General features: G+C 35.2%; 5 protein-coding genes across 32 annotated transcripts; 1 reads left to right on the top strand and 4 right to left on the bottom strand.

Moving 5' to 3' along the window:
* Nucleotides 1–54,431: 54,431 nt before the first annotated feature.
* LOC141399356 (E3 ubiquitin-protein ligase highwire-like) lies at nucleotides 54,432–237,695 on the top strand. The gene is made up of 29 exons (XM_073977934.1): nucleotides 54,432–54,776; nucleotides 55,584–56,586; nucleotides 57,016–57,387; nucleotides 57,450–58,149; nucleotides 58,282–58,621; nucleotides 58,685–58,770; nucleotides 58,828–59,434; nucleotides 59,503–59,642; nucleotides 59,839–60,374; nucleotides 60,439–60,575; nucleotides 60,633–60,802; nucleotides 60,883–61,943; nucleotides 62,001–62,456; nucleotides 62,529–62,879; nucleotides 63,232–64,176; nucleotides 64,243–64,886; nucleotides 64,951–65,098; nucleotides 65,169–65,271; nucleotides 72,296–72,431; nucleotides 204,653–204,766; nucleotides 204,953–205,061; nucleotides 207,939–210,942; nucleotides 211,008–211,174; nucleotides 227,126–228,752; nucleotides 228,814–229,847; nucleotides 229,913–230,251; nucleotides 230,314–230,778; nucleotides 236,460–236,653; nucleotides 236,721–237,695. Exons 1-29 carry the CDS (start codon nucleotides 54,706–54,708, stop codon nucleotides 237,202–237,204), a joined length of 15,543 nt encoding a protein of 5,180 aa, XP_073834035.1. The 5' UTR covers nucleotides 54,432–54,705; the 3' UTR covers nucleotides 237,205–237,695.
* LOC141399358 (uncharacterized) lies at nucleotides 72,840–94,328 on the bottom strand. 6 transcript variants are annotated; one of them, XM_073977939.1, is made up of 8 exons: nucleotides 93,957–94,307; nucleotides 93,201–93,716; nucleotides 77,097–77,401; nucleotides 76,814–77,023; nucleotides 74,430–74,597; nucleotides 74,208–74,367; nucleotides 73,992–74,123; nucleotides 72,840–73,788 (listed from the first exon to the last, which is right to left on the bottom strand). In XM_073977939.1, exons 3-8 carry the CDS (start codon nucleotides 77,298–77,300, stop codon nucleotides 73,256–73,258), a joined length of 1,407 nt encoding a protein of 468 aa, XP_073834040.1. In that variant the 5' UTR covers nucleotides 77,301–77,401; nucleotides 93,201–93,716; nucleotides 93,957–94,307; the 3' UTR covers nucleotides 72,840–73,255. The 6 variants fall into 6 exon arrangements, with proteins under 6 accessions (XP_073834040.1, XP_073834042.1, XP_073834041.1 ...); XM_073977941.1 differs by having other exon boundaries at nucleotides 93,880–94,299; XM_073977940.1 differs by having other exon boundaries at nucleotides 93,493–93,716; nucleotides 93,957–94,299.
* Nucleotides 108,192–167,023, bottom strand: be (ben). 2 transcript variants are annotated; one of them, XM_073977935.1, is made up of 7 exons: nucleotides 165,755–167,023; nucleotides 118,770–119,046; nucleotides 117,924–118,066; nucleotides 117,677–117,862; nucleotides 115,430–115,533; nucleotides 114,160–115,355; nucleotides 108,192–109,411 (listed from the first exon to the last, which is right to left on the bottom strand). In XM_073977935.1, exons 1-7 carry the CDS (start codon nucleotides 166,292–166,294, stop codon nucleotides 108,879–108,881), a joined length of 2,979 nt encoding a protein of 992 aa, XP_073834036.1. In that variant the 5' UTR covers nucleotides 166,295–167,023; the 3' UTR covers nucleotides 108,192–108,878. The 2 variants fall into 2 exon arrangements, with proteins under 2 accessions (XP_073834036.1, XP_073834037.1); XM_073977936.1 differs by lacking the exon at nucleotides 165,755–167,023 and adding an exon at nucleotides 148,666–148,791.
* Nucleotides 237,696–239,968: 2,273 nt separating the features above from the next.
* LOC141398486 (E3 ubiquitin-protein ligase highwire-like) lies at nucleotides 239,969–240,696 on the bottom strand. Its single transcript, XM_073975772.1, has 2 exons — nucleotides 240,505–240,696; nucleotides 239,969–240,442 (listed from the first exon to the last, which is right to left on the bottom strand). Exons 1-2 carry the CDS (start codon nucleotides 240,694–240,696, stop codon nucleotides 239,969–239,971), a joined length of 666 nt encoding a protein of 221 aa, XP_073831873.1.
* A 9,025-nt stretch (nucleotides 240,697–249,721) lies between these two features.
* Nucleotides 249,722–275,212, bottom strand: wupA (troponin wings up A). Of its 22 annotated transcripts, none has more exons than XM_073977921.1 (11): nucleotides 275,052–275,212; nucleotides 268,774–268,816; nucleotides 268,106–268,333; nucleotides 267,788–267,916; nucleotides 267,592–267,715; nucleotides 258,857–258,957; nucleotides 253,902–253,945; nucleotides 253,683–253,824; nucleotides 250,908–250,947; nucleotides 250,458–250,499; nucleotides 249,722–249,922 (listed from the first exon to the last, which is right to left on the bottom strand). In XM_073977921.1, coding segments are annotated over exons 2-10 (825 nt in total). In that variant the 5' UTR covers nucleotides 268,789–268,816; nucleotides 275,052–275,212; the 3' UTR covers nucleotides 249,722–249,922; nucleotides 250,458–250,497. The 22 variants fall into 22 exon arrangements, with proteins under 22 accessions (XP_073834022.1, XP_073834020.1, XP_073834012.1 ...); XM_073977919.1 differs by lacking the exon at nucleotides 258,857–258,957 and adding an exon at nucleotides 258,451–258,551 and having other exon boundaries at nucleotides 275,052–275,167; XM_073977911.1 differs by lacking the exon at nucleotides 250,908–250,947.
* Nucleotides 275,213–288,358: the final 13,146 nt, after the last annotated feature.

The following is a 288,358-nucleotide window of genomic DNA, read 5'->3' as shown; positions in this document are numbered from 1 at the left end:
TACGAATTGTTGAGTAAACGAACACACCTTAAATTAAACACTGTGAAATAAAAGACGAAAATTGATTTTTTATGTTTCTTTTTGACATTGCTGCCAGATCTACCATTTTTCCGTTCCTTTACTTTTCTGGTAAAAATGTTCATAAGATAGCAATTTTGACACTTTTCTCTTTTACCACTCTTACCATTAAAAAAGTAAAGGAACAAAGCATAAGTTTACATTTACGACATCCAATCGATTTCAACTGTCAATTTCATTGCTCAAACGTCAAATGAAATCCAATCGATTTCAGATGAGTTTTCATTTGACATATAAGCTTTGTTAGCGTACTTTTTAACTAGTCCCGGGCCACACTAGAGTAATTTCACTGAAATTTTGACATGAAATTATGCGTCTCTAGATCGAGTTCCATAGTAGAGTAAAATTATGAAATTGCTGTAGTGGGGAATTCGACCTAAGAACCCCTAATTTCATGAAATTTTTTAATGAAATTCACGCTAGTGTGGACCGGGACCTAGTAAAAGAGAGAAAAATTATTCTCACACAAAAGATTTTTTTTTCAAAAAGTTCGGGAACGGAAAAATGGGAAAAACGTCAAAAAAGCTGGAACAAATGTCAAAGTCGGCGTACCAGCCAATCAGACGCCGGCATCCATGTTACTATTTTTTACACGCTCAAATTTGTCGTAAAAAGTTTTTAAAGAGAGCATAATTTTGCGCCATTTTTGTTTAAAGAGAAGTGAACATTTTACAACTTTTTTGTGTACGGGAACGGGTTTTCGGGTAAAATGTGTAAAAGTCGTAAAAATTGTAAAAACTTTTTAGTACTGGAACAAAGCTATACTCAAACGAATTGACAGATGAAATCGAGTGGATTTCGTAAATGTAAACAAATGGTCTGTTCCAGTACTGCAAGAATCTACTAATTTTTACTACTTTTTCCGATATCATAAAGGGAAAATTGTTATCGTAGTAAAAAGTAGTAGCTTCTTGCAGGTTCTGGAACAGAGCAATAGTAGCTCTGTTCCAGAACTAAAAAGTTTTTACAATTTTTACCACTTTTACACATTTTGCGTTCCCGTACACAAAATTTATATGAAAATCGTTTACGACTTTTACAACTTTTACCACTTTATAAAGTACGGGAACAGGCCAAGTATTACTATTTTTTTGATAACATATGTGGTCTGTTCCAGTCATGGTGGAATTACAAGGTGTTACATCGATAACAATAATCGGGCCATTTACCACACCAAACGTCAACATTTGTTCGCAACTTTTGACGATTGGTCTGGTAAATGGTCCGATTATTGTTATCGATGTAACACCTTATTACAGCCCTTTTCCACGGTACGTCGTTCGTTCTCTATTCGTTGTTCGACCCATAACTACGAATAAATTACTTATTTCCCCACACAAAATTCTATGAACGAACGATGATTTTTCTACGTTGTTCGATTAGAAATGTTCTCTGAACGACGAATAAGTATGTCCCATCCCTAACAAATTAGAGAATTTATCGAAAAAATTAATTATGACATGTCTAAATTCAAAATTGAAAAATTTGTTGAAAACACAAATTTTTACAAAAAAAGGAAAAAGATGAATGAAAATTAATGAACTAAACATTTTATACAGATGCAGAAGGAAGATGGTTGTGTTTCCTTCTTATGCTTAGTTTACATTCGGCGTCGTTTCGTGATTTCGCGCGGAATCAAGCTAAATTTTTTCATGATTTCGCATACACAAATGAAATCATCACATTTCGTGATTTCAGCGAAATCAACATCGAAATCACAGTACACATGATATACAACCCTGTTTTTGCCTAAAAAAGTACCAAAAGTTGCAACACTTTTCACGCATCACAATAAACAAGGTAGATGGTGAATTGCTGCAACAAAAAATTTTAGTATTAAAATTTGTAAACAATGTGAAAAAAAAATATTAAATTACTTTGTTACAATGCTATTTCTCATAGTATTCCCGTACTTTTTTAATGTTAGAAAAAAGAGCGAATAGTCAAAAATTGCTTCCCCAAGCAAATTTCTTAAAAATACGGGAACGGAAAAATGACGCAAATTGCAGAAACTCCAGAATAAATGTCAAAATCAACGTATCAGCTATCATATTTGACGTCAATGAAAATACTTGCTGCTAGTTTCTACTAGGCCAAAATTGTATGGCAGAAAACAGGAGAAGCTGTTATTCGGCACTATTTTTGTTTAAGGAGAAGTGCAAGTCTTGCTAGATTTCGGAGTACGGGAACGCATTTTTAGCACTAAACGGGAAAACTACTGCAAGTACTAATATTATGCAGGTTCTGAGCACAACTTTTATCTATCAAAATGTATTATTATGATGTCTCAACGATAAAATCATTTTTTTATTTTTTTCATTTGTTAGTACTATACATAATTAATACGATATATAGATAATTTTACGATAATTTTCCGATGATTAATTCATTTTACATCTTGTGAAAATTCATGTTCGATCAGCTGCGCATATGCATCTACCTTGATCATTGTGATATGTTTGAAATCAACAAAAAATAATGCTCTGTTCCAGAACCTGCAAGAAGCTACTAAATTTTACTACGATAACATTTTTTCCTTTATGTTATCGGAAAAAATTGTTAAAATTAGTAGATTCTTGCAGTACTGGAACAAAACATAAGTGTAAACACCGGGGTGTATTTCAGGATTTCGTGAAATCCAGTGGATTTTGGAGCGCTAGTGTAAACTTGGCATTAATTCCACACACATTTCTTGTCCATTAGTTCAAAACCGCGTAAAAAAATCAGAAACAAATAAAAATATATTGAAAATACAAAATTATTAAGAATTTATGGAAAAAATTAATGAAAAGTGCGTAGTTAAATATAGAAGATACATTTGAAGGAAAGTCTATTGCTTTTCCTATTCATTTATTGTATATTTTATGTGTTTTCGGTTCAAATTTTCGTGAAAGCAAGGAAACAAAAATGAAGGAAATTTTGTTTATGTTTCTGTTAGTTACGAATGGTGTCGTGGAAACGGGTTGATTCGTGTACGTCGTTCGACAGGCGAACAACGTAATTGAAACGCTCGTGTGAACATGACATAAATGTAAACATAGTCCCAATTTACATTAGGCGAGTTTACTTGCGGCAATTGTCAGTTTGTAGGTGAGAGAGGGGGCCGAGAGGCAAAGGGTTACCATATGCCTCACCTCTCTCTCCATCAAACTGACAATTGCCGCAAGTAAACTCGCCTAATGTAAATTGGGACTTATAGCTCATTTAGACTAGCCATAAATCCTCGACTGGATTTAATAAAACCAGTACAAATCTCATTGCATTTAGATATAAATTTTGGAGGATTTAAATGGCAGTCAGCTGATTTTTGTTCATAGCACAATTACCAAGGTAGATGCATCAGCCCATCTGAACGAATTTGAAACGTTAAACGAATTTTTTTTAAATTGAATTTGTCTCAAAAAACATACGTCAAATTACAAATTTGTTGTTTAATACTGAAAATGTTAGCACATTATGCTACTAATGCCAACTAAAGAGCAAATCAAGAATTATTTTATCGCAGTTTGCCCATCTAAAATAAATAAACGAATTATTTTATCTTAATTAATCGAGCTTTTTTATGACCTAAGGAGATTACATTGAAAATGTAATCTCCTTAGGTCATAAAAAAGCTCGATTAATTAAATTAATTAAATCTCACAAATAATGGCCTTCGCCCCTAAAAAGGCAAAAACTTTAGAATTATTTTATCGTTAAGACATCATAAATATTAGTCTTGGTTGATTAAAATCAACTTTGTACATCAAAACAAATTTAATTTTTCCGCCTTGTTTACAAATTTTTACATTTTAAATTATTTTTAGTGTAGCAATTCACCGATGCATCTACCTTGTTTCTTGTGCCAGCTTGCAACTTTTTGTATTTTCTAGCAACATGTTGCAAAAAACAGAGTTGTATACGAGGATTTATGCCAGATTTAAAACAAATCCACTCAATAGGAGGATTTATTTTTGTATGAGAAATCTGGTAGATTTTGGCTGGATTTAGCAAATAAAACCCGATAATGGGCTAAATCCGGCTAATGGTGTCATATCTAAATGGCATATTATACCCCGGTTACACTATTAAAGGTTAACCCACTGGGTTTAATAGATCCAGTGGGTTAATCTTTGCTGGTTACACTTAGCTTTTCGAGGATATAAACTGTCAGCTGATGTTTGTTTACGTATACATACAAAATAACTAATAAAGTCATGTGTTACACTTTTACAATTTCTCGTATGAGATATCGTCCCCTCTTTGCTCATATTGGTATATTTTACACACAGGGATACTTTTTTATCATGGTATCAAGCGTACTTTTTGTTAAAAAAGTGTCTAATGTAAAAAATAAATAATTTTATGATTTTCAAATAACTTTAGATTTATTAACTCCATAAAATCTCATGCGACCAATCGTGAACGTGTAAAACACGACAAACTCTGTTGCAAAAACAGTTGCAACTTTTGGTACTTTTTGAGTAGATTTGGATTTTTTTGCACAAATACCGAATACAACACTGTATTTTTGGTGGATTTGTGCCGGATTTAAAATAAACCCAGTCGTGAGAGGATTTAATTTTTGTATGGCAAATCTGGTCAGATTTGACCAGATTAAGCAATAAATCCTCATAAAGTGGGTTAACCCGGCAAAAAACTGTAGTGTAACCGCACTATTAGTCCCAATTTACATTAGGAGAGTTTACCTGCGGCAATTTTTCTCATTCATTTTTAAAATTGCCTCTTGAGTTTATAAAAGGCAATTCTGTTCCGACAAGTTTTGTTTTCAAAACAATGAAAATAATGTCAAATACGAAAAATATAAAATGAATTGCCTGAGAATTGCCGGAATTGCCAAGTAAATTCGCCTAATGTAAATTGGGACATAGTATTACTATTTTTTTGATAACATATGCTCTGTTCCAGAACCTGCAAGAAGCTACTATTTTTTACTACGATAACATTTTTTCCTTTATGTTATCGGAAAAAATAGTAAAAATTAGTAGATTCTTGCAGTACTGGAAGAGAACAAATATTTTTGAGGCATTCGGATCAATTCTTTACTATTTTGGTGGATATCGGAGGATTAAGCGTGGATTTTAAAGAATATTTTTTAACGACAACATACTTCAATAAGCTCACAAATTAATTTTATTTGGGAACAACTAGAGTGATTTAAACGAATATTTTTGAGGCACTTAGATCAATTAAAAATTTTTTTGATGGACACCGGAGGATTATGCGTGGGTTTTAAATAACATTTTTTTTAACGAAAACATATTTTAATAAACTCACAAATTCATTTTATTCAAAACAGCATATGTGTTTTTTACAACTATGTTTTAAGAAGTTCTAAACTTCACTATGATAAATTATAGGATAATACTAAATTTAAGTTTTACAAATATTACACTAGATCAGAATGATTTACTATGATCTTCCCGGGGAGTAACTGGAATAACAATTTGATTGAAACACTATTTCCAGTGCACATGGATATTTTGTTTTTAGTTAGCACTCTTGAAAATAGTGCATTTAAAGTTTTTAAATACATGCTCTGTTCCAGAACCTGCAAGAAGCTACTATTTTTAACTACGATAACATTTTTTCCTTTATGTTATCGGAAAAAATAGTAAAAATTAGTAGATTCTTGCAGTTCTGGAACAGACCAATATATAACCTATAAATTCTAATGAATTTTACAATATTGGTCTGTTCCAGAACTGTAATAATTTTTACTATTGTTCGATATCATAAAGGAAAAATTGTTATCATAGTAAAAATTTGTAATTTCTGGAACAGGCATTTTTACTACAATAACAATACCTCTGTTCCTTTACGTGCAAGAATCTTGTTTTACCACTTTTTACTCGAAAAGCGTTCCTTTACTTCTGACACCACCAGCGTTGCCGACAGTTTTTGATCGGAAATCGTCAAAAAAATCGTCAAATCGTCAACAATATTTGAAAAATCGTCAAAAAATCGTCAACATGGTCCAAAACGCGGTTTGATTACCTTTTAATGCGATTTTTCACAGATATTTTGTGCATGAGACTGACAACATAAGATATACAACCCACAGCAATAAATCTAACCCAATATCACTTAAATACTGCTATAAAAACAGCTTTCAGAAGATGATAGTTTTCATATGGTTATCGAGTTTGAAGTAATGCAGCATGGTAAAGCTAGGGACACATTGTCATTTTAAATGGTAGCTTAGCTCAAATATCGCTTGCTTGACAGTGTGACCGTCCATGTTTGTCCGTACACGTACATTTTGGTTGTTGGGCAGTCGAAAATCTATAAAAATTGTCATTCAAAACTGACAGCTTAAAGAGGGCATTTGTAGGAATTTAATAAAGCTGGACTCATATTTTTCTATAACAAAATATATAATTAATATTTTATCTCGAAAACTTTTTAAGGAAGATTTTCATCCATTACCAAAACTAAACGAAAATTTTCAACTCATGTAATTTGAATGTGGGGCAACAATTATGAAATACCTGTGCCTAGATATGCCAGATATGTGCCTAAATATAGCCAATCCGTCTGGAAATTGCTATAAAACATTAAAAAAGCTAAAAAATCGCGTTTGGACCATTGCTTGCATTAAAATCTTTCGTGAAACATTGGTCAAAATGTAGTTATCGTCTTTTATTTCAGGCATTTCTAGCTTACGTGAAAAATCGTCATTTTGGACCATAAAATCGTCATTTTTCAATTTTGGGCCAAAAAATCGTCAAAATGACGATAAATCAGCAAATTCGGCAACACTGGACACCACACAATTTATATGAGAGCAGTTCACAACTTTTGCTACTTTTGCCGCTTTTACCATTTTCAAAAGTAAAAAAACAGGCTAAATGTTTCATTCAATTTGTAGTTTTTTGCAGTTCTGTAACAGACAAAAATTTTACACAAAAAGATCAATTTTTTTAAATATTAACTAATAAATATAACAAAAATGGAAAAGTTTAAGAACTTAATTGTTCATTTCAAAGCTTGGTAATGGATAAAAACTCAATGTAATTTCTTTAACAAAAACAAATTATGACAATAACCCCAATTTTTTAACAGTACAATATTCATGTTATAAATACAAAACAGTATAAAAGAGCACATCTTGAACCACTTAAAGTGCCAACGATGCTTCAAACAGGTCTTCACATTTCTGGGAACACAGAAAATAATGACCTTTATCACTGAGTTAGGCACTGTATACACCACTGTCTTCGTTTGATTTGAGCCTGCTCCATTTCCAGAGATGGAGTATATCAACTTCTTCACGAGGTACATATATCGGTCTTAATTGCTCAACAACAGAAACAACTTATCGAAATATTTCAAAAATTTTTCATCTTAAGGCTTAGTATTTAAGATATTTTTATGATATAAGCTGTGAATTTGTATAAAAAACCACAACTACAACTTTAAAACTAAAATTGTTATATAGACAAAAAAAATTATTTTTTTTTTATAACTGTTACAACTTTATATACATACATAAATAATTATTATTATACATCTATAAATAAATAAATTTAGTTATCTTTTGTTTTGTTAAGTTAAAAAAGAAAAAAAAAACAACCAAACATGTAAAATAAAGATTTTTATTATTTTGTTTTCAATACAATTTAAATTACTGTATTTTGTTTGAATAATGCCGACATTGAGGATCCATGAGGTAGGGAACTTAATATTGTAGTTCACAGGGGGGCGAGTAAAAGCGGGAATGTGGCTAGACTACCAAAAGAAATGCGGTCGGTATTGGTACTGGAAAATTTAAATTGAAGCCAATGATTAAATTTATCACCAATCCGCCAAAGAAATCATTAGCATGACCTTGTCACATCCAAAAAGGTATCAAGCATTAGTCCTGTAGTGGAATTCTGTAACTGATTTTTCGTGTTACAAAAATCGGTAAAATTTCGAACGAATTGTGATGAAACAAACTTTTGAACATATACAGAAGATGACTCTGTAGAGAAAACATAGCCTCCCATTCATTCTTCGCGTTTATAGTTAATGATCCAAAATATCAAATAAACAGTACAACCTGCTGCATATTCAGTTATGGTAATTCTGACAGAATAAGCAAATACACCCAGGCCTTGTTTTTCACAATTTGTTCGAACCTGACCTACCTTCCAAATTATTGTACCATGCGTTTTAACATTAAGTAAACTGGAATGCTATAAATCTGTTCAGTAAATCCACCGTGGTGCAATGGTATGCACACCCGCCTTGCACACTAAAGGTCGTGGGTTCGATTCCCCGGCCAGTCAACATCAAACTCTTTTCAACGGTGGCAAAATACCCCTCAGTAATGTTGGCGACATTTTCTGAGTATTTCAGCCTTGTACAACTTCTCTACAAGTGGTGTCTTAGGACACGCCGTTCGGACTCGGCGATAAACAGTAGGTCCCATATCATTGAGCTAATATCGACACCTCCAAATAATAGTATGCTAAGTCTAAAAAGTGAGTTTTGCAGGAGAAGCTCTCAAAGTGTGGAAATTTTTTTGAACTTCAGTACTATGCTAAGTCAATATTTGTTTATAACTTCTGTTCGGATTGACCGATCATTACCAAAATTTGACAGAATTTAAGTTAAAGGATGTTCGACACCTCCAAATAATAGTTTGCTAATTCTGAACAATGAGTTTTGCAGGACAAGCTCTAAAAGTTTGGAAATTTCTTTGATCTTCAGTACTATGCTAAGTAAATATTTGTTTATAACTTCTGTTCGGATTGTCCGATTATTACCAAAATTTGACAGAATTTAAGTTAAAGGACGTTAAATATAAAAATGTAAAGAACTTGAAAACATGCTAAGTCGACTTAGCATACTATTGTTTGGAGGCGTCGATATGAATCGGGTTGCACTCATTGATATGAGAGAAGCCTCCCCTGTCCCGCCTGGGATGTTTGTGGAACAATTATATATATAAATCCAAACTATAACAAAAGAAGACTTGTAATAATGGGGGTAAAAAGTTTTTTTTTTAATTTGACGGAAAATGATTTCTATTTTATATGAGTCAACTTTACCAGTGGTTTGCTTGGTATTTATAGTCCTTTGAGTTCATTGACATTGCAATAAAAACAAAATCATATGCATCCCGCAACCGCAATAAGAAGTATTTTAATATTTCCTATTTGTACTTTAAATCAGCCGGCAGGTGTATAAAGACCCTTGAGTGTTATTGGTCATGGTGAACGTTGTCATTAAGATAAAACATATTGTTACGGAATTAGATTTAACTAATCTCCGTGTAGACGTTGATTTATTCCCCGATACGATTTGTACCAAATAAAACAGGGTTCGTTTTAGATTACGTTTCTACAATGCTTTATTTACTTTATTACACTTCTTCGTAACCGACTTTAATTACTAAGCACGCAGCTTGTCTCTAGTTAGCACGCAGCTATTCTTTTACCGATCTGTTCAGTTCAACGCTTAAAACACAACTACTCCCTCATTGCCATTTCCCCGGTATTTATACCCCAAAGTCTCCCTGTTCTAGAGTCCTCCAGAACACATATGGCAACATCTCGAATCTGTGCAGCGAACACACAGACGCACATTCGCACTAAGGCTGGCATCAGACCATCTGCCTTTTCACATGTATGACATCAGCTGTTTCGTATATTAGTATACCCAAAGTGACAACATACATGTGAAAAAGCAGATGGTCTGATGGCCGCCTAAGCGAACAACCATACTCACATATGGTCTGTTCCTTTACTTTAAAAAATGGTAACAGTGGCAAAAAATGGTAAAAGTGGTGAACTGGTCTCATATAAATCGTATGCTTGTTACAGTAAAGGAACGCTTTGCAGGTTAATAATGGTAAGAAATGGTAACCTCAGGCAGGTAAAGGAACAAAGCTATACATACATGAGGGAATACAATTGGACGACAAGCACAGTAACGACGCAACAACAACAAACATGTGCAAAGAAGTAACAAACTAAACAATAATTACATGATTATGGCAAAACAAAATAAAAGCACATTAATGAAAGGTAAAGTAACATCTAGAATAATGAAGAGAGTTCTACATGGTAGTTGTTGTTGCTTAAATAAAGTAACTGCGTAATAAAAACTTTACGTTACAATTCAAATTTTTAAATTAACGGAAATTAAACTAAACTAACTTAAACCTATCAGTTACATTCGTAACAATATGCGTTTAGAATAGTCACTGATTAAACAAAACATTTCTTCATTACAATCAAGGTTCATTTGTAACTAAATAAAATAGCCTCATTATCTTCTTTTGTTATAGTTTGAATTTTACGGCTAAGTTAATGTTAAAAGAGAATTACATTTCACGAGAGCCTCCTTGGCATTAACTTTTAATATGAAATGTTCCAGATATTAATTAATGGTATTGGTTCATAGATGTCATGTTGTTTGGCATGCAGCTGCTGTTGACCCATGGCGTTTACAACAGGTTGTGATGAAAAATATCCCGGATATTCTTTGGCCACCGTCACGCCGAGAAAACTTTGCAATACTTCACGTATCATTTCCCAACAATAGAAAAGGACAACACACGGACGATATTCAATTTCAATTGAAATTCTCTATCATAGTTACAGAACCTAGCTTAATTAAGAAATCTCCATATTCAACAGCATCAACAAGTCGAAAGAAAACAGAATAATTACAAAGTATACTATAAAAAATATACAAAATATAAATACAGTGAGTGTCAAAAATATTCGGTTTTCAATTTCACCAATAATAACACCTCAGTATTTTAGAACCCCATAACCAATATTCAAAAAACCAAATACTTAAAAAAATGTTGGTCCTGTGGCTATTAAAAAATGTAGGTAGCATGGATCCATGGCAACCCTATAAGCGAGAATAACAAAGAACACGTTGTTAACCCTATTTTCTATGCGTCAAAAATATTCGGTTTTTGTAACTTTTGTTAAATATTTTGGCAAAAAACCAGTCAACATCGAACTTTTTCTGCAATATTAGTATAAATTTCAATAATTGCGAACAGAATCTTTGTTCCTGTGTGCAAAAATATCATATTTCATAGCAAATTATTAAAATTTAGGGCTAAGGAAAATCGCTATCCTAGAAAAGAGTAAAAATTTTATATTTCATTATAAAAACGGCAGAAATAAAGGGAATTGTTGCTTATTATTGAATATTTAGTCGAATACATTTGAAATAATGTGCAAAAGTCACGAAAATATAGAAATAATCGATTTCGTGAAACACATAAGCCAGCCAAACCAAGGCCTGGGAGGGAAGGTGGAGGAATATCCTGAAAAATTACGGCTAAACCGCCCTTAATTTTCTTGAAATTGGTCACCGAGCCCTAAATGACTTTCAGAAGATAAAAAATATGCACTTACTTTCCAAAAAAATCGTAAGGATAAAGCCTTTCATGGCCTTGTAACACATCATAAGTCATTGATAAATACATGTCTCCTATAAGCTCCTTCGTACTTTTTGTGTTGGAGTACACAGAAAGGCCGTAAACTTGGTGGTATACTGATTTTCCCGCTTAGACATTCAAAACTAACTCCAATTCACCAGGTTTCTGATGTACATCAAGTTTTGAAGGTACATCAAGGCGAAATTTGAACTAGATTTTTGGTTATGTAAATAAGCCGATGGTGTGTGATGTGTTACAAGGCCATGAAAGGCTTTATCCTTTCGATTTTTTTGGAATGTAAGTGCATATTTTCTATATTTTGAAAGTCATTTAGGACTCTGTGACCAATTTCAGGAAAATTAAGGGCGGTTTAGCCGTAATTTTTCAGGAGATTCCTCTACCTTCCCTCCCAGTCCTTGGTTTGGCTGGGTTATGTGTTTCACGAAATCAATTATTTCTATATTGTCGTGAGTTTTGCACATTATTTCAAATGTATTCGACTAAATATTCAAAAATAAGCAAAAATTCCCTTTATTCCTGCCGTTTTTATAAAGAAATATGAACAGTTTTCTCTTTTCAAGAAAAACGTTTTTCCTTAGCCCTAAATTTTAATAATTTTCTATGAAATATGATATTTTTGCACACAGGAACAAAGATTCTGTTCGCAATTATTGAAATTTATACTAATATTGCAGAAAAAGTTCGATATTGACCGGTTTTTTGCCAAAATATTTAACAAAATTTACAAAAACCGAATATTTTTGACGCATAGAAAACAGGGTTAACAACGTGTTCTTTGTTATTCTCGCTTATAGGGTTGCCATGGATCCATGCTACCTACATTTTTAATAGCCACAGGACCAAAATTTTTTTAAGTATTTGATTTTTTGAATATTGGTTATGTGGTTCGAAAATACTGAGGTGTTATTATTGGCGAAATTGAAAACCGAATATTTTTGACACTCACTGTATGTAAAGATAAAAATAACAGCACATCGAACAACAACAAAGAACAACTTTTCCAGACCAGTCGATATACGACAACTTAATTTAGCATAAAAAAGCAACGACGACAGCAGCAGGCGACACTTTGGACACTTTTGTACGCTATGCGGACCGGTTTGTTTTATTTAATGATCATTATTTGATGTATTCCAAAGTCTCCTCTGAGAAATGTATCAACAAATACAATTGACTGTGCTTGCTATGGCGGTTATATTAAAAAGGAGTTTCAGAATTACGTAACGTAAAGGACCAAAGCTAATGTGAACTTCGACGAAGATGCATTGATACTGACTTTCAAAATATCGGTACGCATTTTTTACAGGAAGGTGTGATATGCACAAGATCGACTAAAAAGCTTTCTAGGATATCAAAATCTATAATCTGACACTAATATTGTGGATTTTGTGTACTCAAATACCTAAAACGGAAAGAAATCGGCAAGGGTCCGTTTTAACGAGCTATACAAGAAGTTTGGCATTAAATAACGGCTTTTAACACCCAAAAATTATATTTTTTTCTCTAAAATATATCTCGGACACCCAGACACATTCGCCAAAACAATAAAATGTATAAACTTTGCTGCTAATTCCATAAATTGTACGATAATACTCATATTTCCTTGGGGCGTATGTATACTTTTGTAAGTATCATTTTTTGGTTTTTGTAAAATTTACCGTTATTTATATTATGGAATATACTTTTGTTGTATTAAATATTGTTTATTAGTGAGACGAAATAAACCTGTGTACTTGGAATTTCATAAATATCATTACTTTTTCTAAAACCCGAGATTTATGGGGCGTACGTATACTTATGTAAGACTGTGTACATTCAAACTTCATTTGTAAAAAAAATCCTAAATCTTCAGATTTTATTGGATACGCAACATCCTTTCTTTCAGAAAGAGACTTTAGAACAAACCCGTTCGTTGGTATTGATATGGTTACAAAGTTTTTCGGCAAATAACACACACGCGACCCGAACGCAAAGTAAGAGAGCAAATGTTTTGATTTTTTTACTTCAGTTTTGTACTGAATGTCATGCAAGCAGGTTGATGCCGCTTTATTTGTTTTTTTTTTGGGTACACTGAAAAGATTTTGCAGTTGTACAGCAAATATGTGGAGGGAAGAATTTGAAAATGATTTTTGTTTAGTATTAATATTTTTAATGACGCAGAATGCCTCGTCTGAAATGCAACAATAACAAATGTATATCCATCTTACCTTAGGCGTCATTATAATTCGCATACAAAATATCATTTAATGACTGGAAATGTGCGAAAAATAATAATATGAGTGGATAATTTTCACTGTGAGGTAGAAATCGATGTTGTTTAACAAGTTTTATTTTTTTATCTAAATTTACCCGAATTTCGTTAATTTTATTTTATTATATTTAAGTTAAGACCCTAATGTACAAATATAAAAAAGAACGAAATCGCTATCATTAATCAACTCTTAGCAATCGCAGTTTTAATAAAAGAAACTGAAGTGGATACTTTTGACTGTGATTCACTGTATATTATTTTTAATTTTAGTCATACAAAGCGAACGCGCAAACAATATATTTTTTCTATTTGAAAATTTTGCCTTTTTAGGCGAAGATCATTTTTAGTATAAATTTTTTTTTAATTTATTAGTGGAGCTTTTTTATGATCTATAATGCAAATGAAAAAGGAAAGCCAACGATTTGAACCCACACACCCACCATTATGTTTGGCTCTGAACGCTAACACGCCGTGACAACTTTTTTCCTGTGTTTTTCATTTCATACTCAATATGAAAATCATCACCCTGTTCTGTTCTGTCAGTGTAATTTTACCCACACATAAACAATTTAAGCGCTCGCTCTTCTTGGTCGGCTATGCTTTAGAAGCACACTTTCTTTGAGAGACTAGGGATAGGTAAGTCGACTTTCGGTTAATCGATTAATCGACTTTTTGCAGTAAAAAATCTAAAAATCGTAGTCGACTTTTGTCTGGAGGGAAAATCGCATAATCGATTAACTTGTGATCGATTTTCGAGTTTGTACGTTGATTATTGACTTGGCGGTTTTACACTTTTGGCGGTTTTACAGTTTCAAAAGAAAACTCGAAAATCGACGAATAGTCGACTATAATCGATTTTCTGCGGTTATGAAAAAGTCGATAGTCGAGTTCTAAGACAACTGAAATAATCGCAAGACCGAAAAATCGCATTTATAGTTTTAGACCAAACCCGTTCGTTGGTATTGATATGGTTACGAAGTTTTTCGGCAAATCACACACACGCGACCCGAACGCAAAGTAAGAGAGCAAATGTTTTGATTTTTTTACTTCAGTTTTGTACTGAATGTCATGCAAGCACGTTGACGCCGCTTTAATTGTTCTTTTTTGGGTACACTGAATAGATTTTGCAGTTGTACAGCAAATATGTGGAGGGAAGAATTTGAAAATGATTTTTTGTTTTGTATTAATATTTTTAATGACGCAGAATGCCTCGTCTGCAATGCAACAATAAAAAATGTATATCCATCTTACCTTAGGCGTCATTATAATACGCATACAAAATATCATTTAATGACGGGAAATGTGCGAAAAAAATAATATGAGTGGATAATTTTCACTGTGAGGTAGAAATCGATGTTGTTTAACAATTTTTATTTTTTATCTAAATTTACCCGAATTTCGTTAATTTTATTTTATTATATTTAAGTTAAGACCCTAATGTACAAATATAAAAAGAAGAAATCGCTATCATTAATCAACTCTTAGCAATCGCAGTTTTAATAAAAGAAACTGAAGTGGATACTTTTGACTGTGATTCATTGTATATTATTTTTAATTTTAGTCATACAAAGCGAACGCTCCAACGATATATTTTTTCTATTTGAAAATTTTGCCTTTTTAGGCGAAGATCATTTTTAGTATTATTTTTTTTTAATTTATTAATCGAGCTTTTTTATGATCTATAATGCAAACGAAAAAGGAAAGCCAACGATTCGAACCCACACACCCACCACTATGTTTGGCTCTGAACGCAAACACGCCGTGACAACTTTTTCCTGTGTTTTTCATTTCATACTCAATATGAAAATCTTCACCCTGTTCTGTTCTGTCAGTGTAATTTTACCCACACATAAACAATTTAAGCGCTCGCTCTTCTTGGTCGGCTATGTTTTAGACTAAAATCGAAAAATCGATTATTGCTTTCCATTACCTATCCCTATGAGAGACTTTAGAACACTGATGGGCAGAAATGCTCTGCCTCACACACAAAAGTGTAAAAAATACATGAGTCTCTCGCAATTTGCCCATCAGTGCTTTAGAAGCACACTTTCTTTGAGAACTGGACAAATTTCTTTCTAGCCAGGTGGAAAAAATCCATTTTTGCGTCATTTTCTTTTCCTTCTTTTTTTTAATAAAATACACATTTTTGCTTCCTTTATTAGCGGACAAATTGATCTGATCAATCTAGCAAAAGAGAATAAAAACCCCCCCTTTTCTCTAAGAAAGTTCTTCCTGGACAAATTTGCTGCAACCCACCCACCACTGCTAACAAAAAAAAACCACCTCCTCGTTTCGAATTAAAATTATTATGCCATGTTCATACCAGCATTTGAATCACGTCGTCCGTTCTCATAATTACGTACACGAATTAACCCGTTCATACGACATGATACGCAATTCATAGCAACATGATTCATATTTTCATGGTTTTTGTTTACGGATTTTAAAGAAAGTTTCAGCCAAAAGACGAGTAAAATTAATTGATATGAACTGAAAAATATTTTTCCATCTTGCAGATATCTATTTAATATTAAATTATATTATTTTCATTCATGTTTTCTATTTTTTCTCACAATTTTGGTGTTTTCTGTAAATTTTCTAATTTTTCTATTTTAAAAATTAACGAGAGAGAGGCCTGCCAAAATAACTTTTTGGTATACAGACTTTCCGGCAGGCATTTGATTTTTGTTCCTAAATTTGTACGTGAATTTAAAACGATGGACAAGAAATGCAGCTGTAGTAAAAGAGAAGAGAAAATTTTCTATGATTTGAATGTATACTAGTCGTTAAACCGTTTACTTTTCATTCACGTTTTGCAGTTTATCTAAAAATATTTGGATTTTTAATACATTTTTAAATTTTATATTTTTTCTGTCATAATTAATTTATTTCGATAAATTCTCTCATTTGTTAGAGATGGGACATATTTAATCGTCGTTCTGAGAGTAATTTAAATTGAACAATGTACAAAAATCGTTGTTCGTTCTCAAAATTTTGTATGGGAAATGAAGTAATTATATCGTAATTTGGGGTCGAACAACGAATAGAGAGCGAATTACCGTCAGTTTGAACAAGGCATTACATTTTATTTATTTATTTATTTTATTCTTAAAATATTATAAATGGTGACATTCATTGAACAATTTTAAGAAAATATTAAAAAGCAATTTTACAATAAAATTGCAAAATTGTTTGGCAATTGATATCAGGAACTGTTTTACTGCGTTCATAATCAACTCTATTGCAGCATCTATTAACATCTTTTTTGCAGCGTTGAACGCATTTTTGGCAATTTTTTTTATGCCATCGGCAATTCTTCTCCAAAAGTTCATCATTTATGCTGCAAAAATAAGATACATATATGAATTAGTATTTTTTATAACAAAATAAAATTACTATGTAACACATACTTCCTTCTTCAACGATTTTTCAAAGTAACAATACACTAAACAATTTATTCAGTAAACTAAAAAAGAAAGTAGCTGACGAAGATAAGTCTAATGTAGTATATCGCATTAAATGTAAGGGCGACAAGTCCAACATATGCCAGAAGACATATGTTGGCACTACCAAAACTAAGTTAAAGACCAGAATATCTTCGCATAAATCAGACCAAAAAGCACGGAACAAGCCATTGGAACAAAAACCAGCGCTAGCAGCGCACTGCACCCTTACAGGACACGTCCCTGATTTCGATGACATCAAAATTCTAGCTCAAGAGAACAACTATCACAAACGCTTCACTCTTGAGATGTTGCACACAATCAACACACCCACAAACAAACGACTAAACCAGGGGTGAGCACGCCTGTTCTGTTCTCCTCGTTTCGAATTAAAATTACATTTTATTTATTTATTTTATTCTTAAAATATTATAAATGGTGACATTCATTGAACAATTTTAAGAAAATATTAAAAAGCAATTTTACAATAAAATTGCAAAATTTTTTGGCAATTGATATCAGGAACTGTTTTACTGCGTTCATAATCAACTCTATTGCAGCATCTATTAGCATCTTTTTTGCAGCGTTGAACACATTTTTGGCAATTTTTTTATGCCATCGGCAATTCTTCTCCAAAAGTTCATCATTTATGCTTTAGAAGCACACTTTCTTTGAGAAAGAGACTTTAGAACACTGATGGGCAGAAATGCTCTGCCTCACACACAAAAGTGTAAAAAATACATGAGTCTCTCGCAATTTCCCCATCAGTGCTTTAGAAGCACACTTTCTTTGAGAACTGGACAAATTTCTTTCTAGCCAGGTGGAAAAAATCCATTTTTGCGTCATTTTCTTTTCCTTCTTTTTTTTAATAAAATACACATTTTTGCTTCCTTTATTAGCGGACAAATTGATCTGATCAATCTAGCAAAAGAGAATAAAACCCCCCCTTTTCTCTAAGAAAGTTCTTCCTGGACAAATTTGCTGCAACCCACCCACCACTGCTAACAAAAAAAAACCACCTCCTCGTTTCGAATTAAAATTACATTTTATTTATTTATTTTATTCTTAAAATATTATAAATGGTGACATTCATTGAACAATTTTAAGAAAATATTAAAAAGCAATTTTACAATAAAATTGCAAAATTTTTTGGCAATTGATATCAGGAACTGTTTTACTGCGTTCATAATCAACTCTATTGCAGCATCTATTAGCATCTTTTTTGCAGCGTTGAACACATTTTTGGCAATTTTTTTTATGCCATCGGCAATTCTTCTCCAAAAGTTCATCATTTATGCTGCAAAAATAAGATACATACAGTGGCACAGGAAAGTATACATACACCCTGCAAAAATGCAGTTTAGGCTAAATCGTTGGGTTTTTTACAGCAACAACTGCACTGTGTGGCTCCTTGGTGACAAAATAACCATTATTACACAAATTTATTTTAATCTAATACGTACATTTAATACAATTAAAGAAATTCACTTTTCACAACACAGAAAAGTATACATACACCCCAAGGAAATACGAGTATTATCGTAAAATTTATGGAATTAGTAACAAAATTTATACATTTTTTAGTTTTGGCGAATGTCTCTGGGTGTGTGAGATATATTTTAGAGAAAAGACAATAATTTTTGGGGGTCAAATGCCGTTACTTAAGGTCAAATTTCATATATGCCTCGTTAAAGCTGACCCTTGCTTAATTTTTTGCGTTTTTAGGTATTGTACTTTATAAAAAGCCCAAAATTCGTATCAGATGGCAAATCTTGGGACCCTAAAAAGCTTTGAAGTTGTTTTTGTGCATAATATACCTTCCTGAACGTCGATAAATGCACGTTTTCCCTCAGATTTCTCAGGAAGTGAATAGATTCTGCGGAATTCTTGGTGCAAATTACATATAGATGGCCTTGAATTGCCTTGTAATATTGTCGGATACAATGCCTGGGCATTAATTGAATCAGAAATGTGACATATTTTGTTACAAACCTGTTCCCAAAGCTTCTAAAGCAACAAAATATAATCACTACCAAAAAACCATGAAATTTGTACTGTGAACAACGTCGTTTTCGTATTATGATCATTACCGTTACTATAGGCGCGAAACGTTTCGTATAATTGTACATTTCTGAGTCAATTGATGCCCAAGCATTGTATCCGACAATATTACAAGGCAATTCAAGGTCATCTATATGTAATTTGCACCAAGATTTCCGCGGAATCTATTCACTTCCTGAGAAATCTGAGGGAAAACGTGCATTTATCGACGTTCAGGAAGGTATATTATGCACAAAAACAACTTCAAAGCTTTCTAGGGTCTCAAGATTTGCCATCTGATACGAATTTTGTGCTTTTTATAAAGTACAATACCTAAAAACGCAAAAAATTAAGCAAGGGTCAGCTTTAACGAGGCATACAGTCAACCAAAAAAGTCTACATACACCCTATAAATCTCGGGTTTTAAGGGTAAGGACGCATTTTTATGAAAATCCAAGTACATAGTTCTATCTCATATCCCTAATAAACAATATTACATATAACAAAAATATATTCCATAATGCGAATAATGGTAAATTCTATAAAATTTAAAAAATTAATAGGGAAAAAGTGTTCATACACCCAATGAAATATTAAGATTGCCGTAAAATTGATGGAATAAGCAACACAAATTTTAGATTTTATTGCTTTATCGAATGTCTCTGGTTGTCTATGATATATTTTAGACAAAATAGTAACATATTTGTGTTTTAATTGCCGTAATTTCATGTCAGACTTCGCGTATAGCTTGTTAAGGCGGACCCTTGCAGATTTCTTTGAGTTTTTCAGTCTATTAGTTTATGAAACCCCAGAAAATACAGTGGGACTAATAATTTTGGGATCCAAGAGCGCTATGAAGTTTTTCTTGTGGATAATATATGCTCCTGAGCTTCGCTAAATATATGAATTCCTGAGTTTTCTCATAAATTTTATAGTTTTCACAACATCCCAAGGGGCAAATTACATGCAGAAGCCTTCGAATTACCTTGTAATAAGGACTGTACAATCCTCGAGCATCCATTGAATCAGCAATGTAAAAGTATGCGACATTTATAGCGCTTCAGGTGACCCTAACGATCATAATACGAGAGCATACTAGTTAACAGTGTAAATTTCATACAAATTTCATGCATTCTTTGGTGGTGCTTTTATTTTGATGCTTTGGAAACTTTAGGGGCGGGTTTGAATAATAATGTTATACATTTCTGATTGAGTTAACGTCCAAACATTTATTACAAGCTAATTCCAAGGTTATAGCTTGTAATTTGACCCTTGGAATTCTGTGAAAACTATAAAATTTATGAAAAACTCAGGAATTCGCATATTTAGCGAAGCTCAGGCGCATATATTATCCCTAATAACAACTTCAAAGTGCTCTAGGATCTCAAAATAATTAGTCCCACTGTATTTCCTGGGGTTTTATAAACTACCAGACTGAAAAACTCAAAGAAATCTGCAAGGGTCCGCCTTAACGAGCTATACGCGAAGTCTGACCTTAAATAACGCCAATTAAAGCACAAATATGTTCCTATTTTGTCTAAAATATATCATAGACAACCAGAGACATTCGATAAAGCAATAAAATGTAAAATTTGCATTGCTTACTCCATCAATTTTACTGTAATCTTAATATTTCCTTGGGTGTATGTACACTTTTTCCCTATTAATTTTTTAATTTTTATAGAATTTACCGTTATTCGTATTATGGAATATATTTTTGTTGTATGTAATATTGTTTATTAGGGATATGAAATAGAACTATATACTTGGATTTTCATAAAAATGCCTCCTTACCCTTAAAACTCGAGATTTATAGGGTGTATGTAGACTTTTTTGGTTGACTGTATATGAAATTTGACCATAAGTAACGGCATTTGACCCCCAAAAATTATTGTCTTTTCTCTAAAATATATTTCACACACCCAGAGACATTCGCCAAAACTAAAAAATGTATAAATTTTGCTAATAATTCCATAAATTTTACGATAATACTCGTATTTCCTTGGGGTGTATGTATACTTTTCTGTGTTATGAAAATTGAATTTCTTTTATTGTATTAAATATGCGTATTAGATTAAAATAAATTTGTGTAATTATGGTTATTTTGTCACCAAGGAGCCACACAGTGCAGTTGTTGCTGTAAAAAACCCAACGATTTAGCCTAAACTGCATATTTGTAGGGTGTATGTATACTTTCCTGTGCCACTGTATATGAATTAGTATTTTTTATAACAAAATAAAATTACTATGTAACACATACTTCCTTCTTCAACGATTTTTCAAAGTAACAATACACTAAACAATTTATTCAGTAAACTAAAAAAGAAAGTAGCTGACGAAGATAAGTCTAATGTAGTATATCGCATTAAATGTAAGGGCGACAAGTCCAACATATGCCAGAAGACATATGTTGGCACTACCAAAACTAAGTTAAAGACCAGAATATCTTCGCATAAATCAGACCAAAAAGCACGGAACAAACCATTGGAACAAAAACCAGAGCTAGCAGCGCACTGCACCCTTACAGGACACGTCCCTGATTTCGATGACATCAAAATTCTAGCTCAAGAGAACAACTATCACAAACCCTTCACTCTTGAGATGTTGCACACAATCAACACACCCACAAACAAACGACTAAACCAGGGGTGAGCACGCCTGTGTGCTAGCACACAGCCAAATTGAGAAAACGTACTCTTAATTTTTTTGTGAACCATACGATCGGAGACGATCGAAATATCGGTAAATAAATACAGATATAAAACAAAAATCAACATTTGTTTTATTCAAAAGGACCTAGAGCCGAACTAAAACTAAAGAAAAAGCCGAACTAAAACTAAAGAAAAACTTGAACCATAAATAATTAAAAGTGTATGCAATTTTTAATTTATATTTTTTAATAATTTGCATTGTGGACAATTTTAGACAACATTAACGTTTAAAAAATGTTGAAATAAGCAATGAACATCAAGAAAAATTAGATATTAATTCTCCCTTAAATTTGCCTCCCTCTCGATTTTGCTCAGCTCTGGACTAAACTATAAAACAGATACTGACAATTGTGCTCAAAGTTACAGGCACCTAGTAAACAAATACAAATATGCAAAACTTTAGTTAAAGTAAGTGTTTTGGACAGAAAACATCCTTTACATCCTTTAAGTAAGTTTTATATACCAAATCAGTAAAACAGTTTGTAATGTCTAATTATTGTAGTTCCCTGAAGATGATTGGAGAATCCAATCGAAATATCGGAAACAAATAAAACTTGAAAAATCAAACATCAAGTCTTTTTATTGAAAAGCCTATAGCCGAACAATACAACAACACAAGAAACCAAGAGAAGGCAAACTATTAGAAAAATACCAAACATTTATTTTATTTTAAAATTCAAAAACGCAAATTCATAAACGCATTTCAAGACAAAAAATTAATACAAGAAAGATAAAAGGAAAGAAAGTTGATCGAATTTGTATTCATGTTTTAACTTTGACTTCCCTACGCGTAGCTTGTTAATACAAGAAACAAATAATTTAATTTTTTCTCTAATTAGCCGGCCTTTTAACATGGGAATTTTTGGAGCTGCAGACATCCAACATGAAATTTACTTTTGTGTCTTCTCTGATTATTCTTTTCGTACTTGACTTTGACTCCCAAAAGCAGTAGATCGATCATTTAGCAGGTGAGGAATATTACAGCTTTGATAAAAAATAACCCGTCGAGACTTTTTAGTTCCCCTTTTTTCGTCCTTATCCATGTTTTTAAGGGAACGTGTATCTTCATCTAAAATATCAATGGTGGCTCCATAGCGCAACAACAAGACCGCACAATCAATGCAACCATAAAATAATGCCCGATGCAAAGGTGTACTACCCGATTCAAAGTCTCGACCACTGATTATAGCTCCATGATTTAGTAGCCATTCTAATATATCATAACGATCCACTGAGGCAGATAAGTGCACAGCGGATCTACCCTAAAAGGGAAACAAGTTTAGAGGAGAAAATGATATTTTAATATATTCCCTCTCCTTACCAAATCATCATCTCATGGAAAGTTTAGTCAAGGCATTTGTTATAATATTTCCATGCTCATCGCTCCCAAAATTATAGGCCGATACTGCTGCAAATATTGTGTAAACTGGAAATTGTGATGATTGATGATGATTTTGAAGACTCGTTTCATGAATCGCCTGCATAATAAGATGAATTTGGTATTGGTATTTGGCTGAATCCTAATTGTGTGTGTGTGTCTCACTCATCTTTACTAAAAAAGAGGAGAAAATGTAATTTTAATTAAATGTAAATATTTAAACAATTGTTTTGTAATTGTTATATAGAAATACACCTACATTTGATGGACCACTTTGGACATTTTTTTTTCTTTGTCTTCGCCTTCATTGATTTGTTCTCCGCCCTCAGATCCTTTTTTTAACTGATTTTTTTGAATATAGGTTGGAATTTTCTTCAGGTAGAAGTACAAACTTTCAACTGGTATCTTATATTTCTCAGCAGTGATTGTAACAGCGGTTCCAAAATTGTCTATTGCTTCTTTTAGAGCTGTTTTGAGAGTCTCCCGAGTATATGATTGCTTCCCTCTTATGCAATTTGTGCAGAGCTCTATCTCATCCTCTAGAGCAATTTCCAAATTTCTCTGCACTTGTTGTTGCTGTATATTGAGAGTGGTGGTGGTGACAACGATGATTGGTTCATGTTGCTCTAATCTACGCAACAGCTCCGTTAGTGGCACACTGCATATTTCGGCTGTTTTTTCTGCTGATTGGCCGAAATCGATGCAGGCATCATATGCCCGACTCATCCTATGTTCGTGACCAACAGCACCGTCGTCACCATCATCATCAATGTTTGGTGCACTGCCACCAGTACCGTCGTCACCATCCATCATTGTTTGTTGCACTGCCACCAGGACCGTCGTCACCGTCATCATCATTGTTTGGTGCACTGCCACCACTAACAACAACTTTGGTTTGGTGGCTTTCACCACCATAAAAATGAACATTTATAACATTGCCGCTAATGTTAAATATATTTCCATTAGCAGCTACAGTAAGAAGTTTTTTGCTATTGTTGCTGAAATTAGATAAAAATGACATCATGATAGAAGAAAAAAATAAAAATGTGTGTCACTTAAAATTTTTATTTTTCCAAAAAGTGTTTATTCGTGGAATCAGGTCATTTATGACCTTGTCTACAAAAATACACTTTGCGCATTCGTGGAATCGGGTCATTTATGACCTTTTTTACAAAAATACACTTGTGCACATCACCTTACTTACGAAAATTCAGGTAAAAAACTTTACTGGTCGGCATTCTGTTAAGAGAAGAATACACACCAGAAGAAATACGAAGATATGTTCACATTGTAACATTTACCATTGTTCTCTGAAGTTGATCTTCCACATGCATACTTAGACCAGCAGCGCGATATAATTTGGACCATGGACCTGGCCCATATTTTATGCAACATAGATCGTGCATTCGTTAATGTAAGTATTACATTTGAAGGACAAATGTTGCGTTTGTCTCACCTCAGGGACTTTATCCACCATATGTTCACCCTAGAGTCTAGTTACAACTTCGGAACATTACAGCGAAGACTTCAATCCTGTTGCACTTGCACGTGTGCTAAGACTTGAACAAGAAAATGGAGCAACGGACGCAACCCTACGAAACGATTGGAAACGTTATTTAAAGTACTTTTACGTACGCTGCTAAAGACACAATTTCAACAGTAAAGCACAGAGGAGTCTCTGTTGTGGTATGGCGTTATATGAGTGCTTCTGGTGTAGGAAATCGTGTCTTTATCGAAGGAATTAAGGATGTAGATTATTTAAACATTATTTAAACATTCTGAAAGGATAGTTTGAAATTTAGGCGCAGAAAAAATGGGATTTGGGACAACATTCCAATTTTATCAATATAGGAGCCCGAGCACAAATCGCATATTTTTGCAAAATGGATACTACGTGATTGTCAAAAAGTGATTCAAACACCTCCCCGATCCCCGGATTTGAATCCTATAGATAATTGGAACAAGTGTCGTTTAGGGGCACCTCTCGGATCGGTCCGAAATTTTTACCATAGGTAGCCCTTGGTACCCTGATTCCAACGATATATAATTTTCCGGGGGAAGTCCATACTTCCCGAGATATGGGTCTTGACATTTCGTACTTTCATACCTTTAGGTTGTTCAGGGGCAACTCTCGGATCGGACTGAAATTTTAACAGTAGATAGCCCTTGGCATCCTGAATACAACGATATGTAATTTTCCGGGGGAAGTCCATACTTCCCGAGATATGGGTCTTGAAATTTCGTACTTTCATACCTTTAGGTTGTTCAGGGGCACCTCTCGGATCGGGCTGAAATTTTAACAGTAGATAGCTCTTGCCATATTGAATACAACGATATATAATTTTCCGGGGGGAAGTCCATACTTCCCGAGATATGGGTCTTGACTTTTTTGCTTTTGTCACCATTATTTTTAAAACCTATGCAATATAGCTTTAAAGCTCACGAAGAGTACTTTCCAATGCCGCCAATAATTAATAATGGTGATTAGATTTTCCAATAATAATTTATTAAGTTATTATACGTGAACATAATAAAAAAGAAAACAAAAATAAAAAAGTAGCCGGCCTTCGGCAGGGGATTTAAGACTTTCTCCTATGGACAGGGTCAAAAGTGGGCTACGCGATCAAAACTCTCTTTTAAATTGAAAGTGTTCTTAAGTAGCCGGCCTTCGGCCGGGGATTTAAGACTTTCTCCTATGGACAGGGTCAAAAGTGGGCTACGCGATCAAAACTCTTTTTAAATTGAAAGTGTTCTTAAGTAGCCGGCCTTCGGCAGGGGATTTAAGACTTTCTCCTATGGACAGGGTCAAAAGTGGGCTACGCGATCAAAACTCTCTTTTAAATTGAAAGAGTTCTTAAGTAGCCGGCCTTCGGCGGCGGATTAAAGACTTTCTCCTATGGACATGGTCAAAAGTGGACTGCGCGATCAAAACTCTCTTTTAAATTGAAAGTGTTCTTAAGTAGCCGGCCTTCGGCCGGGGATTTAAGACTTTCTTCTATGGACAGGGTCAAAAGTGGGCTACGCGATCAAAACTCTTTTTAAATTGAAAGTGTTCTTAAGTAGCCGGCCTTCGGCAGGGGATTTAAGACATTCTCCTATGGACAGGATCAAAAGTGGGCTACGCGATCAAAACTCTCTTTTAAATTGAAAGAGTTCTTAAGTAGCCGGCCTTCGGCAGGGGATTTAAGACTTTCTCCTATGGACAGGGTCAAAAGTGGGCTACGCGATCAAAACTCTCTTTTAAATTGAAAGAGTTCTTAAGTAGGCGGCCTTCGGCAGGGGATTTAAGACTTTCTCCTATGGACAGGGTCAAAAGTGGGCTACGCGATCAAAACTCTCTTTTAAATTGAAAGAGTTCTTAAGTAGCCGGCCTTCGGCGGCGGATTAAAGACTTTCTCCTACGGACAGGGTCAAAAGTGGGCTACGCGATCAAAACTCTCTTGTAAATTTAAAGTTTCCTAAATAGCCGGCTTTGAACAGGAATTCAATATATTCTCCTATAAAAAAGGTTAAAAATAGGTCGCTTGCATAAAAGTACTCTCCATAAGCTTTAAAACGATGCCCATATTGCCCACGTTAGAATTGTAAAATGTCAAGACCCATATCTCGGAAAATTATATATCGTTGTATTCAGGATGCCAAGGGCTATCTACTGTAAAAATTTCAGCCCGATCCTAAAGGTGCCACTAAACGACATTTAAGCCAGATAATTTATGGAGTATTTTGGAGACAAATACATATAAAAAATCGTAACATCTAAAGTATAGGAACCCTGAAATATGCTTTGCAAAAAGAATGGGGAAAAATGCCGATATCTTGCCCCGAAAACTTAGTTAAATCTTTTCCAAAAAGGCTAAAAGCTGTAAAGAATAACAAAGGATGTCATACCAAAGGCTTAAACTCTAAAAATCTTTTTTGTTTCATGAAACTTTTAGAGTGCATACTTTTCACTGTGAGGTAGAAATCGATGTTGTTTAACAATTTTTTATTTTTTATCTAAACTTACCTGAATTTTGTTAATTTTATTTTATAATATTTAATTTAAGACACTAAAGTAAAAATATAAAAACGAATGAAATTTCTATCATTAACCAATTCTTAGCAATCGCAGTTTTAATGATAGAAAGTGAAGTGGATACTTTTGACTGTGATTCACTGTAGAAAAATGTTAAAACAAATACATATGTATCTAGAAAACACCTAGTACCTCGCAATTGGGGTTTGTTTTTTTGTTGTTTTAGTACGTTTATATATAACCGGATTTAACAAACCCACTGGGTTTCAAATGTCAATTCCATTGCTTATATTTCAAATAAATCCTCATAAAGAAGGTTAACCCTTCAAAAGGCTATAATATAAACAGCATATAAGTCTTTTTCTTTGATATTAATTCCTTCTTAAGGGTTTTTTTTTCTTCATATAGGAATGTATGTATATTTTGTAAGTGAGAATTTAAGGTTTCTCTTTTTATTTTAAAGTCGCGTGCTATGTTTTTTATGGGAATTCCAAAATACTCTACGCTGTGAATTAGTGCCTTTCTAAGGTTATCTAGAGAGTATGTTGCTGGCTCCTTATTAAATTTCATTGTTATATAACCTTCTATCTCCACTTTTAAATTAGCCTTTCTCTTAGCCTTTATCGTAGAGGTGATACAAATGGAGTACCTTCTTCCTACTGGATGTGCTGGCACTTTACTCAATAGGTCAGCTAATGGTACCTTAAACCTTTTTGCAGCCTCTGTAGGCGATCTGCCGAAGGCACATGTGTTGACTGCCCGCTGCATTTTGTCACCATCAGTTGTGTAACTGTCAGCAGGGTTTTCTGGAACAACGTTGCAGCCACCAGGGTTCTCTGCAACAACGATGCAGCCACCAGTGTTGTCCGCAACGTTGTTGCAGCCACCTTGGCTTTCAACATCATCGTTGCTGTCATGTGCATTTTAACATAATTGACATAATTGCTGCTGGCATCAGGATTTTCAACATCCATGTTGCTGTCATCTGGATTTGCCATATCCATGTTGCTGCCGTCATGGTTTCCAACATCATTGTTGCTGCCATCTGCATTCTCAGCATCGTTGTTAAGGCCTGCGTACATAAGCTGCTTTGCCTGATTGCCTTGCTTTGCTGCTTCAATAAAAAAATAAAAGAACAAAGAAGGCCGACCCAATTTCCAACTGATGGCAACCCAGTTCGAAATTTCGTCTTTATTCTATTATTTTTATTACGTCAGAAATGAAGCAGGTAAGCAAGGCAATCAGGCAAAGCAGCTTATGTACGCAGGCCTTTACACCTGTTAAATTAGATTAGATTGTAGTTAAGTTGTACATGAATATTCAAAAAACAATATTTTGGAAAACTACAAAAACAGGTAAAAAGAAAGTGTTAATAATATAAATAACCATTCATGAAAAATTCCGTAAAAAGTATTGACACATGTGGGTAAAATATACCTGTATTTCCTGTCGTACATATCCACCCAAAAGTGCCTTTTGTACAATTATTTCTACATTTGTTCCCAACACTGACCAATTTTGCGAATGAGAATCAAAACGGAACACACGTTTTAGAGGAAACAAGGAAACATTGTTTCCTCGTGTAAATGAGCTCCTTAAACTTCAAAATTAAGCAACAAGTGCGTTTTTTTACAACACCAATTTTGAGCATTTTATAAAAATCGCGAAAAATGAATGAAGGACCAACGTTTCTCCGCATAATCAAGTTGTGGGTATGTTAAAATGCTTGTTTCAATGATAACCTGGCGAATTATTTCCATACAAATGTTCCAAAAATAATTTTAAAAATCATTGAATTCGATTGTTTTTTAAAATTATTTGACATATTATTCAAACACCACACACACATACACAGTTTGTGTATATTGTTTTGAAGTTTTAGGAATACTCGAATGAAAAAAATTTAAATTGACATAAAGCTTTGGCTTACCTTTCTTATTAAACCATGGATGAAACTAAAGTATTGGTGATCAAAGCATTGATGTCGAGGCAAACATACCAAATGGAGCAGCGGCTTTTAAATTTTGCAACACCCGCCATTGGATTCGTCGAGTCACGTGTTTACCCAGACTGCCAAATGGGTTTTCTTGCAAGCACTGCAACAAAACTTGCTGCATTGTTGCATAACATGTCCGAAGATGATAAGCAGTGCGTCCTATCCTTTGACGCTATGAAAGTTCGGGATGATTTGATAAAATTACAATACTTGTTTGTTTTATCCGGACTGCATGGCAAGTGGAGCGTTCTGGTCTGTACATTAGCTGAGGATATTATCCCAGCAAAAAATGTGGAAGTAGTGCAATGTAGAGTTATGATTTCAATACATCTTTCGATGCAGTCCACACGGAGTTATGAAAAATGCACTCCGCCCGATACATTTTAGAAGCACTCGCTTAAAGATCCCTAGCTAAGCAATGCCAATTTTTTGATCCCTAGTATTTTTTCTGAACACAAGAAAGAGTGTCTAAATTTATAAGAATTTGTTTTAAAAAAATAAAGAAATACAAACAAAAGTTACGAACATTGCTGTAATTCACGAGAAGCAATTATTTTTGAAGTGGAGTTGGAGTTTTTTTGGAAATCTGGGGCTCAATTCTCGTTCTATGAACATTTGAAATGAAAAGTTTTATAAAGGAAATAAATGTCAAATGAAAAATTTTATAAGGCAAATATTTTTCATTTAAAATTTTCATAGAACAAGAATGAAGCAATATCAATTGCGGTGTCATAAAAATCAGAGCAGAGGAAGTAAACTCAGTTACTATCAAATTTAATGGCGATTTTTTTTATAATTTGTGTTAATGTAATAAAGTTAATATTCTAGTTTTACACGAATAAGCAATGTATTTTATTTATTTTGGGATACTTGCAATGGCTTGCATTGCATTTTCAAATGGAGTGCATCCTAGCTGTGTGCCGTGGAAGCAAAATGGAGTGCATCCTAGCTGCGCGCTCTCTTGTAAAAATCATAGGAAAACATATACTCCAGCGGCAATTGTTCTAGTGATTTAACTGCATCCGCGGATGCAAACTTTTTGCTGGGTATTGCACAAATAAAACAAAGACGACAAAACAGACAAAGCCATCGACGCCGAGAACTGCTGCTCGGAATGCTTCGTTCTACCAGGCAGTTCGTTGAAATAATGATCTTATTCTGCCAAGTCATCGATGAAGACGATTTTTTGTCTCTGCAGGAGAAGAGGGAGCGCTGGGACAGGCTACACGCTAACACTTTCATACGAAACTTTCCCATTATTTTGGCGTTTATAGATCGAGTTCCATACTAAAGTGATTTTATGAAATTGCTGTATTGGGGAACTCGACTTAAGAACGCCAAAATTATTGGAAAGTTTCGTATGAAAGTTTCAGCGTGTGGCTTCAGAGTTAACAAATGCCTGCAAATGTGCGAGGTATTCTGTTTTTTAACGTCATAGTACTTAACAACTGCGAAGCAACGTGTTTCTAAACGTCAAAAAACACACAAACATTTTTATACTTTGATACGTATTAGATACTCTGAAGAGTATCGGTATTTACACTTCCGTTACACATGCCAGTAAATTGGTGCTAATTGAGTACATATATTATACTCGAAAATGCCGAAAAAGTGTTCGACTGGCATGCAGTTTGCTTGTGTGTTTACATATGCCAGTGCAAGTTCAATTTCAAAATTATTTTAAGCCGCATTAACACACAAAAATGCATTATATTTTAGATTTAAAACACAATTCACAATATATTTTATTACTTTTTATTTTATTTCGTTTTAAAAATATTGTTTTCAATCATAAACATAATGAATCTGGTATTGCCGCCTTTTCAATATTGTATAATCCCAGAGGGGAAATTATTTATCAACCTATATTTGCATGAAAAACATCAAAATTATGTCTTTACTAACCACTAATATATTGCAGCTACCAAGACGTATTATTTGTGTTTCCTAATCTTTTTGAAAATATGCATTAAATCTTTGCATTCTTAAAAGAAACAAAAATGTACATTATTTTTACAAATGTAAAAATAAAAATAATTAAAATAAAAATAAATTAAATAGTCTCGGCAACTCTTTTTTCATTTTCGACATATCACTGGCAGCCAGCTCAAAATTTTGCTGGCATGAAAAATCTAGTGCCAGTGGAGTCGACAATTCAAAAAATGTATTTGTGGTAGTAAAATATTGTGTATGTATTGAATTTTTCGAACTGTCACTGGCATGTGTAAAGGTTGGGTTATCGACGAAAGAGTAGACAAAACAATAGGAGATTTTTACAGATTTTCGAGGAACCATGCATAAGTGAGCATGAATTTAAAATAGAAATTGAAAAAAAGTGAAGTAATGTGCAAAACGCGTGAGATGTGATTTCAATTCCAATTCCAAAAAGAATTTTAGGCAACAATTATTAAAATATATTGCAAAATATATACAAACTTTACAACTTTTGTCCATTTTCGTGATATAACGATCGAGTTATTACAAGATGACAAACTTATATATGTATGTGCCATATTATTGTTTTGAAAATGTGGGTTGGCTTTTCTTTTGCTTTTAAGGTATACAAATGATGTATTATATACAATTCTATTAATTTTTGTTGCCAAAATAATTTTTCAAAACTGATGTTTCTGTTTTTCATAATACCGATTAGACCAAGGCGAATTTAACAAGGTGATCCAATAGTTGACGTTAGGTTGTAGTCTTCATTTGCTGTCAAATTTTTTTTGGGCGAAATATCCACAAAAGTTAGAAGAAAACGTTAAAATATTATTCGCGAAGCTTAAACAAAGATGTTGTACACAGATATTTTTTATAGAAGCGAAATATTTGTTATTTAGTTTTGATTAAAAATATGTTTTGACAGCAAATGAAGACATCAGTTGGTATTATTGTATCACCTTCTTTCTTACACCATGGATTAGACCTTGTTTACAACGTTCAACACGCAATACCCCCCGTCGTGACGAAGTGAAAAATAAGAAAGTGTTAACTTACAAAATACATATTATAATTGAAAAGTTAAAGTGGATTTGCCTAAAAATCAAAACCTAATAATCGAATGTGTATAAACAATATTGTAATTATAATTTTATACCTGAAACAAAAACATATAATACTTACCGTGTTAAAAACATACATATACCTGAAAAGTACAAAAAACCATAAAATACTTACCTTGTGAATTTCCTTATACTTACCTTTGTACATAAACCTGCTACTGACCTTGAATATTCACACCTAAATACTTACCTTGTTGAACTCAAAACCCTGTAAATACTTACCTTAAAAAACTCCTTGAATTAAAAATAAAATTGAATAAAAAAAGACAATCCATCTTTTAGTGCAAACAGTGGTAAAAAGTGTAAGTTAAAAACAGACCTAAAAAAGTCAATATAATAAATTTGAATATGTACGCAAAAATATGTAATAATCGAGAAAAAATATCAGAATTTATAATTTGGTGTAACTAATTTCGAATTTCGAAATATTTCCTCCCTGTTTTGGATGCTCCCACGTCGTTGAGAATACGAATGGGAATGGGAAATTTTGATCCCATGGGAAACAGCTCCCATGGCAATGTTCAGAATATGTATGTCTTTTTGTGGGAAATTTTTTTTTTGAAGAAATGTCATATTGTTGATTGAATTCATATTTCATTATTTTTTTCGTTCTTAGCAATTGGTGTATAAATAAGAAAAATGAAGTTTCTCCAAGTTTTCGGTCCAAATCTCGACATTCTGGCTAGCCACTGTGGACTCACTTATACAGTCAATATGGAATTAACTATCTGAACCTGTTAAATGATTTTCCCATCATTTAACCATTGATGACTGGCTATGATAAGCAACAACATGTAAAGGTACTTCCCTGAAAAGTCGATGTTGGCTGTTCCTTTCCTCTAAAGGAAATAGTTCACTAACCCTTCGATTAGTGATAAGGTCCCTCGGAGGCATGTAATGTATTCCAACGATATTTTTCTAGAAATGCTTAAATTTTTTATTTGGATTTATAGCTAAACGAGGAAACAAGCAGAATTTCAATAAATTAAAAAAAATCCTCTTCCTCTTGTTCGGACTGGCGTGAGACAGTAGCAGAAATAGTGGGAGTTAGCTTCTTCATCGAATAATCCAGTGGCAACTCAATTGTGGCAGCAGTTCGCTTCATGGCATGATGCACTGTGGGAGTTCGCTTCATGACAACATAATCCACTGGCTTTATTGAATAATCCAGTGGCAACTTAATGCATGTGGATGTTTGTTTCATAGTGTAATCCACTGGCAACGGTTCTGACTGCCGGGTGACAATGGGACATTTCATTGCAATGTGCCCTTCCACACACTTGGGACATGCCCAATCAACATTCTCCCTCTCCATCTTTAATCTCATGGCTTTACTTATTTTGACACAGGTTGCATGGAACCAGTAATTGCAAATAGAGCAGGCTATCATGAATTTATTGCCTTGAGGACGCCTGCATATGCATATGTACTCGCAAATTCTGTTTTGTTTCTTTATTCTTCGCAGCTTTGTTTTTGCATTTTCATTCATTTTATTTTCCCCGCCGGCAAATAAACGGAGCAAGATGAATGTTTGGACTGGACTCAGAAAATTTTGAAATTTTTACCACAGGTAGGTAGGTCTTGCAATGCTGATTACGCCAGGAAGTCCATACTTCCCGAGATATACGCTCCAAAAATTTGGGTCAAGTCTACTTTAAGACCACCTCATGCATTGTTATTAAATTTGTGTCGAAGGTAAATATTGATGTGTTCATCGTAATTATATACATATATCTGCTAAACCTAAATAACGACGGGACGTACACAAATATTTCACCAACCTACCAAAACAACGCTCTCTGAGCGTCCGTATTACCCAAATACGTTGAGTCCCAAATCACATTTAAAACACAAAATCCGCGACCGAAACTTACTTAAATGTTTTCATTCGTAAAACAAATAATTTTACTTTGCAATGAAATTAATTTTATGTTTTGTTGGGCTTTTGTTTTTAAAATATAAAACACACACACATACAAACAATAACGTTCTGTCAAAGTTAAACTTTTTCAACTTACAAAAAGTATACGCTCAACGTATTTCGGTAGTTCTCATAAGAATACATGTGTTCTACTTCTTTCACCACACACGCCCTGGGTATACGTCCGTATATAATAAAAAAGAAATGTTGATTTATACGATTTATAAAGAAACACGGCTACGCAAATTTTCATTTAAATCTAATTTTTTTCATAAATTACCGGCCTTCGGGATTTAAGACTTTCTCCCATGGTAGAACAAGAAAAGGTAGCAGCAATACCCAGCTGACTGAACTGGGTTGTAGTGTTAGTGTCAAATTCCATTCGACATTTTATGTATTTATTTCTATGTTCGATGTATATTAGGGATATATATTTTTGAAGAACAAATTTATTCATCAGAAAAAAAAACTATTTCCTTTTTTTTTTGGTGTAATAATAGTTGACCTTTGGACTTATATTTCTTGGAGTTTTTGTTTGGCTTTCAGGTCAGAAATTAAAAAACAGTAGATTTTTGTTTTTTATTTTATTTATTTTCCAATATTTCGATCATCGTCGATGATCATCATCAGGGATTTTCTTTAAATTTTAAAAAGAAATAACATTTTGTTATATAAAAGTATAAACAAAAACATGTTTTTAATAATTACATTTTATATTTTTCTATTTGCAACTTGCCACTACACGTTCTCACTAGATCGCAACTGATTTCCAACTAACGAAAGTTTTTGTGTTTTTCAATAATGTTCCTGTATATCTGGGCACAGTGTTCTGTGTCCATTTTGTAATTCATTCGGTTTTCCACTGGTACATTTATTATGTGGAGCATTTCGAGCATGTATCTCCGCTTGCTATTCATTTCTTGGGTTAATACCTCGACATCCTTGAAATTCGGTGTATGTCCAGTTTCTGCACAATGTGCTGCAAGGGCTGTTTTTTGTTCCAACGTCTTATTTTTAGTCTTTTGGTCCGATTTATGGCCACTTAATCTCGTTTTTAATTTATTTTTCGTTGTGCCAACATATACTTTTTGGCATGCGCTCGACGAGTCACCATTGCATTTTACTCTGTACACAACATTAGCTTTTTCTTCAACAGGCGTTTTAGTCTTTGTCCGACTAAAAAAGTTACTATTCGTATTGTTGCTCCTTAACGCCAATTGGTATCGTTCTTTGTCATAAAGATTTGAGCATGAAAGTCGTTCGGAAAAACCGGGTATGTATGTAAATCTTTTGAATATCTTTTCTTCTTTTTGTTCATTGTTATTAATGTTATTTGATGTTACATGTTTAATCAGTTGATTGATCGTTTTGTTGGGAAAATCGTTCATTTTGAGGATTTGTTTTATCCTGGTTTTGTTTTTGGAATGAAATACTTGGTCACTGATATTTAAGACCCGCCGTATAAAATTTGTTGCTGTATTTATTTTAACTCTCCTATGATGTTTGGAATGGTAATTGATTAGTCGGCCTGATGATGTTGGCTTTTGGTACCAATCAAGTAACAGTTTTTTGTCTTTTCTATATATGATTGAATCTAGGTATGGTAGTTGGTCGTTGGATTCACACTCCATTGTGAACCGTAACTGTTTATTATATGAGTTTAACGCTTTTATTGTATTGTCAACCTGATCTCTCCTTACTATACAAAATATGTCGTCAACATATTTTGTTAAAAGCCTTGGTTTTGTGGGTAGTTTTTCTATAGTTTCATCAAGGAGTTTTTCCATGACAATGTCTGCAATGATTGGGGATATCGGCGAGCCCATCATTCCCTTCAATTGTTCCAATAATTTGTCATTGTAAAGAAAATATCTCGAGTCTTTGATACATATGCTTAGAATTTCTATGAAAAGATTCTGTGGAATGTTTGTATGCTCCTGAATTATGTTCCATTTTTCCTTTATGGTGTTAATCGCCAGGTTTATTGGGACACTGGGAAACAAGGATATCACGTCAAAAGATATTAAAAGTTCGTCGTCGTCAATGTATTGTTTACTGACTCTAGATTTAAATTCAATCGCATCTTTGATATTGTATTTTGATTCCTTTGTTAAGACTTTTAAAATTGTTCCTATGTATTTGGAGAGTGTATATGTTGGTGAGTTTACAAAGGAGCATATAGGACGCAACGGGATGTCTTCCTTATGGATTTTAGGAAGACCGTATATTTTTGGGGGTACTGATGTTCTATTTATAAGTTTGTTCCTGTCAATTTCGTCAATTATGTGTAACTCATATAGTTTTGTGACGAGTTTATTGCACTTTTCTTGCAATCCGGTGGTAGGATCTTTCCTTAAACGTCTATATGTGCACATGTCTGTAAGAATATGTTGCATTTTATTTTCATAGTCCGTTTTTAACATTGCAACGGTCTTTCCACCTTTGTCAGCATTAAGAATTAAAATATGTTTATTTTCTTTAAGGAACTTGGTTGTTTGACCCACTGTCTCAAGATGATCGAAATATTGGAAAATAAATAAAATAAAAAACAAAAATCTACTGTTTTTTAATTTCTGACCTGAAAGCCAAACAAAAACTCCAAGAAAAAAAAACTATTTCCCATAAAGACGGCTTCATATCATTGACATGTAACCTCCTCCAGATCCGAACGACATGCCGCACACTAAAACATCGCTTATAGAGGCGGTACAATATTTGTTAATATGTGTGGTATTTTGTTAAACTTTAAAAGAATAAAGCCCTAATAAACATGTGCTTTTTTGTTTTCAAAAGCAAATGATTGAAACATCTTCTCTTTTTTCAATGAATTCTACTTTCTGCGAGAAATTATGCATTTAGTGGAATGATATGGAAACATTCAAATTGAAAATCTAACGAGTTTTCATTCATGTTTTCCAAAATATTCAATCAAATGTGAAAAAATATTAGTTTTTTAAATTCCAATAATTTATAGACATTTCCTTGTTTTGTTTACATTTACGTTGACACTAAGGTTTACAAACAAAAACAAATTCCTTTGTGGTTGTTGTTCGAGTTGTATTTGTTGTAGTATTAACTTTACCTTGTATTTGTTCTACCATGACTTTCTCCTATGGACAGAAACGAATCTCGACTACAAGCAAAATGTTCATTTAAATCGAATTTTTTCAAAATTGCCGGCCTTCGGTCGGGGATTTAAGATTTTCTCCTATGGAAAGTAACAAATCTCGGCTACGCGAGCAAAAGTTTCATTTAAATCGACATTTTGTCATATAGTAATGCCAAGTTTACACTTGCGCTCTAAAATCCACTGGATTTCACGAAATCCTGAAATACACCCCGGTGTTTACACTTATTTTTTTGTTGATTTCAAACATATCACAATGATCAAGGTAGATGCATATGGGCAGCTGATCGAACATGAATTTTCAACACAAGTTGTTGTAAATTGAATAAATAATCAAAAACTATACGACAATATAGAACTTTACAACTTTATTTGGAAAATTATCTATATATCGTATTAATTGTGTATAGTACTAACCATGGTACAATAATTCTTAGGTAGGCCACAGCTAACAGCTGATTACAATTTTTTTTTAGCGACAGGGTTGTATTTTTTTGGCGATTCTCATACCTGGCCTACCTATGAATTATTGTACCATGGTACTAACAAATGAAAAAATAAAACATGATTTTATCGTTGAGGCATCGTTGCACAATATTAGTACTTGCAGTAGTTTTCCCGTTTAGTGTTAAAAATGCGTTCCCGTACTCCGAAATCTAGCAAGACTTGCACTTCTCTTTAAACAAAAATAGCGCCGAATAACACCCTCTTCTCCTGTTTTCTGCCATACAATTTTTGCTTAGTAGAAACTAGCAGCAAGCATGTTCATTGGCATCTAATATGATAGCTGATACGTTTATTTTAACATTTATGCTGGAGTTTTTGCAATTTCCATTATTTTTCCGTTCCCGTATTTTTTAAGAAATTTGTATGGGGAAGCAATTTTTGACAATTCGCACCTTTTTCCAACATTACCATTAAAAAAGTACGGGAACACAATGAAAAATAGCATTGCAACAAAGTAATTTAATATTTTTTCACATTGTTTACAAATTTTGATATTAAAATTTTTTGTTGCATCAATTGACCATCTACCTTGTTTATTGTGATAGGTGAAAAGTGTTGCAACTTTTGGTACTTTTTCCGGCAATAACAGGGTTGTATATCATGTGTACTGTGATTTCGATGTTGATTTCGCTGAAATCACGAAATGAGATGATTTCAGTTTTGTATGCGAAATCATGATAATTTTTGCGTGATTCCGCCCGAAATCACGAAACGCCTTCGAAATCACGAAAAGACGCCGAATGTAAACCAAACATAAAAAGTTTTAAAGAGATAGTCATTTGGCGCCATTTTTGTTTAAAGAGAGGTGAACATTTTACAACTTTTTTGTGTACGTAATAGCCCGTTTCCACGGTACGTCGTTCGTTCTCTATTCGTTGTTCGACCCATAACTACGAATAAATTACTTATTTCCCCACACAAAATTCTATGAACGAACGACGATTTTTCTACGTTGTTCGATTAGAAATACTCTCTGAACGACGAATAAGTATGTCCCATCCCTAACAAATCAGAGAATTTATCGAAAAAATTAATTATGGCATGTCTAAATTCAAAATTGAAAAATTTGTTGAAAACACAAATTTAAAAAAAAAAAAAGGAAAAAGATGAATGAAAAGTGATGAACTAAACATTTTATACAAATTCAGAAGGAAGATGGTTGTTTTTCCTTCTTATGCTTAGTTTACATTCGGCGTCGTTTCGTGATTTCGAAGGCCTTTCGTGATTTCGCGCGGAGTCAAGCTAAATTTATCATGATTTCGCATACAAAAATGAAATCATCACATTTCGTGACTTCAGCGAAATCAACATCGAAATCACAGTACACATGATATACAACCCTGTTTTTGCCTAAAAAAAGTACCAAAAGTTGCAACACTTTTCACGTATCACAATAAACAAGGTAGATGGTCAATTGCTGCAACAAAAATTTTTAGTATTAAAATTTGTAAACAATGTGAAAAAAATATTAAATTATTTTGTTACAATGCTATTTCTCATAGTATTCCCGTACTTTTTAGTGATAATGTTAGAAAAAAGAGCGAATAGTCAAAAATTGCTTCCCCAAACAAATTTCTTAAAAATACGGGAACGGAAAAATGACGCAAATTGCAGAATCTCCAGAAAAATGTCAAAATCAACGTATCAGCTATCATATTTGATGTCAATGAAAATACTTGCTGCTAGTTTCTACTAGGCCAAAATTGTATGGCAGAAAACAGGAGAAGCTGTTATTCGGCGCTATTTTTGTTTAAGGAGAAGTGCGAGTCTTGCTAGATTTCGGAGTACGGGAACACATTTTTAGCACTAAACGGGAAAACTACTGCAAGTACTAATATTATGCCGGTTCTGAGCACAACTTTTATCTATCAAAATGTATTATTATGATGTCTCAACGGTAAAATCATTTTTTTATTTTTTCATTTGTTAGTACTATACATAATTAATACGATATATAGATAATTTTACGATAATTTTCCAAATAAAGTTGTAAAGTTCTATATTTTTATATTTTTGAAGATTAATTCAATTTACATCTTGTGAAAATTCATGTTCGATCAGCTGCGCATATGCAGCAGCTGATCGAACATGTTTGATATGTTTGAAATCAACAAAAAATAAGTGTAAACACCGGGATGTATTTCAGGATTTCGTGAAATCCAGTGGATTTTGGAGCGCTAGTGTAAACTTGGCATTAATTCCACACACATTTCTTGTCTATTAGTTCAAAACCGCGTAAAAAAATCAGAAACAAATAAAAATATATTGAAAATACAAAATTATTCAGAATTTATGGAAAAAATTAATGAAAAGTGCGTAGTTAAATATAGAAGATACATTTGAAGGAAAGTCTATTGCTTTTCCTATTCATTTACTGTATATTTTAGCTCTGTTCCAGAACTAAAAAGTTTTTACAATTTTTACCACTTTTACACATTTTGCGTTCCCGTACACAAAATTTATATGAAAATCGTTTACGACTTTTACAACTTTTACGACTTTTACCACTTTATAAAGTACGGGAACAGGCCATTTATGTGTTTTCGGTTCAAATTTTTGTGAAAACAAGGAAATAAAAATGAAGGAAATTTTGTTTTTGTTTCTGTTAGTCCCAATTTACATTGGGCGAGTTTACTTGCGGCAATTGTCATTTTGTAGGAGAGAGAGGTGAGGCATATGGTAACCCTTTGCCTCTCAGCACCCTCTCTCACCTACAAACTGACAATTGCCGCAAGTAAACTCGCCTAATGTAAAATGGGACTTAATTACGAATGGTGTCGTGGAAACGGGTTAATTCGTGTACGTCGTTCGACAGGCGAACAACGTAATTGAAACGCTCGTGTGAACATGACATAAATGTAAACATAGTCCCAATTTACATTAGGCGAGTTTACTTGCGCCAATTTTTCTCGTTCCTTTTTAAACTTGCCTCTTGCGTTTATAAAAATGATTGTTCCAGAACCTGCAAAAAGCTACTATTTTTTACTACGATAGCAATTTTTCCTTTATGATATCGAAAAAAATAGTAAACATTAGTAGATTGCAGTACTGGAACAGAGCAATTGGCAATTCTGTTCCGACAAGTTTTGTTTTCAAAACAATGGAAATACATAATGTCAAATGCGAAAAATATAAAATGAATTGCCTGAGAATTGCCGGAATTGCCAAGTAAATTCGCCTAATGTAAATTGGGACATAGTATTACTATTTTTTTGATAACATAAGCTCTGTTCCTTTACGTGCCTGAGGTTACCATTTCTTACCATTTTTAACCTGCAAAGTGTTCCTTTACTTTAAAAAGCATACAATTTATATGAGACCAGTTCGCCACTTTTACCATTTTTTGCCACTGTTACCATTTTTAAAAGTAAAGGAACAGACCAATACATTTGATTTGATAACATACATTTTTGAAGCATTCGGATCAATTCTTTAATATTTTGGTGGACATCGGAGGATTAAGCGTGGATTTTTAAGAATATTTTTTAACGACAACATATTTCAATAAGCTCACAAATTAATTTTATTTGGGAACAACTAGTGTAGATTTTGGGGGTCGATCATCGATAACAATTATCGTTGAGTGGCGTTGCCAGTTGTCAAAATTGATTCACGTATGGCAACTCTCAACTGAAGTTGCGAATCTCAGTTGACGAAGAGGCCGTTTTCAGCCACCACCAATTTTCAGTTGCAGTGAACATTTTCGAAGAAACAAGAAGTAAAATAGAAGGAAAAATAAACATTTTGTTAACAATTATTGATTCTTTGCATCATTAATTAATTTTGTGTATCAATATGGTGAAAATAACGACAAAGCAGCAGTTCGAAATATTAATTGATAAACTGAGTGAAAATCCAAACTTAGCCCGAGGAGTTCGGGAGTTTTGGTGAAACCAAAGCCATAGCGGATGAAGCGGTTAGGTCCATTTCGGACAGTTTAAACAGCCATGAACCTCCAACACGAACACCTGAAGAGTGGCAGAGTCTGGATTCACTTTAAAGCAATGTTGAAAAAGAAAATGCCTCAAAATAAAACAAACTTCAACGACACTGGTGGTGGTCCATCACAATAAGTGAATTTATCGCCTTTGGAGCGGACAACAGCAAATCTTTTGCAAATACATTTGGTGACAAATACAGTAGGTTCAGTTTAAGTACAAATGACGAACATCCTCCATCTATATAGCCAACTACACCAGGGAATTTCGTTTTTGAATAAAAATGGTTTTTATTTTGCCTTTTTTCCTCCTCTGTCAACTTCGAAACGATCCAATTTTGGCACAATTTGTCCTCTATCAAGTGGACAACTTCCTTCAATACTCTCGACAATGTAGATTGAGCCATGCAATTGTTGAAATCATTGCCATGGGACTTTTGGAAACTTCCGTCCTCCAAGAATCGCAACGATGCGCACACTTTTAAAAGTGGGGGTATTGCTGTTGATCTGTTGACGTAAACTACGGCATCCTTTGGCAATCGAAAATACGCCTTAAACCTGAAATAATTTACTGATTATACAGACCTTTCCATATGATCATCAGCTTACAGTGCAGATGGAAATTCCAATGGATTCGACTTGTCCCTCAAATTTCTTCTAATAGATGCAATGTCCTGTACATTTTCTTCATCATCAAAAAATAATTCCACCGAACTTATCATTTTTTGGGACAGCAAATAAAACTTGACGATCCGAAGATTCAATGGGCAGGTTATATTCCAATCTTGGGTTGTTTTCCAAATTTGCTCGAAAACTCAGCCAAAATATTAAAATATTGTCCAGAATACACAAAAGAGTTATCCAAAGCGCAATTATTTTTAAAATGTTTTTTTTTTTTTTTTTTTTTTTTTTTTTTGGCGAATAGAGGTCACAAGTTTGAAAAAATACTGATCGACAACATGTTTATCGACCACCCAGTTGAGTTGACGTTAATGGTACAACATTTCGTCTCAGTCGCGCAGACAACTGACAACTCAACTCAAGTTTAGTGACAATACAAGATAGACCCATTAAACGAATATTTTTGAGGCACTCAGATCAATTAAAGATTTTTTTGATGGACACCGGATGATTATGCGTGGGTTTTAAATAATTTTTTTTAACGAAAACATATTTTAATAAGCTCACAAATTCATTTTATTCAAAACAGCATATGTGTTTTTTACAACTATGTTTTAAGAAGTACTAAACTTCACTATGATAAATTATAGGATAATACTAAATTTAAGTTTTACAAATATTACACTAGATCAGAATGATTTGATATGATCTTCCCGGGGAGTAACTGGAATAACAATTTGATTGAAACACTATTTCCAGTGCACATGGATATTTTGTTTTTAGTTAGCACTCTTGAAAATAGTGCATTTAAAGTTTTTAAATACATATAACCTATAAATTCTAATGAATTTTACAATATTGGTCTGTTCCAGAACTGCAAGAATCTGCTAATTTTTACTATTTTTCGATATCATAAAGGAAAAAGAGTACTCCAGACTTAAGCAATAAAGGAAAAATTGTTATCATAATAAAAATTTGTAATTTCTGGAACAGACATTTTTACTACAATAACAATGTTTCCTTGACGTTATCGAAAAAATAGTAAAAATTTTTAGTTTTTTGCAGTTCTGTAACAGACAAAAATTTTACACAAAAATATCAATGTTTTTAAATATTAACTAATAAATATAACAAAAATGGAAAAGTTTAAGAACTTAATTGTTCATTTCAAAGCTTGGTAATGGATAAAAACTCAATGTAATTTCTTTAACAAAAACAAATTATGACAATAACCCCAATTTTTTAACAGTACAATATTCATGTTATAAATACAAAACAGTATAAAAGAGCACATCTTGAACCACTTAAAGTGCCAACGATGCTTCAAACAGGTCTTCACATTTCTGGGAACACAGAAAATAATGACCTTTATCACTGAGATAAGTAGCTTCTGTTAGGCACTGTATACACCACTGTCTTCGTTTGATTTGAGCCTGCTCCATTTCCAGAGATATACTCAACTTTTTGAGTATATCAACTTCTTCACGAGCCTTGAGTATCTTTTGTTGTTCATCAAAAATAATATGCTCGAATATTGCCTTGAACGTCTTATAATCGTGAATGATTTTTTTCAATTGTTCACAATTTCTCTCTAACGTTGATGACCAATCAGAAGAATTTGATGATGAATGTGGTGGAACTTCTTCATCGTTGTTTGTGGTAGTTAGGTCAATATTAAAAGTGACATTAGGAGTAGGAGTCACCGGCTCCCCTGCGTCTGTATCTGTATTATGTTCTTGTCTTTCCACCACAACAAATTTTGTTGCGACACCATCATTAATTTCAGTTAGTCCAGATGGATGCGTTCCTTTTCCTTCTTCCACCTTCTTCTTTATGTTTGATAAACATTTTTCTCCCTTCCTGATGTTTTCTACGGAGTCAACTCGCACATCAACAGTTTGTCGACGTGTCCGGCTTTTTTTCGTTATGTTTTTATCTTTGTGACTTTGGGTTCCCTTTCTTTTGAACATCTTCTCAGTAAAAATTGAAATTAATTGTAAATTTAGCCGGCAAATTTAAATATTGAATGTTTAGAATGAGTTTGGAATGAAAGAAATGAAAAAAATGTATTTTTGTGACAACTACAATCAGACAGAATTGATAACAAATAACGTCGTGTATAACAGATTTATTTTTGTCACAATTTTCCTTTTAATTAGGATTGCCAAAAGATTTATAAAATTACACTGCTGTTTTTATTAAGGCCCGTTATTATAGTTCTGTTCCTTTACGTGCAAGAATCTTCAAGTTTTACAACTTTTTACTCGAAAAGCGTCCCTTTACTTCAGACACCATGCAATTCATATGGAACCAGATTACAACTTTTGCTACATTTGCCGGTTTTACCACTTTCAAAAGTAAAGGAACAGACCATATGTGTGTTCGTTTACTCAACATTTGTACAAATTGTTACTGGATGTTCGTTTACTCTACAGTATAATGCGATAGACCTTAGTAGTTTACAAGATGTTACTGGACTTGTACAAATTTTTAGTAAACGAATGTTGGTCGGTATCTGACATCGGACCTTTGAGTTAATTTTAAAATTAAAAGTGCGCCCGAGAGTATGCTACACCCAAACCGAGGAAAACTTGATCGCAAATTCAAATCAACCAATCAGATTTTAATAAACTTGAAGAATGCCTGCTTATGTCCTTTTGCAATGTTTGGTTTACATTCGGCATCATTTCGTGATTTAGGAGGCCAAGCAAAATTTACTATTGGTCTGTTCCAGTACTGCAAGAATGTACTCATTTTTATTATTTTTTTTTTTTCGATACCATAAAGGAAAAATTGTTATCGTAGTAAAAAAATAGTAGATACTTGCAAGTTCTGGAACAGAGCACATGATTTCGCAAATACTTTAAAGCCACACGCTGAAACTTTCAGACGAAACTTTCCATTATTTTGGCGTTCTTAGGTCGAGTTACCCAATACAGTAATTTCATAAAATTACTTTAATATGGAACTAGATCTATGAACGCCAAAATAATGGGAAAGTTTCAGCGTGTGGCTTTAGAGTTTAAAACGAAGTCATCATTTCGTGATTTCAGGGAAATCAACATCGAAATCACAGTACTCATGATATACAACCTTGTTTTTGCTTTAAAAAGTACCAAAAGTTGCAACGCTTTTTACGTATCACAATAAACAAGGTAGATGTGCGAATTGCGGCAACAAAAAATGTTAATATCAAAATTTTGTAAACAAAGTGAAAAAAATTAATTAGTTTGTTGTGAAAAAAGTACAGGAACACAATGAAGTATTAATATTATTATTAATACTTCATTGTGTTCCTGTACTTTTTTCACAAAAGTAAAATTAATTGGTAAAATTAGCAAAAGAGCGAAATGTCATAAAATGCTTTCCTATGTCCCGGGCCACACTAAGAGTAATTTCACTGAAATTTTGACATGAAAGTGAAAGAAAATGTAAAATAAAACAGTCTGTTTTTTTTCATACGAATATTGCAACAAAGCAAAATTGCAGAACACATGAAACCGTGTACACTAGGTTCTTGAAATTATGAATTTTTCCCAAGTCGAAGGTCACACTAGAGTGGTTTTCGTGAAACTTTTAGGTGTTTATAGATCGAGTTCCCCACTACAGCAACTTTATGATATCACTCTACTGTGAAACTCGACCTAGGAACCCTTGTTTTCATGAAATTGTTTCAATGAAACTCTCTAGTGTGACCTTCGATCAAAAAATGCAAAGTTTCATGTAAAAATTTCATAGAAATAGTGTGGCCCGGGACTACACTAACTAGTTGAAAAATGGCAGAAATTGCAAAAACTGTAGCAGAAATGTAAAATCAACGTATCTGGTAATCAGACGCCAGCAAACAGGCTAGTATCTACTCGGAAAAAAATTTTATAGCAGAAAATGTTATTCTGTTCCATTTTTGTTTAAAGAGAAGTGCGAGTTTAGTACAGGAACGCATTTGTAGCGCAAAACAGGAAAAAATTGTGCAAGTAGTACTATTTTGCAAGTTCTGGAACACAACTTTATCAAAGTTTCTTATTATGATGCCTCAACGATGACATTTTTTTGTACATTTGTTAGTATTATGCACAGTAATTATGCCATATGTTGATATACATAATTTTACGATTATTTATGTATATTACGATTTTTTCGAAATAAAGTAGTAAATTTGAACATTGTCGGATATTTCTAACGACAAATTAAATTTGCAAAAACATGTTTTGAAAATTCATGTTCAATCAGCTGCACATATGCATCCATCTTGATTATTGGATATGTTTGAAATCAAAAATAAAATATGTGTAAACAACGGGGTGTATTTCAGGATTTCGGAGCATAAGTATAAACCAGCTATAAGACATAACCATAGACTAATGCCCGTAATTTCTACGCATAGTTATCTATGAGTTCATAGATATCCCCCGTGTAAGCAAAATTTCATAATTTTAATCCATAGATAACGTTACCGGGTCGAAAACGGTCGTGTTACTTACACCAAGGATTTTGCCTGGTTGATCGTTGCCAATGTGTTAAAAATTGTAAAACACTTACATGTGACAATGTTTTTACGAAATCATGAATGAAAATCCACATGTTTTTAAAATTTACACGCCTCGGTAAATGCCACGTAGAAATTACCAAACGAGTAGGTAAAGATAACTAATAGGTAGCTACCTACCCGGTTACCTAGGGCTAGAAATTATGGGCATAATGAATGAATAGACAGATAATTTGTAATGTGTTTGTTTTTTTGTAGGGGTCGCCCTTACACTCAGTATGCTCTGTGTTCACTCAATTGCATTTTGTTTTGGGGTAAATTGCAAGATTTTGTTGATTTTTTTATTTGAGGACGTAGATCCTCCCAATATTAACCACCCAGCAAAAAGTTTGCATCCGCGGATGCAGTTGAATCACTACAAGTGTACGGTACATTTGCCGTTGGAGTACATCTTTTCCTATGAATTCACTTATGAATTTTACAAGAGAACGCGCCGCTAGGATGCACTCCATTTTTAAGATGCAGTGCTTTGGATTGAATTTATTTTTAATCAGTCTAAAGATGCAATTAAAATGCAAGCCATTGCAAGATATCCCAAAATAAATAAAATGCTTTTATTATTTATGTAAAACAAAGAACACAAAGAACGTAAATTGAGTGTCAAATTAACTTAAAACTATGATAGACTTCACCATCATCGTCGAATGTAAATATTGCACTTATTGCACTACATTCGACGATGATGGTGAAGTCTATCATAGTTTTAAGTTAATTTGACACTCAATTTACTTAATTTCCCTGAGGAAGCAATTCAGTGAATTGCGAAATATTGGAAAGAAAATAAAAACAACAACAAAACAGACTTCAAGCTCAAAAAAAAACTTGTCTTTTATTATCAAATAGAAAGGTCGAAGAAATCAACAAAAGTCTAGAACACAAAGAACTTTAAATTCAATCACATTTGAGAAAGTTCTCGATTTAATCCAAGCGCATCTAATTTTCTTTCATCGTCCTAAAGTTGTTTTTATGTTGCCTTCCCATTACTAGTTCAGCTTTCGACTCCAACACCACTCCATTAAAAATTTCCGTCTCGTGAATTACCGCAAAATTGTTCGCAACTTAAGTTGTTATTTCTTTATTTTATAACAAATTCTTCGAAATGTTTACACTCTTGTTTATTTTTTGAAGAAATGTGTAGGGATCAACCAACTGTTTTTTCTGTAGGGATCTCTACAGCAACTGCTTATAAATGGTCTGTTTCTTTACTTTTGAAAATGGTAAAACCGGCAAAAGTAGTAAAAGTTGTAAACTGCCCGCATATGAATTGTATGGTGTCAGAAGTAAAGGAACGCTTTTCGAGTAAAAAGTGGTAAAACTTTAAGATTCTTGCACGTAAAGGAACAGAGCTAAAATGTATCAAACGGAGTGCAATTTTCATAACTCTGTGGGACTACATCGAAAGATGTTGTGAAATCATAACTCCAATTGCACAACTTCCAAAATTTTTTGCTAGGCACATATTGGGGGTTATCATGAATGAAATTTCCCCGTGAGTTTTGTTTTTCCGCCGTTGCAAATTTATGGAAAAAGTGAAAAAATTAACGGGGAATTGCCGTTCATGATAACCCCCATTGTCTTTTATGCTAGGTTTACATTTGCGAAATCCACTCAATTTCAACTGTCAATTCCATTGCTCAAACGTCAAACGAAATCTCATCTGAAAACCATTGAATTTCATTGACGTGTCATGGTGAGCAAAATAGGAAAAGAGAAATTTTAAGAGAGAAATAATATTTAATTTTTCTTATTGTTTCATTACATATTTAGACATTTTTAAGCACTAATGTTACCTAAAATCGTGCGACAAATGAATTATTAAAGAATTATTACAAAAAAAATACTTAAACGCCCAAATGTTGTTGAATTAATTAAATTAAGAGTATTTTACAGAAACCACCAGTGGATGGCCGTGCACACCATTGCTCTAAAGCTACACGCTGAAACTTTCATACGAAACTTTCCCATTATTTTGGCGTTTATAGCTCGAGTTACATTCTAACGTGATTTTATGAATTACTGTATTGGGAAATTCGACCTAAGAACGCCAAACTAATGGGAAAGTTTCGTATGAAACTCTAAAGCCACACGCTTAAACTTTCATACGAAACTTTCCCATTATTTTTGGCAAAAAGTTTGCATCAGCGGATGCAGTTGAATCACTACAAGTGTACAGTACAAATGCCGTTGGAGTACACCTTTTTCTACCCAGCAAAAAGTTTGCATGTCCCGGTCTACACTAGCGTGAATTTCATTAAAAAATTTCATGAAATTAGGTGTTCTTAAATCGAATTCCCCCCTACAGCAATTTTATGATTTTACTCTACTATGGATGTCGATCTAGAGACGCATAATTTTATATCAAAATTTCAATGAAATTAGTGTAGTGTGGCCCGGGACAAAAGGGAACCATCATATATGGCATTAGCCCATAGACGGAATCGACTATAAAGTAGAAATACAAATAGATATATGTTTGCTCTGTTCCTTTACTTACCTGAGGTTACCATTTCTTACCATTTTTAACCTGCAAAGCGTTCCTTTACTTTAAAAAGCATGCAATTTATATGAGAGCAGTTCACCACTTTTACCATTTTTTGCCACTGTTACCATTTTCAAAAGTAAAGGAACAGACCAGTTATTGTTAAGATAGTATTGAGTTTTCAGTACAAAACTTACCCAAAAGCCATGTGTTCCTCCATGGTAGAACAAGAGAAGGTAGCAGCAATACCCAGCTGACTGAACTGGGTTGTAGTGTTATGTTTGGTTTACATTCGGCGTCTTTTCGTGATTTCGAAGGCGTTTCATGATTTCGCGCGGAATCATGCAAAATTTATCATGATTTCGCATACAAAAATGAAATCATCTCATTTCGTGATTTCAGCGAAATCAACATCGAAATCACAGTACACATGATATACAACCTTGCTGTTGCCTAAAAAAGTACCAAAAGTTGCAACACTTTTCACGTATCACAATAAATAAGGTAGATGTGCGAATTGCTGAAACAACAAATTTTAGTATCAAAATTTGTAAACAACGTGAAAAATATTAAATAACTTTCTTACAATGCTATTTTTCATTGTGTTCCCGTACTTTTTTAATGGTAATTTTAGAAAATAGATCTAATTGTAAAAAATTTCTCCCCCATACAAATTTCCTAAAAATACGGAAACGGGAAATGACGGAAATTGCAAACACTCCAGCTAAAATGTCAAAATCAACGTATCAGCTATAATATTAGATACCAATGAACATATGAACATGCTAGCTGCTAGTTTCTAATAGGCCAGAATTGTATGGCAGAAAACAGGAGAAGAGGGTGTTATTCGGGGCTATTTTTGTTTAAAGAGAAGTGCAAGTCTTGCTAGATTTCGGAGTACGGGAACGCATTTTTAGCACTTAACGGGACAACTACTGCATGTACTAATATTTTGTATGTTCTGAGCACAACTTTTATCCAAGGCAAATTCATATAAGGTATATGCATGAATTACAACAACTAACAAATTTACAAAAACAACATTGTTATTTTTGAAAATTAATTATCAAAGAAAATATTGAATAATAGGGTCTTTCCAAAAAAAATTCCTAGGAAAAGCATAGATACATTTTGAAAATCCTCTAAAATAGAACAAATTTGAATCAAAATGTAAATATAAAGCATTCAGAACTGTCGTAGGTCATTTTTATCACACGTCTACGATGAAAAGTATTATTTATGGTAGCAAATTTCGAAATTTCGAATATTTTTGATGTTTAATTCAATTTACAACAACTTGTTTTGAAAATTCATGTTCAATCAGCTGAGCATATGCATCTACCTTGATCATTGTCATATGTTTGAAATCAACAAAAAATAAGTGTAAACAACGGGGTGTATTTCAGGATTTCGTGAAATCCAATCGATTTTGGAGCGCAAGTATAAACTTGGCATTAGTGTCAAATTCCATTCGACATTTTATGTATTTATTTCTATGTTCGATGTATATTAGGGATATATATTTTTCAAGAACAAATTTATTCATCAGAAAAAAAAACTATTTCCCATAAAGACGGCTTCATATCATTGACATGTAACCTCCTCCAGGTCCAAACGACATGCCGCACACTAAAACACCGCTTATAGAGGCGGTACAATATTTTTTAATATGTGTGGTATTTTGTTAAACTTGAAAAGAATAAAGCCCTAATAAACATGTTCTTTTTTGTTTTCAAAAGCAAATGATTGAAACAGCTTCTCTTTTTTCAATGAATTACCAGCGACCCGAAATATGTTTGCAAGTATTCTACTTTCTACGAGAGATTATGCATTTAGTGGAATGATATGGAAACATTCAAATTGAAAATCTAACGAGTTTTCATTCATGTTTTCCAAAATATTCAATCAAATGTGAAAAATTATTAGTTTTTAAATTCCAATAATTTATAGACATTTCCTTGTTTTGTTTACATTTACGTTGACACTAAGGTTTACAAACAAAAACAAATTCCTTTGTGGTTGTTGTTCGAGTTGTATTTGTTGTAGTATTAACTTTACCTTGTATTTGTTCTACCATGGTGTTCCTCCTGCCATCCAAAAATTGAGAATTTAAGTAATGATTCAGAGCTTTATTTTTCCAAATGAAACAACAGGTTGTCGCCTGGGATTCTTGCTTCTACATACCTTATAGTCAGTTTATGATCACATATCTGAAATGCGGAAGCTTGTAGTTCCAAAAGTAGAAATTCAATGTACAAACGCAACTTACCGCAATTACATTCCACTATTAAAACCTTTATAATTATAGTATAGGTGTTTTTCAGATTCTCCAGGGGATTTTATTCGCACATGTGTGCCGTCTACGCAACCTATAACCCCAGGGATACCGCCTTTTTATAAAATTGTTCCTTTATTTTACTCTCCTCTTCCAGTGATCGTGCACAAATATACCTCTCAAATATATCCAGACATTCAGATATGATCATTGAAACTTTAAGTTTTGAAACATCGGCCGGCTTCTCATTCCCAATTGAAAACTGGTTCCCTCATGTTGCAGGAACAGCCAAAAAACCCCTAACTTATTCTGTATCGGAATATACATAAGTAATCCGGGAAGCCCTCTACATTCTCATTTCCATTTCTACTAAAAGAATAAACCAAAATTTAATCGCTTTCGTTTAAAGACGTATGTTTCGGGTGACAATCAAAAAAAGTTACAAAAACAGGCTGTAAGCATACAATAAAAAATGCAACATGGTACAAATACACAGGTAGCCGCATCGGCAATTGTTGGCAACATAAGATGTCAAAATTTGATATCAAATCAATGCAATTGACACATTAGCTTTGTTCCTTTAAATTTTTAATGGTAAGGGTGGTAAAAGAGAAAAGTGTCAAAGTTGCTCAAAATTGCTCTCTCATGAACATTTTTACCAGAAAAGTAAAGGAACGGAAAAATGGTATATCTGGCAGCAATGTCAAAAAGAAACAAAAAAAAATCAAATTTCGTCTTTTATTTCACAGTTTTTAATTTAGTTTTCGAATTTTTCTTCTGTTTATCGTCTATTTGTGAAATAATCGTCAAACAAAAGTCGAAAAATCAGTTTTGCCATTTTTTACCTGCAGAAATTTTGCTGGTAGCCTGTGGTAGAAGAGAAAGCCATTTTCGCTCTCTCTCCACTCTCACTATCTTAAAAATTGCTTCCAGTTTTGCCACTTTTCGGGGTTAATGAACTCTTTGCAGGTTAAAAATGGTAACAAATGGGAAAAATGGTAACCTCAGGTAAGTAAAGGAACACAGCTATTATGTTACCATCAGCTGGCTTGATAATGCTACCTGTATTATTGTACCATGAAATGCAAGACAATAGGTGTGTACGATAACCCAATAATTTGTACAAATTCGTACAAATTTTTGCTGAATGCTGTTCGATAACAAAATTATCCAGCAAAAGAGAGCGAGTTTGGAGAGATTTTTGGAGAGTTTTGTGACTGAGAACTTGCAAATTTTTGCTGGGAAAATTTGTCCCGCAAAAATTTGCAAGTCTGATCAGCTGACTTTTAATCACATGTTCAATGTAAACAAATCGAAATGTTAACATTTTCGACCAAGAAAATTTCAAGATTGCACATTTTTTAGATTAGGATGACTTTCTTGCAAGTTTTTGCAAAATGCTGTTCGATAACTTTCTGCAATTTTTCTTGCTTGAGAGAGTAAAATTCACTGAGAGAGGTTGCTGGAACTGACTGAGTAATTATTTGTTCTGTTCCAGAACTGCAAGAATCTACTAATATTTACTATTTTTACCGATAACATAAAGGAAAAAATGTTATCGTAGTAAAAATTAGTAGCTTCTTGCAGGTTCTGGAACAGAGCAATTGCTGGGAAAGTTATCGTACACACCTAATAATAGGTGTGTTCGTTTACTCAACAATTTGTACAAGTTCAGTAACTTCTTGTAATCGGCTAAGGTCTTTTGCATTGTACTGTGGAGTAAACGAACAACATCCAGTAACAATTCGTACAAATTTTGAGTAAACGAACACACATAATAATCCAAAAGTTTGTAAAAATTTGCACAAACTTTTACAAAATGCTGTTCGATAACAAACTTGTTCAGTAAAAGAGAATTGGGAAGTCTTGCAAGTAGTTGCAAGAACTTGCAAAAACTTTTTACTTGCGGAGTTATCGAACAGGCATAATATCTCAGAATAAATAAAATGCATTTATTATTTGTGTAAACTAGAGTATAAAAAATTATCCATTAAATTCTATCGCTATTGTGTTTACTTACTCTGCTCTCCGTCATCATGTTGCGCTCATCCAAAATGTCTTTTTATTTTGTCTTCTTATCACCAGCTCAGCTTTCGGCAAAGACTCCAAATCCTCTCCAATCATTATACACTCGGTTCGCAACTTTTAATTAACTTAACTGTTTGTTGTTAGAAATGTAGACACTCTTTTTTATCTCTTGAAATAAAAATAAAGTCGTTGTTTGTAGGAATCGAAAAACCTTTTTTGTAGGGATCTCTCTCTATTGCTTCCAAAATGTAATAAATGGATTGCATTTTTCACGACTTCGAATGAACTGGTTCAAAAAAAAAAAAAAAAAAAAACTATGAAATCACCATTTCACATAGAACAACTTCAAATAAATTTTGCTGGGAAATGAAGACTACGGTCTGAATTCGCCTTGGTGTAAACCACGACTTGATTTGAACCGGCACAACAGTGTTATAATTTTACCGGTATTGTTCTTATGAATGAATATTTGGTAGGTCCCCAATTGTCCAATTGTGGTTGAGGTAGTGGTTGGATTATTAGCTACCATCCATCCATTCATAAATTGTTCGTATTCTTTTGCATTGCTTTTTAGGGGTTGCAAAATAAAATCCAAACGTCAACCAAGTGTCAGTTAGAAAACCTATCTCGTTGAAAACGGATCTCTTTTAACCAAAAACGAAAGTGTAGAGAAAACGGGAAATAGAAAAATAATTCTTGCAAATAAAATATTAAGTGAAACTTATGTATTTAAACAAAAAATGACCACACGTGGATAGTGTTAAGTGAAATTTGAAAAAAAATATAAAAAATATTTTTAAAAATTAAAACGAATGCAAAGTCTAGTTTGCAAGTGAAAAAGTTTTGGGGCGTTTTAACTTAATAACCAAAAAATATGGTTGGATTACTCAATCCCATTAAATATGGGGAGAATTTTTATGATTTATATACATTAAATACAAGAAGGTAATTAAAAATTGTGTAAATTAATTTAGAAATTGTTAAAAAAATGTTAGAAAGTTGCATAGATTTTGGTTGTGAAAAATTCAGTATACCATTGTCGCTGTCTCTCTTGTGTTGACTCATAGCTTTTATTGATTTGTCCAAAGAAAACCCAGTTTGGCTTGCTATCGTTGGGGAAAGGAAATAACTTAATAATACCTATTTTAAATTTATTGAAGTGATGAATAAAAATCATCATGTTTTTAAATTTGTTTATTATTCCTTTTTTAAACTAAAATCTAAAAAAAGTACTTCAGCAGGATAATATTATCCTGTACACCAAAAATGTTACACACATCACATACTTTGTTCTTTTGTTTAAAAAAGGGGTGGTAAAAGTCCTGAAAGTGGTGGTGGTTGTTTTTTTATTCCTTTACGTCCTTTTTGTAATCAGCTGTTTCGGCGCTGAATTTTGGGGCAAATATTCAATCAGCTGTTTCAAAAACTGTTATATGACAATCAGCTGTTTAAACAGCTGATTTTGGGACATTCGGGATATTTAAGTCAGCTGTTTGAAAACTGTTATACAGCATGTTTGTTTTGTTTGTATTATGTGTGTGTCTCTCATTCTCATGCCGGTCCCGTTCAATGACCTTGGTTTGTTTGTAAACAAAGACACGTGACAGGATGTTTTGTTTGTAAACATTTTGGCCAGTGACTTCAGCCTCAAAGAAAAATGTTGGTTAACAAGAAGATGGATAGATTTTTAAACATGAAGTTTACAATTTCGAATAAAAAACTTAAACCATTTTCAATATCTTCTTTTTCTAGGAAATTACAAAATGATCGCAAACCATTGGGTAAGCGTAAAAACAAGGATAAAAGGATATTGGACGGTAATCCAGATTTGCGAATTATAAATCAATTGGATCAACCTCTGCTTAAGGAACAACTGTTGCTGTGTCCAGCATTTCCAGTGGCCCATATTGAACTTCAACCCAATGCTTCACAGTTTGCCGTATTCTCGGCCATACGTTCAACGGTCTTGGAAGCTGAGACCCGACGTCTATTATTTTATGAGCTAAGTGGCAATGCAAGACATTTGCCAAATATAAATTCTTCATGCTGCTTGCTATGCGGCTCTTGTAGTAATCAATCTACAGAATGTTCCTGTCAAGCTTTACAACATGTTGGTGCGGGTGGAGGAGCAGCCGGTGGCAATGGTGCAGTTGTTGCCCAGGTAGCAGTGGCAGGAGTTGCGGGGGCTGGTGGTAAACGTTCACGTCAAGACTCGACCAACAGTGATGTAGAATCGGAATCTGAGGAATCCACAGAAAAAGAACCTAAAATTGTAACCGTCCCACTAATAGTGGGTGCTGGCTTAAGAAGCCTTTTCGAATTAATATCCGAAGCTCGTCATATACAACCGACATTTTGTTCCAAGGCCTTGAAAGCTCTGTTGGATGTGATCCAGGGCCAACAGCCGGAATCGTTTAAACACGAACCAGAAGAATTAATAAATCCTTTATATGATCTTTTATTGGATTTGGCCACCATGAGTAGTACAACGGAAAGTGGTAACAGTGAAACTGATTGGTCTGCAGTGGCTTGTTCCGCCTTAATTGGTTTATGTATTGCTCGTGGGGATACTGGGAAAATGTTGAAAGCCATTGCAGCATTGATAATGTCACCCAGGCATTTGTCATTGCAACGCATACAAATGCCAGCCGTATTGGGAATGCTCCAGCGAACTGTAATAAGCGCTGCATTGGCAAAACCTACTTCTCCAGATTTTTATACCAAAGGCGTACCGGTGAACTCCCTTGTTGATGAAGTAAGTTTTTAAGGCAGATGAACCACTTTTATGGAAAAGAAACGGAACTTACCATATAATGGCCTTCTTACGGAGGTCTCCTATGCTATATAAGCCCCAACGGTGTTCTTCTATACCATAGAAGCCCCCTATGGAGGTTTTCTATATCTTAAAAGCCCGCTACGGAGTCCTTCTATACTAAAGAAGACCCTTTCGGAAGTCTTCTGTGCTATAGAAGCCCCCAACGGAGTTCTTCTATACTATAGAAGCACCTTTCGGAAGTCTTCTGTGCTATAGAAGCCCCCTACGGAGGTCTTCTATTGTATAGAAGCCTCCTACGGAGGTTTTCTATATATAAGCCCCCTACCGAGGTCTTCTATTCTATAAATTTATCTATTATCTACTCTGAGAGCCTCACAGTGTTATTAAACCTTCTTTGTTTTTTGACAGTTCACTATCAAAGCTCCTTTTGGCGGATTTACCGAACCTGCATTAGCTTCGGATGGCACCTATTTATATTTGCTACTAGGTGGAGCACTGCTGAAAATTGGCACTGGCTATAATGGCTCCTACAAGGGTCACATTTATATGCAAAACGATAAATTTACCAAAGAGAAGACGGGATGGCTAGGCTATAGTAATGGTCAGCTATATTATCGTCGCAACTCCAAACGCAATGCTGACCATTTGCATTTGGTCAATACGGAGTTGCTGACCATAAAAAGCATGAATCCCGTTAATATGTTACCCATAAGGGAAGGATTCAACTACACACTTTTTACAGATGAGGATTCTCTCAATGCGATATGTACCAATCGAGATGTAAGTATTCCATTCCTTAAATTACTTAATTGAGTAATCGTTGATCGTAAATGTCCCCCAAGGATTCCCTGGTGGTAAGACGCCTTAATATTGGTCATCAAAATCGCACCGCTGAGCGTGATCAGAACAGCCTACCCGTTGAGCTACCTTTACAGCTGTCACGCAAACGTTTTCGCACCCTGGGCTATGCCACATTCGAGGAAGAAGTTTTAAATCAAAATCAAATCTTGAAGATTCAAGCTTCCTACAATATCTTCGAACCGAAAATACCCAACGATGTAGATTTACAGGAAATTGTTTGTGGGAAAGAGTTCGGCTTGGTATGCGCGAACAATGGTAAAGTTTACTACTATGGCAAATCAAGTGCCTTAGGTTTGAAATCCGTGGGTCGTACACCTATTATGAAACTCACCGAATTGATTATATCGAAAATATCACGTATTATTCATATTGCTGTGGGCCATGATGGTGTCCATGCATTGTTGGTGAATGATGATGGTACTGTATATTTTGCTGGCACCGCTAGACGTGGTGAAGATGGCGATATATCGAAAAATAGACGTCAACCCAAGGCTGTCAAACCAAAGAAAATGACAAAAATTGAGGGTCATGTTATTGTGCAGGCCGCCTGTAATAATGGCACCTCGGCCTTTGTAACAAAGACAGGAAAATTGATAATGTTCGGCAAGGATACGGTGCATTGTGATGCTCAAGGTTTTGTGGCAGATTTTGCTGATCAACATATTCAGAAGGTGGCATTGGGTAAGATACCTTAAACATACCTCTTGTATATAAAACACATTTGTGTTATTTTTCTGCAATTCCTTTTTAATGGCCTTGGCGGACAGCACTTGGGGCTGATTACAACGATTTATATTTTTTTATATTTTTTAGGTAAAGCGCATTGTGTGGCACTAAATGCCAAGGGTCAGGTGTTTACGTTTGGTCTAAATAATAAGGGACAATGTGGTCATGTTTATAACAAGGCAAAGGATAGTAATGCTTCTGGTGGAGGAGGTGGTAGCGGTATTTCAGCAGAAGGGTCTGTGGGCTCATCGAAATCCCAAAACACGAAGAAATTGAAATTTGACTTTTCTAATTTATGTGACTATGATGATCACACTGTTGTCCAGGGCCAGTGTAGGGTTTGTGTGGTGTGTAAGGAATGCACAGGATTTTCCATTTCCTGTGTATCTTCATTAAATGTGCCGCTTGAGGAGAGAGTGGGAGGAGCGTGAGTATAACGATTTATTTATCTATTATGAAAACACAACATATATTTTTTATGTTTTTGTAGGACTTGTGCCTGTGGCCATGGTGACGCTGGATGCTCCAAATGTGGTCTTTGTGCCTCTTGCATAGCAGTCCAGGAATCAGAAAGTGGTAAGATGTGCTAGTGATTTTATGGAAAATTGAAAATTTTACCATGTTTTCTCTTAGTTTCCGACACCAAGGATGCCAATAAACAGCTAAATCGACAACGTTCCAAGAGCCTCATAATGCGTCGCAAGGATAAAAAATCTTTGGATGACACAAGCAGTCACACAGAAGAAAATCCTCCTCGTGTTGCTCCCCTGGCACCACAACTTTTACAAATGCCCTCAACATCTCCGGTGGTTCAAGTCTCCTGTGGTCTACATCACACAGTGGTGCTCACTCTCTCCGGTGAGGTTTATGCCTTTGGAAGTAATCAATTTGGTCAATTGGGCACGGGGGATATGCAACCTGTAACCGGTCCAGTACGCATTAATGTACCCGGAAATGTTTGTCAAGTTGCTGCCGGCAGTAATCATACTGTCCTCTTAACCTACAAGGGATTGGTTTATACATTTGGTAACTTCCAAAAGGGGCAATTGGGTCGGTTGCCACATGATTTCCAACAAAAGGCTGGCCAATCAAGAGATGCTGGTGATAAATCTGGAAATCTTGGACAAAATTATCGCGAATCTTTTGCTAATCATGATTCGCTGCCAGAAAAGTCTACAGTGGCCCAAATGATAGCCCAGAGACAAAAGATTTTGTGGCATTGTACGCCAGGAGTGGTATTGTAAGTATTGCGGCGGATGTATTGTGAGGGGATTGGAAATGTTTTATATGTTTTTCTTATTTCTACAGTGGAATTGGTCCCAGTTTTGGTAAGAAGGCAACATGGATTGGCGCCAGTGGAGACCAAACATTTATCAAATTGGATGAATCTTTAATAACCACCCAAATGTTACCGAAAATGAATGTGGCTGCCAATAAGAAAACCATATGTAAGTTTTAACCTAAAAACTTTGTAGCCAAAATCGATCCTCTAAAGGAGGTTATTCTGAATGAAAACTCACCGTGAGTTTTCTCACACTCTCCTTTAAGTTGAAACGGTAGAGTGACAAAATTCACGGGGAGTTTTCATTCACAATAACTCCCAATATGAAACACTTTAAATCTTCTCTTTTCTCCCTTTTCTAGTAATGATACCCACCATACCGCTTACCTTCAGCGCCATCTCCATAAATCGCCGTGATGGCAATTGCACCGCCCATTATCACAACCAAGTGGATTTTGCAAAAATGGAACATTCCAACAAACCCAAAGTTGTGCCTGAAGTTAATCAAAATGTTGATCAAAACACCATGATACCATTGGGGGGTGGTCCAACATCCTCCTCGGGGAATGCAATTAATGAGCAAATGTCACGCAGTATGCATGAGGCACGAAATCAAATGTTTGATTTACAAGATAATAATCACATGCACAATGCCTCGGGAAGTCAGCAACGTAAAGAACGTAATAGGGAGTATGCGAAGGGGTGTCTTAAGAGTCCATCGTCGCCCAAGGCTGCGGCGGCGGCATCATCATCAGCAGCTTCCATTAATGATAAATCGTATTCTAAATTGGCCTTTGCCATGGACCCAATGTATGACATATTGTGGGTCTATGATTGCAACCAAAAGAAGGTTTTGAGTTATAATGTGCTGGCCAGTGAGATCCAGCAAACGGGAATGGTAAGTATTTTGGAGAATTTCTTTTTTTTCTATCCCCAAATTCTTGAATAATTATTTATTTCAGAACTCTTCCAATTATCGTGCTTTGTTAACCCCCGAATTGTCATTGCCAAATAAGTTTGATTCGAAAATATCACGCCTGCATGCTTCTCTCAATCTATTGGCCTGTTTGGATGTGCTGACCTCGGCCCAGGATGTTATGTGAGTTTTAAACAATTTTTTTTTTGAAATTTTAATATGCATGCCCTCCTCTTTTAGACCTGCCTGCTTTGAGGATGTTTCTCCCAAAGAAGACAACCAAAGCAAGGAGCTGAAGGATAATCAATATCAAGTTTGTAATAGGTTTGATAATTTTGGTGGTGGCTGGGGTTATTCTGGCCATAGTGTGGAGGCAATACGCTTTTCGGCAGATACTGATGTGATGATATGTAAGTATTCCCAGTATTCCCCTAAAAACATCCGAGCAGAGCAGAAATGCAATAATTAATTTTCTGTCTATTTCTCTCAGATGGCTTTGGAATGTTTGGCGGCCGTGGAGAATATTCCTGCAAGCTGAAACTCTATGATATGGGCTGTGATGGTGGTGGTTATGAAAAGGAAGGCACATTGATCAGTGAAACCAAGGAGATACCCTTTGAGTGCCCTGCCCGCAGCAAATATCACATTTTATTACCAAAACCGGTTAGCATAACAGCTGCTCGTTGGTATTTGGTGTGGTGTCGTATTGCAGGACCCTCTTCGGATTGTGGTTCATGTGGACAGGCTACTGTTACCACCGAAGATCAGGTGGTTTTCACTTTTAAATCATCGAAAAAGGCCAACAATGGCACAGATGTCAACTCCGGACAAATACCAGCCATACTCTATCGCCTAATCACCCAGGAATCAAAACAACCACCAGCTCCGGTGGATGTGGATCCTGTGAAAAGGGTTACCAAGGAATTTGCCAACAGTGTCACCAAGGAGTGCTTTGAAAGTTTGGTCTTAATGTTGAATTGGTCTTGGGAAGCATTCAAAGGTTATCTGCGAGAGCAGCGGGATATGTCCCATCAATTGCAGGTTAAGCAATCTCTGGAATATCTCATACATGTCAACAAGTCGTGTCTGCGTTTGCTAAGGAAATATACCAATGAAATATATCCCCAGTATGGTACCTCAGATGAAATTGCCGAATATATCTCATCAACTTCCAACCACAAGTCATTGAATAGTCGTTCGGATAAGGATGTAACCAAGTTCACCAAACCTTCAAATAGTTTATTGACCAAATATTTTAATGATAATGGAGGCGGTGGGGGTGGCATGGCGGGCGGTAATCAATCTCCCATGAAAAAGTCAAATATGGAAAATCTCCAATTGGCTGAATGTATTGGCAATGTTCGAGCCATGCTGATTGGCATATTTTGTGATGACATTTTCCAAGACATAAGCAATGATGAGGCTCTGGCCATGGCCTTGGAAATATTAGATGAATGTCACATAAGTTTTGTGGCCTGCTTTGGGGTATTTTATCCCACATCCACATTGAAATGGAATTGCCTGTGTGATTTGTTGTCGGAAATGGATAAGGTAGGGACCTGCAATTCAAAAATAATTTCGAGTTTTTTTAAACACATCTCTTTGTAGCAAGGAACCTTGCATTCCAGACTACTGAGTGCCATCTTGGCAGGCTTGTGTTCCCCCACGGTAAAATTGCGTTCCACATTTGCCCTGCTAAATCATGGTAATGAACGCCACTCCATTGTAAGTCCAAGTGATAATTCAGGGCTACCAATGCTCTCATCCACGGATTCCCATCAATACCCGATTTTGGTGGAGCAAATGATTTACAGAACCCAGCAAGAAAAAAGAGATTTCCTAAGTAATTCCTGGACTTTTAAGGATGTTCTTATGAGACTCTTGGATATTATTGCCAATCCCATAAGGGATCGTTTGGAAAACATTTACAATAGAGGTGTCCACTATACCTATTCCAGTAGCAGTTATTGTGGCAAAGATTTCAATCAGGGTCTCATTGATAATTGTTGCCATCTATTGGCTAGGGTTTTGGCGGAAATTGTCTATCAAACAGCCATTGGAGATGTGAGTATTTCATGGGGCTTTATAACATATCCTAGAAATTTAATATTTGTCTTACCTGTATCCTCTTCTTAGTACGACAAAATGTTTGTTCCACCCAGAACCTTACACTCCTCAGGCTCCCGATTTGCTAGATGTGATCAAAGTCGCACCTGGAATACTGGTAGCTTTGGTCCTGATGCCATTGCCTTTTCGGTAGATCGTAGCGGTATTGCAATTGCAGGATGTATGGTTTATACTGGATCGGGAAGTTATGAATATCAATTGGAATTGTTGTGTGACACATCGGGTGATATCCAGCAGCAGCCATTACAACAGCAACAACATAAATGGGAAACATTGGAATCTGTATCGGGTACCTATGATCAGAGTGCGGTACAAAATGACATGGCGGAGGTTAAATTTGAGAGATCGGTGCTGATAAAGGTAGGAAACTTTTCAATAAAGGCATTTCCCTTCAAGGCCTCTTCTATTCTATAGAAAGATTGTGAATGCGTCTTCTATTCTATAGAATGCCTCCTAAGGGGTAATATGTTCTATAGAAGACCTCCTAAGGGGCAATTTATTCTATAGAAGACCTCCTAAAGGGTCATTTATTCTATAGAAGACCTTTTAATGTGTCTCCTATTCTTTAGAATATCTCTTAAGGTATCTTCTATTCTATAGAAGACGTCTTAAGACCTCTTCTATTCCATAAAAGACCTCTTAAGGCCTCTTCTTTGTGAAGTCGTCTTCTTGCGTGCAGACATTAATATCCCGTAATAAAATTTTCTTACAGGAAAATACTCGCTACGCCTTGAGATTTTGCTCGCAAGGTCATCGCACCTGCTCCGGTGATGGTGGTTTGCCTTCGGTGAGAGGTCCTTGTGGCACCACATTCCAATTTTATGCATGTGATTTGAGCTTCAATGGTACCAACGCACATCGTGGTCAAATACCCTGCATCCTGTACTATAGTACACCCATAAAATCAGAGTCCGGTGGCTGTAGTGGAGGAGCCTTTGGTTCGGGAGGAGGAGCTGGAGGTACCTCTAATGATGTTTCTTTAAGCAATGAGACTACAATGCGTGATACTGCTCTGCAAATTGCTTCCGATATTACCAAGAAATGTTCCGAACTTTTGGTGCTGGCACGCAATACCTTGGCAGCATCTCTTTCACCATCCGACAATTCTTCAAATCATTCGCAAACCATTGATTCTGAGCATAATATAACACCAATTGAGGAGCATATGGATATAAATTGGGCAAACAATTCCAGGACATCACATTTACCAGCAGAGGCAGGAGGTCTGTCGGCAGCCCGTGATTTGTCAAAACGTTTGGAGTCATTCTCCAAGGGTATTATTGAAACACTGAAATTTGAAAAACGTTCCACAAATCCATTTGAAATGGAAATAGAAATTGGTGCCACAGAAATACATCCCAAGGACTTGATGATTGAAGAAACCTCTGCCATACATGATTTAAATTTCCGCAATGGCCAAATTACCAAATTCAATGGCAATGAAAGAGTTGGTGCTGAGGCGGTGGAGAATTTAATGGGTGTTTCGGGACAATTTAATCCAGTGGCAATGGTGCGGGCAGATTCTGAGGAAACACCTGGTCACATGGCAGCTTCAAATATTTTGGATGTCTTCAATTTGGGTTCATCGAATTTGTTCCACACCCTATTGCCATTGGTTTATGCTCACATTGCCAATTTGGCTTGTAATGATGCCAAGGTAAGATCAACATCTAGAGTTCCACTTTGAGACAACAGTCTTTTAATTGATTTCTATTTCTTTCAGAGTTCTGTACAAATCTTGGGTTTAATAAAGGAAATTTTACCGCACATTGCTGCCCTAAATCAGCTAAGTTCCACCAGCAAAGAAGCAACAGGCATACAAACTACACAATCCTCCTTGCCACGTTTGCGTCCCACATTTGAATTATTCCACAAGAAATTCGATATGGGTAATGAGGCATGCAGCAATGCTCTCGTAACAGCAACAACAACATCTACATCTAATCAAGCCACTCACGATCATAGTCCCACAAATGACATACCCACTACCAGTAACCATTATTGTGTGGTGGAAAGTGAACATCCTTATCGTAGTGCTTCCATAAATTGTTATCGTGTTGAATTTCCTCCTTGTGTCCATTGGCTGACCATTGAATTTGATCCCCAGTGTGGTACAGCACAAATGGAAGATTATCTTTTGGTATCGGTACCAATGAGACCCTTAGTGTCGGCGGAAATGTGTCATGCCAACGAGGATTATTATGACATTTTGGATAATAATATAAAAACGAATCGTACAGGCAACAATCCGGGGCAGTGTAAGAATGCCACTCTATTAACCGCGTGTTATAAGACACCGTTGCAAAAATTGGAATCGGCAGAGGCTAAAAATGAACCCGATTGGTTTGTGGTGAAAAAGTTTAATACGTAAGTTAATGAGATGGAATTGGAGGTTGTGAGGAAAAATTATAATGTTCGTGTTCTTTTACAGCTCATCCAATTGGTTACAAAATGTCATGATCTTACCCGGCAATTGTGTTGAATTTTCTTTGGAAACTTCTTCTCTGTATGTCCAAGATCCAAGGGTAAATCGCTACGGATTTAAATGTTTGGTGGTGGGTTATGACAATCCAGTGCTGGTATGTTTGACGCCCCAAAAGCAATCGTTTGACGTATGAAGTAGTTAAGGGATATTTGTTGTCTTTGCAGTTAAGTAATAACAGCTCCTGTCTGGTACGCATTGAGCAGGAATTGTCCTATTTGGGTGGCATGTGCAGCGGCAATTTGATGAAGAAAAATCTAAGTTTACCAGGTAAGATTACAGGACATTCTACAATTGTTCCTATTATAGTGTTAAACCCAGCAAAGCAGATGGGCTGATAATAAAAACATGTGGGAACTCGTCGTATGTGGATTTATTTAAGCAGCAGTGAACCAAAACTAGTAGTTGTTGGAGAAAAAGTCAAAAACATTCGAAAAACTGAAAAACAGAGCACCCAGAAGCTGCAACGTTGAAAAATATAGTAAACATCTTTTCCCACGTCGTCTAAAAATTCGAGGATTCAAAGACACCTGAATTAGACAGCATTCCTAACGCTGTAGTTAAATAATTTGTTGGATGCTGCTGTTCAGCTGCCAAAACAGTGCAATTGCTGCTTGCAATATGGAAATGTTGGTTCTATTACCAAAATAATGAAAGCCACTTGATACACACCATCGTCATATCGGCCCCTTATGTATGATCGATACATTTGGGAAATTACTGGAGTGTGTTCTACGAAATAGACGGCAAGAAAACTTCGAAGCTACAGAGGGCTTATCAAAAAGGCAATTCGGCTTCAGGACGATTATTTTTATTTATTTATTTCAATTTTCATATGCCCAGTTATAAAAACGGAGGTTATAAAAACGGGACAAGAGCTGCAATATATGGCAAAAGTTGCAAGAAGGGTACAAAAGAATATTGTGTGATCATAACCCTCGACGTTAAAAATGCTTTTAATACATTTTAATAAATGAATTAGACGAAAGAGTAATAATAACTGTTCCACAAACATCCCAGAAGGGACAAGGGAAACTTCTCTCATATCAATGAGTGCACCCCGATTAGGGATGTCCAAGCCTGCACGTTGTCGTAACAGCAGATAATAACGAATTCAAATGAGAGCATGTCAGCCATTGTTTAACATAGGTACATTACTCTCCCATCTATTTTCTTTCATTTATTTTGGACACCGATGACTGTTTATCGTCGAGTCCGAACGGCGTGTCTAAGACACCACTTGTAGAGAAATTTTACATGGCTGAAATACTCAGGAAATGTCGCCAACATTACTGAGGGGTATTTTGCCACCGTTGAAAAGTGCTTGATATTGCCTGGCAGGGGAATCGAACCCACGACCTTTATCGTGCAAGGCGGGTTTGCATACCATTGCACCACGAAGGAGTCAAAAAACATAAAATCACAGGAGGAGTTCCACATTCATTTCTATCATTTCTGGGGCCGCTGTTGTGGAACATTATGTATGATGGAGTTCTATGATTAAACCTGCCAGAAAAATCAAATATTATCAGTTTTGCGGACGATATAGCGTTGATGATACTAGTAAAGACTATAGAAGAGACGAAAGTAGCTTCAGAAACCACCATTCACGTCGTTAAATCTTGGCTTAACACAAGGGATCGTCTCTTTATAACAAGCCGCAAAAATGTTTAGTACCATGAACTCTAAATAGGCAAATGTGCAATAAGATCTGCAGAAAGTTTAAAATACCTGGGAGTTATGATAGATAACTGTCTATCCTTCAAGCAACACATCAACTAATAAAGCTGAAGTCTGGTAAGACATGCACAGCGCTATGTCGAATAAATACGAGGAGTCCTAAGTATCTGATCAGAAAGATGTAAGCAGGAGTAGTCAAAAATATCCCACGGCAGCGGGTTCTATCGTACCGGATTGACCCGAAACCCTAGTGTTTCGGCCAGCGACTGCCAACTCAGCATCAAACCTATGCTTCTGCGTAGGTTTGTATGCTGCTACAACAACAACAAAATATAATTCCCTATGCAGCACCTATATGGGCAAAATCTTTAAGATACAAATCGTACTGTAAGAAGATAAATGCTGGGTATAGGCTTGTAGCACTTTGTGTGTGTTGTGCATACAGAACTGTATCCGATGATGCTGCATTTCTTATTGCAGCAATAACGACGTCAACAAAAGGCAGGTGGGCGCAAAAACTAATTTATTTAACACATTTCTTAAGAGGGCACGACTGCTTTAGGTCGTATATATTCCGCATTGGACTCGGTAACTCGCCCTTCTCTCCGAGCTGTGCAGAAGATGTAGACATGTCATATTTGTGTGTCCTATGTTTAATGAGGAAAGGATGTTTTGTAAGTGTTACTTGGCGCCCTGCCCTTTGATTAAGAAGGATATGTAGTATATTTTTTTAGAAAATATGGGTATAGCTTATGGAAGGGCAGGATGGATGGAATTTCATTAGCGCCCTTGGATTCGGACCCTTAGTTGTTTAACTAGTTTTGCACGTGCAGTATGCTAAAGCTGTGTCTTTTTGGGTCAAAAAAAGCTCTTTTGCTCTGATCTGGTAGATAGGGATATTAGGTTGGGATTCTTACTGACTGGACATGAATGCATTTTTGCATGTAAGAGGACTGTACGAGTCAGATTTGTGTGCGTGTGGGATGACTTAGTAATGAACACTTTAAATTTAAAGTTTTAGAAAATATGGGTACAATGTTTGGAGTGACGGGGTGGGTCGAAACCATAGTTGTTTAACTAGGAGAACACAACACGTGGACACGGGAGTGTTTGCTGTGTTATGTCTATACTACGACATAATTAAATAAAAAGATGCCTGGTCGATCACTATATAATATTCGCAAGTAAAAAATACTTGCAAGTTCTCAGTAACTTCTCCACTCTCGAAGTTAAAAATTTGCAGAATGTTATCGAACAACAATTAGCAAAAACTTGAAAGAAGTCAGCTGATTTGACAAACAAAAAGTTTGGCGGATAAGATTTAATTTAACAATCCAAGATTGTTTGCGAAAATTGTTTGATTATCCATTTCTACAAAAATAATTCTCTTTCCATATCATAAATTAAAGGCTGGCCGTCCACATAGTGTTCCTCCTAATCCATGGATGCGCCGCTTTTTGCTGGGATTTGATACCTTAGAAATAAAACAATCATCACAAACTACAAAATAAGTTATTTTACAAAATAAGTCGTTTTCCATAATTTATTTAATTTATTAACAAGTAAAAAAGGATCAGTCGGCTTTGCCGACAGAGATATACCCTCAGTCTATGTGAATTGAAACTTTCATCCACGGTCAGATCGAATGTATTTTTGGTATTTTCATTATTTTGTGGCCTTTTTTGGACATTTGAACTTGCCGACGAAAATATGGAGTAGGATTAAATGTCAAAAGTGTTGCAGAGGAGGTACTTAAAGCAATGGACCGACATAGTCCATTATGGAAGTGGATCTTATTTTGGGATATATCGCCCACTAGTCATTTCAGTGGATCATCGTATAACTTATGTACCAGTGTACCAGGAAGCATGGACTTGTTCACGGAAAACATAATGCCGTTGTAAGCATGACAACAACGAACAGAATTTTAGAAGTTAAACTAAATTTGAACAAAATATTAGGAGATCCAAATTTTGGACCAAATTTGTTCAAGAGATATCGTGCATACCATTTAAGTGACATTTTTTAAATATTCGGGGGAACTACCGGAAGTTGTGGGACGGTATTGCCTATCTTCGAACTGAAAGTATGACAAAATATCAGGAAGGCCAAATTTTGGACCAAATCGGTTAGTTCGAGAGTTATCGTGCTCTCCACTACATATGGTGCCATAGGGTCTTTGGTTTTTTTACACCTTTCGGGCTGTTTTCTCAAGAAGTATGGACTTGCCCCTGAAAAAACTTTTACCGTCGTAATTGAGACAGCGAATGCAAGTTGCTTAAAAAATCAAAGTGATTCGAGAGCAGGTCTTAAAGTGAACTTATCCGTAATTTTGTGTGATAGATACCCGAAGGAGTGGACAAACATAGTCCATATTCGTACCTGATCTATATCTGGTAGACATATTAGGATGTGTAAAGTATGGACTAAATCGGCCACTCCCTTCAAGAGTTATCGTGCGAACAATTTTTCCGAACATTTTTTAACTTTTGTGGGGGAGGTACCTGAAGGAGTGGACTGATATGGCTTATGATCGAACTTATACTATGTTTGGACAAAATATTACGAAGGCCAAATTTTTGACCAAATCGGTTGATCCGTTGTTTTGCGCTCCAACCACTACACACGGTGTCATAGGGGTTTTTGCATCTTTCATACTATTTTCTCAGGAAGTATGGACTTGCCCCTAATGAGACATGAACCGTCGTAAGCCGGGCATAGAATACATGTTGCTACAACAAAAATCAAAGAGATTCGAGAACAGGTGCTAAACTGAAATTTTCCGAAATTTTGTGTGGGAGGTACCCGAAGGAGTGGACCAATTGAGTTCATACAAGAACCTCGTCTAAGTCTGGTAGAAATTTTACGATGTGCAAAGTATGGACCTAATCGCTTACTCCCTTCAAGAGTTATAGTGCGCACAAATTTCCCGAACATTTCCGAACTTTTGTGGTGAAGGTACCGGAAGGAGTGGACCGATATAACCCATCTTCGAACTTAAACTAAGTTTGGTCAAAATATTACGAAAGCCAAATTTTGGACCAAATCTGTTCATCCGTTCGAGAGTTATCGTGCGCACCAGCCAGCCAGACAAACGGACGGACATTGCTAAATCGACTCCAAATTGTCTGAAACACATTTCGTCCAAACATACTTGTGGTCTAAAACCATTATTTCGATGAGGCACATTTTGCCCGTATGAAAGTGTATATACCATTGTTAGCATAAATGCTGAGGGTATAAAAATGGTAAAGCAGCAGGTATCGACAATCTGTCTGCAGAATTTTACAAACGCGACCCAGAATATTTCGCTGAAATACATATAATCTGATAAACAAAAATGAAAGAAAGCCTCATAATAAAAATACATATGAAAGGAGACCTAAAACTTTGCAGCAACTAGAAAGACATAGCCTTAAAACCATCATTATTCAAAATCATCAACAGAATCATTCTCACCCACATACTCGATACAATAGACAAATGCCTTCGCAAAGAACAAGCAGGACTCAGGCCTAACCGTTCCTGGGTGGACCAAATAAAAGTCCACGATTAATAATGGAGCAGTGCAACGAATTCAACACCCCATTATATCTAACCTTCGTCGGTTTTGAAAAAGCCTTTTACGCTCTAAATAGAAATAAAACCTTTAATTAACTCTCTTTCGAGTTGAGCTGTTAGATCTAAGAGATACATTGAAAAATTAGGAGTCTACCGAAGTCCCACGCATCCAACCATTACGCTACGTTTCACGGGTGGTTAGGCCGATCTTCAGACGTATTAAGATGTTTTTATTGTGGCAGACGAAGGCAAAGCTTGGTAACTAGTATATATATAGCGCACTTCATTAGATAAATGCATATGCGAAATTATGTCAGTTAATTGATACTCCAAACTTTTCCTATAGCCCTGCTTGGTAATCCAATGATCACAAATACTATGGTAATAAAGTCATAACACCCTAGTTGTTCGGGTAACTAGGGAATAACTAGCAATTTTGCTAGCTACTGGTAAACACCCCTAGTTACCGCCCAATCTACTCGCAATGTTATAGACTGGTGAATTTAACATGGGGATGTCATAGGAAGGGGTCTATTGCTCCCTCACTGCATTACCAGTAACCAGGCAATTCGATAGTCTTGGGAAACTCAATTGTCCCTTCATTGCATTACCAGTAACCAGTTAAATCGATAGTTAGAAATGATAGCCAAAATCACTAGTATGTTTTGATCAGCTAAATGGGTAAATTCTTAACGTGTAACGGATATTATATCAGTTTAAAAAAGATAATTATAACAGTTAATCTGTATATTCGCTAACCACGCTTTATTTAATTACATGACGTGTATATACGTACATATACCACAAAGGACAATTTAATGTAAATCTTTTGCTTCTTGTTATTGAAACTTGTGTGTGAATCCATGAACTAGAAATGTATATTTGGTCCTGGAAATGTTCATCTCAAGTGTCCTTCAGATAATTCAGAAGTACCTGAAATAAAATGTACAAAATGTAATGAGATAATAAAAAATCTATTGTCCCAAAAATATCGATACTTACCAAATATTCTTCTGTTCTTCACGTTTGTTGTTTCTTCATTTAACAACAAATTTTTGCACATCAACGCATCAAAATACGTCTTTTATAAATTCAGAAAAAATTAAATTAAATTGACATTTTTTCTATTTTGTTTTCAAAAAGAGAAATAATAATTTTGAAAAGAGATTTCAAGAGAGAAACTTTGTTGATTACACTATCCATCGGTAGTCTATAAATTTATGAAATTTATGGATTTACATGATAGGCAGGGAAGCCCATTTCCAGTGACAAAAGCAGGCTATAGGCTATTTTGTGTGCCATTTTTGGGTGTAAAGTAACTAGGATCAATGAGTAACTAGTTACATAACTATGTCAAAGTAGACAATTGCTATTTCTTGAACAACTGGGACTATTCCGTATAATTCAAATAATTTAACAAAAAATTATTTAACACATTCAAAGTATAAAGAAAAATGGAAAACTTATGAATGTTTTGGCTCCCCAGCCAATAAACAACAAATAAATTAAAAAGTTAAACCCATAGTAATATTGACAACTATACCCTCTACTGTGACAAATATGTCCGACACGATATCGCCCTGCTTGCAAAAACAAGAAAAAATTGCATATTTTCAAAATCAACCAAATTTCTAAGCAAGCAGCTAAATTTGACCTACACATAATTGCTGAAAAACCAAGTGTATGCTCGTTAAAACCAATCAAACCTCTTCATTCTCTCTGAACGGGAAACTTATTGGAAATGTAAATAACTTCTGCTATCTACGTAGCAACATTAACCAGGGCAAGAACCATACCTAATGCAAGCGTAAAATCATTTAATGAGTTATGATATTGCATCGGATAGAATAAGATGGAGATTATATGTAAATCGTTTATGTTCCCAATGGAATACACTAATAAATTAAAAAATTAAATTGAAAATGGAAAAATTTACAGTTTGCTGTCTTTACGAAGTGATATTGTTTGAAGTTGGAATTTATTGAGTCTTTTTATTTACGAAGTGAATAGAAATACTATTTTAAATTTAACACTGGTCCTTTTTCTCTTTCAGATGACAAAGATGTTGAAGATCTGTCAACAATAAGTGAAACTATTAGCACACATTTTGCACTACTTTCAAAAGGCCTGGCCTTAGCTGAACCGGACTTAACAATACATCAAGCATTGGAATCATATTTACCAATTGGGTAAGTCTAAAGAAAATAGTTGTTTATTTTATAAGAAGAGATAATTAATAGATGATGACTCGGAGTCATAATTGATGAGTCGTCATTGGCGTCAGGGCAAATTCAGAATTGATTCAACGGAGTTAGAACTTCGTGTAATTTTTTAAGGTGTGTATATCGAAAAAAAGACATACATTAGCAGTGTCAAAGGAAACGATGAATGTATTAGGAAATAAGGAAGTAATCACAATGCGATTCGTTACCTGAACAACTTTCATCGAGGTTAGGTTAAAGGCAAACCAACACTTAATTTTCTCTTGAATTAAACTTTTGTACCTGACTCCCGATGATACAAAATATCTATTTGATGTAAATTATTATTCCAGTTGGGAGTTGATACGACTTAACCCAGCCAAATGATAATCCAAATTTTTCACTTAAGGTTTGGTATTTTATATTTTTACTTATTTACAGTTGTTTTTTTATTAAATGCATATTTATTATATTCAATATAAATAGGTACCTATATTTATAATAAGATGCAATATATAAACATATATATTTATACTTAAAAGCTATTAACAAAAAATTTAAATTTACATTTGGTTTCACATATATGAAAATTATTACAAAATTAAATATTAAATATTTGAAGTGTGTTTTTTGGTGGAATTTCGGTGTTTTAGCGTCTTTGATTACAGCAACAACAAATGTGTTTTTGCATGTGTTTCTTTGTCACAAAAATGAACATTCTTCTTATCTCTTTTTATGGCAAAAAGGCATCAATTAATCTTTATCATTTCTGTTAGATTTGTAGGTCCTTTTTTTTTTTTTGTTTGTTTGTATTAAAAGTCAGTCTTAAGCAGTCCTGCATTTTCAATTTGATAAACTATTTGGGTTTCCTTATAGGTACGTGGTTCTGGTTGTATTATATCCATTTTTCGTTTTGCTTTGCGTTTTTTGGCCGCCATCCAACAGCCGAGGACAACACTTAGGGCGATCAGTATTAGCACAACAACAACACCAATTATAATGTAAATCCAATAGGAGTGTTGTGAACAATCATGACTAATGATTTCATTTAAGGGTTTATAGGCCACCCTTGAGCTGCTTTGGGAGTGGGAACTGCCATCTTGCCGGAAATACATGTTATGTTGATAATCATTGAAGAATTTAGTTTTTGGTTTCAGCGGTTTTCCCGAGTCATCAACATCTGTGCAGGGATATGCATTATCGATATTCAATTGTTTTATATTCAACGTAAATTCTGAACTAAACTCCAGTGGTTGTACATTATCGTAAGGGAAGTGTAGGGTATTGTTGCTAAAACGCAACTCTAGTTTTTCACTACTGCCATAGTCACGATGTATTCTAATACCTGAAATGAAGAGACGAGATAGAGAAATAAATTGGCAAAACGAACATAAAATAATAAAATACATTAACAAATAAATTTCTATATGTAATAAAGCTAAAGAAGGACATGTTTAATACAATTATAGTTATTATGGATAAAGAGAGAAGATTTTATTTTACCCGTATTGCTTTGATTCTTTTCGATCTTAAGTTCTTTTTCCTTACCTTTAAAAGCTATTTCACTTGTATTGCCAAATTGATTATCTCTGATTTGTGGACTTTTCTTAACATAGGCTTCTAGCCATTCAGCATCGATTGCTTCAAAATAATTATTAGCTATGGTTAGCTTGGAGATCACTGAAAGTAAATAAAGTAATGAAAAATTAAATACCAAATGAAATTACAAATTTGAATGAATTTCAATTTAAATTTTGTACTCACTTTTAAATGAAAAAGCTTTTGTGTGTACCGTTTTAAATCTAACATTTGATAAAAATAATGAATCGCTAACTTCTATATCGTAGAATGTCTTCGATGGCACATTCATTAGAAATTCACAATTTTGTATATCGATTTTTTCTACAACTAATTTTTTAAAAGCCTGAAAAATATAATGAAAGAAATGAGGTTATGTCTTAATTTGATGTGTTTTTTCCAACTCACCTGTGGCTCAATTCGTTTAATTTTAACCCTATCCATGGTTAAACGTAAGGCATTATTTCTTAAAATATTAAAAGCAAAGGGTCTTATAGACTCTATATAGCTATCGACAATTGTGACTTCTTCAATTTGTCCATTAATGGCAAGCGAATCGATTAGTTTAATTTTCACCTGAAAATAAAGAAGAAGGGGAAAATTAAGGGATTTATGATAATGGGTGTCAAGCATTCTACAGAGAGTACACGATTTTTTTCTGATGATTAAAAACTCAAGAAGGGGACAGTAGACGACCCTGAGGGCCATCTACTTGACCATCTACTCTAGAACAGACGACCCAATGGGCCATCTACTTTAGAGCAGACGACCCAATGGGTTATCTACTCTAGAGCAGACGACCCAATGGGCCATCTACTCTAGAGCAGACGACCCAATTGACCAACTACTCTACATACTCTACAGTAGACGACCCAATGGGCCATCAACTCTACAGCAGACGACCCAATGGGCCATCAACTCTACAGCAGACGACCAAATGGGCCATCTACTCTACAGTAGACGACCCTGAAGGCCATCTACTCGATAGTAGACAACTCTGAGGGCCATCTGCTCGATAGTAGACGACTCTGAGTGTCATCTACTGTACAGTAGACGACCCTGGGGGCCATCCACTTTACAGTAGACGACCCTGAGTGTTATCTACTCTACAGTAGACGACCCCGAGGGCCATCTACTCTACAGTAGACGACCCAATGGGAAATCTAATCTACAGTAGACGACCCAATGGGTCATCTACTCTACAGTAGACGACCCAATGGGCCATCTACTCTACCGTAGACGACCCAATTGACCATCTACTCTACATACTCTACAGTAGACGACCCAATGGGCCATCAACTCTACAGCAGACGACCCAATGGGCCATCTACTCTACAGTAGACGACCCTGAAGGCCATCTACTCGATAGTAGACAACTCTGAGGGCCATCTGCTCGATAGTAGACGACTCTGAGTGTCATCTACTGTACAGTAGACGACCCTGGGGGCCATCCACTTTACAGTAGACGACCCTGAGTGTTATCTACTCTACAGTAGACGACCCCGAGGGCCATATACTCTACAGTAGACGACCTTGAGGGTCATCTGCTCTACACTAGACGACCCTTACGACCATCTTCTCTACAGTAGACGACCCTGAAGGCCATCTACTCGATAGTAGACAACTCTGACGGCCATCTACTCAATAGTAGACGACCCTGAGGACCATCTACTCTATAGTAGACCACCCTGAGGTACATATAATCTATAGTTGACCACCCTGAGGCTAATCTACTCTATCGTTGACGACCCTGAGGGCCATCTACTCTACACTAGATGATTCTGAGGGTCATCTACTCTACACTAGACGACCCTTACGACCATCTTCTCTACAGTAGACGATAGTACACAACTTTGAGGGCCATCTATTCGATAGTAGACGACTCTGACGGCCATCTACTCGAGAGTAGACGACCCTGAGGGCCATTTCTCGATAGTATACAACTCTGAGGGTCATCTACTCGATAGTAGACGACTCTGACGGCCATCTACTCGATAGTATACGACTCTGAGGGTTATCTACTCGATAGTAGACGACTCTGACGGCCATCTACTCAATAGTAGACGACCCTGAGGGCCATCTACTCTATAGTAGACCACCCTGAGGTACATATAATCTATAGTTGACCACCCTGAGGCTAATCTACTCTATCGTTCAAGACCCTGAGGGCCATCTACTCTACACTAGATGATTCTGAGGGTCATCTACTCTACACAAGACGACCCTTACGACCATCTTCTCTACAGTAGACGACCCTGAAGGCCATCTACTCGATAGTAGACAACTCTGAGGGCCATCTATTCGATAGTAGACGACTCTGACGGCCATCTACTCGAGAGTAGACGACCCTGAGGGCCATTTCTCGATAGTATACAACTCTGAAGGTCATCTACTCGATAGTAGACGACTCTGACGGCCATCTACTCGATAGTATACGACTCTGAGGGTTATCTACTCGATAGTAGACGACTCTGACGGCCATCTACTCAATAGTAGACGACCCTGAGGGCCATCTACTCGATAGTAGACGACCCTGAGGGTCATCAACTCGATAGTAGACGACTCTGACGGCCATCTACTCAATAGTAGCCGACCCTGAGGACCATCTACTCTATAGTAGACCACCCTGAGGTACATATAATCTATAGTTGATCACCCTGAGGCTAATCTAGTCTATCGTTGATCATCCTGAGGCCCAGCTACTCTACATTAGACTACCTTTGGAGCATAGTGACCATCTACTCCAATTTAAAAACTAATTTTCTCAAAACTTTAGAAGAAGTCTCACTCACCTTTTCAAATGACAAAATTAGGGGTGTATTACTGCTATAGTCCGGCAGTGACAAGGCATATTGGCTTAGAACCAAATTTTCCACATTTTTAAAGAAGATTTTACGTAAATGTAAAGTTTCCTGCAAAGCATTTGATTCGATGGTTAAGAACTTGCAATTGCGTATCTCCAGTTGGTATGCTGAGCCAATCAGATGGGGTAAAACCAAATCCTTTAGAGAAATATAAGAAAAAAGAAGAATTATTATTTCAAATTACTTTACAAAAGAAAAATCATCAACTTACCTCATCAACCATGGCACAATCACAGATAAATTGTACTTCGTATGAAATACAGCTAACATTATGGCGGCCACTGGATGGAGATGTCACCACATCATGAGGCCACATTTGAGCATTGGACAAAATTGTTGGTAATACTAGGAGTACATAGAATATCCATAAACTTTGGTTTAGAACGACTTTCCAATTTCGTTTCAATGATGACATTTTGCGTGTTTAATTTGGTGGTTCTTCAACGTGGGCGGGCGTATGCTTTTACATTTTATTTGAAAAAAAAAAAAAATAGTTGCAAGACACTCAATTTAAATCTGAAATAAAAAATAAAACAAAATGAGGATTACAGTAATTTGTTTAAATATTTTTTAATTACAAAACAAAAGAATTTTTAATAAAATTTTTCTTTGTATTCTTAAGTAAACTTTATTGAAAATGCAACTACTGCCGCCTTTAGTAGATAGGTCGTTAAAAAGCAATATTTTTCTCCGAACTGAAGTACTCTCAGCGTAGAAATTCTTTGTGAATGACAAAAAGTCTGTCTGTCTGTCTATCAGTATTTTGTAATTGTATCACTATTCGGGTGTTTGTGTGTGTGTGTGAATTTGTATAAAACAAATGTTTATTTATCTTATCGCTGTGATATCGTATCGTTTCATTTTTTCGATACCCTTCACCTAACATAACTACCCTGCCCTAGTATAGATAAGGAATCCGTAATTTTACGTATGTTGCTTCCATTTTTATTCGTATTTTAGTCATCGAAATAATCAGTGAATCAGTCTGGCAGAAATAAAATGCAATAAAACACCATCTTTGCCACAGGGAGAAATGACGAATTTTCTATTTGAGATGTAAAATTTAAATTTGTCACGATAAGTAGGTACATTTAGAGGGGGTGTGATTGTTAAGGCTATCGCAAAAGATTCACATTTCTTATCGCAAAAGATTCACTTTCGAAAATTCACCTGAATTAAGATTAACAAGATGGTATGAAGAAGTTGCAAATTAGATCAGACTACAAACTGACAAAGTGAATGACATAAATATGTTCCCAAACCATCCCCGAAGGGACAAGGAAGACTTCTATCATATAATTGAGTGCACGCCGATTCACATTAGCTCAAGATATGGAACCTACTCTTTATCGCCGAGTCCGAACTACATGTCTTATAACACCACTGGTTGAGAAGATTTTCATGGCTGAAATACTCAGAAAATGTAAGACATCATCACAAGGAGGGGATTTGCCACCACCGAAAATTTTGCTCCGCTCTGTTCGGGGATTGAACGACAGAGCTTGTGATTTCAAGTCAGACATGCTCACCACTGCACCACGGTGGCTCCCATCAATGATCAGTATTGATAAATACCTAACATTCGACAACCCCAAAGTGGCGGGTTTTACGACAACGGATTTACTCGAAACTACACAACATCCGTGTTTGAACCACTGACTACTACCTTATAACTAAGAACGAACATTTGTAGGCTTCTCCCACTCCGTTGATGATTCTCTGAACGGTATATTATGATTGTCGTTTTATAATCGGGGCTTGTGTGAGTGAGGATGGTGGATGGAACTCAGAAAAATATGTAAAGGCATTGCCATACAATCCCACAGCGGCCGGTTATATGCACCGGATTGACTCGGAGGAATCTTCGACCAGGGGACCTCACCTCAACAATTATGTGTTTGTGTTCGCATATTTTTTCACCATGCGATATATTCCACAATGACTGCTCCGTGCTCTGTTGGTCCGTGCAGAGTCCGTGCCAAATCCGCAGCCACCACATATATCAACTTCGTTGAGATTTAAGGAAAGGGTATTCTTCCGAGGCTGCTCCAGGACTACTGCGATAGGAGTTGTGTTGCTGCTTGCTGCGCCAGATCACCTTCTAGCGTATCTCCAACCTCGTTGTCGGAATACGAGACACTCCTGCAGCCTCTCCAACAACAACAAACACAGCATCTAACACCACATGTTGTTGTTTATTGCCCTGAAAATGTAACATTCCTGCAAGTCAATTGCAACGTAGGCGTTATGATTCGGAGGAAAATCATGATCGCTGCCATCCAGGAGGTCACCGTCACCTGTAGCTTGCAAAGTTTGGAAATATCTTACAAAGTGTAGGAGGATGACTTGTCTTCCTTGCACACAAGTCTGTCCAGCACAGAGCTATCTCGTTTAAACTTGACTCTAGTGACCCGCACATGAATGTTTGGGACAGCCGAGGTAGGGTTTTGAACATACTGCCGATGAACAGCTGTGCCTTGCGTTATATGCCTAACATTAGTTTGCTGTGGGAGGACAATAAACGTCTGGCGCTAGGGGACTTCAGTGCTCATAATCATCATGAGCTTTGACATTCGGTCCTAGGCAATGTCCAGAGAAAATTAGATAGCTCCACATTTTGCACCGTCAACGAAGGCTCTCCTACGAAGATAAGATATTGCTACAGCTTGCCATATATCACCATTGTGCCACCCGGCCTCCGTAAACAGACCGCCCCACTTCATAACCTCTCCACCGCAGTACATGGAAAATTTGATTGGGTTCAGAGAATATACCGAACACCGCTTCAGGGATTGGTTCATTTCCCTTGAATCCTTGGGGAGTTGAGAACATTTTCCGGGACATCATCACTTCTGAAGGCGCTCGTTACATACCTGCTGATCAAATACCTGAAATCAGATCAAATTTTCCAGCAGAGACGTCGTACCAACACTGAAGACCCATGAGTGAGAGAACTTACTCTTGAAGTCAACGGGCTAGTAGGGGAGCATAAGCGGCTAGACCTCTTGAAGCAAAGTAACATTGAATCCGAGAAACAAGGATGATAGAACGGCTGTTACTTTCAACGGCATAACAGATCGGAAAATGTGCGCGAGTTATTTTAACCGGCAGTTTTTAGTGCTACCCTAGAGTGAAACGTCGGTGCTACGCCATATAACGTATAACGCCACCACAATTTACGATGACCTCTATTGCAGACGTGGTACCACCACAATTTACGCTGAGCTATATTGCAGACGTTATCCGAAACGCGAAATCATCCATAGTGTTGGATCCAAACGGAATCTAAATGATAATGCTTAAGCAATTTTCTTGACCTGCCGAAAGTCGGGAGGTAATGTTATATGGGCGCTACACCAAAACATGGACCTATTTAGACAATTTCTGGTGGAGTAGCTTTGTGCACACTGGGAACCTTAAACCTCAAATTGCAGTTAGTTCGGTCAAAAAAACGTGCCAAAAATTCACAAAATACCGAAAATCGGGAGGTACTGTTATATGGTGGCCATACCAGAACATGGAGCTATGTTGACAATTTTTGGTGGAGATGTTTTGTGACCACTGGGAACGTCAAGTTGCAGGTACTTCCGTCAAAAAAGGTAGCTAAAATCCTCAAAATACCGAAAATCGGGAGGTACCGACATATGGAGGCTATACCGAAACATGGACCTATGTTGACTGTTCTCGTTGGAGATATTTTGTGACCACTGGGAACCTCAAACGTCAAATTATAGGTAGTTTGATTAAAAATTGTAGCTAAAATCCTCAAAATACCGAAAATCGGGAGGTACGATTATATGGGGGCTATACCAAAATATGGACCTACGTTCACGGTTTTTGGTGGAGATGTTTTGTGACCACTGGGAACCTCAGATTTTAAATAACAGGTAGTTCAGTCCTAAAATGTTGCTAAAATACCGAAAATCGAGAGGTACCTTTATATGGGGCTATTCCAAAACATGGACGTACATATGTTGACAATTTTTGGTGGAGAAGTTTCGGGACCACTGAGAACCCGAAATGTCGAATTACGGTAAAACATTTAGCTAAAATCCCTAAAATACCTTAAATCGGAAGGTACCGTTATATGGAGGATATACCAACATGTGGACCAATCTTGGCAATTTTTAGTGGAGAAGTTTTTTGGTCATTGAGACTTCAATTGTTAAAATGCCAGAAAATGTGGTATCGTGTTTTGTGACCGCTGGGAACATCAGATGTGAAATTACAGGTAGTTTGGTCAAAAATGTAGCTAAAATATTTAAAATAACTTAAATCGGGATTTACCGTTATTTGAGGGCCATACCGAAACATGGATCTATGTTGAACATTTTTGGTGGAATAGTTTTGTGACCATTGGGAACCCCAAACGTCAAATTGCAGGTAATTCCGTCGATAAAGGGAGCTTAAACCCTCAAAATACCGAAAATCGGGATCTACGTTGACATGTTTTGGTAGAAATGTTTTATGACCACTGGGAACCTCAAATGTTAAATTACACGTAGTTCGGTCAAAAATGTGGCTAAAATGCTCAAAAAACCGAAAATCGGGAGGTACCGTTAATGGAGGCTATACCTAATCATAGACCTATGTTGACAATTTTTAAAGGAGATGTTTTGTGACCTCTGAGAACCTCATATGTTAAATTACAGGTAGTTCGGTTAAAAATTGTAACTAAAGTCCTCAAAATACCGAAAATCAGGGGTACCGTTATTTGGGCCCTATTTCCAAACATGGACCTATATTGACGATTTTTGGTGGAGAAGTTTAGGGGCCACTGGGAATCTCAAATGTCAAATTACGGTCAAAAAATTAGTTTAAATTCCCAAAAAACCTTGAATCGGGAGGTACCGTTATATGGGGTCTATACCAAAACGTGGACCTATGTAGCCTATCTTCAAACTTGACCTGCCTGTCTGGAAAAAAGACACTCGGGTGCCAAATTTTAGCGTTCTAGCTCAATTATTGCGGACGCTAGAGTGATTACAACAGGTGGATAGAATTTTATCCTTAGGATTTTATCCTGAGCAAGAATATAGTAGGTACATACTTTATAGGGTCGCAAATGATTATTTCAATGCGTTACAAACAGAAAAATAAAATTAACACACCCGCCATAATATGGTGGAGGGTATAAAAATTAAATCAGGTAATGACAAGGAGGTCCTGCTGACTGCTTATGTGCAGGGTTCGTGGTGTAGGGTATCACATAGCGTGCACGTTCTGATTATAGTCTTCCCTCACTTGTTTCAATATGCAATATTTTGCAAATATCATTCTACCTTAAGGTGCACAGACACCTTTTATGTAATCAATTAAAAAAGTAACACATCCAAAGTGTCACACGTCAAATACTAAAACTTATAATACGAATATAATGAGCAAAAACTCAATGTTGACATTTTTTTGCAATAGAATATGAATTTGAATATTGCACTTAGAATGGAATGACTATTTTAAATGGCAACAACAACTCAATACCAAGTCAATTGGTGGTGGCTGATTATCACTGTCACTGCCTTTTAAGGGGCGGAATATTTATAAAGTGTTTGTCATAGCCATTAACGTGGATGTTATGAACTGGCCGCCGCCATCACCGCGATGCAAATATACATGAATGCATTATGTAAATTATTTTGTAAAAATAAATAAACAAAAAATACGACTTGTAAAGCGTTTTGTTGGAGATATTTGTGAAGCTGAGTTGTTCCCCCCCGACAAATAAACTTGACCTTTAACTACCGACATTATGAGTATTTATTTACTCTTTGTCATCACCAAAACTCCCATAACAATGGTGGCGGTGGCACACAACCAGCCAGCGGTATATCCATCAGACGCATAAAGTTGTAAAAGCTTCCAACATCATCTATTCAAACATCCATCCAACCATCCATCCATCCACCCGTACAAAAGAAAATGAAAAAAAAAAAATATTAATTGATCAAATAAAAGTGTCATTGAAGTTTCGTTTTATTTGCCCAATGGATCACAAAGGTAAGCAGCGGAGGAGGGGTGACAGAATTCAATATTATTACACCAAGATCTAAATCAATTATCGCCATGGCGGCAAAATAAATATTCAATTTTTTGCGTTTCTTTGCTCGCTGTGATTTCATTTGTTTGTTTTTGTTGTTGACGTCAACTTTTATGAGTTTTGAAAAGAAAAAAAAAAAATGCAAAATAAGCGAAAATAAAAATTTATAGCTGAAATATTAAAATTCAAATTGAAAAAGAATTGTAATTTAAGAACAGTTCATTTTTTTGTTAACAACAAAGCAATTTGTATTATGAAGCAACAATTTGTCAATTCAGCAGAAAGGGAAGTTCAGAATAAGAATTTTTATACCCTCCACCATAGTATGGAGGGCATATTAAGTTTGTTTTTCCGTTTGTAACGCATTGAAATAATCATTTGCGATGCTATAAAGTATATGTATATATCTACATATTCTTGATCAGGATAAAATTCTGAGTCGATCTAGCCAGGTCCATCTGTTGTAATCACTCTAGCGCCCGCAAAAATTGAGCTAGAGTGTTGCACCAGGTCAAATTCGAAGGTGGGCTATATCGGCCCACGTTTTGGTATAGCTCCCATATAACGGTACCACCCGATTTAAGGTATTTTGAGGATTATAGCAACATTTTTTACCGAACTACCTGTAATTTAACATTTGAGGTTCCCAGTGGTCACAAAACATTTCCAACAAAAATTGTCAACGTAGGTCCATATTTTGGTATAGCTCTTACATAATGTTACCTCCCGATTTTCGGTATTTTTTTAACCGACATTTAAGGTTATTAGGGGTTACAACACTTCTCCAAAAATTCTTTGGTATAGACCCCATATAAAGGTACCTCCCGATTTTCGGTATTTTGAGGGTTTTAACTTAATTTTTTTACTGAACTAACCGTAATTTGACAAATGAGGTTCCCTGCAGTCACGAAACTTCTCCACCAGAAATAGTCAACATAGGTCCATGTTTTGGTATAGACCCCATAAAAAGGTACCTCCCGATTATCGAGATTTTGAGGATTTTAGCTACAATTTTTATCAGAGTCGGCTGAAATTTGACATTTAAGGTTCTTAGGGGTGACAACACTTCTTCACCAAAAATTATAAACTTAGGCCCATGCTAAAGTATAGCCCCCCGATTTTCGGTATTTTGAGGGTTTTAGTTACATTATTCAACCAAACTATCTGTAATTTGACATTTGAGGTTCGTAGAGGTCACAACACTTCTTTACCCAAATTTAGCTAAAGCCCCCATATAACATTTCCTCCCGATTTTCGATATTTTGAGGGTTTAGCTACATTATTTAACAGAACTAGCTGTCATTTGAGGTTCTTAGGGGTCACAACATTTCTTCACCAAAAATTGTCAACATTGGTCCATGTTTAGGTATAGCAGCCATAAAACGATACCTTCTGATTTTCGGTATTTTGAGGATTTTAGCTACATTATTCAACCGAACTAGCTGTAATTTGATATTTAAGGTTCTTAGGGGTTACAACACTTCTTCACCAAAAATTGTCAACTTAGGCCCATGCTAAAGTATAGCCCCTATATAATGGCACCTCCCGATTTTCGGTATTTTGAGGGTTTTAGCTCAAATTTTTAACTTAGGAGTCACATATAACGGAACGGAACTAGCTGTAATTTGACATTTGAGGTTCTTAGGTCACAACACTTCTTCACTAAAAATTGTCAACATATGTCCACGTTTAGGTATAGCCCACATATAACGGTACCTCCCGGTTTTCGCTATTTTGAGGGTTTTGATTTGGCAATCTAACGACGGCCGGTTCTATGCACCGGATTGACTCGGAGGAATCTTCTACCAGGGGCCGTCATCTCAACAATTATGTGTCTGTGTTCGTGTATTTTTTCACCATGGGAGCGGCAATTTATCCCGGAATGTCTGCTCCGAGCTCTTCTGGTCCGTGCCAGGATAGAGATGAACCCCGGGCCAGTATGGATCTATTCCGTTTGCCAGATCCGCATCCACCACATGTCAACAATGGTGAGATGTAATGGATGTATGGAATGGGTGCATTTTCGTGGGTGCTCTGGCCTTAGTAACACCCGGGATTACAGTGATAGGTATGTTGCTGCTTGCTGCGTCAGCGCATCGCCCAGTGCGTCTTCAACGTCTACGTTTGATTCTTCGTCGTCGTCGGAATAAGAGACGCCCGCAGTCTCCCCAACAACAACAAATGCAGCACCTAACACCACAAGTTGTTGTTCAACGCCCCGGAAATGCATCTTTCCTGCAATTCAATTACAACGGTCTGCGCAATAAGGTCAGCGAAATTGTAGATTTTATGAGTGGGAAAAACATCATGGTCGCCGCGATCCAAGAAACAAAACTCACCGCCATCTGTAGCTTGCGTTGTGGTGGTTACAACGTTTTGCTGAAGGATCGCACAAGAAGCGGAGGAGGAGGACTTGCATTCCTAATTCACCAGTCACCTAACTCGCTTGAGCTTGTCTCTAGTGACCCATACATGGAATGTATGGGGGTAGCAGTCAAGTGTGGTACTGCCGAGGTAGAGCTGCTTAATGTGTACATACCGCCGTTGAATAGCTGTGGCCGGCGTTATATGCCCTATATTAGTTCGCTTTTAGAGGGCAATAACCGTCTGGTGCTAGGGGACTTCAATGCTCATCACGAGCTTTGGCATAAATGAGACAAATATAAATGCTTTATATTCTAAAAGATTTTGAGTTGAAAAATTCCAATATGTCTTTCAAACACCAGTAGGAGACCTCCTGAGGTTTTGTATAAATAAAAGCAGACCTTAAATTTCGTTTAGACTAGCATTTATTATCATGATAATGAATTTATCCCGATATGTTTGGCAGAAGTCTTCATCTACATAAATGTTTTACGTCAAATAAATCGTGATAATGTACTTTAGTGTATAGACTTGCGAGCCTTCAAGCTTAGTTTTAAGGTCTTCTATAAATATGAAACATTCCAAGGATAGAAAGAACACTTTACTACAGTTTACTGTATATACATATGTACATAAGTTATATGTATCTATATAATCCGAATGATCTATTTCGTACTAAAAATTAATTTGCAAATTCTACTTTCATTCACGATCTGCCTGCCAATGCACTAAACGAGTAAATTACAAATTTTTGCACGTACTCCATGAGAATTATAACAGATTCGTCGCCATACACTGCTTTATAGTATTTTACATACACACATAGATAGATATTCACACATATGTATGAATGTATAAATGTATACATACATACATATGTATAAATTATAAAGACAGATCGTCGTAAAAAAATATCACTCATAACAAAAAAGAAACATCTACAACAATTAGCATGTGAATATTAATTTGTACTGCGATTTTTTTTCTGTTCGTTTCTTATCTTTGCAATCGTCCTCTTCGCCTTCATAGCTGTGTCTATGTGTGTATGTGGGGGGCAATGAAAAAGATGAAATATTAATTAACTTTAAAATTACGTTGTTAAGAATTAAATTATGAGTTTGTTTTTGTTGTTGTTCTGGTGTCCTCCTCAATTATAAAATGGTCAGTAGTCTCAGTGGCAGGCAGCAGACAGCCAAATAGACGGACATAAAGACACCATGAAATTGATAATCTCCATAAAAAACGCACAAAAATACAGTATTTAATGCCTTTTTGCAACAATGACAGATATAGGAAACACACTTAAATGAAATATACGGATTAACCCACTTAGCGCCGAGAATTTTTTTTGCAAGAAAACTTAAAAATGTTTATGAAAATTATATTTTTGAGACTTTTTAAGCATTTTTTAAAAAATAACATTTTTCTCTAAAAGATATAGTTTTCCTGCAATCGGGCCTTCTTTGAAAAGTGCCAAAAACTTTGGAGGGTAATATTGGTGTATCCTTACATGCCAATCCCTTGGTATTTGATTGAGAAAATACTCTTACTATATTCCTAACAAATCCCTGACTTTATATGATTCTAACATTTATGATTAAAATTTTATCGCATATTTAAATTTTTCATCAAAAGTCGAAAATTACAAAAAAGTCGATTTTTTTGAATAGCTTGGGTTTTAGGCGAATTGCGTGGAAATGCGTAGGTCAAATGAAGCGTTGTAAGCGTGAAATGACAGATAACAGACAATACTTGAACAAAATGCAAAAAACCCCACAAAAATATTCGAAAAAACCAGAGTTTTACGTCAATTTTTGCAACCATTTTTTGTGGCGTTTAAACGACCAGTGGCTTTATCTGGGTTAAAAAGAATGGAAAAACATCAGTGAATCTGTAGAAGAGACGGACAGTTATCACACCTCATGAAATGTTTTGAATTAAAGTGGAAATGTTCGGAACTAAAGTGGAATAATTAGATTCCTTGCTGTTACGAAAGTGTCCCTTGTCTCCTTTTGTATGTTACGAAAGTATTTGTTTGTTTTGGTTTTAAAGTGGTTTTGGCCAGTCTTTTGACGTATATCGCCACAACAAGCAGTAAGTATTAAATTTATTTTATTTTGAAGCCCGTAGGCGTAATCACTAATTATATAGGTTAATTTTCGAAAGCGCACATGTCAAGCGATAGCCTAACATGACGCCATTTTGTTTTAAAGCCCGTAGGCGTAGTCTCTACATGTAATTCTATGTCTTCACGGTGAGCCGTCCGAAGACGAACTGTGTTACGAAAGTACTTAACTCTTCCGCCACGTCAAGGATTATTCCTAGGAGCAGTGGAATATGGTTATTGTAGAATACAATTTTATTTCAAATAAAAAATGCAATTATCATAAACAAAATATTGTAATTTATTCGTGGCATCAATTTCAATATAGCGTTGTATATAGAAACATGTCCAAAATTGGGAATGTCAAATGTAAAATTACCGTTAGTTCAATCAAAAAATGTAGCTAAGTTTCCCAAAATATCTAAAATTGGGTGTTACCGTTGTATGGGGACTCTACCAAAACGTGGGACCCACATTAACAATGTTTGGTGGCGACCACAGGGTACTTCAAATAAAGAATTACAGGTAGATCGATCAAAAAATTTAGCTGAAATCTTCAAAATACCTAAAGGCGGGAGGTACCTATATCTGGGGTTTATGCAAAACATGTACCTATTTTGACCAGTTTTTGTAGAGAAATTTTGTGACCACTGCGAACTTTAAATTTTGTCAAAAATTAGGATATGTCTCAGCAATGATGACTGATACTTTTTTACTTAAAGAACGTTTACCGTGTGACAGTTCGTCTGGTGGTTACGAAGGCTTCCTTGAATCATTCAATATATACAGCTTCTATTTGATCTGAAGCCAGCTTGTTCATATCTCACTACATTTTTCATTTGCCTTTGTATTCTATTTTAGTTTTCTATATGTATGGAATTGAGCAGATTACTCCTTTTACATTGGAGTCAGTCTTTCTTTCTCCCAAGGTGATATGCTGTGAAATGGAAATAACTCAGCTGCAGTTAAAGTGTTGGCCTGTAGATCTCTCCTGCTGCTTTGTTACTTTTGATATGTTTTTTTGCCTATTTTTTTGGATCACCTTTGATTCGTGTGACTATTTATTGACCAGTGTAGCTTTCTCATGTTGTTCCGGCTAGCTACTTCCTCGGTTGTTATTGCCAGATCTTTCACTTGATTTTCTCGTTGTTGTAGTTACCGCTCTCTTGTGATATTGTCTTTGTTCAAGTGTATCTTAAGTTCACCTCTTAGAGAAATTATGTTCCAAGTTTATTTATAAAAAGGTACAGAGTTTAAAATAAACTTGTAAATTATATAAAAGTTCATGAAGAACATAGGGCGTCTATGTGGAAAGCTGTCCGTACTTTGTTGATTCTGTCGGTAATATCGGCATTTGAACCTCCGTCTTTGCAGATTGTACTTCCTAGGTAAAAAAAGCAGTCAACACCGTCGATCAGCTGTCCATGGAGCGATAACTGAGCTGTATTATTAGAACGGATCCGCATTAGTTTGTTTTTCTTCGCATTTATCTTCAGGCCAAAATAATTCGTAATAGCTGACAGTCGCTCTAACTTTTGTGCGATATCGGTGAAGTGATGTGCAATAAGGCAGATGTCGTCAGCGTAGTCGACGTCATGACGAAAGTCGTTTACGGACCAACGTATTCCCAGTGGAGCCTCGATGTTAGTTTGTTGGAGTACACCATCCAGTAGTAGGAAAAGGGTGTGGGAGAAAGGACACATCCTTGCTTCACACCTGAATGTAGTTTAATGGGCAGGCTTTCTTCGAATTCAAAATGTACTCTGGACTGTATGTAATTTGCCAATGAGGTTTATATAATTTTCTCTGCGATTCCCCTGGATCTGAGTGCATCCCACAGTGCTGTTCTAGATACTGTGTCGAAAGTTCGCTCAAAGTCTATATAAAGAAGGTATAAGCTGCTGTTAAATTCGATAGACTGCTCGATGATAAAGAACACTGTGTTAATGTTATCAGTACAAGATCTCCCTGGTCTGCTTGCTCTTTCCTTAGTATGTTATCCAAGGCAGGTGAAATGTGTTGTAGAATCATCGACGCAAGAATTTTATTGACCGCATTTAATAAGGTGATGCCTCTCCAATTACTGCATAGTCTCAGATCTCTCTTTTTTGGCATTTTTATACCCTCCACCATAGGATGGGAGTATATTAAGTTTGTCACTACGTTTGTAACTACTCGAAATAATCATTGTAGACCCCACAAAGTATATATATTCTTGATCAGCGTGCAATTCTACATCGATATAGCCATGTCCGTCCGTCTGTGGAAATCACTCTAACGTCCGAACGGATTGACGTAGGTTGATGAAATTTTGGGAAAATATGTTATATTTACGTAGGACTTTTGGTATTGAAATCGGGCTATGTAGGTCCACGCTTTCGTATAGCCCCCATATAAGGCCCCATATAAAGTATGTGTCATTTTAATATATTTTGAATGTATTAGACCCATTTGACCACAGAATTGGTTGTAGTTTGGTATTTTGCGCCTTCAGAGGCCAGAAAACATTCCTACCAAAGTTGGGTTATATAGGTCCACGTTTTGGTATAGCCCCCACATAAGGCCCTTTATAAAGTACGCGTCATTTTAATATATTTTGAATGTATTAGACCCATTTGACCAAAGAATCGGTTGTAACTTTGTATTTTGTGTTTCCAGAGGCTAAGAAACATTTCTACCATAAAATGTTTATATAGGTCCACGTGTTGATATAACCCCCATAATACAATATCTCCCGATTTTCGATATTTTGAACGTTTTAGCCTCATTATCACACCGAGATGGACATTTGGTATTTAGTCTTCTTTAGGCGTATAAAACTTTCCCCCAGAAATTTGTAGGTATAGGTCCACGCCATCATATGACCCCATAGAACGGTACCTTCCGAATTTTGGTATTTTGAAGGTTGTGGCCACATTAATAAAAAGTTCGGCCCTACCGAACTTAACGCTTTTCTTACTTGTTACGACTACTCTCTCCTTCCAGCAACTCGGAATAGTCTCATGTTCCCAGATACTTTTAATAATCGGCGTGAGAGCTTCTGAGATGGGTTCGCCACCGTATTTCAATAATTCTACAGGTATGTTATCTGTGCCCGGCGCTTTAGAGTTCTTCAGTTTAGATAGTGTTTGAAGTACTTCTGCAAAATTAGGCGTGGCAGTGGAGATTTCTCTTCTAGGCATGCGCCTATTTTCATTTCAGGCGTAACCCTGCGCATCGGTGGAGACTCCGACAGAGCTCGGTGCGGAGAAGAAATCACGCCAGCGTAGCAGTTGCTCCTTTGCGTTGGTGAGATCATTGCCATTTCCATCTTTGAGTATGTCTGTGGTACGTGATTGTTTGCCACTCAGCTGTTTAATAGCAGCATATACATCTCTTATATTACCCATTGATGATGCGATTTCTGCTGATTCTGTGATGCTACTATAATAAGCTTCTCTATCTCTCATTGCCCTATATGTAACTTTGGCGGGCGAGTGGCGATATAAGGTTCGTGCATTTAATTTATCAGTAGCAGAATTACTTCGTTTGATCCTGTTTTTAAGACTTCTGTGGTTCGCGATTTCTCGGAGAGTTTCGTCAGATAACCATGGCTTGTGTCTGCGCTGTTATGGGTGCCGAGTATTTGGTTCGCATTTTGCAGCACGCATCTTGTATATCTGACTTTCACAACTTTCGACGTGGATAATCACGGCAAGAGTGCATCGATCAAATTTTATGGACAAAGGACCATCCTATAGCACTATGAACAACTGGTTTAATCGTGGCCCCCACTCGCTTAAAAACGATGGTCGTGAGGGTCGTACAAAACGGACGTTGTGTCTGAAATAATTAAGCCGTGCGTGAACAGATAACACACAATCGCCGTGTTATATACCGTGAGATAGAGGCACCCTTGGGCATTTCTTCCACCAACTGACATCAAAAACATGTTTTGGAGGTGCTTCAATGTGCTCTCAGTGAACGTGTCTCTCTTTCCATACACACAATTCAACTAATTCAAAAAGTATGCACTTACATAATCACATCCCCTAAAGTATGCTATAGAAAGATATGGCCCCTTGGCTGCTCTAAAGCCAGGTCAGGCAATTAGGGGCCCGTGTGCGCTCATTTAACGTTGCTCTCTCCACACACACAATTCAACCCATTGAAAAAGCATGCACTCAAACAATGACGCCCCGTAAAGTATGCAATAGAAAAATATGGTGCCTCATGCTGCTCTAAAGTATACAAAAGAAAATATGGTGTCGGTAACTTTTCTAACCTTAAAAAATAGTCTGACGTATATCTACTCTCTTTGCCTATGGTCAAACCAGTGAATTTTCCAGGTTTTCTGCCGCCTCTATAAAGTTAAGGGCCCCTCTCATGAGGAAGTTATCTATCCGTTCAATGCCCGCCTTGACGTAAATGGTCCTACATGAAGGTCGTTTATATGTCCCATCTTCCGTTATAGTTGGCCACATACCCAAGCAATACGTCAGGATTGACGTCTCCCATCTCCTAAGCCTTTCCATTTGGCTCGACGATATGAAGAACCATGCCGGGAAGGTATAGGAGACTACGGGTCTTATAATCTGTTTCTATATCAGAAGTTTGATTCTATTTAATAAGCCACCATTGTGACGTAGAATCCCTTGATACCCAAAGTACATTTTGTTGGCCCTACTAAGGATAAATTCAACGTGTCTTATGAATTCAAATTTTTCGCAAAATATGACACCAAGGTATCTGATTTTGTCGGATAATGATATCACTTCATCTCAGATTTTTAAATTTGGCCGATAGGACCTAAAGTTAGGGTACACAACTTTCGATTTACCCCTGAAAACAATCGCCGAACATTTGCCCACGTTTAGCTCGAGGTCCCACATAGTAAAATACCTATGTAATGTCTCAAGGTAAACCTTAAGGCGCCGACACAGAGTGTTTGCTCTGGGGCCTGACATAGCCAGTATGGCATCGTCAGCATACGACAGTAACAAACCCCTTGAGGAGGCTCGGGCATGTCACTTACGAAAATATTGTAGAGCGGGGAGCCTAAAAGTGACCTAAATGGTACCCCTGCTTGAATTACTTTAAAGTGTCTGCCCTGTAGGAAACTTGCCACCAGACTGCAAATGTACTGATCGAATCAATAATGTTTTAATTTATATAGAATTCCCGAGTGCCAGACCGAGTCAAAGACTTTAGTAACGTCAAGGCTTACAGCTATTGTACCATATTTCTTTTCGAAGCCCTTCAGAATATATGTCGAAAAGACAGATATGGCGTGAGACGTTGGTTGCCCCCATCTGAATCCGAATTGGCTATCTTTAAGCACCCTTTTGTCCTCGACCAGAATTCTTAAACGCTTCAATATGAAATAGTCGTACAATTTACCAAAAGCCGAGAGCAGAGAAATGAGCCGATAGCTCCCATATTCATCACACGGTGCACCCCGTTTCAGTATGGGCACAACCATGATCTCCTTCCATGCTTTAGGGAAGTAACCCAAGTTGAAGCAATGATTAAAGAGGATGGACAGGAATCCAAAAATCACCGACACGGCATTTTTCAATGCGGTATGTGGGATTCCGTCCAACCCACTGGATTTTTTGTTCGGCCTGTGGGCAATTGGCTGCCCTAAAGTATACAAAGGAAAATTTGGTGCCGATAACTTTTCTAATATTAAAAAATGAATCCACGGTCTGACGTATCTATACTCTCAAAAAACCGAAATGGCGGGAAGTTACCATCAGTAGATTCCTTTCCAACACTTTTCCCAGGAGTGGAATTAATTTATGACGTAATACGAGTTGATCAGTGCTTACCTGATCAGGCGTTCTTGCAACACAACGACCACTTTTCCTTTAAAGGTTATGGGTGGTTTATTGTATCCCTATTACGTCATTATCATGCGAAAATGGCATTGCGAGCGTACATACACTAATTAATACACATATAAGTTCAAATTCCATTTAACCGGTCAATACTGTAGGTTTTATGCGAAATTTGTTTATGATATTCACTCAATTTGGATTTTTTGCTCGTAATTTAATTTTTCATTTCATTCTTTTTAAGTTAATTATATTTATTTTAATATGATTACGGTAGCATTCTTACGTCCTTCCGCTGCTTTTTCTTCGTCTTCGTTGGTTTATGGTATTTCGCATCAAAACAAAAACGAACGACGGATTACGTAGTACAAGCGAGGCGACCAATATTCTCGGTTCGATGGTTCACAATTGGAAATGCAAAACAAGTTGAAAACATTTTAGCAGCAGCATTTTAGCATTTGAATAGAAACAGCAACAACAACAACAACATTAAAACACACATTCGTTTTACTTGAGCGCAAAATAAGAAAAAAAAAATAAAAGTAAGAAATTTTGTTTTTGTGTACAAACAAAATACAACAAAAAAAAAATGGCAAACAAATGAACACACAAACAGGCGAATAACGCCAGAAGACAAGCGCAAAAATAATTAAAAAAACACAAATTCACACACCACCATTTAGCCACACATTCCCCCAAGACCCCCCATCCTCTCCATTGACTTTTCAAATGTATAACACCGCAAAATACCTTATCCCATGTTAGTTGTTGTGTCCAGCATTGGTATTTTTATTCATTTTCTTGTTCGTTAGAGGACAGACATGGTTGGAGCACAAAACACACGTAATTGAATCTCAAGATATTGCCAAGAACTTCTTGGAAAAACGATTTTCGTTTACAGACGGAAAAACAAAACGCGTTAACTACCGCCGCCAAGTATTAACAAAGTTTTTGATTGCTACCGACCGCCGTGTTTTTTTTTTTCTTTCTTTCAGTTAACAACGTTTATGATTTTTATGTTCCGTTTAGTATTTCTTTTTTGTTTTTTGGGGGAGACTATAGTTCTACGGTCTCAAACGTCTAAATCTACACTGATCACTTGTTGGGAGATACTTTTTCCCCATAGCATTCATACGTTTAGTTGGTTTTAACGTTTTAGTTGTTGTTGTAGTATCTGATAAGCGTTGGAAAAAGTCTCTTTAACAAAAAGTATCGCAAAGATTCCGAAGCTCCCAGTTATTTTGTTTGTTTTTGTAATGGGGGGCGATTCTCTCACTGAAATGTTGTTGTGTTGGAGACCAAGACCATGTGTGGAGACTTTTGCTTGTGCCGTGATTTAAATGTGTTAACTGAACTTTTTTGCATGGCTTTAGGGTTGCCATCCAACATAAAAAACACGAAAGGAAAAACATTTTGAGAGAGACGTGATGTGGACCAGAAGCGTTTAATGATGCATTTTGTTAATGTTTCGTCGCTGAATCCTTGCAAATTGTGGTTTTGGCAATTTGGAACTTAATTCGATTTAAGGATTATTTTTTTGTAAAGACAGAATTTAAAGGTCCCGATTAAGTGTGAAAACCGTAGAGAAATTTCACTCTTAAGTGCTCCTAGAAAAAAATCTATTCCCGAATACTAACAAATCAACTCCGAGAATGTGTGAACATCTACTAGAGCAGGGTCAGGCACCATACTTTTCTATTGCATACTTTACGGGGTGGCATTGTGTGAGTGCATGCTTCTTCAATGGGTTGAATTGTGTGTGTGGAGAGAGCAACGGTAAATGAGCGCACACGGGCGCCAAATCGCCTGACGCTGTACTAGAGGACGAACAATTCGGAACCGTGGAACTACAGACGCCATATTAACAGAACAGTCAATAGAGTACAATAAAGGGCATTCGACAGCGTCAGATGGGAAGAAATTTGGTAAGTACTAAGGAAAACGTGTGCCATTGATAATCTTCAAATAAGAATAAGAACTTTTTGTAAACAGTGGCCCCCCCATATAGGAGTTTAAAGGCAATGCAAAACAGTACAGTGGTGACCAATACGTTTGCAACAAAATTGAGTGTTGAGAAAAATTTCTTTAAAATATTTTTTAATGTGAAATTAGGTAGGAGGGAGGAGCATGAACATAGGCCAGAAATGCAAATTTCTTCACATTTTAGTTTTCCATTTAATAAAATTCAGTTATATCGTTTATTAGCAAAAGTCAGAAGTCAGTGTGAGTAATACTGATCTATGTATATATTGACGTAAAACGGGGGGTTTCATTGGAAATTCGGTGGTCTATAAACATGAAAAGTTTTAGAAAGCTCATCAGATGATAATTTAATTTACATTCAATATACCTACATTTCGGGAAGAGCACAGGCTTCCCAATAAAAGAAAATGTTTCAACACATGTAGTGCTCGCTACATTACATTATGGATATCTCCTAAATTTATGAAAAAGTGTTTTATAATGGATTTATATGCTAAAACATTATCAGCAGTTCGAAGAAACAATAATTCTATCAAAAATTCACTCAAAAGACTATAAAACACTGTAGTTATAATATAATGTTAATGGGCTTTGGCGAACACAAAATGTGTTGAAACAATTTCCTTTATTGGGAAGCGTCTGCTCTTCCCGGAAATGTCTATATATTAAATGTGTGCGGAAAATGATCATCCGATGAGCTTTCTAAAACTTTTCAAGTTTATAGACCCCCGAATTACCAATGATACCGCCCGTTATAACGTCAATAAATCAGTATTACCCTGATAAAGGTCCAGCCCCTACGCTCACATGTTTTCCGAGACCCAGTCTTCTTACTTTTGTTAATAAACGATATAACTGCACTCTGAATTTTATTAAATGGAAAACTGAAATTTGAAGAAAATTCCGTTATTTCCGAATTTTCTGACTCTTGGACCCATGTTCATGCTTCTCCCCTATGACCTGCTACCCCACCGATGAAGTACGTATGACTGATGTCAGTTTTTAAATTCTACTCACTTTTAAACATCCCAAAACAAGCGCAAATGACTTGAATCACATAACAAAATTATATTTTAAAAAATATTGAAGATTTTTACCTGCGATTTGGTCCATAATTTACACGTCCTAATATATCTACCAGATATAGATCAGGTTCGAATATGGACTATATGTTTCCCCTCCTTCGGGTACCGCACACACAAAACTTCGGATAAGTTCACTTTAATACCAGCTCTCAAGTCACTTCCATTTTTGTTGAAGCAACATGCATTCGCTGCCTCCATTACGACGGTAAAATTATTTTCGATTGCAAATCCATACTTCTTGAGAAAACAGACCGAAAGGTGTAAAAAACCCCTATGGCACCATATGTAGTGGCTGGAGAGCACGAACTGATCAACCGATTTGGTCCAAATTTTGGCCTTCGTCATATTTTGTCCAAACTTAATTTCAGTGCGGAGATAGGCAATACCGGTCCACAACTTTCGGTATTTCGATATCTCTTGAACGGGCTGAGGGTGTATCTCTGGCGACTGATACTTTTTTATTTGTTTTTGTATGTGTCCACGTCTCGTATGAGTTTGTCAGTGTAGGTTCATACGAGAATTTGTATAGTTTTCCGTCGATTCTTTACTATTCTTTGGTTGACATTTTTGTCTGGTGTTTCATCGTCGCTAATTATTACGCCGAGGTATTTAAATTCTTGAACTTGTTTTAGCTGTGTTTGGTCTAACGTTATTGAGTGGTTTCGTGGTTGTCTTGCAATGAGCATAATTTCCGTTATGGACTTGCTTATACGTAGGTTTCGTATGTCCAATGCGAGTGTGGTTATCCGAAATGTGTTCATTCTCCACAGACCTAAGTATATTCAAATTTTTCTGAAGATCTTCCTCTAGCTTGCCAAGAGCACAAGATCTTCAGCGTATGCGAGTGTGGTTATCCGAACTGGGTTCATTAACCAGTAACCTAAGTGTAATTCAGTTCAATTTATTTAACTTGTAATTCAAAGCCACCTGGCCCTTCAGAGCAAATTCTTTAATTTTTTTAAGAGTGTCGTCCATTAGGTTGATGAATAGACGTGGGCTCATGGAGTGTGGTTATCCGAACTGGGTTCATTAACCAGTGTCCCAAATGTAAAGGTTTAAATTTACTTTTCAGTTCAGTTCAATTTATTTAACTTGTAATTCAAAGCCACCTGGCCCTTTAGAGCAATTTTTTTAATTTGGGTGATGAAAAGGCATGGGCTCAATATGTCGGATTGTTTAACACTGATATTGTTTAGGAATTCTCTTGATTTTGAATTGCTTACTCTAACATAATTTCTACAGTTTATATATACAGTGGTGACCAATACATTTGCAACAAAATTGAGTGTTTTAGAAAAATGACATTAAAATATTTTTTTGAAAGTGAAATTAGGTTTTTCTTTTTGGATTCATTTATAGTTTAATTCTTCAAACATAAGAAAATAAAAAGTTTTGACTCTATATATAAAAAATTATGAAAAATATGCACAACATATACAACTGAACCAAGAGTTATCGTGCGCACAATGTTTCCGAACATTTTTGAACTTTTGTGGGGGAGGTACCTGAAGGAGTGGACCGATATGGCTTATCTTCGAACGTAAACTAAGTTTGGACAAATATTGGCAGAATTTTGGACCGAATCGGCAGACCCTTCGAGAGTTATACTGCGCTCCAACCACTACACACGGTGTTATAGGTTTTTTGCACCGTTCAGGCTATTTTCTCCGGAAGTATGGACTTGCCCCTGATGAAACTTGTATCGTCGTATGGAGGGCAGTGATTACAAGCTGTTACAACAAAAATCAAAGCGATTCGAGAGCAGGTCCTAAACTGGACTTTTCCGAAATGCTGTGTGAGAGGTACCCAAAGGAGTGAACCGATTGAGTACATATTGAAACCTAATCTAAGTCTGACAGAAATTTCACGATGTGCAAAGTATGGACCAAATCGGTTACTACCTTCAAGAGTAATATTCAACATTTTCGAACTTTTGTGGGGGAGGTACCGGAACGAGTGGACCGATATAATCCATCTTCGAACTTAAACTAAGTTTGGACAAAATATTACCAAAGCCAAATTTTGCAGTTTGGATATCAAGCCTTTGAATGACCGAATTGAGTAACAACAATTGTATAGTTTGGCTATGTGGCAAGAATGCCAACAAGTCATGCTTCCTGATGGAAGTAAGATGCAAAGGTGAGAAATAACTAAATGTTCATTTAGGAAAAAAAACGTAAATTCAGCGAATGCAAAAAATATGTCCAGAGATAGAGACAGATGGAAAGAAACCCCTTTAGAAAATACTTCACATGAGAGATAGAGAGGCTTGGATTAGGTAAGTAAGAATTAAAGTGAATCTCTGCCAATCGTGACAGGGATATGGATGGGTGGAATGAACGCGACTCCAAAGAAAACTTGTAATGCCAAATTAAAGTTAATTCGGTTGGAAAATGTAACTAAAATATTCTAATAATTAAAATGACTTCGTGCTTACCAATCCTCTTGCGTACTTGATTTCTTTGGAAATTTGGCTAAAACCCTATGGAGGCTACACCAAAATATTGTCTATGTCAACAAATTTTGGTGCAGATTTTTTTTTACAGCTGTGAAAAAAACCTTCAAAATATATGAAATCAATGGGTGCCGTTATACGGTGGCAAATGTGGCAATTTTTAATGAGGAGATTTGGGTATCATAGGGAACTCGAGGAAAATGGCAGCAATAAATATGCAAGGACCCGAACAACTGCACCAAAGGATGCGTAGTTTCTGGAAAACGATAGATTGGAGCGCCACCACTTAGGACAGGCTACAGCAGACCAATCATCTATCTGTCGTAATCAGATAGATCACATAAGTTCAGAAACCAAGAGCTCTTCAGGATCAAACACAAAGAACTATGTCTACAAAAACTTTCAAAACAACACCTCGATTTGCGTTGTTTCGAGTTACGTTAACAAAAAAAAAAAAAAAATAAATAAATAAAAAATAATAGATATTTTTATCGGGCTTTTTCGGGTCAGGTTAATTGAATGAAAATAAACGAATTTATTTTATGTTTTGCCCAACGTTTCGTTGGTGAGTTTCCAACTTTTTCAAGAGCTTCTTTTCTTTAATTTTTAAATGCTTCGCATTATTGTTTATTTCTTCTTATAGAATTGCGATTATTTAGAAACGGTTCTGTGATTTAGCTTAAGTTTAACTGTGATTTATATTTTTTGATTAATTTATTAATTATTAAATTAAATGTTGTGGAGTCCCGTTTTTTAATAATAGGAAGAAATAAACAATAATGCATAGCATTTAAAAATTAAATAAAATTCTTCAAACATGGCAACACTATGGATCCCACTGTATCTCTTTTTAATATTTGCATTGGAGACTTTGCTCCAGTAAACGTATCGATTTGTACGTTATGCCAGTCAGTGGAGCTCTTCTTAACATCAATCGCTTCTCTTTGAATTTGTCATAGAGGAGGGAAAGAGTATATGTTGTTGTTGTTTTCTAGATTTGTTGAAATATTCAACCTCTTCATTGTTTACATAGCACATTTTTTAACTGGAGACAAGTATTCGGGCCCCAAAGTTCAGCGCATAAGTTGGTTGGTCGGTTAAATGACCGTCCGACGTCCGACCGGACAGCGGATACATGTAGTGTACTTCTCTATTAAGCTGTTCGTTCAAGAGGCATTGTTGAGGTTTTGGCTGTCCGAAAAAGTCTTTCTTTTTTCATGTTTTTTTTTTGTTTGTTTTTATTATTGTTTTATTTACATGGATCATTGATGAAAAGAAAGAAAGAACAACGCAAATGAAAGAATGTATGAATGAATGGATGGTTGACGCTCTGACTCTTGATGGGATGGCTGGTATGGATATTTGATTTTTTGTGAAAACAAAAAAGTTTTAAATATGTGTGAATTTTTAATGAATGTTAATTTAATCAGAATGTAGGCATTTCATCGCGGTTTGTTTTCGGGGTTAATAGGTGTTTAGTTTGTTTGAAAAAAGTAAAAAAAGTGAACAAGAAAATAAATAATTGTATGTAATTTGTTCAGTTTCCCACTATGTTTTTACGGATTAAAACATTTGATACAGCTCATTGATATAATGTTCCAGTATGTTTATGATACTAGGATTGAGAATTTGTAAAAAAATAATAAAAATACGAGGCGAGGGCAAAAAATTTTGAAATTGAGTTTGCTCATTGGCTGTTTTAGATAGTTGTGGTTTCAAAAAGAAACTGAACTTTTGTTGAAGATGTACCTGAAGGAGTGAGTCGACATAGTCCCCATTGGAACTTGGATTGGATCTAAGTTTGAGATTCACTCATTTGGATAGATATCGCGCCTATTTAGTTCGTCGCCATAGGATTTTTTTTTAGAGATTTCGGACCATTATGTCAAAAATCACGAACTTTCCCACGAAAAACATTATTTCCATGAAAACATGACCACAGGAATTGTAAGCAATCAAGTGCAAGGGAAAGGTCGAATGTTCATCGGCTACAACATCCTGCAACTGCAAATGAATTCAGTGCGGATTTGAATACGAAACTTAGTAAATACCACACAACACCTTGTTAATATCATCCAACGGATGAACGGCAATACATGTTAGGGACTATGACATGGATTATGTTGCTACATGCTGCGTAAACACTCCGAGGGAAGATCGAGGAAATAGTGAATTTCATGAGTCGGATGAATAGCAAGGTCGCGGCGGTACAAGAAACCAAGCTCAATAACAATTGCAGCTTACAGCGTTGTGATGGCTACAACGTACGTACGTACCAGCCTGTGTATGGGTGTAGCAGTCAGGTGTGGAACTGCCGATGTGGAGCTGCGCAACGTATACATCCCTCCGATAAATAGCTGTACTCCAGTTTATAGGCTCAACATTGGCCCGCTTATGCCTTAGGCTTGAGGACTTTAACGTTCAATATGAGTTGTGGCATTCGTTCCTCCAAAATAACCAGAGGGGTACAGCCCTGGCTGAGCAAATTGATAGCTCTACGTTTTGCATGGTCAATGAGGACGCCCATACCAGAATTAGGGGATAATGTCACAGTTCGGCAGACATAACAATCTGGTCACATAGTCTGACAAATGACGTCAGCTGGCAACCCGTCGTTTCTCTTGAGTCAGACCATATCCCCATAATTGTCGCTATCATCAGACCCCGCCCGATTTCGTCACCTCTGAACGCAGCACATTAATCAATCCTCCTCAACGTCAGAAATAGCTATCCAGTTGATGATCACCAACTCAGCATTGGTTCTTTAAGCACCACAGCACAACAACGGCGTGCACGCCATCTCCATAGAAATTTGTTGAGGACTCAAACAGAACAACCCGTGCGGACAGTGTGTGTGGCCTTCGAATTATCTAAAGCCAAGTTTGAAACGTTGGATAATGATTTATATGTGTGGACGTCAGTCGGAAATTGAATTCAGGAACAAGAAATCCAAGCCCCGTAGAGTGAAACAGGTAGTTCCCCAAGGTGGGGTCATATCTCCGGAACTGTTTAATCTCTATATCTATCGAGACGGCATTGAGATCGTAACGTATACGGATGATTGATCCTGGCGTCAGGTACCTTCACTGATGTCATTTGGGAAGAATATGGAAATTTCCCTCACTAAATCTACGGTCATTCTCTTCACCACATGGACTGCAGAGGTGAGAACGGAGCTGAATGTCATTGTCGAATTCCGACCACAAACTATCCCAAGATTTTAGAGGTCACATTCACTTGTTAATGTCGTCCGCGCATGCCACAGATATTTGTAGGAACAAGGTCCTCAAGTCCCTTGTCGGCAACACTTGGGGTGCAGATAAAGAAACATTGTTGATCTCGTTGGAAAAATATTCAAACCTGTCAGAATGTCTCCCTGAGAATTGCAACAGGGTGCCTCCTTATGTCTTCAGTTGACCATGTACATGAGGGGACAACGATTTTTCCAGTACAGCTGCACAATGGCATGCTTTCGTTACAGTACTTGTCGGGTGTTACCGAAAGAGCCATCCTAATCACCATATGGTGGATAGGACCCAGGCATACCAGGAAGGATATTTATGATCTAGAAAGAGAGGTCCAACGTTACATGAGGGAACCTCCACTTCAACAAGGCTATCAAGCAGGTTTAAATAGCATTCACATAGATGCCTAAAAAACAAACAACGTATGAATGCGGTTCTCAGGGCGCAAATGCTTTCAGCAAAGTATGGAATCTATCGCAAAGCGGCATACACTGAGCCACCGGTCCTAATTACATTGTAATAAGGAAAAAAGTTCCTCTGCTTTGTGAATATTTATAAAATAACCCATTATTTTTTACCTTCTGCTAATGCCAAAAGAGCTATATTACATTATATTGTAATTAGTTCGATCATGAATATAAACTCCCCGTGAGTTTTGTCCCTCTGTCGTTGTAACTTAAAGGAGAGAGTGCAAAAACTCATGAGGGGTTGATATTCATGATCGGATTGAATGTGTTTACTGAGTTATATGGCTCCCAAGTTTTTGTAAAGTTTTCATATGTTTTTGTAAAACTGACCAATTATGCAGATATACCTCGTCTGCACTTAACCGGATTAAGCCAGTGGGTTTGGGTTAAAATGTCAATTCCATAGCGTAAACGTCAAATAAATCCTCATACAGAAGGTTTACCAGGCAAAAAGTTCCAGTGCAAATGCCGTTTTACATACATCTACCTCTATTATAGCTCCATGCCATCTGACGTAATACGCCGTAACAGTGTTGTATTTTGCATAATTTCTCAAGAAAATCTGGTAATGTTTGGTTTACATTTGCCAAATCCACTCGTTTTCAACTGTCAAATCCTTTGCGTATACGTCAAATGAAAATTTTTCATTTGACATTTAAGCAATGGAATTGACAGTTCAAATCAACTGGATTCCGTAAATGTAAACTTACTATAAGGTAGTTTAATATCACAGATAACCTAAAGCCATGTTTACATTAAGCCTTTTTTCCAGGTTAATCTTTATTATGAAGATTTATTTGATGTATGTCCATGAAATTGTTCAAAAATCAATTCATAAAAAATAAGAACTGTGCAATGATGGCATCCTCGAGGATATCTACATATTTGACAGAAATGATTATCGGTCACTGGATCATTAACAAATCTATTCTATTAGTATACGCCATGGAATTGACATTTAATTGGATTTCATAAAAAACGTAGGTGTTGAAATTTAAACCCAACATTGAACTTTCAAAAAGAAGGCGGTAAAGAAAAACACAGTTTGTTTTTAATTTCTCTTAAACAAATTTATATTTTTTGTTTTAATTTTTTACAAATACTAAATACTGTATGTACAACTTATTTGACAATTTCGACGTTTTATGTATAAAAAAATAGTTTACTTTTATTTCGAAGTGATATTTCTAGCTAATATCTCTTTCTTTCGCTATGTGACTACAATTAGTTTTTTCTCTTTTGGTTGGTTGTGGTCTGATGGAGAATTTCTTCAACCAAACCGCAATTACAAATCTCAGATTACAATTTATAACAGAAACACAAAAAAGATTACAATAAGAGGAAAGAAAGAAAGGAAATGAGTGTATGTGTATTATGTGATGTTGTTGTTGTTGCTTATGGCATTAATTCAAAGAAAGAACGGATGAAGAGGAGAACCAAAAAAGAGTATTTTACCGTTATCAGTGCTTTGTTATTTTGTTTCCTTTTCTCGGTGTGTGAGTGTTGCATTGTGATGGATGAACGATGTCTAGATATTTTGTATTGCATACTTTAGGGGATTAAATTACAAAATTGGTATCTTATTTCTAACAAAAAATAGAATGACTTATGAAAATGCTTTTGCTTTGTATTTTTTTATAGAGTAGCGCTATTTACACAATAGAAATAGTTAAAGAAAAACTTGGTTTTACATTTACAAATGCTTTCTTTTTTCTTTGTTTTATAACAAAATAAGGCAAATAAAAGGAAGATAAAATAAAATGAAACTAGGTTGACATTTTATGCAGAAAAAAAAAATAAAATAAAAGATAAACAAAACAAAATAATTATAATAATTTACTTAAATTACAAAATTTCTATTTGGGATGGGGGTGGGATATTTTAGGGTGGGTGGTTATTTTGCATAATGAAAAAAAAAAACTAAAAATTAATAGTCATGTTTTGTTTTGTTTACAAACTAATTGCTTTTCGTTTAACTTTTTAGATTTAAATAAGACTTAAATACCTATACGAAAATTGGTTAAAATCACAAGCCTGTTTTTTGTTTTTAATTTCAAAAAAATAAAAATTGGTTTTAAATTATTATATTATATAATAATTATTATTTTAGTTTTTAAACTAATTATAATGGATGTATGCCGTCTCGTTGTTTGGTGGGGGATATGTTGTTGTAAATTATTTAGAACATGGAAGAAATCGAACAAAATAAAAAACTCGACCAAATTATTAATAAAAATTAAAAATATGGTATTTACACATATTACAAAAAAAAAAAAAAACAAATTTATATATGTATATAACATGTAAAGTACCAACATTTTCGACCAGAATATAATATTGACCAATATTTTCATTTTTACTATTTTAATTCACCAAATTTTAATTTTTTTAGCAAATTATAAAATGTTGACCAAAATTAAAAATAAATAATTTTTGTTAACGATTTAAAAATATAACTAAGAGTTTATTTTTTGTCAAAATGTAAAATTTGTACCAAAATAGTATGTTTTGAGCAAAATATACAATTTTTACCAAAATATACAATTTTGATCAAAATATACAATTTTAATCAAAACATATGTACAATTTTGACCAAAATATACAGTTTTGACCAAAATATACCATGTTGACCAAAATATAAAATAAACAATTTTGACCAAAATATACAATTTTGACCCAAATATACAATTTTGACTAAAATATACAATTTTGACCAAATATACAATTTTGACCAAAATATACAATTTGGATCAAAATATACAATTTTAATAAAAATATAAAATTTTGACCAAAATATACCATATTGACCAAAATAAAAATATAAAATTTTGACCAAAATATACAATGTTGTTATACAGTTTTGACAAAAATACACAATTTTGACCAAAATATACAATTTTGACCAAAATACACAATTTTGACCAAAATGTAAAATTTTGACCAAAATAAACAATTTTGACCAAAATATACAATTTTGACCAAAATATACAATTTTGACCAAAATATAAAATGTTGATCAAACTATAAAATTTTTTCCAAAATAAACAATTTTGACCAAAATATAAAATTTTGACCAAAATATAAAGTTTTGACCAAATATAAAATTTTAACCAAAATAAACAATTTTGAACAAAATATACAATTTTTACCAAAATATACTATTTTGAACAAAATATACAATTTTTACCAAAATACAATTTTGACCAAAATATACAGTTTTGACCAAAATATAAAATTTTGACCAAAATATACAATTTTGACCAAAATATAAAATTTTGACCAAAATATAAAATGTTGATAAAAATATAAAATTTTAACGAAAATAAACAATTTTGACCAAAATATAAAATTTTGACCCAAATATACAATTTTGACCAAAATATACATGTTTGAACAAAATATAAAATTTTTACCAAAATACAATTTCGACAAATATATAAAATTTTGACCAAAATATACTATTTTGAACAAAATATACAATTTTTATAATATAAAATTTTGATCAAAATATAAAATTTTGACCAAAATAAATAATTTTGACCAAAATATAAAATTTTAACCCAAATATATACCATGTTGACCAAAATATAAAATTTTAACAAAAATAAACAATTTTGACCAAAATTTAAAATTTTAACCCAAATATACAATCTTGACCAAAATATAAATTTTTGAACAAAATTTGATCAAAATATACAATTTTGACCAAAATGTAAAATTTTGACCAAAATATAAAATTTTGACCAAAATATACAATTTTGACCAAAATATAAAATTTTGACCAAAATATAAAATGTTGACCAAAATATACAATTTTTGACCAACATATAAAATGTTGATAAAAATATAAAATTTTAACGAAAATAAACAATTTTGACCAAAATATAAAATTTTGACCCAAATATACAATTTTGACCAAAATATACATGTTTGAACAAAATATAAAATTTTTACCAAAATACAATTTTGACAAAAATATACAATTTTGACCAAAATATATAATTTTGACCCAAATATAAAATTTTGACCAAAATATACTATTTTGAACAAAATATACAATTTTTACCAAAATACAATTTTGACCAAAATATAAAATTTTGACCAAAATATAAAATTTTGACCAAAATATAAAATGTTGATCAAAATATAAAATTTTGATCAAAATATAAAATTTTGACCAAAATAATAATTTTGACCAAAATAATAATTTTGACCAAAATATAAAATTTTGACCAAAATATAAAATTTTAACCAAAATAAACAATTTTGACCAAAATTTAAAATTTTGACCCAAATATACAATCTTGACCAAAATATAAATTTTTGAACAAATATAAATATAAAATTTTGAACAAAATTTTTACCAAAATGCAATTTTGACAAAAATATACTGTTTTGACCAAAATATAAAATTTTGAACAAAATATACAATTTTTACCAAAATGGACAATTTGGACCAAAATATGCAATGTTGATAAAAATATACAATTTTGACCAAAATGTACAAATTTGACCAAAATATTCAATTTTTACCAAAATACACAATTTTGACTAAAATTTAAAATGTTTACCAAAATATAAAATTTTGACCAAAATATACAATTTTGATCAAAATATACAATTTTGACCAAAATATACAATTTTGATCAAAATATACAATTTTGATCAAAATATACAATTTTGATCAAAATATACAATTTTGACCAAAATATACAGTTTTGACCAAAACATTCCATGTTGACCAAAATATAAAATTTTAACCAAAATAAACAATTTTGACAAAAATGTACAATTTTGACCAAAATATACATTGTTGATAAAAATATACAATTTTGACCAAAATGTACAAATTTGACCAAAATATACAATTTTGACCAAAATATAAAATTTTGACCAAAATATACAATTTTGACCAAAATATAAAGTTTTGACACAAATGTACAATGTTGACAAAAATATAAATTTTTTAACGAAAATATAAAATTTATATCAAAATTTGTTATTTTAGATCACAATTAAAATTTTTGTTTTCTTAAATTAAAAAAAAAATAGTATTTTAATAGAAAATCAATAAGGCAACAAATGGAAATATGTCTAATTTGGTCCATGGATTTTTAGTTATGATCCGAAATATTTTCTAAACATTTTAAATTTCAACAGAAAAAAATTTTTTTGAATTACATGTTAATATTTTTATTTGGTCTGCAAATTCAAAATTTTCGACCAAATATTTTATCAACGTTTTAAATTTCAAACGTGTTAAATTTAATAATAAATATATACCAAAATGTAAATATACTTTTAAGCTAAATTGCAATTTTTAATAAACTTTAATTTCAATCAAAATTTAAATTGATTTAAAAATTTCAAAGTTTTACAAATAAATATTTTGGCCAAAACGAAAGTTTCAAGCACTATTAAGATGTTAAAATGATGTATTTCTAACTTTTTGGAAAATTGCAATTCCGACCAAATTTGTTTTTACAAATTCTACAAAAATTAATAAATTGGCAATCTAAACAAAATATTCAATTTGGGCCAAATTGTTAAATTCAACCAAGAACAAAATTAAAAATAAGAATAATAATAAATTTCCTTCTAATTTTTGACAAAATCTTTAAATACGACCAAAATTAAAGTTCTTTCTCATCGAATAGCCAAACATTAAAATAAATATTTACACCAACATGAAAGCTTTAACCAAAATTAAGATGCTAAAATTATTGATTTCCAATTTTTTCGAAAATAGAAATTCCGACCAAATTTACCAAATTTTTAATTTCGTCCAAAATTGATTTTTTTCGATTTCTACAGAAGTTAAAATTAAATAAATTGGTAATTTAAACAACAACTTTAACTTTAATATCGGCCAAATCTTTAAATTGGACAAAAAGTAAAATTTTAATCTTTAAATACGACCAAAATTGAAGTTCTTTCTCATCGAATAGCCAAACAGTAAAATATATATTTCAACCAAAATGATAGCTTTAACCAAAATTAAGATGCTAAAATTATTGATTTCCAATTTTTTTGAAAATTTCAATTCCGACCAAATTTTTTATTTCGGCCAAAATTGATTTTTCCGAATTCTACAAAAATTAAAAATAAATAAATTGGTAATTTAAACAACTACTTTAACTTTAATATCGGCCAAATGTTAAATTGGACAAAATTTTGCCAGCATTTAAATTCTGTTCAAAAATTAAAATTTTTTCCAATTTTTTTGACAAAATATTGCCCATGAAGCTCTTTAACCTTTTTAACATTTACAACAACTATCCCCTCTCAGTTTTTTTAAAAGGAACAAATCACTTAAACCTATGACTGGTCACCTTGCGTAGGTTCCGTTTACCTTCCACGACGAGGCAGCATACACCATTTAACAGTCGATATAAAAAATCTAAAACAACTGGCCACCATAGTGCTTGCTTGCATCCTTAGGAATCTGCATACTGTATAACATCATCGATTTGAACCGTTTCATTACTACCACCCGAATGATTAGAACCCGAATCATTCGATGGTAACGCGGTGGCACCACGCATATCCAATTCAATATCATCACTACGTTGTCCTACGGCTGCTGCAATAGCTATGGAGGGATTTTTCAATAATTGTTTATGTCTTATATCGGGAGCTGTATATTGGGGTGGTGCTACTAAATGCTTGTTACGTGGCTTGGCAATGGGATTAAAATTACCATTGTCTTGTAAATTTTGGGCCATGCGTCTTACATTCGACAGGGTTCCCGAGGACGATGAGGAGGGTGTGGGTGAGGTAGGACCCGTTGTTCTTTGTTGTGTATTGTGTTGTGACAAAACGTCTGGCAGTTGTCTGTGTTGATGGCTGTACTGGGTACGCATGGGTGTGGCATATGGCCTATAGGGACTTTGATATGTGCTGGCAGCGCCGCCGGCCATGGGTCGATTAAGGGGTTGTGTTACAGCATAGGGTGTGGTTAGATTTGAGTCTGAAACAAAAACGGGGGAAAACAAAAATTAATTTTGTTATTAAAGTTTGGGGTTGTGGAGGTGCTTGTGTTAGGTAGGAGAAAGGGGGGATTACTGGGGTATTAGCAGCAAACTATGGGGGAAATGTTTGTTAGGAGAGAGGAATTGGGAGAATTTTTGGGATTTATCAATAAAACATTAAATTATCAATGGCAAAGTGGGAAAATTGTGCTGAGCGATTTTAAGGAAGTGAATTTCATGGAAACCCGTTGGATTTTTAAATCGGGAATTATGAGAATGAAGCAAAAAAGTTGGTTTCAGGAACAATTAAAGTTTCGGGAAAAAACTGGGATTTTTGAAACTGAAATTTTGGGAAGCAAAAATATATTGTTGAGTAGAAATTTGAAGGAAAATTTGCGGAGCAGTTAATTTTGAGTGATTCTATTCGCTTGATTTCAGATCAAAAACATTTGAATTTGGAAATTTGCAATGTATACCAAAATTGAAATTTTTAATAAATTCACTAACTAAATAAATGTTGATTTAAATTTTTGAGAAAAAAAAAAAAAGATTTCTATATATATTTCAACCAAAAAGTGTATTTTCGACCAAAAATTTAAATTCGACCAAAATAACATTTTCTAGTTGGTCCAAATTTTGGTTTTAGTTGAATGCAGGCTAAAAATGTATATAAAAATTATTTTTATGTTTACAGGCGAATTTCAACCAATTTTTCATTTCGACCAAAATTGTTAATTTCGACCAAAATCAAATTTTTGAAAAAATGGATTTTTGCAAAATTTTGGCTAACAAAAATTAAATTTAAGTTATAAAAATATATTAAAAACATTTATGGGTTAAAAACACCCATTAAAATTTCAATAAACCACATGGAAACATGGAAATGTGCAATTTATATCAAAATTCTAATTGAAATTTTTTATTTAAATTTAAAAATAAAAGATATGTTTGGGTTTTCTAACCAATATTTTCAATTTCGACCAAAAATTTAAATTCAATCAAACCAAAATTTTTACCCAAAATGTGTGGTTAAAAATTTTTGGCTAGAAGAATGCATTCGAACATGGGAGTTTTCTTTATGAAAACATGCACCACTAATTGACTTTAAGTTTAATATTTACAATTTTGACCAAATTTTCAATTTAGAGCAAAACTGAATCTTTATATTTAAATTTAAAAGGTAAAGTTAAAAAGAATTTAGGTTTTCACATTCAAGTTTTCTATCCCAAAGTTTACAAAAAAAAAAAAAAAAATAAAATAAAATAAAAATAAATAAATAAATGGTTGAATTTCAAATTTTGGTCGAAATTAAAAATTTGGCCTAAATCCATTTTGGTCAAAATTTTGGATTTTTTTGTGGACCAAAAATTTAAATTCGACCAAAACCGAAACCAGAATGGAGAGTTACACCAAACTTTTAATTTCGACCAAAATTGTAAATTTTTATTTAAATTTAAAGTTAAAAGTAAAATATTTGGTTTTGGATTATTCAACCAACAGTTTTAATGTCGACCAAAAATTTAAATTCAACTAATCCAAAATTTTGACCAAAATGGATATAGACCAAATTTTTAATTTCAAATAAAATTTAAAATTCAACCAAAATTTTTTTGTAAAATTTGGGATAGAAAACATGAATGTGAATACCAAAATTCTTTTTATTAAAAAATGTGTAAAATTTAAATTCAACTAACTCAAAATTTTGACCAAAATGGATTTAGACCAAATTTTTAATTTCGACCAAAATTTGAAATTCAACCAACATTTCTTATGTCGACCCAAAATTGAAATTCGATCAAAACCGAAACCAGAATGGGGTTACATCAAACTTTTAATTTCGACCAAAATTGTAAATTTTTATTTAAATTTAAAGTTAAAAATAAAATATTTGATTTTGGATTTTTCAACCAACAGTTTTAATGTCGACCAAAAATTTAAATTCAACTAACCCAAAATTTTGACCAAAATGGGTTTAGACCAAATTTTTAATTTCGACCAAAATTTGAAATTCAACCAACATTTCTTATGTCGACCAAAAATTTAAATTCGACCAAAACCGAAACCAGAATGGAATTACACCAAACTTTTAATTTCGACCAAAATTGTAAATTTTTATTTAAATTTAAGTTGAAAATAAAATATTTGATTTTGGATTTTTCAACCAACAGTTTTAATATCGACCAAAAATTTAAATTCAACTAACCCAAAATTTTGACCAAAATGGATTTAGAACAAATTTTTAATTTCGACCAAAATTTGAAATTCAAACAAAAAATATTTAAACAAAATGCTGTTTTTCAAAATTTTGGGATAGAAAAACATGAATTGGAATACCGAAGTTATTTTTATAAAGAAAGTGTTTTTATCCGTATTATGGAAATTTTATATATCAAATCTGAAGATTTAAGGGGAAATTTGGAATTTGTGTACTATACAGGGGATATTTGTTATTTATGTGAAAAAGCTTTAAAATCTTTAATGCAAAGCTAATTAAATGCAAAAAATTTACCTTTATTTTAATATTTACAATTTAGACCAAAATTTTTAATTTAGACCAAAACTGAAACTTTTTATTTAAATTTAAAAGTGATTTTTTTTTTGATTTGTCAACCAACATTTCTTATATCGACCAAAAATTTAAATTCGACCAAAACCGAAACCGGAATGGAGTTACACCAAACTTTTAATTTCGGCCAAAATTGTAAATTTTTATTTAAATTTAAAGTTGAAAATAAAATATTTGATTTTGGATTTTTCAACCAACAGTTTTATTGTCAACCAAAAATTTAAATTCAACTAACCCAAAATTTTGACCAAAATGGATTTTGACCAAATTTTTAATTTCGACCAAAATTTGAAATTCACCCAAAAATAATTTTTAAACAAAATTTTTATGCAAAGCTAATTAAATGCAAAATTTGAACTTTAGTGGAAAATCGGGAATTTTTGGTGACCGATATAAAGTTTCAATAATTACGTTTTTATCGTAAACATGAAGTTTTAAGATTTTAAATTAAATGTTGGATTTTGGGGATAAATGAGGGATTTTTTGTTAAACAATTTGAGAACAAATGTAAACCTTATTCTAATAATTACGTAATAATTTATAATATTTTGGTTTTCAAATTAAAATTTTTGAAATCAGAAAAAAAATCCGGCGATAAAAAAATTTATCATATTGACGAAATTCGATAAAATTATTTGATCACAAAGTAAAAATACAACTGATATAAAAAATCGATAAATATTTTAGTCAATATGTGAAATATATATTGACTAAAATATGTATCGATTTTTTATATTGAACTGATAAAATGGAATATGTGAAATATTTTGATAAATATTTTTGTCAATATGTGAAATATTTTATCAGTTGTATTTTTACTTTTTGATCAAATAATTTTATCGAATTTTGTCAATATGACAATTTTTTATCGCCGGAAAATCGATAAATTTTTGATTGAATCTTTGAATTTTTTTATCAAATGGCTAAAATTTTTTTCTGTGTAAAGTGTATATCAAGTTCAAAATATATCCGCAGTGTGAAGGTATATATTCTGCTTTCAATGTAAGTTTCAACTTACAGTAAGCTTTATAGAAGGGTTAATTTAAGGTATTACAGTGGTTGTACCAATGATTCCGATTTCTCTCCCCCTCTCTCAATCTGTACTGTGATAACATGCAATAATATTACTGGTGATCATGAGGTCTTAGATCGCCAGCATTCTACTAAATTACATCAAAGAGCTACAATTGTCTACACGGTCTAACTACAATTTGTCTATACATTCTACGCCTTCTTAGCACATAAAGCTTGTGATCTATAATACGTTTAATTTAAGATGGTAGTTTTTAGGAAATAATAAAAAGGTTTTCACCTTTACAATGAACGAAAGCTTTTTATGGTTCGTTAATTACAATATAAGCTTTATGGTTTTAAAAGCTATTATACCCACCATGAAATGGTTTGAAAAGCTTGTAATCTATTATACTACGACTAATTTAAGATGAAAGCTTTCATATTGTGAAAAGCTTAAAATTCTATACTACGAAATAAGTTATAATGAAAGCTTTATGGATGTTTAAAAAGTTCATGAAAACTACATACTATGATTAAGATGTAATAACAGCTAATTTAGGGTGAAAGCTTTCAGTTTGTAAAAAGCTCGTGATTCTGTACTACAATAAAGTTACAATGAAAGCTTTAAGATTTTTAAAAGTTCATGAAATAAACTACGATTAAGGCACGATAAACGTTTTCATGATTTGAAAATCTCATCGTCTACACTGCGATGAAGTTACTACGAAAGCTCATGATCTATGTGGAAAATGAGCTCGTGATTCTGCATTACAATAAAGTTACAATGAAAGCTTCAAGATTTCGAAAAGTTCATGAAATATACTACGATTAAGGCACGATAAACGTTTTCATGATTTGAAAAGCTCGTCGTCTACACTACAATGAAGTTACTACGAAAGCTCATGATCTACATATGTGGAAAAATTTTGAAAACAAAAACAATTAACTTACTTCTCCTAATGTTTTACTACATTTGTGTGTGTGTGTGTGTTTTTGGTAACATATTTTTTGGGATGAGGGAGGTAGGATGAATGTAGGATGTTGGACACTTTTGGGAGATATGGGAATGTGTTGCCATTCAAACTTGTGTTGCATAACTTCCTCTTAGTGTTCTTGTTCGTGGTGTAGCTGTAGTTGTTGCTGTTGTTCTAGGTGAAAATGTATTACCTCTTTCATTAATAGGTTCCGTGTAGACATCCATCGACTCCAAATGGCCATCTGCTGGGGAGGCATATTCATTGGGCAATAGTGGCTGTTGGGCACAGCTGGGCTCAGCATAAATATGTTCTGGACCGGCGCCAACACCACCCGTATTGCCTCCCATCATTGGATTACCTTGCATATTATCAAAAGTGTTGGCAGCATAAAAATCACCCTCCGTAAGGCCGGGTTCGGAATAAATTGGTGTTTGATCGGCAGGTGGAGCTGAGGGCAATGGTGATTGCAAATGTTCTGTGAGCACGCGATTTAGGGCCATAAAATCGCTACCAGGATTCTGTACCTTATTTAAAAGATTAACAATTTGACTTGTCGTTTTGACACATTTCGCTTCGGATAAATTGCCAATGTACATAATTTGAATCTTTTCATGGATCTTTTTGTAAATTTCGGGATATTTCTTTTGTATTAGCTGGAGAGTTTGATTGATGACGATACGATCATCTTGGGAGAATTCATGGACATGGCTGCGTCCTTGGCTGGCTTCACCCCCACTACCTGCACGTGACATTTTCAGGGAACGGCGGCGACAACGACAGATCATGATAATGATGAGTGCCAAAATGAGCATTAAAATTGCCACACCACTAACCAAAATTATGATCACTTCGGGTAGCTGTTTCCTCTTGGCAGCCAACTCTTCGGGGGTAAAGAAACGCCCTTCCACCTTCCTCAAATGCTTGTTGTTTTTACAATCTAAAATTGTCTTAGTCTCATCACAGACATCACTGTAGTATTGCAAGAAGTTAAGCATGGAGGTGTTAAAACAATTGCCCAACTTCTCATCAATTGTGCAAAAAACTTGAGATCTTAAATCATGATCCGATAGACGTTCCAACCACTGGGAATCACAGCGGCAAGGTTTATTCAGTGATATGTCATAGACCGTACAATGGGGGTTGGTAAAGTTTAGGCTACCATCGCGGGGATCGGTTAGGGAATTTTCACCAAATGTGCATTTCTCACTGCTGCGACTCTTCTCCAACAGCATGTGACCGAAAATGCCAAATTGATTCCGCTCCACCTTAATGCGTGTCCAGTCTTTGACGTGCAACCACTTGCTGCCCAGGTGTTTAATGTGGTTATCGGTTATGGTCACGTTTATCGATGTCACGTAAATTGCATTCTCGTAAATGGTGTCGATTCTGAAACAGCGAAACAAAAAGGTAATTAGTATTTTGTTGAGTGGTAAAAAAGTAAGGTTATGTATGTTGCTTACTTGTTGTTGCTAATTTTCAATTCTTTTATACCACTGCCATAGATTGCATCACTTTCGATGATACCAATTGTGGCACCCGTTATCGATACATTGTCACTTAAGAGCTAGAAAAATAAGAAGATAATAAATATGTGCAAAGTTAAAAGCAGGTATTAGGAATATTAACAGGGGACCCCATTTCTTCAAAGGATCTAAAGAACAAAATTCCAAAAAAATTCTGACCAAAATTTAGTTTTCCAAAATCTGAATTATAAAAATGATTATTTATTGATTTTAAATACGTTTTTAATTAAACTGGATTTTAAATTTTTAAGGGCCCAAAGAGGTCAAAAGACATAGATAGTTGATTTTTTCAGCGGGCCAAATTTATATTTTTCAGTTAACCATTTCACATTTGTAATTTTCACCTAACATTTTTATGTCGACCAAAAATTTTAATTCGACCAAAAAATTTGGACCAAAAAAATTCCGGCCAAAATTAATTTTTCCAAAATCTGAACTATAAAAAAGATTATTTATTGATTTCAAAGACGTTTTTAATTAAACTGGATTTTAAATTTTTATGGGCCCAAAGTGGTTAAAAGGCATAAATATTTAAAGATTTTTCAGCGGGCCAAATGTGTATTTTTCAGTTAACCATTTCACATTTGTAATTTTCACCTAACAGTTTTATGTCGACCAAAAATTTTAGTTCGACCAAAAAATTTCGACCAAAAAAAATTCCGACCAAAATTTAGTTTTGCAAAATCTGAACTAGAAAAAATGAATTGCAATACACAAGTTATTTTTATCAAAAAAAAAAATAAAATATGATAAAAAAAAAAATAAATAAATAAATTTTATGTTTGAAGCCGCATTATGACATTTTAAATATAAAAATTTCAAAAAACCACATGAAACATGGAAATGTGCAATTTTTATCAACATTCTAATTGAAACCTTTTATTTAAATTTAAAAATAAAATATATGTTTTTAGGTCTTTCTGACCAATATTTTCAATTTCGACCAAATCAAAATTTGTACCCAAAATGTGTAGTTAAAAATTTTGGCTAGAAGAATGCATTGGAACATTGGAGCTTTCTTTATCAAAACAAGCAACACTAATTGATCTTAATTTTAATATTTACAATTTAGACCAAATTTTTAATTTACATCAAAACTGAAACTTTTTATTTAAATTTAAAACCGAAACCAAACTTTTAATTTCGACTAAAATTGTAAATTTTTATTTAAATTTAAAGTTGAAAATAAAATATTTGATTTTGGATTTTTCAACCAACAGTTTTAAATTTCGACCAAAAAAAAAAAAAAATCCGACCAAAATTTAGTTTTGCAAAATCTGAACTAGAAAAAATGAATTGAAATACACAAGTTATTTTTATCGAAAAAAAAAAAAACAAAAAAAAAGGAAAAAATAAATAAATAAATTTTATGTTTGAAACCGTATTATGACATTTTTGGGCATCAAATTTGGAGATTTAGATGATCTATAGAAATTTAAAGATGTGGATTTGTTTAAATACATTTGGGACGAAAAAAACCATTGAGTTCTTCTTATTTCTTAGACTGAAATATGCCCAAAGACATGATTTTTTAATTGAACTGAATTTTGAGGTTTTCGATATTATAGGACATAGATATTAAAGATTTTTTTCAACGGACTAAATGTATGTTTTTTTTCAATTTTAATCCTACAAATTTACCATTTGTATTTTTTAATCTAAATTTTGATGTCGACCAAAAATTTAAATTCGACCAAAATTTCGACCAAAACAAATCCGACCAAAATTTAGTTTTGCTAAATCTGGACTAGAAAAATGAATTACAACATATTGAACTGAATTTTGAGGTTTTCGATAGTAATTGAACTGAATTTTGAGGTTTTCGATATTATAGGACATAGATATTAAAGATTTTTTTCAACGGACTAAATGTATGTTTTTTTCAATTTTAATCTTAAAAATTTACCATTTGCATTTTTCATTCTACATTTTAATGTCGACCAAAAATTTAAATTCGACCAAACATTTCGACCAAAACAAATCCGACCAAAATGTAGTTTTGCAAAATCTGGACTAGAAAAATGAATTGCAACATAGGACTTTTTTTATCAGAAAAAAATTAATTTCTATGTTTTTATCTGCATTGCAGGATTTTCGTATATAAAATTTGAATATTCGATATCATCCGACCCACTTGATCGATCTTAAAAATAAATGAGTCTCAATTTATTGACATTTCCTTACCTTTTCTGTTATGGCTCTCGATTTAATGGCATCAATGCGACATGATTCAAATATTATCGCATTAATATTATTGACATCAAATGCCCCGGGATTGATGGTGCCAATGGTACATTTGACAAATTTTATTTCACGTATCGAGGCATCAATGCGATAAATGTTATCGATATTCGAAGATTCGATGTGTAACTGAAAGTAAACAAAATATTATTTTCTATTAAATTCTAACAAAATGTTTTACAAAACTCACCCTGGCATGGGCCGTATTAAAAGCTTTTTCCGATATTCTGAAATCTTTAATGCCCACAAAAGTGCCACGTATTTGCGTGTGTTCAAATGCATTTTCAAATAACAAGACATCGTTGCTATTTGTCACATTTACTTTGCAACTTTCTGTAAGAAAAGAAAAATGAAAAAATATTCGATGTAATGATTTATTTTCTTCTCTCAATTATAAAATAAAAGAAAATTCAAAAAAAAAAAAACTATTTCTGTTATGTACAATTTTATTTCTTTTTTATTATTATTGAACAGGAAGTTCAATAAAAATTTTAATTTCCATTAAAAATTCCGGAATGTCCATAAAATATTTACATAATGGTACATAGTTTTTTTATTTATTTATGTGGATTTTCCATTATTCAATTTTTTGTTAATCAAATGTTGGTATAAAATACGTTTCAGAAGGAAATTCCGTTAAAACACTTTTCTTTGAAAGTCATTGAGAATTATTTCCTTTAAACAACATTTACGAAATTAACACAAACTACATATTAAAGTTTGTCTTCAATGGTTCAAATGAGAAATGCATGTTATGTTATATTTCTCTCTCATTAGCTATTCCTCTACATCAGAATTCGGCACCTCTTTACTTGCGAGCAAGCAAAGAGAGCTTCTCTCTCCACTCACTAATTGAAAAACCATGCACTGACAACAGTGTTTGCTCAAATTGTTGTTGTTGTGTGCCGAATGCTGCTCTACATTTCTCTCTCTCTCAATAATAGTTTTGGTTTTTTAATGGTGCGTCTTAATTCCAGTTGTTGTCAATTAATTTAATAAATAAATTTTATTGAAATTTTTTCTCTCTCTCACTTACCCGAAGACTTTTGTCTAAACGCCCTCTGTCGTATGATAATGGCAAAAACATTGGTAAATACTATTTCTGGGAATGGTCCATTATTGCCACGAAATGCATCCGTTCCAATCTCCACTTTTTCCTGCTCTTCCATATTTCCTTCGATAATGAAACGATTAATGGTATCGTTGTGAAAGAATCCATCGACGAGACGAAAATCGGTTCTTGGCGCCAATTTGACAATTAAGATTTTTGCCAATTCCGGCATTTTAAATTGTCGATCGAATATGGAACTTAACTGGAAAGAAAGGGAAAAGAGAACAAATAATTATTAGATTTAAAAATAAAAAATTTTGAATTTTATAAATGGAAAAATATATAAAAATTTCAAAAATAGTAGAGCATATATTTTGTTTTTATTTCAGCTAAATTCCATATTTTATTGCTTCAAATATTCGAAGAAAAAAATTAACAGTGTACATATACGAAATTGAAGAAGACTATATATTCTGCTTGAGAGAGAAGTCTCCCCTTTCCCTTTTGGGATGTTTGTGGAACTATAGTAGTATTGTTTCTTCTGTTCCCTTATTCTGCTTGGGATATTCTGCCAAAGAAAATTCATTCCTTTTACGAAATCGTATCAATGTGAGCACTTATTTTTCCAATAACTCTTCATTGATAGGTTGCTTCTGACAATAAACATTTGAGATTTGTTAATATAAAAAATTACGACATTTCAAAACAAATTATTTGCCACTTTTGAAATTATTTATCAATCAATGTCTGTCGATCTATCGAACAGTTATGTAAACAACAAGAAAAATCAACTTCCTCTACAATTGAATTTCGGAAAAATCATAGACTTTAAGTGGCATTATGATCCAATATCAGAAATTTGAATATAAAGTTCAAGGTGAATTTTGATTCTATAATATTTGTTGTTGTATTTGAATGTACAGCAGTGTAGGGCCAAACAAAATCCATTAACGCCTGGATATTGTTCTTATTTTAATATTTTTTCTTATAATCACAAAAAGTCCCTCATATGACATATTCTAAAAAAGAAAAACAAAAACATATTTAACAAAAATTCGGAGGTTTTTATTTATTTTGTAATTTAAAGCATTTCCGTGGCAAAACTCTGTCTTTTTGGGTTGTGGCCAAAAAAACCGAAATTATTTTTTATGGCAAAAACTGTCAAGGCATTTTATTTGTAGTAGGCATAGAAATAGCAGAAGCGGCAGCATTAGCACTGCCTACCGTCCGCCATTCATGTTTTGTTGCCTTATAAGCAAGTCTAATTCCTAAAGATTAACAAAAAATGCGATAAATTTATATTAAAAGGGTAATAAAAACATAAAAAAGACCAAGGAGATGAGAAGAACAGAAAAGAAAATGGTCAATATACCTACAATGAAAATATGGGGATTTTTACATTTTGTTACAATTAAAAAAACTACGGGAAATTTTTAAGATTTTCATAAAACGGATTTGATAGAAGGAATAACATAGGAAAAGTGTTCCTAGTAGGAACTTTCTAGGATCTAGAAAGTTATCATTTATTGAAATCTTAGCAAGATGAACTAGGTCGCTATGGGAAACTAGTCGATTCTCAGGCTTAAGGTAACCAAAAATTGGCAGAAATTCCCTTAAAGGAATGTTTATTATTTAAAATGGTAGATTATACACATTTTTTTTGATCGAATACTGGAATTGTTATCATCCCAAAAAAAATTAAAATTGAAAAAATTTGGAAAAAAGTCTTCAAACTAAAATTTCCCTCGAAGGTATATTTTTATTTACTATCTAAATTTAGCTTTTCTTTGTAATTTGTGTTTATCTTTAACAAAAATTAAAAATTTCATTGAAAACAAAAAATTCCCTTAAAATTTCCCAAAAGGGAAATTCTTATTTTTTTAGCTTGTATGATTTTTTTTATTTCCTAATATAGAAAACTAAATATCGAAAACTAAAATCGAAAACTAAAATCTTTCAACAACAATTTCCCACCGAGGGAAATTTGTGTATAATATAAAATTTTGTCGGAAATTTCCTTTAGGGAATTTTTATTATTTAAATTGAAATGAATATTGTTTTATTTTTATTATATTGGAATTTTTATTATCCAAAAAATTAGAATGAATAATTGGAAAAAACCTATCAAACAAAAATGTCCCTAGTAGGTAAATTTTTATTTACGGTCTAAATTTAGCTTTTTTGTAATTTGTGTATAACTTTAATAAAAATAGTATTTTTCATTGGAAAAAAAACAATTCCCTTTTAATTTCCCAAAAGGGACATTTTTATTTTATAACTTATATGAATTATTTTATTTCTTAATATCGAAAACTATAAGAATTTATCAACAAAAAAATCTTTCAACAACAATTTCCCACCGAGGGAAATTTGTGTATAATATAAAAGTTTGGCGGAAATTCCTTAAGGGAATCCTTTAAAATCAAAATTACATACAATAATGTTTTATTCTTATTCATTATATTGGAATTTTTATCATCCCAAAAAATTAAAATGGGAAAAAATCCTTCAAACTAAAATTTCCCTCGAAGGGATATTTTTATTTAATGTCTTAATTTAGCATTTTTTCGAAATTTATGTTTATCTTTAAGAAAAATTAAAATTTTCAATGAAAACAAAAATTTCCCTTAAAATTTTCCAAAAGGGAAATTTTTATTTTTTTTGCTTATATGAATTATTTTAGGAAATAAAATCGAAAACTAAAAGAATTTCTCAAAAATTTCTTTCAACAAAAATTTCCCTTAAAGGGAAATTTGTGTATAATATAAAAATTTGGCGGAAATTTAGTTTAGGGAATTTTTATTATGAAATGAATATTGTTTTATTTTTATTATATTGGAATTTTTATTATCCAAAAAATTAAAATTGAAAAATTGGAAAAAACCTATCAAACAAAAATGTCCCTAGTAGGGAAATTTTTATTTACGGTCTAAATTTAGTTTTTCTTTTGTAATTTGTGTATAGCTTTCATAAAAATAGTATTTTTCATTGAAAAACAGAAAATTCCCTTAAAATTTCCCAAAAGGGAAATTTTTATTTTTTTTTGCTTATATGAATTATTTTATTTCCTAATATCGAAAACTAAAAGAATTTCTCAAAAATTCTTTTCAACAACAATTTCCCTCAAAGGGAAATTTGTTTTTAATATAAAAATTTGTCAGACATTTCCTTAAGGGAATTTTTATTATTTAAAATGGCACAGAAAATTGTTTTATTTTCATTATATTGAAACTTTTATTATACTAAAAAGTTAAAATTGAAAAAATATCCTTCAAACAAAAATTTCCCTCGTAGTGAAATTTTAATTTACGGTCTAAATCTCGTTTTTCTTTTTAATTTGTGTATAACTTTAACAAAAATAGTATTTTTCATTGAAAACAAATAATTCCCTTAAAATTTCCCAAAAGGGAAATTCTTATTTTTTAGCTTATATGGATTATTTTATTTCCAAAAATCGAAAACTAAAACAATTTCTCAAAAATTCCTTTCAACAAAAATTTCCCACTAAGGGAAATTTGTATTTAATATAAAACTTTGGCAGAAATTTCCTTAGGGGAATTTTTATTCTTTAAAAATCAAAATGACATACAATAATATTTTATTTTAATTCATTATATTGGAATTTTTATTATTCCAAAAAATTAAAATTGAAAAAAAAAATCCTTCAAACTAAAATTTCCCTCCAAGGGATATTTTTATTTAATGTCTTAATTTAGTATTTCTTCGAAAATATGTTTATCATTAAAAAAATTACAATTTTCATTTAAAAACAAAAAATTCCCTTAAAATTTCCCAAGAGGGACATTTTCATTTTTTTACCTTATATGAATTATTTTATTTCCTAATGTCGAAAACTAAAAGAATTTCTCAAAAATTCCTTTCAACAACAATTCCCCCCGAGAGAAATTTGTGTATAATATAAAAGTTTGGCGGAAAATTCCTCAAGGGAATTTTTTAAAATCACAAAAATCCTTCAAACTAAAATTTCCTCCGAAAGGATATTTTTATTTAATGTCATAATTTTGCATTTCTTCGAAATTTATGTTTATCATAAAAAAATTACAATTTTCATTGAAAACAAAAAATTCCCTTAAAATTCCCCAAGAGGGACATTTTCATTTTTTTACCTTATATGAATTAATTTATTTCCTAACATCGAAAACTATAAGAATTTTTCAAAAATTTCTTTGAACAAAAATTTCCCACTAAGGAAAATTTGTATTTAATATAAAAATTTGGCGGAAAATTTCTTAAGGGAATTTTTATACCCTCAGCATTTATGCTAACGAGGGTATATACACTTTCATTCGGGCAAAATGTGCCTCATGGTTTTAGACCCCAAGTATGTTTGGACGAAATGTTTTTCAGACAATTTGGAGTCGATTTAGCAATGTCCGTCCGTCTGTCTGTCTGCCTGGCTGGCGCACGATAACTCTCGAACGGATGAACCGATTTAGTCCAAAATTTGGCTTTCATAATATTTTGTACAAACTTAGTTTAAGTTCGAAGATGGGTTATATCGGTCCACACCTTCGGGTACCTCCCACACAAAATTTCGGATAAGTTCAGATTAGGACCAGTTCTCGAATCGCTTTGATTTTTGTTGAACAACTTGTATTCATTGTCCCCCATACGACGGTACAAGTTTAATCAGGGGCAAGTCCATACTTCCTGAGAAAATAGCCTGAAAGATGCAAAAAGCCCCTATAACACCTTGTGTAGTGGATGGAGCGCAGGGTAACTCTCGAACGGATCTGTCGATTCGGTCCAATATTTGGCCTTCGTAATATTTTATCAAAACATAGTTTAAGTTCGAAGATGGGCTATATCGGTCCACTCCTTCAGGTAACTCCCCCACAAAACTAAAAAATGTTTGGAAAAATTGTGCGCACGATAACTCTTGAAGGGAGTGACCGATGTAATCCATACTTTGCACATCCTAATATATCTACCAGATATAGATCAGGTTCGAATATGGACTATATTTGTCTACTCCTTCTCGTACCTCTCACACAAATTTTCGGATAAGTTCACTTTAAGACCTGCTCTCGAATCACTTCGATTTTTGTTGAAGCGATTTGCATTCGCTACCTCCATTACGAGGGTAAACGTTTTTTCAGGGGCAAGTCCATATTTCTTAGGAAAACAGCCCGAAAGGTGTAAAAATCCCTATGTCACCATCTGTGGCTGTCGGGGAGCACGATAACTCTTGAACTGTTCAACTTATTTAGTCCAACATTTGGTCTTCGTCATATATATCCAAACTTGGTTTCATGGGCAATACCGGTCCACAACTTTCGGTACTTCTCCCCAATATTTAAAAAAATGTCACTAAAATGCTAGGACTCTGTCACTTGAATGGGGCAATCAATTTGGTCCAAACTTTGGATCTCCTAATATTTTATCAACATTTAGTTTAACTTCTAAAATGGCCCATATCGGTCCTCCCTAAGGGTACCTGCCCTACAAAAGTTCATCATTTGTGTCTTAGTGCAGTTAATTCCTAATCCACATTTTTGTCGGCAAGTTCAAATGTCCAAAAAGGGCCGGAGGTGAAAGTTTCGCTTCACATTAGCTGAGGGTATATATCTGTCGGCAAAGCCGAGTGACACTTTTTTACTTGTTTTATTTTCACTTTTCTTATGAAAAAATCCTTCCAACAAAAATTCCCTCGTAGGGAAACTTTTTTAACTTTGCGACATTTTTAACTTTTATCTCTTGACATTTTAAACCTCTTTGGGTCCCATTAAAGCGAAAGTTTATGACTTTGGGACACTTGTCTTCATTCTTTTTGGCCTTCCATTACGCTGCAGTGTCAAAATATGGCTACTTTTATTTTAACCTCTCTATCATGTGTCAAGAAAATTCTTTCTTTGTCACCATTTCCTCTTATCACGAAAATTTTTCATATAAAATAAAAAATTGCCAAGCAATGCATAAATAAATTAATATACGAGAGAGATATTTCCAAGAAAAACTTGATCTAAACGTTTTGCATTTTAAAGAATTTCAATAAGAAATTATTGTTGTTTTTTTTCTGTTCTGTCTCCTTCATTGTTATTATTACCGGGCTGGAAAATAAATAAATGCAAGTTTTATGACTTAAAATCAACAACAGCAACAACAATGCAAAACGGAATTGTGGAATTGTATTGAGTGGAAAAAAAGTTTTGACGTTGATTTCCCATTGAAATTCATTGAACAATGAATGACCAATCATTGCTTTTGAATTCTATTGTAGGTATTCTTCCTTTGTTTTTGTTCCTATTTTATAGGCATGCCACTGACTACATAGTCGGGAGATTGGCGTGGGAGTTTGGTGGATATTGACGGACATGTGTTGAGACATAAGTCCAAATAGCTTTGTTGGGTGAAAAAAAAAAAAACAAACAAATAAAGAAGTGGATCTAGAGACACATCAATTGAATAATATAGCGATCAACTGATATCCAAGAATTATGAAAATGAGTTGATCGGTTTTTAATCGATTGGGTTTAGGTCCTAAACTTTAAACTTTAGGATAATAACATCTATGATCCCTTGTGTCGCCTTAATGAGTAACGGAATACATATACAGGGCAAATTTTATATTTTTTACTAATATTTTCCATCGATATAAAATTAGGTGGATTGATACCTGTTAAATCGTTGCGTTTCGAACACCTTAGACTGTTCGTATTATGTATAAGGTATCTTTTAGAGAAAAACAACTTCTTCGTGCCTTAAAATTTTGTTATCACTTATCGAATGGTAATAATAGAAAAGTAATTTATTTTAAAATTGTCGTATGACTCAAATGTACGAGGTATACACATTTTACACCATACTCGTACTCGTATCAATGAATCATTTGTGGCAGATGATCCCCTCTGATAAGCCACTCCTTAGGCTGTGTGGCTGTTTTTATTTTAAGTAGCTAAAGCGAAGGCATTCTATTTAATTCTTTCCTCTGTTGAATGACTATTTTCACTGATAAGCTATTTAAATGGTTGGTTATTGACTTCATAGATAAAGGGTATTGTGGCATTATGGAACTGTGGTTTTTCGGTTTGTAATCAATAGGGCATTGTTGTTGTTGTTGTTGTTGTGGTGACAAACAGGCGTGGGAGTTTGATTAAAAAGTGAGAATTATGTATTTTATTTCACAATTCAATCAAAGAAGAAGATATATTATTTCAATAATGTCTAACAATTTTAATACAAGGTAATTAAAAAATCATTGATATTTTAAAATCTCGTTTACATTCGGTCTATTATCATAATAATGTGGGGTGTTGGGTATATTTCTTAAATCCAACATAATTTACCAGGATTTTCCACATAACAAGTAAAGAAGAAGCAGTAAACTTTAACGATAGCTAAATACCCTGACTGCAAATTTTAAAGTGGAAAGTTTTATATCCCCAACGAATACTCACGGGAACGAATACTCCTGGGATTCTGAAACTACAATGTTCATAGATGAGAAAATAAAAAAAAAAAACAAAAAATCGCCGGGGCGCTTTTTAAATAAATCGCGATTCAAGTTGACATTTTTAGGGGTTGTTTAGGTTTTTGCGATTTTGCTTGGAAACCGCAAGTCCTATCAAAATGGGAATAAAGAAAATGTTGTAGCTATCAAAATTCTCTACAAGATTGACCTTAATGATGTTTTCGTTGGTTTTACAACTTTTGAGATATAGAAGTTGAAATTGGGACAATTCAAATTCAATTCAATTTTGTATCGTCTCCTTATAAAACAATGTCATGACTGCAATTTCCCAACTTAAACTTATATATTTAAAAAAAAAAAAATGGTACAGTCTTGTAGAGAATGTTCACAGCTATAAGATTTTCTCAGGTCTCATATCGATAAGACTTGCCGCATTCAAGCAAAACCGCGAAACCCTAACAAAAAAAAACCTAAAAATGTAAACTTAGCTTCTTTATCTCAAAAATGGTACAGCCTGAGAACAAATCATAAGCGTCAATCCTTTAGAGAATTTTCAAAGCTACAACATTTTCTTGAGCTCCATTTCGATTGGACTTGCGGTTTCCAAGCAAAATCGTGAAAACCTAAAAAACGCCTAAAAATATGAATTTTGACCGCGATTTATTTAAAAATCCCTACAGCGTTTTTTTCTTGTTTTTGGATTTTTCTCATCCATGAACATTGCTGTTTCAGAATTCAAAAAAAAATTCCCCTGTGTAAGCGGTTTTCATTAAAAGTTAGTTAAGGCTCACCCTTCATGACATTGTTTTATAAGGGGGCGATACAGTCAGTGCATTGTCCAAATTTGAACTTCAATATCTCACAAATAGTAAAACCTACGGAAATACCGTAAAGGGCAATCTTGTAAAGAATTTTCATAGCTACAACATTTTCTTCAGTCTTATTTTGATAGGACTTGCGGTTTGTAAGCAAAATCGTGAAAACCTAAACAACCCCAAAAAATGTCAACTTGAATCGCGAATTATTTAAAAAGCGCTCCGACGATTTTTTTTTTGTTTTTTGATTGTTCTCATCTATGAACATTGTAGTTTCAGAATCCGCAAAAACATCTCAGGTGTAAGCACCTTCCATTTAAATTTGATTCAAGTGCACCGTGTACTAAATACAAAATTCCAACCATTTCGGTTGGATATTGAAACCACAGCCTTCAAAATATCAGGAGGTACCCTTTTATGAGGGCTATATGAAGACTTGGACCTATGCGGAACCATTTCTGGTGGAAAGTTGTATAGCTCCAAAAAAAACTAAATGCCAAATTTCAGCCATTTCTGTGAGATATTAAGGCCACAACCTTCAAAATACCGAAATTTGGGGGGACCGTTCTATGGGGGCTATAAGAAGACGTGGACCTATACCGACATATTTCAGGTGGAAAGTTGTATACCCCCAACAAAGACTTAATACCAAATTTCAGTCATTTCTGTGAGATATTGAGGCCACGATCTTCAAAATACAGAAAATAGGGTGGTGCCGTTCTTTTGGGGGCTATATAAAGACGTGAAACTATTCCAACAATTTTCAGGTGGTAACCTTAATACCCCCAAATAAGCCTAAGTACCAAATTTCAGCCATTTCGGTAGGATAAAAATACCGAAAATCGGAAGGTGTCGCTCTATGAGGGCTATACCAAAACGTGGACCTGTAGCAACAAATTTCTGAGGAGAAGTTCAGTGCTCCCAACAAAGACTAAGACGAGATACCGTTCTATGGTGGCTATATTAAAACATGGGTCTATACCGACAATTTTCTATATATACTTTATAGGGTTTCCGACGAATAGTTCGATGTGTTACAGACAGAACAAGTAAAAAAGCGTCAGTCGACAGATATATACTCTCAGCCAATGTGAAGTGAAACTTTCACCTACGGACAGATCGAATGTATTTAAGGTCTCTTTAGAATTTTGTGGCCCTTTTTGGACATTTGAACTTGCCGACAAAAATGTGGATTAGGAATTAACTGCACTAAGACACAAATGTTGAACTTTTGTGGGACAGATACCCTTAGGGAGGATCGATATGGGCCATTTTAGAAGTTAAACTACATGTTGGCGAATATTTGGAGATCGAAAGTTTGGACCAAATTGGTTGTCCCATTCAAGTGATATCGTCGTCCTAGCATTTTAGCGACATTTTTTAAATATTGGGGAGAAGTACCGGAAGTTGTGGACCGCTATTGCCCCATGAAACTAAGTTTGGATATAATATGACGAAGACCAAATGTTGAACCAAATCGGTTGTACAGTTCGAGAGTTATCGTTCTCTCCGACAGCCACATATGCTGACATGTGGATTTTTTTTACACCTTTCGGGCTGTTTTCATAAGAAATATGGACTTGCCCCTGAAAAAAACGTTTACCGTCGTAATGGAGGTAGCGAATGCAAATCGCTTCAACAAAAATTAAAGAGATTCGAGAGCAGGTCTTAAAGTGAACTTATCCGAAATTGTGTGTAAGAGGTACCAGAAGGAGTAGACAAATATAGTCCATATTCGAACCTGATCTATATCTGGTAGATATATTAGGATGTGCAGAGTATGGATTACATCAGTCCCTCCCTTCAAGAGTTATCGTGCGCACATTTTTCCGAAGATTTTTGAATTTTTCTGAGGGAGGTACCTGAAGGAGTGGACCGATATGGCCTATCTTCGAAGTTAAACTATGTTTGGACAAAATATTACGAAGGCCAAATTTTGGACGGATTTGCCAACCGTCAAAAGTAATCTTGCGCTCCATCCACTACACACGGTGTTATAGGGGCTTTTTGCATCTTTCAGGCTATTTTCTCAGGAAGTATGGACTTGCCCCTGATGAAACTTGTACCGTCGTATGGGGGGCAATAAATGCAAGATGTTGCAACAAAAATCAAAGCGATTCGTGAGCAGGTCCTAATCTGAACTTATACGAAATTTTGTGTGGGAGGTACCCGAAGGAGTGGACCGATTGAGTCCATTTTGGAACTTCATCTAAGTTTAGTAGAAATTTTACGATGTGTAAAGTATGGATCAAATCGGTTACTTCCTTCAAGAGTTATCGTGCACTTTAATTCTCCGAACATTTTCGAACTTTTGTGGGGGAGGTACCAGAAGGAGTGGATCGATATAGCCCATCTTCGAACTTAAACTATGTTTTGACAAAATATTATTAAAGCCGAATTTTGGATCGAATCGGTTGATCCGTTCGAGAGTTATCGTGCGCTCCAGCCAGCCAGACAGACGGACGGACGAACATTGCTAAATCGACTCCAAATTGTCTGAAACACATTTCGTCCAAACATACTTGGGGTCTAAAACCATTATTTCGATGAGGCACATTTTGCCCGTATGAAAGTGTATATACCCTCGTTAGCATAAATGCTGAGGGTATAAAAACAAACTAAATATACGCTCCATACTACGGTGGAGGGTATAAAAAGTGACCCTATATCTTTCGACATTTCGGGGCCCATATCTCAGGAAGTAGCAACTAACCACAAAATAAAATTTCAAAAATGGTCTTAAACTCGATTGGAGCACAAAAGCACAACTTGTGCGGAGGGAACATCGGAAGGAATAATCCGATATAGTCAATCTTGGAGCTTGATCCAAGTTTGGAAGTCTTTCCTTTCGCTAGTTATCGTGCAAACTAGAAATTTTAATTGGCCACCGTAGGGTTTTTATGAGCTTGTGAGTCATTATGTTAGGATGTGTGGACTTGTCCACGAAAAAATTATGTCGCTGTAATTAGAATCGCAAAGAGTACCCTCGGCAATAATTTCAAAATAATCCTCGAACAGCCCATAAACTGGTCTTAAGCAAAAATTTTGAATTTATGTGATGGAGGTACCAAAAGGTGTTATCCAATACATACATGGAAATTTATGTAGGTATGGAAGAAATTGTACAATGTGCAAGAGGATAGACCGTTCTCAGTAACTCGATGGTTATTGAGTCCAACAACCATTTTAGTTGGTCACCCTGTTGTTATTTTAGAGTTCTTTGGTAGTTTTCTCATGACTTACCCACAAAAAATGTTATCCTTGTGACCAAAGGAAGGTGCTCACCTTACTTTTGGACGAACCTAAGTAATTGTGCTTATCAGTAATTTTTTAGTACCGCCATGGATTTTATTTAGAGCTTTTGGCCCATTATCTCAGGAAGTACGGACTTGTCCTCTTGAAAAAATACGGTAAAGACAGCCAGCCTGCTGCAAAAATTTCAAAACTATTCGTGACAAACTGATATCAGGTCCAACATTTTTAAAATTTTGTAGGGCTGTACACCTAATTCTAACCTCAACAGTAAATCTCCCAACTAAAAACTACACCGCTCAAAAAAAAAAAAAAAAAAAAAAAAAAAAAACTATAAATTCCCCTCTTAAAATTTATTAAACATTTACGGAAAATTATTATTTCAAAATAAAAACAAATTATTCTATTTCTCCTGAAATTCTCCAAAACTTAAACACAAATATCTGAAAATTATTGCTAGAAAAACACCCACAACTTTGACATTCCAACTAAATTGAAAGATTCTAAATTGAAATAATAATTTATACTTAATTATGTGAGTGCCATGGTGTGATGGAAGGAACGTGCATTTTTCCAAAAACGCACAAGGAAAAAACTTGAACTGATGGCGGGCGAAGAAAATTATCGTCATTACGATGATCATCAAATGCTTTTATTTGCCGGTCACCTAAAATGTTGATGCTGTTTCCTAGCTCGTTTGCGTGTGTGTGCCTCTAATTCTCATTGAGATTTTGGGGAACCAACAAAAAAAAACGTTCTTGGCGAGCCCATTGTTTCCGGTTCGTCATTTTCAATTTTGCTAAAAATACACAAATATTGTTTTTTGTATGTTTTTTCTTCATCTTCTCTGCTAAGTGGATCAAAAATGTTGTTGTTGGTTTCAATTTCCTTACACATTTCCTATTTTAGAAGGAAAGGAAAGCAAGGCAACCAAAATAAAGCTCAAAAATGACTTCATACATCACCGTTTGACAGCTCAAATGATCTTTTCACTTAAAATACGTGCAACATGCCGTGCCAGTGATTATGCTCTCAGTGTTTATGCCACCGCCATGTGTACGAGTGGCAGCCACCCAGCCACCACCAGCATCATTTCGCTGCAAGCAAAAGCTGTTTGGATGAAAAATAAATAACCCAACTGTTTTTATTTTACAAGCCTCCCCAGCCAGTGATCGGCGGAATCAATTAGTTTTATTTTGTCATTTTTCTTTCTTTTCTTTTTAAGTTTTATTGCCTTCTTCGCAATGGCATTGCTGCAAAGCCAATTGTCGTCTGGGAGGTGGTGGTAGAAATGAAACAAAAAGAATTGAAAACTTTTAATAGGAAAATTACAAAATGTCATATCAGGGGTCAGAGTCAATCATTTGCAAGGCACAGAAAAAAATGCACACATTGAACACATTGAAAAATAATATTCATTTAAAATTAAGTTGTTAAACCCACGCATATCGACACACAGTGTTTTGAAATTTGATTTTAATTGTCAAAAACCTGCATTTGTTGTTATCAGCGAATTTAAAAATTACAAGTAAAAAAGTGTCAGTCGGCTTTGCCCACAGATATATGCCCTCAGCCAATGTGAAGCGAATCTGTTACCTCCAGACAGATCGAATGCATTTCAGGTCTCTTCAGAATGTGGCCCTTTTTGGACATTTGAACTTGCCGACAACAAAGTGGAATAGGAATTAACTGCACTAAGGCACAAATGTTGAACTTTTGTAGGGCAGGTACTCTTAGGGAGGACCGATATGGGCCATTTTAGAAGTTAAACTAAATTTTGATAAAATATTAGGAGATCCAAAGTGATATTTTTTAAATATTGGGGAGAAGCACCGAAAGTTGTGGACCGGTATAGCCCATGTGACTAAGTTTGGATATAATATGACGAAGACCAAATGTTGGACCAAATCGGTTGAACAGTTCGAGAGTTATCGTTCTCTCCGACCGCCACATATGGTGACATAGGGGTTTTTTACACCTTTCGGGCTGTTTTCGCAAGAAATATGGACTTGCCCCTGAAAAAACGTTTACCGTCGTAATGGAGGTAGCGAATGCAAATCGCTTCAACAAAAATCAAAGTGATTCGAGAGCAGGTCTTAAAGTGAACTTATCCGAAATTTTGTGTGAGCGGTACCAGAAGGAGTAGACAAATATAGTCCATATTCGAACCTGATCTAATATCTGGTAGATATATTAGGATATGCAAAGTGTGGATTTCATCGGTCACTCCCTTCAAGAGTTATCGTGCGCAAAATTTTTCCGAACATTTTTGAAGTTTTGTGAGGGACGTACCTGAAGGAGTGAACCGATATAACCCATCTTCGAATTTAAACTATGTATTGATAAAATATTACGAAGGCCAAATTTTGGACCGAATCGGCAGATCCGTTCGAGGGTTATCTTGCGCTCCAACCATTACACACGGTGTCATAGGGCTTTTTGTAACTTTCATGCTATTTCCTCAGGAAGTATGGACTTGCCCCTAATGAAACTTACAGCGTCGTATAGCGAATACAACTTGCGTAAACAAAACTCAAAGCGATTCGAGACCAGGTCCTAAACTGAACTTTTCCGAAATTTTGTGTGGGAGGTACCCGAAGGAGTGGATCGATTGAGTCCATATTAGAACCTCATCTAAGTTTGGTAGAAATTACACGATGTGCAAAGTATGGACCAAATCGGTTATTCCCTACAAGAGTTATCGTGCGCACAAGTTTTGCGACCAGTTTTGAACATTTGTGGGGGAGGTACCTGTAGAAGTGGACCTATATGGCCCATCTTCGAACTTAAATCGAATCTGGACAAAATAATTCGATACCCAAAATTTGAACCGAATCGATTGATCCGTTCGAGAGTTATCGTGCGCACCAGCCAGCCAGACAGACAGACAGACGGGCATTGCTAGATGTACTCAAAATCTGATCTGAAACGGATATCGTACAAACATACTTGGGATCTAAAACCATTATTTCGATGAGGCACATTTTTGGTCGTATCAATGTGTAAATACCCTCTTTAGCCTAAAGGCTGAGGGTATAAAAATCATCCGGTGACCAACTAAAAGGGCTGGTTGTCGTGGTCCAACTTTGGTAATATTTTTCTCAAAATTAAATCAAGTTCGATGATGTAATATGTATTTATTTAATATCTTCAAAGTTTTCAATTTAGTGGGCCGTTCAAGGATCGTTTTTAAATTTTCATCCTACGGTGACAAAGTAAGTTGGCTAATAACTATCGAAAACCAGAACACCCAAAATTAGATTTCAAGATGAACTAGGTCCTTCTATTCATGCAGGTACCTTATTCACAAAAGTTCAAAACTTTTGCGTTCGAACACAATTTAAGACTTCTATCGTAGTGTTGAAATATTCATAGCGGATCATGACTACACCTTTTTATACCCTCAGCATTTATGCTAACGTGGGTATATAGACTTTCATACGGGCAAAATGTGCCTCATCGAAATAATGGTTTTGACCCCAAGTATGTTTGGACGAAATGTGTTTCAGACAATTTGGAGTCGATTGAGCAATGTCCGTCCGTCTGTCTGTCTGGCTGGCTGGAGCGCACAATAACTCTCGAACGGATGAACAAATTCGGTTCAAATTTTGGCTTTCGTAATAGTTTGCCCAAACTTAGTTTATGTTCGAAGATGGGTTATATCGGTCCACCCTTTCCGGTACCTCCCACACAAAAGTTCGAAAATGTTCTGAAAATTTGTGCGCACGATAACTCTTGAAGGAAGAAACCGATTTGATCCATACTTTGCACATCCTGAAATGTGTACCAGACTTAGATAAGGTTTCAATATGGACTCAACCGGTCCACTCCTTCGGGTACCTCCCACACAAAATATCGGAAAAGTTCAGTTTGGGGCCATTTCTCGAATCGCTTTGATTTTTGTTTTAGCAACTTGTATTCATTGCCCTCCATACGACGGTACATGTTTCATTAGGGGCAAGTCGATACTTCCTGAGAAAATAGCATGAAAGCAGCAAAAAACCCATATGACACCGTGTGAGGTGGTTGCAGCGCAAGATAACTCTCGAACGGATCTGCCGATTCGGTCCAAAATTTGGCCTTAGTAATATTTTGTCCAAACATAGTTTAAATTCGAAGATAAGCCATATCGGTCCACTCCTTCAGGTACCTCCCCCACAAAAGTTCAAAAATGTTCGGAAAAATTGTTCATACGGTAACTCTTGAAGGGAGTGGCCGAATTGCTCCATACTTTACACATCCTAATATATCTACCAGATATAGATCAGGCTCAAATATGGACTATTTGTCCACTCCATCCGGTACCTCCCACACAAAATTTCGGATAAGTTCACTTTAAGACCTGCAATCGAATCACTTTGATTTTTGTTGAAGCGACTTGCATTCGCTGCCTCAATTAAAAATTTTTTCAGGGGCAAGTCCATACTTCTTGAGCAAACAGCCCGAAGGTTGTAAAAACCCCCTATGGCACCATATGTAGTGGCTGGAGATCCACTTCCATAATGGTCAATGTCGATCCATTCGTTTAAGTATCTCCTCCACAAAACTTTTGATCTTTAATCCTAATCAACATTTTGTCGGTTCATACATCCAAAATTTTTAAAACCCCCTAAATACATAATTTTTGGGAAAAAATTGATTCAATATACACAGGCTGAGGGTATATCTCTGTCAGAAAAGCTGACTGATACTTTTTTACTTGTTTATCTACATAAGACTCTGTAAAAGGAGCTTTTATCAACGGAAGACCCCTTGAAATGGGCTTCTACCAATGGAGGACACCTTGAAAGGAGCTTCTACCTACACAACACCCCTTAAAAGACGCTTCTAACTATAGAAGACCTCGTGAGATTGGTTTCTATTTATAGAAATCCACTTGAAAATGGCTTAAATTTATAGAAGACTGGCTTCTATCTATAGAATACACCTTGCAAAGGTTTCTATCTGTAGAAGACCCCATGAGAGGGTCATCTATTTACAGAGCCCCCTGAATCGGGCTTCTATCTATAGAATACCCCTTAAAAGTGGCTTCTATATTTATAAGACACCTTGAAAGAGGATTCTGTCTATAAATGATGCCTTCAAAGTGAAGGCGCTTCTATCTATAGAGGACCCCTTGAAAAGGGCTTCTATACATCTAAGTACGCCAAGTTCCATGAAGAACTGTATGGGACAACACTATCGGGTGGGTCCTGTCAACGATACAATATTTTTCGTGGACAAGTCCATGCTCCCCGACTTAAAGAACCAAGAGGACTAAAAAAATTATACTGTGACCAACTGAAATGGCTGGCTGTCAGGATAACTATCGAGAGAGGAACCAAGTCAATTTTTCCGGACATGACCAATGGCTCAAAAATTCAAAGAATTTTATGGCCAACAACTAAAATGGCCGGTTGGCACAATAACTATCGAAAGCAATGAGTGCTAAAATCAGACCCTGTTACATGAAGGACTAAGTCGGTATATTTCATTAGATACCTCACCTGCAGAGATGATCATTTTGTGATGTAATGAAATTTAAGGCCACTTCTTTGCTATTGGAAGCAAATACTAGAGATATGTCCGTTTTCTTGGAAAAAAGTCATTGGACCAACCCCCTTAAACATGGTACATAATTTGATGATAATTAAACTCGTTTCAACATTTAGACCGTTTTAATTAATTTCTCGTTGGATTCGAGCTTAAAGGCCGATGATTTTTGTAAGTGAAAAAGAAAGGACGAAGATTCGAAGCCACACAACCACCACTATGTGACATGTTTCTCCTTTGGTAGAGGCTCATCAGACATATTGGCTGCGGAGCGGCTTCGATATCATCTAACTTTTCCTCTTTCAAATGCAATTTCTTTTTTACTATGATTTCAACAAAAAAAAAATCTAAATCTCTATGTACCTGAATTTAACGTTTCATTGAAAAGAGCCAATGGACTAGGCTCATTTCAATGAATCGTTAAATTGAACTACTTCGTTTGTAAGGCCCATACCTATATACGACCGTATGCCCAGAGAGTGTGTGGTGAAAAAAGTAGAACACATGTATTCTTATGAGAACTACCGAAATAGGTTGAGCGTATAGTTTTTGTAAGTTGAACAAATTCAACTATGACAGAATGTTTTGTATGCATGTATGTGTGTGTTTTGTATTTTAAAAACAAAAGCCCAACAAAACCTGAAATCCAATTAACTGCAAAGGAAAATTATTTATTTTACGAATGAAACATTTAAATAAGTTTTGGTCGCGGATTTTGTGTTTTAAATGTGATTTTGTACTATTTGGGTAATACGGACGCTCAGATAGCGTTGTTGTGGTAGAAAGGTGAAATATTTGTGTACGTCCCGTCGTTATTTAGGTTTAGCAGTGAACTTGGAAATCTTATGCTTGGTTTACATTTACGAAATCCACTCGATATCAACTGTCAATTCCATTGGTTAAACGTCAAATGAAATCCAATGGATTACAGATGAGCTTTCATTTGACGTTTGAGCAATGGAATTGACAGTTGAAATCGAGTGGATTTCCTAAATGCAAACCTAACATTAAGCCGAACTTACACCAACCACGCTTTAATAAAGGGGCTTCTTTTGAGTTGTCAATTCTATTGCTTAAATGACGTTTTCGACCAAAGCTGGTGTTTTTTTGTGACAGTGTAAATAAGGTTATATAATATGAGAGCATTGAATATCCAATCAATTTTCCACTCTTCCATTGCTTATACGTCAAATCAAATCCAATGGATTTCAGATCAGTTTTCATTTGACGTATACACAAAGGAATTCATAGCTGAAATCCACTCGATGTCGTTAATGTAAACGTTCTATTATGAGGTTTTGAAATTACAATTTAGTTTTACATGTTACAGGTATTTGAATAAGTCATAAAAATTCCCTGACTCTTAGACATTTCTTCCACGTTTCTAGAACTCTTTAGCATAGCTTTTGGGGCAAGTGCACGACCCAAGTAAAAGGTGAAGAATAACAAAAAAAGCTTTATTAACATTTCCAAAAGGGCATTAAAGGGCTTAGCATTGCGGGGAATATTAATTAGACCCATTTGGTGGACAACATCATTAAAATGCAAATTGGTTTCAAAGAAAGAATGCCCAATAAAAACAAAACAAAAAAGCAACTAAAGAAAATAATAAAAACAAAACTTTTAATTATGCTGCATGCATTGAAGCTTTTAATGGTTTGAACTTGTGATTACGGCACAACATGGATGTAAACCTGTTTCTTTCTTCACAAGCAAATAGAATATTAAACAGAATTATACAATAAACTGTCAAAATAGGTACGTCATTAAAACAATTGCTAGTTGATAATTTATTTAAAATTATTATAAAATAGTGGTTTGTTGCTTAATTGTATTATTGCTCTTTATTTCAGCTTAACTGTAAAAAGTTTCGTATAAAATGCATAAACATGCCGGAATGGCAAACGCGTGCCATTCTAGTCTAGGCGAGAGACGCCTTATTGACTAAAATCTAAATTTAGCCAACAAAATATTGTTTCACTTCATTATGATGGTGTTTTCTGTTGTTGTTGGTACTTTTTTTTTGGAAATTCTTTGGCCTATCTCTCTCGTCTACTTGGGCACTTTTACTAATGCCATGGACTTTTACTTTGTTGATGTTTTCAAATTGTGGTGCTGTTAGATATTCTTTCTTCTTGTTTCCATTCTGTTTAAGATTTTTTTGTTTTGTTATAAAGAATGGAAGAATGGACAAATTTATTGTCTCCATTTGCTGCTGCTGCAGCCGTGTGGGTCATAGAAAGCCATCAACGTTTCTTTTTCATTGGCTGAGGATTAGAATGAAAATACCTCGAAAAGCAGAGACTATTTGAATGGCAATCATTATGCCAAAGACTAGTGATCTTTTCTTTTTCTTGAAGAGAAGTGGGGGTATGGTTTGTCTGGGAACAAAATACTTTCCCTGACTGGCTAACTGCCTGCCTCCATTCATGCATTTATCTATCAGACCTTGGTTTTCGTTTTCCATGTTCCCGTGGTGTCAGTTATTGTGTAAATTTCCATAAAATCCCAAAATTAAATGAGCTTTTAAATTTCATTGATGTTTTTTCTCAGCTTTATTGGTGTGTATTTCTACTTCTTCTTGGGGTCTGATTGGAAAGAGAATGGAATGGAGTTGTTTATTTTATTTTTTTTTTCGGGGGTTTTCGTATTTAGGTGGGTAGTGATTTTTTTTGTTGGTTTTTATACCACTTTGGTTTTCCTGTTACTTATTTTTAATGTTTCTTTTATGATGATGAAGACAATGTCTTAGAATAACCACAACAACAGCAACAACAACACTAAAAACCAACAACATGTTTAACACTACCTGTAACCTTAGCTGTTGCTTCTGCTGCTGCCTTTGGTTGTTGTTTTGTGCGTTGTGGTGGGAAAAGGTATCACTGAAATGAAATGATCATGACTATTGTTGTTGTTTTTGTAGCACTCTTAAATTAAATGTGTTAAGCATAAGTTGTTGTTATTGTTGTTCTTCTTCTTCTGTGTCTATTGTTTTCCCACAGTTTTTCAACACGTGATCAACATACGTTCCGATCAATAACCTTAACTAAGTGAGCTCATTCGTCCATACTCACACACATCACCAATCCTATCATCAGCACTACCAGCCAGCCAATGCCCTCCTCTTCTCTACTATCGTCAATCCCTGTGAAAGTCACGCGTGTAGTTTTTGTTAAATTTTCCTAACAAAACATCGTCACGTTTGCATGGCTTCTGAGACGTGTTTACAGCTTAAAATTCTTACTCAACGAACGTAACAGAAACAAATTGCCATTGTGTCTATGAAGGAAATTTCGAAATTCCCTTGGACAAATGAAGGATTCTCCCGTTATTCACATTGGCTTCTTTTGATCACAAAATTCTTATTGTCAATTTTATTCAGGGAAAAATAAGAAAATGAGGGATAACTTTGTGTGCAGCATAGAAGAAAATTGCGTTTTTGGGAAAATTAACGAATGCCGATTTGTCTCTTCAAGAGTCAATGTCACGTCATAACCAATTGTGTAAATATTTTATTATGGTTATGATTTGTATAACCTAGAACCACCACCACTACTACCTTATACTCTCAGCATATGGCTGAACAAAAAAAAATAAATAAATAAAAATACATAAATAAAAAGGTATCAGTTGGCTTTGCTAACAGAGATATACCCTCAGGCTATGTGAATTTAAACTTTCATCTACGGACAGATCGAATGTATTTAGGGTCTTTTCAGAATTTTGTTGGCCCTTTTTGGACATTTGAACTTGCCGACAAAAATGTGGCTTAGGTTCAAAAGAGTTGAGGATGAGGTACTTGAAGGTATGGACCGCCATAGTCCATTATGGAAGTGGATCTTATTTTCGGAGTCATATCTTTTCGGTAGATATCGCGACCACTAGTCATTTCAGTGGATCATCGTATAACATTTGGACCAGTATGCCAGGAAGCATAGACTTGTCCACGGAAAACATAATATCGCTGTATTCAGGACCACAACAATCAGCATTGGTATACATTTTCAAAGGATCTTCGAACGACCCTAAACTGCTTTAGACACAAATTTTGAACTGTTGTGGGGGAGGTACCCTAAGGCAAAGTTTGCCTCATCGAAATAATGGTTTTAGACCCCAAGTATGTTTGGACGAAATGTGTTTCAGACAATTTGGAGTTGATTTAGCAATGTCCGTCCGTCTGTCTGTCTGTCTGTCCGTCTGTCTGGCTGGTGCGCACGATAACTCTCGAACGGATGAACCGATTTGGTTAAAATTTTGGCTTTCGTAATATTTTGTCCAAACTTAGTTTAAGTTCGAAGATGAGCTATATCGGTCCACTCCTTCCGGTACCTCCCCCACAAAAGTTCCAAAATGTTCGGACAATTTGTGGGCATGATAACTCTTGAATGGAGTAACCGATTTGGTCCATACTTTGCACATCGTGAAATTTCTACCAGACTTAGATAAGGTTCCAATATGGACTCAATCGGCCCACTCCTTCGGGTACCTCCCACACAAAATTTCGGATAAGTTCAGTTTAGGACCTGCTCTCGAATCGCCTTGATTTTTGTTGCAACAACGTGTATTCACTTCCCCCACACGACGGTACAAGTTTCATCAGGGGCAAGTCCATACTTCCTGAGAAAATGGCCGGAAAGTTGCAAGAAGCCCCTTTGACACCTTGTGTTGCGGTTGGAGCGCAAGATAACTCTCGAACGGATCTGTCAATTCGGTCCAAAATTTGGCCTTCGTAATATTTTATCAAAACATAGTTTAAATTCGAAGATGGGCTGTATCGGTCCACTCCTTCAGGTACCTCCCCCACAAAACTAAAAAATGTTCGGAAAAATTTTGCGCACGATAACTCTTGAAGGGAGTGACCGATATAATCTATACTTTGCACATCCTAATATATCTACCAGATATAGATCACGTTTGAATATGGACTATATTTGTCTACTCCTTCTGGTACCTCTCACACAAAATTTCGGACAAGTTCACTTTAAGACCTGCTTTCGAATCACTTTGATTTTTGTTGAAGCGATTTGCATTCGCTACCTCCATTACGACGGTAAAAGTTTTTTCAGGGGCAAGTCCATATTTCTTGGGAAAACAGCCCGAAAGGTGTAAAAAACCCCTATGTCACCATATGTGGTGGTCGAAGAGCACGATAACTCTCGAACTGCTCAACCGATTTGGTCCAACATTTGGTCTTCGTCATATTATATCCAAACATAGTTTCATGGGCAATACCGGTCCACAACTTTCAGTACTTCTCCCCAATATTTAAAAAATGTTACTAAAATGCTAGGACTCTGTCATTTGAATAGACAACCAATTTGGTCCAAACTTTGGATCTCCTAATATTTTATCAACATGTAGTTTAACTTCTAAAATGGCCCATATCGGTCCTCCCTAGGGTACCTGCCCTACAAAAGTTCAACATTTGTGTCTTAGTGCAGTTAATTCCTAATCCACATGTTGTCGGCAAGTTCAAATGTCCAAAAAGGGCCACACAATTCTGAAGAGACCTTAAATACATTCGATCTGTCCGGAAGTGAAAGTTTCGCTTCACATTGGCTGAGGGTATATATCTGTCGGCAAAGTCGACCGACACTTTTTTACTAGTTCCGTTCCCGAACTATCTCAAAAAACTTTTGTGTGAGAAACATTTTTTACAGTTCTCTCTTTTATGAGTTTTACTATTAAAAAGTACGGGAACGAAGCTTATATTGATTTTGTATCACGAGAACAACCTACGGAAAAAAAGAATCAAAACGATGCGAGAGGAGCTCTTAACTTCACTTTTTTCGAATTTTGTGTGGAAGATAACCGAAGGAGGGGGCCGATATAGCCCATATTCCAACCTGATACGTGACTGGATGAAATAATATGATGGGCAAAGTCTGCACCAATTAGAAACTCGCTTCGAGAATTATCGTGCGGATTTGCCATTTTGGTTGGTGCCATCAGGGTTTCTTGGAGCTTTTAGGCCAATAGATCAGGAAGTATGGACTTGCCCAAGAAAAAATTTTCCCGTCGTAAAGGGAGCCGAAAGGACAACTTATTGAACAAAATTTTAAAAAGATACGCGAGGATACGCTCTTAAACTTCACTTTATTCGATTTTTGCGAGGGAGCTACCTGAAGGAGTGGACCGATAAAGTCCATATTGGAACCCGATCTATGTCTGGAAGGAATAATACGATGTGCAAAGTTTGAATCAAATCGATTGCTCTCTTCGAGAGTTGTCATTCACACCATTTTACAGAAAAATGTTTAACTTTTGTGTGGGAGGTACTCGCAGAAGTGGACCGTTATGGCCCATCTTCGAACTTAAACTACGGTTTGGACAAAATAGTACGATCAATCATTTTAGTTGGTGTCGGCAGGACTTTATGGAGCTTTCGGGTCATTATCTCAGGACTTATGGACCTTTCTACGCAAAAAACTGTATCGTCGACATGACGCAAGGCTGTATCACGCAAGGGCAAAGCTGCCTGCAAAAAATTTCAAAATGACCAGGGACATGTTCTTATACTGCACTTTTGCGACATTTTTAAAATTTTGTATTGAGGTACACGAAGGATTGGGCCCATATAGCACATCTCCGAATATCAAGTAAGTTTGGACAAAATATTACGAGTGGCAACGTTTGGAACATTTCAGGTTAATCTGTTAATTGTCTGAAATGGGGTTTGTATTATGTTATAATCTTATCTCTATAGAGGAAGACATTGAACAGCGTTTTTACGCTCGGTCGTAGGTCTAAGGGGGATATATCGAAGATCTATGGAAATAACGGTTTTAGATTATAAGAATATGATAATCTAAAACCGTTATTTCCATAGATCTTCGATATATCCCCCTTAGACCTACGACTGAGGGTAAAAACGCAGTTCAATTTCTTCTTCTATAGAGATAAGATTATAACACTTTAAAAACAAATCGTATTTTTGTTTATAAATTAAAAAACAAAACAAAGAAAAAATTGGCGATGACATTGGGGTTTGTTTAAATATTTACTCTCACTTGTTTATCATAGCCATACATCTCCCACCACAGCAACAACAACACTAACCACAAGCGTGCACACAAAATAAGGTGTTTTTTTGTTGTTGTTGTCGTTTTGTTAACCTTGACTATTAATGGGGTTTCTCAATTGAGGCTTTCCAAAATAATAAACACAACATTTCATACATATTGAGACAACACACCCGGCGAACGGCGGCTTGATGCCCACTTTTTCATTCTTTCTTTAATAGTCAAAGCTCTTCTCCCTCATTAAATGGATAATTCATTATGGCGACAAGAGTGTAAGCTAGACAGACACAACATAAACAATATGCATACATGGCCCCGGATAGGAGGATAGATGTGTAGCCAAGTATGAGCAATTCAGTTACGGAAACCGCATGTACGCACTTACTCACACACATACACCTTACCTATTTGAAAAAGAAAATAAATTAAGATCGTGTTGGGGCTTAAGGTGGGGGGCCGGCGGCCAACATCCTATGCACTCATGGCAAACATATGTTTGAGTATGGTGTCTTCAAATCTCTTTCTTTGCCTTTTCTGGTTTCTAAAATTGGTCGCCAAATTAAGACACGACTTAAGGTGGGGGCCCAATGGCATTCAATTGCAGCCATGGCAAACATATGTTTGCAACTGTTTGGGGCATTGCCTCCAAGTCTCTCTCTCTATTTCTAAAATTGATAATTGGGGAATTTAAGACTTAAATTTTAAGTACTCTTGATTTGTGATCGTTTTGCCTTAAAGAAAACATTGCCTGGACTCCCCTTCATAAATTTTCACTTCTCTACTCCACCAAGTGATTTATGAGTAAGGGGAGTAAATGAGTGCCCAGCGCGCACTACTGAGTACTAGTACTACTGTCATTTTAATGGCATAAATTGCTCTTTCATTGCATTCGTTGTGTATTCCATATTGATTCCGAAGAAATAATTTTTGTATTTATGTCTGTCGTCCGTGTTAGGCAAAAGGGAGCCGCCGCGCCGCTCTCCTTACCCGGCCAGCCTACTTTACACACCAAGTGTAGTCGGCCGGTCGGTTTTCTTTCTTTTAATTTTTTGATGTCAGCATCCGCTCGTCGTGTCTTATGAATGTATGTGAATGTATGGGTGTGCGTGAGTGAGACTGTGTGTAGATTTTCGTTGGATAAAAACAAAATTCTTATAAAAATAAAGAAATCCATTCCAAATTCAAATGAGATTTCCTTTCCTTATTGGAGTTTTCAAAATAAAGAACAACACGAACGAACGACGACGACAAATTTCTTTTTATTTTTATAAATTTAAAAGAGAAAGAGAAGGGGAGATGGAGGGGAAGGGAGCTGTGGCTATACAAAAGAGGAACCAAACAATTTATATTCATTATTTCAATATTTACAAAATTTCAAATTAATTTCATTTAATAAAATATGGAGCAGGAAGAAGGTTGGTTGGGAGGGCAGAGGGGGAGGAGTAGAAGGAGATCATAAACAATGTTTGTAATACTTTTTGAAGAGGCAACGACACCACCATCCATCTATCCACATATTACATACCTAACAAATCTCTGCAATTTTTTTTTATCTTAAACTTGTAAATTACTCACAAACAAAGAAACGAGGCGTTAGGCTGTACAAACATGGATCGATGGATGCATGGTCGGATGGTTGGCTGGCTGAATGGGGTGGCAAATATCTTGAGAATGCGTACATAGTAGAGCAGAGCGAGAGACAAAAAGACATATAGAAAATACATTTTTTATTTGTATGTAATTTGTTCTACGCCGACAATTTTTGAGATCACATTGAAATTCTGCCTTGCTGGTGGTGGTGAGTCGGCGATGATGCTGTTTTTTCGTGATTGAATTCAAGTATGTATGAGGCGACTATTTGTTTGTTCCCATTTCGTGCACTCAATTTTGATTTGTAAATAGTTTGTTTTAATAGCACTTTCGATTTTTAAATGTTTCAAAGAAGCGATTTTCAAAGTGCTTCGAAATTTCACGAAGGGAAATTTTTGTATATTTAGGGGTTATTGTATAAAGAATTTAAAAATCAAACTCCTTACATATTACATACATATTGGGACGGTATAATGAATTCCTGATTGGTTCAAACTTTGCATATCGTATTATTTCATCTAGTCGTGTGTCGGGTTGGAACATGGACTATAATGGTCCCGTCTTTCGGGTACCTCCAACACAAAATTTTGGAACATTTTTTAAGTTCTTCTTGCGAGCGGCAATTTTTTTAGGGACATATTTCCTAATGTAATGGGCCAAAATCTTAAAAAAAACTGCCGGTAACTACACAGGGTAGTACGAAGGGTGTAAAAACCCCCTATGGCCCCCCCATGGTCTATGTCGGTCCATTCCTTTAAGTAGCTCCTCCCCAAAAGTTCGAATATGGATATATATCGGTTCGCTTCTTCGGCTACCTCCCACACAAAATTTGGGAATAGTGCAGTTTAAGACCTTATCTCGAATCCTTTTTATACCCTCAGCCTTTAGGCTATGAAGGGTATATACACTTTCATACGGGCAAAATGTGCCTCATCGAAATAATGGGTTTAGACCCCAAGTATGTTTGGACGAAATGTGTTTCAGACAATTTGGAGTCGATTGAGCAATGTCCGTCCGTCTGTCTGTCTGTCTGGCTGGCTGGAGCGCACGATAACTCTCGAACGGATGAACCGAATCGGTTCAAAATTTGGCTTTCGTAATATTTTGCCCAAACTTAGTTTAAGTTCGAAGATGAGCTATATCGGTCCACTCCTTCCGGTACCTCCCCCACAAAAGTTCGAAAATGTTCGGAAAATTTGTGCGCACGATAACTCTTGAAGGGAGTAACCGATATGGTCCATACTTTGCCCATCGTGGAGCGTGTACCAGACTTAGATCAGGTTTTAATATGGACTCAATTGGTCCACTCCGTCGGGTACCTCCCACACAAAAATTTGGAAAAGTTCAGTTTAGGACCATCTCTCGAATCGCTTTGATTTTTGCTTTAGCAACTTGTATTTACTGCCCTCCATACGACGGTATAAGTTTCATCAGGGGCAAGTCCATACTTCCTGAGAAAATAGCCTGAAAGTTGCAAAAAACCCCTATGACACCGTGTGAGGAGGTTGGACGGCAAAATAACTCTCGAACAGGTCTGCCGATTCGGTCCAAAGTTTGGTCTTAGTAACATTTTGTCCAAACATAGTTTAAGTTCGAAGATAAGCCATATCGGTCCACTCCTTCAGGTACCTCCCCCACAAAAGTTCAAAAATGTTCGGTAAAATTGTGCGTACGATAACTCTTGAAGAGAGTGGCCGAATTGGACCATACTGTACACATCTTAATATATCTACCAGATATAGATCAGGTTCAAATATGGACTATATTTGTCCACTCCATCCGGTACCTCCCACACAAAATTTCGGATACATGTTCACTTTAAGACCTGCTTTCGAATCACTTTGATTTTTGTTGAAGCAACTTGCATTCGCTGCCTCAATTGCGATGGTAAAAGTTGTTTCAGGGGCAAGTCCATACTTCTTGAGCAAACATCCCTGAAGTTGTAAAAAACCCCTATGGTACCATATGTAGTGGCTGGAGATCCATTCTTTTTAGTATCTCCTCCGCAAAACTTTTGATCTCTAATCCTAATCAACATTTTTGTCAGTTCAAACGCCCAAAATTCCCTAAATACATGCGTTTTTTGGGAAAAAATTGTTTCAATATACACAGGCTGAGGGTATATCTCTGTCGGCCAAGCCGACTGATACTTTTTTACTTGTTATTTTTGTACTAACAACTTGTGTTCGCTGACCCCATTACGACGGTGTAAGTTTTTTTAGGGGGAAGTACATACTTCCTAAGAAAATGGCCTAAAGATCCTATGAAAGGGGAGTCTATCTATAGAAAACCAATTGAAAAAGTTTAATATCTAAAGAAGACCCCTTTAAGGGTTTCTCTCGTTAGAAGACCCCTTGAATAGGGCTATAGAAGAACCCTTGAAAGAATCTTTTATCTATAGTAGTCGGCTTGAACGGGGCTAATCCTCATGGATGATCCCTTAAAAGGTGTTTCTATCTTTAGAAGATCCCGTGAAAGGAGTTTCAATCTATAGAACACCCCTTGAAGGGAGCTTCAATGTATAGAATACCCCTTGAAACGGGTTTCTATCTATAGAAGATCACTTAAATGGGCCTATATCTATAGAAGACCCTCTTGAAATAGGGTTCTATCCCTTAAAAGGTGTTTCTATCTTTAGAAGATCCCGTGAAAGGAGTTTCAATCTATACAAGACTCTTTGAAGGGAGCTTCAATGTATAGAAGACCCCTTGAAACGAGTTTCTATCTATAGAAGATCACTTAAATAGGCTTATATCTATAGAAGACCCTCTTGAAATAGGGTTCTATCTATAGAAGACTCCTTGAAAGGAACTCATATCTATAACAGACCCTTTGAATGGAGCTTCTATCTATAGAAGACGCCTTGAAAGAGGTTTCCATCTATAGAAGACTCCTTTGAAAATGGATTTCTAGCTATAGAAGATTTCGTAAAAGGAGCTTCTATTTATAGAAGACCCCTAAAAAGGGGCTTCTATCTACGTACGTCAAGTTCCAAGAACATCTACATTGGACTATCGGGTAAATCCCACACAACAGTTAAATATTTTCGCAATTTAAAGCTTGTTTTGAAATTTTTACCAACTGTACTCTTTGTGGTCCTGTCAACGATATAATATTTCTTATGAGCAAGTCTTTGTTCCCTGATCCAAGAGATCTAAAAAATCAGCCGGTGGCCAACTAATAGGGCTGTTTGTCGTGATAACTATCCAAAGGAGAGTATGCATTGGTCCAACTTTGGTAATATTTTTCTAAAAAATAAAATTAAGTTCGAATATGTAATATGTATTTATTTCATATCTCTTTTCGGTACCTCCCTCACAAAACTTCAAAATTTACAATTTAGAGAGCCGTTCAAGGATCGTTTTTAAGTGTTCATCCTACGGTGACCAAGTAAATTGGCTCATAACTATCGAAAACAATAACTCACAAAGTTAGATGCAGTTCAATTCATTCAGGTACCTAATTCAGAAAATTTCAAAACTTTTGCGTTCGAACACAATTTAAGACTTCTATCGTAGTGTTGAAATTTTCATAGCGGATCACGACTACACCTTTTTATACCCTCAGCATTTATGCTAACGATGGTATTTACACTTTGATACGACCAAAAATGTGCCTCATCGAAATAATGGTTTTAGACCCCAAGTATGTTTGGACGAAATGTGTTTCAGACAATTTGGAGTCGATTTAGCAATGTCCGTCCGTCTGTCCGGCTGGTGCGCACGATAACTCTCGAACGGATCATCGATTCGGTTCAAATTTTGAGTATTGAAATATTTTGTCCAGATTTGATTTAAGTTCGAAGATGGGCCATATAAGTTCAGTCCTTCAGGTACCTCCCCCACAAATGTTCAAAAATTGTCGCAAAACTGGTGCGCACGATAACTCTCGAAGGGAGTAACCGAATTGAACCAAACTTTGCATATGGTAATACTACCTCTATGCATACATAAGGTTCGAATATGGATTATATCGGTTCAGTCCTTCAGGTACCTCCCACACAAATTTTGAAATAAGTGCAGTTTAGTGACACCTCACGAATCGTTATGAAATTTTTTGTAACAGGATGTTCGTGCGGTCCCCGTTAAGTCATTGTAATTTTTTTCGAGGGCTAGTCCATAGTTCCCGAGATAATGGCGCATAACCTCAAAAAACGCGGCATTATGTCGCGAGTTCAAATAAACGGTGGCCAAATATAAAAGGAGTTGGCGTTGTTAGATTAATTTTGGTATAAATACTTATAGTTCACTGGCAATGTCGAGACTCAATCGGTCCACTCCTTCGGCTACTTCCCACACAAAATATCGGTAAAGTTCAGTTTAGGGCCTGTTCACGAATCGCTTTGATTTTTGTTGTAGCAACTTGCATCCACTGCCCTCCGTATAACGGTATAATCTTCATCAGGGGTAAGTCCATACTTCCAGAGAAAATAGCCTGAAAGGTACAAAAAAAGACCTATGACACCGTGTGTAGTGGTTGAAGTGCAAGATAACTCTCGAACGGATCTGCCGATCCGGTCCACAATTTGGTCTCTGTAATATTTTGTGCAAACTTAGTTTAAGTTCGAAGCTAAGTCATATCGTTTCACTCCTGCAGGTACCTCCCCCACAAAAGTTCAAAAATGTTCGGAAATATTGTGCACACGATAACTCTTGATGGGAGTAACCGATTTGGTCCATACTTTACACATCCTAAAATATCTACCAGATATAGATCAGGTTCGAATATGGACTATATTTGTCCACCCCTTCGGGTACCTCCAACACAAAATTTTGGATAAATTCACTTTAAGACCTGCTCTCGAATCACTTTGATTTTTGTTGAAGCAACTTGCATTCGTTGTCTCAATAACTGCAGTAAATGTTTTTTTCAGCGGCAAGTCCATACTTCTTGAGAAAAGAGCCCGAAAGTTGTAAAAACACCCTAGGGCACCATATGTAGTGCCTGGAAGTCTCGAACCGAATAAATTACCGAATATAGCTATGTTTTATGTTTTTCCCAGGCTAGTGTGATAAAAAAGTCCTATCTATCGATATCCCCGCAAATTGTTGAGCTTTAATCCTATCCATACTTTTGTCGGTGCATATGGCCAAAATTTTGAAAGCCCCCCTAAATACATAAATTTTTTTTGGTATAGTTTTTGGTAAAGTATTTCAATCCACACAGGCTGAGGGTATATCTCTGCCAGCACAGCTGACTGATACTTTTTTACTTGTTTTATTTTCATTTTAAACAACTGACTTGTTTTTGTTTTCAAATTTACTCGCCGCCACACTTCATCAGGTAGCCCTAAATATGGCACATTTAATGGCCGGTGACTGACACCACCACATGCTGTTGGTGATGAGTGTCGAACAAATTCTGAACGAAGCAATGCCAAAACAATATTGACAGAAAACCGTTTTTTTGTTTCTTCAATTGTTTTTAATTGAATTTTGCTAAAGTTTCTCAAGAATATCAGGGACAAGAGCGAGCGGGAGGAAGGAAATTCACTAACAAATAAATGATATGAATATGAAATTGAATCGGTTCATAACGATACCAAAGTTCAAATGAATCCCCGTATCTCAATAAAAAGTATTACAAATATGGCTAAAATTCATAATAATAGCCGCTGCTTAGTCGGTGTACAACAAATATCGTGACTCACATTTGTCAGTTGTAGTTACGTTTCTTAGTCTTGAAAAAATTGCGCATTTTTGTCAGGTTTTAGATTTTTTGTTGTTGTTGTTGCTATTTGTTTCTTAATCACTTAATCAACTTTACGTCATACATTTATAATCTAATTATTTGTATTCATATTAATGTCATCAGCATGTAGCAGAGAGTGGATTGGTTGTTAGGTATGAATGGTGTGTGTGTGATTTGTGACAACAAAATGTCTTCAAATCGAATTCAAACTGCCGGAATATTTATATTAGCGAACATCTGCTAAAAAATTCTAAATAAACGTTAAGAATTCAGGTTTGAAATTTGCTGCCAAAAAAAAAAAAAAACAAGCAAGCGTGAGTTTTAAAATAAGCATATGACCTAATTTGGTTGAAATGGATTTTTAATGGTTTCTGGAGGTGGGTTGGAAATAGGTTTTACAACCTATTTCCTTCATTTTTTACTTATTATTAATAATAAAAAATCACAAATTAGATTTAGCTTTTAAAAGGTTATTAAATTTTTTTGAATATAATGGCATTTCAATGTTGTTACACAATTTTTATTAGTCTGCTAATTTAGATTTCAAAATTCAAATCTAATAATTTAAAAGTGACAAATGGTGGCCTTAAGTAGCGAAGTGGAGACTTCTGCCTTAAAATTCAATAAATTTTAAATTATAAAATTAAAAACATAAATCTTTTTTAGGAAATTAGAAAAAAAACAATGGAGCAAAGTATTAATACATAGCTTTTAATTTACCTAACAATTTTCCAATATAAAAAAGATTTATGTTTTTTAATAATTTCAAATACACCAAAATCCCATAGAAGCCTCAGTTTTTTTTTTTTTGGTTGGGGATTTATAAATTTTTTTTGGTCTATTTTTAATATTTATGTTGTGACATTTTAAATGGATACCAAAAAAATATGTCATTGGGTGTTTTGTTTCACATGACAAAAATATCTTTCATCACCTTTACTACGAATAATGGATAATGAGTGGGTGTGAAGATACATTATAGGTGTAAATCTTAAGAATTTTGTGTCAAAAAGCAAAAAAAAAAATATTGATATACAAAAGGGAAATTCTGGGTCAAATGCTACAAGGAAATATTTTTGTTATACAAAAATAAATGAAATAAAAAGAAAACAAAAAAAAGTAGTAATATTTTTATATAAAAAATATATTTTTTATATAATTTACAAAAAATATTTTTACAAAAAAAAAAAATAATTTTTAAATATTTTTATAAAAAATTATTTTTTTAATATTTAATATTTTAATATTTATATATTTAAAAACTATTTTTTTAAATATTGAAAAATATTTTTAAGTATATTAGTAAAAAATATTTTGTAACACAAGTATAAAAAACTATTTTTAAATACTTTTATGAGAAACTATTTTATAAATATTTTTATAAAAACTATTTTTAATATTTATTTTTAAAAATATTTAATAAAAAAATATTTTTCTATTATAAGTTTTGGTTTTTTTTTTTGTAAAAAATCATTTTTAAATATTTTTTATAAAGAAATATTTCCTAATTTATTAAATATTTTTTAAATATTTTCCTGAAATATATTTTTATGAAAAAATATTTTTATTAAAAATACTTTTAAAATATTTTAATAAAAAATATTTTTTAAATATTTTATGAAAAAAAAAAGTTTTTAAACATTTTTATGAATAAGTATTTTTTTAAATATATTTATTAAAAAAAACTATATTTGTTAAATATTTTTATACAAAAAAAATATTTGTTAAAATATTCTTTTAAACAAAGTATTTTTTAAATATTTGTATAAAAAATATTATTTAAATATTTTCGTGAAAAAATATTATTTATGAAAAAAAATACTTTTTAAATATTTTTATGAAAAAACATTTTTCAAAATATCAAAAAGCAAAAAAAAAAAAAATGGAAATTCTGGGTCAAATGCAACAAGGAAATATTTTTGTTATACAAAAATAAATGAAATAAAAAAAAAACAAAAAAAAGTAAGAATATTTTGATATAAACATATATTTTTTCAATAATTTACAAAAAATATTTTTACAAAAAAAATATTTTTTAAAAAAATAATTTTTAATATTTAATATTTTAATATTTATATATTTAAAAACTATTTTTTTAAATATTACAAAATATTTTTTACAAATATACTTAAAAATATTTTTTAATATTTAAAAAAAAACAAATATAAAAAAACTATTTTTAAATACTTTTATGAGAAACTATTTTATAAATATTTTTATAAAAACTATTTTTAATATTTATTTTTAAAAATATTTAATAAAAAATATTTTTTTATTATTAGTTTTGTTTTTTTGTAAAAACTCATTTTTAAATATTTTTTATAAAGAAATATTTCCTAAATGCTTTTGTATACATACATTTTTTAAATATTTTCCTGAAATATGTTTTTATGAATAAATATTTTTATAAAAAATACTTTTAAAATATTTTAATAAAAAATATTTTTTAAATATTTTATAAAAAAAAGTTTTTAAAACATTTTTATGAATAAATATTTTTTTTAAATATATTTATAAAAAAAAAACTATATTTGTTAAATATTTTTATACAAAAAAATATTTGTATAAATATTCTTTTAAAAAAGTATTTTTTAAATATTTTTATAAAATATATTATTTAAATATTTTCGTGAAAAAATATTTTTTATAAAAAAATACTTTTTAAATATTTTTATGAAAAAATTTTTTTATTATGTAAAAAAATAAATTTAAAAAAAAATATCTTTGAATATTTTTACTAAAAAAAAAATTTTAAATAAATATAAAATATTTTTTTATAAAAAAGTACTATTATTTAAATATTTTTATGAGAAACTATTTTATAAATATTTTCATAAAAAATACTTTTTGAATATTTTTATAAAAATATTTTAAATGTTTATATAAAAACAATATTTTTTAATATTTATTTAAAAACATCTTTATTTAAAAATATCTTTATATACATCTTTATTTTATAAAAAATATATATTTTTTATTATTAGTTTTGTTTATTTTTTAAACATTTAAAATATATTTTAAATATTTTTTTTTTTTTTAAAGTATTTTGTAAATAATTATAAAATACTTTTTTTAATATTTTTTATAAAAAAAGAAATATTATTTAAATTTTTTATAAGAAACTATTTTATAAATATTTTCATAAAAAATACTTTTTAAATATTTTTATAAAAATATTTAAAAATATTATAAAAATATTTTTTTAAAAAATATTTTTTTAATTATTTATTTAAAAAATGTTTCAAATAGTTTTATAAAAAATATATATTTCTTATTATTAGTTTTTTTTTTTTTTAAATAATATATTATATTTATTATATTTTTTGTAAAAATATTAAGAAAATATTTTTAAACATTCTCAAGAAATATTTTTTTATGAAAACATTTTTTAAAAATATTATTTTTTTATAAAAATAATTTTTTCATAAAATTATTAAAAAAATGTGTTCGTTTTTATAAAAATATATTTTCAAAAACATATTTCTTCAGGAAAATATTTAAAACATATTTTTTTATGCAAATATTTATAAAATAGTTTCTCATAAAAATATTTAAATAATAGTTCTTTTTTTATAAAAAAAAATATTTTATATTTATTTAAAAAATACTTTTTAAAAAAATATTTAATATTAATTTAATTTAAATCTTATTTTTTATAAAATATGTAACATTTTTTTTTGTTTTTTCAAAATAGTCTGGCTTTTTTTCATTTCTTTCATAAAAATATTAAAAAATTTTTTTTTCATCAAAATATTTTTTCAGGAAAATTTTTAAAAAATATATATTTGTAAAAATATTTAAAAAATTATTCTTTTTTTAAGAATAGTTAACAAATATTTTTAGGACAAAAATGTTTAAAAATATAGTTTTTTCATAAATATATTTAAAAATAAAATATTAAAAAAAATATATTTGTTACTTAAGAATATATTTCAGGAAAAAATTTAAAACATATTTTTTATTAAAATATTTTAAAATGATTTTTTTTAAATATTTAAAAAAATATTTTTTTCATAAAAATATTTAAAAAAATGGAAAATATTTAAAAAAATGCATTTACAAAATATTTCTTTATAAAAAAATATTTAAAAATGAAAAATATTTTTTGTATAAAAATATATAAAAATTTCGAAATAAACAAAACTAATAATAAAAAATATATATTTTTTATAAAACTATTTGAAATTTTTTTTAAATAAATAATTAAAACAATATTTTTTTATAAAAATATTTTTATAAAAATATGTAAAAATATTTTTATAAAAATATTTTTTAAAAGTATTTTTTATGAAAATATTTATAAAATAGTTTCTCATAAAATACTTTTTTTTAATATTTTTTTTTTTATAAAAAAAAGAAATATTATTTACATATTTTTACGAGAAACTATTTTATAAATATTTTCATAAAAAATACTTTTTAAATATTTTTATAAAAAATATTTTTAAATATTTTTATAAAAAATATTTTTTTAATTATTTATTTAAAAAATTTTTCAAATTTTTATATTTTTTTATAAAAAAATACAGAACACTGTGCAGCAATTTATAGAAATGTCATAGAAAAACATAAATATGGCAAACAACTTTAGTTAGAAGTCATCTGTGAAGAAAGAAGGTTTAAGTTGTCATCTATTGACTTGTAACAATGTAATTATTACATATTTGTTAAATATTTTTGTTTATATTTACATATAAGTAAATGTTGTTTTTTGTTGTTCTTTTACTCAAAGACAAATCTCCCTGATGATGATCGTCGAAGGCGATCGAAATATCGGAAATAAATACAAATATAAAGCAAAATAAATGTTTGTTTTATTATGAGGACCTTAAGCCGAACAATAGATTGAAACAAAAACTTAAAGATCAAAGGTCAACTAAAAACTACATCCAAATAAAAAAAATATTTTTCATTTTTAAATATTTTTTTATAAAGATTTTTTTGTAAATGCATTTTTTTAAAATATTTTCTTGAAATATATTTTTATGAAAAAAATATTTTTTTAAATATTTAAAAAAAATTCCTTTTAAAATATTTTAATAAAAAATATGTTTTAAATATTTTCCTGAAATATATTCTTAAGAAACAAATATTTTTTTTTTTAATATTTTATTTTTAAATATATTTATGAAAAAACTAAATTTTTAAATATTTTTATACTAAAAATATTTGTTAAATATTCTTAAAAAAGAATATTTTTTTAAATATTTCTAAAAATATACATTTTTTAAATATTTTCCTGAAAAAATATTTTGATGAAAAACTTTTTTTTAAATATTTGAAAAAAATATTTTTCAAATATTTTTATGAAAAAAAATTTGTTACATATTTTACAAACAATAATATTTAAATTAAGTTAATATTAAATATTTTTTAAATATTTTTATAAAAAAAAAGTATTTTTTTTAAATAAATATAAAATATGTTTTTATATATTTTTTTTATAAAAAATAACTATCATTTAAATATTTTTATGAGAAACTATTTTATAAATATTTGCATAAAAAAATATTTTTTAAATATTTTCCTGAAAAAATATGTTTGTGAAAATATATTTTTATGTTGAATGTTGGATATACTCGGCGTGCCTTCCGTGTGTTAAAAAACCATAATAAATAATATATTTTTATAAAAAAAGAACACATTTTCTAAATAATTTTATGAAAAAAGTATTTTTTAAATATTTTTATAAAAAATTAATATTTTTATAAATAAAAAATATTTTTAAAATGTTTTCATAAAAAATATTTCTTGAAAATTTTTAAAAATATTTTCTTATATAAAAAAAAATATTCTTAATATTTATATAAAAAATGCAAATATTTTATATTCTTTAAATATTTTTATAAGAAGTATTTTTTTAAATATTTGTTATAAAAAATATTTATTAAACATCAATATAGGTATAAATCTTAGCAAAAGGTAAATAACATTGGTTTAAAGTGGAAATTCTGTTTCGAATATTGGAAGGAAATATTTTTGTAAAAAAATATAGTTAAAAAAATTTAATTTGACAAATAATTTGACAAATGTTTTAACCCTAACACATTGTATATACCCTCATTATCCATAAGACTAATTATATAATCAATGTTATACAAATGAATCGAATACATTTTGTTTAAATTCCAACATAAAGTTATTTCCTTTCCTTCCCTTCACAATTCCCCATTTTAATGTCTTATTTCAGCCCTATAAAAGCGTAAAAGCACTTTATTACAACTGTAATTGCCATGGAACCTTTTAAAGGAAAAATAAATAAAATTATTTTTTATTACTAAACATTTTTCCCCTTCATCAATGAACGGAACAACATTATTTTTTATTAAAATTTACCATTTTTGGTTAAACATTTTAATTAAAAGCCTCTCAACTTTCCCTCCCTTTAAAAGTTTGTCTCTCTCGCATTGGCGGCGGTGGTAATTGCCATAAAAACACCAACTATTTATGAAATTGTTATTTAAAAGTTGTGTTTTTTTACTGCGCCAGTTAAGCAAATATGGTCACACTAAGTACCTGTTGTTTTGTACCCCGTACAGCAGAAGTTAGTAACCCACTAAAGCGCCATTACATTTAAATTAAATCTTTATTTTTAGCACCAAAATGATTGACACCAAAGCGTTTTTGTCATCGCTATACAATTGTCAAGGCATTCTGTTGACTCTTTGTCTAAAGCCGAACGACCTCCTCGTCTTTATAGAGTTTGTGACACATCTTTACTTTTCAATTCGGTGTTTAGTTTCATTTGTATCTTCTTAAACGGGATGAGTACTTGGCCATTTAACTAAGTGTGAATTGCTTATTGCTCCATCTTTATCTAAAGAAGGCACAGTGTTTTGATTCTAAAATGTTTCGGTAAGAAATTAGTGATCTGAAAAGTAATGCTAATGCGACCGACCGATCAATAGCTATTGGAATGTTGTATTTCACCCTATTGGGTGTATTTCCTTGCTATTGGAATAAAAATGTAATTGTTAATTTCTCATTTTCTTTAAACCCATAACACTGTGCACATCACCCAGAGTAGGTTGGACTAACGAGAGAAACGGCAAACTTACTTTACATCTTGTCTCTATTTTAAATGAATGGTATCTTGTTATGCTCCGATGTTTCTCAATTACATCTCCAAGACAAGTGGGAAGATACATAGATACAATTTATTTTTTTTTTTTTTTTTGTCTGAAGAGGGAGGCAATTTTTTTTGACAAAGAGATCCCAACACACAATATCCACCATATAATAAATACATATGTATGTACATACAAATTATGTATGTAAATAAAAATTGTAGTTGAAGATGATGTTGTTGAATTCGTCACTCTATTTTCGCAATCTTCGTGTTTAACACCCAAGAAAAAAAAACAGTGGTCTTTTCCATGTTCTGCGATAATAAAAACAAAAAATGAGATAAAAGCATTATTTTTGTTTTCTTTTTGGATTAATGTTATGTTGGGGGGAATAGATATCCAATTTTGGAATAAATTAATCCTTAATTTCTCCTAAAGAAATGACTTTGATAAAGGGATTATAAATTCATCTTCTATTCTACAACAATGACAGCTGACTATTTATTGATTTCTTGTTAAGTGATGGGCCCAATATTTTGTTTATTTTTTCCTCCTCGAACTTTTGCGATTGCCTCATTCAATTGTCTAGTTAATTTATTTACATACATTTGTTGTATTTGTTTTTTCTGCTATTGTTGTTGTGTTTCTTTTATTTATCCATTATTTATTTGCATTGTTCATTTATTGATTGAAAGAAGAAGAAGACACAGAAGAGGAAAAAGAAGGGCTTTTCCATTTTTAGCTTTTCTTTCTTTCTTATTGATGCCCGTTGTTGTCTCGTCTGTCTTCTCCTTTAGTAACTATGAAACATGGCGGAATGTCTGTCTGACTGGCCGATTGTTTGACTTGATGGCAAAATTCTATAAACCTATCATCAGCTAATAGGTTAAGTTGCCATGCACTTCTCCACCCCCCTTAACACCAAAAGGAGGATCCCTTATCTTAGAGAAAAAACAAAAGCAACATTTATTTTGTCTGCTGGAGGGAGACATGCGTATTTCTGGCCATATTTTCTTGTTCTCGTTTTCTTCAGACTTTTGTTTTTTTGCCATAATTTTGAAAACAACAGTAGATTGACAAGTATGCTAATTTTTTCGGTTTTTTAGTTGTTGTGTTTTGGTTGTCTCGCCTTTTGTCCAAGTGTTTTTTTTTGTTTGTTTATTTTTTTAATGCCATATTTGTGGGCTTTTTATGTGACTTCCCAGCAAACCAATCGTACCGATATCGTAACGAAATCGGAACAAATTTCGGACGTAACGTCCGATATCTGATCCGAAATCGTAACGATATCTTAGCGAAAGTTGTATGAAGTGGTTGACATAATTTCGGAACGAAATGTCGGAGCGAAATCGGATCGATTTCGGTCAGAATTCGCAACGAAATCGGAAGAAAATCCTTGGGAAATTCGGAATTCGAATTTTTTCCTCCGAATTTTCGTACAGATTTCTGAACAATTTCGGAATAATGTCGTATGAAAATCTGAGGTACCTTCCGAACTTTCGTAAAGATTTCTGAACGATTTTGGAATAATTTCGTATGATTATCAAAGGAAAAAAATTTTCTCTGATGCATCTTTTTTATTGATAAATTTTCTTTGTTATGTTTTTTATTGGAAGATTATAAATTTCAAAGATACCTAATGATTTTCACTGTTATTATCATTTTGTAGTTATTTGTAGGACAATGCTAACTTTGTGTACGAATATGTTGAGTCTATCAGCACTAGCTTGAATTATTATATGTTGAATTTATATTTAAAATATTTAAAAAATGTATATGCGAATTTTATAACCAACCATTTTGTTTTTCGACAACAAACTAAAATGTTGCTTGTTAGATATATACAAAAGGTGATTGTTGTGGGAAATTTGTTTCCGACATATCGATACGAATTCGTAACGAAATCGGAAGAAAAACATTAGCAAATTCGAAGGGAAATTTACTTCCGACATTTTCTCCGAAATCGAAACGAAATCTGAACGAATTCCCCTACGAAAAATCTTATAGAAATCGATACGAAATCTGAACGATTTTTCTTCCGAAATTGTTCAGATATCTCGGACATCCGACATTTGGTTTGCTGGGTTCTTATGGCAAAAATAGTAGCAAAAATAACAACAGCAGCATATATTTCTTAGTATGTGTTGACTGTGCTGTGGAAGTACTACTCCATGCGGACCTGACCAAAATATAAATAGGCTTGTATGTATTTTTCTTGTAATTATTATTGTTGTTGTTGTTTATTTTCATTTTCTTGCGGATTTTAGCAACTTTAGTGGAAATGTAAACATTTCGTTATTATTATTGTTTACATTGCTGTAAATTATTATTTAATGGAAAATAAAAATGTACAATTTTTTTCTTCAGCTGGCCGGGGCCAATTTAAAAGAAAGTGCCGTCATGTTTACTTTTGGGAATGACTAAAACAAATATTCCATATTATACGCTCTAAAAAAGCGACATTTTCAGCAAAAAAAGAAAAAAATGGGAGTCACATGAGCCGAATAGCCCCTTACAAAATAACACTGTGCAACATAATTCAATTTTTTCAAAATGATGGGAAAACCCGAGTACAGTATGAAAGTAAAGCTAAAAATATAAGACACGTAGGTATATCGGCGTTTTTAAAGTTTACGTCGGAAAGTAACCAAAATAGGAGGGACAAGTTCCGCCCATTTTTAAATTTTTCGAAATATTCCAGTTTAGATATCTTGGAATCCTTGCATTTCAGGTATATAGTGTCTTTGGCAACTTTACTTGAGAGGGTGTGGGAAATATTTTGATCGTATCAAATCCGAATGTTCTAAAAAAATAGGTCTCAGACTATACCAAATCTGTAACTCTTGTCTAATCGCCAGGAATCTCTAAAAATGAAAAACACGTTTAAGGGTTGAATTCGGACTTCATCTGAGTTTATTCAAAATTGTCCCACAAAACATAATTTTAGAGAGATGATGTCAGAGACAAAAATATTCCTCGTCAAATTTCACCATAGGTCACCAAAGAAATGAAATGTCTGTTTACATTCTATAGCATGAAAATATCAGTATCAATTTTGCTGAAAAAACATGAATATATTTCCCAATTTTTTTGATGAAAAATGTTCCCTTCTTTTTTCTAGTTGATACATGGAAGTAATATAAAACTTGGTTATGGGTGAAAAGTGTCAAAGGATGAAAAATCCTACACAAAATTTCACTATGAGTTCCAAAATAAACCATAAATCTATGTACACTATTTCCAATAATTTATATATTCCAATAATTTATAGACATTTACTTGTTTTGTTTAAATATACCGATGACACTAACATTACAAACGAAAACAAAACAGTGTATGTGGTTGTTATTGAGTTGTATTTGTTGTAGTATTTACTTTACCTTGTTTGTTCTACCATGTCCATATACAAAACTGAGCTTTGTTTGAAAAATATATTACAATATTCGGACCAAAAAGGGTAGTCCTTCCGATATTTCTCGTGCGCAGCATTTTAATCTTTTGTGGGGGACCGATATGGCCAATCTTCGAAATCACTATAAGTTTGGACAAAATATTACGCAATTTAAAGTATAAACGCCATTTGTATTAGAGATTTTTGCTTGATTAACCTTCTTTATGAGGATTTATTTTGATGTGTCCGCAACGGAATTGACATTTTAAACCCAGAGGGTTTATTAAATCCGGTTATATATAAGTTTTTGAAGGTTATATTTATAAGTCTGAAAAAAATCGGTTAATCTTTTCGAGAGATGTCGTAAGCACAGTCATTTAAGTTGCTGACAGGATGTCTATAGCTTTCGGATCCATTATCTTGGGAAGTATCGAATTCCCCAAGAACCAAAAAACATGCCGCATTAGGCAGGACCGCAAAGAATACCTGCGACTATTTTATGTTCTTTTATTTCCCATGATTTCTTTGAGAAAAAGAAGCTATTCTACATAAAAAGGAAAAGCGGGATCGATTTGATAGACTCAACCTCTTAGAAAATCGTTTGATCATCTTGTGAGAAAAATCAATGGATCTTCCTACAAAAGATCGCTAAATCCTAAAAAAGAAAATCGTTGGATCTTCACATAACAAATCAATGGAAATTCTGATGAAGATTGAAGAGATAGAATCTAAAAACTAGATCAAACCAAAGACTACCAGAGGTTATTTTATTTTCTTTCTTCATTGAGAGAACTTGAGGAGAACATTTAATGGGAGAAATTTCAGAGAGAGTATATTCCAGATAGGAAAGAAAAACGAGGATTTACCAAATCATTTCAACCTCTTAGAAGATCAATTGACTATCTTGAGATGAAACTTCTTCAAAAGATATCGCAAAATCCAAAAAAAAAAAAAGGAAATCGATGGATCTTCACATAATAAATCAGTGGAAATTCTGATGAAGATCGGTAGATCACGTTGCGAAGATCGATTGAACTTCCTGTGAAGTTCGATTGTACTTCTAATTTCTTGATCGTTGACCAATCGATCTTCTTTCTTGATCAGTGGATCTCCTAATGATGATCAGTGAATATTCTAATAAAGATCAGTAGATTTTATTTTTTATTCAGTGTAAAGATCAGCGAGGATCTTTCATATCGCTTCAACCTATATAATAACATATCGCTAAATCTTCAAAAAAATCCCTAAATCAATGGATCTTCACAAAAAAAAAACAGTGGCAAGTCTAATGAAGATCGTTAGATCACCTTGTGAAGATCGATTGAACTTCCTGTGAAGTCCGATTGAACTTCTGAAAATCATCACTGATTCGTCTTATGAAGATCGTTAAATATTCCTATGGAAATCGATCGACCTTCTTTCTTGTGAAATTCACTGAATCTCCTTGTCAAGATCAATGGATCTCTTTATGATGATGAGTGAATATTCTAATAAAGGTCAGTTAATTTTAAATTTGATTCAGGGCTAAAATCCGCTAGGGCCTTCCATATCGTTTTAACCGCTTAAAAGATAGATACAACCTCTTAGAAAATCTTTTGATCATCTTGTTTAAAGATCAATGGATCTTCCTTTAAAATATCGCTAAATCATTGGATCTTCACATAATAAATCAGTGGAAATTCTGATGATCACCCCGTGAAGATTGATTAAACTTTCTGTGAGGTTCTATTGAACTTCTAGAAACGGCGGTAATTCGTTTCATGAAGATTAGTAAATATTTCTATATAGATCGATCAATTTTCTTTCTTGCGAAGATCACTGAATTTTCTAAAGAAGGTCGGTAGATGTTCTTATGATTATCAGTTTGTAAATCGGTGGATCTTTTTGTCAGGATCTTACGAAGATCAGTGAAGTTGGTTATGAAGATCAGATGGTCTTCTTGTGAAGATAGGTTCATATTCTTATCAAGAAGTGGTTCTCCTTATGATGAACAATGGATTTCGTTCCTTCTTGTGAAGACGTAGGGATCTTCTTAAGAAGATCCGTTGATAGTCTGTTGAAGATCAATGAATCTCTTTATGATGATCAGTGAATATTCTAATGAAGGTCAGTAAATTTTATATTTCATTCAGTGCTAAGATCCGCTAGGACCTTCCATATCGTTTCAACCGCTTAGAAAATCAATTGATCATCTTGTGGAAAGATCAATGGATCTTCCCTTAAAATATCGCTAAATTATTGGATCTTCACATAAGAAAATTCTGATGAAGATCGGTAGATCACCCTGTGAAGATTGATTAAACTTCCTGTGAGGTTCGATTGAACTTCTAAATAACGGCGGTGATTCGTTTTATGAAGATTAGTGAATATTTCTATATAGATCGATCGATTTTCATTCTTGCGAAGATCACTGAATTTTCTAAAGAAGGTCGGTAGATGTTCTTATGATGATCAGTTTGAAAATCTGTGTTTTTTTGTGATGATCGTATGAAGATCAGTGAAGTTGGTTCTGAAGATCAGATGGACTTCTTGTGAAGATTGATTGGTTCATCTTCTTAACAAGAAGTGGTGATGATCAGTAGATGTTCTTATGATGATCAGTTTGAAAATCTGTGGTTTTTTGTGATGATCGTATGAAGATCAGTGAAGAAGTTGGTTCTGAAGATCAGATGGTCTTCTTGTGGAGATAGGTTCATCTTCTTATCAAGAAGTGGTGATGATCAATGGATCTCGTTCCTTCTTGATAGTCTGTTGAAGATCAGTGATTATTAGCAAATATTCTAATGAAGATCAGTAATTTGAATTTTGTGATTCAGTATGAAGATCGACTAGGTTCTTCCATATCGCTTCAACCGATTAGAAGATCGATTGATCATCTTGTGTAAAGATCAATAGATCTTCCTATAACAAATCGCTAAATCTTTAATAAAATATCGCTCAATCAATGGATCCTTACATAAGAAATCATCTGATTAAGGTCAATCGAACTTCTTGTGAAGATGAAATAAACTTCTAAAGATCAACGCTTATTCGTCTTATGAAGATCAGTGTATATTCCTATGGTGATTGATCGATATTCTTTCTTGTGAAAATCGGTGGATCTTGTTATGAAGGTGGATATTCTTATAATGATCAGTGAATATTTTAATGTAGATCAGTAATTTTTCTTGTGAAGACTACTGATGATTCAGTCTTAAGATCGGTTGATCTTATTATGAAGATCAGTGGATCTTTTTGTGAAGGTAAGATGATTTTCTTGTTGAAGATCGCTTCATCTTCTTATGAATGTAATTGATCATTATGATGATCAATGGATTCCTTCCTTCTTGGTAACACTGGTCAAGACTGATCTAATATCTTATGAAGGTCAGTTGACATTATAGTAAAGGTGATCTGTGAATCTGTGAATATTCCTACGGAGATCGATCGATATTCTTTCTTGTAAATAAAACTGAATCTTCTTATGAAGGTTGGTGGATCTTCTAATGATGATCAGTAAATATTATAATGAAGATCAGTAAATTGTCTTGTGAAAACCACTGCAGATCCAGTGTGAAGATCAGTGGATCTTTTTGTGAAGAAAAGTTGATCTGCTTTTGAAGATCGCTTCATCTTCCTTTGAATATCAGTACTACTTCTTATGATGATTAATGGATGCTCTAGCTTCTTCTAAACACCGGTCCAGACTTATGTATTTTCTTATGAAGATCAGTTGACATTCTGGTGAAGGTCAGTAAATCTTCTTGTATATATATTCATTCTTGTGAAGATCACTCAATCTTCTTATGAAGGTAGGTGGATCTTCTAATAATGATCTGTGAATATTCTAATGAAGATTAGTGATTTTTTTGTGAAGACCACTGATGATCCTGTCAGAAGATCGATGGATCTTCTTGTGAAAATCAGTAGATCTTGTGAAGATATTTAAGTGGATCTTCTGGTGTTTGCTTGTGAAGACTAATGGATCTTCTTATGAAGATCGCTTGATATTCTTCTGAAGGTCGGTAAATCTTCTCGTGAAGATTGGTGGATCTTTTTATGAAGATCAGTGAAGCTTATGAAGACCACTATTGATCCTGTCAGAAGATCGATGAATCTTCTTGTGAAGATCAGTGGATCTTGTGAATATATTTGAGTGAATCTTCTGGTGAAGATCGGACCATCTTTTTATGAAGATCAATGGATCTCATTAATTCTTGTGAATACCGGCATATTTTCTTGTAAAGGCTAATGGATCTTCTTATGAAGATCGCTTGATATTTTTGTAAAAGTCGGTAAATTTTCTCGTGAAGATTGGTGGATCTTTTTATGAAGATCAATGGAGCTTGTGAAGATATGTAAGTGAATCTTCTGGTGAATATCGGACCTTATTCTTATGAAGATCAATAGATCTAATTCCTTTTTGAGAGTACCGGTAGTTTTTTTTGTGAAAACTTACTTTCTTCTTCTTATGATGATCACCTGATATTCTGGAGAAGGTCGGTAAATTATCTTGTGAAGATCGATGGATCTTCTTCTGAAAATTGCGAACAGCTAGAGGAGGTCTAAACTACATCCAAGCTATAATTTTGAACTTTTGAGAGAATGTAATTTTTTTTAGCAAAAATAACGCAATTTTTGTTGTTTATCGTAGGGTTTTTGGGGGTCTTTATATCAGTATCAAGTACGGACTACCCCACCAATAAGATATGGAACTTGTTTTCCTACGTAAGTCCGATGTCACACGTACACATTTTTCGCTATAGTAAATTGTGTTTTTTGGAAATAGGGGGTGGGAAACAGAATAAAGAAGCTCTTTCCTACCCGCTCTCTCCCAAAAAATCAATTTACTTTACCGAAAAATATGTACGTGTGAACATCGGACTAATTCGAAGAATTTCCGTCTATTTCTAGTTTTAAAGTTACCTTTATGTTAGTATATGTCTACATAAAGTATTATTTTACAGCAAAAATACTCATTACCAAACCCCTTACTAACCCATTATTTTTACCAGGGCATGTCGCGAGAAATTGGTGAGTATTTTTTGCTCACTAAAATAAGTTTAGTGACCGAAAAATAAGCACTAGTTTCGCGCGCATGCCCTTGTTAAAATAATGGCTTGGTAAGGAGTTTTATAATGCGTAGTTTTGCTAGGGTCTTTCTAAAATCTTATGTGAACTTATTTTCTAAAAACTAACCTTGGGATTTTTCCTAAAATCACATGTGACCGTTGTAAAGGAATTCTGTTTCTCACACTGGCAATGGCCGTCGCAGATATTTTTACGCGGCTCAGTGACCAGATTAAGGGTAACCAAATTGGGATTTTTCTTATCGGAAGAAAATCGCTGTTGTTTCGTATAGAATTTTTGGGGTTTGAGTAGAGTGCGTAATCCATTGGAGGCTAAATAGCCGGCGGCGGGGGCACTATAAGGATAGGCGAAGGCGGCGGCGGCGTCTGTCCTATTATTTTCATCTTTGAGCAGAGAATAATCGACTTTGGTTAAACGGGCCACTCGATGTAAGAGTTTATCGTTGTTGCTGTTATTATTAATCCCATGGGTGGTTGTTGTTGTTGTTTGGAAATCTTTATCACAGTAGGCGGGGGGAACTGTTGTCGCCAAGATTTGTAAGAAGCAAATCAAACAAAACTGGACAATGACCCACATTATTGTTGTTGTGTTTCTTGCTCTTGTTGTTGTTGTTTTTGGTGAAAATGATAATTTCTGAGGACGGATCATGTTGTTGTGTGTGTATATTTTGTTGGATTGTTGTAATAATGATGTTGGTTGGTTGGTGTGTATGTTTAAATTTAATAAAATTATGAAATTATTTTTTTGTGACAGACTTTTTTTTTCTTTTTTGATATCTTTGGTAATTTTTTTTTTTGATATTTATTTAAACTAAGGCAATGGAACCAAAAACAGCTCACTTCACTTTTCCACAGATTTGTGATAATTTCATGATTTTTTTTTTAATTTTTTTATTTTAGAGATTTATGGTTTTTTTAATTTTTTGGTAATTGCTTTAAAAACATTAATTTTTTTTCTGTGAACCGGTCAATTAAGGCCTCGAACATATGGCGTAACCGCAACCACGTAACTTCATTTGTTTTGATCGTTAACGAAATTCAATTAAAGCTTTCTCTTTGACTTTAACGCAAGATGGAAAGGAACACTTGATGTTTTAATATTTTCTTCAAAATATAAACTCGAATTTTTCGACAAGTTTCCAATTTTCTTCTTATTAAAACATCGTGCTGGTGTATTTAGCAAACGCACTTTAAATCACAAGCCGCAGCCAGCCACACAGTTGTTGTTGATTTTTCTTTATTATTTTTCTATTTTTTGCCATTCATTTTTTTCTGATTCTTTTCTTAAACACTGACGACGAACGACATTAACAGACAACGCTCCACGATACGATCAGCTCCGTCGTTAAATTAACACTAAATAATATCTCTGCTCAACTGGTGTATCTGACAGATACATATTCATTCTCATTGATATGTGGTGTTATTTACGTTGGATCGGCTCTCATTGTTTGCTTATCACTTTCTCTTTTCACTCTTCAAATCTCACACACTGAAAACAACAAGAAACAGATGGATCAATGGGTGGGTTGCCTGGCAGGCAGAGAGAGAATTTCGGTTTTGCAGGTTGTTTTGTTATTTCATACAAAACATAAGCAACAGTTTGAGATACTATCTTACACACAGATACTATTTTCTCTCTCCGTATTACAATTGTAAAGTTTCCGTTAATATTTTACATCGGTGACGGGGAGAGAGCGAGAGAGTGTATAATTATTATTATTAACTGTGCGTTCAACTGGTAGACAAAATACGTAAACTTGTAGATTAATTTGTTGCTGTTGTTGTGGTGTCCAGTTGGAAAACTCGAGTTTTCATATGTTTTGTAGGTATGTTTGTGTGTAGGTATGCGGCATGCTTTCTTCTGTTCGTACGATTAAAACCCGTAAACAACAATTATTCTTAGGTAGTTGACTAAATTTTTGCCAATTTGACCTGCAAAAGGTGTTGTTTATCGATAGTAAGTTGTTTGTTTATTTGAATAAAAATTTGGGAAATTTTTGAAAAACAAGATTTGTTTTGTTTTTGAAAAATAGCATCGTAAAAGTTGTGTTGTTTTTTAGAAATTGGAAAAATTGGTTTGGTATTTAAATTAAATTACAGAACAACGTTGTAAGCATTTTAGCATTTGGGTAGCCCCAATACAAGGGTAACTCCCGATTTCCGACATGTCGAAGGTTTTTGCGTCACCTTCAAATTAACCCACTTAGCGCCGATCATTTTTTGCGAGATTAAAATTGTATATGAAAATAATATTTTTGAGACTTCCTAGGTATGCATTTTTTAATAAATATTTTTTTCTCTAAAACGTACAGTTTTCCTGCAATCGGCCCGATTGAATGCCCTTCTGTTAAAAATGCCGAAGACTTTGAAGGATAATAAAGGTGTATTCTTACATGCCAATCCCTTGGTTTTTATACCCTCAGCATTTATGCTAACGAGGGTATATGGTAATATTCAAAAATGTTTTACAATCGTTGAAGTTGAGGTGCACCATTTAATAAGTAGCGAACTGCCAATATATTTTATACAATATGAATATATTTATATTAATTGAAGTGTTTTAGTCGGGGTCGCATAAAATGAAACATAACAAATAATTTATGTGGAAGCTGTGTTGGTGGTAATATTAAAAAATGGGTACAAATGTGTTGAAGTTTACAAGTTTTTTTGAGTTCTTTCTTGATTTCTGGTCAAACTACGGAAAATGTAGACATGAGCTCAAAGAAAGAATTGAAGAATACCCCTTGGGCAACATGGTTCTAATATATGACTTTTCTATATATACACTGCATCCCGCTAAAATCGATGCTGACATTTTGAAGTTTTGAAATCTGGTTTTTTTGAATTTTTCTTATAATTGGAGGGCGCAACCATATAATGACCTAAACTATCTATTGGATTGTAGAACTCGTGATTCCACGTCGTTTGATGTATAACTCATGAGTGTGCTCCGTACAGCTCCCTAGTAATAGGAGTCCAAAGTCGAATTTTTGGTGCGTAAATTTTCTTTAAAAACCTATTTTTTGGCTTCAAAATTTACAACTGTGACTCAGGTACCCTTGAACCCCGCGTGATTTTAGTTTTTTTCTACGCCGGATTTAATGAGCCCTACCGCGATTGAATCCATCCACTAAAACCGCTCATAAAGATACCCTGAAAATAGGAAAATAAGCAAAATTTTATTTTGACTAATCCGCATACTAAACCGCGATTTCTCTTAAAATTGTTTACATAAATGGAATCCTTTATACGCGATTATAATATTTGTCAAAAAGGTGTGTCATAAATTACAGAGATTCGGGAGTAGTATTCGTATTTAACCAAAAATAGAATCAGGTAGCACATCCGCGGTTCTTGACGAATCTGTATAAAATTTGTCTTATTGACGTATTTTTAACAGGGAATCACTGAAATCGGATGCGCCTTATAATCATATGAACATCGCGTTATTGTTACCCACATGAAGCATTTTGGTGTAGTGAGATGCAACTGATGGCACACTTTGGTCGCTGAATGAAACATGGGAAAATGCAAACATATTGACAGAGATGCACTCGCTCTATGCGAAAAGCACATGCGCCTCAACTGATTTTAACTATTTCGCGCGTTATACGGTTTTTAACTTTTATGTTTTTTTCTTTGATTGTAATATCAATATCACTCTTTATTTCCTAATTCTATTGCTTATCACACTAAGCAAATATACTTTCACGATGATAAACTATTTTCCTTGAAGAGGTTTTAGCAAAATAATTCAGGTTTTGTTTGAAAATTTACCGAAATAGTAGAATAACTCCCAAAAAATGTTCTCAAAATTTTCGTATTAAACCAAAAAATATATTCTTGAAATATTGTTCCAACAATAAACTTTTGTCTTTTGTTGTAGCTGCAATATGCAATTTAAAATCCTAATCTATAAAATTTTGGTCTCACATTTTTCTGGACATTGCCTAGATTCTGTACGTATTTTTAATTTATTTTTTTAGAGATTTTTATGGACTATAAGTTAGAATGAATAAAATTTACTCCAAGATTCCTTCATTATTTTTTGATTTTCCGCGAAAATGAAAATAAATTTAGCAAATATTTAGGCGTCTATGGATAGACATTAAATGTTGTTACCGATTTATATATACATTTTGGTATTACAACACAAAGGGAATTTTTAAATATTTTTTCTTTATAAGGGAATTAAACCCCCCATAACTTTTGGGCGCAGCATCCAATTTTGTGAACGCGAACAGATTTGAAACCACGATTTTTTTTCTTAACCCATGTACTAAAAATCGTGAATGTGCTTGTAAAACATTTTTTTAATTTTTTTTCGATTGAATTGTAAAGGAATTTTGAAATTTACCATATACACTTTCATACGGGCAAAATGTGCCTCATCGAAATAATGGTTTTAGACCCCAATATTTTTTTTGTCGAAATTTGGAGTTGATTTAGCAATGTCCGTCCGCCTGTCTGTCTGTCTGGCTGGTGCGCACGATAACTCTCGAATGGATAAACCGATTCGGTCCAAAATTTGGCTTTCGTAATATTTTGTCCAAACTTAGTTTAAGTTCGAAGATGGGCTATATCGGTACACTCCTTCCTGTACCTTCCCCACAAAAGTTCGAAAATGTTCGGAAAATTTGTGCGCACGATAACTCTTGAAGGAAGTAACCGATTTTATCTATACTTTGCACATCGTGATATTGCTACCAGGCTTAGATGAGGTTTCAACATGGACTAAATCGGTCCACCCCTTCGGGTACCTCCCACACAAAATTTCGGATAAGTTCAGATTAGGATGTCACTAAAGTGTGCAGTTAATTCCTAATCCACGGCAAGTTCAAATGTCAAAAAAGGGCCAAAAAAATTCTGAAAAGACCTTAAATACATTCGATCTGTCCGTAGATGAAAGTTTCACTTCACATTGGCTGAGGGTACATGTATGTACAGCTGTGTTCAAAATAATAGGAGTGCCCATACACAAAATGGAATGGTCCAAAAAAGCATGGTTAAACTTCTAAATGTTTGCCAATTCTGCATTTTTTTAACATTGTTGGCATCCCAACTGTTAATTCATTAGCAGAAATATGGTAATTTGTTTTAAATTATTAACTGTTTACACCAACATTATAAATCGCTTTCAAATTTTCAAAAATAGGAGTGTGGAAGAAAAAGGACAATAAAAAATATATTTAGTTGAGTTTACAACCAAAACTGTAAATATTTTAGTTAATAGTAGTAAATTCAATAAATTTGAATTTTGTTTGAAAACAAAAATCCTTTGGTGGTAGCCAAAAACCGGATATTGTCCTTGGGGCGACTTTTCCTATAAATTGAGCAATTATTGAGCAATTCAATGCATTTTATAGGCAAAACCTTTAGAGATTGGAGTTCTTTAACTCTCTGACTGTTACATCTAACAATATATAATGATTAGTACCCCATTAAGTTGGATATTTTGATCCTTGAGCCCAGGATAAGTCAATTTCCACTACCCCTTTATAAGGCATTTATTCCTCGACCAAAGAATGTTTTGAGGCCTTCAACATCTTATCTCCCCCCAGAATAATTGGTTTTTTCATATTTGAAAAATTGGATGATTGGCAGATATGATACATTATTTTACACGCTTTCTTAAAAAGCAAACTTTAAAGAAATACTTTTGAAGTTGCCCTACGAATACGTTTATTAGGTTTTGAATCGTATAAAACACAGTTTTCTAATGGAATTAATCTAAATGCAGTATTTTTGAATGAAAAACGTAAGTTTATGTAGAAAAATATAGTACGATGTATACCAAACTTAGTGTAGTCAAAGTCTGCCTATCACAAAATGGGGTATAACTACATTTCAAGGTATCATATTTTAACAATTTTTTGAATAGAAGCGAAATTGTTTGTGAACACAAAGCTTACATCCTAAGGACCTCAAAATAGTATTTGGTGGAGGAATAAATGCCTTATAGATATGCTTTTTTAGCCGATCCTTACATAAAGGTCTAATGGAAATTGACTTAACTGGGGCTCAAGGATCAAAATACACAAATTAATGGAATAATAATCATTATATATTGTTCGATGTAACATCCAGAGTGTTAAAGAACTCTAATCACTAAAGTTTTTGCCTATAAAATCCATTTAATTGACCAATAATTGCTCAATTTATGGGAAAAATAGCCACAAGGACAATATCCTGTTTTTGGGTACCCCCAAAGGATTTTTGTTTTCAAACAAACTTCAAATCTATTGAATTTACTACTATTAACTAAAATATTTACAGTTTTGGTTGTAAACTCAACTAAATATATTTTTATTGTCCTCTCTCTTCCACACTCCTATTTTTTTGAACAAAAAAGTTGAAGGCGATTTATAATGTTGGTGTAAACAGTAAATAATTTAAAACAAATTGCCACATTTCTGCTAATGAATTTACAGTTGGGATGCTAACAATGTTAAACAAATACAGAATTGGGCAAAATGGAGAAGTTTAACCATGTTTTTTGGACCTTTCCATTTTGCGTATGGGCACTCCTATTATTTTGAACGCAACTGTATATCTGTCTTGTTGATTAAGAAAATACTCTAACTACATTCCTAACAAATCACTGAAGTTATATGTATGTTTGTACAAATTTGTACAAACTTTTACAAAATGCTGTTCGATAACAAACTTGTAAAGTAAAAGAGAGCATTTTGGAGAGTTTTTTTACTGAGAACATACAAGTTTGTGCAAGCAACATTTTCCTTGTAAAATTTGCAAGTTTGATCAGCTGATTTAAATTCGTTTTTTTGTGTGGGGGACTTTGCAATTATTGACAAAAACAAACAAACTAATTACAAGATAAAAAGGGAAGAAATGACTATTTATTTAGTTTAGTATAGAAAACGAAATGATAATTGAAATAGCTCATTTTGCAGTTTGTGAAGACTATTTTTTATTAAAAGGTGTCAAATCCCAGCAAAAAGCGTTGCATCATCCATGGAGTAGGAGGAAGACCATGTAGACGTCCTTGGAGAACACACTAGATCTATTTTCCTTTGGTTGATCATATTTATTTAATTTTCAGTGGAAATGTAATCTTCTTCAACAACCTTCAATTGCTAAATTAAATCTTTTCCGCCAAACTTCTTCTTTGTCAAATCAGTTGGCAAATTGTTGTTCGATAACATTCTGATATTTTTTAGCTTCGAGAGAGTAAAATTTTAAAAGTTTCGACAGAGTCTGATATTCAATTCGTAAGTTAATTTTAGTTGGTGCAGCAGGGTTTTTAGAACTACTTTCGTTGAAAATTTCAAAAAGATCCTACTACACAAAAGGGGGAAATTCTGAAAATTTTAAGGTACCAAAAGGAGGTGGCCAATATAGTTTATCGTCTTCGAAGTTTAAAAGATACATATTAGCTGTGTCTTTTTACGTGATGTACATATGTTTCAAATTTTGAGACTTGCATAATGGAAATTTGCAAAAAAATTTTTCAGCAACATTTCGTATGTAAAAAGACACAACAAATATACATAGATATATACATATGTGGACAGGATCGATTCTCGAACATCCCTGCATTGCACTTAAGCGAAAATTTTGAACATTTGGGGAGCACACGAAGGAAAACACCAATGTTTTCATTTAAATAATTATAAAACTTCTGTAGCCACAAGGCTGAGGATATAAATAGCTTAGTTATCATTAAATGACCATCTTAAATAAAAACCGAAAACTTAAAAACTAAAACAGTTTATTCCCAGCAAAAATACTCATTATTAAATAAGTAAGTAGTTAAATAAGTTGTTACGAACTAACTACGCATTTAACTAACTACTTATTTTTGTGGACAAAATGGCCACATATTTCACGCGACATGTTCTTATTAAAATAATGGGTTTTTAAGGGGTTTTGTAATGAGTATTTTTACTGGGTTATAATGAAAAAGTTAGGCCAATCAAAAGCTTATCAACTACTACAGCAGATTCTGAAAATTACATTATTCTGACCAATAAAAACCTCCTCACTATCACTTAACAATGCCTCAAACCATTTTTTTATTCCCTAAGCATAACAAATCATGTGTTTGCTATATACATATGTAACCCAAAATAAGACTTTATAATCTATAACATACATATCACTAATAACAACGTTTTTTTTTTTCTCATTTTAGGTAAGTTTTAATTCATGGTACTAAATTGTTTGTATGTAAGTACATATATACGAAAATAATCAAGCCATACAATATGCAAAAATTCATATTCGAAAAATTCAAGCAAATGTAATAATTTATTGAACTGCAAATAGTTAAGACCAGGGTTTCGGAGTCGAGCCATTTTTGCTTCGACTTGACACTCCCGAGTCGACTCCGAGGGTAATTTCCTATACCACTGAAAATGAATAAAACATGCAACTTTTTCCTACACTTGGACCATATACATATGTATGCTTATATGTTGTTTTTCCTGAGGTATTTTATAATGCATGTTCCATATTGATTCTGCTGTATCTTACATCGAAAAGTATCAACAGAAACAAATTTGAAAGTTTTAGTCGGTTTTGCTGAAATATACATACATTTGTAAGGGTATATACGCTGAGATTATCATTTTAAAATTCGGTTGGATAATAATTCTGTCCCACACATTTTAAACTTTTGTGGAATTGTACCCAAAATAGTGGAATAGACAATTGTATCAAAATATTCCAGATTTATCCAGACCAGTTATTTTAGTCCAGTATGTTTCCTCATAGATGATCTTAGGACTTATATAGAAAACATGTTGGTCTTCATGTTTATGATCAGTAAAATTTCTCATAGAAGACCACATGGTCTTTCATAGTAGTCAAATATGATGAGAAGACCAGTAGGACTTCAAAAAAAAAAACAAATAAGTCAATTAGGAAGTGGCCGATCATGTGATATCCTACACCACAACTCCTGGACACTAGCTTTCCACGAAAGGTTTTGAATTTAAATTATATTAAAAAGTAAATTTAAAAGACTTTATATTTCTAATTTAGTTCTGTTAGGAATACACTTTGATCCCAATATATTGCCCACATAATGACATTGTTATATAGGAAGATACATAAAGAAATCGAATAAAGGATACACAGTCAAAATGAACCACTTCACTAATATCTAAAATTTGTTACTATTAATCAGTCGTTAGAAAGTTTTTAAACCCTCAGCATTTATGCTAACGAGGGTATATACACTTTCATACGGGCAAAATGTGCCTCATCGAAATAATGGTTTTAGACCCCAAGTATGTTTGGACGAAATCCGTTTCAGACAATTTGGAGTTGATTTAGCAATGTCCGTCCGTCTGTCTGGCTGGAGCGCACGATAACTCTCGAATGGATCAACGGACGGTCCAAAATTTGGCTTTCGTAATATTTTGCCCAAACTTAGTTTAAGTTCAAAGATGGCCTCTATCGGTCCACTCCTTCCGGTACCTCCCCCACAAAAATTCGAAAATGTTCGGACAATTTGTGCGCACGATAACTCTTGAAGGAAATAACCGATTTGATCCATAGTTTGCACATCGTGAAATTTCTACCAGACGTAGAAGAGGTTCCAATATGGACTCCATCGGTTTACTCCTTCGAATAAGTTCAGTTTAGGACCTGCTCTCAAATCGCTTTGATTTTTGTTGCAACAACTTGTATTGACTTCCCCCATACGACGATACAATTTTCATCAGGGGCAAGTCCATACTTCCTGAGATTTGGTCTAAAATTTGGCCTTCGTAACATTTTGTCAAAACATGGTCTAAATTCGAAGATGGACGAAGTTTTTTTAGGGGCAAGTCCATATTTCTTGGGAAAACAGCCCGAAAGGTGCAAAAACTCCCTATGCCACCATATGTGGCGGTCGGAGAGCACGACATTTGGTCTTCGTCATATTATATCCAAACTTAGTTTCGTGGGCCATACCGGTCCACAACTTCCGGTACTTCTCCCCAATATTTAAAAATGTCACTAAAATGCTAGGACGATATCACTTGAATGGGGTAACCAATTTGGTCCAAACTTTGGATCTCCTAATATTTTGTCAAAATTTAGTTTAACTTCTAAAATGGCCCATATCGGTCCTCCCTAAGGGTACCTCCCCTACAAAAGTTCAACATTTGAGTCTTAGTGCAGTTAATTCCTAATCCACATTTTTGTCGGCAAGATCAAATGCCCAAAAGGGCCACAAAATTCTGAAGAGACCTTAAATACATTCGATCTGTCCGTAGGTGAAAGTTTCACTTAACATTGGCTGAGGTTATAAATCTGTCGGCAAAGCCGACTGACACTTTTTTACTTGTTATTCATTAGACATCGATACCAAGAGATCTGTTGCATATTAGAGGCAATTTTTATTTTAAGCACATGTCCTAGCATTGCTGACAGGTAAAGTGAACTATTCACAAATGATTGGTTTGTAATATTTTACATAAAGTTGCAATCCATATCTTAGCGGCAGAAAAATCTGTAATTTTCCTTTGATATGAGAAGATGTTTTCCTGTTAAAGATCACAATTATAATATCTAGACATCATTCCAGGAGCGGATTACAAATTTGCCGCTAAGTTTTCGTCCATAAGATCATAGAAGACGATATTATTACAGCGATATTTCATATTGGATCTGAGACCTTAAGGCTGAGTTTTTCAGTTTCCTCAAAATATAATAAAGTTTTGGTCAATCACGGTGTGCCTTAACCAAATTTAAATGGATGGTGCTTACACCTGGGAAATTTTTGCAGATTCTGAAACTACAATGCTCATAGATAACAAATATCAAGAAACAAAAAAATCGCCGGAGGAGGTTTTTATCTTAAGTCTTCAAGATTTTGCTTGGAAACCGCAAGTCATATCAAAATGGGACTAAAAAAATGTTGAAGCTGTGAAAATTCTCTACAAGATTGGATGATTTATTTTTTCCTATGTTGTACCATTTTCAAGATATATAAGTTTAATTTGGGAAATTGCAGTAATGGCATTGTTTTATAAGGAGGCGATACAGTCAGTGGATTGTCTCAATTTGAACTTCTATATCTCAAAAACGGTAAAACCTACGAAAATGTCATTAAGGCCAATCTTGTTTAGAAACTACAACATTTTCTTTGGACCCATTTACATAGGACTCGCGGTTTCCAAGCAAAATCGTGAAAACGTAAAGAACCCCTTAAAATGTGATCTTAAATCGCGATTTATTTGAAAATCCCGCCGGCGATTTTTTTTTGTTTCTTGATATTTCTCATATCTGCAAAAACTTCCCAGGTGTAAGCACCTTCCATTTAAAATTAGTTAAGGCGCACCGTGCAATATGAGAAAAATTCGAAATTAAAAAAAAACGTACAAAATATGTATAGATTTTAGAAGGTTTTTAATTTTTATGCCATCTACATACGTACATATATCCTCCGAACCCATCCTTAGATCACATATAATAAGTGAAATACATACATACATACATACATACATAGGTACATACATATGTACATTAAATACATACATTCATATATTATTAGATTGAAATATCCCTTTAAAACATGAATTCCAATTCCTTGCAAACTTTTTAATCTAAAATAAATTGAAAGCAGATAAGCAGAATAACTGAATATTTTGCCTCAAACTCCCAAAATGATTACCAAATATCATTGCATTAGAGAACGCTGAAACCCCATTCAAGGTTTATTATGAGTCATAAATCAATTAAACCACACCTTGGTGTGCTACTCCACAGAACAGCAGCTTTTCTATACCCCTAATATTTATGTCAATGAAGGCTACCGCTTGCTACACTATTAATGTAATTATACGGGTCGGATGGATGATTGGTTGGTGGTGGTAGCACTGGACACTGAAATTGTAGTATTTTTTCTCGTTTATAAGGTCTATGCTTTTTCAACAATTATTCTCATTAGATTAGAAGTGCATTAATCAAGTCGTGCTTTTTTCAAGTGCGCGAGTGCGTGCTTTGTTGAAGTATCTGTGTGATGTTGTTTGTTGTTGGTCTAGCCGGGTCATTTAGTTCTCCCCCCAAAATGGTTTTGTTTTGTGTGCGTGCCACATACTCTCACTCTCTTTCGACTCTCTGTTTCTCTCTGGATACGAATATCTGCATTATTTTCAATTTTGACAAGTGATTTTAATAATTTTACTTGGAGAAACCACCATTTGTTGCATTCATCGATGTGTGTGTGTGTGCGTATCTGTGTGAATGACTGACTTTGGCTCTTTTGTATTTTTAAGTTATTCTTTTCTTCCTTTATTACAGCTGATCTTGTTTATTATTTTTTGTTTTGTTTTGCTTGTTTTCTTGTTGTTTTGTTTAACGCCGCCACCACCACCACACCACCGCTGTCTGGTGGTGTCGTTGTCAGTGGTTGATGTTGAACTCCAATACTTAAAAAAGAGGAACAAAATAGTCTCCCCCCATGTACAAAGGCTAAGCGTAATCAACAATAAGAATAACAACAACACCAAGAATACCCCACCAACAAAAACAATTCTGTAAAACGAACTTTAGAGTAGAAACTTGTTTTTGTTATTAAGATTTTAATATTGTCCATCCATGCTTCCATCCATTTATCCATCCAACCAGCCATTACAACAACGACAAATGTATCCACACGCAAACACAGATACATACTTACGCTCTTATTGTAAATATTGCCTGTGTAATACGAGGGGCATGTGGTAATGCACGAAAATCATAGATTAACGAAATCTTGTTCTTGCGGTCAATCAATTCTCTTTCAGTTACAACAAAAATTTTTTCCAGCGGTAGTCTACACATCCTTAGATAACGTTCCGCAAGCTCCAAAAACTCCTGCCTGGCACTAAATAAAGTAACAGACCAATAAGATAACTTAAGAATTTAGTATCCGATTTGGGCGAAAATTTACATTTGGTAAATTTTTTTCCAAACACGTATTAAGTTTCGAGAAGGTCTATATCGGACAACACCATCGAGTATCTCCCTTATAAAATTATGTGTAATTTAAAGGCTTTTCGATGATAGATTTTTAATTTTGACCTAATGTAATCCATGTGGTCCAGTTTACAGCGATATACTATTTTCCCTGGCCATGGAACCTGATATAATGGAACAAAAGCTATGAAAGTCCTATGGTGTCCAACTAAATTGCTGGACATATATCCGACAATTCTTTCAGGTACCTCCCTCATAAGTGCAGTTTAATGTTTTTCGGGGATATTTGGAATTGTTGTCAAAGATAGTATTTTTGATTCTGTTTAAAGCAATATATTTTTCGGGCAATTTATGAAAAGATCGATCAAATAGGAGTTCAGCCTTTCACAAATGACATTAGGGAAGGTACATGACGCCATGACACGTAACAATATCAATGCCATCTGGAGGGGTGGAATACAGAAAAGTTAAAAGGTTAAAATGTTCCTGTATTCCACGTACGACTAGTGCCCACAAATATAATTGATTATCCAACGTTTCAAACTTGACGGATAGGTAGTCTGACTCAAACAGCATTGAGGGTTTGACAGCAGTATCAAAGGCTTTTCATAAGTCAAGTGGTACCAACATTGTCTGATATTCGGAAACTGGATAGCTATTTTTATACTGGGAGGATCATTCTTGCCTCGCTTCAGAACGAAAACCACCTTGTCCACTTTCCAGAATTCGGGCACGATGTGCACCAGGTTGAGATCTTTCTTGAGGTACTAAAATTTCCTGGTCCATCCAGTTGATTCAGCATTACCATGAACCGTCAGGCCCTAACGCCTTGGACGATTTAGCGTTCCTAATGGCTGTTGCAAAATCATCCATTTTAAATTGTGGTGATTTCTCCTCGGCCGCAAGAGATCTAATGCGAAGTAGTACTCTTCTCTTCGCCCTGTCACTCACGGGGTGCACGACAAATTGTTCATTGAAATATCTTACGCACCTTTTCGGATCAGTCAGCTTAATATCGCCAAACGTGCCTAAGTTTCTATCTTCTTTTCAGGGTTTGGGAGTGACTTAGCCGTTTGCCACAATTAGTGTATTGTTCCGGCTCCAATGTTGCAACTCTTCATATAATCCATACACTTGGTCCGCTTGTGGTCACCGACTAACCTATTAACTTCCAGAGTTAACACCCTAAATCTGGAGTCACTAGGATTGGCTAGACCAAGTTTATCACGCTCATTTGCTAATTCCGCTGTCTATACTGGGAGTCTCACTTCTTGTATTCGACCAGCAGGTATATGGCGAGCAGCTGCAGCAGTGATGATGTCTCGGAACGTGCTTTTTGCTACCCAAACATTAGAAGAGTTGGACAGTTCTCTGAAACGGTGATTTCCCTTGATTGATAAAAGTGCGGCGTGATAAAGTCGGAAAGTCTGCTGATGGAGATTATTATAGGGAATTGATCTGAACCAAGAGAAATGATGGGATATCAGGTGACGACGCCATTGTGATATCTGACGAACTGTGGCGCTCTCCGCAAATTGTGTTAGGGCATTCGCATAACGTAGAGCTATTTATCTGCTCAACCAGCGTAGTACCCCTTTGGTTATTACCTAGGACAGAATGCCGCAACTCATGATGAACATTTAAGTCCCCTAGACCAGGCCGCTATGACCTTCCAAAAGCGGGAGGGATGTATACGTTAAGCAACTATTCCTCGGCAGTTACACACTGGACTGCTACGTTACATGTATGGTTCATTAGAGGCAGGTTCAACCGAGGTAGGTCTGTATTTAACAGACTGGTGTAATAGGAAAACTAATCCCCCACATCAACTTCTGATGCGAACCTTCCTCGGAACGTTGTAACACTCTAAACTCCAGTTGTTGTAGAGCTTGGTTTCCTGCACGGCAGCGACCATGACATTATTCCCACTCATAAATCCAATATTTCATCGATCTTATCTCGGAGTCTATTGCAGTTAAATTGCAAAAATTATGCATTTTTAGGAATTGGAACAGCAACGAAGGGTGTTAAGTGCAGTGTGTGCGGTTGCTGTTGGGAGGGAGTTTCGTATTCTTTTGGCGATGACACACTGGGGGCTGTGTTATCGCAACATGCAGCAACATATTGAATGTCGCAGTCTGCCACATGGACGAGTCTAGGAAAACGCTTGATATGTATCCACTCCCGACATATTACATCTCACCAATGTTTGAGTCTGGTGGATGCGGATGTGACAAACCGGGCACATCTAAATTGGTTTTGGATTTTCCTCCATCCCGGCAACGGATCAAAAAGTTCCCAATACAGAAAAATGATACAAACACAAACATATGTACACTGATGTGACAACCGCTGACCGGTACGCTCTTGTAGTGAGGTTCCAATCCGATGCCGAAGACTCCGCCGCCGTGGGATTGAAGTGGAGATGCACAGCTGCCGTTTATTGTTGACTCTGAAACCAGTGATCCATAGGGAAGAAAAATGGGGTTAATTTAACTGTTTGAGTCTATGATGACCTGCTCCATAGCTACCTAAGGATGCTGCAATAAGTTAACAGTTCTGCGGGCCTATGGAAGAAAAATAAGAAAGACACTATCTCATGTACTCCAAACGGGCTGTGTTTTTTGATTACCAGTATAGGACACAGACAAAGTAGGTGATCGATTGTTTCAGTCTCTTCCACACCCTCACATAGTCTGAAGTACTCTATGTTGTTGTCACTCCACTTTGTGAGAAGGGAAGCAATTCTACGCCTTGATATTACCGACCAGATTGACGTCGATGCTTCCCAAACTACCCAAATCCTTACGGTTTGCTCTACGTAGAGCTTACAAAGTTAGTTGAGGAAGAAGCAAAACAGTGACTTGACATAGTCCTTCACCTAAAATTCGAGGACTGAGAGCCTGACCTTGCCAACTATCACATTTCCCTCAACATGCATTTCCCTGGTATCCAGCAAAACTTAACGGGTATGTTACATCTGTTTAACATAAACCTATATTTTTAAAAATCATAGATTTCATAGTAAATAACTTCAACGTATACTGTGACTATCCTATCTGCAAAGTCTGTCATTCTCTATAGTCGTTCTAAGACTAAGGCAACACTGCAAAAACTTCTGCCTGAAAACCCATCAGTGAATATGGATAGGCTATCAGGAAATGATCCGTCCTGCGCACACTCAATCCTATTAGAGATTAAAACCTAAGCTAAGTGCCGAAGTCCAGGATTGGTGATATGTATGTAGTCGGTTTCACCCCTGTCACTTAGCTCAAACTGGCTGCCTATTCGGTATAGAACGTTTGTGCGTGCACCGCCATGTGGCATGTATTCATACGCCTTTTTAGCGGGTCATCATCGTTCTTTCTTATGATATGGCCTAGCCAACGCAATCGTTGCATCTCGATACGTTTAACAATATTGATGTCGTTGTATAGCAGATACAGCTCGTGGTTCATGCGACTTCGATATTCACCGTCAACGCAGATTGGTCCGTAGATCTTTCGAAGAATTTTTCTCTCAAACACACCAAGCACTGCCATGTCTGCTTGCGCAAGTACCCAGGCTTCGGAGCCATACATCAGCACGGGTAGTATCAGTGTTTTGTAGAGCGTTATTTTTGTTTGACGAGATGTGGCTTTGCTTTTAAACTGCTTACTTAAACCAAAGTAGCATCTGTTGGCCAATACAATTCTTCTTTTTATTTCACAACTGATGTCGTTTGTTGTGTTTACGGAGGTGCCGAGGTAGACGAAGTATTTTACTACCTCAAAATTATAGGAACCAACTTCAACAGTTGGTCCGAGCTCAATGGACGCATTGCGCGTCGACACCATTAACTTTGTCTTCTCGCCGTTTACCGCCAGACCCACTTTAGCAGATTCTACTTCGACCTTCATAAATGTATCAGGTTCTTCTTTTACTGATCGTCCCATGATGTCTATATCATCAGCATAAGCAAGTAACATGTGGCTATTGGTGTAGATTGTGCCACTTCTTTTGACGTTTGCCTCTCGTATAACCTTTTCCAGCAGGATTTTGAAGAGATCACACGAAAGGCTGTCTCCTTGTCTGGAAACTCTTTTGGTACTAAACTCTTCGGAGAGGTTCATTCCTATTTTAACTGAGGACCTGGTGTCAGTTAAAGTCAATTTACAAAGTCGGACGAGCTTTGCGGGGATACCAAATTCAGACATGACATGGAATTCCTTTGAACGCAGCGGGCTGTCGAAGGCTGCTTTATAATCGACAAAAAGGTGGTAGGTGTCGATCTGCATCTCTTGGGTCTTCTCCAGGATTTGCCGCAGGGTAAATATCTGGTCAATGATGGACTTGTCAGGTCTAAAGCCGCATTGGTATGGTCCAATTATCTCGTTGACCATAGGCTTTAGTCGTTCGCACAATATCCCGGACACGATCTTGTAGGCAATAGGGTGTAGACTTATGCCCCTATAGTTAGAGCATACAGTCTTATCTCCCTTCTTGTGGACTGGGCACAGGATACTCAGGTTCCAATCGTCGCCTCCGGTTTTGAATAGCTCGGCTGGTAAGCCATCGGCTTCTGCTGCCTTATTATTCTTCAGCCAATTTATTGCTGTCTTTACCTTATCTTTACTGGGCGGTATAGATTCAATACCATCTTCTGGGATTGGATCTGTGGTATCTTCGTCGTCTTCGCTGCTATTGGATACCAACAGTTTTGAAAAATGTTCTTTCCATATCCTGAGTACACTATCTGTATCAGTTACCAAATTACCTTGCTGGTCTCTACAGGAGGATGTGCCTGTACCAAAGCCATCAGTTTGATGATTGACTCTTTGGTAGAATTTTCGGACTTCATTCTGGCTCCTGTACATCTCGATTTTTTCACACTCCCGCTTTTCCATCTCTCTCTTTTCTCCCGATATCTCTCACGCGCGCTACGCGTTGCTACGGATTGTAAAGTAGCCCTATATGCCGCATTTTTCTCTTCGGTAGCAGCACGACACTCTTGATCATACCATGGATTCCTTAGTGGAGGTCTCTGGTATCCAAGTATGGATTTTGCGGCTGTTTGCATGGAGTGGGCAATACTTTGCTATTGCGCTGATATGTGTTCGGGATGAGGAGTGCTTTGATTAAGCAATTGGGCTAGTTGAGTGGAACATGCTGTGGCTATCTGTTGTGATTGCAGCTTACCGATGTCTAACTTTCGAGTTGTGTCTGTTCGTACTTTGTTTAAAAAATACGAAAAATGAAATCAGCGACCCGAAAAATATAAGAACCTAAGGTTATGTCTAAATCCATTAATTTTTGAAGTTTTGGCCAGGTTTTTTGGAAAATTGTCCTCTGTGCACCGTTAAAAAAATTCGAAAAGCTAAAAAATCCCTAAATTTTGAACATTGACCCCGAATAACTATTTTTGCATACATGGGATTGATGGGGACTTTCAGGACTTTGCTTCTAATGACAAACTCTATGTGGGAATTTTTGCTATTACAATGTCTATTTTGACTGGACTATACAGTCATAGGGTGAGGATATTTACATACATACGTATATTATTCTTATCGTTATTTTTTTTTTGTTTTTTAAGTACCTATTTCACAATTGAAATAATTGAGTTTTATCTGGGTGGGAGATCAATTAATATAATCTGTCAATAAATATACGTCTATATTTACTTTCAATTTAAAATCCATTTAATATCTTTATATGAATCACAAAATCCAAATCAATAGGTACAATTGATTCATATTTACTCAGGACGTCACAGATTGTTGTTACTCATTGTTCGGCAATCTCAAAAAACATCTGTGAGATAATTAATTTCCTCACTTTGTCACGCTACACCTCGTTATATAATATTTTATTTATTTATTGATCGTAGAACAAAAATCCAACAAAACGACAAAAAAATAAATGAGACAAAATCCATCAACAACTATGGGACACACGTACGACAAACATCGTCACATACATCGTCCATCACCAAAAGGCACGCTACGCACGTACTCCTCACTTTCAATGGAAGGCAACTCAGTTTGATTCTCCTCCACTTGTTCTCATCCCAATAGTTGCCGGCCCAACAGCCAGCCAGGCATAGCCAGCCAGAGCCAGTTGCAATGAGTTTTGGTGCTGGTGGAGTGATAATTTTTCACTTGCCCTTTTCTTTACAATTTCTGCTGTTCTGTTGGTCTGTGGTGATGTTTGATCATTGTTCGTTTGTTGTTTTTTCTTGCTTTTTGGGATCTTTTGTTTCCCATTCTTCTTCGTCTTGGTCGTCTTTTGTTATTGTTATTTTTGCATTCCGTTTATGTGATAATGGGGTGCTTAAAACACTGACACAATGTCTGTCAATTTGAATTGTTTGAAAAACGTCCAGTCCAGTCAGACGACGACGACAGCAGATAGTTTGTTCGCTGAATGCAAGCAAGTCTTTCTTGTAGTTCATGGGGGTGGGGAAAATATAGAGTTGTGAGAGGTATGTACTTTAAATTACATCTCATTTCTCAACTCCCGAATTGCGTTTCGCTCCATTCTCTATGAACTATGTTCGGTTGCCATTACATCACTCCTCTTGTGTAGCGGAGAAGAATTAACCCCCCAGCTGGGAGTGAACACCGACCAACATGATGAAATAAAGTTGCAACTTTGAGCTTCAAAAAAAAATCAAACAAAAACCTATTTAAGTGACAAACCGGGGAGGCATAATTTCCACTTACGTAAATGGGGAGAGCATAAGTAGATTTGTCGATCAGTCTGTCCGCTCGGCTTCGGCAATTGCTGGAATAATAATATGTATGCAACAACAATAAGGAAAAGAAGAAGAAAGAAATAAATCACATGCAATGGAATAAAATGAAATCACATCAAATCCAATCAAGTCCAAACAAAAACAGCCCAGTGTACCAATACCAATGACATCCCAGACTTTTGTCAACTCATCATCAAAAGACACCAACCATAATAGACGACAATGACAACAACAACAATAGCAACGACAGCAACAACAATTGCATTATCATCCGCATTATTATGTGCGGTGAATGAACAACAAAATGTCTTTATAGCGAGGAGATTGACATACAAACAAACAGAGAGACGGACATGCAGACACTTCCATGTTGACATCCCCAATTCTAGGTAATTGTTCACCCAATTACGGCCTCCATTCTGTGGGCTCTCATAACTTGTAATTTAATCAGAAATGTTATTTGACAAGAAGTACAACTTCTTTTTTGAGACGTAGCTTTCTTCTTCATACATAAATAAGGTCTGTGATGGGTAGATATCGCTGACCCTTGTGTAGAGAAGGCATATTATATCATTTTAAATATAGGAAGGGTCCCTAAATTTGGAATGCCTTTTCTCACGACCTCAGTAGAACTGAAGATAAACAACTATTTCCCACAAATATCCCAGATTGGACAAAGAGACAACTCTGAATTGATATTTTCCTATAGAAAACCGCATTCAGCTAGGCTGAATTGATGTTTTCCTATAGAAAACCCCATTTAGCCAGGCTGAATTGATGTTTTCTAATAGAAAACCCCATTCAGCCAGGCTGAATTGATGTTTTCCTATAGAAAACTTTATTCAGCCAGGCTGAATTGATGTTTTCCTATAGAAAACTTTATTCAGCCAGGCTGAATTGATGTTTTCCTATAGAAAACTTTATTCAGCCAGGCTGAATTGATGTTTTCCTATAGAAAACTTTATTCAGCCAGGCTGAATTAATGTTTTCCTATAGAAAACCTTATTCAGCCAGGCTGAATTAATGTTTTGCTATAGAAAACCTTATTCAGCCAGGCTGAATTAATGTTTTGCTATAGAAAACCTTATTCAGCCAGGCTGAATTAATGTTTTCCTATAGAAAACCTTATTCAGCCAGGCTGAATTAATGTTTTCCTATAGAAAACCCCATTCAGCCAGGCTGAATTAATGTTTTCCTATTGAAAACCTTATTCAGCTAGGCTGAATTAATGTTTTCCTATAGAAAACCTTATTCAGCTAGGCTGAATTAATGTTTTCCTATAGAAAACCTTATTCAGCTAGGCTGAATTAATGTTTTCCTATAGAAAACCTTATTCAGCTAGGCTGAATTAATGTTTTCCTATAGAAAACCTTATTCAGCCAGGCTGAATTAATGTTTTCCTATAGAAAACCTTATTCAGCGAGGCTGAATTAATGTTTTCCTATAGAAAACCTTATTCAGCCAGGCTGAATTAATGTTTTCCTATAGAAAACCTTATTCAGCCAGGCTGAATTAATGTTTTCCTATAGAAAACCTTATTCAGCCAGGCTGAATTAATGTTTTCCTATAGAAAACCTTATTCAGCCAGGCTGAATTAATGTTTTCCTATAGAAAACCTTATTCAGCCAGGCTGAATTAATGTTTTCCTATAGAAAACCTTATTCAGCCAGGCTGAATTAATGTTTTCCTATAGAAAACCTTATTCAGCCAGGCTGAATTAATGTTTTCCTATAGAAAACCTTATTCAGCCAGGCTGAATTAATGTTTTCCTATAGAAAACCCCATTCAGCCAGGCTGAATTAATGTTTTCCTATAGAAAACCCCATTCGGCCAGGCTGAATTGATGTTTTCCTATAGAAAACCCCATTCAGCCAGGCTGAATTAATGTTTTCCTATAGAAAACCCCATTCAGCCAGGCTGAATTGATGTTTTCCTATAGAAAACCCCATTCAGCCAGGCTGAATTGATGTTTTCCTATAGAAAACCCCATTCAGCCAGGCTGAATTGATGTTTTCCTATAGAAAACCCCATTCAGCCAGGCTGAATTGATGTTTTCCTATGGGAAACCCTATTCAGCCACGCTGAATTGATGTTTTCCTATGGGAAACCCTATTCAGCCACGCTGAATTGATGTTTTCCTATGGGAAACCCTATTCAGCCAGGCTGAATTGATGTTTTCCTATGGAAAACCCTATTCAGGCAGGCTGAATTGATGTTTTCCTATGGAAAACCCTATTCATAGAAAACCCCATTCAGCCAGGCTGAATTGATGTTTTCCTATAGAAAACCCCATTCAGCCAGGCTGAATTGATGTTTTCCTATAGAAAACCCCATTCAGCCAGGCTGAATTGATGTTTTCCTATAGAAAACCCCATTCAGCCAGGCTGAATTAATGTTTTCCTATAGAAAACCCCATTCAGCCAGGCTGAATTGATGTTTTCCTATATTTTCTGAATTGATGTTTTCCTATAGAAAACCCCATTCAGCCAGGCTGAATTGATGTTTTCCTATAGAAAACCCCATTCAGCCAGGCTGAATTGATGTTTTCCTATAGAAAACCCCATTCAGCCAGGCTGAATTGATGTTTTCCTATAGAAAACCCCATTCAGCCAGGCTGAATTGATGTTTTCCTATAGAAAACCCCATTCAGCCAGGCTGAATTGATGTTTTCCTATAGAAAACCCCATTCAGCCAGGCTGAATTGATGTTTTCCTATAGAAAACCCCATTCAGCCAGGCTGAATTGATGTTTTCCTATAGAAAACCCCATTCAGCCAGGCTGAATTGATGTTTTCCTATAGAAAACCCCATTCAGCCAGGCTGAATTGATGTTTTCCTATAGAAAACCCCATTCAGCCAGGCTGAATTGATGTTTTCCTATAGAAAACCCCATTCAGCCAGGCTGAATTGATGTTTTCCTATAGAAAACCTTATTCAGTCAGGCTGAATTAATGTTTTCCTATAGAAAACCTTATTCAGCCAGGCTGAATTAATGTTTTCCTATAGAAAACCTTATTCAGTCAGGCTGAATTAATGTTTTCCTATAGAAAACCTTATTCAGTCAGGCTGAATTAATGTTTTCCTATAGAAAACCTTATTCAGTCAGGCTGAATTAATGTTTTCCTATAGAAAACCTTATTCAGCCAGGCTGAATTAATGTTCTCCTATAGAAAACTTTATTCAGCCAGGCTGAATTAATGTTTTCCTATAGAAAACCTTATTCAGCCAGGCTGAATTAATGTTTTCCTATAGAAAACCTTATTCAGCCAGGCTGAATTAATGTTTTCCTATAGAAAACCTTATTCAGCCAGGCTGAATTAATGTTTTCCTATAGAAAACCTTATTCAGCCAGGCTGAATTAATGTTTTCCTATAGAAAACCTTATTCAGCCAGGCTGAATTAATGTTTTCCTATAGAAAACCTTATTCAGCCAGGCTGAATTAATGTTTTCCTATAGAAAACCTTATTCAGCCAGGCTGAATTAATGTTTTCCTATAGAAAACCTTATTCAGCCAGGCTGAATTAATGTTTTCCTATAGAAAACCTTATTCAGCCAGGCTGAATTAATGTTTTCCTATAGAAAACCTTATTCAGCCAGGCTGAATTAATGTTTTCCTATAGAAAACCTTATTCAGCCAGGCTGAATTAATGTTTTCCTATAGAAAACCTTATTCAGCCAGGCTGAATTAATGTTTTCCTATAGAAAACCTTATTCAGCCAGGCGGAATTAATGTTTTCCTATAGAAAACCTTATTCAGCCAGGCTGAATTAATGTTTTCCTATAGAAAACCTTATTCAGTCAGGCTGAATTAATGTTTTCCTATAGAAAACCTTATTCAGCCAGGCTGAATTAATGTTTTCCTATAGAAAACCTTATTCAGCCAGGCTGAATTAATGTTCTCCTATAGAAAACCTTATTCAGCCAGGCTGAATTGATGTTTTCCTATAGAAAACCCCATTCAGCCAGGCTGAATTGATGTTTTCCTATAGAAAACCTTATTCAGCCAGGCTGAATTAATGTTTTCCTATAGAAAACCTTATTCAGCCAGGCTGAATTAATGTTTTCCTATAGAAAACCTTATTCAGCCAGGCTGAATTAATGTTTTCCTATAGAAAACCTTATTCAGCCAGGCTGAATTAATGTTTTCCTATAGAAAACCTTATTCAGCCAGGCTGAATTAATGTTTTCCTATAGAAAACCTTATTCAGCCAGGCTGAATTAATGTTTTCCTATAGAAAACCTTATTCAGCCAGGCTGAATTAATGTTTTCCTATAGAAAACCTTATTCAGCCAGGCTGAATTAATGTTTTCCTATAGAAAACCTTATTCAGCCAGGCTGAATTAATGTTTTCCTATAGAAAACCTTATTCAGCCAGGCTGAATTAATGTTTTCCTATAGAAAACCTTATTCAGCCAGGCTGAATTGATGTTTTCCTATAGAAAATTCTGAAAACCCCTTAAACGTGTAATCTTTGGTAAAGAGGATTTTGGTTGTGAAGCTGATATTCGATCTGTATGTCCATAGATGAAAGTTTCTATTCACAGAGGCTGATAGTATATCTCTATCGGCAAAGCCGACCGATACTTATTTTGCTTGTTTAACCTAAAAAAGTTCATATCAGACTGCTACCTGAATTCCACCAACAACTGGAACGTAACCACCTATTATGCTCATCTTTATAATTCCTGATTGTCTTATTATGTCTTTGAAAATAATAAACCAGTTACTGCTTTCTAGGACAGTCCTTATTTGGGGAACAAATCAAATGACATTTCTTTTCTTCTCATTTCATTTCATTGTTGTTCCGTTGAATGCAACAGACGATCGACCTATAAGCTAAAGTGCAGTGATTTGAGTTCATTACACCATTCAATGGGATCAATGAGAGGCAGGCTGACTGACACTGGTTGAAGCTAACTTTGATAGCAACAGATGTATGAAAAAGCTACACATGGCGGTTGGTGATGGTGGCGATGGGGTATCAATGAAACTGGTTTACTTTTCTAATAACTCCATGGTAACCACTATAACCACTATCATCATCACTACCACTTTTTGTGACGTTCTTATCAAAGTAGAAATGTTGAAATACCGACACAAGAACACACACACACACTTCGAATGCACTGTTAAGCTTAAAGATTTCTTTAACGCCAGAAATGACTTGATTGATTTCATTTCAATTCTATATTTGTTTTGTTCTACAAAAAAAGCCAGCAGGAGGAGAAGCTACTATTCCCCATCTCTACGGCCATTGTCCCGGAAAATTATGATAGTGTGTGTCAGTCAGCGTATCTGTGGTGCGTGGAGTATTGAATTATTGATTATTGTGATATCACATTGTTGTTGCTGTTTGTGTTCGTTCTGTTCATAGCTATTCCGGATGTGTGAAGTAAATGTTCTATTTGTTCCCATCCCCCCTCCCCAACGCTTGCTATTCATAACGAAGAGATAACCTGTTCGTGGAATTGTTGGTCTTTGTAAAGCATTTTGATGAGCTGCATATTCATTCCTCAGCTACAAAGCATTGATTTTGTAACTTTTATGACAATGTCAATAATAACAATAATTTGTATTTTGATTAAAAATTCGAACAGACAATACAAAAACAATGGAGACAACAACATTTCGACATTTTTGTAAATATGATTTGTTTATTTTATTTATTATCACGGCATGCACCCACCCAATTCTAAGAAGTGGTTGCTAGGAGAGTATAAATCTTGAAAATAAAGTAATATTTTCTATATTTTTTCTGTTATTGATATCATTTTCATAATACATCGATTATCTTTTTCCTGCAATTATTTAAAATAACATTTAATGATATACAAGAATGCAATCCACCACATAGTAAACTAAGTTGTTTAGCGTTTAAACTATTCTGCTAAAAGAAAGTTCCTGCAATTCATTATTTTTAATTGCTCCACAATTGCTGCGTTACACATCAATTTCATTAATGATGACGTATGTATGTTGTATTTGTTTCATTCGAATAAGAAGTTAATTAAATAAGTCTTTAATCATCGACAGCATGGTGGTCGGAGACAAAAGTTCATGTCACTGACAATTTGTCTTGGTGACTCTTTTTCTAGAACATTAAATTGTTTCTCATGGGATTCTGATAGGATTGTAGTGCGGACGAAGAACTTTACGGAATGCTGGGTCCTATTGTTAAAGCGATAAAAGAGGTTACCGTGAAAGAAGCTGTTCATGTCGTTTGTCATTCAGTTGAATTTCCTATTACGAATACCTCTGTATAGAATAATTCCCTATTACGAATCAAAACAAGAAAGCGAGCAAACCTATTGTCGAAGCACTTTTTCCACTCAGATTTAGACACATTCGAACGATTCAACAGCATCTTCTGGCGACTAAACCTTTTTATCTTGATGCGCAGGAATAAAATGAAGTCATTTGGTACCATGTCAGGGCGGTACGGCGGATGACCCATTAATTCCACTTTTTGTCCGGTGAAAAAGGCGCTGTACAGGGGATTGAGATCGCAAAACACGCAGATTAATTCAACAAATGAAATCCGATTTTTGGAACAACTATTATTATACGGTTATAGGGTACACAATTCTACGTCTGTGCAGAAAATATAAAGGCCATATGTTGTTTACATTCACAGTTACGTTAAACTTTTATTCACGTTTTCATAAGTAGCTGCAAAAAAAAAAAAATAAAATTTGCTACTTTTAAAGTGAAATATTTTTGGTTTTGGGATCAAAAGTGAAAATTTTAGGATGGAATAGTGAAATGTGGTACAAATGTTCAAAAATTGTCGCAAAACTTGTGCGCACGATAACTCTTGTAGGGAATAACCGTCCATACTGTGCACGTCGTGTAATTTCTACCAAACTTAGATGAGGTTCCAATATGGACTCAATCGGTCCACTCCTTCGGGTACCTCCCACACAAAATTTCGGAAAAGTTCAGTTTAGGACCTGGTCTCGAATCGCTTTGATTTTTGTTTACGCAAGTTGTATTCGCTGTCCTCTATACGACGCTGTAAGTTTCATTAGGGGCAAGTCCATACTTCCTGAGAAAATAGCCTGAAAGTTACAAAAAACCCTATGACACCGTGTGTAGTGGTTGGAGGGCAAGATAACTCTGGAACGGATCTGCCGATTCGGTCCAAAATTTGGCTTTCGTAATATTTTGTCCAAACTTAGTTCAAGTTCAAAGATGGATTATATCGGTCCACTCCTTCCGGTACCTCCCCCACAAAAGTTCGAAAATGTTCGGAAAATTTGTGCGTACGATAACTCTTGAAGGGAGTAACCGATTTGGTCCATACTTTGCAAATTATGAAATTTCTACCAGACTTAGATGAGGTTCCAATATGGACTCAATCGGTAAACTCCTTCGAGTACCTCCCACACAAAATTTCGGAAAAGTCAATTTAGGACCTGCTCTCGAATCGCCTTGGTTTTTGTTGTAGCATCTTGTTTCCACTGTCCCCTATACGAAGTTACAAGTTTCCTCAGGGGCAAGTCCATACTTCCTGAAAAAAGTTGAAAAACAAACCCTATGACACCGTTTATGGGTGGAAGCGCAAGATAATTCTCGAACGGATATGCCGATTCCGGCCAAAATTTGGCCTTCGTAATATTGTTTCCAAACTTAGTTTAAGTTCGTAGATAAGCCATATCGGTCCACTCCTTCAGGTACCTACCCCACAAAAGTTCAAAAATATTCGGAAAAATTGTGCGCACGTTAACTCTTGATGGGAGTGACCGATTTGGTCCATACTTTACAAATTCTCTTAATGTCTACCAGATATAGAAGATGAGGTTCGAATATGGACTATATTTGTACACTCCATCCCGTACCTCCCACACAAAATTTTGGATAAGTTCACTTTAAGACCTGCTATTGAATCACTTTGATTTTTGTGGAAGCAACTTACATTCGCTGCCTCAATTACGATGGTAAAAGTTGTTTCAGGGGCAAGTCCATACTTCTTGAGAAAACAGCCCGAAGGGTGTAAAAACCCCCTATGGCACCACCATGGTCTATGTCGGTCTATTCCTTTAAGTACATTTTCCGCAAAATTTTTTAACTTTAATCCTAATCAACATTTTTGTCGGTTCATACGACCAAAATTTGTAAACCCCCTAAATACATAAGTTCTTTTTGAAAAAAGTGTTTCATTTTGCACAGGCTGAGGGTATATCTCTGTCGGCAAAGCCGACAGATACTTTTTTACTTGTTTCCTCGTTATTGGACTTATGGTTGTTATAGTACACTGTGCAACATTTTTAAGGTGATCTTGTGCAAACAATTCGAACTGAGGATTTTTTGAAAGTACAGACCCAAACGAAAAAGAACTCCTAGTAGACATGGTTAAATCCTGAGTTTTTAAAGAAATTCGGGGATATATCTCTGAAACCAATGCGAATCTTCATCTGACCTCTGAAGCAAATTTGTAAATAAGGAAAAGAATAAAATATTTGGAGAAATAATGAACTCGAAAAAGTACATTTATTGCCTCAAATTTCAAAAAATATGCAACAATTCCACAACTTTTATACATTTCGCACCGTATCTCCAAAACCATTAATTTTTTCTGAATATTTTCTTTTGGAAAAATATTTCCTGGAATGTAATACACAACTCTTCAGAACATGTCATTGTTGTAAAATGCCTCTATGCCGTTGTTTTCAGTACATTTTTCAGTGACGATTTAATAAAAATGTTAATAATGTAGTGAAATCCGAAATGCGAGAAAAACTTTTGGTGTGAACTGTGTTTGAAATAGGTGGTGTAAAAGATATGATGCAAAATACCGCCGAAACAACATGAAGTAAGCAGTTTAGAGTTTCGGAATGTTCTAAAGAATTGTTGAGAACTTTATTTGGAAAATTTTTGCAAAAGGTTACTTGGTTCAACTCCCAATAGTTTAGCCGATACTGACCAGAATTTCAGCAATTTTTTAAAATTTTCTATATTTTATAGGTTTTTATGCCCTATATGGAGTTTTTCTTATGCGGATGGAGTTTTTCTTTTTTCAAAAGATAAGTTCTACTAGTTTAGTGCTACAATATTGCTAAAGACAGCAAGGCCAAATTCCTATTCGTTTGTGAGATAAAGGCCTGATAAATGAGGCCATAAAATCCGAACTGGATCTGACAGGACAAAACCCTATTAGGGTTTTTGTAGTCTAAATATGTACTTTCAAAAACTGCATACTAGAAGTTGTTTGCATTTTCAGAGTTGCATAGTTGTATTTGTTCTTCTGCACTGAGTATTTTGTTTTTACTCTACCTACGACAACATTTTGGTTCGTAAGGGGGATATTGTTGTTTGAAAAGTTAGAATAATTTCGTTTTAGAAAATGTAACCATTCAGGTACATAGAACCACCAAAAATGCTTTTCACACACTTCGAAATTTTTTTGGATGTATAGTTATAAAGGTACCAATATAACAACATGTTTAACCATAATTTTTACGATATCTTAACCACAATTTTTAAAAATGCTACTAAATGCATGGGTAAGATCTTCAAAATATGTATGTCAAATTTGACTGCTCCTATATATGGAGGTAATTCCAAAACGAGAATATATGGCACGCAGTTTAGTACAAATATTTTTATTCCCTTCAAAATGCACAATTCACAATTTAATTAACTTTAGTTGTAATATGTGTCTAAAATATTCGAAAACCCCTAATTTGATTGCACCTTTATATGGGGGCTATTCCACAACATTAACCTATATGGACAATTTTTTGCATGAATTCATGATGAATTCATAGGCACTTCGAACAATAAATTCTAATATGCAGGGAAATATGCTAAAAAATGTGTTCAAGACCCTCAAAATACATAAAATCGGGAGATACCCTCATATGGGAGCCACATTAAAACATTGATATTACCTTACGATTTTCACAATATATATCGTATTGAAAAATAATTGAACGTATTGAAAAATTTTATACAGGGTTTAAAATGCTAACGCCATATTAGCAAAAGCACCGAATATTTGCAGCATTGCCTGCTAAAATTTCTTCGAAATATGTTTAGCAACAATGAACAACGGCAACATGTAGCAACAAATTTCACAAAAATATTGCTAGCGATGCTGATGCTATTTGATATTGTTGCACGCATACTCATATTTTGCAGCACACATGATCAACACATATCAGAAAAGGGAATAAGTAACAAAGTTTTAACGGCTTATAGCTCATTTAGACTAGCCATAAATCCTCGACTGGATTTAATAAATCCAGTACAAATCTCATTGCATTTAGATATAGATTTGGAGGATTTAAATGGCAGTCAGCTGATTTTTGTTCATAGCACAATTACCAAGGTAGATGCATCAGCCCATCTGAACGAATTTGAAACGTCAAAAGAATTTTTTGTAAATTGAATTCGTCTCAAAAACATACCTCAAATTACAAATGTATTGTTTAGTACTGAAAATGTTAGCACATTATGCTACTAATGCTAACTAAAGAGCAAATAAAGAATTAGTCTTGGTTGATTAAAATCAACTTTGTATATCAAAACAAATTTAATTTGTCCGCCTTGTTTACAAATTTTTACATTTTATATTATTTTTAGTGTAGCAATTCACCGATGCATCTACCTTGTTTCATGTGCCAGCTTGCAACTTTTTGTATTTTCTAGCAGCATGTTGCAAAAACAGAGTTGTATACGAGGATTTATGCCAGATTAAAAACAAATCCACTCAATAGGAGGATTTATTTTTATACCCTCAGCATTTATGCTAACGAGGGTATATGTATACACTTTCATACGGGCAAAATGTGCCTCATCGAAATAATGGTTTTAGACCCCAAGTATGTTTAGACGAAATGTGCTTCAGACAATTTGGAGTTGATTTAGCCATGTCCGTCCGTCTGTCTGGCTGGAGCGCACGATAGCTCTCGAACGGATCAACCGATTTGGTCCAAAATTTGGCTTTCGCAATATTTTTTCCAAGATTAGTTTAAGTTCGAAGATGGGTTATATCGGTCCACTCCTTACGGTACCTCGCCCACAAAAGTTCGAAAATATTGGGAAAATTTATGCGCACGATAGCTCTTGAAGGGAGTAACCGATTTTGTCCATACTTTGCACATCGTGAAATTTCTACAAGATTTAAATAAAGTTCCAATATGGGCTCAATCGTTCCACTCGTTCGGGTACCTCCTACACAAAATTTCGGAAAAGTTCAATTTAGGGCCTGCTCTTGAATCGCTTTGATTTTTGTTGTAGCAACTTACATTCACTGCCCCCCATACGACGGTACAAGTTTCATCAGGGTCAAGTCTAAACTTTCTGAGAAATTAGCCTGAAAGGTGCAAAAAACCGCTATGACACCGTGTGTAGTGGTTGGAGTGTAAGATAACTCTCGAACGGATCTGCCGTTTCGGTCCAAAATGTGGCCTTCGTAATATTTTGTGCAAACTTAGTTTAAGTTCGAAGATAAGCCATATCGGTCCACACCTTCAGGTACCTCCCCCACAAAAGTTCAAAAATGTTCGGAAAAATTGTGCATACGATAACTCTTGATGGGAGTGAATTATTTGATCCATACTTTACACTTCCTAATATATATACCAGATGGGAGTGAATTATTTGATCCATACTTTACACTTCCTAATATATATACCAGATATAGATCAGTTTTAAATATTGACTATATTTGTCCATTCCATCCGGTACCTCCCGCACAAAATTTCGGATAAGTTCACTTTAAGACCTGTAATCGAATCACATTGATTTTTGTTGAAGCAACTTGCATTCGCTGCCTCAATTACGATATTAATAGTTTTTTTTAAAGGCAAGTCCATACTTCTTGAGCAAACAGCCCGAAGAGTGTAAAAACCCCCTATGACACCATATGTAGTGGCTGGAGATTCACTTCCATAATGGTCAATGTCGATCCATTCCTTTAAGTATCTCCTCCGCCAAACTTTTGATCTTCAATAGTAATCTACATTTTTGTCGGTTCAAACGCCCAAAATTTTTAAACCCCCTAAATACATACGTATTTTGGGAAAAATTGTTTCAATATACACAGGCTGAGGGTATAACTCTGTCGGCAAAGCCGACTGATACTTTTTTACTTGTTTAGGGTCATGTCTAGGAAATTTTTATAGCAGGTGGTCCTCCGTGCTTTTACTACGGCAGTACAATTTTAATCGGACCATAATTACGGTCTTTAGACCGTGAAAATACACCTTGGCCCCATACAAAATACTATGGAAACAAATAGGGTAGTAACTCCACCCAGTGTAAAAATGTCTCATTATTTTGTCATTCTTTCATAAAACAAATACCGTTATACCACCATACATGTCTTCAGAGCAATTCGAATCATTTAACACCATTTTCACATGAAATTCGAATAATTTCAGTTGTAATTTAATTATTTCATTAGAAATTCGAAACATTTCAATTGTAATTTGTGAATTCCAATTGAATTTCGAATTATTTCATTTGTAATTTAGTTTTTTTGTCTCTACTGGAAAATAAGACATTTTGAGTTACTACCCTTTTGTTCAAAAGGTGAAATATGTATTTTTGGAAAACAAGGTGATATTGGTTTTGATCTGCTAGAAGACCTTGTGATCATCTCATAGAAGGCTCACTGGTCTGTATACTCATCTTATATTTTATAAGAAACCATTCTTGTCTTCTATGGAAGAACCTATTGCACGTCTATAAAAGACTTTGTGATATTTAAAGAGAAATCCTAGTGATCTTCAATAAAAAGTGATATTGAACTCCAATGAGGAAACCTAGTCTATTCGTTGCACTAAACAATGTTTTCAAAATATTAGTACAAGGCCGATAAGTGAGAATGAGATCGGTGAGATCATAGCATTCAAGGACTTTGGCAAAGCTTATGTGCCTGCGATTGTTTGCTAAAGATTGAGAAATACATTTTGCTCAGAATTTGATATTAAACTAATTTGTATGCGGCGCATAGCGGCATGTGAACTCACATTAATTGACTGCTGCGAACAGAAAATTTGTTTTTAAATTTTAAGATTTTAGAATAAAAACATCGACATTAGATGGGGTCATTGTGATAATTTCCAAAAATGTAAAAAAATAATAAAACCTGAACTGAATTATGTTATTGATTTGCCACAAGCAGTTGTTCGTTCAAATTTATATTCCGTAACTCGCAGTAACTTCGAAAGTAAAACTAAAACAATTTTCGTCATTAGACAAATCTACAGTTGCCGATGTTATTAAGTCACAATTATAGAGCGGCACATACCAAGCCAACCGCTGCACTCCGCCAGCCAGTCAGTCTATCAGCCGTCATGCTAATGTATTCATTCAATATTGTACACACCATTTTCCTCCTCGGCTATAGAACATTGAAATTGAAATTTACATGATAATTACAGCATTAATAACTTTACAAAAGTTGAAAATACAACAACAACTCACACAACCACAACAACACAAACTAATCAAACAAGTGGATTTAGTTGCTGCCAGTAACTCAGGCCAAAGCTCTGGGTGTTTGAGAAAGGGTGGGCAAGTGGACTGATTGTTTTATAATGACCCCATCTGAGGAAAATGTGTGCGAGTGTGTGTGTGTAACCATAACAACACATTCCGAACAGCAGAACTCAATCACAGTTTTGACTCGACTTCACTTGTTGTAATCACAGAATTCTGAATTAGATGCATTCAAGTACACAACAATAAACAAGAATTGTTTGAAATCCCAGAAGAAGCAAAAAAAAAAAAAATGAAAACAACGAAAACAGATTTGAAAATAAATGCGGATGCATTTTGATAAAGTATTTGATTTATACAAAAAAGCTTGAGCAATTGCATTAGGGTGAAATGCCTTAGTGATGTCAGAGGAATTGAATTTGTAATTGTAATGAAAAAAAACAAATGGAAAGTTAAGATATATGTATATAGCACTCCATCGACAAGTTTTGAGGGTCATTCAAATTTTAATAGAAATTTTTGGCAGAAGATTCACTATTCAACTCCGCTGTATCAAATTTTTTAAAAGAAAACAACCATTTATCGCTGCTGAATAGAGTTTTATATGAATAGAATCTGGATAAATAGGGTTTTATATAGGAAAACTTAATTCCGCCTTGCTGAATAGAGTTTTCCATAGGAAAACTTTAATTCAGCCTGGCTGAATAGGAGTTTCCACAGGAAAACTTCAATTCAGCCTGGCTGAATAGGAGTTTCCACAGGAAAACTTCAATTCAGCCTGGCTGAATAGGAGTTTCCACAGGAAAACTTCAATTCAGCCTGGCTGAATAGGAGTTTCCACAGGAAAACTTCAATTCAGCCTGGCTGAATAGGAGTTTCCACAGGAAAACTTCAATTCAGCCTGGCTGAATAGGAGTTTCCACAGGAAAACTTCAATTCAGCCTGGCTGAATAGGAGTTTCCACAGGAAAACTTCAATTCAGCCTGGCTGAATAGGAGTTTCCACAGGAAAACTTCAATTCAGCCTGGCTGAATAGGAGTTTCCACAGGAAAACTTCAATTCAACCTGGCTGAATAGGAGTTTCCACAGGAAAACTTCAATTCAACCTGGCTGAATAGGAGTTTCCACAGGAAAACTTCAATTCAGCCTGGCTGAATAGGGTTTTCCATAGGAAAACTTCAATTCAGCCTGGCTGAACAGGGTTTTCCATAGGAAAACTTCAATTCAGCCTGGCTGAATAGGGGTTTCCATAGGAAAACTTCAATTCAGCCTGGCTGAATAGGGTTTTCCATAGGAAAACTTCAATTCAGCCTGGCTGAATAGGGTTTTCCATAGGAAAACTTCAATTCAGCCTGGCTGAATAGGGTTTTCCATAGGAAAACTTCAATTCAGCCTGGCTGAATAGGGTTTTCCATAGGAAAACTTCAATTCAGCCTGGCTGAATAGGGTTTTCCATAGGAAAACTTCAATTCAGCCTGGCTGAATAGGGTTTTCCATAGGAAAACTTCAATTCAGCCTGGCTGAATAGGGTTTTCCATAGGAAAACTTCAATTCAGCCTGGCTGAATAGGGTTTTCCATAGGAAAACTTCAATTCAGCCTGGCTGAATAGGGTTTTCCATAGGAAAACTTCAATTCAGCCTGGCTGAATAGGGTTTTCCATAGGAAAACTTCAATTCAGCCTGGCTGAATAGGGTTTTCCATAGGAAAACTTCAATTCAGCCTGGCTGAATAGGGTTTTCCATAGGAAAACTTCAATTCAGCCTGGCTGAACAGGGTTTTCCATAGGAAAACTTCAATTCAGCCTGGCTGAATAGGGTTTTCCATAGGAAAACTTCAATTCAGCCTGGCTGAATAGGGTTTTCCATAGGAAAACTTCAATTCAGCCTGGCTGAATAGGGTTTTCCATAGGAAAACTTCAATTCAGCCTGGCTGAATAGGGTTTTCCATAGGAAAACTTCAATTCAGCCTGGCTGAGTATGGTTTTCCATTGGAAAACTTCAATTCAGCCTGGCTGAATAGGGTTTTCCATAGGAAAACTCCAATTCAGCCTGGCTGAATAGGGTTTTCCATAGGAAAACTCCAATTCAGCCTGGCTGAATAGGGTTTTCCATAGGAAAACTCCAATTCAGCCTGGCTGAATAGGGTTTTCCATAGGAAAACTTCAATTCAGCCTGGCTGAATAGGGTTTTCCATAGGAAAACTTCAATTCAGCCTGGCTGAATAGGGTTTTCCATAGGAAAACTTCAATTCAGCCTGGCTGAATAGGGTTTTCCATAGGAAAACTTGAATTTAGCCTGGTTGAATAGGGTTTTCCATAGGAAAACTTCAATTCAGCCTGCCTGAATAGGGGTTTCCATAGGAAAACTTCAATTCAGCATGGCTGAATAGGGTTTTCCATAGGAAAACTTCAATTCAGCCTGGCTGAATAGGGTTTTCCATAGGAAAACGTCAATTCAGCCTGGCTGAATAGGGTTCTCCATTGGAAAACTTCAATTCAGCCTGGCTGAATAGGGTTTTCCATAGGAAAACTTCAATTCAGCCTGGCTGAATAGGGTTTTCCATAGGAAAACTTCAATTCAGCCTGGCTGAATAGGGTTTTCCATAGGAAAACTTCAGGCTGGCTGAATAGGGGTTTCCATAGAAAAACTTCAACTCAGCCTGGCTGAATAGGGGTTTCCGTAGGAAAACTTCAATTCAGCCTTGCTGAATAAGGGTTTCCGTAGGAAAACTTCAATTCAGCATGGCTGAATAGAGTTGTCTATAGGAAAACTTATATTTAGCCTGGCTGAATAGAGTTGTCTATAGGAAAACTTCAATTCAGCCTGGCTAAATAGGTTTTTCCATAGGAAAACTTCAGGCTGGCTGAATAGGGGTTTCCATAGAAAAACTTCAACTCAGCCTGGCTGAATAGGGGTTTCCGTAGGAAAACTTCAATTCAGCCTGGCTGAGTAGAGTTGTCTATAGGAAAACTTCAATTCAGCCTGGCTAAATAGGTTTTTCCATAGGAAAACTTCAGGCTGGCTGAATAGGGGTTTCCATAGAAAAACTTCAACTCAGCCTGGCTGAATAGGGGTTTCCGTAGGAAAACTTCAATTCAGCCTTGCTGAATAAGGGTTTCCGTAGGAAAACTTCAATTCAGCATGGCTGAATAGAGTTGTCTATAGGAAAACTTATATTTAGCCTGGCTGAATAGAGTTTTCTATAGGAAAACTTATATTTAGCCTGGCTGTATAATATATTTAACCTGGCTGAATAGCGTTTTCTATGGGAATACCGTTATTCAGCCTGGCTGAATTGCGTTTTCTATATTAAAAATGTTATTCAGCCTGGCTGAATAGAGTTTTCTATGGGAATACCGTTATTCAGCCTGACTGAATAGCGTTTTCTATAGGAAAACTGTTATTCAGCCTGACTGAATAGCGTTTTCTATAGGAAAACTGTTATTCAGACTGGCTGTTATTCAGCCTGGCTGAATAGCGTTTTCTACAGGAAAACTGTTATTCAGCCTGGCTGAATAGCGTTTTCTACAGGAAAACTGTTATTCAGCCTGGCTGAATAGCGTTTTCTATAGGAAAACTGTTATTCAGCCTGGCTGAATAGCGTTTTCTATAGGAAAACTGTTATTCAGCCTGGCTAAATAGCGTTTTCTATAGGAAAACTGTTATTCAGCCTGGCTGAATAGCGTTTTCTATAGGAAAACTGTTATTCAGCCTGGCTGAATAGCGTTTTCTATAGGAAAACTGTTATTCAGCCTGGCTGAATAGCGTTTTCTATAGGAAAACTGTTATTCAGCCTGGCTGAATAGCGTTTTCTATAGGAAAACTGTTATTCCGCCTGGCTGAATAGAGTTTTCTATAGGGAAACTGTTAATCACCTGGCTGAATAGCGTTTTCTATAGGAAAAATGTTATTCAGCATTGCTGAATAGCGTTTTCTATAGGAAAACTGTTATTCAGCATGGCTGAATAGCGTTTTCTATAGGAAAACTGTTATTCAGCCTGGCTGAATAGCGTTTTCTATAGGAAAACTGTTATTCAGCCTGGCTGAATAGCGTTTTCTATTGGAAAACTGTTATTCAGCCTGGCTGAATAGCGTTTTATGTAGGAAAACTGTTATTCAGCCTGGCTGAATAGCGTTTTCTATAGGAAAACTGTTATTCAGCCTGGCTGAATAGCGTTTTCTATAGGAAAACTGTTATTCAGCCTGGCTGAATAGCGTTTTCTATAGGAAAACTGTTATTCAGCCTGGCTGAATAGCGTTTTCTATAGGAAAACTGTTATTCAGCATGGCTGAATAGCGTTTTCTATAGGAAAACTGTTATTCAGCCTGGCTGAATAGCGTTTTCTATAGGAAAACTGTTATTCAGCCTGGCTGAATAGCGTTTTCTATTGGAAAACTGTTATTCAGCCTGGCTGAATAGCGTTTTATATAGGAAAACTGTTATTCAGCCTGGCTGAATAGCGTTTTCTATAGGAAAACTGTTATTCAGCCTGGCTGAATAGCGTTTTCTATAGGAAAACTGTTATTCAGCCTGGCTGAATAGCGTTTTCTATAGGAAAACTGTTATTCAGCCTGGCTGAATAGCGTCTTCTATAGGAAAACTGTTATTCAGCCTGGCTGAATAGCGTTTTCTATAGGAAAACTGTTATTCAGCCTGGCTGAATAGCGTTTTCTGTAGGAAAACTGTTATTCAGCCTGGCTGAATAGCGTTTTCTATAGGAAAACTGTTATTCAGCCTGGCTGAATAGCGTTTTCTATAGGAAAACTGTTATTCAGCCTGGCTGAATAGCGTTTTCTATAGGAAAACTGTTATTCCGCCTGGCTGAATAGCGTTTTCTATAGGGAAACTGTTAATCACCTGGCTGAATAGCGTTTTCTATAGGAAAAATGTTATTCAGCATTGCTGAATAGCGTTTTCTATAGGAAAACTGTTATTCAGCATGGCTGAATAGCGTTTTCTATAGGAAAACTGTTATTCAGCCTGGCTGAATAGCGTTTGCTATGGGAAAACTATAATAAAGTTTGACTATAATTGCCTCTTGTTGTTTTAAAACAAATTGCGGTAATTTCAATTGTTGTCCCAATGGAAAATTATGGTGTATTTACTTAAACATAAGCCTACTGTTGTTTTTTTTTAATATTTGTTATTTTTATGATAGTCTTATCACAAATTGTCATAAGCCGCAAAGGGGACAACGTTCAAAAGTTGCATGCCTGCTGTATTTGCATTAGACGCTTCAATGAATGCCCCTATGGAGTTATCAGAAGATAACAACTGCCATTGTTGTTGCTGTTATTGATTTTCACTAAATATAGACATATTTGTTACAAAGTCACAAACAGCACAGCTCACATATTTGACTAGTTGTTTGTCTTACTGGCCTAGACAATAAGAAAATTCATTCATTCGTTGAGTCAGTCGGTCGTTTATGACGGAACATAAAATTACAAAACAAACATGACTTTACATGCCTCAAAAGGGAGACAGAAAACTAAGTAAAATAACAGGTAGCCAGTTGAAAAAAATCACAAATCCATTTATCTACCACCCAACCATATGTTTCACACATAGCCTAGGCCAGTAGGCAGCAGCGGCAGGGAAGCCAGCAAACAAAGAAATAAACCGTGCATTGCAGTCGAAGGGGTTCAATAACTGATAACATTATCCGGTGGTAAACCATCTTGGGTAATATTTGTTACACATGTGGTTGTTATTGTTGTTGGTTTTAAAATTGGTCATATTATTTACAGGCCAAGGAATGATTAACTGTTTTTGTACCTATGCTTTGGATTATTTAATATTAATATTCTTTTATAAACATCACAGTGATCTTTCTAATCCCTTTGTTTTTCCCCAAATGACTTTTAAATTAATTTGTTCTGTTCTCTTATTCTCTTTACAGTTCTCAATCAAATGAACGTCAATTCTTAAAAGATTTTATTAGCGGTGCCCCAGGCTCTTCTGGAGCTCGTCTAGCTGCATGGCTACAGCCAGAACCACGCTTGGATCCCAACAAGTAAGTATTTCAATAGCTGCTGATCTCTGCTACCAATTCAATCCACCACCTGTGGAGTATTGATAATGGGAAGCATAGTGCAACTCCCTTCCCCTTTTTTTGTTGTTGCACGTGTTAACGGAACATTATCAATATTAAGTTAAACACAAAACGCTAAATCTAATTCTTTATATTTGTTCTACATAGATGCGAGTTAAATACAATCACTGAACCGTTGCGTTATGGTTGGCCCACACAAATTACAGTGACCATAAGGGATCAATATGGGGATGCTATTGTGGTACCAGAATTGAAGGTAAGTGGAATACACACACGCATACATATGTAGGTATGCATTTGGGGATACCGGAAGTAAGGTATTCTGGCATAATATGCAACATTGTGGTTTGTCACGATAACTTCTAAAGCTAAAGCATTGTTTGGCTAAGCTGTAAAGAAAGAATTCCCATAGAAAAATCTATTCAGCAACAAAAACTCGAACTGCATTATAACCATTTCTTCCGTTTTACTTTAAATTAGTTTGCGTCAAAAAAACTCTATTCAGCAGAGCTGAATAACAATAAAAAATTAGCTTATTAAAAATTCAATTCATCAAAACCGATTAATTATTGTCTCTAGAAACGCATAGAAAACTCCATTCAGCCTGGTCACATATACGTTTTCCTATAGACAACACTATTCAGCCAGGCTGAATAAAAGTTTTTCTATGGAAAACTCTATTCAGCCAGTCTGAATAAAAGTTTTTCTATGGAAAACACTATTCAGCCAGGCTGAATACAAGTTTTCATATAGAAAACACTATTCAGCCAGGCTGAATACAAGTTTTCCTATAGAAAACACTATTCAGCCAGGCTGAATAAGAGTTTTCCTATAGAAAACACTATTCAGCCAGGCTGAATAAGAGTTTTCCTATAGAAAACACTATTCAGCCAGGCTGAATAAGAGTTTTCCTATAGAAAACACTATTCAGCCAGGCTGAATAAGAGTTTTCCTATAGAAAACACTATTCAGCCATGCTGAATAAGGGTTTTCCTATAGAAAACACTATTCAGACAGGCTGAATAAGAGTTTTCCTATAGAAAACACTATTCAGCCAGGCTGAATAAGAGTTTTCCTATAGAAAACACTATTCAGCCAGGCTGAATAAGAGTTTTCCTATAGAAAACACTATTCAGCCAGGCTGAATACAAGTTTTCCTATAGAAAACACTATTCAGCCAGGCTGAATACAAGTTTTCCTATAGAAAACACTATTCAGCAAGGCTGAATACAAGTTTTCCTATAGAAAACACTATTCAGCCAGGCTGAATACAAGTTTTCCTATAGAAAACACTATTCAGCCAGGCTGAATACAAGTTTTCCTATAGAAAACACTATTCAGCCAGGCTGAATACAAGTTTTCCTATAGAAAGCACTATTCAGCCAGGCTGAATACAAGTTTTCCTATAGAAAGCACTATTCAGCCAGGCTGAATACAAGTTTTCCTATAGAAAACACTATTCAGCCAGGCTGAATACAAGTTTTCCTATAGAAAACACTATTCAGCCAGGCTGAATACAAGTTTTCCTATAGAAAACACTATTCAGCCAGGCTGAATACAAGTTTTCCTATAGAAAACACTATTCAGCCAGGCTGAATACAAGTTTTCCTATAGAAAACACTATTCAGCCAGGCTGAATACAAGTTTTCCTATAGAAAACACTATTCAGCCAGGCTGAATACAAGTTTTCCTATAGAAAACACTATTCAGCCAGGCTGAATACAAGTTTTCCTATAGAAAACACTATTCAGCCAGGCTGAATACAAGTTTTCCTATAGAAAACACTATTCAGCCAGGCTGAATACAAGTTTTCCTATAGAAAACACTATTCAGCCAGGCTGAATACAAGTTTTCCTATAGAAAACACTATTCAGCCAGGCTGAATACAAGTTTTCCTATAGAAAACACTATTCAGCCAGGCTGAATAAGAGTTTTCCTATAGAAAACACTATTCAGCCAGGCTGAATAAGAGTTTTCCTATAGAAAACACTATTCAGCCAGGCTGAATAAGAGTTTTCCTATAGAAAACACTATTCAGCCGGGCTGAATAAGAGTTTTCCTATAGAAAACACTATTCAGCCAGGCTGAATAAGAGTTTTCCTATAGAAAACACTATTCAGCCAGGCTGAATAAGAGTTTTCCTATAGAAAACACTATTCAGCCAGGCTGAATAAGAGTTTTCCTATAGAAAACACTATTCAGCCAGGCTGAATAAGAGTTTTCCTATAGAAAACACTATTCAGCCAGGCTGAATAAGAGTTTTCCTATAGAAAACACTATTCAGCCAGGCTGAATAAGAGTTTTCCTATAGAAAACACTATTCAGCCAGGCTGAATAAGAGTTTTCCTATAGAAAACACTATTCAGCCAGGCTGAATAAAAGTTTTCCTATGGAAAACTCTATTCAGCCAGGCTGAATAAAAGTTTTCCTATGGAAAACTCTATTCAGCCAGGCTGAATAAAAGTTTTCCTATGGAAAACTCTATTCAGCCAGGCTGAATAAAAGTTTTCCTATGGAAAACTCTATTCAGCCAGGCTGAATAAAAGTTTTCCTATGGAAAACTCTATTCAGCCAGGCTGAATAAAAGTTTTCCTATGGAAAACTCTATTCAGCCAGGCTGAATAAAAGTTTTCCTATGGAAAACTCTATTCAGCCAGGCTGAATAAAAGTTTTCCTATGGAAAACTCTATTCAGCCAGGCTGAATAAAAGTTTTCCTATGGAAAACTCTATTCAGCCAGGCTGAATAATAGTTTTCCTATGGAAAGCTCTATTCAGCCATGCTGAATAATAATTTTCCTATAGAAACCTCTATTTAGCTAACTTAATAAAATTTGCCTCAATGAAAACTCAATTCAGCTAAGCTGAATAAAATTTTTCCGAATGAAAACTCAATTCAGCTAAGCTGAGTAAAAGTTTTCTCAATCAAAACTCAATTCGACTAAGCTGAATAAAAGTTTTCTTAATGAAATCTCAATTCAGCTAAGCTGAATAAAAGTTTTCCGAATGAAAACTTAATTCAGCTAAGATAAATAAAAGTGTTCTTAATGAAAACTGTATTCAGCTAAGGCAAGCTGGATAAAAGTTGTATATTATTTCCCAACTCTCACTCACCAAAACTCTTTTTCCTTGCAGGTCGAAATCAAGGCAATACCCACTGGTTCCGTGGGAAATGGTAATGTGAAACTCCGCAGGGCTTCCCAATCGGATACATACTTTGGTGGGGTGGCTCCACCTCCGCGACAAAACTACGAACCAACAATTAAGGAGAAAATGTGCTTCAAGGCCATTACCTTTATGAAACCCTACAACAACTACTCCTTCGAAGAGTTGCGCTACAATAGCCCAATACAGACCAGGGTTACAGAGACCCTCTTTGCCCAAGATATGGAAGATGGCACCTTCAGTGTCCATTGGACCCCAAATGCTGTAGGTAGTTATTGCCTTACCGTCAACATAGATGGTATCCTCTTGGAAGAGGTGTATCGTGTAGAGGTCAAGGAAGGTAGTGTACCTCCTCCGGCTCATAAGAGGGTTATGAAGAATCATCACACCCCGAATAAGTTGAGAAAGTTCTACACCGAGAATACAGCTGGTTTACGTATACGCTCCCACCCCACCCTGCAATCGGAGCAGGTAGGTGTGATCAAGCTGAATGGCGTCATTTCGTTCATTGATGAAATCGAAAATGATGATGGTGTGTGGTTACGGCTCTCCACGGAATCCATAAGGCAACATTGTGCCATGGGTTGGTATCCCACTGAGGCTTGGTGTCTGCAGTATAATCAACATTTGGGCAAGACATTGCTGCACCCCGTGGTGGAGAATACGGCCACAGCTAGGGAGACTAACACAAATGATATGAGTATGGAGAGCCAGCCAATGTCTCCATTGCCCACGGTGCCCGATGTCACCAGGAATAGGCAACGTGATATTTTGGATAACTTGGAACCGGTAAATGTACCCCTGGATTCTCCATCACCCAATTCGAAATCTGCGGATTCGAAGAAGGTATTTGATTTTGCTGCAAATCCTCCCAAGCCTGTGGAGTTTCCTCATGTGTCCACAAATCCTTTCATCTGTGCTGATACGGAATCAAAGAATGCTGTAAGTGAGCCGCAGAACGAACATCAATTTGTTGGTGTTGGAGATCCTGACAAGGAAGACCCCTTTGCAGCCGGCAATTCAGCGGCCACTAATCCCATTGGCTCAGCCATTGCAGGGGTAGTTGGTGGAGGTGCCATTAAATTACAGGCCTTGCAAAAATGGTTCAAGGGGGATAACGAACCCAATTCGGCTAGAGAATATTCCTTTAAACCTTCTGATGTGGGAGAAATAGCATCGGTATCGGTGAGAGAGTTGGTGAGGGTAATGGGTGGCCAAGATACCCGCAGCAATGGTAATGGATCTCAACGTTCTTGTAGTCCCATAAAACAAGCAACGGAGGAGGTGGTGAGTGGAACCAATGCGGGAGGGGGAGGTGCAGGACGTTTAGGAGAACATGTGGATAATTCTGCAGCGGCTCAAGATAGTTCCAATGTGGATGTGGCCAATTTCGATGTGGCAAATATGAGAAAGACCCATTTTACACCCAGTCAAACTGCAGCTTTGCTTAGTACCCCAAAACACTCCCCACGTCGGGTTGGAGGCTCACGGAAATCCACAACCTCTTTGGGAACCTCAAGTTTGGCCAGTGATTCAGGGGGGTTGAAGGAGTCGGATATATCCAATCTGGAGGATGAGATGAGTTTAATGCAAATCACCACCTCATCGACAAGCAGTGGCGGTACGACGGTGGTGGTCCAAGATCAAATTGTGTTTGGAGATGCTCGAAGCGCCCAACAATCCACCGCTAGTACCGATAATTCCAGTCCTCCAATATGGCCTGAGAGTGCCAGTAATGCAACCTCAAATGCTTTCTTCAAATCAATGCCTCCGGCGACCAAGAAGACCACCATGGGTCCCATAAAACGAGCCATGCCACCATCATTTGCTGAAAGTATTCGAGCTGTGTTTGCCGCCTTCCTTTGGCATGAGGGTATTGTTCATGATGCCATGGCTTGTGCCAGCTTCTTGAAATTCCATCCAAATTTACCCAAGGAGGGTACCACAGTTGTTACACGGCGTGAACATGGCGAGGGTAGGCAACAATTGTCCAAGGAGCAAAAGGCCCAGCAGAGGCATTCTGTGGAGGTGGCAAATGCGGGCAACTATTTGAACATCAGACCCTCAACCTTGGAAACTCTAACCAAGACGGGTAATTTCTCTGTCAACAATCGGAAATATCGCAAAGGATTGTCAAATGATGCGGCCGATGGGGGAGATGGGGGAGAGAAACAAAAGCTGCACTCTCTTCCAGAAGTGGTGACGGTGTTACCACCAGCTTTGCGCAGTTTGGTATATCTTTGGGAGCACATCTGCTCAAATTGTGTACACATTGTCCAATCCAATTCGCTGAGTCAAGAGAAATTTTCCGCTCGAGATGGCAATGGTGAGGCAAAGGAAAAACAAACTCCCAAGGATAAGGAGAGTAAGAAGACCAAAAAGAAAAAGGATGATGGTTCGTGGTGTGAAATATGCCAAGTGTTTCTGCCGATACCGGTAACCTATCACATGCGTATTGTCCATCCGGGTTGTGGAAAATCAGCCAAGGGCAAAGGTTACAATAGTGTGGGTATATTCTGTGAAGGTTGGGCCGGCAATTGTGGTGAAGGGGGCAAGGGAGCCTCTAGCTGGTTCTTGATGTGTGATGCATGTCGTGACAAGTATATTTCCACCAATAAGAATACCAACAACTTGAATAACACCAATGCTGCGGGTCAGTGCAGTGAACTTAACCTGTTTGGCATCAAGACCACGACACTCATTGCAAACTCGGATATTTACAATACCATGCGAGAGAATGCCACATTTTTGTTGGAGTTATCTTCGAATACAACAAATTTACCAACGGATTCGGGTAATGCCTCAGGTGGATTGGGTATCAGTAAAAGATCGCCTCAACAAATGCCCGTGGTGGTGGAACATCAACATTTCAATATAAGTGAAATGAATAAACCCAGTACCAGTAGGGGAGATGCGGCGGCGGCCCAGCAACGTCACAGTCGTGTGGGTTTGAGGATTAACAACAAATTTGGAGGTATGTTAAAAGGGGTTGGGTATTTTATGGTAAGGAGATAAATAATTGTTGATTTTCTTTTTCAGGGAATGTCTTATTACGCAAGAGCTTTATTGGAGGTTCCTGCTCACCGGAGCATCCATGGTTGGCTCCAGAAACATTTGCCTGTTTGGAAACATTTGGCTCGGCCCATAAGGATGATTTGCCTTATGAAATATTTGGCATGGGGCCAAATGAAGGCGGATTTGATAGGGTAAGTGTTATTGTTACTGAAAAAATTCACCACTTTGGGCACCACAATCCATAATAGAGACTGTAGGTTAACTATTGTTGTAGTGGGAAAATGTGAGTTGTGTGGGAATCAGTGGGGGCACAGCCGTTGTCTATCGGAAATAAATAGGCTTCTTTATGGACTCTCCACAATGGAGAGCGATGACAACTAGAGCTATGGTGAACAAATAACAGGGTAGATTGGTATATCTATTATGACAGAAATCGGCGTTGTTTCCTATATGATTTCTGTCATCTTCGATAATTGCTCTTAGATGCTCTTCTGGTTCTGATTTATTGTTTCAAGGTATTAATTCCGGGTAGGCTATAATAAATCATATCCATTTCATTGGACACTCTTCTGGTTTCGATCTCTCTGGAAGATGAATTTGTCTACTAAGGAAAGTTCATTGTGTCCACGGTTCTTAGATGGATTTAAAGAAGACATACCTCCGGTTGTTTTATACTTTTTATTTATAAATTTACTTACTTAGCTGGCCCATTACAGAACATTTGTTCCATAAGCCTAACTAAGAAAAAATCTCCAATTCTCGCTGTTTGTGGCTTCGCTTTCTGGAATACCGCGCCTTTTTATCCCGTCATCCACTTGTTTGCTCCATCGACCTGCCAATTCTGAGTGCACCGTGTAGCATATAACCATTGGCTATTTTCGTAGGGTTCACAACGAGACCCTCAACTCACTTCTGGCATAGACAAATGGCGATGGCATGCTTACTCCCGAAGCCTTATTGCTCGTCGGTGGGGTGGGATCTTGCCACCGTCTATCGAAGATTATCTACATTAAATCAATTTAAAAGGTTTTGTTTAAAGCATGCTTTGTAGAGAAGAAGACAGACTTAGAGACTAGATTGATGCAAGGACTTTATTTCCCTTTATTTAAGCCGAAGGGGTATGCTGGTGTTATTGCATGACCCTTTGAAGCCCTCCCATCCATGTTACCCAGTATCCACCGATAAATCACTGGTAACCCATACGATCACCACCCCTTACCTTTACCTCAGATGCCGATTAAGTCAAACAATTGTTTTCAATTCAAAACATAGTAAATTTTACCAACATTTTAATAATGAAATTATTCAACATCTTAAACCAGAAAAATTTTAAATAAAGTTAGTTACATCCTAAGACAATTCAGTGAATGTACTTATAACTATTATTGTTGTTTTATTTTAACTAAAGCTAATACAAAATGATGAGTTTTTTTTTTTTCAGCACAAAGATTTAAATTTATAACCAAAAGAAAGCGTATGTGTGTATAAATGTAACAAGCGATTCATTGGTGATTTTCAAACTATAACAGCTGGTCATGCATTTGAGGTCGTTGACCGCTTTATTAAATTTTATAAGAATATACGAAAACGGACAGACGAGAAAACCCAATGACCAAGACACAGATCAAAATAATAGAGATCAGTTATATTGAGAGAGCCCCATAGCTACACTCTCAGTAACATAACATAAATGTAAAAATCAGTATACCAGTTTTGGATTGAATGTGGGCAGGTTTAGCAATGGCTTTAAAACTGTACCAAAGAAACATCACCAGGTTGGTAATGCCACAAAATACGTACTGCCAACATTCAAACTCCAAATTGTAGCAACTTCCAGGAAATAGAAAATTTTGATGGTTTCCGCAGTAAACAAAATATATAAAAAACCAAATAATTTAAAAATACTTGGAATTCTGGACAGACTTGTCTCACCCTGAGAGTAACGGTACTGATAAAAAAACAAATGAGAGCAGCCCTAGTGCCGCTCCACAAATAAGAGCGAGGTGTGACTTTAGTTTCTCCAAAGTTCCAAGAAATAATAGGAGACAAATAATAATATAGGTTTAATAAAAAAAAAAACAACTTACATTACAGATTATCCAGCGACGAAAGGCCTTTCGATTCTAGACGCCTGTATATGATGATTTGTTGATGACGATGATATGAGGTTATGTTGAATTAGGCTGTACTGCAGGTTTCCAATTGTTTCACTTGCAACAAATAATAAGGGGTTTGCATATATATTATCTTTACTGGCGGTTTTGTTATGGATGATATGGTTGCAACAAACATAGCTAATTACTGTTGTAGCTTAATATTGAAATCGTTGTATACTTATACACACACTTGCACATTCCATATATAAAAAATGTAGTAAAGCCAAATTTAGTCTCAAATGAAAAGTTTTAAATTCTTTAAATGAAGGTTCTTAAATGAATTCTGGAGAACGATTTTTTTTGCCTAAATATATCTGGCATTCACTTAGAATTTTTTTCTTTTTTCCGAAATATGAACGTGGTTTCTATCAATTATTTATATGAGGGAGAACATTCGGCAACTGCTCACTACACACTGAACAACAAAATTAATGACTGCTTGATTCTCTCTGTCCACCGATAGGTGGTTAGAATGTAACACTGGTTGTAGAGTGTTTTATGGAACCTATGGAAGAAAAAGAAGAAGAATACCACCCTAATAAGAGTTTGCTTCCTTAAGAGAACCAGAAAAACACAAAAAGGTCTTACCCAATAACTGGAACTCCAAGACATATGAAATTGTGAAGAAATCTTTTAAACAAAGATGACATGCATACGTAGGTATGTTGTATAAATGATTCCGTGGTTTTTGTCAAACGATCAACAATTTAGACACCATTTAGATAAGGGCAATAAATAATAAGGAAATCATTTCGGTGTTCCAACAGAAGATCCAACACTTAAATTCGAAAGAAATGGATTCATTCATTTAATTGACCATCAACGAATATTTTCGCCTTAATTACTTACACACGGTTTTATTAAGAGCAAATAATTAACAAAGAAAAATGTTGATATGTTTTCACTCGGATCAACTAGAACATTCATTAACTTTAAAGGAAATGTTACAATCTTTAATATGTTCCTTCAACCGAATAAAGCCAATGTGCACCAATCTAATGTCGAACAAAAATGAGGAGGCTGCTAGCTCAACTACTCCCTTTTCTAACTTCGGCTTAATGCAAAAATAAGTATGACTGCCACAAATACAAATTCATAAATTTTTAAAATGTCTGTCGCAGAAAAGAACAGATCTATTTCTATGCTAATTTAGACTCAATTATCTATGGGGTAAAGCCATCTTTTTATTGAGCATACTTTAAGGGTGAATTTAGTTTGCAACACTGCATTATCCGCATATCTGTGAATGTATTGGCATCAGTTGAGCACAATAAAATGGGAAACGGAAATGCCATCACAAGCACCACTACATTTACCCCCCAACCAAAATCAGATTTCGGGGTTTCAAGAGCACGAAAGCTGATAACGCTTGTGATGGGCTATTGGCGTATATCCTTTGCGTGATAATTACCTATAGATCTACCTTGGAGATCCTCTAATTCGTAATAGGAATTACCTAGCTTTTTCCTAATACGGGCCTTCACAAACGTTGGTGCTAATTTCGCATTGAATCCCTGTTCGAAATTGCTTTGGCTAAAATTCCTTCGAAAGACCTCCTGCCCAACGTCGTAAGAAACCAAACGGGATCGGAGATTATATGCCCTCTCATTGCGATCGAATTGCTTTTTCATTATTTCGCCAGCCCTACGACGTATAATTTCAAATGAGTCATTCCTATTAAATTGTACCGATCTGTCCTCCAACATGCCTAAATTTTTGAGTAACCTGTACGTCGAGCCATGGGTTACCATATGCTGCCCGAAAGCCATGAAATATGGTGATGTACCAATAGACGAATGTACTGTCGACCTCAGTGCACAAGAAATTCTACTAAGATTTTCATCCCAGTCTTTCTGGTCTTCCTTAACGTAGGACTTTATTGCCGAAATAACGGATCTGTTCACTCTCTCAGACGCGTTGGCCTGAGGAGAGTGGACAGCCGTGTATACGTGAGAGACACCATAACTTTTCAATAGATCATTGAATTTGTTAGCTTTGAACTGAGTCCCGTTGTCCGAAACTATAATCTCTGGGACCCCATATGTGTGAAATAATGTTTCCTCAAGATATTTGATGACTATGTCAGCTGTGAATTTCTTTACAGGGTGTAAGAAACAAAACTTTGAAAAATGGTCTAATACTACAAAAATTCCTATGGAACCCGATCTTGACCTTGGATACGGACCCAAGAAATCCACATAGAGCTTTTGAAAAAATCTGTGAGTTTCATCAGTTTTGCCCATGGGTGGTCTCATTATGTAGTTAGGATGCTTGGTAGCTTTGCAAGTGTCGCATGAATTTATATAGTCCCGAACATCAGTTACCATGTTGGGCCAAAAATAATACCTCCTTAAACGCTCCAAAGTTTTGTTAATACCGGAATGCGAAGAAAGAGGGTCATCGTGGTGTTTTCTTAACAAATCTGAAACTAATTCAGATGGAACCCAAAGTTTCCACGCCATATCGTCGGTGGTCTGGTCACCCGTGGCGTGTTCCATTCTCCGATATACAAAACCATCCACCACCTTCAGATCGGGGGTATTGTCCATATTATTTAGTACTTTTGTTACCAATGACTTATAACCTTCAGACTGGAAATGAGGCGAATTAAGGTCTAGAAATACTCCTCGACCATTCTCTATTTCACAGAGACATTCCAAATCCGTTAGGTTGTCGGAATCAGCACGAGATAGCGTATCAGGAACCACGTTCTGCGTACCCTTGCGATGTTCAATCTTAAAGCGGAAACCTTGAAGTTTTAAAGCCCATCTGGCCAGCCTTGTACTTAAGTCGGTTTGGGACATGAGCCATTTTAACGAAGCGTGATCCGTTATCACCGTGAACTCATGCCCCTCGACATAAGCTCGAAATTTTTTAATGCTTAGCATTGCTGCCAAACATTCTTGTTCGGTGACACTGTAATTGCGTTGGGCTTGGTTGAGTTTCCTAGACATAAATGCTATAGGATACTCATCACCCTCCGCATTTTTTTGCACCAATACGGCTCCTATCCCTGTTTTGCTAGCATCACAGTGAATATAGAATGGCTGTGAAAAATCTGGACTATGCAAAACAGGAGCTGAGCACAAGATGGACTTCAAATCTTCGAAGGCTTTTTGGGCCTCTTTATTCCAAGAGAACCTGCGATTAGCTTTGACTAAGTCAGATAAAGGGGCGGAAAGTGCAGCGTAGTTCCTGATAAACTTTCTGTACCAACCCGACATTCCCAAAAAACGGCGAATTTGTTTAACAGATCTTGGGGTTGGAAAATCTACAATGGCGGAAACTTTATCCGGATCTGTCTGTATGACACCATTGCCTACAACATGACCGAGATAACGTACCTCCTGTACACAAAATTTGCTCTTTTCGACGTTGATGGTTAATCCCGCCTGCCTCAAACATCGAGCTACCTCGGCTAGAACCTCAGTATGACGCTCAAAGGTTGCGGATACCACAAGAAGGTCATCCAGGTAAACAAACACTTCGGTCCTGAGAGCTGCTGGTATCACTCGGTCCATGAGCCTGCACATGGTCTGCGGGGCATTGCAGAGCCCAAATGGCATGACCCTGAAGTGATACAGTGGTCTCCCAGGTACCGTAAAGGCTGTTTTACCCTTCGATGACTCTTCAAGTGGTATTTGCCAAAAGGCATCCTTGAGGTCTAAACTGCTTATGTACTCGGCTTTAGGAAGGCGACTCAATATCCCATCGATGTGAGGGAGCGGGTAGGCATCCCCCACCGTCAAAGAGTTGAGCTTCCTACTGTCGAGGCACAACCTATTCTTACCAGGCTTTCGGTGTAAAACCACCGGAGAAGACCACGCACTGGTAGACTCTTCGATCACCCCCATCGCAATCATTCTATCTAACTCCTCATAGATCAATTTTTCTATAGCCGGCGAAACAGGGAAGTGCCTCTGTTTCACGGGCTTAGCATCACCTGTATCGATGCTATGACATAAAACATTGGTCCGGCCTAGGCCTTCCTTAGCAAACGAGGGGAATAATCCAATGACACGCTGTATCTCAATTTGTTGTTGGGAAGTAAGAAGTTTATCTCCTAGAACTTCATTGACTTCACTAAAAGGATAAATGTGGTCTAACCCTACTGTAAGCGAACTAGGAAGTAAATTAAAAAGTCTCCAAAAATCAACACCTAATATTAAGTTTTGTGAAAGGCTGGGGACAATGAAGATTTTAAGGTTTTGCTTTTCTCCACGAAACACAACATCAGATTGCAAAACACCTACAACTGTTTGTGATTTTCCATCAGCAGTTTTGACTGATGTATTAATGGACTTATATGGCTGATTGGAAGATAAAAAATCCAAGGCTGATTGAGATCCCAAGCAGGTAACTGACGCTCCAGTATCAAGCAATCCTATCATACGTTTACCTAACAGTTCAACCTCTGCATATGGTCGTACGTCACCTTTCCGCTCAAGGACTGAAACTGAGAAACCTTTTTTCATCAATTTGACATTTCTCCAAAAATCTTTAATTCTTCGACTAGATCTACTAGGTTTGAAATCATCGCCGAAAATCCTATTCCGAACTTCATAGTAATTTCGTAAACGTTCGTGAAAAGGTACAAGGGGACAAGGACCATTCTTAATAACAGCTTGTGAATGAATTAATAATTTTTCGACATCATTTCCAATTACAATTTCGGGCTCAAAATATGCATCTTGATTTCCGTTTGAGCTATACTCGCATCCATGGCCTATAGGGTTGTCGTTATCATATGAGGTAGAGTTGGTTGTAGTTTTTATTTCATTTCCGGGTAAGCTAAAGTCATGTCCAGGTTCATTATGGTTGTCAACATCATTATGGGGAATAGTACTATCTACTTCATTTCCGGTTTCTGCTGACTGGTGCTGGGGTTCATTGCACCCTTGGGTGCTGTCGCTGGGAAGTTTTTTGAAAACCGGTTACATTTTCGACAGTTGGGTTTGTACGTCTGCGGTTCTCCACAACCATAACAAAATACTGACCGTTCAGCAATGCAATCTTGGTACCTATGTCCGATAGAACGACAGTTCCAACAAGTGAGAGCGATTTCTACCACCTCATCATCAGGTGTTAACAACTCAGGAGGTTCTTCAGGTTCCATTCCTATCTCTGACAGACGTTTCTGCAAATGACCAAACTTATTGTTTGACCACCCATGCTTCCTATGAACGTCCTGCATAAAAAATTCCCTACGGCGACATATCTCTCGAAGCTGACCAATAGAGCTAATCGTCATGTTTAAGATTTCATGTTGAATTTCGGGCAACAAGTTTCTCCTCAAAATTTCAACTAGAGTCTTCTCATTCAACGGCTGATCCAATCTATCGACGAGATCTATCACCGATTCATAGAATGAGTCAAATGATTCGTGAGGTTTCTGACGTCGATCTCTTATCATTTCCCTATAATCCACATCAGTCCTGGAATCTTTGTACTGGCGCCTCAAAGCGTCGCATAGCTGTGGCCAAGTAACCTTGTTGACAGTTTTATGAAAACGCCAAAACCAATCATTTGCCTTTCCTTCGAACAACGCTGAGGCATTGCCGCACAAAATTTCGAAGTTTCCACCTAATGTTTGATTGGTTAAGGCTTCCACTCTATATATAAACCCATCAACTGGAAGACAATTCGGACCGCCACTAAATTTCAACTTCCAGTTGAACATAATCTGGCTCACCTTGTCAGGTCTAAAGAGGAGATCGCTGATAGTGGAATGAGTATTCATGTTTGACCGATTTGCAGAAGAAGAGTTATTGTGACTAGTATTAGCGTTCCTATTAGAAGGAGGTAACCCCAACAGCTGTTCCAAAGTCCTTTGCTCAACGTCAGGCAATGTCTGCATTACCGGAGGCCTGTTAGAATTCGGTGACGAGGTATTTGGATTCGGGACAGAATTTAAATTTAACCTACCAATACTATTCTCAACACTTCTCTCAACTAGTTGTGAAATCTGGCTGTTTAAACTTGAAAGAAGCTGTGACTGGTGACTGGCGACAGTTCTTGAAACTATATCCTCAATATTCCCTAAAGTGATATTTGATGCCGCTGGTGTTAAATTTGAGGTAGCTGGAAGCGTCGATTGCTGACTTAAATTAGCAGAAGCAGAATCTGTAGATCTATTAGAATCAAAAGCCTTTGCCTTTGATCCCGACCTCGTCATTATAGGGGATGTAGGTTTGTTTTTAGCAGATTGCGAAGTTGACGCTGCAGAATCTTTGGTAATTTTTGTATTGCAAACAGGACAAGTTGTATTAGTTCGCAAATATGCTGAAATACATACCCTATGAAACAAATGCCTGCATATAGCCTCTGCCAACAAGGACTTATTAGTGATAGCTGATTTGCAAATGCCACACAATGGACCATTTTCCTCCGCTGCTACCGAGCCAGGAATATCTTCATCACTCCTAACAACTGCCATTAGAAAAAATATCGGCAATCCCTATATATTAATGAAACAATAACCGGTTCCTTCAAAATACAATATGAAGTACGACTCCTAAGAAATTTCCTACCGGAAACAACAATGTAGTTTCTATTACAAAAAGTAAATATTAATGTTTGTGTTTGACTTATTCCAGCATCCAAAGTAAAAAGGGGTTTTCGAATGGCTTAATAAACGAGTAAAATAAATGTCCTTAAAAAAGAGAAAGAGGAGAATTATAGAGAGTATAATTACAATGGATGTAAAAATCGTCAATAATCTTTACATATTCCAAATTGTAAACCGAAAAGAAAAATGTTAACAAAATTCATCAGAAGGTCAGCTTCAGACCATAGGTCCAAAAAAAACTGATTTCCTCTCATCAGACACCATGAAAACAAATTTCCAGTAGATATAACAGGATAACAAGACCAGGTTACATTCACTAGCACTCGGGCATATAATGAATAGTAAATTCCACAACATTGTTTTATCCCATCAGAAAGGAAGAAAATGGAAAAAATAAAAAAGAAGTTGAGAAGAAAAAAAAAAAAAAAATAGGAGCTGAGTGATATAACAAAATATATGAAATATTAGGGTGTTTTGCTCTATCAAGTAGAACCAAATTCAGTCAAAAATCACTCGGGTCCCACGTTTTGGGCGCCAAAATTTTATTTATGTAGCATATAACCATTGGCTATTTTCGTAGGGTTCACAACGAGACCCTCAACTCACTTCTGGCATAGACAAATGGCGATGGCATGCTTACTCCCGAAGCCTTATTGCTCGTCGGTGGGGTGGGATCTTGCCACCGTCTATCGAAGATTATCTACATTAAATCAATTTAAAAGGTTTTGTTTAAAGCATGCTTTGTAGAGAAGAAGACAGACTTAGAGACTAGATTGATGCAAGGACTTTATTTCCCTTTATTTAAGCCGAAGGGGTATGCTGGTGTTATTGCATGACCCTTTGAAGCCCTCCCATCCATGTTACCCAGTATCCACCGATAAATCACTGGTAACCCATACGATCACCACCCCTTACCTTTACCTCAGATGCCGATTAAGTCAAACAATTGTTTTCAATTCAAAACATAGTAAATTTTACCAACATTTTAATAATGAAATTATTCAACATCTTAAACCAGAAAAATTTTAAATAAAGTTAGTTACATCCTAAGACAATTCAGTGAATGTACTTATAACTATTATTGTTGTTTTATTTTAACTAAAGCTAATACAAAATGATGAGTTTTTTTTTTTTCAGCACAAAGATTTAAATTTATAACCAAAAGAAAGCGTATGTGTGTATAAATGTAACAAGCGATTCATTGGTGATTTTCAAACTATAACAGCTGGTCATGCATTTGAGGTCGTTGACCGCTTTATTAAATTTTATAAGAATATACGAAAACGGACAGACGAGAAAACCCAATGACCAAGACACAGATCAAAATAATAGAGATCAGTTATATTGAGAGAGCCCCATAGCTACACTCTCAGTAACATAACATAAATGTAAAAATCAGTATACCAGTTTTGGATTGAATGTGGGCAGGTTTAGCAATGGCTTTAAAACTGTACCAAAGAAACATCACCAGGTTGGTAATGCCACAAAATACGTACTGCCAACATTCAAACTCCAAATTGTGGCAACTTCCAGGAAATAGAAAATTTTGATGGTTTCCGCAGTAAACAAAATATATAAAAAACCAAATAATTTAAAAATACTTGGAATTCTGGACAGACTTGTCTCACCCTGAGAGTAACGGTACTGATAAAAAAACAAATGAGAGCAGCCCTAGTGCCGCTCCACAAATAAGAGCGAGGTGTGACTTTAGTTTCTCCAAAGTTCCAAGAAATAATAGGAGACAAATAATAATATAGGTTTAATAAAAAAAAAAACAACTTACATTACAGATTATCCAGCGACGAAAGGCCTTTCGATTCTAGACGCCTGTATATGATGATTTGTTGATGACGATGATATGAGGTTATGTTGAATTAGGCTGTACTGCAGGTTTCCAATTGTTTCACTTGCAACAAATAATAAGGGGTTTGCATATATATTATCTTTACTGGCGGTTTTGTTATGGATGATATGGTTGCAACAAACATAGCTAATTACTGTTGTAGCTTAATATTGAAATCGTTGTATACTTATACACACACTTGCACATTCCATATATAAAAAATGTAGTAAAGCCAAATTTAGTCTCAAATGAAAAGTTTTAAATTCTTTAAATGAAGGTTCTTAAATGAATTCTGGAGAACGATTTTTTTTGCCTAAATATATCTGGCATTCACTTAGAATTTTTTTCTTTTTTCCGAAATATGAACGTGGTTTCTATCAATTATTTATATGAGGGAGAACATTCGGCAACTGCTCACTACACACTGAACAACAAAATTAATGACTGCTTGATTCTCTCTGTCCACCGATAGGTGGTTAGAATGTAACACTGGTTGTAGAGTGTTTTATGGAACCTATGGAAGAAAAAGAAGAAGAATACCACCCTAATAAGAGTTTGCTTCCTTAAGAGAACCAGAAAAACACAAAAAGGTCTTACCCAATAACTGGAACTCCAAGACATATGAAATTGTGAAGAAATCTTTTAAACAAAGATGACATGCATACGTAGGTATGTTGTATAAATGATTCCGTGGTTTTTGTCAAACGATCAACAATTTAGACACCATTTAGATAAGGGCAATAAATAATAAGGAAATCATTTCGGTGTTCCAACAGAAGATCCAACACTTAAATTCGAAAGAAATGGATTCATTCATTTAATTGACCATCAACGAATATTTTCGCCTTAATTACTTACACACGGTTTTATTAAGAGCAAATAATTAACAAAGAAAAATGTTGATATGTTTTCACTCGGATCAACTAGAACATTCATTAACTTTAAAGGAAATGTTACAATCTTTAATATGTTCCTTCAACCGAATAAAGCCAATGTGCACCAATCTAATGTCGAACAAAAATGAGGAGGCTGCTAGCTCAACTACTCCCTTTTCTAACTTCGGCTTAATGCAAAAATAAGTATGACTGCCACAAATACAAATTCATAAATTTTTAAAATGTCTGTCGCAGAAAAGAACAGATCTATTTCTATGCTAATTTAGACTCAATTATCTATGGGGTAAAGCCATCTTTTTATTGAGCATACTTTAAGGGTGAATTTAGTTTGCAACACTGCATTATCCGCATATCTGTGAATGTATTGGCATCAGTTGAGCACAATAAAATGGGAAACGGAAATGCCATCACAAGCACCACTACAACCGCCATGTGGCCCGTATTTATACGCCTTTTTAGCGGATTCATCATCGCTCATTCTTGAGATATGGTCTAGCCAAGGCAATCGTTGCATCTCGATACGTTTACCTATACTAATGTCGTTGTATAGCCGATACAGCTCGTGGTTTATACGACGTCGATGTTCACCGTCAATGCAGTGGGTCCGTAGATCTTTCGAAGACTTTTTCTTTCAAACACACCAAGCACTGCCTTGTCTGCATGCGCAAGTACCCAGGCTTCGGAACCATACATCAGCACGGGTAGTGTCAGTGTTTTGTAAAGCGTATTTTTTTTTTTTTTTGACGAGATGTGGTTTTGGTTTTAAACTGCTTACTTAAACCAAAGTAGCATCTGTTGGCAAATACAATTCTTCTTTTTATTTCACAACTGATGTTGTTTGTTGTGTTTATGGAGATGCCGAGTTAGACGAAGTCTTTTACCACATCAAAATTATAGGAACCAACGCCAACAGTTGGTCCGAGCTCTATGGGCTCATTGCGCGTCGAAACCATCAACTTGGTCTTCTCGCCGTTTACCGCCAGTCCCACTGTAGCAGGTTCCCTTTCGACTTTTGCAAAGGTATCAATTACTTCCTTTACACGGTGCTCTTGAAACAATTTTAAATGGAAGGTGCTTACACCTTGGAAGTTTTTGCGGGTTCTGAAACTACAATGTTCGTAGATGAGAAAAATCAAAAAACAAAAAAAATCGCCGGAGCGCTTTTTAAATAAATCGCGATTCAAGTTGACATTTTTAGGGGTTGTTTAGGTTTTCACGATTTTGCTTAGAAACCGCAAGTCCTATTAAAATGGGACTAAAGAAAATGTTGTTGCTATGAAAATTCTCTACGGGATCGACCTTTACGGTGTTTTCGTAGTTTTTACCATTTTTGAGATATAGAAGTTCAAATTGGGACAATGCACTGACTGTATCGCCCCCTTATAAAACAATGTCATGAAGGGTGCGCCTTAACTAACTTTTGATGAAAACCTCTTGCACAGGGAAAGTTTTTGTGAATTCTGAAACAGTTATGTTCATAAATGAGAAAAATCCAAAAACAAGAAAAAATCGCTGTAGGGATTTTTAAATAAATCGCGGTCAAAATTCACATTTTTAGGTGTTTTTTAGGTTTTCACGATTTTGCTTGGAAACCGCAAGTCCAATCGAAATGGAGCTAAAGAAAATGTTGTAGCTGTGAAAATTCTCTAGAGGATTGACGTTTATCATTTGTTCCCAGCCTGTACCATTTTTGAGATATAGAAGCTCAGTTTACATTTTTAGGTTTTTTTGTTAGGGTTTCGCGATTTTGCTTGAATACGGTAAGTTTTATCGATATGGGACCTCAGAAAATCTTAAAGCTGTGAAAATTCTCTACAAGACTGGCTTAAGTAACTTATTCTAAGTTGTAACATTTTTTTAGATATATAAGTTTAAGTTGGGAATTTGCAGTCATGACATTGTTGTATAAGGGGGCGATACAGAATTGAATTGAATTTGAATTGTCCCAATTTGAATCTCTATATCTCAAAAACGGTAAAACCGACGAGAATAACATAAAGGTCGATCTTGTAGAGAATATTCATGGCTACAACATTTGTTTTAGTCCCATTTTGATAGAACTTGCGGTTTCTAAGCAAAATCGCGAAACCTAAACAACCCCTAAAAATTTCAACTTAAATCGCGATTTATTTAAAAAGCGCTCCGGCGATTTTTTTTGTTTTTTGATTTTTCTCATCTATAAATATTGTAGTTTCAGAATCCGCAAACACTTCCGAGGTGTAAGCACCTTCCATTTAAAATTGTTTCAAGAGCACCGTGTTTACCGATCGACCCATGATATCAATGTTGTCGGCATAAGCAAGTAACATATGGCTGTTTGTATATATTGTTCTACTTGTTTTGACCCTCGCATCTTGGCTTGGAATACCATTCTTTTGACCCTCGCATCTCTTATAACCTTTTCCAGCAACAAACAACTTCTAGCATGGATTTTTTATTTTATCTCTTGAAGAAACTACATAAGAAAAACTCCATCTAGGGCATCAAAATCTATAAAATATAGAAAATTTTACATAATTGCTGAAATTCTGGTCAGTATCGGCTAAACTTTTGGGAGTTGAACCAAGTAACCTTTTGCAAAAACCTTCCAAATAAAGTTCTCAACAATTCTTTAGAACATTCTGAAACTCTAAAATGCTTACTTCATGTTGTTTCAGCGGTATTTTGCATTATATCTTTTACAGCACGTATTTCAAACACAGTTCACACCAGCAGTTTATTCTCGCATTTCGGATTTCACTACATTATTGACATTTTTATTAAATCGTCGTTGACAAATGTACTGAAAACAACGGCGTAGAGGCATTTTACAACAATGACATGTTCTGAAGAGTTGTGTATTACATATGAATATTTTTCCAAAAGAAAATATTCAGAAAAAATTAAGGGTTTTGGAGATACGGTGCGAAATGTATAACAATTGTGGACTTTTTGCATATATTTTGAAATTTGAGGCGATAAATGTAGTTTTTCGAGTTCATTATTTCTCCAAATATTTTATTCTTGTCCTTATCTACAAATTTGCTTCAGAGGTCAGAAGAAGATTCTCATTGGTTTCAGAGATATAGCCCCATAAAATCCGAGCTGGATCTGACACAACAAAACCCAACTAGTGTTTCTTGTCGTTTGGGTCTGTGCTTTCAAAAAATCCTCAGTTCGAAGTGTTTGCACAAGATCACCTTTAAAATGTTGCACAGTGTAAGTCACAAGATATGCTGTCTCTTTGTTTGAAACCTCTTTTGGTACTAAACTCTTCTAAGAGGTTCTTTCCTATTTTAACTGAGGACCGAGTATCAGTTAAAGTCATCATACAAAGCCAAATGAGCTTTGCGGGGATACCAAATTCAGACATTGCATGGAATACCTTTGAACGTAGGGGGCTGTCGAAGGCTGCTTTATAATCGACAAAAAGGTAGTAGTTGTCGATCTGCATCACTTGGGTCTTCTCCAGGATTTGCCGCAGGGTAAGTATCTGGTCAATGGTGGACTTGCCAGGTCTAAAGCCGCATTGGTATGACCCAATTATTTCATTGACCATAGGCTTTAGTTGTTCGCACAGTACCCCTGACACTATCATGTAGGCAATAGGGAGAAGACTTATGCCCCTATAGTTAGAGTGTACAGTCTTATTTCCTATCTTGTCGACGGGACACAGGATACTCAGGTTCCAATCGTCGGGTACGCGTTCTTCCTGCCAGATGGTGCTAACTAGCTGGTGCGTATACCTTATCAGCGTGTCGTCTGCGATGGCTGGTAAGTCATCGGCTCCTGCTGCCTTATTATTCTTCAGCCGGTTTATCGCTGTCTTTACCTCATCTTGGCTGGGCGGTACATATTCAATACCATCTTCTGGGATTGGATCTGTGATATCTTCGCCATCGTCGCTACTATCGGATACCAACAGTTTGGAAAAATGTTCTTTCTATATCCTGAGCAAACTATCTGCTGGTTTCTACAGCAGGATATGCTTGTACCAAAGCCGCTTTTCCATCTCTCAGAGGTTATGAAGATCTAACTTATTTGCATAGAAATAAATTCTTTTAAAGGTCTTTTGCAAGTCAGAATGAATCTGGTTGATCGTGAAACCTGAAATATGCTCCGTCAGTGTCATAACCACAGAAGTCCTAAAAGTCGTTTCGTAAAGTATAGATGATGATGATCGATTGAGTGAGCATGAAGGCGATATGTCAGGAAAAGTCTTGTAAGAGAAGATATACACCTTGTCAGTCGATAGCTATTGTCCTGACTTGTTTTCGTATCCACAGCCTTAGGCTAACGAGGGTACATACACTTTGTTACGATTAAAAATGTGATCATTGAAATAATGGGTTTGGTTCCCAAACGAAAATCAATTGGGCGAAATCCTTTCACACAATTTGGAGTCTATTTAGCCCTATTCGTTAGTCCGATAGTCTTATTGGTGCGCACAATAACTCTCGAAGGGAATAAACGATTTACTCCAAACGTAATATTTCTTGCTTCGGGTACCTACTCCCGCACAAAATTATTAGCAAATGTGCAGTTTAAGGACATGCCTCGTTTTGAATTTTTTTTTTTTGCAGTTGGATGTCATCGTGCCTTCTTTGATACGAAGTTTTTAGATATACTTCACAGTCTCCCTCTCTTTACTTACATGATTTATAATTTCCGTCATTTTGTTCTCTATCTCTCCCTTTTAGCCCCTATCAGAAATCTCCTATGAATCCGATTTGCCAAACTTCGATCAACCTAATCCACCCAGCTGCATGACCTCAAGCACTGGAACACTATCGAAATTTCATCGCAGTTATTCCATGGGTCAAGGATGGGGTGCAGTGCAACAGCAAAGCGGTGGTAATGTACGCGAGGAACCCTACTATCCCAAGGTGGTGTTTCGTAAACGTAACTCTACCATAGATTCAGATGGTTCGCTTTTAATATGCTACCCTTCAGAGAATTTAAGGCGTTTGGTGCCAGAGCATGTATTAACCGCCACTTCTGTGGTTCAAAAATCATCCAATCTTCCCGAAGCCGGCGATACACTGGGTAGTGAAGGCAACAAAGATTGTAAATTTGATTTTGAAATAAGTAAACAACAAAATCAACGAAATAATTCCGATAATGAGGTGGTAAATCAAGTCAATGCCCTACTGCAGAGGCCAGCCATGGCTTTTATGACCCAAAAACATGATTTAAAAAAGCTAAGGAGTGCCATGAAGCGTAGCTTGCGCATTGCCACATGTCGTAATTATTCGCTGCAGGCCTTGAATTGGTTATTGCGTTCGGTAACGCAAAGTGTGTGTCTGCATGATTTAATGTGGTGGTTTGTGTCATCCCTAAGTATCAGTGGTTCGGCAAGCTCAGATCCCATGGATGGGAAGTTTGATGAACTGGAACCAGCTCTAGAACATCCTGTATCCTATACACAAATAAGTGGGAGATTGTCTCATATGATTACGGAGAGTTTGCACACCTTTTTGCAATCTGTGGCCGATTTGACTCTTCATCTGCCCCTAGGCTCCCCCCTGCAGCGCATTGCCATACAATGTTTTGGTATACGTTTTCGTCAAACAGATCATCAGTTCTTACATAGCTCTCATGTTTTTGGAAACATATCGAAAATCTTATCCAAATCGGATGAACAAAATGAGTCACCCGGGGTGTTTGGTATGACAGAGGATGCTGAAACCAAGGAGCTGTTGGCGAAGGATACATACTCAGTTCCCGATGCTGGGGGGAAAATAATCTATTACAGTGATTTGAACGGGCACTTTGATATAACTGTTTCCTCACGACAAGCCATGGCGGAGTCTCTTACCGACAATTCCACCGAAACGTTTTGGGAAAGTGATGAGGAGGATCGCAACAAGAGTAAAATTGTGGAAATCTCCATGAATAAGTTAACCTATTGTTGTAAAATGCTACTCATTCATATTGACAATAGCCGGGATATACAAAATAAGGTGTCCTCGGTGGCTTTTTATGGTGGTCAGTCATTGGGTGATACCAGTCTCATTAAAAACGTTGAAGTTGATGCCAAGGCTTGCACCTGGATATCCACCAAAATCAACGATGATAACTTTACCCATTTCCGTTTGGAATTTACTGGACCGGAGAATACACTAAGAGTAAGGCAAATAAAGATTTTAGGTCTACCAGCAGCTATGTGTGGTTCAGCGGATCAGCTAACTAATCCCTATGATTTGGCGGTGAATAATACCTCACATGGGCAGGCGTTTAAATATAATATGAAATTGACAAATGCCGTGAGGATCCAGCAGCAAATTTGTGAAGCGGAGACCTTGAGGGTGTTCCGATTGATAACGGGTAAGTTGACAACTAAATCTGGACAATAGCATTTTTATCCCTTCACAATTATTATATATAGGTCAAGTCTTTGGCAAGCTGATAAGCTTGGAACCGACAAGCGATGAAAGCGGAGGCGTTCTCGGCAAAAGCCATTCTCAAAACGCCTTGGGTATGGACACAAGTGCCAATTCGATATTGGCCGACTCTCTCGACTTGCGTGAACATATGGTGGGCATTTTGTTCTCACGAAGCAAACTCTCCCACCTGCAAAAGCAGGTGATTGTACACATTGTACATGCCATCAAGAAGGAGGCTCGTAGGGCTCGAGAAGATTGGGATGCTGTGAATTTGGCAAATTCTTTACGCGACCCCAATGGCACCGGTTCAAATGGGCAAGAATCAAAAGGCGACAGCAATTCGGAACGTGGTGGTCGTACAGCCGATACCTATTGCTTTGAAATGTTGAGTATGGTATTGGCTTTGTCGGGCAGCGTTGTGGGACGTTCATATCTCTCACATCAACATGGTCTAATAAAAGATCTACTAAGTCTTCTCCACACCGGAAGTGATCGTGTCCAGAGGCAAGTTACGGCCTTACTGAGACGTATTTTACCAGAAATTTCCCCCGCCACATTTGCCGACATTTTGGGTGTTCAACGTTTGCCACCCTCGGATTATAATATCGCCCATCAAATTGCCATTGATTTTGACATGGATAGTTTGGGTCTTTTAGATATCTTCCTGGCTGTTATTGCCAAATCACTGCAGTTGCAGGTGAAGGTGAAAAGTGCTGGGGGTAAATCCAATATGGAGAAGACACCATCATTTGTGCGTCTTTACAATTCTTTGGATTTATCGGTACATCTGTTGAAAGCAGTCAAATTGCATATGAGTTCGGAAAATGTCAACGCTGAGGTGGAGCACACATTTTCGCATCGCACCGAATACACCTTTGAATATGAACGTTCCATGGAAATGAAGGCGGGAAGGAATAATGCCCGAGAGCTAAAGAGAGAGGCCCCCAAAAATCTCAATCAAAGGTGGTTCCTAAATGGTGTTATACCCACCAAACAGGCAGAGAGTATAATTGCCCTGATAAGGGATTTGGCAACGGTAAGTTAAAAAAATTTTAAAGAGGTTTCATTTTCTTTAACAAAAAATCATTTTTTTATTATCAGGGTAAGCTGGGTGACAAATGGTCCCAAATGACCAAGGCAGCCATTGCTGAGGCAGTTTTAAATTTAACCCGTTTGGATGAGATCTTCCGCACACCCGAGAACTGTGTGAAAACTGCCACTTTGTGGTTGGCCTTGGCTAGCTTGTGTGTCCTTGACAATGACCATGTGGAGAAATTGTCTTCGGGTCAATGGACCATATCAGATACCCGGCCCATGTGTACCAATCATGATGATGGTGAAACCTCGGCCATAATACAATGTGAAAATTGTGGGTCATTGTGTGGAGATTGTGATCGGTTTTTGCATTTGAATCGGAAAACAAGGACTCATAAGAGAACGGTAATGCAAAATGCAACATATTTTTCACTTGTTCCAAAACTAATTCTGAAATGTTTTTATAGGTCTGCAAGGAAGAAGAAGAAGCCATACGTGTGGAACTGCACGAGTCCTGTGGTCGCACCAAACTCTTTTGGCTTTTGGCCTTGGCCGATTCGAAGACCCTCAAGGCGATGGTAGAATTCCGTGATGGTAGCCATACAATTATTTCAGGAGCCCAAGACTCTGTGGGTCGTTGTCGTTTCTGTGGCATAACGGGTAACTCCGGGCTCTTGGAAATTGGAAATGTTTGTGCTGATGCCCAGTGCCAGGAATATGCTGCCAATTCATGCATGAAAACCAAACCATGTGGCCACGTCTGTGGAGGAGTGGTTAATGAAAAGAAATGCCTACCCTGCCTGCAACATGTGTGCCACGCCCGAGAAAGTAACACGGCAGATGGTTTGAATGATCCCAAGCTGACACAAGATGCTGATGATATGTGCATGATCTGCTTTGTGGAGGCGTTGGCTTGTGCTCCTTCGATACAGGTGAGTTAAGAGTTTTCTCTGTTATAGAATTGAGAAAAAATTGTTAGTGGTATAAAGACTATGTCACAATCAGAAATGTATCGCATTGAAATAAGAGACAATATTTGGTTCAGAAAATTTGGACTCGATCTAGCCAGGCCTGTTTAACAAACAAACTCTCGAAGGAAGTAACCGATTTGGTCCGTACTTTGTGCATCGTGATATTTCTTTCAAATTTAAATCAAGTTCGGAGGTGGACTACAACGGTCACCTCCTTCGGATATCTCACCCACAAAAGATCAAATATTTTTGATTAAGTACAATTTAAGTGCTGCTCGAGAATAGTTTTGGAATTTTTACCGGAGATAGCCCTTGAGGCCCTGATTTCAATTATAGAATTTTGTTTGTGAGCAAGTTCATACTTCCTGAGATAATGATCCAAACCAAAATTACCGAAACATGGGCCCGCCGTTATACACATAGCCCAGAAAGTCTGCGTTCACCGTACTACTTTTCAAAAATGATGCTAAAACTTTAATAAATCGGTAAATGAGATCAGTTTTTCTTTCATAAATATGTTATTGGCACTCTTTGCTACCAGAATAAAAAGAAAAATTCTTGAAAATATATTATTATTACGAAGATAACTGTAAAAAAGTGTTACAACTGCTAAATTAGAGCCCCAAAAAGTCTGCGTTCACTTTGTATGTTGCAATAATACCGTTAGTTTTTTTTGAATGTTTTTGCAGTTTTCTCCCATTTTTAATCAATATTGTCACAACTGGTCATTCAGTGAGGTCGTTTGCACACTTAACTTAAAAAAGTAAAATATTTCAAGAATGGAAAACAAGGACAAAGAAATTAGCATCGATAAAAGGAAAATTCTAGGTAAATTATGGAAAAAGCTATCGAAATATTGGCGAAACTGTAGGTAGAACACATTAGTCCATACATAGAGTGATAATTAACAATAAACAAACCAGAATTTTTACGTCAAAACGCAGATCTGGGCATTATAAAGGAGCCAAAACCTTACAGTCTCAGCAGTATGCTTTAAAACGTTATATTGTTGCAACCAAAATTTCGTAGTTCTTCTGCATTTTGGTTCAAATTGCGCATCCATAATTTAGGTAACCACACTTGTCTATTGTCGATTCAATAAATACAAGTTTGCCCACTCCAGAAGCTGCTACACACCCCAAACCAAAACAGCAACCTCGCCATTTTTTACAGTGTAAAACAAGATTTTGTTTTTCAAGCGCTGTTCGAGCTCTCTCTAAACAGTTTGAAGTCCTTTCATTGCAAACATATAGAACACGCTTTCGGCCGAAAATATGATTTGATTCCGGAATACTTGGAGGCTTGTTTATGTATTCATTAGCAAATTCAATATGCTTCTGCCTGTTCACTAGTGATATGTAGGGCTTTCGCCTTGCGACTATACCATGATATCCAGCTTTATTCAGTATTTTTCTGGCGGTTTGTGCACAAATACTTTTTTTGGATGCCATTTTCACATTTTCAACGATTTTTGAAGTAATTATCGGACTGTTTGTATTAAATATATTAGTTATGTTACGCTCCTCCCGTTCTGATAATATTTTTGACCGTCCAAAACTGAGCTTTGACCGTCCAGATCTGGACATTGTCTTCAAAATTCCGATTTTTTTATAGTTAATTATCACTCTATGTATAGACTAATATGTTCTACCTACAGTATCGCCAATATTTTGATAGCTTTTTCCATATGTTACCTAGAATTTTCCTTTTATCGATGCCAATTTCTTTGTCCTTGTTTTCCATTCTTGAAATATTTTACTTTTATAAGTTAAGTGTGCCAACGACCTCACAGAATGAGCAGTTGTGACAATAGTGATTAAAAATGGGAGAAAACTGCAAAAAAATTCAAAAAAACTAGCGGTATTATTGCAACATACAAAGTGAACGCAGACTTTTTGGGGCTCTAGTTTAGCAGTTGTAACACTTTTTTGCCGTTATCTTCGTAATAACAATATATTTTCAGGAATTTTTCTTTTTATTCTGGTAGTAAAGAGTGCCAATAAAATATTTATGAAAGAAAAACTGATCTCATTCACCTATTTATTGAAGTTTTAGCATCGTTCTTGAAAAGTAGTAAGGTGAACGCAGACTTTCTGGGCTATGTGTATATAATCTTTTGGAGGGTATTAACCTCTGGAGCTGAGGGAATTCAATGCTCATCGTGATAAATGACGTGTCCTGGCAACATTTTATTTCGCTTGGCTCAGGTCACATTTCAATCATCGTATTCTTTAACAGACCAACCGATATCATAACCTCTGACCGCCGTAATTTTCTAAACCATGGCAAATCTGACTGAAAAGGATTCACAGAATTTACAGTAACTGCATCAGAGATCATCATTCATTCCCTCAGATTCTCGGAGAGCTGAGAGAATATTGCGGGACATCATCACAGATGCAATCGCTCTAGCGAGCTGATTGAATACCCGAAATTAGAACAAATTTCCAGCATAGGCGAGAGGACAAGGAAACGAACGTGATCCACTTCGTCGTACCAGGGTTCGTACGAGCTATGGAATCTACTTTTAAGTCAACAGGGTAGTAGGCAGTAGGCTACGCAAAAAAATGTGGTTAGACCACCTAAAGCTATGTAATATTGGTACAGTTTTGATTAAATTGTTGGCAACGGTTAAATCACTCTCGAATCCGGGAATGAAGGATAATGGGACGGCTGTAACTTTCAACGGCGTAACAGTGACAGGCCCGAAAAGGCGCGCGTGTTATTTTATCTGGTAGTTTATGGAGTACGCCGAGGGTGATAGGACAAAGAGGAGTGCCTTACGCCGTATAAGAATCCTCTCATCACAGGAAGTACTACCACAACTTACGATAAGCAATGTTGTATTCCCACGGTAGCGGGTTCTTTCGTACAGGATTGACCCGAAACCATAGTGTTTCGGCCAGCGGCTGCCAACCCAGCATCAAACCTATGCTTCTACGTAGGCTACATGCTGCTACAACAACAACATGAGCAATGTTGCAGATGTCATCCGAAAGGTGAAATTTTCCAAAGCTTGGGCCCGCACTGAATCTCATTGGTAATGCCTAAGCAACTAGACGAACCCGGAGTTGAGTATTGACAGGGTGTTCCACTTAAGGCAACAGTGGCGAATCTATAAGGTCTGTTTCCTCTCTTTCGCCAGCATCGAAGATTCGAAACACACCATTCCTCCCCAGTATGAGAAGCTGTTTGCCAGTTGTTCAACACCAACATGAATTCCGCTAAGTAAATAGTACCACCACAGCATTACACACCCTGTCCACTTATATCAGTCGGGGAACGAACTAGTACAGGCCGTACGACCGACAGTCACGATGACTATTGATCTACCGAAGTTCTTCGAGGAGATTGAGAATACTTCCCCCAGCGGTGTTTGAAATATTGGGTTATCCATTATATGTGTGGACGCCAGTCGTTTGTGGAATTCAGAAATAAGGAATCGAACCCCCGTTGATTAAAACTAGTTGTTTCCCATGGCGGCGGAGTGCTCAATCTCTTCTAAGTTTGTAGGTGTGATGTTCGATATCAGATTTAAATCGTTCGCAGAAACCACTGATATTTGCGATAAGATCAAAAGTAGGAACAAGGATTTCAAGTCGCAGCACTTGGGATGTTGTCGAAAAACCTTGTTGACCTCTAATAAAGCAATAGTCCAATCTGCATAGGTTATGCGGCATCAGTGTGATATGCAGATGTCAGCACTACGCCGTGGAAGAATATTCAAACCTGCCAAATTACCGCTCTGAAGTCTACAATAGGGGGCATCCTTATGACACTATCAGGTCCCATGAGAGGGACCTACGACAAACTGAAAAGTAGGAACAATGTCCTCAAGTCCCTAGCCGGCAGCACTTGGGGTGCAGATAAAGAAACCTTATTGACCACATATAACGCAATACGTTGGTCTGTGGTAAGCTATGCGGCGCCAGTCTGGTCCCCGAGATTATGTGATACGAATTGGAAAAAGATTCAAACTTGCCAGAATGCCGCCCTGAGAACAGCAACAGGGTGCCTCCTCAAATCTTCAGTGGACCATCTACATGAGGAGGCAAAGATTCTTCCAGTAAAGCAACACAATGAGATGCTTTCGTTGCAGTACCGGCTTGGATGTTACCGTGTGAGCCATCCCAATCACCATCTTGTGGGTAGGCCCGACACATACAGGCAGATCAGGAAGGATATCCATGCTCTAGAGGGAGAGGTCCAACGATACAGGAGAGAACCCCTAGATCAACAAGCGTATCAAGCAGTCTTAAATAGTATTCACACGGATGCAGTTGCCAAGGCCTTAAGCAATTATAGTGTGAATAAAGTCCTCGAAATACGTCCCCCATCTATTGCAGCTGAGGAGCGTCAGCTGTCACGACAAACTAGAGTAGTTTTGGCTCAACTACGCTCGGGATATTGCAGTCGCTAAATTCTTATTGGGCGGAAATCGACCGCGCCGTGCAAGACATCTGCCCAGCATGTGGCATGGGCCCACACGACACAAAACACCTTTTCAACTGCCCAGCCAAACCTACTCATCTAACTCCAGTGGATCTATGGTTACATCCCATCGAAGCAGCCACTTTCCTGGAACTGGATATAGACCCAGAGCCAGATTGAACAGAAGAACGAACATACAAACATAACAACACTGTTACTACAACAACAACAAAATGAGAGGTCGAAGATTTTACCATGCATCAGCACAACAAGATGTTGTCTAGTACCTACTTGGGTGTTATCGCCGTGAGCATCATAGCCACAATCTTTTAGATTGGCTTGCCCCACCCAGGCCGGTCCAAAGAGATCTTCATGATCTAGAAGTGGAGATGTCCATTTTGGAAGCGGGTTTATCAGGGAGGATTGGATAGCATTTAGACTGATGCTGTTGCACAGACAGTTCAAAACAACGTCAGCTGACAAGGCAAGCACGAGTGGTTTTAGCCCAATGAAGATCCGGGTCCGTATTGACGCCACGAAACCCAACACATGTTCTGGATGTAGAATGGGACCGAACATACTTGCGTTGCTAAACAACAACAACTGATAGCCAAGATTTAGTATCCGATTTTGCCGAAACTTTGCAAGTCTAATATTTCTTCCTAACGCTTATCAAGTTCCACGAATAAATCGGACAAATTATTTTGGTTACTCGCAAAAGTTCAACATTTTCCCTTATACGCAGTTTTCCGAAGGCAGTTTTTGTGGCCCTGTTTAAAACGATATAAAAATTTTCATGGTCTATTCCATACTTCCTAATAGCACGAAATCTGTAACAAATATCACAAACAATCCTTTCTAAGAAGTGACTGCTAATCATTAAGTTCCAAGATACTCCCAGAAAAGTTTAACATTTTTGCTCTTAAATTCAGATTAAGTCAAAATCTCAGATTGAAATTAAGTACGGTCCCGTACAAATTGTGGTCTTGTGGACTTTATTCGTGTAGATTGTGTTGACTTGATCTGCATTATTGGACCTACTGTTTTAATAGCTACTCCACAAACGATTAAAAATTTACTCTCAGAACTTCCAAAACTTCTAAAATTTCTTATCTGAGTTGTTGTTTTTGGGTATTTACTTTTGTACTTATTGTCGCTTTAAACCTTTTTAATCTCCAAACATATAATAAATTGTTTCCTTTTCTTTTCAGCTCGAGTGTGGTCACGTATTCCATTATCACTGTTGCAAAGCCGTACTGGAGAAACGTTGGAGTGGTCCTCGAATTACATTCGGTTTCTCATTGTGTCCCATATGCAAGGCAGACATTAAACATCCCATGTTGGCAGAGCTTTTGGAGCCTATCAATTCCCTCAAACAGGATGTTAAACGCAAAGCCCAGATGCGGTAAGTTTTCATGATAACTCTTTTCTACAAGAGAACCTTCACAAAAATTCCTGTTATTTTCTTTTAGCATTAAATACGAGGGCATTGTAAAGGAAGCCGAAAATCGTGATCTCACCAATCTGGCCATGGAACGCTATGCCTATTATGTCTGCTTTAAATGTCAAAAGGCCTACTATGGCGGTGAGGCCCGTTGTGATGTGGAAATTGGTGATAAATTCAATCCTGAAGAGTTGGTATGTGGTGGTTGCTCCGATGTGGCCCGGGCGCAAATGTGCCCGAAACATGGAACCGATTTCTTAGAATATAAATGTCGTTATTGCTGTTCGGTGGCAGTATTCTTCTGCTTTGGTACCACCCATTTCTGTGATACGTGTCATGATGATTTCCAACGACTGACAAATATACCCAAAAATAAGTTGCCTCAATGTCCAGCTGGACCAAAGGCTAAACAGCTAATGGGCGAGGAGTGTCCATTGCATGTCATTCACCCACCCACGGGAGAGGAGTTTGCCTTAGGGTGTGGTGTTTGCCGTAATGCCCAAACATTTTAGCATCATATTGATCAGCTTATGGTGGATCAAAGGCGTGGCAACAATGAATGTGCGGCTGCAGTGGCCGCAGGAAATGAGGAAGAATTTATTGAAGTGCAATTGGAAGAATTGGATAATCGTCATTGTCACCAGCTGGAAGAGGATCCGAGTGATGATGACGAATATGACTAGTCATGATATAGAATTAAATTATAAATTATTGATACAAAAAGTATATAAATATATAATACTCACTTATATGCAATATTGATTGTAATCCATGATATTCACACACAAACACACACCATTATATTATGCATATATGATAAATGCAATTAAAAAAAACACATGCATACAAACATATGTCTGAAAGAATATGTTTTGTTTTATATTCTACTTTTAAATGCAACATTTTATTCGATATAAATATATAAAATAATTATATACTAAAGCGAGAAATAAAACAACAATAAATTGATTAGAAGATTTGATCATTGATCATGAATGGAAAATGTTTTTCTGTATTTTTTTATTTGAAACAACAAATAATGAATACGAAAAGGTAATTAAACAAATGTGAACTTGTATACAATTCAAAGTATAGTTTGAGCGCAAATAAGAAAAATATTTCGTCAGTGTTGTAAAAAGGAAAATTTTCGTATTAATACATATTGCGCCTAAACGTATGTTTTGACTTTCATGGACATTCCTTAAGTTTACATGTGCTTGCGTCTTAAGTCCTCCCATTCACTGTAAGTATGAGAATACAGTCGAAATCACAAAAAATCGAAACAATTTTTTGAAATCCCAGTTTACAAGCTTAAAGAATACAAAATTTGACATCACATGCGAAGTATAAGTTTATATTTATTGAGGCTTTTTATGTTGAAACCTGCTAAATTGTAAAAAATGTTAAATTTAAAACCGTGAATTTTGTTCCTTATCTTATATTTTTCGGGTGGCACCAAAGGGCGGTATTCTGGCAGGTTTGAATATTCTTCTACGGCGTAGTGCTGACATTTGCATATCACACTGACGCCGCATAGCCTATGCAGATTGGACTATTCCTTAAAATCCTTGTTCCTACTTCTGATCTTATCGCAAATATCAGTGGTTTCCGCGAACGATTTAAATCTGATATCGAACGTTACACCTAAAAACTTAGAAGAGATTGGGCACTCCGCCGCCTTGGGCAACAACTAGTTTTAATCTACGTGTCTTCGATTCCTTATTTCTGAATTCCACAAATGACTGGCGTCCACACATATCCATTATAACCCAATATTTCAAACACCGCTGGGGGAAGAAATTTCAATCTCCTCGAAGAACTTCGATAGATCAATAGTCATCGTGACTGTCGACACCTTGACTGATATAAATGGACATGGTGTGTAATGCTGTGGTGGTACTAAGTATTTAGCGGAATTCATGCTGATGTTGAGCAACTGGGAAACAGCTTCTCATACTGGGGAGGAATGGTGTGTTTAGAATGTTCGATACTGTCAAAAGAGAGGAAACCGACCTTATAGATTCGCCTCTGTTGCCTTCAGTGGAACACCGTGTCAATACTCAACTCCGGGTTCGTCCAGTTGCTTAAGCATTACCAATGTGATTTAGTGGGGGTCCAAGCTTTGGATAATTTCACGTTTCGCATGACATCTGCAAGATTGTTCATGTTGTTGCTGTTGTTGTAGCAGCATGTAACCTACGTAGAATCATAGGTTTGATGCTGGGTTAGCAGCCGCTGACCGAAACACTATGGTTTCGGGTCAATCCGGTACGAAAGAACTCGCTACCGTGGCATTGCAACATTGCTTATCGTAAGTTGTGGTAGTACTTCCTCTGATGAGAGGATTCTTATACGGCGTAAAGCACTCCTCTTTGTCCTATCACCTGCGGCGTGCTCCATAAACTGCCAAATAAAATAAAACGTGCACCTTTTCGGGCCTGTCACGCCGTTGAAAGTTACAGCCGTCCCATTATCCTACTTTCCCGGATTAGAGAGTGATTTAACCGCTGACCACAATTTACTCAAACCTGTACCAATGTTACATTGATTTAGGTGGTCTAGTCAGATTTTTTGCGTATCCTCGCCTACTAGCCTGTTGACTTCACGAGTAGATTACCTAGCTCCTACGAACCCTGGTACGACGAAGTTGATCACGCTCATTTGCTTGTCCTGTCGCCTCTGCTGGAAATTTTTTCCAATTTCGGGTATTCAATCAGCTCGTATGTAGCGAGCGGTTGCATCTGTGATGATGTCCCGCAATATTCTCTCAGCTCTCCGAGAATCTGAGGGAATGGATGATGATCTCTGAAGTGGTTATTGTAAATTCTGTGAATCCTTGCCAGGCAGCTTTACCATGGTAAGAAAATTACGGCGGTCAGAGGTTATGATATCGAGTGGTGTGTTAAAGAAGACCATGATTGAAATGTAAAAATTCCAAAATTATTCTCGAACAGCACTTAAATTGTACTTAATGAAAAATATTTGATCTTTTGTGGGTGAGATATCCGAAGGAGGTGACCGTTATAGTCCACCTCCGAACTTGATTTAAATTTGAAAGAAATATCACGATGTACAAAGTACGACGGACCAAATCGGTTACTTCCTTCGAGAGTTTGTGTTAAACAGCCAGACGGACAGACCTGCCTAGATCGATTCCATATTTTCTGAACTAAATATTGGACCACATACATATGTCTCTTATTTGAATCCGAAACATTTCTGATCGTGACATATAGCACTAAAAATTGTTTCTCAATTCTACAACAGAGAAAACTCTTAACTCACCTGTATCGAAGGAGCACAAGCCAACGCCTCCACAAAGCAGATCATGCACATATCATCAGCATCCTGTGTCAGCTTGGGATCATTCAAACCATCTGCCGTGTTACTTTCTCGGGCGTGGCACACATGTTGCAGGCAGGGTAGGCATTTCTTTTCATTAACCACTCCTCCACAGACATGGCCACATGGTTTGGTTTTCATGCATGAATTGGCAGCATATTCCTGGCACTGGGCATCAGCACAAACATTGCCAATTTCCAAGAGCCCGGAGTTACCCGTTATGCCACAGAAACGACAACGACCCACAGAATCTTGGGCTCCTGAGATAATTGTATGGCTACCATCACGGAATTCTACCATCGCCTTGAGGGTCTTCGAATCGGCTAAGGCCAAGAGCCAAAAGAGTTTGGTGCGACCACACGACTCATGCAGTTCCACACGTATGGCTTCTTCTTCTTCCTTGCAGACCTATAAAAACATTTGTGAATTAGTTTAGGAACAAGTGAAAAACATGTTGCATTTTGCATTACCGTTCTCTTATGAGTCCTTGTTTTTCGATTCAAATGCAAAAACCGATCACAATCTCCACACAATGACCCACAATTTTCACATTGTATTATGGCCGAGGTTTCACCATCATCATGATTGGTACACATGGGCCGGGTATCTGATATGGCCCATTGACCCGAAGACAATTTCTCCACATGGTCATTCATGGTCATTGTAGAAAACACACAAGCTAGCCAATGCCAACCACAACGTGGCAGTTTGGACACAGTTCTCGGGTATGCGGAAGTTCCCATCCAAACGGGTTAAATTTAGGACTGCTTAGCAATGCATACCTTTGTTATTTGTGACCATTTGTCACTTAGTTTACCTTCGTAATATGATAAATAGTTTTTCATTAATAAAAGTTGAAACCTTTTCAAATATCTTCCCTACTTATCAGGCAACAATAATCTCTGCCTTTTTGGTGGTTATAACACCATTGAGGAATCATCTCTGGTATTACCCCTTCCCGCCTTCATTTCCATGGAATGTTCATATTCAAAGGTGTATTCGGTGCGATACGAAAATGTGTCCTCCACCTCAGCGTTGACATTTTCCGAACTCAAATGCATTTTCACCTGTTTCAGCAGATGTAGCGATAAATCGAAATGAATTAAAAAGACACACAAAAGATGGTCTTCACCATATTGGATTTACTCCAGCGCTTCTTACTTTCACCTACAACTGCAGTGATTTGGCAATAAAAGTCAGACCCAAACTGTCCATATTAGAATCGATGGCAATTTGGTGAGCTACATTGTAATCCGAAGGTGGCAAACATTTTACTCCCTATATATCCGCAAATGTTGCTGGGGAAAATTCCAGTAAAATACGCCTCAATAACGCCGTAACTTGCCTCTGGACACGATCACTACCGGTGTGTAGTAGACTTAGTAGATAATTTTTAAGGCCACGTTGATGTGAAAGATACGAACGTCCCACAACACTGCCCGATAAAGCTAAAACCATATTCAACATTTCAAAGCAAATGTTCCCCCACCACGCTCTGAGTCACTGTCACCTTTCGATTTGTGGCCATCTGAACCGGTGCCATTTGGATCACGTAAGGAATTTGCCTAATTTACATCGAGCCCTAAAGGCCTGGGTACATAAGCTGCTCGGCTTTCTTGCTTAATTCATTTCTGGTAAAAGACCAAAGACCAAGTTCGACCTAATTGAAATGTGGTTCTGACATTTCTTTATTCCTTTGCCAGAAATGAATTAAGTAAGAAAGCCGAGCCATATGTTTTCAAAATCGTCATTTTTAAGTTGTAGACCCCAAAATAGTGTATTTTAAAATTGGTCATTTTATTAGGGTTCCACTGTTATAGAATTTGTATTTTTCAACAGTGGAACCTCGGTGGTATTTTTGTGTTTGCGTTCTGGCATCATATGATTCAATAGATGGCGTTATTTACACACATTTGCCAATGTTGCCAACTATAATAATCGAACACACATACTTACGTATGGATGGAGCATACTTTTAGGCGCAAACTGGGTGGTCACACTATTTGACCGATATATTTGGCAGCACTGGTAAAACCATGCAAATAGCGCCATCTATTAAAACACATGATCGCAAGAGACAAACACAAAATTACCGCCGAAGTTCTACTGTAGAAAAGTATCAATTTGTTTACAGTGGAATCAATTTAATATAAACACATGTTTGAATTATATGAAAATAATAAATAGATACCTCGACTTTTTGCTACTTTTTGAAAGAATAAAAATTTGATTTTCTTAGATAACTTAAAATGTCACAATTTCAGGCCGGCATCATGGCAGGTTTGAATATTCTTGTAGTTCGCAGCGCTAATAGTGGTATGAATAACACAGTCGCCGTATATCTTACCATAGATGGGCCTATTGCTTTATAAGAGGTAAAGAAGGTTTCTTTGTCAGCATCACAATTGCTGACGGCCAACGACTTGAGGATGTTGTTCCTACTTGTTATCCTGTAGCAAATAGCCGTACGACTTTAACATGTTATCGAACGTTACATGCAAATCTGGGTATATTTAGTGCTCGGAATCTGGACACCATCACTATTTTCAGGGAAAGCCTCATTTCGGTTGTCCAGTTGGCATCCTTGCAATTTTTCAGGACCATTGTGCAATATGGTTGGCTAACGATAAATTAGGGACACTTGTCAAATACTCAAATCCGGATTCATCCATTTGCTCAAACATTACCACTGTGATTCCGTGTGTGTCCAACGCTTTGGATGATTTTGCGTTTCGGACTTTCAACGACGTTGCAGATCCGATGACGTACGTGTGTTATTTTAATTTGCAATTTATAAAGCACCCCAAGAATGATAGGGCAAAGAAGAGTGTGACGTGGTTGAAAGGAACAGCCATTCTATCATCCTTCTTTACCGTATTCGAGGGTGATTTAACATTTGCCCACAATTTACTTAAACCTGTACCAATGTTGCATTGCTTCGGTTGATCTAGAGACCTTTTACGCTTATGTGCGCCTACTAGCCTCTTGGGTCCAGGAGTAAGTTCTCTAATTCATGAGCCTTCACGACGCTACGACGAAGCTCTTCATGCTCATTTTTGGGAAATTTCGTATAATTTCCTGTATTTGAGCAGGAGGTATAGCTGGTACCTCCCGATTTTCCGTATTTTGAAGATTTTAGCCTCATCCCATCGAATTGACTGGAATTTGGTATTTAATCTTCATTGGAGGTATTCAACATCCCTGCACAGAGCTGTCTGTAAGGTACCTCCCGATTTGGAGAATTTTTAAGGTTTAAATTTGAAAATTTTACCCAAAAATTGCTGGAGTTAGGCATTTAGTCTTCATTGGGGCTACAAAACTTTCCTTCCCGCTATAGGTCCAGGTTTCCATATAAACCCCATAGAACGGTATCCGCCGATTTAGAGAATTTTGCAGATTTTTACATGTTACCCAACGGAAATTGCTGGGCTTCGTTGGGTGTATAAAACATTCCTATAAATAATTGTCGGTTCTAGGTTCTCGTTTCCACATAGCCTCCTTAGAACGGTACCTTCCGATTTTAGGCAGTTTGCAGATTATAGCCACACTATCAACCGAAATTGCTGAAATTTGGTATTTAGTCTTCGCGGGGGTAAAAACCATCCCTCCAGATATTTGTCGGTATAGGTCCAATTTTTTGAAGATTTGAAGATTTTAGCAACATTATCCAACCGAAATTCCTCGAACACGGTATTTAGTCTTCGTTGGAGCTACAAAGGAGAATATCTTTGGCCCAACAGTCGGGAAATTCAGTCTCCACAGTGAAACATCTGACAATGGTATGATGCTGATAGAATTTGCAGCTGCACGAAACATGGTAGTTAGCAGTACCAGATTTAATCATCTCGATATTCAAAAGGGCACCTGGCAGTCGCCAGATCAAAGAACAAGAAATCAAATTGATCACGTTGTGATAGATGGAAGACATGCATTAAGCGTGTTGGATGTAAGATCGTACCGAGGTGCAAACATAGACTCGGGCAACTACCTTGTTGCAGCAAAGGTACGTACCAGACATATCGGCGCAATGGCAAAGTATTTCCCACTCCATGCAAACAGCAGCAAAATCTATACTTGGATATCAGAGACCTCCACCAAGGAATCCATGGTATGACCAGGAGTGTCGTGCTGCTACCCAAGAGAAAAATGCGGCATATAGGGCTATATTACAATCAGTAGCAACGCGTAGCGCACGAGAGAGGTATGGGGAGAAAAGGAGAGAGGAGAAACGTCTTTTCCTCAGGAAAAAAGAGAGATTGGAAAGGGGGAGTGTGAACAAATGGAGATGTACAGGAGGCAGAATGAAGTCCGAAAATTCTACCAAAGAGTGAAACATCAAACTGATGGCTTTGGAACTGGCACATCCTCCTGTAGAGATGGAAAGAGCATTTTTCCAAACTGTTGGTATCCAACAGTAGCGAAGTCGACGAAGATACCACAGATCCAATCCCAGAAGATGGTATTGAATGTATACCACCCGGCCAAGATGAGGTAAATACAGCAATAAACCGGCTGAAGAATAGTAAGGCAGCAGGAGCTGATGGCCTACCACCCGAGCTGTTTAAAACCGGAGGCGACACGCCGATAAAGTGTATGCATCAGCTAGTTAGCTCCATCTGGCAGGAAGAACGCGTACCCGACGATTGGAACCTGAGCATCCCGTGTCCCGTCCATAAGAAAAGAGATAAGACTTTATGCTCCAACTATAGGGGCATAAGTCTTCTCCCTATCGCCTACAAGATAGTGTCAGGGATATTGTGCGAACGACTAAAGCCCATGGTCAACGAAATAATTGGACCATACCAGTGCGGCTTTATACCTGGCAAGTCCACCATTGACCAGATATATACCCTGCGGCAAATCCTAGAGATGACCCAAGAGATGCAGATCGACACCTACCACCTTTTTGTCGACTATAAAGCAGCCTTCGACAGCCCCCCACGTTCAAAGGTATTCCAAGCCATGTCTGAATTTGGTATCCCCGCAAAGCTCATTCGGTTTTGTAAAATGACTCTAACTGACACAAGATCTTCAGTTAAAATAGGAAAGAACATCTCCAAAGTGTTTTGTACCAAAACAGGTTTCAGACAAGGAGACAGCCTTTCGTGTGATCTTTTCAACATCCTGCTAGAAAAGGTTATACGAGAGGCAAACGTCAAAAGAAGTGGCACAATCTACACCAATAGTCACATGTTACTTGTTTATGCTGATGATATAGACATCATGGGCCGATCAGTAAAAGAAGTAACTGATACCTTTATAAAGGTCGAAGGAGAATCTGCTAAAGTGGGTCTGGCGGTAAACGGTGAGAAGACCAAGTTGATGGTGTCGACGCGCAATGCGTCCATTGAGCTCGGACCGACTGTGGAAGTTGGTTCCTATAATATTGAGGTAGTAAAAGACTTCGTCTACCTCGGCACCTCCGTAAACACAACAAACGACATCAGTTGTGAAATAAAAAGAAGAATTGTATTGGCCAACAGATGCTACTTTGGTTTAAGTAAGCCGTTTAAAAACAAAGCCACATCTCGTCAAACAAAAATAACGCTCTACAAAACACTGATACTACCCGTGCTGATGTATGGCTCCGAAGCCTGGGAACTTGCGCAAGCAGACATGGCAGTGCTTGGTGTGTTTGAGAGAAAAATTCTTCGAAAGATCTACGGACCAATCTGCGTTGACGGTGAATATCGACGTCGCATGAACCACGAGCTGTATCTGCTATACAACGACATCAATATTGTTAAACGTATCGAGATGCAGCGACTGCGTTGGCTAGGCCATATCATAAGAATGAGCGATGATGAACCCGCTAAAAAGGCGTATGAATACATGCCACATGGCGGTGCACGCAGAATTGGCAGGCCAAGGAATAGATGGCGCAAACAAGTGGATGATGAGATGAAAAGGCGCGGTATTCCAGAGTGCAAAGCAACAAATAGAGAGGAGTGGAGATCTCTTATTAGTTCGGCCTATAGAACAAATGTTCTGTAATGGGCCAGTTAAGTAAGTAAGTAAGTTCATATTCAAAGGTGTATTCGGTGCGATACGAAAATGTGTCCTCCACCTCAGCGTTGACATTTTCCGAACTCAAATGCATTTTCACCTGTTTCAGCAGATGTAGCGATAAATCGAAATGAATTAAAAAGACACACAAAATATGGTCTTCACCATATTGGATTTACTCCAGCGCTTCTTACTTTCACCTACAACTGCAGTGATTTGGCAATAAAAGTCAGACCCAAACTGTCCATATTAGAACCGATGGCAATTTGGTGAGCTACATTGTAATCCGAAGGTGGCAAACATTTTACTCCCTATATATCCGCAAATGTGGCTGGGGAAAATTCCAGTAAAATACGCCTCAATAACGCCGTAACTTGCCTCTGGACACGATCACTACCGGTGTGTAGTAGACTTAGTAGATAATTTTTAAGGCCACGTTGATGTGAAAGATACGAACGTCCCACAGCACTGCCCGATAAAGCTAAAACCATATTCAACATTTCAAAGCAAATGTTCCTCCACCACGCTCTGAGTCACTGTCACCTTTCGATTTGTGGCCATCTGAACCGGTGCCATTTGGATCACGTAAGGAATTTGCCTAATTTACATCAAGCACTACGCCATATGTTTTCAAAGTCGTTATTGTGGTCGTTTTATTAGGGTTCCACTGTTAAAGAATTCGTATTTTTCAACAGTGGAACCTCGGTGGTATTTTTGTGTTTGCGTTCTGGCATCATATGATTCAATAGATGGCGTTATTTACACACATTTGCCAATGTTGCCAACTATATTCATCGAACACATATACTTACGTATGGCTGCAGCATACTTTTAGGCGCAAACTTGGTGATCGTGTTATTTGACTGATAAATTTGGCAGCACTGGTAAAACCATGAAAATAGCGCCATCTATTGAAACACATGATCGCAGGAGACAAACACAAAATTACCGCCGAGGTTCTACTGTAGAAAAATATCAATTTGTTTACAGTGGAATGAATGTAAAATGAACACATGTTTGAATTATATGTAATTAATAAATAGATACCTCTACTTTATGCTACTTTTGTGAAGAATAAATATTTGATTTTCTTAGATGACTCAAAATGTCATAATTTAAGGCCGGTATCATGACAGGTTTGAATATTCTTGTAGTTCGCAGCCCTAACAGTGGTATGAAACACACAGGCGCCGTTTAGCTTACCATAGACCACCCCATGGATTTACAAGAGGTCAACAAGGTGTCTTTGTCAGCATCACAATTGCTGACGGCCAGCGACTTGAGGATGTTGTTCCTACTTGTTATCCTGTAGCAAATAGCTATTGATTGCCTTACTGACTTAAATATACTATCGAACGTTACATGCAATATCCATTTGCTCAAGCATTACCATTGAGATTCCGTGTGTGTCCAACGCTTTGGATGATTTCGCGTTTCGGACTTTCAACGACGTAGCAGTGACAGTTCCGAAGTAACAGCCATTCTAACAGTTGCCCACAAGTTACTGAAACCTGTACCAATAGCTTCGTACTTTTCCCGTACTTTTTAATAGTAAAACACAAAAGTTTTTTGAAATATGTAGTTTGGGAACGGAAAAATGGAAAATACGTCAAAAAATTGGAACAACTGTCAAAGTCGGCGTAGCAGCCAATCAGGCGCCGGCAACCATGTTACTATTTTTTACACGCAAAAATTTATCGAGTAAAAAGTTTTTAAAGAGAGCTTAATTCAGCGGCATTTTTGTTTAAAGAGAAGTGAACATTTTACAACTTTTTTGTGTACGGGAACGGGTTTTTTAGTTCTGGAACAAAGCTAATGTTGATTGCTTCAGGTGATCTAGCGACCTTTTCCGCTTATGTGCGCCTACTAGACTCTTGTGTTCAAGAGGGTCTTCAGCTACTAGCCTCTTGGGTTCAGGAGTAAGTACTCTAACTCCTGGGTCTTCAGGGTCGCTACGACGAAGCTCTTCATGCTCATTGTTGGAAAATTTCTCTCCCGATTTTCGGTATTTTGAAGATAATAGCCTCATTATCCCAACGAATTGACTGGAATTCGGTATTTGGTCTTCGTTGGAGGTATTCAACATCCCTGCACAGAATTGTCTGTATAGGTCAACATTTTCATATGGCACCCATAGAACGGCAACTCCCGATTTTAAGGTTTTGAAGGTTTAAGTTTGAACATTTTACCCGAAAATTTCAGGAATTTGTTATTTGGTCTTCGTTGGGAATTTGGTATTTAGTCTTCCTTCCCGCTATAGGCCCAGGTTTCCATATAGACCCCATAGAACGGTATCCGGTAGCCTCCATTGGAGGTACCTCCCGATTTTTGGAAATTTTTAAGATTTTAGCCAACCGAAATGACTAAAATTTGATATTTAGTCTCCGTTAGGGGAAGTATGAAGGTTTTACCCAAATTATTCAACCGCAATTGCTGGAATTTGTATTAAGTCTTCGTTGGGGCTACAAACCTTTCGTTAGAGGTCCAGGTTTACATATAGACCCCCATAGAACGGTACCTCCGATTTAGAGAATTCTGAAGTTTTTAACCAAGTTATCCAATCGAAATTGCTAAAATTTGGTATTTGGTTTTCGTTGGGGGTATAAATGTAATGTTCCTGCAAATAATTGTCGGCATAGGTTCACGTTTTCTTATAGCCCCGATGGAGCGGCACCTCCCGATTTTCGACAGCACACAGATTTTAGACACACTATCCGAAAATTGTTGGAATTAGGTATTTAGTCTTCCTTGGAGCTACAAAACTTTCTCTAAGAAATTTGTCGGTACAGGTCCACATTTTCATATGGCCTACATAGAACGGTACCTTCCGATTTTTCGAATTATGAAGGTTTGAACTAAATTATCTAACCGAAATTGCTGAAATAAAACATTGCCGCGCATAATTGTCGGTACAGATCCACGTTTTCATATAGCTCCCATAGGAGGTACCTGCCGATTTTCGCAAATTTGAAAACGTTAGCCACTTTATCCAACTGAAACATTTGGGATTTAGCCTTCGTTGGGAGTACATAATTTGTTGATACATGTCCACGTTTTGATATAGCCGTCCGATTTCCGGTATTTTCAACGTTTAGTCGCATTATCCCACCGTAAGGGTTAACATTTGGTATTTAGTTTTCTTTGGGAGTACTAAACATGCCCGCGAAGAATGATGGGTGCAGGACCATGTTTTCATATACCCCATATGTAGAACGGTACATCCCGATTTTCGTTATTTTGAAGGTTTTAGTGTCATCATCACACCGAAATGGCTGAAATTTTGTATTCAGTTTTCGATGGGGGTATAAAATATTCCAGAAGAGAATTGTCGGCATATGTCCACGCTTTGATATAGCCTGCATAGAAAAATACCCCGATTGAGAGCATTTTTAAATTTCTGGTTTCAAAAAAGGTGGAGGACGTAAAAAGTTCGCCCTGGCTGACCTTAACGCATATTTTTTTTAGAAGGGTGCATGCCATCTTTAGACATGACAACGTCTGTGGATATGAAAAAAACAATTCAGTCAGATAATGGAACCCCAAACTCACTATGGTTGTCAAATAAGGTGATCAGTAACTGTTTCTCCTTCCCCCAGGCTCGGTGGTAGAAACACCATCGTTGTATGAATGTTCCTTTAAGCATTTCTACAGTGTAATTTTAATAATAAAACAATCTTTTACTTTTTTTTGGTGTTTTGTATAATAATTTTATTTTTATTAATTTTTTACATATTTTTTTTAAATAAAATAAATTGTGTAATTTTGTTTTGTAAAGAATTTGCACTGAATACAGCAGCGATAAAATAAAATTGATAAATTTCTACATATGCAATTCCAATTGTTGGCAAATTAAGCTGGAGCCGGTGTTTCTGGAGCATGTTCCTATAAACAAAATTGTTGTTGATTTGTGGTGGAAAAAAGAAAAAAGTGTAAACACTATTATTTACAAATCATCTAATAAAAATGGTGGATGGGTAGGGGCAACAAGCTTCTGCAGTATATTTACAAGGACCACAGGCCACAAGGCGCAGGTGCAGTGACTTTGAAACAGAATGTGACAGGTTTTCTTTTTCACACATTCATATGCATGCCTTTTGCAGTTGTGAATTGTGCAATTGGGAAAGTGATATTAAGGGGAATATTTTTCTTGGATCATTCACCATTCGTGCTAAAAAGTTATGTTTTAATTTTCAATTTTTGTTTGTTTTTGGTTGTTCAATATTTGTTTTTTGTATTTAGAAAATAAAAATGTTGTGAATTTTTTTTGATGTTTTTTTTTTTCTTTTTTCATAAATTTAGATGTACATATTTGTTGAAAAAAATTATAAATGATTTATTTAAAAATTAGGGCGGGATACGGTCAAAAAATAGTATAAATCGGGAACACTTAGGCTTCAACTTCAGCTTCCTCCTTTACCTTAGCATCACCAGGTTTGCCCTTGGACCAGTCGGGTTTCTTCTGCAAAGGGGGGAAAGGGAGGGAATAAAAATATATTAATTATCTTATAGAAAAACAATAAATTAACTAAAACATAAAACAAAAATAAGAAACTATACTAAAAGTTTAACAAACAACACAAGGAACCTATAAGAGACATAGTTTGCTTCATTGAGAGGAGATTTTTTGTGACATGGAGCAAAGTGTTTCAAACATAAATAAATTTGGTGCTTTGGTGGATTTTTTTTTTTTTGTTTTTGACTAAAGTGACAATCTACATAAAACATTCTACTTTTTTGTTTCTAAAAAAACAATTTGTGATTTTTTCATTTTTTGCTTTCAGACACACACGCACACACAATCTGTAGGTGTTGACAATTCAATTCACATATATGCACATATAATACACTCATTTTTTGGATATCTTACACTTTTTGGCTTTAGTTAATACATTTTCTTTAATCTTTTTCTATGGATAATAATGAATTAAATAATAATAAAAGAAATATAGGCATTAGTATAATGTGTCTATTTTGAAATAAAAAAAAAACAATTACTATAATGTGCTGTTATTTTGTTTTTTACATTGTGAAGATGTGTAGAGAGAGAGAGGAGAAGATTTGGTCGTGTTTGGTGAGCATTGGGTCAAAAGTAGGATTGCTAAAGGGAATAGATAAACTTTTTATATTCAATTTGAAGTCGATTTTACCTCGTCTGTCAGTCTGGAGTAATCGATTTAATTCAAACTTAGTACAGTCGATGGATCATATACTCCTACGGGACCTCCTATGAAACGTCATAAGTTTTGCATTTAAAGCCAGTTTCAATTCACTTTGGAGCTCGTTTTTAACCAGGGATCCAAAGGTTTGTGTCTTAAGTCTGGTTCTCAGAATTTGCATCATAAAACATATGTTGTTTGTGTCTTAAGTCTTTGTTTTAATTGATTATTTTCCTATTGATAACCCTCTCACTTTTAGTGAAAAACTATTTGCCATGGGAAGGAAAAAAATATCCCCATTTAATCCTTATTAATTAAGTTTGTGTCTTAAGTCTTTTGTTTTAAGCAGCCATGCTGGCTCTTTCTCTCTTCATTAGTTTCTTTCCAAAAGTGTGTGTCTTAAGTCTTTTGATTTTTTTAATCGAAATTCCCCAAATAAACAAATTTCTTTCTCAAAATAATGCAAAATGCCTACAAATATTGATATCCCTAAAAGTATGCAATATAAACTGTAGATTACTCATTCCTTATCTGAGATAGATAACGGTAGCATGTCGTTATCTTGTATTATCATGTTGGGCCTAAAAGTATGCAAGAGAAGTGAATTTAATTTTCTATAAAAGGATCAATAATTCACAACCGTGGTTCTTTGTCAGAGATGGAAGGTTAGAATTGTTTAAATATAATCGGTAATAATGTATGGTTTTGCAGAGTTGGGAAGAGACGGGCCATAATTCCGTAAAAATCAAACAATTATTACAACATTTTTGCAATTTGGTCCCAACATTTTCTATAAATGGATTAATAATTCAGAGATGGAAGGTTAGAATTGTTTAAATATAATCGGTAATAATGTATGGTTTTGCAGAGTTGGGAAGAGACGGGCCATAACTCCGTAAAAATCAAACAATTATTACAACATTTTTGCAATTTGGTCCCTAAATTTTCTATAAAAGGATCAATAATTCAGAGATGGAAGGTTAGAATTGTTTAAATATAATCGGTAATAATGTATGGTTTTGCAGAGTTGGGAAGAGACGGGCCATAATTCCGTAAAAATCAAACAATTATTACAACATTTTTGCAATTTGGTCCCTAAATTTTCTATAAAAGGATCAATAATTCAGAGATGGAAGGTTAGAATTTTTAAAATATAACCGGTAATAATGTATGGTTTTGCAGAGTTGGGAAGATACGGGCCATAATTCCGTAAAAATCAAACAATTATTACAACATTTTTGCAATTTGGTCCCTAAATTTTCTATAAAAGGATCAATAATTCAGAGATGGAAGGTTAGAATTGTTTAAATATAATCGGTAATAATGTATGGTTTTGCAGAGTTGGGAAGAGACGGGCCATAATTCCGTAAAAATCAAACAATTATTACAAAATTTTTGCAATTTGGTCCCTAAATTTTCTATAAAAAGGTCAATAATTCAGAGATCGAAGGTTAGAATTGTTAAAATATAACCGGTAATAATGTATGGTTTTGCAGAGTTGGGAAGAGACGGGCCATAATTCCGTAAAAATCAAACAATTATTACAAAATTTTTGCAATTTGGTCCCTAAATTTTCTATAAAAGGATCAATAATTCAGAGATCGAAGGTTAGAATTGTTAAAATATAATCGGTAATAATGTAGGGTTTTGCAGAATTGGGAAGAGGCGGGCCATAATTCCGTAAAAATCAAAGAATTATTACAAAATTTTTGCAATTTGGTCCCAAAATTTTCTATAAAGGTATCAATAATTCAAAACCGTGGTTCTTTGTCAGAGATGGAAGGTTAGAATTGTTTAAATTCCGTAAAAATCAAACAATTATTACAGAATTTTTGCAATTTGGTCCCTAAATTTTCTATAAAAGGATCAATAATTCACAACCGTGGTTCTTTGTCAGAGATGGAAGATTAGAATTGTTAAAATATAATCGATAATAATGTAGGGTTTTGCAGAATTGGGAAGAGACGGGCCATAATTCCGTAAAAATCAAACAATTATTACAGAATTTTTGCAATTTGGTCCCTAAATACTGGTAGATTGACAGAGAGCCAGAGATTTGTGTCTTAAGTCTACGTATACTTTAAAATATATTTTATACATGATTTTTGAATAGCAAGATGAGAGTAAAAATGTAAAGTGTAATATTTTAAAGGAAGTGGTGTTCTTGTTTCTTTCTTAAGATAATTGGAATTGGTGTTTACTAGGAGTTTTCTGAGCAATCAATGACAATTCTTTGCTACTTGAATAAGTGGCTTAATGTATCTAACAGTTGTGTAGTTTAATTTATTTCATATGCATTTTTGAGTGGTAAGTAAGAAGAGAGTACAAAACTACTTGTGTGTTGTTTGTGTTTATTTCTGGAGATAATCAAGAGGTGTTTACTGGGAATAATCTATCTAAATCTGTTGATTTGTTTTCAAACTAGAGTGTTCTTGTTGTTGTTGTTTTATAAAATTATTGTGGAATCATGAAATCACTGAACTTACCTCCTTTTCTTCTTCTTCCAATGTGAATTCCTTCTTCTTGACAACCTTCAATTGGTTACGGAAGTTGAATTCGGCAGCCTTCTTTTGGAGCTTGGCGAATTTGTTTTCGTACTTGGAAACCTTCTTCAAAGCAGGCTTGACGCTAAAAATTTACAAGAGAACAAAAAAAATAATTTCATTAGCAAACAATTTATTTTGACATTAGAAAAAAATACTTACAACTTGCCACGAAGATCGTTAACTTGGGCATTGAGATCGTTGATCTATAGTGTCAAGGGAAAGTGTGGGTAAAAAAAAAATAAAATTGATTAATATCAAATGAAATATTTTCGTAAACATTCATTTTTTTCTACAAATAAAAGCCATTTAAAAATTAGTCATAAGCATGCATTACTTTTTTTCCTAACTTTTTGTTAAAACAAAGCTACAGGCATGCTTTAAGCTTAGTTACAGATAAAACAGAGATAGATTTAAAGATTTAATTGTTTAACTAAGGCTAAATTGGGTTAGTTATTTTACACAGATATTTACAATAGGTTTTCTTTTTATTTTTACTCAAATGTAAAGTTTTTTTGTTAACCAAAAGAGAGAGAGGGGAGATATACATATAAGAGGATTTTAAATTTTCTAATTGTTTTTACTTTTTACTTAGAACAGCATAACATTTTTTTTTTTAGATTTAAAAGTGATACTACATTTAGAAAAAATGGACTAAACACTAAGACATGGCTACTTATTTTTATTGAAAAATACTTATTTGTTGAAAAATACAAACAACAGTGAAATCGAGTGAACGTAAAACAAAAATTAACAAAAGTGACAAAATTGGTGAATATCTTTATTTGTTTTTTTTTTTTTTGTGAAGTGAAAAACACATAAAAAAACGAGGTACTGCACACAGTATGGCACACAACAAAAAATTACGCTGAAGTGTCTTGTAGATGAAAAGTCGAACTATGCAGAAAGGCCCTTTGAATCCCACATCTAAATTTCTTAAAGTGGCTCGTCGATATTTGCTATTTGAAAATTTTAATGATTTGTGTTTTTATTTGTTTGTGTGTTGTTTTCAATAAAAAATAATTGAAATAAACAATAAAGTGCATCTCAAACTCGCCAATTGCAACACAGTTTCCACAGGAAGAGAGGGAGCAGAGGTGGGGTGTTTTTTGTTTAACATTTTTTTTCTTTCTTTTTTTGTAGTTAAAAAGTGTTGCTAGTTGCCAATTTCATGGTGGATTGGTTGATAGTTTTTGGACTTGTTTTTTTTTTTCTTGTTGTTAACCATAGAGGGTGGTAGTAAAAAAGAGGCACAAACAAAAAACCACACATAGATTTCTTTTTTATTTCGTAAATAAAACACAAAACTTATAATTAATTTTTAAAATATTGTGCAATGCGCGCCATACTGTTGCATGTTTTTTCAATTTTTTTTTTAAATTTCATGTCTCGTTTTTTTTTAAATTTTGTTTTGAAATGAATTTCTATGTTTTTTTGCGTTTGCTACTTTCTATGTATGCATGTTCTAAATGAAAGAAAAACCAAAATCTTTTGTCACAGATTTCTGTTTGTGCAAATAAAAAAAGAAGAGAACAACAATGGATCTTAATGGCGGTGGGTGGTGGCGTCAGAGATTTTTTTTGAGATTTTGTTAAAATTAAAGTAAATATTTTCTAAATTACTAAAAAAGAACGAACAAAAAGCCAAGTGTGCTTGGTGTTACTGTGTTTCATTTATCATTCGTTTTGTTTTTTTTTTTCGATTTCATGAATTATAGCATGATTTACAGAGTTGTTTAATTAAAGATAAAAAATCTTGATAAACAAATAAAAACACAAAACATTATTGAGATATTTATATAATTAAGAAAAAAATAATAAAAGTCACATTGCATCATTATCATCTATGGAAATAATAATAAAAAACAAACGTCATTATCCAACAATTTCCAAAAAAATAAAATTTTTTGCGTTTGGAATTTTGGTTTAAACATATTTTTTGTGTTTTGCAGGTGTTTGTGTGTGTGGAAGTGGTATTGTTGGTGTACCATTGGAAAGTGTCTTTGGGGATAATGTGCCTTGGTGAGATGTTCAAAATGAGCCGTACATAAGAAAAATCACATAAAAATATAATTTTTATTTTTTACTTTTTACAACATTTGTATTTTTTCCATTTTCAAATAATATTTATTTTTTTTAATATTAAAAAAATATTAATTAAATTTGGAAAAAAATACAAATTTTATTAAAAATATTTCCATAAAAATTAAATTTTTATGTTTTATATTAATATTAATTTTTACCAGATTTTTTTTATTAAGGTTTCCGAAATAATCGCCTTTCATTCACAAATAATGGAAAATGCCTATATAAAATAACATCCCTAAAAGTATGCAATGAATTGGTATTTCTAATTATTTATCTAAAATAGATCTACCGTTATCTATTTTGGAATAATTATTTTGCATTGTCGTTTTACTGTTTTTTATAAGGAATTGACAGCAATGTGCTACACCTAAAAGTATGCAACATATGCGGAATATTAGAGGAAGTATCCCTCATTAATGACTATAATTATCTGTGAAAGTAGTATTAATTCACAATTGCCGTCCTATATCAGAGATGGAAGGTTTAAATTGTTCGAATATATCCTGCAATAATACGGGTATGTACAGATGTGGCAAAATTAAGAAGAAAGTGACCATAATTCCCTAAAAATTAAACAAATTTTACAAAATTTTTGCAAATTTAAAAATGAAAAAATTTAAAAAAAATTAAATAAAACAATTTTGCAGCTGAAACTTCTATCGAAAGTGACCATAATTCTATAAAAATTAAACAAATTTTACAAATATTTTGCAGATTTAAAAAATTTAAAAAATTAAATTAAACAATTTTGCAGCTGAAACTTCTATCGAAAACAAATTTGGGTAATTCATAAAAAATACGACAGTTTTGGAAACGAAACTTCTATCGAGAACTATCCGTTCATAACTTCGCAAAAGTCAAACAATTGCTGCAGACATAAACATTAGAAATGATTTGAAATAAGAAGTTCTAGAACTACATTTTGCAGTTTTCCATTCGAAAAACTCTGCTCGATTAAAATAATTAAAAGATGTTGTGTCGGCCACCCAGTGGCCCGATCGCTTTTTACGTTTTAGCTCTACTACCTCATTGCGAGGTTTTACACTCGAATAAAAGTTATTCTCGATTCCAAAATTGGAAAATTAAGTTGAAGCAAATATTTGGCACACTTTCTGAGCATTTCGTCTAAGTAAGTTGGTTTGCCAGACACCTAGTTCGGATTCGAGGTTAAGAAACACTTGTTAGAGCCGTATTGAATTCAAACAATTCGATTTTGCGTAGAACTTTGTTCCAAAAAATGTCAGACGAGCAGGACTTTTAAATCATGCTCTGAAAGGCCTCGATTTTATTGAATCACAGTGAGATTGAACACAGATTGAAGTCTGTCGGATACAACTTCTCATGAAAAACCTGGTGTTGTCAAATTCTTCCGCAATGAGGAAATTTACAAATACTAAAACCAAGGGAAATTCATCCAAAGCAATTTATGGCAAGAGGCATATTCCATCAAGAATTGGAGTACCTCTCGAATTATAAGGTTTCTCGTCATCGATATCTTTGGATGAATTTCCCTTGATTTAAGTATTTGTAAATTTCCTCATTGCGGGAGAATTTGACAACACCAGGTTTTTCATGAGAAGTTGTATCCGATCAAGAATTGGAGTACCTCTCGAATTATTAGGCCTTCGTTCAGTTTACGAGTTCATCAAACGTAACGAGACCATATGTATTCTAAAGACGTTGAAGTGCTATGAATTGAAACTGAATAATAATATTCGTCGTCCAGACCTTATGGATTCTCAAGACATTCAAGTGTTAAGAAGTAACTGATGTGGTGTAGGATCAAAATAGAAATTCCTTTAGAATTCGACTTAAAACTGATAAATTTAAATAATCGTCGTATTATAACGTTGAATGTTATCTTCGCTTTGTCCCAAAATGGCTCATTTACGGCTATGTGTGGATATTTCAGTGATGCAGTGTAGGTTAATGGAGATAATTGCTGGTGTATCGGTGGTCAAAGCATTGATTTCACTAAAAAAACCTATTTCTAGTCTAGTAATGTTGTTGTACGGTGCAAATAGGGCGATTTTCTGAGATTAAGCGTTTTTGGATTTCAATGAATCAGTATGATGGGATGTGCCAAAGAAGGTAGTAACAAAATTCTATGGCCATTATGTGTGGTGTTTTCAGGGAAGTGTATTGACGGGTTGGTATGACTGGTTGTGTTGCAACATTGAAAATATATGTGAGGTATTGTGTGAAGATTGTTTTTTGGGAAGTGTTTTGTGACTGGTTGGCATTTCAGCATGTGTGTGGATTGTGGTGCATTATGGAAAAGTGTGCTGGAGGTTTGAGGTATATTCTGTGTGGAGTGTGTTTTTGTGGATTTGGGAACAGCTTTGTGTAAAGTGTAGGGTGGTTTCACCAAAAATAAAAGTTGTAAAATTTTTGGTGAATGGTGTCTGTTTTCTTATTTCGAAAAAGCAAATTAATAACAAATTGTTGGAATATTGAGTTTTGTTTCATCATCAATACAATATGTTTATATAGTATAGTATGAAAAACTAATAACTTTAGCATATATGTAACGGTAAACTGATAATAAAAACACGTTAACAAATGTATTTAATAGCTAAATAGTGTAGTTCAATAATTAATATAGAATAGATAGATTGCTGTACCTCCCAGTCTTTTTTCCTGACTTCGTATTCCAGATCCCATTTCTGGCCTTCGCAAGTATACATACGATCGTAATATTCTTGACAAATCTTTTGTAATTGGGCTGTGGAAAATCAGACACACACACACGTATGATGCGTACGTACGTATAAAATACGGATTTACAAAGATAAAGGGGAAATGTTCAATTGAGTTATGAGAGACAAAACAAATAACAAAATTATATATTATGGTGTTTGATATAAACGAAATGGAGTTTGATTATTTTTTAAGTTGAGAACTTCACATCTAACACCTAACAAATTTTCGCTTGCAAAACATATCTAACAAAATGTACTTCACACGTAACGGGTAAACATGTTGACTATTATTTTCTAGGATTTCTAGAATTTTTCTTTGTGGCAGTACCTCCCAATCTTTTTTTCTGACTTCATATTCCAAATCGAATTTCGAACTTTCAGTATAATAAATACGTTCATGGTATTCTTCACAGATTTCAACTAATTCACCTGAAATTTGTTGATAAAAAAGTTTGCATAAACAACAATGATAAAAATATCGAATGCATGTTATGTGTTCTAAAGTGTAATAGAAATTTTTAATTGGTTTAAGAAAAATAATAATACAAAAATTGGAGTGTGGTGTTTGTTGATTGAATGGTCTTGACATTTCGTTTCAGGGAATTTGCTTGGAAGTAACACAGGCACACACACAGTAATTGTTGTTGTAGCCATACATTAAAAAGTTAAAAAAAAAAATAAATAATAATATTTCAACCACACATAATTCAAGTCAATTCCTTTACAAATGTCCTTTCATTATCTTGTAAATTTGGGTTTAATTTCTTTGTTTTTAGATTTTTTTGTTTTGGGTTTGGTTTTATAAAATTATTACATAATTATTATTAAGATTATTTATAAGAAAAAAGAAATAATTAAAAAATATAGAAAAACAGTACCAAAATTTCTTTTTTATATCAAATTTTGGCTTAATTACCTCTTGTGCCTTCAGTTTCTGAATATGCTCTAAATCAAATTTATCACTCTCCAAATTGTAAAGGCGTTGCCAATATTGTTTGCATACAGTTTGTAGTTCGGCTGTTTAATTGTTTGTACCCAGAGAGACATAGACAGAGATATTTTCAATACAAATGGGGGGAGGTGGATTAATTGAAAGTTTTTTTTTTGTAAAAAGTTTATAAAAAAGAAAAATTAAGAAAAGGGTTCTACGAATCCTTAAGGAAGAAAAGAAATATAAACCTAGGAAACATCTCTCAACGAATGGATTTTTTTACTCATTGAAACAAATATAAGGGATTTCAGTTAATCCATGACAAATTTTGTAAAAATTCAACTTGCGGAGTGAATTAAAGAAGTTTTTATAAAAAACTATTCCTAATTCCTATTAGTAAATCAACAATTGATTTTAGTAAATAATCATGGAAAATTTTAAAAATTTTTAAACAAGCCCTAGTTACATAAAATCGCAGTTTTCAGCAATCAAAGTATCAGGAACTAATCAATTTCACATTTGTTTTGTAAGAGGAAAATCGGTCAGAAGTAAGAACATGCGTCATTCTATCAAAGTATTGGAACTTTCCACCGTGCTGGCGAGTCATAACCAAAATGTTTCGCAGCATGACATCCTTGCTTAAGTCATGTCTGGTATAATAATTAAAAACGGCCGATACAAATTCGGGCTAGGTTGCCGGTTGTCTTTTCAGTCTTTCACCAGAAATAACTTAACGTTTACATTTACGAAATCAAGTGGATTTTAATTGTCAATTCGCGTATACGTCAAATGAAAACTCATTTGAAATCTATTGGATTTCGTTTTACGCTTAAGCAATGGAATTGACAGTTGAAATCGAGTGGATTTCGTGAATGTAAACCTAGCATTAAGCAAGGAAGCCAGACGGAGTTATTCGAAAAATCATAGGAACTAATAAATAGCAATATTCCTTTTTAATAGGATGAATGATTCTTTGAAATTTACAGTTCTGAATGGAGTAAAGAAGCACAGAATCAATCGTCGCTTGCTTTGCTTGCTTTCCAAATGTCAAATTATAAAGGAATGCCAGAGCCTCCTAAAGCGGAACGCAGGCGGATTTGCAAAGAGGCTCTGGCATTCCTTTATAATTTGACATTTGGGGAAGCAAGCAAAGCAAGCGACGATTGATTCTGTTCTGGCCTTTAAGATGGTCTCTTATCAAGAATCCTACGAAATTTGTCTAAGCAAATGGAGCCTTCATTCCATAATCCGACAATTACAAACTCAGAAGAATTGCAGAAGAATTCAATGGAAATTGGAGAAGAATTTATTAGGATTGTACAATGCAGACTTTAACTGAAAAGCCTAAAAGGCACTTTTCTCAACATTTCGTCCATAACATGGGTGGAAGACGAAGTCTGTAGTGTTAAAATTGATTTCAATATCGAAGGCAAGACTGAATGAAGCTGACATTGAAAACGGATTTATCAGCTTTAAATCATACCGAAAGATGTTTGTCGAAGCCATTCGGTTATATGGAATAAGTTGAATAAGAAAGAACGAATCTAAAGTGAATCTCAGGTACATTGGCGACAAGGGATTTAATAGATTTTACAGGCCTTTCCATAACTCAAATCACTCTTGAAAATGTCCGCGGAAGTCCCATGTTTCTCAACAACAAATTAAAGCTATACATTGGCTAAACTTTTCTAGGAGCGATGTATATCTGTGAGCTAATATGGAAAAGCTTGCAAACTTTGACATGGGAGAAGGCTTCCCTTGTGCCTTGGTAAATATTTGTGGAGAATATGAAGAAAAATGCAAATCAGGGCTGCAGTTTCGTTCTATGAAAATTTAAAATGAAAAATATGTTCTTATTTATTATTGTCTTTTTAGGACGAAGGCCATTATTTATGAAATTTTTTAATTAATTAATTGGATTAATCGAGTGTATGTACTGAGAAAATGATTCCTAGACAAGACACTAGGGTGACTTGATAAAGAAAAAGACTTCAATAAAATACTTTATAATTACAAATTTGTACAAATGTTTGTATAAATAGAAGTTATCAAAATCAGCCTTTGTCTTCTAAGCATTAGCATTCAAATACGCCTGATGAGCCTGGCTTAAACCACCAGGCGAAACGATCGTAGCGTAATGGTTGAGTGTGTGGTATTTCGCTAGAATTCAATTTTCAATACAAAACTCCTTAGGCCATGTTAGCTTGATCAGTTCTCTTTTCACCCATAAACTCACAGGACTCCACGTTGAAACAGCCTGTGTCTGACCTTCCAGTATGAGACTTAAGGAACCAGAAACCCATACTACACCAAAATAAAGAAAGGAAATTAGGATAGGCTATAGGCCTATAGCTTACTTGATTGGAATAATAAAACTCGTGTCGACGAACAAAATCCCAAGAGTAAAGACAAAATAATCGGAATATTTGAAAGAACAAAACAACCAATACTGTAAGATGGCGATGCTTTATGGAAACCCTAAGCTTCCATGTGGAGTAAAAAGTTAAGAAGACAACAAAGATCAGCAAACTAAATTAACATGGGTTGATAAAATCGCAAAAAACGAAAACAACCGACTATCGAAAAGAGTTTTAGCCTTCGGGGATGCGAATCAGTGGAAGATGACTTGGTAATAGATGGTATGGCCCATGGTGGAATAATAAGGTGTAACGCCAAAAACAGCTAATCTTCATTCCAGTTGTCAAAATGCGTTATTGTGAATAAAATCACATACAAAATGTAAACAAGCAATTCACAGTAATGCATCATTGTGAGCAAATTTGACGTTTGACATGATTTGATGTAACACCTTCTTATTCCACCATGGTATGGCCACAATAGAAGAGAAATCTGAGAAAACTTTGTCTAAAACTCTATGAAATAAAAACTCCTGAAATAAAGAAAATATGGTCGAACTCCTCTATAACGTAACTGCTGAGGACAAAGAATCACAATTCGTTATGAAGATACTATTTTGAGCGAGAACTATTGTTCTTTATAGAGAAGTTCCAATGTATAAGTTCGAGTGACTCCTAAATTAAAATTAATTAATTTAATGTGTGGCCATGTAGTTTCATTTGTTTCTATTGTGAATGGTAAACTTTTTGAGATAACATACCGCTATTCAAGACAATAACCTTTGACACTCGTCCAAATAAGATACATTTATATGAGACAATAACCTTCTCTCTTTGAGAGAAATTCAAGTTTAAAACCTTTAAATGTTGCAGATGATTTGATGATATTATTGGTATGCCTAAAAGTAGGCAATATAATTAAAAATCTCTACTATAGTGGATACTACGTTAATGAATATGAAATATTTTTTTTTTTGAGTTTGCCAAATTTCTTGTAGATGTTAGTTAAATTTTGAAAACCACTGCGGACAATTTGTTTTAATGATTTCATGAATTTTTAATATTAATATTCATTTTTTCTGTGTGCAGAATAAGAAAAATATGTTCCTTATTTAAATTGTAATGAATACAAAGAAAAAAAATTAAAATTAAAAAAAAAATCTCAAAAAAGTAATGGTGATGGGTCATAAAATCAAAAATCTTTAATTTTTCTCTTAAAAGAGAAAAAATATTCCGTTTTTTATGGCTCCCAAAAAATTTCAAAAAATATACTTTTGTTTTGAGTAAAACTTTAGTAAAAGCTTTTTCAAAAATTAATTAAAGCTTCTACAAAAATAAATTAACAAAAAGCAAAAAACAAGGTTAGCTTCGTTTTTTTAAGCGAAAAAAAACTGTGAAAAATTACTTAAATTTAAGGAGGATGAGAATAAAAAAAAACAAATTAATGGAACTTGAAGTTAATATACAGCTTTGAAGTGGTCGATGATGGTGGTGGGAAATTAACAAATCAAGTCCTTGGCAGAAAAATTCAAAATCAAAAATGAGGGGGTTGGTACAAAAATTATGGTGGAAGAAGAATATTAAGAAAAAAGGAATTTTCTTCCTCACTTTGCCTTGCAAAGTTATGAAGATCCGAAAAAGCCCAGCAAGGTTTTTTGAAAAAAGTGGGAACATTTTGCTGTTTGCTGAGGAGGAGGGGTTATTGACTAACTACATTTAGATTAAAGAAAATTAAACACCAAAAAAATTATACTACACACATATTTATGAATATTTTAGAAAAGAACTGCTTGGAAAAAATTGTATTAGAAAAAACAAATCTACATTTAAAAGTTGATTTTTCTTTTGGCCTCAAAAGTAGTAGAGTAGAGTTATAAAAAAATATTTTCTTTTTTTTTGCTTTGAAAAGAAAAAACACAGTAATGGAACATGAGAAAACAAAAATGTAAACAAATCTTGCCTCAAAATCCTTACGGCCAACTTCATATTCAAGATCAATTTTTTGATCTTCCAAGTGGATTATCTTTTTGTGATAGTCTTTACATATTTGAATCAGGGTAGCTATACAGAGAATAATTTCCACAAGAAAAGTTTAAAATTAGAGCAAATGCTTTAAAAACTCCTTAAAAACAAATATTTAAAGCGTACTTAGGGAGAGAGAGAAAATATAAAACAAAATTTTATAAAAATAATAAATTTCCTAGATTACTATTATCACATGGAGACACTGTTTAGTTTGGATAGGTGTGTGTGTAGTGTAGGTGTGTGTTGTGGGTGTTAACCTAATGTTTATTTTATATATGTATATATACATTTTCCCCTGGGTAATTATATAAGGACTTAAATTTTCAATTTACTTTCCACCAGTTGTGTAGTTTCAGAGCTACATGGTTTGTTGGTGCTGTAGATTTTTTTCTAATTTGTTGTGCATAAACTTGAGTTGTTGTTGCTTTAATTTTTTGGTATATAAGTAATATATAAATATTTTATATAGCGTAGAGAGAAAAGAGTTTAATTAGAAAGTTATATAAGTTGCAAAAAAGTTGGTGCCGTTTCAAAGCCAAAGTAAATGAGAATTATATTTTGATATTTGCAGCGAGACAGACATTGGAGCAAAGCTAAAACTACCGAAAAACGAAAATAATAACTGATTTCCCCTTAAACAATTATAGACCTCGAGCTCGATTTATTTACTAAATTTAAAATTAAACAATTATATTTTTGACTGAAATTGAAAAAAATAATGTAGAGTATTTTTCTAAATAATTTCCACTGTAATCAAAAAGAAAATGTCAAAAAGAATAATTCAATTTTTTTGCTTGATTTAATATTCCTCACAGATTCCAAATCGGAAAGAATATTTCCTTCATAGGATATTTTTTTCGAACGAAATTGAAACAGACTTTTCCCTAAAATTTCCCAAAAGGGTTTCTATAATTTTGCTTTATTCGTTCTGAAATACTTTGCTGAATCCAAATCTTTAGGAATTTTCCAAATATTTTTTAAACAACAATTCTCTTAAAGGACTTTTGAACAAAAATTAAAAAAATCGTTCTTTTTTGTGATTTTTTGTTTTATTTGATTTAATATTCTTCACAGATTCCAAATAGAAAGAATAATCCCATCATAGGATTATTTTTTGAACGAAATTGAAACAAAAATCCTTTTTTTGTAAAAATGTTAATTCTTATTGAAAACAGATATTTCCCTAAAATTTTCCAAAAGGGATATTTTCTATTCTTACTTTATTTTATCTAAAAATTTTCGCTGAATTTAAATCAAAAATATATTGGATAGAATATTTCCTGCATAGGATATTTTTTCGAACGAAATTGAAAAAAAATCCTTTCTGTTTTGTGAAAAATGTTAATTTCTATTATTTTTTCGAACGAATTTCAAAAAAAAAAAAAAAATCCTTTCTATTTTGTGAAAAATATTAATTTCTAAATTTCCCAAAATTGATTTTTTATTTTCATTTTTGTTGCGATCTAAAAGTCTTCGCTGAATCCAAATCTGAAGGAATTTTCAAAATATTCCTCTAAACAAATATTTCCCTTAAAGGGAAATTTTATATTTTTTTACGAAAATAATAAACTCTTTTATATTTTATTTGCTTATTTGCATTTCCCCTAAGAAGTTGATTTGTATTGAAAACAAAAATTTCTCTAAAAAAATTCTCAAAAGAAAAATTTTGATTTTTTGCATTGAAAACAAAAAATTCCCTAAAAAAATCCCAAAAGGAACATTTTGATTTTTTAAGCTTTATGGGATATAATTTGTTTTGCAGATTCCAAAAATGATCTAAAATTCTTTGCTGAATCTAAATCTGAAGGAATTTTGAAAATATTCCTGTAAACAAAAATTTCCCTTAGAGGAAAAATGTGTATCTTTTGCGAAATTAAACAAAAATCTTTCATATTTTCTTGAATATATATAAAAGAAGTTGATTTCCATTGAAAATAAAAAATTCCCTAAAAATTTCCCAAAAGGGAAATTTTTATTTTTTTCCTTTATTCGATCTAATTTACCTTGCAAAACACAAAATTGAGAGAATTTCCTAACAGTTCCCATAATTAAAAATTTCCCTTTTGATTTTCTGCATTGAATACAAAAATTTCCCTATAAACTTCCCAAAAGGGAAATTTTGATTTTTTAGCTTTATGGGATATAATTTGTTTTGCAGATTTCAAAAATGATAAGAATATTTTTATTCTAAAATTTTTCGCTGAATCCAAATCTGAAGGAATTTTGAAAATATTCCTGTAAACAAAAATTTCCCTTGGAGGAAAATGTGTATCTTTTGAGAAATTGAACAAAAATCTCTTATATTTTCTTGAATATTTATAAAAGAAGTTGATTTGCATTGAAAACAAAAATTTCCCTAAAAATTTCCCAAAAGCGAAATTTTTATTTTTTACCTTTATTCGATCTAATTTACCTTGCAGAACACAAAATTGAGGGAGTTTCCTAAAAATTCCCATAATTAAAAATTTCCCTTAAAGGGAAATTTTTATTTTTGAATAAAATAATCAAATGGCGTTCATATTTTGTATAGAAAATTTTTCTTAAAAAATAAAAATTATTGCTTTCAAAAATTCCCTTAAACTAGGGAAATTCATAAATTATATGAAAAAAAGTTATAAAAACCATGAATAATTTCATACACCGCAAGCAATTCATAAATTATATGCAACAATTTTATAAAAACCATGAATAATTTCATAAACTGCAAGCTGTAAACCTAACATAGAATTCCTGTACTTCAATGAAAACATTTCTAAATACTATGAATTAATTTCATAAACTGCATGCATAGCCTAACTAATCTTTTCTAACTCATATTACAATATTTAATTCCCTTGCCCCGAGTCTGTGGCTGCTGCAAAAATATTTGTTTTTGTAATTTTGATCCAAAATTTAACTCAAGTTTAGTTTTTGTTTAAAAAAAGAAAATTATAGAAAATTAGAAGAAGAAATAGAAAATAAGAAATGAACAAATTAAGTGTGCTGGGCATTATTTGTAAAAATAGAACAATATTGAAAATTATTTTGAATTGTAGTAAAAAAAAAACAATTGTGACAGAAAATGGCGCGCGGTGGCAGTGGCGTTTTATGTTGGTTTTTTAAAATTTGCAGTGGCTGAAGAAATTGTAAAAAAACAATTGTTGTTGTTTTTGTTTTATTGGCAAAGTGGTATATGTATTATGTATATAGTAGTATGTGTGTACCTCAACATCCTTGCGCTTGACAACGTATTCAAGGTCGTACTTAAGGTTCTCCAAACTGCAAATTCTGTCGTGGTATTGTTTGCAGATTTGCTTAAGTTGCTCTGTAGACAGACAACACAAAAAAGTGACAAACAAAACAACGATAATAATACGGTGGGTGGACAAGGTGTAGGTAGGTAGGTAGGTTGGTGGGGTGGAGAGAAACAGATTTTTGTAGAGTAGAATAAAAATAAGATAGTTAAAGTAGTTTGTTTTTTGATTTTGTAAAAGTAGAGATTTTTTTTGTTTACTAAAAGCCAGATCCAAATTTTCTAATAACTAAAACGTTTTTTTCATGTGTTTCTTTCTAATGAAATTCTCCAAAAAAGAAATGAAAACAAAACTAATTTGTGTGAAGTGTGAAAATAGGAGTGCTTCTTTTTATGTGAGACATAAGTTTTTTGAACAATTTTTTTTTTTCTTTTCGTTTAATCGAAATCCAAATCGAGTCGAGAGAGATAGAGATCGAGAGAGAAAGAGTTGTGAAAATGGATCTGATTTAACATACCTTCACTGGCATCACTAAGGTTTCTGGGACTGCCACAACGTTCTTCAATGATACGTCTGCGTTCAGCGGCTTTGCGTTCTTGTTCTTTCTTCAATTCTTCAGCGGCTTTCTTGCGGAGCAACAACTAGAGTAACCAAAGGAAAACATTGCAATTAATCTCCAAAATTGCAGTAAAATTTTGAATTTGCAAACTTACCCTGAGTTTCTTCTTTCTTTCGGGGGTCATGAAACCCTTCTTGGCCTTCTTAGCCTTGGAGGCTTCTTCCATACGCTTGCGTACTTCAGCACGCTTGCGCTCGATTTCGGCTTGTTTAGCCTTCTTTGCCTAAACGATGAGAATTTGAAAACAACAATTATTGCATTTCTCCACGACGGGGAATTTTTTTCAACAGGGAACCATTGTGACGAAAAATCAGGGCAGTCTTGACAACACCACGGGGAATAACACACAGACAATGATGGACACAAAAAGGACAAAGATCTTCGCCGTAAACACACATTTAGGGCTGGATACCTCATCAACTTTGCCATTTTTGGCTGGTGCTGCTCCGGCGGCGGGTGCTGCTCCAGCTGCAGGAGCTGCCCCAGCAGCGGGTGCAGCTGCTGGTTTGGCTCCTGCTGCGGCTGGTGCTGCCCCCGCAGCTGGTGCCGCCGCCGGAGCTGCTGCAGGTGCTGCGGCAGCTGGTGCCGCAGCCGGAGCAGCGGCTGGAGCTGCTGCTGGTGCCGGTGCCGCTGCTTTTTTCTGCAAAATTAGAAAAGGAAAACACAAAATTAGTACAGTTGTTTAAATTACAAAATTCATAAGCAGGAAAATAAGAAGCATCAAATGAAATCTTCTAAAAAGCGTTGAGTGTTCCATAAGGCAGATTTTATTTTGTAATAAGCCTGAGTGTTAGAGCGTAAGGAAAATCATTGGTTTTGCATCCTTTCTTTTGCGAAGAAAAAAAGTAAGGAGTAAAGCATTAGTTATTTTTGTTTAAGCATTGCGTTAGTTTTTCTGTAAACCCTGGGATATTCACCTTCACAATGTTTCTCCATTCAGCCGTGTCTTATGATGATTCATATTTTGTTGCTGTTGTTTTATTTAATTATTACTGTAAAAGAAAAAAGGTTTTTATTAATTTTTGTCTTATGGGTGGATATTGATTTGCCCTTTCTTTGGGTTACGATTACTTACCTCACCTCTTCATCAGCCATGTTTGATTTTGTGATTTAGGTAAAGTGTCTGTAAAAGAAGAGAACAAAAGCATTTTAGTAAAAAAATATTTTTTTATTTATATAAGTTTAATTAATTAATTTTATATGTATAAATAAAATAAAGAATTAATTGTGAACTTGAATTTGCTCAATGAAAATTGAATTTCAATTTCGCTACAGTACCTTATATGTATATTGTATTAGAAATTCACTTTGGTATGAATAAAGCATACTTTAAGGCACCAAAAAGGTTAAGGAATATATACGTAAAGGGCAACAATGCTGACTACCGGTTATCAAAACTCAAACTAAAACTTTATCAAAGTTTTTTTCGGTACCCACAAAAGTTTGTAAAAAAATAAAGTATTAAAAAAGAAAATTAATTTAATTTATTTCTACTTTGCCTATTAAGTCAAAGATCCCTTTCAAAATATTTTTTTTAATAATAGCTTTGTTCCTTTACTTTTTAATGGTAAAAGTGGTAAAAGAGAAAACTGTCAAAATTGCTCAAAATTTCTCTCTCATGAACATTTCTACCAGAAAAGTAAAGGAACGAAAAAATTGTAGATTCGGTAGCAATGTCAAAAAGAAAGCTTTTAATTTTGTTTTGTCAGGGTTCGCCTTTTTCTTCTGTTTTTCGTTCATTTTTTTTTTCTCCATTGTGTGTCGAAAAATCAGTTCTACCATTTTTTACCTGCAGAAATTTGTCTGGTAGCCTGTGGTAGAAAAGAAAGGCACTTGTGCCATCTCTCCTCTCTCACTCTCTTAAAAATTGCTGCCAGTTTTACCACTTTTTGGGGTTAAGGAACGCTTTGCAGGTTAAAAATGGTAACAAATGGTAAAAACGGTAACCTCAGGTAAGTAAAGGAATCCAGCAAATATATGTTTCAAGTTGAGCTGAATGACCGAACATAAAATTATAAGAAATTTGTGGTCTTTAACCTTGCAGCTACAGAGGATACGCGTTGACACGATCAGAAATGAAGCTCATTGAAAGAATGATTTTATATCTCACATATGTTAATGGTACCACCCTGCTGGAATGTTAAGCATGGACGCTAGATGTCCTGCCCCCTATTCTGTAACTTTTTAACAACTTTACTCATTGTTTATTTTACAACAATTTCATTTGTTTGTTTTGTAGCTGTTACAAAAACACAAGAAATTTTAACAAACTTTTCAATCGATAAAAGTTACAGAATAGGCCCACTGGTCCAGGCCAGATAACATCACATTTTCACAGGTGGCGTTCATTGATATGCGAGAAGCCTTCTTTGTCCCTACTAAGATATTTGTTGGAACACAACATTTTAGTCAATCTAGTCATGCCCGTCGGCCTGTCTAAAAGGGTGGCTGGTCAACACGAAACTGTGGAAGAGAGTGATCGATTTGGACTAAAGTTTTTACATCGTAATATTTTTTCGACTGCTTTTTTCCACAAAATTTTAACAATTTTTGGTCAACTGTTGTTCAAGAATAGTTTTGAAGATTTCCGCCGAAGATAGTCCTTGCGGTCGATAACGTGCTTCTTGAGGTAATTATTTAAAGCTCAAAAAAACTGCCAGCGTTAACTATATATGACTGAAGAGCACGATACTTGACTGATGAGCACGATAACTCATTGTTCAACACATTAACTCTCGAAGAGAGTGACCGATTTGGTCCAAAATTTTTACATCGTAATATTTCTGTACACTCCTTGGGTGCCTTGTGGTCCTGGTAATAATGATAACATGCTTCTTGAGATAATGGCTCAAAAGCTCTAAGAAACCCTGCCGACACCAAGTATATATGACTGTTGAGTACGATAACAAGCACGATCACTGATTTATGAGCACGAAACTTTGTAAATCGTTATAGTTCTTAAAAAACGTAATTCAACTTCCAAGAAGGTCTATATTGGACAACTTCTTGAAGTATCTACCCCACAAAAGACCAAAATTGTTTGGCTTTAGTGTAGTTTAAGAACTGCACTGTGGACTTGGTTTTTTTTTCGAGGGAAAGACAATGCGTTTGTCGATTAAAATATCTAGCGAGCCGGATAAGATGTGACCCTCAAATTTAGAAATTGTTCTCCTGCTACCTCCATCACAAAATCAACAGTTTTTGTTTAAATGCTGTTCTAGAAATGTTTTGAAATTTTCAACGCAACTCGTCCTTGTGGTCCTGAATACAACGATATAAGGCAAGGGTTTTTGTAGGCAAGTTTGTGATTACTGACATAATGGCCCGGAGGCTTAGCAAATATCATACAGTGACCAAGAAAACAAGTAAAAAAAGTATCAGTCGGATTGACGACAGAGATATACCCTCAACCTGTATATATTGAAACAAATTTTTCCCAAAAAAAATGTATTTCCGGGTTTTAAAAACTTTGGGCGTTTGAACCGACAAAAATGTTGATTAGGATTAAAGATCAAAAGTTTTGCGGAGGAGATACTAAAAGCAATGGATCGACATTGACCATAATGAAAGTGGATCTCCAGCCACTACATTTGGTGCCTATGGGGTTTTTACAACTTTTGGGCTGTTTGCTCATGAAGTATGGACTTGCCCCTGAAAAACTTTTACCATCGTAATGGAAGTAGCGAACGCAAATCGCTTCAACAAAAATCAAAGTGATTCGAGAGCAGATCTTAAAGTGAACTTATCCAAAATTTTGTGTGGGAGGTACCCGAAGGAGTGGGCGGATTGAGTCCATATTGGAACCTCATCTAAGTCTGATAGAAATTTCAGGATGTGCAACGTATGGACCAAATCGGTTTCTCCCTTCAAGAGTTATCGTGCGCACAAATTTTCCGAACATTTTCGAACTTTTGTGTGGGAGGTACCGGAAGGAGTGGACCGATATAGCCCATCTTCGAACTTAAACTAAGTTTGGGCAAAATATTACGAAAGCCAAAATTTGAACCGAATCGATTCATCCGTTCGAGAGTTATCGTGCGCTCCAGCCAGCCAGACAGACGGACGGGCATTACTCAATCGACTCCAAATTGTCTGAAACACATTTCGTCCAAACATACTTGGGGTCTAAAACCATTATTTCGATGAGGCACATTTTGCCCGTATGAAAGTGTATATACATACCCTAAAGGCTGAGGGTATAAAAATGGCGCTGAATGACGCTCTCTTTAACAACTTTTTACACGACAAATTTGGGCGAGTAAAAAGATAGTAACATGGTTGCCGGCGTCTGATTAGCTGATACGCCGACTTTGACATTTGTTCCAGTTTTTTTTTTACGTATTTTCCATTTTTCCGTTCCCGAACTATTTAAAAAAACTTATGTGTGAGAAAATTTTTTTCCAGTTCTCTCTTTTACGAGTTTTACTATTAAAAAGTACGGGAACGAAGCTTATAATTTTTCGGGGGAAGGCAATATTTCCCGTGATACTGGTCTCGAAATCTTACTTACGCCACAGGTGCAGTAAATAGCACGTTTGCATATAACCGGATGTCAAATGTCAATCCAATTGCGAATACGTCAAATAATTCCTCATAAAGAAGGTTAACCCGGCAAAAAATCTCTGATGTAAACGGCGTTTAATTCGAGATTTTTACTGCCGGTAATCTTTATGGGGACAAGGTGTACCCCGATTTACATTGCCTCAATGATATGGGAACTACTTTTAGCCGAGTCTAAGCGGCGTGTCTTAAGACACCACTTGTATAACAGATACCGCCCAAGTGGTGTTGTTGGAATATATAAAGGATTGTGGATTTTGTTCGTATAGACTGCCCTAAAATGTCTAAAAATATAACTTAAGTGGTTTATTTTGCTATTTCCTTTTAAAAATAGGGAGGAATTATTGCTTTTGTACCTTCATAGGGGTATGGTATTTAGTTTTCGAAAGTCTTACTGATTCTAATTAAATCAGTGAGTATACAAATAATTTCCCGTGTTAATGTTTTTCCAGGTGGATGATCGGGAAGAGCATTTTGACACAAATTACCATATTTGTCATTGGTCATCCATGTTGAGAATATTAAATGTCAATATCAATATCTAAACGCAAAAATAATTATCACCGTTCCGGGTCAATAGTGACTCTTGAATTTTAAAGTCCCAGTGAATTTTAAAACTGATTTAAATAATTTCCGGAACCATAACCGACTTTTCATGGTATTGCTGAAATAGTTGGATGAGTAGGGCGTGTAATTTCCCATAATTTTCAAAATCTGTCTTTGACCATCCGCATGTTTGCCAAAGCTTGGAATTTAGACCAAAATTTGTAAAATATACAATAATGTGCCTATTCTGTTGAGGCTGCATGTCTTTATCGAAATGAACTTGGTCGATTCTGTCACGAAGGGAATATCAAAATATTCACCATCAAATCAACAGCTACACTATACACGACTTGGGCTGTGGAGATAACACAGATTCTGAGCTTAGGGTTCGATGGTAAAAAACCAGTGCTCCTTTGAAACTAGGCTAGAATTTTCCAATAATATTTGAATTAAATACGACAATCCTAAATCCCAAGATTGCATTGGATTTATACCACAAAAAAAAAAAATAATTCATGATTCCAAGAATTCGTGATTCCATTCATGATCCACATTGATATTGTCGGAGGAAATCTGTTTATAATTATAGAATTAAAAAAAATCCATAAAAAAATCTTTTAAAATTATAACAGATGTTTCCAAATAAATTATTATAAAATGTAAACAACATATTTACCAAGTATATGATATCAATAAAATGTATATATATAGCGTACATATGTATACTATATACATATATTATATAAATAAACTTGGATAAGTAACAAAATATCTTATGGAGAAACGCTACTACGCAATATATATGTATAACATACATACATTGTAGATATAACATAATTTTTTTCCAAAATCATAATTCTTGTTCTTCCTGGCTGGCTCTACCTATCTCTTTCCATCACATTTTTTCTAACCTCCAAGAACCGTATATGGAAGAGTAAAAGGTGTTTAGTGCGCAGGTTCCAAATATGTGATGCTGTGATATTGAAAATATTCTCTAGTTCTCCCAAAAACAAACCTAGATCCAACAGACTCTCACAGACAAACATCCAACACATATAAAAATGAAAACTATGCGTGGGAATTATATATGTGTGCGTAAAGAGGAGATCTTTTGAAATTTTGGGGGAGGCAATAGAGAATTGGGTGTGTAGGTGTTCTATATGACAGAAATCCTGTAATGTATAAATATTGAGAAAGAGAGATACTTTTTCAATTTGTGCAATATAAAGAGAGTGACTTTGAGATGTGTAGGTGTTTTTGGTTGTGAGAGAAATATATATGTAGTATATTTGAAGGTGTAAGATGTAGTTTTTCTTTATGGAATTGTATGTAGGTCACATATACCATTATGAAAAACATCGATAAAAATGATCACCCCACGCATCCACACAAATACCTACTCAAACATATATGATAGTCGAGACACATACAGCTCTCATTTCTCATATGATTTAGTTGATTTTGAAAATGTTATACATATACAGGCTCTCACTCATTTAGTTTCGTGGTTATAGGATACTTTTTCGTTGAAATGGGGCTAAAAATAGTATTTGAAATTTGAGTTCAAATACATACACACAAGCATAAGTTCAAAGAAAATTTAATGGGGAAAACTAATTTTATTATTTAGTAGATTCAAGAGTTTCGTTTTTTGGTTTAAGACCTGTTAAATATTTGCAGTATTATTTTTATTTATTATTCTTTTTTTTAATTTTTTGATAATATCAATAAATATTTTTTTTTTATTTTTCGACAGCTTTCAATATTATTTTTTTAAATATAACCAAACTGTTCATTGGCAAAATCGCAGATATATGTATATGATACGTATAAATCCTCTACACGAAGTCAAGTGTGTATGTATACTAAGATTTGAAATTTTCATATTTGTTTTGGGCCATAACACCATGGGTTACATAATTTTAAACACTTTTTTGTTCAATAAAATATTTTATAAAACAGTTTATTCTTTAAAAAAAAAAATATTGAGTTTGTTTCAAACACTTTTCTTTTCAAAATAATTATTCAACATTTTTCAATTCAATTTCATTGATTTCCTTCAATTTTTATAGATGCAATTCAATTCAGCAATTGTTATTCAGTTGTCTTTATTTTTTTTTTTTTTGTTATTATTCAAATAATATTTTTCAATAATTTTTCACTTCTTATAGTTTTTAATATTTTTTCTTGATTTTTTTTTAATAAAAAAATTCTCAAGTCTTTGAATTTTTTTTGCCACCACCAGCACTCACCTTAAAGGAATTAAAAAAGGTGTGCGGTCTAACACACTACTCGTTAAGCACTGTTCGAACGAAAAAGACTGAACGGTCCGACGACTAACGGCAGACTATATTTTGGTCTATGAATGGTTGCAGATCATTTTTCCCCATGGGCAGAGGCAATGACGAAAGCCATTACTGCTGCTGCATGTTAGGACATATTCTCTCTGCAACACTCTTTGCAGTGCTCTCGATCTCTCCGGCTGGTGGCTAAGGCGCATGCGATCACCCATTGGGTGGCCAAAAGATCTTCACAGCTATTTACATGCCCAAGACCCACTGTGCCTTTTCCTCGCATTTTAGCCTTATTCTCTCAATTATCATGAGATTTCTTTTTAATTCCTTCAATTTTTTAGTGTTTAAATCTATTTTGCATTCTTTTTGATAATTCTCTATTTCGTCATTTTGGTGTGTTTTCGTTGCTTCTTCTTCATCGTCTTCTTGAGCATCATTGCCGTGTTGTTCTATCATACATACAACAAACTTTATCGCTTATGTATCTGGGCACAGTGGCTAAAAATAACCTTCTATCAGAAATAGATACAAAAAAGCAGCAATTCGGTTTGTGTGTGTTTGTCTGAATGTTTATATTAAAAAATGTTGTTTTCTTCTCCGAGAAAATCGCAGTATTGTTGTTATTTTTCCATTAGATTTCCTTTTGCTTTTATATAAAACAGAAACAAAAATTAAATAATTTCTCTCAATTGGCTTTGTATGTGGTATGTGGGTTGTTGTGGTGGCCATTTGCTCCATCTAACTTTCGGTGATCCATTAAGAATTTCTTTTCATTTTTCCACACATAGAATGCAATACAAATGTTCTTTTTTTATAAATAAAATATTCAGTTAATTTGTTGCTGGCTTGGTGGCCTTAAAATTGTATTGAATATCTAAACAAAACGAACGAACATAAATTTTATCCAAAAAAAAAAAAAACATATACAGAAAAAATGTTGAGATTTGGTCTGGTCCGTTTTAACTAAACTTGGATATATATTTTACGAAGGATCGTTTAAAAACAACAAGTTTCACTGGAATGTCCGAAGCCCTTTAAATAACGGCAATTAAACCCAAAGGCCACGACATTTTTAAGTGAACAAATAACACTGTGAACACAAATTTTGTGGAAGATATAATTCCTTTTGGAGATGACAAAATCGATTAGCTGTCAATGAGAGCCGCACCTACAATTTTCCTCATTGGATTTGACTGAAAACATGTGATCTCAAAAATAAGCTAAAGCAGCAGTGAACAAAGATATAACGCTAATTCGTAAAGGCTTACAGGGTCTCTAGCAAAAACTTCATCACGCCATGACGCGGAAGTTCGACTCTCGGTGGATCTGTCCTTCGGGGTTCTTAATATACTCACCAAGGGCTTTCATCTCCAAAAAGAATTATCTCTTCCCTCAATTTTGTTGCACACCTCAATTTTGTTGCACAGTGTAATTGGAACATTTAATTGGAAAATGAAGAAAGCGAGATTTTACATGCATACGACTCACAAATATCTCGGAAAGGATAATGAGAGTCTTCTCATATTAATAAGTGCACCGTCATTAGCTCATGATATGGGACCTACAATTGTTGCCGATTTCGAATGCCGTGCCTTAAAGCACCACTTTCAGCGTAGTTTTTCATGGCTGGAATGCTCAGGTAACGCTGACATGTTGCCTAGTATGGGAATTGAACCCGGACATAGATTCTGCAACATACATACAACATGTTGCCAAAAATTTAAAAAGGATCCCAGACGAGTTCTTAAACTGCCCTCTTTACAAACTTTGTGTAGGGGCATCAGAAATAGTGGTCCAACGTAGCAAATAATACGACGTACAACGTTAGAACCAAATCGGTTTTTTAATTCGAGTATTTTCTTACGTACTACCCTGTTTCAATTTCAAAACGATCCGAGACAAGCTGTAAATCTGTACTCTTTCCAAATTTTGTGTGGGAGGTGCACGAAGGAGTATACCGATTTAGACCATATTTAAGCATGATGTATGCCTGGAAGTAATAATTCCATATAGAACGTTATGACCAATTCGGTTACTCCCTTCAAGAGTTATCGTGCGCTCCATGTTAGCCAATATTTTTGAATTTTTGTGGGGTGGGGACCGAATTGCCTATCTTTTATACCCAAAATTTGAACCAAATCGGTTGATCCATTCGAGAGTTATTGTGCTCACCAGCAATCCAGACAGACATGGCTAAATCGACTCCAAATTGTCTAAAACGGATTTCGTTCCAACATACTTGGAGTCGAAAACCATTATTTGAGATGATTTAAATCTCAGAGGTCTACTTTCATTATACATTCCTTCATCCAACAGAAGCGGACATATCCGCCATGGAAATAAAATTCCACAAATAATCTTACAGCTCAGAATGTCTTCTTTAATATTGGTTACATTGGTTGAAATGATCACAAGCAAAGTTAGACATTCGACATTACAATTCAAATCAAAACAAGCAGGAACAGCGTTAAGTTCGGCCGGGCCGAACTTATTATACTCTCCACCATTTCCTATCGTTTATGAAGGGAATATGCTAACTGAAGAATATCACTATCGAATGAGTCTTCGATTTTTATACCCTCAGCATTTATGCTAACAAGGTGCAAAATGTGCCTCATCGAAATAATGGTTTTAGACCCCAAGTATGTTTGGACGAAATGTTTTTCAGACAATTTGGAGTCTGTATGTCTGTCTATCTGGCTGGCGCGCACGATACATATTTTGTCCAAACTTCTCAGTTCGAACATGGGCAACAACTTCCGGTACTTCCCCCTCAATATTTAAAAAATGTCACTAAAAATGCAAAATTTAATGCACGAAATCTCTTGATCGGGGCAACCAATTTGTTCAACACTTTGGATCTCCTAATATGTTGTCCAAATTTAGTTTAACTTCCAAAATGACCGATATCGATTTCCTGGTCCAAAATTTATGCGATGACCCACTAGTCATGGACGCTATATATATCAAAAATAAGATCAACTTTCGTAATGGACTATGTCGGACCATTCCTTTAAGTACCTCCTCCGCAACACATTTTTGTCGGCAAGGACCACAAAATTCTGAAAAGATCCTGAATACATTCGATCTGTCCGTAGATGATAGTTTAAATTCAGATAGGCTGAGGGTATATCTCTGTCGGCAAAGCCGACTGACACTTTTTTGCTTGTTGATAATTTGTGTACGACTGCAAATTTTAAATGCTATTGTAACGATTCTTTAAAATTGAAAAGTATAAAAGCCATTTCAAGTTTAAAACTCTAAAATTTGTTAAATGATGTCTTTGATACTGGGGAAATAAAACGGGGAAATAAAACGGAATTCAGCACAAATATGAAAGAACGTATCCTAAATAACATACCAGAAACGTGGGAAGAAACCGGAGCTTTAGTAAACGAAATTGCAATGGAAACACTTGGACCCAGCCAAAAGTCAAACAGAAAACCATGGATAAGCGAAGAAACCTGGATTTTGATAAAACAAAGAAATGAAAAGAAAGCGCGGGTGAACGAGGACAGTTCACAAAAACCTCAATACAACGCGATTGCTAAAGCTGTTAAGCGATCGGCAAGAAAAGACAAGAGAAAGTATATGGAAAATTTGGCAAAAGAAGCAGAAGCCGCTGCGGGTGCAAACAACACAAGAGAATTGCATCAACTTATAAATAAAATCAACAATAAAAAACAAAATACACATCAACCAGTGCGGGACAGAGATGGAACTCTACTGACAACTCCAGAAGCGCAACTCAACAGATGGAGGGAATATTTTGAAGGACTTACGAATACCGAAGATGCTGACGAACCCACTGCGTTTGAAAATGTTAATGACACAGAAAGAAGCGAGGAAGTCAATGCTGAAGCCCCGACCAAAGAGGAAGTAATGATAGCTATTGCTAAACTAAAGAAAAATAAAGCAGCCGGAGAGGACAACATACCCCCAGAACTACTCTTAGCGGACATTGAAGTGACCGCTAACATCATCCACTTCTACACCTCAAAATTTTGGAGCGAGGAATACGTGGACGCTGCATGGACAAAAGGAATAATTGTCAAAATCCCGAAAAAAGACGACCTTCGTTCTTGCGAAAACTGGAGAGGAATCACACTGCTAAACAGCGTATACAAAGTACTAGCAACAGTAATCCTGACGAGACTAGCTAACGTCGAAGACAAGCTTAGAGATGAGCAGGCTGGTTTTCGCCCACACCGCAGCTGCCTAGACCAATCAAACACGTTAAGAGTAATTATCGAGCAGTCTGTGGAATGGCGGACACCCTTATACTTGCTCTTCGTCGACTTTAAAAAGGCCTTCGACACTATCAAAAGAGCAGCTATATGGAGATCGCTAGAAAAACGGGGTATTCCGAACAAAGTAATAGCAATAATAAAGGCTATGTACGCCAACGCCGACTTACAAGTACTTCATAATGGGACACTAAGTATCCCATTCAAAACAAACGTTGGTGTACGTCAAGGTTGTCCGTTATCACCACTACTTTTTGCAATAGTGTTGGATGACATAATGTTAAAGTTGTGCCGGAAGAGGCGAGGCATAACATGGGGTCTGAATAGGCAGCTCGAGGACCTAGCATATGCAGATGATATCTGTCTACTGTCACACAAGGCCTGCGACATGCAGGACAAAATAAATGATCTAGTTCGACTAGCAAGAGAAGTTGGACTAGAAATCAACATTAACAAAACGTATGCAATGCGACTTAACAACCGCAACGACGATGCGATCAAAATTGACAATCAACCGATTCCTTACGTTGAATCATTCTGCTATTTAGGAAGCATTGTGAACATAGCTGGCAGTATCGATGAAGATGTCTCAAACAGACTTAATAAGGCAAGAAGCGCATTTGGTCGGCTGAGAAAAACGTGGAAAAACACACAGATAACAAGAGCTACGAAGTTGAGAATTTTCAAAGCTTGCGTAAAATCTACATTGTTATATGGCAGCGAAACTTGGTTCTATAACGAGCAAATTATACAGAGACTTCAGACTTTCATCAACAAATGTCTCCGAATCATATGTGGTATATTTTGGCCAAATACTATTTCTAATGAATGCTTATGGAGATTAGCCGATGAAACACCTATTGCAATGCAGATAAAAAGAAAGAAATGGAACTGGATTGGCCACACTTTGAGGAAGACGCATAATACAATCTCGAGAATGGCCCTAGATTGGAATCCGCAAGGCAGTAGAAGACCGGGTCGCCCAAAAATGTCCTGGAGAAGAACAGTACTCAAGGAATTGGCAAATATCGATAAATCATGGGATTATATAAAAGCAATTGTGCATAATAGATCATTGTATAAATGTATTGTTGATGCCCTATGTTCCCACGAGGAATAAATAAAGGGGAAACAAAAAAAAAAAAAAAAAAAAAAAAAAATGTCCCATATAGAAGCGGAGATATTAGCTTTGAAATAAAATGTTGATTTTTTCCCCAAATAAGTTTTTTGCCCATTCCGACCCCTGAATATTATCCGACCATTACCAAAATCAATAGGCTTTTTCCTCTGTAGTATCCCCATTAACCCCCAAAATTTCGCAAAAAAATGGAAAAATGGGATGTATTACCGACTATTGCGATATCTCCGTTATTTGGCCACCTTCGCCAACCTACTTTGCATCGTTGTAAAGATGGGATTTTCTACTTTCAAAGTTAGACATTGTTTTTGGAAGGTCCTCAAACCAAAGCTGTGATATTCGTCAGTATTATTAAAATCGCAAAAATGAAAAGTTGAGTTCTATTAGCGGCTATTGCGATATCTTTGTTGTTTGACCACCTACGACAACTTTTGATGTGACCCATATAGAAGCGGAGATATTCACTTCCGGGACCTTCATCAACATCCGAATTTGTCAAATTTGGTGACGATCGGAAGAAAATTGCGGCCTGTATCGTGATTACAAGGACTCAGCTCGTCGAGACATTCATTTTGGTATATATATGTATGGGTCTACGACCATTATTTCGATGCGTTACAAACTTTTGGGCCAAAACCAACTTATAATACCCTCCCCACATAGTGGTGTAGGGTATAAAAATATAACGGGACTTTATCGAAGCAACACTTTTTGTGGAAAGATACTTCATAAGTGTACGAAACAAGATATACAAACATATCCCAAGATATTCGACTAATGACAACTAAAATGAAGTAACAAATAAAAATTTAAAATGTGCTATTGAAATGAAACGGAGTGTATATTAAACTTTTTTTGCAACATTTCAGTTAAATTGGTTTCATGAAAATACCAAAAATCGCGGGGTACATTTATATGAGGCCTTTTCATTCTAAGTTAGTTAAGGCGCACCGCACATGACACTGTTTGTCCCGATTTGAACTTCTATATCTCAAAATGGTAAAGCCTACGAAAGTATCATATAGGCCAATATTGTAAAGAATTTTCACTATTTTTTGTCTTTATTCCCATTTCGATAGGACTTGCGGAATCCAAGCAAAATCGTGAAAAGCTAAAAAAACTCTAAAAATGTGAACTTTGACCGTGATTTATTTAAAAATCCCTCCGGGTTTTTTTTTTGATTTTTCTCATCTATGAACATTGTAGTTGCAGAATCCGCAAAACTTCCCAGGTGATAGCACCTTTCATTTAAAGTTAGTTAAAGCACGCCAGCTACACACAATCTTTATCTAAAAACTCGTGCAAAATTTTGTCAGTATTGGAGTATACTGCGACCATTTACACAAAATTAAAATTGTGGGATTCCTATACGTTCAAAAAAAAAAATGCGACTAAAGGTGAAACAACGCAAAGCGAATTAAGATTTTCTATGGAAATCCATGTAAAGTTTGGACATGGGCTCTAGGGTAAAAAAACACTATTTTACTTATGCACACAATTTTAGGTGGAGAAATTACTTGAACAAATAGGAATCCTAAATGCTAAATTACTGTTATTTTGGTCTAATTCGACCAGAAAATGTTAGCTAAAACAAAATAACTGAAATCTGGCGGTACCGTTATATGAGGGCTATAACAAACTGTTTAACTATGTTCTTCATTTTTGGTGGAGTTTCTGCATCACTGGAAAAACTAAATACCTAATTAAAGCTAATTCGGTCTAAAAATGTAGCTAAAAAGGCCAAAATGCCTGAAATCGGTCAGCATCATTATATGAGGGTTATACTGAATCGTGGACCGATGCAGCCAATCTTCTATATTGATCTAAGTTCAGACCAAATACACTGTGTACAAAACTTCAGTCCTCTATCTCAATTTATTCGGAAGATAGCGTGATTACAAAAACGGAACGGCCGGAAAGGGGTCGCAAATGAATACTTCAATGCGTTTCAAACGTAAAAACAAACTTAGTATACTCTCCTTACTATGGTGGAGGGTATAAAAAATTAGACACTCAAACTTAAAACAACGCAACATCGAAAATCGAATGACGCCCCAGCAAAATTTGAAGGAAGGGGTTCCATGCGATAACGTGATTTCATGGCATATTTTGCATTGGTTCAAACGAAGTCGTGAAAGATCCGATCTTGTCATTAGCATTTGAACCCATTCCATCGATCCAATAGAGATGAATTTTGTGCTTTTATTTATACACATTTTTCTAAATATATAAGATTAGTTATTTACAATAGGCTTGATGTTGTCGGAGACTCGAAATCACAACCAACGTGGTTAAAACTCTCGTCGTAATGATAATGTCATTGTAAAGGGTTGGTGAAAATGACATGCCAAGGCATTGGTGAAAATGATATGCCAAAGCATTGGTGTAAATGGTATGCTTTGGATGGAAAATGAATAGCATCTTTTGGGGTCCACGCTCATAAAATTCATCGATGAAGATGCTAAAGAGATGACATGCCAGATCACATACACCCATGATTAAATGACATCTTTGACATCGAACATTTTACTGGGGCATAGTGAAAATATGTATTAACTAAGTAACCACACAACTTCGAAAACAAAGCAACGTGAAACGACGCAAAGCGAGTCTTGGTGTATACATATACTAGGCTGTAACTCCCTTATCTTACCACGTGCATCAACACACTGGACATCCATGGAAAGGGATTCATGTGGATTATTATACTGATTTTCATGTTGAATTACAAGCGTCGTCTCCGTTATAAACTCGAACTTCACTTAAAATTTCGCGTCGATAAGACTATCGGTACCCAGCAAAATGTTCGATGCCAAAGATGTCATTCAATCATGGGTGAAAGTGATCTTTTTAGCATCTTCATCGGTGAATTTTATATGAGCGTGGACCCCAGAAGATAAAACATGTAATTTACACCAATTCTTTGACATGCCATTTTCACCAATGCTTTGGCATGTCAATTCCACCAATGCTTTGGCATGTCATTTTCACCAACCTTTTGCAATGACATTATCATTACGACGAGAGTTAAACAACGTTTGTTGTGATTTCGAGTCTCCGACAACATCAAGCCTATTGTAAATAATTAATCCTAAATTTTGTGTGGGAGGTACCGAATGGAGTGGACAAATGTAGTCCATATTTGAACCTGATCTATATCTGGTAGATATATTTTGGATGTGTAAAGTATGGACCAATTCGGCTACTCCCTTCAAGAGTTACCGTACGAACAATTTTTCCGAACATTTTTGAACTTTTGTGGGGGAGGTACCTGAAGGAGTGGACCGATATAGCTTATCTTCGAACTTAAACTATGTTTGGACAAAATATTACGAAGGGCAAATTTTGGACCGAATCGGCAGATCTATTCGAGAGTTATCTTGCGCTCCACCACCTCACACGGTGTCATAGGGTTTTTTTTCGCAACTTTGGGGCTATTTTCTCAGGAAGTGTGGACTTGCCCCTGATGAAACTTGTACCGTCATATAGGGGGCAGTAAATTCAAGTTGCTAAAACAAAAACCAAAGCGATTCGAGAGCAGGTCATAAACTGAACTTATCCCAAATTTTGTGTGGGAGGTACTCGAAGGAGTGGACCGATTGAGTCCATATTGGAAACTCATCTAAGTCTGATATACATTTCAAGATTTGCAAAGTATGGACCAAATCGGTTACTACCTTCAAGAGTTATCGTACGTAAAAATTTTCCGAACAGTTTCGAACTTTTGTGGGGGAAGGAGTGTACCGGAAGGAGTGGACCGATATAACCCATCTTCGAACATAAACTAAGTTTGGACAAAATATTACGAAAACCAAATTTTGGAGCGAATCGATTGATCCGTTCGAGAGTTATCGTGCGCTCCAGCCAGCCAGACAGACAGACGGACGGACATTGCTCAATCGACTCCAAATTGTCTGAAACACATTTCGTCCAAACATACTTGGGGTCTAAAACCATTATTTCGATGAGGCACATTTTGCCCGTATGAAAGTGTATATACCCTCGTTAGCATAAATGCTGAGGGTATATAAAAATCAAAGCGATTCGAGAGATGGCCTTAAAATGAACCTTTCCAAAATTTTGTGTGGGAGGTACCCGAAGGAGTGGGCCGATTGAGTACATATTGAAACCTTATCTAAGTCTGGTGAACATTTCAGGATGTGTAAAGTATCGACCAAATCGGTTACTCCCTTCAGGAGCACAAATTTTCCGAACTTTTGTGTGGGAGGTACCGGAAGGAGTGGACCGATATCTTTGAACTTAAACTAAGTTTGGGCAAAATATTACGAAAGCCAAAATTTGAACCGCCAGCCAGACAGACTGACAGACGGACGGACATTGCTCAATCGACTCCAAACTGTCTGAAACACATTTCGTCCAAACATACTTGGGGTCTAAAACCATTATTTCGATGAGGCACATTTTGCCCGTATGAAAGTTAGCATAAATGCTGAGGATATAAAAACTTACAACACCTTTCCACATTTTGGTGTAGGGTATTATGTCTTTCTTTCTAAATCGACATCAAGAAATAAGTCATAGGGCCAAAGTGCATCCTTTTCGTGCCACTGGCATAATTTCGAAATAAAGACTAACCTATCAGCATTGCTCTTTAAAACTTTGCAATAATCAATTCCTGAGATTGCAATAAACCATTCATAATTCTTAAAACTAAACGCTACAATATGATAAACAATCCAACGTTCAGATATATGTATGTATATCGCCAACCATATATAACTATTAATGCCCTTTGTTTTCATTGACATATGTACATATATATGTATGTACGAGCACATATTTTTCCTTATTATTAATTTATGGCTTTGTTCATTTATGTTAACACGTCGAATAACTAAAGAAATTTGTTTTTGGTTTTCTTTTTTGTAAACTGTGTTTTCTTTTACTATTTTATATTCGAACAGATCTGTGGGCTGTATTGTTTACACGTCAGTTTAGCATACCTATATTCAACATGAGTATATAGATGTATGTATGTATGTATTTAGTGAAATGCTTCAGCGATTCACACATAAACTTGCACCTAATTTCGTAGAGATTTTCCTTGATTCAATTTCTAAATGTTTGTGCTAAAGCACACCGAAATTAATTGGTTCAGCATCTATTTACATACATACATCTGTATGTACATATTTAGGTGTGTATGTATGTACATATAAAAATATATTCCGACATAAGCGTATGCTGAGGAAAATAATATCTAAACATATGGTGTTTATTCAATTCTGACTACATATTTAAATGCAACACATTTTTTAACATAATAACGGGATAATTAACTAATTGTTTTAAGAAAAGAAAATATTCACATATTTTATTTAGTGTATAGAAGAAGAACTTATATTCCTGAACATATTTCCATAATGGCAACTAAAGAAAAACGAGCTAAGATGACCTAAGGAGTTTGTATTGAAAAAGTAAATTCTTGCGAAGTTCCACACACCCAACCAATATGCTGCGATCGTTTCGCTGGTGGTTTAATTCAGCTCATCAGGCCCGGCTGCCCCGGCTGAGGTTTGAACCCGGGTCCTCTCCAACCAACAGACAATGTTGTCGAGGTCTTAGCATTCTAAGCCATTGCCAATCTATCAAACTTCCGAACTGGATTATTGAGACTTATATGTTTTAGTTTTTCATGGTTGATGGACCGTTGAACCTCACCATTTAAGGAAATTTGTAAATATATCGTTTTTTTTGATCGGGGGTGCCACCACCATTGTCTCAAAAATAAATTTGCAAGCCGATGCATTCATAAGTTTAGCAAAATAGCGATTATAAAACAATAGGCTTCCGAAATTCGTCTACAAATATATAGTATTTTGGACCATGGGTTATTCCTGAACATTTTCTGAAAATTGCATGAAATTTGGTTCAGTAGTTTTGGAAAAATAATGTATTGAAAAGTGAAAGAAAGGTGTTGCATCAGTTTTCAAGATATAACATATTTAAAATAGTGGACGTGGTCCGATATTTTGACTCCAAATATGTACCTAGGGTAAACAAAACCCCATTGCCTCCCAAAATGTATGCTAAAACCGATATAATTATACATATAGCGTTTAAAAGAAAGGCGTGGTGAAGGTACGCCACCTCCTTCGAAATTCATAAAATATACACAACAACGGTAAACATTATGCTTTTGCTGCAAATTTAATGGAAATCGTTTCAGTAGTATTGAAGATATACCATTTAAACAAGTAAAAAAGTGTCAGTCGGCTTTGCCGACAGATATATACCCTCAGCCAATGTGAAGTGAAACTTTAACCTACGGACAGATCGAATGTATTTAAGGTCTCTTCAGAATTTTGTGGCCCTCTTTGGACATTTGAACTTGCCGACAAAAATCTGGATTAGGAATTAACTGCACTAAGACACAAATGTTGAACTTTTGTGGGTGAGGTACCCTTAGGAAGGTCCGGTATGGCCCATTTTAGAAGTTAAACTAAATTTTGACAATATATAAGGAGATCCAAAGTTTGGAAAAAATTGGTTCCCCATTCAAGTGATATCGTCATAGCATTTTGGTCATAGCGCCATGAAACTGTCTATATAATATGACGAAGACCCAATGTTGGACCAAATCGGTTGAACAGCTCGAGAGTTATCGTGCTCTTCGACCGCCACATATAGTGACATAGGGGTTTTTTACACCTTCGGACTGTTTTCCCAAGAAATATGGAATTGCCGCTGAAAAAAAAACTTTTACCGTCGTAATGGAGGTAGCGAATGTAAATCGTTTCAACAAAAATCAAAGTGATTCGAGAGCAGGTCTTAAAGTGAACTTATCCGAAATTTTGTGTGAGAGGTACCAGAAGGAGTAGACAACTATAGTCCATATTCGAACCTGATCTATATCTGGTAGATATATTAGGATGGGCAAAGTATGGATTACATCGGTCACTACCTTCAAGAGTTATCGTGCGCACACTTTTTCCGAACATTTTTGAACTTTTGTGGGGGCGGTACCTGAAGGAATGGATCGGTATGGCTTGTCTTCGGAAACTTCTTAGCCTAGCACAAAAAGCGCGGTATAAACAGAAAAAAGTTAAGTGTTTTGGAAACTTCCATCTCTGTTATGAACACATGTTAAATTTTGTTTCGATCTGGCAACTCCTTCATATAGAAACAGGTGTTCAAAAAAGACGCATCCGCAATTTTTTTACAATGGAAAAATTAGAAATGCGTGCTGTCATTAAATATTTATATAAAAAAGGTTTATCGGGACAAGAAATTCATAATGATATGGTGAATGTGTTAGGTGAAAGTGCTCCTTCATATGCAACAGTAAAAATTGGATTGCTGAATTTAAACGTGGTCGTACAAGCACTGAAGATGAACCACGTAGTGGACGTCCAAAAACAGCAACAACAACAGAAATTGTAGCCAAAGTGCATGATATGGTATTAAATGATCGACGAATAAAAGTGCGTGAAATTGCTAATATCATGGGCATCTCAAATGATCGAGTCCATTTAATTTTGCATGAAGAACTACAGATGAAAAAGCTTTCTGCAAGATGGGTGCCGCATTTGTTAACAGTCAATCAAAAACACATAAGAATGAACATTTCTCAAGCTTGTTTGGATCGTTTTAAGCGAAATAAAATGGATTTTAAGCGTCGTTTCAAAACTGTTGATGAGACATGGATCCACCACTATACTCCAGAGACAAAAGAACAATCCAAACAATGGGCTGAAGCTGGAGGAAGTGCCCCAAAGAAGGCAAAAACAATTCAATCGGCTGGTAAGGTTATGGCAACGGTTTTTTGGGACTTCAAAGGTATTTTATTGATTGACTATCTGCAAAAGGGTAAAACAATAAATTCAGAGTACTATTGCAACCTTTTGGATTAATTAAAT

This window comes from Musca autumnalis, unplaced genomic scaffold, assembly GCF_047663935.1.
Source record: "Musca autumnalis isolate F117 unplaced genomic scaffold, ASM4766393v1 scaffold_3, whole genome shotgun sequence".
NCBI classification, from domain to species: domain Eukaryota; kingdom Metazoa; phylum Arthropoda; class Insecta; order Diptera; family Muscidae; genus Musca; species Musca autumnalis.
This window is presented reverse-complemented; position numbering and strand designations above follow the sequence as displayed.

Bases quoted from the DNA above. Each gene is read 5' to 3' on its own strand.
- wupA (XM_073977911.1), bottom strand. The intron at 267,917-268,105 runs GTATCCAGCCCT...CTCATCGTTTAG, and splicing joins AAAATGGCAAAGTTGATGAG to GCAAAGAAGGCTAAACAAGC. The intron at 253,946-258,856 runs GTACTGCCACAA...TTGACACTATAG, and splicing joins TCAGAAAAAAAGATTGGGAG to ATCAACGATCTCAATGCCCA.
- LOC141399356 (XM_073977934.1), top strand. From the start codon at position 54,706: ATGGTTGGATTACTCAATCCCATTAAATATGGGGAGAATTTTTATGAT. The intron at 59,435-59,502 runs GTAAGTATTGCG...TTATTTCTACAG, and splicing joins TGTACGCCAGGAGTGGTATT to TGGAATTGGTCCCAGTTTTG. The intron at 64,177-64,242 runs GTAAGATCAACA...TATTTCTTTCAG, and splicing joins TGGCTTGTAATGATGCCAAG to AGTTCTGTACAAATCTTGGG.
- be (XM_073977935.1), bottom strand. From the start codon at position 166,294: ATGATCCGTCCTCAGAAATTATCATTTTCACCAAAAACAACAACAACA. The intron at 117,863-117,923 runs GTGAGTTTTGTA...GTTTACTTTCAG, and splicing joins TTAATACGGCCCATGCCAGG to TTACACATCGAATCTTCGAA. The intron at 109,412-114,159 runs GTAATACATTTT...TTTTTGTTTCAG, and splicing joins GGAACCTATTAATGAAAGAG to ACTCAAATCTAACCACACCC.
- LOC141398486 (XM_073975772.1), bottom strand. From the start codon at position 240,696: ATGACCATGAATGACCATGTGGAGAAATTGTCTTCGGGTCAATGGGCC. The intron at 240,443-240,504 runs GTAATGCAAAAT...ATGTTTTTATAG, and splicing joins CAAGGACTCATAAGAGAACG to GTCTGCAAGGAAGAAGAAGA.
- LOC141399358 (XM_073977938.1), bottom strand. From the start codon at position 77,300: ATGTCATCATTGAAACGAAATTGGAAAGTCGTTCTAAACCAAAGTTTA. The intron at 74,368-74,429 runs GTGAGTTGGAAA...TATATTTTTCAG, and splicing joins TTAAACGAATTGAGCCACAG to GCTTTTAAAAAATTAGTTGT. The intron at 74,124-74,207 runs GTGAGTACAAAA...ATTTACTTTCAG, and splicing joins AAAAGCTTTTTCATTTAAAA to TGATCTCCAAGCTAACCATA.